Here is a 288,358-nt window from a genome sequence, read left to right on the forward strand (position 1 = left end):
GTCATTACTATACCTACCCTACAGGAAATACTCAAAACTGCATTATACATGAGTTTCATAAGATTAAAAAAAAAATGAAATCATATCATATACCTTCTCAGACCACAGTGGAATAAAACAAGAAATCAATTCCAAGAGAAACACTCAAATCCACACAAAATAATGGAAATCAAACAACCTACTGCTGAATGATGCTTGGGTCAATGATGAAATTAAGGCAGAAATTAAAAGAATCCTCAAACTTAACAATGAAGGAGACACAAGCACTTTCAAACTTTATGGGAGACAATAAAAGCAGTCCTAAGGGGAATGTTCACAGCCATAAATGCATATATCAAAAAGACAGAAAGACCACAAAGTAACAACCTAATGTCATTTCTCAAGGAACTAGAAAAAGAAGAGAAAACCAAACTCTAAGCCACCAGAAGAAAAGATCTTCAGAAAAGACCCATTTTGCTTTGGGTCTACACACACACACACACACACACACACACACACACACACACGCCGCATGGACTACTATTCAGCTATAAGAAGAAATGAAATAATGTCTTTTGCAGCAACTTGGATGGAATTAGAGACCATTATCCCAAGTGAAATATCTCAGGAATGGAAAAATAAACACCACATGTAGTGTCTGATATTTAGGAGTTAAATGATGAGCACACACAGACACAAAGGGATGTAAAGGACACTAAAAACTAAGAACAGAGGATGGTTGGGGGGTGAGGGCACAACAAACAGTATTCTGGTGATGGGCACACAAGAAGCCACTACTTAAGCCTTATACAAGCTATCCATGTAAAAAAAACTTTGTATTCCTTAATATTTTAAAATAATAAAACATTTTTTATCTTTCCATATTTACAACCACTAAAATATTCTTCTAAAATTATCTGATGAATAAGGAATTTTACTTTTATGTTTTGAATGTTAATATTGGATTGATGCCAGAAAACTGAGTTAGAAATTTATTGTATTTTACCTAATACACTTTTTAGTCAAATTATGAAGTTAATGGGACATGAATCACCTCATACTCAGCAGAGTAGCTATTCTACAATCACTATATCAACACTTGTAGTTTTCTGCATGGGGGCCCTTTCCATAATCTCACAAATATTTAGGATATTACATAATGCTCAAAAATTTATTGTTGTGATCCTTTGGAACTTCAGTAATATAGAATAAGAAAATAATAATGGATATTATCTCAGTTAACCCTCCTTACTATTAACATTATTTGATAAGACCAAAGATATGGCTATTTTGTGGCTAAATCAAAACTGAGTGGCCTTAGATATAAGATACCCTGAGATCTCAGTGGCCTCTCAGAACAGGAGTAAAAGCCAAAACTGGACATCAATAGTATTATAGCTGGAGATATAAAGATATATAGTCAACAACAAAACATGCAGTCCAAGAGGTCTCATAAACTAAGATTTAGAGCCAGACTGTGTCACTAAGGAGGTAAAATTGTGTGGCTATAACACAGCTGAAGGAAGATATTCTCCAAATCAAGTGGTTGGAGGCATCCTGGTTCTGAATGTCCATGAGTGACCAATGGGATATCAACCAATGCCTGAGACTATGAGGAAAGCATACAATCTCTTCAAGGCTGAACAACACATGGAAATTCAGAGCACCACTAATTGGCTTAGTGAGAATCTTAGCAAGATTTTCCTAAGAGAATCTAAAGGAAGTGATCACAAGAGTGAAGTCAATATGGGAAAGAAGAAAGGAAAGAGAATAAAACTCACCTAGACCCTCACCTACATATTAATAAGTCTTATTTCAGATGCTGCCCTGACAAAGTTAAAAGTTCACATGTGTTATTTGTCTTGATAAAGACAGACTTTAAAAGTGTACTTCTGAGGCTAGTATGTAAGTAAAAGGTGGAAATGATTGCAACAACTTTGGGCTGGGAAGGGAAGTGTCCTATCAGGCATCTGCACACCTAAGTTCACTCCTAGCCCTGAAACTTAATACAATTGTCCTTTTGAAAACTAATTGCTGAAGGTGATGTTATAGATAATTTTCTTTAACAGTTATAAATCAACTCAGCTATGGTGACAACAGATAAGAAAATCAAAAATCAAGATCAGAAATCAAACCCTAGGCTAGAAACAACCAGAATATGGCTGGGGTAAAATCATTGACCAAGAAATAGCAAATAGGCCGTTTTCACTTTTACAAAATTATTTATTTATGTAAAATTATTTCCTTAAAATGCTATATATCATTAAAATATATGATAAAGTTTCATGATAATGCAGAAAAGTTTTTACACAAAGATTTAAATATATGTATATTTTTATTAAAAATAAATCTTACTTTCAAAAACTAATATGATTTTCAAGTCTCCATTGAATTCATTGTATTTTCAGGTTATTTTAATCCAATTATCCCTTCGTGTGCAAAGTATAAAGGAACAGAGAAAGAAACAGATTAGGGTCAAATTGAAAGAGGATTGAAAACACCCTTGGGTTAAAAATAAAAAAAGGAAAAAAGGAGCTACTATTTTCTATTGTGAATCAGAACACAAGAATCATGAGGAGAAAGTTGAAAAGCAGAAAAAAAAGGAATTCAAAACTGGGAAGTAAAAAGGAGAGGATAAAATCCTAAGAATAACTTCCAATTTGATTTATCTAACTAGTTAATATTATAGAAGTCAGAACAAAATTGCTGAATGCTGTTATCATTTCTCATTCTAGGAGATTTCATGGCAACAGAATTATACTTCCATAGTAATCATGTCATCTTTTCTTAATGTCACTTCCTCGTCTCTGATCTTTATCCTGACGGGAGTTCCAGGACTAGAAGTTGCTCATGTCTGGGTCTCTATCCCCTTCTGCTGTCTCTATGTAACTGCCCTCTCTGGAAATGGCATAATCCTATTTGTCATCATCACCGAGTTGAGTCTGCATGTATCTATGTACTATTTTCTCTCTATGCTCTCAACCACGGACCTGGGCTTGTGCATTTCCACACTAGTCTCTACACTGGGTATATTCTGGTTCAACGCCAGACAGATCAGCTTCCACGCCTGTGTTACCCAGACATTCTTCATTCAACTCTTTACTGTCATGGAGTCCTCAGTGCTCCTGGCAATGGCCTTTCCTGCTTCATTGCCATTTGTAACCCACTGAGATATGCTACCATCCTGACTGACTCCAGAATCGTCAAAGTGTGGTTTGCGATCCTTGTCAGAGGCACAGTGATCCTATTGCCTTTGGCTTTGCTTCTTAAACGTCTGTCCTTCTGCCAAAGTCATGTGCTCCACCATTCCTACTGTTTCCAGCTCTCGTATTCATTATCCAGCTCTCGTATTCTGACAATAAGATCAACAGTGTTTTAGGGCTTACTGCCCTCATAGTCACTGCAGGAGTGGACTCCATCTTTATTCTTCTCTCCTACATCCTGATTATTAAGACTGTCCTAAGCATTGCTTCCCCAGAGGAGCGGCATAAGGCCTTTAGCACTTGTATTTCCCACATAGGTGCTGTTGCCATTTTCTACATCCCTCTCATTAGCTTGTGCTTTGACCACAGGTTTGGGAAAAGAGCCCCTCCTTATGTGCACACTCTTATGGCCAATGTGTATTTGCTTATTCCACCAGTGATGAATCCCATTATTTACAGTGTGAAAACCAAGCAGATCTGTAGGGCCATTAAAAAAATCCTCTTTCCCAAAGGATCTGAGGTCTGATTCTAATACTTCACAATAAAATCTACTCCTTAGTTGTCACTTCTAAGACATAGCATTTAATCAATATAACTCCTTATATAAGTAACCTGAAATCAAAATACATAGAAGGTTGGGTGGGGGATGCAGTTTGGAGGAAATTTATTCTTTATTTGCAATAGAACTATTATTAATCTATTCTTTAGAAATGAGCAATACAATATCTTGATGTTATTTAATATAAAAATGTTAGTAAAGTTTTGGAAGCATGAATAATAATGGCTAAAATGAACACTTTGCTCTTAAGATCAAGCCTCCAAAATTACATGTAAAATAATAACTCATATCTTCTGTCCTATCTGGTTTTCTTAAAGTACACATAATAGTTAATTGTTTTCTAACTTTAAATTAGACCCTATTACCTATTATTCTTACACATAATTTAATCACCATTAAGTCATTGTTTCATTTACTGAGTGTCTGCTATTGTCAGACACTGCACAATATGATAGGTTGGCAGAAACAGAAAGGATATTTTCATAAATAGTTAAATTCATAGATAAGAAAATAATGAATCAAAATCTGATTACTATGTGATATGTTGGAATATATAGATAAAGTCAAAAGGAGTAATAAGAATATATAAGAGTAAAGCTTAATCCAGCCTGGGAAACCATCAAAATGTGTTGTTTGAGATATAAGGTCAAGAATTGGAGAAATCCACTTCTAGAATGATAGCATGAGGAGCTATGAGGACACATCATTCAGGAAAACAGCCATAAACAGTGATATGTGTGTATATATATATATCATATATATGTGATGTGATCACATATATGTGTGTGTGAAAAATATATATGTATATAGATAAAATATATATACACACAAGTTCAATAATTATATATAGCTAATATATATGAGATACATATGTATTTATAAAATCATAGTGAAAGATATATAATTTTATATATGTGTACATATATATAAACACACACATATATGTGTGTATATATAGAGAGAATATATATATATATATATATATATATATATATAGTGTATATATAGTGAAATAAATGTAAACATTTACATCCTTTGGAAATTACCCTAAAGGTATACAGAAAAGAAAAGAAAATATTTTTTCGAGAAAACCTATTAAATTACTGTGAGAGTAAGAGTCTGTGGGACTTGAAGTATGGCCAGCTTCTGCCCTCCTTTCCTTCTCAGCTCAGTGTATTGATCACTCCTCTCCAAGTAGGCATAGCCAAGAACACAGGGTTCCTTCCCTTCCTCCTATGCCCCTTCTGTTTTCAGTCTAGACCTGCAGTGCCCACTCCCTGTCTGTGGACTGGTACCAGTCCATGGCCTCTTAGGAAACAGACTGCACAGCAGGGGGTGAGTGGTGGATGAGTGAGGGAAGCTTCATCCATATTTACAGCTGCTCCCCATCACTCACATCACCTCCTAAGCTCCATCTCCTGTCAGATCAGCAGTAGCATTAATTTCTGTATTATGGTGAGTTGTATAATTATTTCATTATATATTACAATGTAATAATAATAATAGTAGAAATAAAGTGCACATAAAATACAATGCACTTGAATCTTCCCAAAACCATCTCCCCACCACCTTGGTCAATGAAAAAATGTCTTCCATGAAACTGGCCCCTGGTGCCCAAAAGGTTGGGACACCTGGTCTAGACCACCAGCATTTCTCACTTCAGCTCTACATGGCAGAAGCTATGCAGGTGAGTGCAACCCAGAGGTCAATGGCTCCCTTTATCCACTCAGCCCCCACTCACAGAGCAGAGGCTGTACCTCTAGCATGGCAGCCAGAGAATACTGGGTACCATCACACTTTCCCTAGCTCAGTCCTAAGGCAGAGGGTCCATATCAAGAGATACAAACTTAACAAGCTATATGCCATCCTGCCTACTGCCCTGCTTATGTCAGGAGTTTCACACCAAGAGTGGAGAGCCACAATGGAATTAACTAATAGAAAAACCTAAGAAATCCACTAAAATATTAAAACTAATAAATGAGTTCAGCAAAGTTATAAATTATAAGATCAATATACAAAAAATCAATTGTTTTAACATACACTAGCAATGAACAATCCAAAACTGAATTAAGAAAAAAATTGCATTTGCAATAGCATCAAAAGAATAAAATACTTAGAAATAAATTTAACCAAAGAGGCACAAGACTTAACACTGAAAATATTTTACACCAAAATATTGCTGAAAGAAATTAAAGACCTAAATAAAAGGAAAGACATGCCATATTCATGAATTTGAAGACTTAATATTGTTATGATGGCTATACTTCCCAAATGGGTTTACAAATGTAATGCAATCTCTATCAAAATTAAATCTCACTTCTTTGCATAGATTGTCAAGCTGGTCCTAAAATGCATATGGAATTTTGAAGGACCCAGAGTTGCCATTATAATCTTGAAAAATAAAAGAGCAAAGCTGGAGGATTCATACTTACCAATTTCAAAATTTACTACTCAGCTGCAGTTATTCAAACAGCATGAAACAGCAGAGAAGAGACATATCAATCAATGAACTAAAACTGAGAGTCTAGAAATAAACACTCACATTTCCTGTTAACTGATTTTCAACCAACTTGCCAAGACAGTTCAATGGGGAAAAAATAGTGTTTTCAACATATGGTGCTGCCACCCAAATGTCTATCAGGTAAAATAAATGGATATATAAAATCCTAGGGGGTCATATAATAGAATATTAATTCAGCTATAAAAATGACTGAAATACGTGATAAAAAAGGACTGATACATGCCACAAAATGTATGAGCCTTGAAAACAGTATGATAAATGGAAAAAAAAATCATATTAGACCAAGATTGTATGATTCAATTTACTTGAAATTTTCAGAATAGGCAAATCTATACAGACAGGAAGTAGATTAGTGGTTGCTTAGGGCTGGGGGGGATGGAGATAATAAGGTATGATTGCTCCTGGGTATGGTGTTTTTTAGGAGGGTTTGAAAATGTTCTAGAATTTATTGTGATATAGTTACATACCTCTGTGACTATACTAAAAAATATTAAATTTTACACACTAAATGAGTGAATTACATCATAATAAAACTATTATATTAATAATAAAAAAGAAGAATTAGAGATTAGATAAGGAAAGGGAAGAAATGACACATTCTCAAATTACTCCCACCCTAGGAAGGGGAGACAATATGCCTGGAATAAAGATTAAATTCATACAATCAGTGACCTATAAAGTTGTGGAATCCATGAAAGGTACCACAAAAGATGAAATAATGTTGACAGAACAAAATTGCAGCCCAAGATCTGTATAGGAGAATACTGAGGTAAAGTGGAAATAATTCTATAGCATGTTCCAATCCCTGAGGTGGTTAGATTAGAGAATCCCATAGAAACGTCCAGCCATTTTAGTACTGTCCCAACAATCCCACCCTGGCCCTATTTGTGCCATCCTTCAGGCCACAGAGAGATATTTGCCCAAAAGTGGCAAGAATGAACGTGATCACCAAGACAAGTCTGCACTCTAACTCTCTGGCAACATCCTGAATGAACAGAGGACTCTTATGCCCAGATGAAGAGCTAATAGTGTACCCTCCCTCCTTATGACAGGGTATTCCATCCCTTCCCCATGACACAGAAGGAAATCAGTCTAAATAGTAAATAGAAACAATACCCACAAAAGCATGAAGAGAAAACACTGAATATGTAGAAGACTCTAGAAACATTATGCTGAATGAAAGAAGCCAGTCACAAAAGCCTACACGTTGCATAATTCCTCTTACAGGAAATGTCTAGAATAAACAAATCCCCAGAAACAGAAAGTAGATTAATGGTTTCTAGGGGATGGGGGGAGGATGAGTGGGAAGTGACTGCTAATGGGTGTGGGGTTTCCTTAGAACATGAAAATGTTCTAAAATTGATTGTGGTGATAATTATACAACTCTGTGAATGGACTAAAAATCATTAAATTGTATACTTTAAATGGGTTAATTGTATGCTATATAAATTGTATCTCCCATAAGGTTGTGAAAAAATAAAGAACACTGATGGAAAACAACAATAGCAAATAAACATATAAAAAAATCCCAAATACCTGTAAAAGAAAAATAATGATACCTGTTAGGTTGAATCATGAATCTATTAAATATATTTGACGAATAGAAAAAAGGGTGGACTATGATGGCCTTGGACATGTCTGCCCTCAAATCTGTTTTTTCCCTTGCTCTACTCTGCTCAGTACCTCCGGAGAGCAGAACCTTGCAGGCTGTGCATCTCAGCCTTCCATGCCACTGGATTCCAGCTGGGTTTGGCCTAAGGTAGTCACTAACAGGAGACTGAAGGCAAGGCAATCAGTTAAGGACTTTCTCCCCCCCCACCCCTCTGTGCCTTGTTTGGGCAGCATCTCTGGCAGTGTCGCATTTCTTCCACATTTCCACCTTCCATCAGGGAACCTCCCAAGCTCCAATAGCAACAAGGAGAGTCCAGGCAAGAGGTCATAGTGGCTTCCTGCAGTCAGGTTACCTCGCCATCACCTGCATGGCTCTCAGGTTCTTCATCACTTAGGTAACTATATTCTTCTTTTAAAATATTTGTAGTGGCTTCTGATTTTCTGCTTAACCCCTGACTTTCACATCTTATTGCCCAACAATTTAACACCTAGAGAACTTCATGTGAACTTCACTTACATGTGAACTAAGACGATGCTTATAGTATAATTTCAAGGCTTTAGATAAGGATACTTAAGGATGGCATTTTTTTATCACAGCAAAAAAAAAATGAGAATCATTTAAATGTCTGTGAATGGAAGATTAGTTTTCAAAAAAATATGAAGTATATGTCTAGTATGAAATGTAATATATACAAGTTTTTAAAACCATATATGACACAAAAATCATATTACTATATATCAAATGTATGATCTCAAAATAGATTTAGTTAGTAGAGCAAAATGCAAAGTACATGTGCTAAATAGAAGGTATTCACATGACTTTAAAATTTCTAAACAATTCTATGTGCTCTGTCTGTGCATGTGCATGTGCATGTTTTTAGTAAAAATTTTAAAACCTTCAAGGGAATGACGCTCACCACTTTCAGAATAGTATTAACTTCTAGCACACACCTCCTAGGAAAGAAAGGGCAATAGTATAAAGAGGGAAACAAAAAAGCAGTCACATGTCTTACATCAGATTTTTCAGATGTAAGAAAAAAAAGATTCTGTGATGGAGTTTTGCATACAGGAAATTTATTAAAGTGTATTTTCTGGAATAGCATCTATAAGAGAGTAAAAGAGTCCTAATTGGGCAAAAGGGGATGTCAAACAAAAGTCCCATGAGGGCTGTAGAACTGGAGTGGTCCTTCAGAGTTGTCTAGGCAAGGGGGACAAGGCTTTTGTGCACCTGTATTGACCAGTCACTGCAGTGCACCCCAGAACCTTGGACATGGCAACTCCATTCAGATGAGGGCAATTTCCAGAGAAGGACTCATCTTTCAGCAGCCAGCACTCTGCAAAGCTAGGAAAATCATGCCTTAGTCCTGAAAAGAGGATGAATAAGTGGAAATTTTAATTTCTTCTTGGGTTATAATATAATTTTTCATAAGGAATCATTTCCCTAAATTAAATTATTTAGGCCTTTTCCAACTTTTCATGCTATGTGAAAACCTAAGTAGCATCTTTATTAATATTTTTTCATATCTCATTTTTCCCTGAATACATCACTGTAATTAGAATTGCTGAATTAAATCAGATAACAACTTACAGTTCCTAATACATACCCCAGTTTCCATTTTGCCTGTCAGGAGAACTGTATCAGTTTACACGCCCACTACTTAATCATAATTATATTCTGGCTATATTATTATGACTTTTTACTTAAATATTTGCTAATTTAATAGCTGAATAATGACAACACATTGTTTTATTCTGTGTCTTCTTGATTATTACTATAGCTGAAAAGGCTTGGGTGCCTTTTTGTTTTACTGGGATCAAGTATCTGGTACTAAGACAGGAAGTTACAGAAAAATACAGATATTTTTCAACTATCATAAACACCTCCTTTTAAGCAATAAAATTTTTATATTTGCTATTTATAAATGTTTTACAACTGTAAGCAAACATTTTAACAAATGCTATTAAACAGGCCATATGATACGTGATCTGCTTGTAAGTAAAGGGTGATGTCTGTTATATTTTGTATTGTAACTGATATTGATGAACATACAGTATGCATGGGATGTTTTCTTTAAAACAAATATAGTTTTTATTTCTTTTTTTCCCCCAGGCCCCTTTTATAGCTGCTCAGTGGAAAATATTCTTTCTTACTCTTGGATGAAAATATTAGCAAACAATTGTTTTCTGCTTATGCTAGGAAATATTTTAAGTCATAAAACACATTTTTCAATTTAGAAACTGAAAGAATTCAGCTCAATAAATTAATCAATAGTTGTATATTCATTTGAAAGCAATACTCCTCCCTGCTGTCTGAGCTGAAGCTGGCTGCTAGTCGGCCTCAGGACATCGAGAGAGAAGCTACTTGTCTTCTTCTCTTGCATACTCACATCTTACTAGCTACTATTTTTCACACTGTCAAGGTCAAAGCTAAAAGGAAGATAAAAGTAAAACCAGTACTAAAATTCTTATTTATTTGATATTGTCATAAGGTGTTTTCATATTTGCCAGATTTGGTGATTTTTTTGGACCTACTTTCTCTCTTGAACTTTTTTTGTGTGTTCATCAAAGATCTCCCAACAAACAGTACTGGTTTCTCACCAGTGTTTTCATTAATCTGTGAATGTGCTCTAGTTCCTTCCATGACCTAGAGGTTATCCCCGTTCTGTTAAGTTTCTGCTGTGCTTCTGGACAACCCTACTGGGTGTGATCTAAGAGAACCCTTACTGGCTTGCTCACGTGTGTTCAATTTACATCAGTCCGCAGGACACTCTCATGCTGTGTTGAGAGAGTATTATGGACCCAATATGTGAAACAGCAATTCTCCTATTCTGCCACCACAGAAACTCTCCAGTCCCTTTTCCTGCTCTTCACTTTTCTCAGAGGGAGTCAGTTATCTGTCCTCCCCAGATCTCTGAAGGGTCCCAACCCCTCTCTTCCGAACCACTCGATCCTTCCTCCTTTGGTGAGGGAGTAGGTAGCTCTTAACACAGCTTTTCCTAAGGTTGTCCTCTTCACAAACCTTACTATAAGGGCCCTATTTGACAGCACCACCCTGAGTCACAAGGTACCCTATCCATACTACCTCCGTGTCAAAATTCCTCTACCTCAAAAAAGAGAAAAAAGTTCTTAGAAAACAAGGCTCTGACAACAAAGGGGGGCAATTCTTGCAAAGAAACAACTTGCCTCTTGCTCAAGATACTAAGCCAGCTCTGCATTAGAGTGTATAAAAATACCTTTTCAATTTTAAGATGCTAAGAAGACTGTTTTATATGTGTGTATTATAATAGTAGATTTAACCTGGACATGCAGATTAGTAAGAAAAGAGTCAATCTTAAATTTCATATTTTAGTCTATTTTCTTTATGTCTATAATAACTTTTTCAATTCTTTTCTATATTGTGTATTCTTCTTCTAATCTGACTTGTTTTCCATGACCATCTCACAACTCACTTTGGAGTTTAGTATCTACTGTTTTCCTGCCTCAGCCACAACTAGAGAAGAAAATCCAATTTTAACACTGTATTATAGTATTCAACGAAGTTGTGCTATTGAATTCATTTATGTGGAAAATGTTCCCTACCACCTCCTACCCCTTTCTGGGATTTTTGTGTAGGAGCTGCAGCAAATTTATTTTTAGCTCTTACATTCTCCAAAACATTTGAGTATGATTCTTGCTTCCAAATCAGCAAGCCCCTGGGAGCTAGAAAGGCAAAGTTCTAATCTCTGTGTTCCACTTGGTAAAGCACAAGGTAAATAGTAAATAGATTCTCCCAATATTATATTTTTAAAGTAAGCTAAGGCCAAACGAGGAATCCTAGGGCAGAACAGAAGCCTCCCTCCTTTCAGTCTGACATTATGACTGTCTATTCTATTAATATTTGCATCAGAGCAAATATATGAAGCTGTGTGCCCAGATCCTTACAGACAAGCTAACCAGGAGGTTGCAAGTTACCCCACCCTTGTTTCAGGCCCTGACAGGGTGTAGAGGAAAATCCTGCATAGCCCTCTGTGTCTAGGAATCATGTCAGTGGGGCTTTTCTTGGGATCTTATATATGGCTGAAGCGAGGCTCATGGTATTAAGACCTAGATCAAAGGCCCCAAAAAAGGCATTTACTTCTTGCCTTAGGTAGCAAAGAACCAATTAGCACCTATCTCTTGCATCTCAAGCTCAAAAAGTATTTACAGGTGAAGTTGGAGTAGACCCAGTAGGATCAAGGAGACATTATCTTTACTCATTGAAGAGATATGTATTAGTTGCAAAATCAGCAGGAAACAAAACTCATTCAGATAACTTAAAGTGAGAGATGTTAGTGAAATAATTAATTGCAGAATGATGGACAGGGCTAAGGACACAAACAAGGTGAGATAGTGAGACCACTGATAGTGAGAAATCATTATTGGCCTAAGAGCCAAAGAGGAAGAAGAAACATTGTCAAAGCAGGATCGCTTCTCCAACCCTACATTCTCCTGCTAGTGTCTCCTGTGAGTCAGCTCACAGGAGAGCCTCAGTGATGCAATCCATTTCGATCAATACCCTGGGGCATCAAACAAAGCACAGAAGGATGCATGATATAACTAAAAATGCGAGGACACCAAAAATGATGAGCACAAATTTCCAGTCATAATCTGTCACCCAGGAATAGTTATGTCATACACTCAGTTTTTGGAAAGAAGCCATTAATGAACAGAAACAAGATAAATTGGGAAAGAGAAGCCACCAAGAGTCCCTGAGCAGCCAGCAAGCTCCAAAACAAAAGTTGACTCAGACACAACCTGGAACTCTATTGCTGGCCATTGAACAAGAGACCTGAGTGGTCCTAGGAGAACAAGATATTTGGTAAAAAGCAGGGAAACATCTCCAGAAACAATCTGAAAAGTGTCAGCTGATGGCCTTGTATTAAAAATGCTTAGTGAATTGTGGAAGCACTTGGCTGGTTATAGTTACTAATTACTGCTGTTGTTATCAACAGTCCATGCTTGAACACCAAATAAATCCCCCATCATGGCCATATTGAGCTTAACTGTGTCATGAGCACATTACCTAGTTGCACTGGCTCTTGGCTATGTCAGCTCCAAACCTACCATTGTATAGAATCTGTTTTTGATAAGAAGGATGCAACTCATGAGTCATAATCATCACTTGGCAGCTGGTTTCCTGCTATATTCTATTAATTGGGGGATGTTAGAAGGAGCCCAGAGGCTGCTGTAGGGACAAGTATCCCTCTCATGTTTGCTTGTCATACCCATCAGTGCTGCCACAGCAATAGGTCTTTGCCTAGCTGCATTGGTTGCAGTTTGTGGTTTTATTTTCCCCCATACTTCCAGTACCAATCTCATCATGCCCCTGAGAAAAAACAGAACCAACCAAAGGTTGGCCTTTATCAGAGATCTGACTCCCAACTCCATGAGAGGTCCTCTATGCTCTTGAGGAGTGAGCTATACCTGGGAAGTGCCCCTTCCTCCAAGGTTGGGTCTTGATCCCATGTGCTCTATCCCTTGAGCTACTAAGGTACTAGAACCAGCAGGGCAATGCCCTCTCATTATAGCTCTGAGTGTCAGTTGTGGGAGGAACCTCTAGGAAGAACCTAGTTTTAATAAGCTTGAACTCTTCTCTTTGTTCCCCAACCATACCAGTGGCAGAAACTTCCTGCAGTTATTATTTCTGTATTATTTGTAAGTTCTCTTTTTACTTTTTTAGTCCTCCAGTACCTGTTATCCAGTTCTTTGTATTAAATGTTCCTGCTGTTAATTCTGTTAATTATTTTTCAACCTAGAGCCTGACAGGTATACACACTTCATCCTTTGAGAAGGAGATCTAAATATAGCATTATAAATCCAACCAGATTAAAATATCTCTGTATTTGCTTCCTTTTGATCTTGGGGCTTCAAAGAAAATTTATTTAAGATTAATATTTTCCAAAAGAAAGAACACATTTATTAAGTAGTATATATGACCATTAGTACTTTTGATGAAACTATATAGACTGGAGTTGTATTAAGAAGAGTTATTTTTTTTCACAGAATTTTTATACTAAAAATATTCCCTGAAGGGCTGGGAGAAGGCATGAATATTTGAAAAAAAATGTTAGGTTACTGACAAGGCAATACAATGTTTTTGATGATTATACTGGCTGTTAGATGAAGAGGTCAGGGAGGCAAGAGAGGAAGAAGGACAGTAAGAATATTTGCAAGAATTAAGTAACTCTGGGTACTACCATTTGTGAGCAGGGTGATGCAATTTCTCTCTGTAAAGAAGAAATTAAATCAACAAGTAGACACCTTCTCTTTTTCCACTTAAAAAAGAAATAATTCCACATTTACAAATGAAGGTGGGTCATTGGTCATCTAGATCATCGAAAATCCTTCATCGTAAATGAAGAAATGCTCTTATTATCACTATGATTGTCTAATGAAAATAGTGATATTCTTCAGAATCTCCAGCTCATATTAATCTCACTTAGCCACAGTCTTCTTACATAGAACTAAAGTTATCTTTTGGGAAACTTTAAACATAATCATGAGTCTAACCTCTGTGAATGGCAAAGCCTAGAAAAAATCAAAAAGAGCATCTATCTAGATCTTTGTTGTGCTGAAATGGAGAACTTGCAGCACAGCCTTGCGTATCTGTTTGGTCTTCACACTGTAGATGATGGGGTTCATTACAGGAGGGATCAGCAGGTAGGCATTGGCAATCAGAGTGTGTACATAGGGTGGGGCCCGTTTCCCAAATCTGTGAACAAAGGACAGACTGATCAAGGGAATATAGAATACAGCAACAGCGCCAATATGGGAGATGCATGTGCTGAAGGCTTTCTTCCTCTCTCCTGGGGATGCAATGCAGAGGACCGTCTTAATGATCAACACATAAGAAAGGACAATAAAGATCAAGTCTACCCCAGCAGTGGTGATCAGGGCAGTCAGCCCCACTGCGCTGTTGATCCTGGTGTCCGTGCAGGACAGCTTCATCACATCAGGGTGGAAGCAGTAGGAGTGGTGGAGCACGTGGCTGCGGCAGTAGGACAGTCTCTTAAGAAGTGCTACCATTGGTGTCAGTGTTACTGTCCCCCTGGTGATGATTGCCACTCCAATCTGTGCTATCTTAAGGTCAGTCAAGACAGAAGCATATCTAAGAGGATTAGAGATAGCCACAAAACGATCAAAAGCCATGGCCAACAGCACTGAGGATTCCATGACAGTGAAAAGTTGAATGAAAAACATCTGCGACAAGCAGGCATTAAAACTGATCTCCCTGGCATTGAACCAGAATATACCCAGCATAGTGACCATGGTGGATATGGACAGGCCGAGGTCGGTGGTGGACAGCATGGAGAGGAAATAGTACATGGGCTGGTGGAGGCTGGGCTGAGTGACGATGGCAAAGAGAATCAGGCTGTTTCCCGAGAGGGCAGTTGCATAGAGGAAGCAGAAGGGGATGGAGATCCAGGTGTGGAAGGCTTCCAGCCCAGGAACACCAGTTAGCAGGAAAATGATGGAAGATGATGTCATATTCTGCAACGTTAGCATTTTGAACTCAAATGGCAGAATCTTAAGCTGAGGGTCTAGCAATGATAAACTGTATTTATTATAATATTTATTTATTATGCATTCAACCTGAAGTTATTTCACTAGGTAAACATTTGTAAAAGACAGTAACTATATTGTATAAAAAGCTCATGAAGATTGGTTAAGAAAAAAAGAACAACTAAAACAACGTCAAATAAAGAAGCAGAAAATAGGAAATAAACGATTACCTGAGCATATAGAATTTGTACGAAACAAAGGGACCAGCATTCTGTTTAGGTTTGCATGTCTGATAAGCAATGGGGCTGGAGCTCTAGCCCAGCACCTCCTGACTCCCAGCAGTAGGCAGTCAGTAAATATTTGTTGAAATGCTTTGGACAAAGGGTTGTGTGAAAGTTTAGAAAATTAGTAAACAGGGTATACAGTAATTCTGATACAGCAATGGAACTACTTTAGCTTCCAGAGGCCCATCCAAAAAATCCTCTGTTCATCTTCTGGATACTGCCTTGGAATCAGAATCAGATTCAACATTTCCAATAAATAGCTAACGCTTGTTGATCTCCTACTATCCATTAGTAGTTATAATAATTCCCTGGATAATCTTATAGTCTACTTGCAATATCAAAACTTGAACTGTACCTAATTTTCATCCCACATAACAAGTATGAGCAATTGAGAATATTGTGTATAAACAGAATTATTTGAATATAGAGGGTCTCCAATGTAAGTATTATGGATAGTTTGGTGTTATGAATTTTTATTCTGCATCCCAGAATATAGGATAACATTTGACTGGGTTAAATGTTCTGGGCTTTTATCAGCTGGTGACAAATTATTAATACTAATCTGTATATGTCTCAGTTTTCCCATATCTAAAGTAATAATGATGTGCATACCCCATAGTATTGTTCTGAGAATTAAACTAGTTAATGTATGTGAAAGTATCAGCAGAGTAGCTCACTATGGTAAAAGCTCACCAAATATTAGTTATTATCACTTAAAGAAAATTTAAAGTTAAAAAATTCTCACTGTTTTTTTTGTGGTTTTTTTTTCTATAGTTATTCTCACCCCTCCCCACTTATCTACTTGTCTCTTTCTTGGAAGCCAAGAGAAAAAGAAAAGCATGGGTGTATTTCCTTTTTTTTTTCTTTTTACTCTCAAGTTATAGAATGGCATAGGGTATATTTTCTAATTCTGACTTAGGTAATGTCCATGGTTAATATCTCTTCCTCGTTTAGTCTCTTCTTCCTCCACAACTATGTTTTTCTCGTGTTTTCTTCATCTTTCCTGATTGAAGATTAAAGCTCTTGCTCCTTTCCAGACCACCCTACTACCTAGCCTCCCAGTCAGTTTTGGATATTAGTTTAGTTTGACAACAAACATGACTGAGTGCAAGCTGCAATCTAGACTACAGGGATACAGAAGCAAGTTAGATATTACACCTGCCCTTGAGGATCCTTAGGAAAGAGCAGGGTGGTTTGGAAAACACGTGTAAGCAAATAAGCAAAATGTGGTATGACATATATTATACAATAATGGGACTGTGTTTAAAATACAAAGGTTGTATATACTAGAAATTTGTGGTAGATGTGTCAAAGGATTCTTTGAGTAAGTAAAGAATTCTTGTGCAGAAGTTGATAGGTGAAAATCATCATGAAAGAAATTTTAAGCATATCCAAAGGCAATGGAGTTTCAGACATTCTACCAATGCCACTAAAGCATGAGATACAAAATATGCAAAGGTAGTGTTTAATAGATAACAGGGATCAAGTATGGAATTACTTGCTACTTTCAAAAGGGTAAGGAATTTATACCCTTACTACAATCTTTACAAATATGCCGATTTCTTGCTAAACCTAAACATAATTTAAAAACAAAAAACCTTCTTACCCCGCCTCCCTGGTACATGTACGTCTTTTCCTTTACCAATAACTCATATAATTGTCTATCCCCATTTCCCTCTTTAATGGTTCACACCTATAGTTCATTCCGAGTTTCTGTTTTTGCCAAAAACATATTCTGTTGCATTAGTTATCCATAGCTGCTTTAAAAAATTTAACAAAAATTCAGTCACTTAAAAACACATTTATTATCTCACAATTCTATAATTCAGATGTCTGAGCACAGCAAAACTAGGTCCTCTGCTCAGGATCTCACAAATTGAAAGTGAAGTTTCAGCCAGGACTGTGTCCTCATCTGGAGTTCAGGGTCCTCTTCCAAGCTCATTCAGATTATTGTAGTAATTAATTTCCTTGGACTGTAGGACTGAGGTCTCTGATTTCTTGCTTGCTGGGGCCTGGGGGCCACCCTTACCTCCTAGAGGCTATGTGGTCCCCTCACAACACAAATCTTACTTCTTCAAATCCAGCAGGAGAACCTCTCTATTGCTTTTTGTCTCTCTTAAAGGCTCATGTGATTAGATTGGGCTCACCCAGTATAATCTTCCTCTTGATTAACTCAAAGTCAATTAATCAGGGACCTTATTTAAAGCTGTAAAACTTTTTTGCCATATAATGTGATATAATCACAGGAGTGATACACCATCACATTCACAGGCCCTACTCACACCCAAGGGCTGGGTTTTATTACAGGACTAGTAAGTGCACCGGCATGGCTAGGAATCTTCAGAGCCCTTTTAGAATTCTGCCTACCCCAGCTGTCAAGGCTATTTCCTCTCTAAACCTTCACAGGTTCAACTTCTCCAATGTCTCGTGATTATTCGTTGTTATCCTCCAGTTCCGTCAGTGACCATCTTCCCTACCCCCAGGAACCTTTTGATATAATCCGCCTGGGCTTTTCCCTACTTCACCAAATTACCAAATATAGCACATGCTTTCACACTAATGTGCTTGCTTAATTCATGCAGTCCTCTCTTCTTTGAATAAGATAAAATTCTTGAAACTCATTATTTGATCCATTGAACCATTTATAAGTTTGAAATGAATTTATTTATTTCAGGAAGCATTCAGTGACATCACCTCCTCTAAGTCAGGGGAAATTACTTCTTCATCTGGAGTTATAACAGTTTATATTTACACATCTAGAATAGTGGTTATTCCATTGTATGATCATTAGTTATTTGAAAATGTGCCTCTTCAACCAAATTAAGCCACTAGCAGGTGGATCATTGCTTATTCATCATTATATTCCCAATACCTTGAACTCCATTCCGAAAAGTGTCTGCAGACAATATATACTTGTTGACATAAATTCTATTTGAGAGTTGTAAACTGACCAAAGATTCTGAACATGAAAGATCTCAATAATTTCTAGTTTTGGCCAGGCACGGTTGCTCACACCTGTAATCCTAGCACTCTGGGAGGCCAAGGTGGGAGGATAGCTTGAGCTTAGGAGTTCAAGACCAGCTTGAGCAAGAGCCACACCCTATCTCTACTAAAAACAGAAAACTTAGCTGGGCATGATGGCATGAGCCTGTAGACCCAATTACTCGGGAGGCTGAGGCAGGAGGATCGCTTGAGCACAGGAGTTTGAGGTTACTGTGAGCTATGATAATGCATTCTAGTTTTGTTTGTTTAAATTATGCTGTGTTGCCTGAAATTACACGTGTGGCTACTGGAGAAATCTCGCTGAACTTGCCCACATTCCCACAAACTGATTAATGGGTTTATTTGTTTTTGATGAAAGACTCTGCCTTAGTATTGGAGGATTAACTTTTGTGTGTCCTCTCATTTGGTGACGGTAATTCTTTCCTTCTTAGATGACATTAATACTCCAGTCCCAGTAAGAAAGCATGCTGCAGGTTCTGTGCTGGACTACCTTGCATTGTCTCTCTTCTCTAATTACAGAGTCAGTTATATGGTTATAGGGCCAGGCAAACCCTAGGCTCAAATACTGTCTCTGCCATCAACTAGCTGGAGTTCTACAAATAAGCACTTTATACCAGATATCATTGTAGTGAAACTTGTAGCTCATCAACGGCATTAATTTGTAAGGATTGAGAGAGATAACATAGTAAAGCATCTGATATGCTGACTAGTCATGGGACAGGGGAGGCCTTTGATAATAGTAAATTAGGATGAGGATGATGGTGGCAATGGGGGGTGATATGGTAGAGGCAACTGGCCTTAGGTGGCAGTTTCGCAATATGACACGATTAACCAGAAAACTCTCAATTGCATGGGCATGTTAGCAACCTGCTCTAAGCAGCAAGACAAATGGCTCATAGACCAGCTGAACCTCCTCAGCATAAAATGTCCCCAGAAAACACAGACTTTAGGAAAGATATTTCTACCATTTTTCTTAGGTACCCATGAGAGCTTTTTGCAATAAATAAAACCTTCCTCATTCTTAAAGGAAACCAGTGTGTGAAAGGCCTAATGTTTCCCCTGAACGCAGCACTTTTACTTACAAAGTACAGAGATGTGTTCTTCCCCGTCCTGTTTTCCAGGAAGGGGCCGAGGAGCTGTGGAGGTGCTCTACTAGGGGATAGGTGGCCTATGTAAGAGCCACCTCGCAGGCCACGTGAATCTCCTAATCAGAAACTCCTGGGAGAGTTGCGTGTTCCTCAGAGTGCGAAGGTCCCCGAGGGTTCGTTCTACTCCACAGCTTCCATCTACTTCTACTCCATCACACTTACTTTGATAGTTTCCATGCGGGCACCGGTGTGACAGCTCTTTAATCTTATGTTCTGATAAAATTTTGTTAAAAGTAAATTTGTGAGTAAAAATACCCACACCCCCCAGAAAAACACCAGCTCACCCTTCATCCTTACACTACTTTCATGCACAACTGATGAATTTATCTTCCTCCAACATCATTTGGGTGAATTTTATACATATATTAGAAACATCTCTGCTTCTGCCCTCCCCAACCAAAAAAAAAAAAAAAACTTTATTTATCCTTTCATAAAACACTTTAAGTATCTATCATATCCCAGGTCTTTGTACTGTAGTCTAGAGGATAGAACAGTCTCTTCCCTCCAGGGCTCACAACCCAGTGAGAAAACAGACATAAAACTCAGTGATTAAACAGGGCGTATTTACAATGACAGCATACAAGAGCATGTATTTACCCTGCAGGAAAGTCCGGGCCCAGGTCTGCCAGGAGACAAGGAAGTAGAGAACACAGAGAGAACAGCAGATGACTAACAACACATTCAGCCAGTGGGGGAGAGGGCAGCAAGAGGTGAAGCCAAGCAGAAAGGCAGGATGAATGCTATGGAGGATCGTTTAGGCATTCTAAGGCATTTGAATCTGAGTAACATAAAACATCCATTCTCAGCATGGAATTTAATCTTCCCCCATTCCTAGGAAAATGCATATCTACAGCTCCATGTGAGGCAACTGAGGGAGTCAAGCACCTTATTGGACAATTCCTAATATATTGCAGTTCCCTGCTTGATGTCAATATCAACCTGAATGGTGCAAAAATCACATTTCCCTCTAAGTCACAATGTATCAGCAAAACAGAAATATCAGTTCAGAAAACCTCAAAGGGAACCTCAATGAATTCATTCTTGGCAGAATACCTCACTACCTACTCTTCCAAATTATACTTCAAATGAACCAATATTATTATTTTCAGCATTTCTTAAAATAGTCTTAAACAAGCATTGCTTGAGAAGGTCTATAAATAAAAGCAAGATATATACATCTCTGTATCAGATGATGTTGAATTCAAAGCATAACACAGCTAGTAGGAAAAGTGAAAAGTATAACCTGTAAAATTAAAAGAAAAATATTTGTACTTAGAAAATTATATCTAAATAGCATTACTTTATACAAAAGAAAAGAAACATACTTTAAAGTGGATTTTATTAATGTACATGTAACCATACCATACAAAATTATCTGTAATTGACGCTTAATTGTAGCATGAGTGCAAATTGTTGCTTTCACAAGAACATTCTCTAGTACATTTATTTTAAAACATGCCCCAAAATGTGGTTGCCCATCTTCAAAATTCTTCTTTTTTAAAACTTTTCCTGACCATCCATGAATCTAAATCATTTATATTTATGCTTCTATTACTTAGAAATGAATGCTATTATATAATTCTCTATTAAACAGTAAATTACTAAGACCTGTATTTTTCTTATCTGGCTAAGTATTTTCTAGGCTTATTATTTATCCATTAGTTCAGGCTCTTCCTAAGAAAGAGAGAGACTACCATCTATAACTCCTCTTGTATCTGGTATAATGTTTTGTACACAGTAGATTATTCATAAGAAACAACTTTTTTAAAATATTGTTTCAATTTATATATGTTGAGTCAGAGTGTAAATCCCTCAAGAGTGGAGTCTGTGTCTTCATTGGTCATAGTTTTATCCCTAGTACCTTCTGCACTGTTTGCCAAAATGAAGATGCTTGAAATATATAAGAATATATGTAAAGTTATGTAGAAATAAATTTAATTAAATAAGCATATATTAAGTAACGATTATAAATAAAGCACTGTGTTTGGGTCTGGGCAGATATATTAATCCCCAGAGTATAATAGATGCTTTCAAAGAGTTTCAGGTCAGGAGGGAAAGAGAGACATAACTACCTATAATACAAAGATTCATTAATGGCACCTGAAAGAATAAAGGAAAAAGGAACAAGCAGGGAAAGAAAGGGGAGGGATATTTCAGTCAGAGAGAGCAAAGTAATGAAATATCTAGAGGCAAGACATTAATGGTGTTTTTCAGAAGTGGATATTATCACCAGAAGTGGATAGACCCCAGGAGAGTGTTACTCTAGCATGCATGATAAACTGTAGATGTCTGATTAAAGTGCAAATTTGTGGACTCCATCTCAATGATTTCTGATTAAGTAATTCTTCAGTATAGTTAAGGAATCTGCACTTTAAAAAGAATATCAAGTGGTTCTGATGCACTGGCGCTGGAACATTGAGAATAGTGATGGATGCAAATGGAAAGTGGATGTCATACTATTGGTGTATCCAGCAGACTGTGTGAAGCCAGATTTGTGAAGACTCACAGGAATAAAGACCCAGTGGAAGATGAAGAGCAAAAAAAACCTTGTGTTTATTTGGGGGAGGTGTTAAGTGCAAACTGATTACATCATTGTCTGAGAAGTATTTTAAAAACTTGCTTATTGAGAATTTATAAAATATTTATATAAACAAAGCAATATCCAACTATTCACAGATAAGCACTTTTAACATTTGGGATGTGTCTATACATACCTTTTTCATGTATATGTGCATATATGTATATTCACATGAAATACATACACAGCGATAAGTACTCTGTATAGTAATCTATCTTTTCTTTTAACAATACATCATTTACATCTGTGTCAGTATTAAATTTATTGCCTTTTATTTCATATTTTATTTAATCAATACTCTAAAGTAATTGTTCAAGCAGTTTCCAAATTATCATTGTGATGTATAAAGGTGTGTTGAACATCACAATACATCTCTACATTCTTGCCCATTTTACCTCTTTGGACACATTTTTAGAAGACAAATAACTAGGTCTTATATAATTAAAATATCAATGCATTTGACAAAGGGACCCAAGGACTCTTTTAAGAATTTATAAGTACTCTTTTCATTCACATTTCTTCTTGTTTATTGTGCTTATTCATATGCTTCAGCCATCAATAATCTAGTTTGAGGAATAATAATCATTACTAATAAACCCTAAGAATTGCTGAACCTAGACATTTCCTACTGACCTATATTGTATGAGACATATGTTGGATAGCTACATACTCTGGAGGCAGTGAGACTGTCTAGACCCCAAACTATGACTTTATTTGCCCATGATTGTGGACATATTTTAACCATGGTCCCATACCGTGCCGAGTTCCATATTCATGATAGGGTCAGATGTACACAAGACATAGTCCCTGCCCTCAAAGAAACCAGTCTAGAACTGTGTAAATAGTGGATCATCAGAATAGACAGAAATCATGTATAGACAGGCTTTTTCAAAGAATAATAGTAACCCACAGGACTGAATGATCAAACATGGTTCAGGGAAGACTTCAGAAAGAAGTAGTCCAAAACTTTCCTAAATTAGCTTAAAACGAAATACTTTCAGCACAGCCTTGCGAATTTGCTTGGTCTTCACACTGTAGATTATGGGATTCATTACAGGAGGGATGAGCAGATAAACATTGGCAATGAGCGTGTGCACAAGGGGAGGGGCGTGCTTCCCAAATCTGTGCACCAGTGACAAGCTGATCATGGGAATATAGAAGATGGCAACAGCACTGATGTGGGAGACACAGGTACCAAAAGCTTTTTTCCGCTCCTCTGGGGAGGCGATAGAGAGCACAGAGCGGATGATCAGAACATAGGAGAAGAGGATCAAGACAGAGTCCAAGCCAGCAGTAGAGATGACAATGGACAGGCCAAACGCACTGTTGATCCTGGTGTCTGTGCAGGACAGCTTCATCACATCAGGGTGGAAGCAGTAGGAGTGGTGGAGCACATGGCTGCGGCAGAAGGACAGACGCTTGAGGAGCAAGAGTAAAGGCACTAGAGCCACTGTCCCCCTAATAACGATTGCAAAGCCCACTTTGATGATCCGCGAATTGGTTAAGATTGTGGCATATCTCAATGGGTTACAGATGGCAATGAAGCGGTCAAAGGCCATCGCCAGGAGTACGGAAGACTCCATGAATGTGAAGCCATGGATAAAAAACATTTGGCCAATGCAGGCATCAAAGCTGATTTCTGAAACCTTGAACCAGAAAATACCCAGCATGGTGACCAATGTAGAAAGACACAGACCTAGGTCCGTGAAGGACAGCATGGAGAGAAAATAGTACATGGGTTCATGGAGACTCGACTCAGTGATGATGACAAACAGAATCATGCCATTCCCAGAGATAGCAATGGCATAGAGGCAACAGAACGGGATGGAGATCCAAGCATGGGAGGTTTCAAGGCCAGGGATGCCAGTGAGAAAGAAGACCGCAGGGTGCAAAATGCTCTGGTTGAAGGATGATGGAATAATAATTGAGGGAAGCATATTTTCTTAGGGAAAGAATCATGTCATGTAATAATAGGAAAGAAAAATATTTTTACTGTCTTCTACGTATCATACAATTTAGGATTACCAGAGAATCATGTCCTGTTCTTTGATGGAATTGCATAGTCTGTCACTGTTTTCTTGGATTTTATCTTGGGTGAACTTGGAGGAGACACAAAGCATTAAATTGTGTGAAAAAATATGGGTTTTAGCAAGATTCCCATTCTGTTACAACTAGGCTTCAACATATTTACATGCACATACATAAAAGAGGAGATAGATTCAATAATGGAAAATATTTTCCAGTTGTATAACTCTATGTACCTGGGCAGACAGGATATTTCTGGGCAAACAGGCAATTCGCCCTGCTTTTCTTCACTTCTCAGTTTCCTAAGCAAAAACCCTGAGGCCCATTAAAAAATAGGAGAATAAGATACTATTAAACATTTTCTAGTAAAATATTTCTGATTGAATAAATACTCAATAGCTGTTGGTAAAAATAAAACTAAGTACCAGGAAAGAACCAATTAAATCTATACCAATAGACCACAGTGGATGATAATAGAAAAAAAGTTTGTTTATACAGGAGGTGGTTGAGAAACTGATTGTGTTTAAGGGAAATTCCATCTGAAGAAAGATGATTTAAAGGTAACCTCATCACAAACACAGGAACTCATTAGAAGCCCATGAATAATAGTTGGAGCAGAATTATCTGAGCAAGTTTCTTGATTTTCCATTTTTGCAGAAAGATATTGAGAAAGCATTGGCTGAAGGGGATCTCCCTCCTCTGTTTGGAGATATGAGTGTACACTTGCCCAGATCCATGCATCTATAGGGTTGAAGAAGTTCCTCTATATTGGCTCTTGTCCTGAATTTTCTAACACAGAATTTTTATCTACAGAAACAATACTTGGTTTTTAATGTATGTGTGTTCCCCTTTTATTCATTCAAGTGTGTATTTAGTGAAGAAATATTTAAATACTTACAAAATGCCATTGTATGCAATGGATAGAGTTAGAATTAGATATGGTGTTTTCAGAAGGCCTGTACATGACTCTGGGGAAAAAAATATTTGAGTGTAAGTTAACTTGGTTACCTTCATTACGACCCATGAATTAATAGGCAAAAGCTTAGACTTAGTTGAGAATAATTGGCTCCAGAAGGTGTGTTCAAGAGGGCATTTCTCTAGGCATTTGAGGAGAGGAAAAGAGAAAAATGTTCAATACAGAAAGCCTCTTTGAGCACTCACTTAAAAAAAAATAATGACTGGACAATTTGAATTGACAGGCAATATAAAACAAAACAAAATATATTCATTTTGGAGGCAGCCCTTGGACCTTAGTTGGAGAACCATCCTCACTTTTTCACCTGTGACTTTGCATACAAGAATTGAGTCATGTACCTACATATGCATCCCAGGGAAAGTGAATCCTGCCCTGATAATAAGGCTTGCAAGTTGAGAAACGGGTGTTTGTGGTTAAAGTCACAGGAGCAGTGAAAATATTAATATCTTGGAGTAATAAATCTAAGGGAAAAGAAGTCTGAGGAAAGAGCCCTGGGAAATGGCAGTAGTTAATAAAAGACAAAAGAAACATCTGCTAATGAAATTGAAGAGGCGTGACCACTAAGGTAACAATGACTCCCAGGAAAACACAATGATCTCAATCGTTTTGCATTGACATAATAACTGAATTGTTAAAATATATACTACTGAGTTCACAGTCACCAAATTACTCTGAACTGTTCCTTGTTGGTTATATAAACTATCTGAAGATTATATAATACAATGCCTGATTGCCTAATGTATTTGTAAAAGTCTTTCATGCACTAAAATACTAACCTTGTGCACAGAAAAATTTTCGGGTCTGGAAAATGAGGTCATTTGATCCTGCTCCATGCCCTTTAGAAGGTCATCCCAGGCAACAGAATCAGAGAGAGAGAGAGAGAGATTATCTCAAGCTTAGAAACTTACTTGCAGAAAGATCCTGTACTAAAGCTGGGGGATCAGTCTTGCCCCCTGACAAAGAGGTTCAATTCTGCCAGAAAACACATAGGGAGAAAACTCAGAAATGGAGCAGCTATCAGATTTGAGAAAGAGAGCTTTTATAAGGAGCCCAGAAGCTGTCTGGTAAGAGACATTTCCCTAGCAGAAAAACAAATTCCTAGGGGAGAACTGTACAGCTGTGCCTTCCTAACCCTTTGTGCTCCAAGGAACAGACTATAGAGGCAATACCTTTTCAGTCCCTCTTCACTCTTACTTCCCCCAAAGGGAGTTCCATAGATGAATAGCAATTTCAGTTTTCATTTAAGAGCAATTTGACTCCAATCAACTGTGGGACTAACCTTTGCATAGGACCAGAATACGGGAAAAGTGGTGTTAATTGATCATTAACAGCTGCATTTGCTCAGCTGTCATTTGCCAGTTTCACAGCAGTCCTAAGACACAAAACTCAGATAGGAAAGGGGTTGCTGAGTAACTGCATTCACTAAGCCTAGTGAGCCCAAACCCTTCCCTGGGGAACCTGAACATCCTGGGAGCTGTTGCTAACCTAAAATGATAGCTTAAGGGGCAGTGACTAAAGGAACATGACAGAACTTTATGAGTCCCTTGTACGTTCCTCGATAGTTTATGGAGATACTAGGCTGCTCTGATAACTGATCTTAAGCTGCTACCAGTATGTTTACCACAGTGGTGGAGAATTAACCATGTTTGGCAGGCAGCTGTGGACACACAGCATGGCTTTCAGCCTTTCCATTAATATAGACTTTGACAATTAGTGGTAAGTAGGGTGTGTTGATAAGTTTCAAGAAAAATAGCTTATTAAACATGCTTAACACATAAGAAGCTGTGTCAAAAGGACGTTACCTTGCAAAGGCCTGCTATATGGAAGAAGAGGATGGGGTAACTTTCCACTAGGGTAGCAGCAGAGCACATACCTTATTTGTCCTGTTTATTTTTTTTTCTTACGTCACAAACTTATAGATCCGTGGGAAAATCTGGAAAGGTTCCTTTCTTTCCAGGAGTTCATCAAGAACCTAAGAAAATATGCTCCCTTTTTGGGTTATCTTCTGGACTAATAGAAACACAGTATTTCCCCAGAAAGCACTTCAACAAATGGAGGAGACATTTTCACAGTCCTAGATAAATGTGCCACAAAATACATGAGACTCCGTGGGAAAGATGCATAATTTACATAGAAGCTTCCAAGACACAGAAGCAAAAGCAGATGCCCAGACTGCCACAGGGATATAAATGGGAAAATCGTGCTGTCCATGCTGAGGATTCCAATCTGAGGAGCACTGGTCTATACTCACAGACATGTGCAGATTGCCTCCTGCACACAGCTGCCATAAATGGGACATGGTTAGCAGAACCCTGAATTCCTTTTTAGTGCAAATCATTTTAAATGATTTCAACAATTCAGCCAAGGCCTAATACGTGGTGGGTACACAGATAAAGGACTTAATGATCAGTGCTTATTTTGACTGGTTGAGTGTCTGTTCTAACTGGCCTATCCCAAGACTTAAATATTGTAAATACTTTTCTTGCATCTACCCATCCATCAAGAGTCACCATAGCATTGGTTCAACTCAAAGAATTTGGAACCAGATAGCCTTGGTCCAAAGCTCAGCTCTGTGACCAGTTGAGTGACCTTGGGCTAACTGTATAACTATCCCACTTCTGTTTGTTTTAACATGGGGAAAAAAGTTACACTGCTTTATAAATCTCTTTTGTAAAATAAATAAAATGACCTAATATTAATCTATAAAAAGATTTTAGCACAGTATACTTTGTATTCATTCAAAACATTAATTTAGTGTTATTATTTATCGTGGCTATTATTATTTTTCATTACTATAGCAATTTTAGTAAATTATCATTTAGTGCCTAGTATGTATCAGATACTACTATGTTATAGACATTGAGCTGAAAAGGGATAGTATCTACCCTCGAGGAGCTCACACTTCTGACAGATGAGACAACCATTATAAGAAGAGAAATCTGATCAGGACATTACCTACCCTGCTTTCCATTCTTTGGCTTCCCAGTGTCCTCAGGAATCTACCTTGCTACTCCCTGTGAAGAAATACTGTGTTTCACTCTCTGCTTCAGCTGTATTAAACCCATTTCCAATTCCAGAACTTGTCATATTTTGGCTCACTGCTGAATTTTCACTCATTCTGTTCTCCAAGGCAGTATTAAGGTGTTTACTGATTCCCAAATTCTGCTTAAAACACAATTTAAAACAGGCTTTATTTTTTATTAATATTAAAATTATAATAACTTTTTTCCTAAATTTTCTGATTTGCAAATTATAGATTAAAAAATGAAATCTGAATTTTGGTGGTTTTTTAATACTTTTCTTTTTTTGTTGTTCTTTCTAGTTCCCTTACTTTTCAGTGCTGTGATATTGTACTCAGCCTTCTAATTAAATAAAACACCACAGCTATTCACTGTGCCTGAAGCATTTCCTCAACCTTCTATCATCTCCTCACCCTACTCTCTACTCTCCTGCCCCCATTAGTAGCTTTCCTGGGAAAATCCTTCTCATTTCCTCAGGTCTCATTCTAGCAGTTATGTTTGATTAACTCCCTTGATCACATATGCTAAGTTGTCTGAACACCTATGTGATCTATATTGGTGCTTCTCAAATTTGAATGTCACATGATTACCCTAGGTATCTTGTAAAAATGTAGATTAGGATTCACTATATATATATATATATATATATATATATATATTTGCATTTCTAACAAGCCCCCAGGTGATGCTAAATCATTGGTCCTTCAATAGCAAAGATCTCTGTTGAAACCTTTTAGAGTGGTTATAACACATTATTTTTTTGAGATAGTATCTTTCTTTGTTGTTCAGGCTAGAGTGCAGTGATACAAGCATAGCTCACTGCAGCCTCAAACTTCTGGGCTCAAGCAATGGTCCTGACTCAGCCTCATGCATAGCTTGGACTACAGGTGTGTGACATCATGCTTTTGGCTATTTTTTTTTTTTTTTGGTAGAGATGGAGTCTAACTATATTGCCCAGGCAAGTCTTAAACACTGGGCTTAAGTAATCCTTCCATCTCAGCCTCCCAAAGTTCTAGGATTGCAGGTGTGAACCACTATGCCCAACCCACCCAAAGTATTTTGGTTTCCCATGTACTTGTTTGTATCCGCCACTAGACTTCAAACTCTTTAATAGCTGGGGTGATTTCTATCATGTTTACTGTTATATCCTCAGGGTCTTGTTCAATACCAGATATATAGTGTATATAATACTTTTATAATAATAAATGGATTAATAATTTTAATGGAAGCATATGCAAGATGCAGTGGGAGCAGAAAGTAAAGGAAAAAATAGCAGTAATAAGAACAGCCAGAAGAAAATCTTAGGGTTGAGGTAAGGATGAGCTACATTTCTATATACACTAAAATTGAATGTCAGTGTTGGCTAAATCAACAGGGTAGGAAAACCCCTAATAATTCAACATGACTAGAGCCATGAAAAGAGGTGAATGAGGCTTTCATCAGACCATAGACAGTAAGTAGATGATGTAAAGCCTTAATAATTTTTAAAATAGTAGTTTAAACAGAAAAAAAAATTGATGCATTGTCTTAGTCCATTTTCTGTTGCTATAACAGAATATCAAAAACTGAGTGATTTATAAAGAAGTTTATTTAGCTCACAGTTCTGGAGACTGGGAAGTCCAAGAGCATAGTGCCAGCATTTGGCTAGGGCCTTCCTGCTGCATCATAACATGGTGGAAGGCACCACATGGGAAGAGGGCAACAGCATGTGTCTATCTTCTCTTCTTCTTATAAAGCCACAAATGGCATCATGGAGGCCCTAACCAGATGACTTTACCTATTCCTAATTGCCTTACAAAGGACTCACCTCTAATCAACATATGAATTTGAGTATTAAGTTTCCAACACATGAAATTTGAGACATATATCCAAACTATAGCATGCAAGAGTCAGTTTTTTTTTTTCTCCTGTTATTGTTTGCTTGCTTTTAAGTCTATTTCTACAATTTGGATGCATTAACCCTAGATTACCTGATTTGCCTCTGGCCCCTGGTTGTTGCATTAAACTCTGTTTAATTTGGAACCTGCACTGTTTGCTGCTTTGTAAGACTCTCAGCCCTGAAACCTGCTTTCCTGTTTCCTGATCCAGCATGACTATCCACGTGAGCTTCTACATGCATGAATCTTAAAGGCTGCACATCATCCCAGGACTGAATATAAATACTTTATATTTTCTGTATCACTGAAAAAATTTAGCTGTGTCTTAACTATGGTAAATAATGCTGCAATAAATATCCCTGTACATAAAATGTGGCTTGTATCTCTAATATTTTCCTTTAAATAAAATTTTAGAAATGGAATATTATGGAAATCTTCAGACAATAACATACTGGAAAATCCACTTTCAGAAAGTTCATGCAAACATTGTAAAATAATGCTTAGTCCACTGTAACACAGCAACACAGCACTGTGTATTGTAAGTTTTAAAATATATTTGCTGATTTGATAGGTAAGAATATTTCACTGTTTGCTATAGTAAAATGTTGACATTCAATAAATAAGACTTATTGCAAGTCCCTACAGTATAGTTTTCTTGTGTCCAATTGAGCCCTTCCTGTTTGAATTACCAAAATTCAGAAACATTAATATGAAATCCAATGACGTCACAGACTGTAATACGTTTCCGGGATGAAATGGTGTTTATATTGACGTATTAATAAGATATGTTGCTATGTAATTTTATGGAGGAACATTATACTCAGACTTTCAGGAAGTTTAACTAAATTACCAGCTACTGTTCTGTTGCGCTAGCATGAGAGCAGGGCAGTGAGAAGGGTCATATTTTGAAGTATCCATAGCAGTTTGTGTATCAGTGCTTTGATCGGTGTGCACACCCAGTTCCATGTGCATGTACTAACCTCTGACACAGAATTTACATAATACCACTATAGTAACTCTACTTCAGTGAGAGAAGAGTAACATTCTTTCATCCATAGGAAAAATAAATATGACCATTCTAGCATTCCTTAGTGGTTTCTGAGACTGATGGGAAAGCAGTCACAGCTTTAGAACTTGCCCAACCTGGTAGAAAAAATGTTTCCAAAGGTCTTAAGAAGTTCACTATGAAGATACACAATAGTAAAACAGTTTTGCAAAATATAAGCATACACAAGTGACAACCTGTTAACATTCATTCTGGCACATAGCATGTATGCATGCTCTTTAATTTAGATGACTTCAATTGGAAGTAGTAGTGGAAGGATCGTTATACGAAGGCTCTTTAGAAAATAAGTCTTAAAAACTGAAAGAGTGTCAAATAGCCCAGGCTTGAAATACTGGTTATTTCACTTATTAACTTATTAACTGAGAGACCTAAGTAAGTTGCTTAAATCCTTTAGTCCTTAGCAGCTGCATAAATCACCAATGATAGACTCTTCTACCAAATATATTATCTTAGAATTGTGTAGGTAAAACTTTGCATTCCTTTATAGAAAGTCTAGGGGAAAATAAATTTCCTTTTCTTTTCTCCTTCTGGATGTTCCTTGGCTTGTGGCCTTCTTTTTGGCTTGTGGCCTTCTTCTGCCATCACATTCCTTGGCATGTGGACTTCTGCCATCTTCAAAGCCAGCAACAGTGGTTCAAATCATTCTCATGCTGTCCTCTGTCTGGTTCTCCACTTTTAAGGATGCATGTGAATAGATTGGACTCACCCAGCTAATCCAGTTAATCCCATCTCAAGGTCTTTAATCAAATCTGCAAAGTCCCTTTTGTCATGTAAGGTAAGATATTCCCAGGTTCCAGACATTAACATGTGGACAGCTTTGGGGGTCATTATTCTGCCTACCACAAATACTTGGCATAGTATCTTGGACATAGAATGCACAATAAAATGTTGGTTATTGTTTTTGTTACAGTATGAAGAACAAAATATCTCAGGCCATGACATTTTTAGTGGTGAAATGGACTTGGTGGGAGGAGAAGAGAATAGAAGCAGGGAGAATCATTAATAAACTACTGAAACTAAGTGAGAGATGATTATAACTAAGATAAAGGTAGCATTTTTTAAGATAATGAGTAGTGATCAAATTCTGGTTATATTTTAAAAGAGATTGCTAAGATTTGCCAATGGATTGAATCCAGGGTGTAAGAGACAGCAATCAATGATGACTCAAAGACCCATAGGCCCAAGAGCAGTCCAGGAATGGTAGGAACATCTGAGGATCTAAAGAGTCCATAAGGAGAGATGTGTGATCTATAGCAACATATGCATACTATTTTCTAAAGACTAACAAAGAGCAATAGTAACCTCACATCAGATGACATCACTGGCCAAATCCATCACCCTCCTACCCCAATTTCTTGATATAATACAAGATAATCAAGATTTGAATATAAGCAGGAAGAACCCCAAATTATTGTAATTAATTTTCTTTTGCCTAGTGGGCTAGGACTTAAAAATAGAAAATAGGTCAAATTATGAAAAAGTAAATAAAATTGTATTTTCTGCATACCCAAGTTGTGGACCAAGATTTTTACCCTCTACATTTACCAAGTACTTGTTTCATGCCTCCAAGATAGCCTTATCATTGACTAACATGTCATTATTGCTTGACCTGTCTATTTTCTACAATAAAACCCTGGACTGTAAGAACTATATTTTATTCTTTTTTTGTCCCTTCAATCTCCAACACATAGCATGATGTTTGGAATATAGGACATTCTTATGAAATATTTACTGGATATATGCACAGATGTTAAGTGAGATAGTTTTCCTGGTTGTAAGAGAGAGGCTGCTGCTGCTAAGGATCACAAGTAGGCTAATGAAACAGTACTGCGGAGAGTAATGACAGATGCTAAGGAGTTATGGGGTAGGGTGTGACTCACAGTTATAATAGGAGTTGTCTTTTAGCAAGTTGTTATAGCATTTCATTTTTTTAAAAAAATCCTCTTCAGAGTGTCTGCTAATAGTTATGTGGTTTCTTTCTGGGGTGCTGAAAAATTTCCAAAATTAGATTGTAATGATGGTTTTATTCACAACTCTGTGATTTTACTAAAAACTATTATTATAAGCGGTTGAATTTTATAGTATATGCACTATATCTCAATAAAGCTGTTAAAGGAAAAAGCTCTTCAATAAAATGGGAAATGAACAAAAAGCTACATCAGCCTATAAAGCACATAGCCATATAAGTAATTGCATAATGGGACAAATAAAAGACTGTAGGAGGCAAAAGAAGTCTTCTGGGAACCTCCACATACCCTGGAGACACAGTGAGTTAGCACCACCACCAGGAATTGGCCTCTTAGCTCTGTGCCTGTCTCCAACAAGGCTGGAATAAGTCCTTTTATAAGCTCAGCCCTTTACTGGAATTTAAAGCCTCCTCAGCCTTCCAAATCAGCCTGAGAAGCACAGGCAGAACTGCTGTATGGGCTCTGTAAGTAAAACTGCTTCTGTTCAGTGAAAATGCTTAATTCTAGATGACTTGTATTTTTTTATCCACAGGGAATAATTTCCTTAAAATATGAAGAATTCGATTAGATAAATGGGATGGTGGGCTGAGGAGGATGATAAAATTTGTAGAATTATTTATTTGCAGGAAATATGTAGAGAATGTGCATTTTATTTTTCTTGTATGGATTTAATAGCCTGATATTAGTCAAATGGTTTAATCAGTGTGCTAATGTATTTATCATGGTCAGTGAACTACATTTCTAAGCCCAATTATTCTTACTAAAATTGAAAAATTATCAATTTTGAACACCAACTGCATGCCAGGTACTATATTAACACAGTGTATATCCCATCTTATAAAGGAGGAAACTGGATCAAAGGAAGTTTATATTACGTATAGATTTTATTGACACAATGGTTGTTCAGATCATGAGCATTGGAATTAAAAAGAACTGGGTTAAGAATCCCAGCTATGACATTCACTAGTTGTGTGTGAACCTGTACATGCTTCATAATACTTCTGATACTGAGTTCCTTTCTAAGAGAAGTGAATTTCAAGTGAATCTAATAATATTTGCCACATGGTGCTACAGTAAGAATTAAGAGAATGTTTATAAAGCACTTATCACCATAATGTTCATAGAACAAGTATTCAATAAATGGTAGCTATTGTTATAAGTATTCTTTTATTATTACTGTACAAGGTCTCAAAACTGGTTAGTGTTTGAGCAAGAATCTGAACTCAGTTTGGCCACACACACGATAGCCATGTCATTGGCAAAGGCTTGGAGAATATGGATGATGCTATATGGTCTAATTCAGCAGTTAAAGATAGCCACAAGCTACAGTTCATAACAGGGCAATGAAAGAAGAGCATCATTGTGATCTTCGTAGGTATGAAAATTAGTCAAGGGACTATAGCTCATTTCACACAAGAGAAAATGAAAGTATAAATATATTGGAGAAGATGGGTCGGACAGATTTGAGAGTGAAGGCACTACAAAAAAAAGTAGCTTGGAGGAATTTCAGTGCCTCACTCTAATAATATTCATTAGTCCCCCTTTAGTCTTTGATATAAACAGTTTCTTCTTTTTTCAATACAATGAAAATGCAATGACATACAGCTTTAAGTACCCACTATCACCAAATTGTTATTAGTTAGATCTTCTTATACAGACCTACTGATGTTCCAGTTTTTGACATTTCAGGAGTAGAATCAATGAAAAATAATGAATATTTATATGTAGGGAATGAGAGAGAGGGAGAGCAGTGTGTGTGTGTGTGTGTGTGTGTGTGTGTGTGTGTGTGTATGTGCATGTGGGTGTGGGTGTGGGTTGGGTGGGGGACAATTCTAATTAGATGATTTACTAGAGTCTGATGCTCTTTGCTGATCAATGAAGCACAGGAGGAAGAGCCAGGTTGGAAATGGAAGAAGGAAGGAGTCTGTCTGCTCATGTTGAGGTTGAAGTGGCTGGGGGATTATGGGTGGAGAAGTCCTTCACGGGTAGATATTTTATTCACCTTTTATTTACCACTTGAAGCAGAGAGTTTTGATTTGTTCTTCAAACTGGTGCTGGTTGTTTTTCTAAATTACAGCTTTGATTGCCTTACTCTATTTCCATGTTGCGTTACTACCTTCAACATTAAGCCCAAAAACTGCCACAGCTTTAAAAGATTCTGCTAACTCTTGAAATATACAACTCAGAAGATGCCATAATTAGACTGCAGAATTATGAGTCATTTGGATATAAGTCTATTTAAAACCATGGGAATAACTAATATAGCTCAGAGAGACTATATGGAAAGTAAGAAAAGAAGAAGAACTTCTTAGAAGAAAAGCAGACTCATTTAGAGCCCCACAATTTATAAAGCAGAGAACAAAAACATTATTTGACAAACAGGAAAAGAAAAACAGAATAACAATCATGGAAGCTAATGAAGAAGAAAGTTTCAAGGAGGAGGAGGTCAACGTTGCCAAAATTTGAGATGAGAGAGAGAAAAACAAACCTGAAATTAAATTTTCAGACTTAGCATTTAGAAAGCCACAGGCTACATCAGTTGGAGGGTATTCTGAGAGTCACTAGAGAAAGAATACAGACTATTCCTGAAGGTGAAAGAACAATAAACAAAAGCAGATTGTTCTTCAAAGAATTTTTTTTGTCCTTATAAAAGGTGTGACAAGAAATTGAGGGGGAAACAGGGTCTATGTCTTCTACCCCTCACTGTCTAAGCACAGAGCACAGAGCTGTTCAACGTATCCTGGTTCAACTGAGTGTGCTGGAAATATCTATAGAAAAGTGTGGCAAGTTGTCATTTTTGAGTTGGAGTAAAACTTGAGTATTTTAGACTGCAAAAACAGGAACCAATAGTACTAAACAAGATACTAAAGAAGGAAAGGAATTTTGCTAGAGTTAAATTTTAAGAGATGGTGAATGATTTGTTTATTTATTCATAAAATATTTGGAACTGTTTGGCTCTTGATGCTCTGCCACTGAAATCTAAGTTCATTATCCTTTCCATGGAATTCAAGATTTTCGTGACTTGACCCTGGTGATTTCTCTAGCATCATCTTCCACAGCACCTAGTCTTATATTTAAAGCTCCAATATACCAATGCTCTTGTAGTTGTCCAACAAACTGGTTTGTGTTGTCCCATTATTCATGTCTCTGCTCATGGAATCTCCATCGAGAGCACCGTTGTCCTGTGTTTTGTCCTTGTAAGCTCACATCCATCCATCAAAACTTTACACAGTCATAAATCACATAGTCTGTTAAGATTTCTTCAAACTAATTCCTCTCGACACACACGCAGACATGTTCATGTATGCACCCACTCAGAATCTGTCACTCCACACTGCTTCTCTCTCTCACCTCTTAGATGCATTCTATCCTTGTGCCTTCCACAGCTAGGGGCATTTCTCTCTTTGTCTCCAACTCCTCTGACAGTGTCTGGCATGTAATAGGTGTTCAAAATTAGTCACTTTTCATTTTTAGTAAGATCCACTAAACTTCTATTTAAAGATAAGATGTTCAACCTTATAAGCATGAGGTTTTCAGCTCCTGACAACCTATTTGGTTTTCTCAGGCACCAAACCGCCGTTATTTTACTGGCTTCATATCCTCAGTGCTGACACAAGGCACGGTGAGCTCACTGTGTATGTTTGCTATTGAACTTAACTAAATGTTTGTGATGGATGGCCAAGAGCTTAAGTGGAGTTATTGCCTATGAAAAGGAATAAGGAATCATCTGCCTCTGAGCCCGGCATGAATGAGGGGAAGGTGTGGAAAGATAACGTTGTATAGTAAGGGGGAGGAAGGAATTTGAGTTCTCTTCTGCTAGGCTCAACACAGATCAGGGCAAACTATATTCCATGGTTTTGTTTTGTTTTGGTTGGGGTTTTTTTGTTTATGATCTCTCAGCAAGAAAGGGAAAAAATGCCAAGAAGAATAAAAATAGGCAATAAATAAACTCAATTATTGACATAAGGGGATCCATGAAAAAATTAGGATGAAAGAGAAAATATTCAGAGAGCAGTTTAATTTTTTTAAATGATCACATATAAAATGTCCTTGATGACAAAAATTACAACTCAATCATTGCGTAGGAAATAAAAATCATTGTAGCTGGAATTAATTGACATATATGGAGCCCTCTCCACTATCAGTTTTATTATTCATCATTGTACACTAGAAACTGAAGTTATTTAAAAACAGTTCTGATCTTTCTCTCTTATTTGCTTATAAACTCCTTAAAATGGGTTTTGTTTCTATAATCCCTTAGCTTCTAACACAGCACTATGCAAAGAGTAGGTACTCAGTAAATGTTCCTGAGAGCACAAGGCAAGATCAAGGGAAGAAATGTTGCAAGTGTATTATTGCTCAACACTCTTATATATGGTATTCTAAAAGGCTTGGAATTCATCTCTTGACTTATATAAAACAGAAATCTTTCAAGCACTGCTTTCTGTAGAAAGCCTTTTCCAAATACTACAAACCTACAGAACGCCTCATTTCTGTTAATTCATTTTTGTTGTTGTTTTTTGTTTTGTTTTTTAGATTATTTTATTTTATTTTTAATTGGAAAATAATTGTATGTATATGTATAACGTGGTGTTTTAATACATTTATGCATTGTGGAATGATGAAATTAGACTAACTAGCATATCCATCACTTCAAATATTTATCATTTCTTTGTGATAAGAACATTTAAAATCCATTCTCACAGCTGTTTTGAAATATACAATACATTATTATTAACTATTAATCTTATTTCCATTATGAGGTTTGATCATATGTTTCTGATATTATTTTCAACCCTGCCCTGAGGACACTCTCATGACTGTAAACTTCAGAGTCTAAAGTTATAATTTACTTATTTGATCAACTCATGTAACTTAACACTTCTCTTTTTCCCTCTAATTTTCAGTTAATTTCAATTAAATTTTTCCTTTTTTTTTTAACTAAGACTTCTTCAGTGGACCCATGAGGTGGCATTTTATCAGGGTGGATGTGTGGGTCTAGAAACATTTAGGTTCCTCTCCATTCTCTTGTTTATCAGGACTTCCTGTCAGCCATGCAGTATCCTTTCTTTTATCCTGAAAATAGGTACCCTAAAATTGGCTACCTCTCATTGATTGAGCCCTCTCCAGACACAACCCTCATCCCTGTTTTTCCCCAGAGCCCCATTTCCACCTTATACATACTCGTCTGCCTAGCCTGTAATTATCTTCTTAATGGGAAAAAAAAGACAAAAATCAGATGTTTGCAATAAAGTTATATTTTTTCCCCTCCAAAGCAAAACAGTAGCATTATATTAGGTATCTCCTAAGAAGTATGTCTTAGCAAAATGGAGAAAATCCATTCTGGAGAACTACAGATTGAAAAGACAACTACATTTGAACACAGCAGCAAATTATATCAGGTGAGGTGCAGCATCCTCTGCCCCTAGCCTGGTGGGAGGTCTGTGTCCTAACTTTCCATCTCTCCCAAATGTGAGGGCAGGTAACATGTTGGATGGGTCTCTTTAATGGCTAGATGCTAAAAGCACCTGCACGTTATTGCATGGGTGCCTAAGCCACTTATTTGTCACTTTATATGTGTTATGTTGTGCTATAATGATCTCTTTCTCAATATTTTCTGGTTTCCCAAATTGTCTGTAAGCTTCTCTGCTTTCCACACTATGACCAATGCCACATTTCTGCTCCACAGCCCCAGTGTATTTTCCTCTGGTGCCAACTACACAGAAAAATAAATCTGCTACCTCTTCATCACAGTTTAAAAATGCCAGAGAGGATGAAATATGATTGGCCAATTTGAGGTAAAGTGTCTATTTTTAGTTCAATCCTCTGTAGCTGGAGGAGTAAGAGGAAAGGTCACATGGTATCCACATTGTTGTCAGCAAAGGGCCATAGAGAAGAAAACCTTGTGCACTGAGGCAAATTCAAAAAATCAAGGTACACACTACAGCAGTTGAAATATTACCTTTCTTTTTATCAGTTTAAATGAGCCATTCATATGTTCTTATTATATAGGCAGTCAGTTTTCTGTTCAATAAAATTATTTTTAATTGGATTAACACACATAGCTTTTCTGTTTCAGATTTTCTTCTTGTTCTGTACTTTTAATACAGCATGACAACTTTGCAGAATACCACATCCCCTTCCATCATTTTCCTGCTAACTGGTGTTCCTGGGCTGGAAGCCTTCCACACCTGGATCTCCATCCCCTTCTGCTTCCTCTATGCAACTGCCCTCTCGGGAAACAGCCTGATTCTCTTTGCCATCGTCACTCAGCCCAGCCTCCACCAGCCCATGTACTATTTCCTCTCCATGCTGTCCACCACCGACCTCGGCCTGTCCATATCCACTCTGGTCACCATGCTGGGTATATTCTGGTTCAATGCCAGGGAGATCAGTTTTAATGCCTGCTTGTCCCAGATGTTCTTTATTAAATTCTTCACTGTCATGGAATCCTCAGTGCTGTTGGCCATGGCTTTTGATCGTTTTGTGGCTATCTCTAATCCTCTTAGGTATGCCACCATTTTAACTGACTCCAGGATAGCTCAAATTGGAGTAGCAATTGTCATCAGGGGAACCCTAATGCTGACACCAATGGTAGCCCTTCTTAAAAGGCTGTCCTACTGCCGCAGCCACGTGCTCCACCACTCTTACTGCTACCATCCCGATGTGATGAAGCTGTCCTGCACGGACACCAGGATCAACAGCGCAGTGGGGCTGACTGCCATGGTCTCTACTGTTGGGGTGGACTCGGTCCTCATCCTCCTTTCTTATGTTCTGATCATTAAGACTGTCCTCAGCATTGCATCCTCGGAAGAGAGGAAAAAAACCTTCAGCACATGCATCTCCCATATTGTGGCTGTTGCTGTATTCTATATTCCCTTGATCAGTCTGTCCTTTGTTCACAGATTTGGGAAACAAGCCCCAGCCTATGTACACACTCTGATTGCTAACACCTACCTACTGATCCCACCAGTAATGAACCCCATCATCTACAGTGTGAAGACAAAACAGATTCGTAGAGCTGTGATAAAAATTCTCCAGTCCAAAGAAACAGAATTATAGAATTCCTAGCACTAGATGGACACTTCAAGATGCTCTACTCCAGGTCATGTTATCAGTTAAAAACAAAACAAAAAGCCAAAAATATTGATGTTCTTTAAAGTTAAGTGTATAATCATTTGAAATTAAAGCTGAAATCTATTTAGAACATCAGCTAGTTTGACCACTTAATATTACAGAGGAGGTGGTAGAAACACACAAATTGGAGGGATGGGCAACCTAAAGCCTTATGTCTAGAATTTCTCCTCCTCATCACCATTCGTTCCAAATGCCCTTGTCTTCTATCCCTGCCAGTAGCCTTTCTATTCTTACCTCATCCACTTTGCAGCAGAGTGACACATTATGAAAATGTCACTTCTTTCTGAGAAATAGTATTTTCTTACTGTAATAATAATTTTAACTAACATTCATTATTTCTTCTGACAAGTCATAGTTCTAAGTGTTTTTCACATGTATTAACACATTTTATATCTGAAATGGCAGTATAAGGTAGTTCCTTCTTTCACCAATGAGAAAATTGAGTCATAAAATGTTAAGTAGCCTCTTTAAATAGCTAGTAAGTGGCAGAGCCCACCCATGAAAATTGACTCCAGGGCCCCTCATTCTCTTAACTTTAATGCTATCTTGCTGCCTATAATATATATAATGTTTATCTACATATAGATATATAATTGTTACACATACTTATATGTTAGTCCATGTAATTTGTACTAGAGAACATAAATAAGTAAAAAAAAAAAAATTAACAAAGCAAAACAAAATAAAACACAACTCTATCCTCTAGAAATTTTCAATCAAATTAGAGAAGAAAAGCCCAAATCAAAAATCTTTGGGCCTCACAAATATTAATACATTTCTACTGGATGATTTTTTTCAGCTGGAACATATTTCAGAATTTCTCCCAGGCCTCCATTAACTTTCTGCCCCAACAGACAGAAAATGACTATGAATTGCAAATGAATTACAGTTTGTGTCATTTACTTAGAACTGTTTTAATTTGTGGCATAATTATCTCATAATGGCTTAATCCAGAAAATTAATTATTTTCACCTTGGGTGTATCCATTAATTCTCAAAGCATTTATTTCAAAGACACATTGATATCACTTATTTAAGGTGGACCCTATAGCTGGTGTTAGCTCCAGGAAGGAAGTAGAAAGTAGTCATTTGTATCCATAGGGAATTTAGTAAGTGATTACAATACTGGCTATTTACTAATAATGATATATTAGTTAAATCAGCATATTTGCAACAGTATTTTCAGTTTTACTTATTGTGATCTACATATGTTAGAATGTCCAAGGACTTTGTTCTCAGATGTTTTTCTTTGTCATGCTCCCATCTCCTGTCATCTTATCTAGCATCATGACTTTAAAAACCATCTATGTGCTTTCAAACTCCAAAGTAATATCTATAGTCAAGACTCATCCAACTGCCTACATATCAGTATCTCTGCTTGAGTGTCTCATAATCATCTTAGACTCAATATGTACAAAACCATATCTTAATATTCCCATCAAGGGAAATACAGGCTCACCCACAGTCTTCCCTCACTCAGCAACTCTACCTTTCAGGTTGCTGAGTCAAAACACTTGAAGTTACACCTGATGTCTTTCTGTCACTCCTATGCCACATCCAACCTATCAGCAAATCCTAATTATGCTTCCTTCCTGAGAGTGATAGCAAGAACTCAACTACCTTACTCCACCTCTACTGCTACCACCATGATGCAAGCCATTATCTTGGACTGGAAATATAATAGCTTTCTGGTGGACTTTCCTTCACCCATGTTTGCTTTATTCTATTTTCCCTACAGCAGTTAGAGTGACTATTTTAATACACAAGTTCAACATGCTCCAATGGCCTCCTGTCTTACCCAGGGAAAATTTACAGTCATTGTAATAGCTTATAAAGATCTATATGATCTGACTTCTCTCCAGCATCCCAACTTCATCTCCTATCACTCTCCCCATGACACACTCTGTGACACTAGCCTCTAGATATTTTCTTAAGCTCACCAAGCATGCTCAAACATCGGAGTTCATACTTGCTATTCTCTCCATCAGGAATGTTCTTCCCCCATAGACCCACATGGCTTACCCCATCATTCCATACAGATCTTAGCTCAAGTGTAGCTTGTGACAAGGCCCTTGACATAATAATAATAATAATAATGACAGCACTTCTCCGTCAATCCCTATCTGTATTCATTTTCATCCTTACCTGCCTTGTTTTCAAGTTTTAGCACTTGCATCCCCCAACATATTGCATATGTTTATTTCTTTTCTTGTCTTCCCACTACTTGACAAAGTCTTTGAGGATAAGGAATTTATTTCACTCATGTTATCTCCCATCCCCTAAAACAAGGCCTACCATATAGTAAAAATAATGAAATGTTTAAGTGATCTGGCTCTATCTAGCTTCCCTCTGTACAAAGCACAACAAACAACTTATACTTCCTTAATCCTGAATCCTTGTGTCACTTTCCAGCCTTTGCACAACTGTTATCTCAACCCATAGCCACTCTTGCTCTCCTGTGTCCCTGACTTAGAAATGACTCTCTTTCAGGGACTTTCTCTGACCTCTCCAGTGTACCTGGTGTCCTTTCCAGGTTCTGCAGCTCCTCATCCTTCTTTCTCGTTACAACCCTCTCCATGCTATGTTGTAACTGTTCTCCACTACAGCAGACTCTGAGGTCACTTCTTAAGGTCAGGGACTAAGTCTTATTCACTGTTGTTTCCACAATGCTATCCCCAGTGTCTGGTCCATAGTAGCTTTTAATCTTAATTAAATTAATGAATAAATAAACAGCATCTTTCATAATTAAGGATTTGGATGGCACACAAGAAGACAACAAAGTTCTTTAATATCAGAAAGTTCTTCTAGTTTCTACAGATATATTTTCACGAGGCTAGAAATTTGGAGAATACAGTACCAGGTGCTGACTTTCTGTAGGAAAAGTTCACTCTGGCTCATATGGTCTAATATAGCCTCACCCTAATCTTGTGCAGTCTTCCTTCACCCTCTTTCCAACATAAAACTTGCCTTAGCTGGACACTAATGAATGTAGATAAAAAACAAATATGTTAGGAGGCTATTTTAGAGAGGTGATTTATATTTTGAATAAACTGCCAGTCTATTTCTGTGTATTTCTGCCTCCTTCTAGTCCCTCAACTGTACCCCATGGATCATCCTTCTTACATACCTGTGACTCACAGTGAAGCAAAACAAAAATCCAAAGCAGCTACCGTCAGGTCCAAGATGGGAAGATGGGGAAGCTGAGATGATGAGGGCTTACAGACTAGATTTTTGTTTGTTTGTTTCCACACTCTGCATGGGGTAGGGATAAAGGGAGGATTGAGGGAAAAAGAAAACACAGGGCTGGAGAAGAATGGAGTTACTCAGAGTCCTAAAAATGCAAAGCAGGAGAAGGAACTTCAATCTTGAGGACCAGACCACTGAGATGCTCATACCATTTTGCAGATTTTCTCCCCAACCTCATCCCATACATACTAATCTGTGGATAGCCCTATGTCCAACAATCCTGGAAACTTGCATCACTAGCAAGTGGGTAATTTGGACACTTCAAGAATGAGTGGATTGCAGAGCAAATGTTATCCTCTGATGAAGGCAGAGAAGCTCAAAACGAATCCAGTATTTTCCTAAAAGCTGGAGCACTAGTAGCCACATGGTCACTATTGTAGCTACTTGGACATGGTGATGGTGATGAAGATGGAAATAAGATAAAATATTCAAGATAGTTTTAGAGAGTAAACTAGATAAGATTTTTTGAATAAATCTTATCTGAACTTTTTTTGAATAAAGATTTATTTTTGAATAAATCTTATTTGAACTGAATATGAGGGATGAAGAAAAGTTGTGTATCTTCAGTTTCTGTCTTGCATAACTAAATTCATAAAAACATCCAGTCTTATCCTCCCCAAACTCACCCTCCCAATGGCTTCTAGAATAGCAATCTAACATACATGTCCAGTTGCAATGTCCCTGCTTGAAACTATGTGTTCACCTCCCAAATCCAACAGGATGAAGTCCTTCAGTTCACAATCTGCCACTGGCTCACATCCACTGACCTCTCTAATGTCTCTCTTTCATTTTGGGGTTGCCTCTAACCTCCAGCCAAGCCCCACTACTAATAGTTCCCACTTAGAGAATTCTGTTTCTTTCCTCCATGATTTTCTCTTTGCTGAAAAACCCTCTTTGGGGGCCCATCTCATGACTGAATAAATGCCTCCTCTCAAGTTCTCATCAACATTTGTGGCATTCAGTGCTCATCCACATTACTTCAGAATTGATTGTGTAGGTGTCTATGAACACGTTGAAGGCAAAGATTTGGTATTATTCCCCTCTGTAACTCCTAAACTCAGCATAATGCCTGAACAAAACTAGCATTGTGCTTATGCTTATTACACAATGAATGAACTAACTCCATTGTCAGATATAGGTGACTAAATAAATGCTTGGTGACTGAGTGATAAAGAAGTAATTCTGTCTCTATTTTCAGAGATTACAGCGACAAAGACAGGTAAGACTCATGTGTGAGCACACTTTAACAGGATGGCAGACAGAGCAGAATAAAGTGCTGAGTAAGGTATAAAAACAGCCTGCTGGCCATGATGGCACATGTCACTGGGATAGAGAGGCAAGAGGGTCATGAGGGCCTGGAGATACTTTCTGGAGATGGTAGTGATGGTGCTTTTTATATTTTATTTCATTTTGCTTATGACATTGTAGGCCCTTGTTAAACATTATTGAATGTGAATAATTAAAAAGACAGAATATCTTGTTCTTCAACCATAATATCACTATTTAATTGTGTGACCTAAGGCAAAGAGCCTTCGTCTCATCTGTTCTTCACCTGTAACACAGGTACAAGAAAGAATGGTTTTCCTACCTTAAGGGCTGTTTTATCAACCAGAAGAAAAGCTAGGGAAAGATATGAAGACATGCATGTCCCCATTTTGAACTATAGGGCTACATTTTATTTTTTTTCTTTTTATTTTATTTTTAGAGAGAATGCAAACTCTTAGAGTCCAAGGACCATGACTATTCTCCCACTTTGCCTGTTGTGTCTAGGGCAGTAGCTAATGAGGAAACACACTAGCCCTGTGGCTGACAGTCGGAGCTTGAGCTAGCCTGGGAGAAGGGACAGATTGTTGAGAGACCTGCATGTGTGAGTGTGGGGGTGACAGCAGAGGCAGTGGGCTCCTTGGGATTTCTCCCCCTGGACAGGAACAGTGGGAGACCTGTGGGAGTGGCACACAAGTAGACACAGAGATATTGTCCCTCTGTCTGCCAAGTCCCTGGGGCCTCAGCTCATACTCCCAAGGCTGTTCCCATGGGCCTTTAAGTAGTTATAAAACAGGCTGATACAGAAGGGATATCAGTTCCTGCTGCTCTAAGTAGCACTGCACCATTCTCAGGTGAGTGTGCCTTCCCCTGGGGTCAGGCAGCCTTAGGCTCTTGTCATCCAAAAGACATGAAGACCCCAAAAACTGCTTCATGGCAGGGATGGGGAGAAGCCCTTGTGCTCCCATCCACACCTTCATGGGCTGGGAAGAAATGTCACAGAGCCTTAGCTAACAATCCAGAAAGGCAGGTAAATGCAGCAGCCACATTCATACACAAGGAAAAGCTGAAACCGGGTCTAGCAAGGAGTCACTTTAGATAGGAGGCCAGACAGCACTGGAGGAAAACATGGTATCCTGCGATTACTACCTTGGGAGATGAGCTAGTAATGGCCCAAAGTCTTACACTTCAGTAAGGAGTGCAGGTGCCAGAAAATTAGAAAAGGTGCCCTGCAGAAAGAAGAATCAAGAAAGTATCTGACTCTGTGGCCAACAGAGACCCTTGTGTCAGCACTGCATGTGGTATCATGGGCAAAGGCCTTGAGAAAGTGGAACTATGTCATTGTAATCCCCTTAATCTGCCCCCCCCCCCCCCCGCCTACCCTTTTCTTCACCATAAGTCCTAAGTCTCTTGGACACAGTGGTCTTGTGATCTGGACTCTCTACAGGAAAGACACTTTAGCTTAGTCTCATGGTTTTAAGCATGATATTTTTAGATTCCTGCATTTCCATCCCCAAGGTATCTGTGATGGATGCAGAGATGGATGGATGGATGGATGGAAACGAGATACAAGCTGTCTTGTATCTCACTGAAGGATGCAATTATCTGCCTCCAAAAGGCTTTTTACGTTCTGACAGCAGCTAGCAGCCAAATTTGGGATTTGTTACTTGTCAGGAGAGTAATGTTATGTCTGCACAAGTTCTGAGGATGGAGAAGAGCAAATGGAGGCCAGAAGTGTGGCTTTTGTCATCTTTGAACCCTGGATCTGTTTGTCCTTGCTTACTCAAGATGGGAAATATCCAATTCAAATTGTTTAGTACTCATTTTATCACACTGTGTTTTAAGATCACTGGTCTCTAAACTCTCTCCACCCACTAAGGCCAAATTGAAGGGCATTTCCCAGCTGCAGGAAGGACCCAGGTGAGATGTGAAGAAGAATCCTGGGAGGGATAAACAGATTAACCTGAATACAATCAATGACGACACTTGCAGAGTTTATTTCCATGCATCAGAGCCTCTGCTTCTTACAGCCAAGCCATGCTCTTTAAAAACAATTAGCCCTAAAGAGCAGGGCACCTAGAGTACCTAGCAGAGTCTGATGAAGTCAGAGTCCAGGTGTTTAGGTGGGAGTCAAGAGTTGGGACAGGCCGGGCGCTGTGGCTCACGCCTGTAATCCTAGCTCTTGGGAGGCCGAGGCGGGCGGATTGCTCAAGGTCAGGAGTTCAAAACCAGCCTGAGCAAGAGCGAGACCCCGTCTCTACTATAAATAGAAAGAAATTAATTGGCCAACTGATATATATATAAAAAAATTAGCCGGGCATGGTGGCGCATGCCTGTAGTCCCAGCTACCCGGGAGGCTGAGGCAGAAGGATCGCTTGAGCCCAGGAGTTTGAGGTTGCTGTGAGCTAGGCTGACGCCACGGCACTCACTCTAGCCTGGGCAACAAAGCGAGACTCTGTCTCAAAAAAAAAAAAAAAAAAAAAAAAAAAAAAAAAAAAAAAAAGAGTTGGGACAAAGAAACACTGGGCTTCTAAAAAAGAAATGTCTCTCTTGAGATGAATGACTTGTTGGTGCAGGTTCCGGGAAGGGCAAAGTTCTAGGAACATCACAGTAAAATCATTAATCTCTCTCCCAAAGCCAGGACTCAACTCGGCTCTCTTTGGTTACAATGGAAGTGGCCCTGGAGGCAGCTTTCAGGTGTGTAGATATCCACCAATCAGGAGCAGAGAGAAGAACTTTTACAGGGACCATGCCAGACAGCTAGGATCTGTGGCAGGCCACATGTCCTGCCAGCATCTTCATCTCTGAAGAAGTCATAGGAAAGAGCCACTACCTTTGATTTTATGACCCCTGATAAGTTTCCTTTAATCCTCAAGAGATTGACTTTTGGTGATTTTTCTTAGTTTTTATTTGTTTTCTTTTCAGGTTTATTATTTTTTTTAATTGCTGTTGTTGTTTCTTTTTCTCCTTGCTGATCTTAGATCTGAGGACCTGGAATCCTGAAAATTTGCAAAGTATCTCCTATCCGCACTGCCTTGGAACATCGATTATTCCTTTCTGTAATTTCTTTCTTTTTTTTTTTTTAAGAATCAGGGAAACAAACAAACTTTACTTAATTAAAAAGTAAACAGTTTATTACAGCTTAATTACATTCCCTGTGCATCAGCTTTTCATGCTTCAACAATAGTGTTCCTTCAAGGCTTTAGAATTTCTTTTTTTTTCCTCCTTTTATTTCATCATATTATGGGGGTACAAATATTGTTAGGGTTACATATATTGCCCCTGCCACCCCTCCCCCACCTCTGTGCCCAAGCTTCAAGCGTGTCCAACCCCCAGATGGTGCACACCACACACATTACGTAAGTATACACCCTTCCCCTCCTCCCCCTCCCACCTGCCCACCACCTGATAAAAGTTTTGTTTTTATTTTTGTGGTTTTTTTTTTACATTTTGGTTACATTGTATATCTTTGCCTCTCCGTAAGAAGGGTTAGAAGTATTCCCTTCCCCTCCACCATGTTCACCACATCCCTAAGATGTGCCCCGCCCCCGCCGCCGAATCCCTGTGTACACTACCACCATTTGAGCACCATACCTTTCTGTAATTTCTACTCATGTTTCAAGACTAAACAGAAGGATCATCTTTTCCAGGAAGATTCCTCTGCTCATCCCTCTCTTCCTGTTCATTAACTGCACACCTTATGCTAGCATTTACCACAGTACTCCAATATATTGGTTACTTGTCCATTTTCCACCTGAGGCAACCCATCTAGAGAGCAAGGGAAGTCTTTCAACTCTGTACCAGTAGTGCCTAGACAATAGCCTTGTACATAGTAGGTCTTATAAGTAAATTCTTATACAATGAATTGATAAGTGAAAAAGTAGGGGAGGCAGGGAGGAAGAGAGGGAGGGAAGGAAGAAGACAATCCAATCTGAAGGTGTCCCCAGTAGGGTATCTATTAACACTTACCTGAGAAAAAGGATACCCAGTATCTAGACAATGAAGATATGGACCAGGAGGAAGAGTCTGAGGGAATCTGGGATGTCTGTATTTTGGGATAAGCATTAGTCATCCCAGGTTTCCTTTTAAAAAATTGAATGGGCATTGACAGTAGTGACTGAAAAATGAATTTGAACTGTCACCTTTCCTCCTTTGGAAGAGGGTCTGAGAGCTTATGAAAGAGCCTAAGTGGGAGTGGGAGGAGACAGGAGGGGAGAGGGAGCTGGGATGCTCAGCCCAGGTGTACAAGGGACTCATTGTGTTCCATGTCCCTGCAGGTTGCCAACACAACACACCCTCACCAGTCCCACCTCTTTTGTGCCAGCTATGAGTTCCTGCAACTTCACACATGCCACCTTTGTGCTTATTGGTATCCCAGGACTGGAGGAAGCCCATTTCTGGATCGGCTTCCCTCTCCTTTCAATGTATGTTGTGGCAGTGTTTGGAAACTGCATCGTGGTCTTCATCGTTAGAACAGAGCGCAGCCTGCACGCTCCCATGTACCTCTTTCTCTGCATGCTGGCAGCCATTGATCTGGCCTTATCCACATCCACCATGCCCAAGATCCTTGCCTTCTTCTGGTTTGACTCCCGGGAGATTAGCTTTGACGCCTGCATTACCCAGATGTTCTTTATCCATGCCCTCTCTGCCATTGAATCCACCATCCTGCTGGCCATGGCCTTTGACCGTTATGTGGCCATCTGCCACCCACTGCGCCATGCCGCAGTGCTCAACAATACAGTAACAGCCCAGATTGGCATGGTGGCTGTGATCCGTGGGTCCCTCTTCTTTTTCCCACTGCCTCTGCTCATCAAGCGGCTGGCCTTCTGCCACTCCAACGTGCTCTCACACTCCTACTGTCTGCACCAGGATGTGATGAAGTTGGCCCATACAGACACATTGCCCAATGTGGTCTATGGCCTTACTGCCATTCTTCTGGTTATGGGCGTGGATGTCATGTTCATCTCCTTGTCCTATTTTCTGATAATACGAACAGTTCTTCAACTGCCTTCCAAGGCAGAGAGGGCCAGGGCTTTTGGGACCTGTGTGTCACACATCGGAGTGGTACTGGCCTTCTACGTGCCACTCATTGGCCTCTCAGTGGTGCACCGCTTTGGCAACAGCCTTGATCTGACTGTGCACATTGTCATGGGTGATATCTACCTGCTGCTGCCTCCTGTGATCAACCCCATAATCTACGGTGCCAAGACCAAACAGATCCGAACAAGAGTGCTGGCTTTGTTCAAGATCAGCTGTGACAAGGACGTTCAGGCTGTGGAAGGCAAGTGACCCTTACCACTGCACTTCCCCTTATCCATACTGGCTTGATTTATACAATTATTTCCTAACAATAGCTTAATTCCAGTTTCCCACAAGCACATTAGTGCTTTTGTCTGGCTGGAATAGTAAACTAAAGTATGATCCATCTACTTCATAGAATATTCTGTGGAATAATACATATTAATGGAATATTGTGTGGTTTAAAGACTGCTATAAAACAAAACATGTTTATAGTGTAAAGAAAAACAATAAAGGTACATGACTGTAACTTACTTGAAATATAGTGTATGCCTTGGAGAAAATGTGCTCAAATTACTAATAATTTAGTTTTGTCCCTACTTTCTAAATGTCCTTATTATGGAGGTATTGTTTAGCTGGCATGCACAACTTTTAAAATGGGGAAAATGAAGTTGACAATTTACAAAAGGCAGGGCTTGTTACAATCCTCACAGTTGATTTATTATGCATTACCTAGAAATTTATATAGGGCTTTAATAACAATGGCTACAAATGTATCTTGTGTGCCTACGATGTTCTGGGCACTATTACACATGCTTTATGGGTTTTATATGATATTTACAATTTCATGGGGTAGGTGCCATTTTTGTCTCCTCATTGCAGGTGACAGAAATGAAACTTATATTAACAAAGGGACTTAACTAAGTCACAAACTTGTGGGTCCTTTGCCAAGATTTGAAATTAAATTTGATAATTGAATACAGTTACTAAACTACCATGTTATATTGCTTCCTTTGTAACATCTGCCCTTATTTCCTCAGCCTGTATGAATCCTTTGTTTTCTCTCTGCTGTGTGCTAAGATTGATGGCTTTGTATGTGTGCTGAGAGATAACCCTGCCCTAGCTGGGGACAGCATGCTCAAATTACTCTCCATGTTTTACAACCATATCTCCTAGTCTTATCGCATTCTTTCCAGGGATGCAGGGAGAATGTATTTGTCTATTTATCTCTTATATCACAATCATATCTTCCATTTTTTAGTGTGCCCTGTACCTGTCAAACATTTGAAATGTATGGCACATGATACTATCTGAGTTTTAACTTGGGTATAAGATAAAATAAAATTTTAAGTTTTGCGAAGTTGCTTTTACATTTGTAGAATCCTATAAATCAGAATCGGAGAAATGAGAGGATTCCTAGTCATTTTTCTCACCAGGGCAGAAGTTCTGACAGGTATGGTTGGCACAACTGTGAAGATGCTGAATGTATCTGGTTTCAAGGTGGGATATACCCACTGTATTGTTGAGAAGCGCCGATAAGCAGCTGAAATCTGTATACAATTTTGGGCCTATATGTTTCCTCTGTCACTCCACTGAACAAGTCTCGGATGCAGGAACTAGATGGATAAACCATGAAGGAAACTCCATACTGTGGGCTCTTTCCTAGGAGGAGGGAACAGCAGACACACACTCTCTTCTGGCAATGGCCCTGCTAGCATCTGGATCTGTGAGCATCCGATTGTGATTTATTGTTCAGAGGCAGCAAAGTAGCCTCCAAAGTCATGCAGTTAATCAATGCAGATAGGCCAGGCCTGAAGGAAGGAGACAGAATGGGAGGAATGGAGGACTTCCCTAAAGAAATGAAAGTACTTTGTAAAAGTAGAAATTTAGGTATTGGACCCTACCCTTGAATAGTGAGGGTACGGGCCTCATTTTATGAGATTGAACTCCCTTTATGTCTCTCCCCACAACCTCAATTCTCTTCTATCTCCCTGTCCATTCCTGTACCTCAAATCTCCTCCAACATACTTCCATGTGCCTAAGAATGTGGTCATATTGGCAATTTAATGACTAGTGTATCTCTTTCTCTCAAAATTCTTACTGTCTCTCACTATAGCCCAAGTCATTTATATTCTATTCCTTTCACTCCTTCCCTTCCCCATCCTAAGATTTTTAAATTTTAAGAGTAGCCACATAGCCCAAAGGATTCTATGCCAATGTTCATATTATAGCAGCATTATCCCCAATGACCAAAAGTTGTAAATGATCCAAATATCCACCAATAGATGAACAAATAAGCACAATATGGTGTATACATGCTATGGAGTATTATTCAACCTTAAAAAGACATAAAATTCTGGCACAAGCTACAACACTAATGAACTTTTAAAACACACTAAATTAATAAGCAGACACAAAAGGACAAACGTTGTGTGATTCCACTTATATAAGTACCTACAATGGGCAAATTCATAGAGACAAAAAATAGAATACAGATTACCAGGGCTGAATGTAGGGAGGATGGGGAGTATTGTTTATTGGATACAGAGTTTCAGTGTGGGATGATAGGAAAGTTCTGAAAATGGATAATGGTTATGGTTGTACAACAATGTGAATGTACTTAATGCCAATGAATTGTATGCTTAATGTTTAAAATGGTAAATTTTATGTTATGTATGTTTTACCACAATAAAAATGTCACCCAAAAGAATGTAATATCTCATCATCAATTTTATATCAAGAATATGTTGGAATGATTGTATTTTGAATATATTGTGTTAAAAATATTTATTAAGTTTTTTTTAAGACACTCAAAGAAAATGATATTTAGTCCAAATAGTAATAGTAATAAAGTTTTAATAGTGTAACTACCATGGTTGTAACAAGCCCATTATTTTTAGTGGCAATTTTTATAGCTTTCAAGTCCCATCCCAAAGGCCTCCACGTATCCGCATCTGGTCACATAGCCCAAGGAGGAGCAAACAGAGGGGGAGACAAGGCTTCCTGTCACTGTGCACACTTGGGTGAGTCACACTTCCTCTGCTGCTTTTCTCTATCTATAGCCTTATAGTGGGTTTCATTTCTCACACAAAAAAACAGAAATAGGAAAAAAAAAAACTTCCAACTATATACTTTGTAAATCCTTCTATGACTATTAGGTAACAATTTAGCAAGAACTTACTTGCTATTGGAATAATAAAGTTATGATTATGTGGATGAGACAAAATCATACAACCTTGTGATGGTTAATACTGTGTGTCCACTTGGCTGGGCCACAGTGCCCAGATAATTGTCAAAAGTTTTTCTGGATGTTTCTATGAGGGTGTTTTTTGGATGAGATTAACATTTAAATCAGAGAACACTGAGTAAAACAGATTGCCCCCCATAATGTGAGTGGGCCTCTGCCGATTAGTTGAAGGCCTTAATAGACAGACTGACTTCCCTGGGGAAGTAAGGAATTCTGCTAACAGACATGGCTTGAGGACTTAACTGCAATGTTGACACTTCCTTGGGTCTGTAGCCGATTGGCCTATCCTGCAGATTTTGAACGTAATAGCCTCCATCATTGTGTGAGCCGATTCCTTAACATAGATCTCTTTCTTGATCTATCGATCTATCTATCCTTTTGGTTCTGTTTCCCTGGAGAACCTTGACTATTATAGACCTAAAAGTTGAAAAAAGGAAAAAATCATCCCTGTGAGTGGCTAAACTGCAAAGGGAGAACTGAAAATGGAAAGAAAAGCCATAAAGACTATAACATGCAAAAGACAAAATAGATCAACTGTTCTAGAGCAATCTACAATAGGCCTCACAAACTATCCAAGCTCAAATTCTTTTAACACCAGTTCGTTCATATCACATGTTCCAAAACCAAGAACAGACTTATCTAATAACAACTCTGGTTGGACTCACATGTTCTAAAATTAAGACCTTGAACAACTTCTGCCAAAACTGCCCTATGACTAACACCAGACCCTCACACTCTATAAATATACTTCCCTAACTCTCTCCTTTTGAGACATGTTAAGGTCCCCTTGATGTGTTCTTCTTAGCTGCAATAAATCAATAACCTAACTTTGTTTGACTACAAATATATATATCCCTGGTGGTCTTTAGCTGGTGGATTTTAGAAAAATTTGTAAACATGTGAGAATTCCCTTAAGCATGAGGCAGTGGATTATATAAGAAATGCTTGGTATCTTGATTTGAGTGTTGCCAAAACAGAGCCTAAACCAGGAGCTGAGTGAAGGTGATATAATTAAGACATGCATCTAGTACAGGAGTGAGGGAGCAAACATAGCGATTCAGGGAGGAAGAAAGTTCAATACAGTGTCATCACCAAGGTGGCTGCGATGGGCAGTAAGCAACTGACTCTGCTAGGATCTCTGTATAGAATGCCTCAGGGAATTGTCTGTCCAAAGGATGAGAAAGGCATCTGTCCACCAACTCTTATCCTCCTTTGACTAAAGGTTGCCCCTTGGGCTTTAACTCATCTGCACTTTTAGTGTGTGCCTACTCCTATGGCTTTGAAGAAAACCCCAAAGCAGAAAAGCCCAGAGAAAGGGCACCTGCCTGCAGTAGGAAACAGTCAGAATGAATGAATGCAGCTGACTGTCACAGCTGCAAATGAAGTTAGAAGTGGGCCAAGGAGATGTGACATGGGACACATAGAGGACCTGCTCCACCTGGGTTAGAAGAGGGGATAAAGGTTTGAGAAATCTAGGATTTGATATATCTATCACACTTAACACTACCATATATTGAGGGTTTACTGTTTATCCTCTACCACAATAGTACCTTACTTTTATAATCCTCAAAACAAACATTTGAGATGATAGCCATTTTGCAGACTAGGAAACCGAGGCACAACTGATAGTTATATAATTTTATCAGGATCACTCAATAATAAATTGAAGAGTCCAGACTTGAACCCAGGTCTCTCTGACTTCTGAGTCTGCTCTTTCACATTTCATTGATGAGGATTGTAGCCTGGCAGGCAGGTATGGACTGACCCAGGCAAGTGATGATGGATACTGGGAGGATTTCCTCTGTAGGAGGGGGCTTTGCACAAATCACGTCCCCCATGTACTTCTGTTTTTCCAGCTGAAACATGGGGGACAGAGTAGCATCTTCCCTTCTGATATCAAGGATGGTTCAGTTACAGGCCAAGGATTGTTTGCTGTTAAAGTTTCCATGTCTTTTCTGTAAAGAAAAAGAGTATCAGGAAATTAAACCAATCTGTGTCTACTCCCACAATTTCCACTCTGTGAAGTGATGTGTGTGAAATTTTCTTTTTCTTTCATATAACTGTTTTTTAAGTCTGATTGACATGAAAAAACTGTAGATATTTAATGTATACATCTTGGTGTGTTTGAATATAAGTATATACCCTTGAAACAATCACCATAATCACTGTAATAAACTTATCCATCACCTTTAAAAGTTTTCTCCCACCTCCTTTATTGTTCTTGTTGATTTTCCTTTTGTGGTAAGAGCATTTAACAAAAGATCTACTCTCTTGACAAATTTTTAAGTATACAATACAGTATTGTTAATCATAGGCCCTGTGTTGAGTGGCTTTTAAAGAGATGCCCTCTCTCCTACTCCACACTATGTGCCCCTAGAGCAGGCCCAGAGAGAACCTGAGTGCCAGGGGAGGTGGGTGGGGGGAAGTCTGGTCTGTCCTGGGCCCTATATTGAGGGAAGGACAGAGTCCTGGGAAGGAATTTGAGAGCCTTGACCTATAATATCTGTTCTGCCAGTAAGTGTTTGCCTTTACTTAGTTCACATAATTCCTTTAAGCTAGCTATGAAAAATGGTGATTGAATTTGATAATCTAAAAATCCCTTCCCCCTTCTAAATATGATGTTCTCTGAGCACCGTTAAGAAGCCACAGACAATTCCAAAGGGCCTGCAAGACTGACATTCGCTGGTGCCTCCTTAGAAACTGCCCTCTGACCCACGTGAGAAGCCAGCCCTCTTCCCTGTGGCCACACCTGTTTGCACAAACATGGCATTTTTCCACTTGATCTCCTACCCCCGTTCCTGCCAATCAGAACTCTTTCAAAAAATTGAAGCTGCTCCCAAGGATGAGGATTTTCCACTGTAAGAGATATTCATAGGCTCTCTATAAGGAAAGACAGTCCCTTTGAAAAAGATAGTTCCGTGACGTATCAAGTCGACTTATTCTCTATGAAACTGATTTCCCTCATCTGCTTACTAGGGATGATAACAGTGTCTGTCCTCAGAACTTTTATGAGAATTATGTGTAATGATCCATGGACAACGCTCAGCACGGTATTTAGTACAAACTCAATTGAATACCCATTGTTACCATGGAAGGGGGACAGGGAACAGGCAATAATCCCTGCCTCACAGGGGTGTCGAGGGACTAGAAATGCGTGTTGGTACCTGTGACAAGCAAGCCACACAGATTTTCTTAAAAGCACTCACCTGGTCACATTAGCCTGGGAGCTTGGAGTTTAAGACCTGGGGTTTCTCTCTCTCTCTCTCTCTCTCTCTCTCTCTCTCTCTCTCTCTCTCTCTCTCTCTCTCTCTCTCTCTCTCTCTCTCTCACACACACACACACACACACACACACACACACACACACACACACACACATATACCAGTGCCAAGACTAAGGTTGGAAGATGGGAAAAAGGAAGGCAGCATAGTAGCTGGAGGAGCTGGGATTCAAATGGGATTGAAATGACTGATCTAGGCACTGAAGCAGGAAGGCCAATAGAAAGGCCAGTTTCCAAAGCTGTCCCAGGAAAATGTGATTACATTTTAGAAGGTGGCAAACTGAAAGGGAGGGGTTATGGCCACTGCTTACTCCTCCTTCATAGGGTCCAGGGGCCTGGAAAAGTGTTTGCCTTCCTGTTCCCATTCATCTGGAAGGGCTTCCTGGAGGAGGCCCTCTGGGTGCTTGGGGAGCTGAGTCACCTCACAGAGGTGGTCCCAGGCAGCCCCTGCCATGAGAGGCCTCTGGAATTGGGAGTCTCAGGCCAGTGATCACTGTAGTGAGAGTATCTTTCCCAGTGAAACAGGGTCTCCAGGGACTGAAGACTGTAAAAACACTGCCCTGTTCCCAGCCCTGTTTATGTTGGCCTGGCAGTGGAGGGCACCAGTTTAGGTAGCCGATTCCCCTTGAGAGCCACAGCCTGAGGTTGCCCAAGGAATAGGACATCTCCCATCCCTCAGCAATTCCATCTAGCTCCCCATCTGTTAGCAACACACCATTTATCCTGGATTGATAAGAAATAAGAGAAGAACATAAACTTGTTTGTTTCTGGGAATACGGATTTCTCTAGCCTTCTTTATTATTGTAAGAAAAGATTTACACTCAGTACATATTTATGACCAGAGATTACCAGCATCACATATTTGGGATTCTTTCCGACAATAATCACCACCAATTCTCCCAGCTGGTGCCAAAGTTCTTGCCCAGTGTCCATTTCTTAATATCATTCAATGTTAAACATTCAAGAATAATTTACGATGTTCCAGACCTTGAAACATAAAGGAAATACAAAAGTAAATAATAGCGGATACTACAGTGGGTATCAGGCATGAAACAAAATGTATTAATACAGAGTCCTCAGTGCCCCATAGAGGATGAACAAGGTACAGCGGCCACACGGGGAGGGACATGCAGCATTGCCGTGGAGATGAGGGAGAGCATCGCGAGCAGGTGACATTTACACTGAGGGAAGTGAATGGAGAAAAGCTAAGGAGTATGTGGAGGCATGAAACTGAAGTGAGGTGGCCTCCGACACTGCAAGATGCTTTTATTGCCCGAGCATAGGCTGTGTCTTCCCCTGAGTTCCCCCGCGACAAAAACCTAAGTGTAGCTTTTCTGTTGGGGATAAGATCCAGTGAGCAAGAGCAAGGGACAGTTGGTTTGAAGCAGGGAAATGGGAGACAAAACAAAGATGGATTACAGAGTTGCCCATCCAACTGGCAACTGTTGCTAGACCTTGCAAGACTACATAAAATCGGTCTCAGAATCATCTTCCTGTGGAAAGGAAATAGGAAGTGATTATTCCTCCCATACCCCATTAGTTAAAAATTGCCACCTGCGGAGAGTTAGCAATGCTCCCAGCAAAATCGGGTCCCATTGGCAGGGGTCATCACAAGGGATATGAAAATAATAGAAATAGAAAATAGAGAATAGGGAAATAAAAGAAGACACACAGATGAAAGTATAGTTTTAAAAGAGCTAATTAACATACCCATCACCTCACATAGTTACTGTGTGTGTGTGTGTGTGTGTGTGTGAGAGAGAGAGGGAGAGAGAGAGAGAGAGAAAGAGAGAGAGAGCGATGAGAACTTTAAGACCTACTATGTTAGCAAATTTCAAGTATATAATATGGTATAATTAATTATAGTCATCAGACTGTATACTGGATTTCCAGAATTTATTCATCCCACATAACTGAATTTTTTTACTCTTTGAACATCTTCCCATTTTCCCCACTTGCCAACCCCAGTGCCTGGAAAATACCATTCTACTCTGTGCATCCATGAGTTTGACTTTTTTACATTTCATGTATAAGTGAGATCATGTAGTATTTGTCTTTCTGTGCCTGGCTTGTTTAATTTAAGATAATGTCCTTCAAATTCATCCATGTTGTCACAAATGACTATATTTTCTTCTTTTTTAAGGCTGAATAATATTTGTGTGTGTATCACATTTTCATTATCCATTTGTCCCTTGATGGGCACATAGGGTGATTCCATTTCTGGACTATTGTGATTAATCCTGCAAAGAACATGGGCACACAGATATCTCTTTGAGATTCTAATTTCATTTCATTTGGATATGTACCCAGAAGTGGGATTGCTGGGTCACATGGTAGTCCTATTTTTAATTTTTGAGGAACTCCCATACTATTTTCTATAATGACTGTATCAATTTACATTCCCACCAACAGTATACAAGCCCCCCACTTTCTGCACATCCTCACCAACACTTATTATCATTTTTTTTTTATTTTTATAATAGCCATTCTTACAGGTGTGAGCTGACATCTGATTGTGGCTTTGATTTGTATTTCCCTAATGATTAGTGATAATAAATATCTTCTCATATACCAGTTAATCATTTCTGTGTCTTCTTTTGAGAAGAACCTATTCAGTCCATTTGGCCATTTTTTCATTGTGTTGTTTGTTTTCTTGCTACTGAATTGTGTTTCTTACATATTTGGATATTAACCCCTCATCAAATATATGGCTTGCATTTTATCCTATTCTATAGGTTGTTTCTTCACTTAATTTATAGTTTCTTTGCATAAGCTTTTTAGTTTGATGTTATCCCATTTGTCTATTTTTGCTTCTGTTGCTTGTGTTTTAGGTTCATATCCCAAAAGTTATTACCCAGACCAACATCCAAAAACTTTTTCATTATGTTTTCTTACAGTAATTTTACAGTGTCAGATCTTAAATTTAAGTCTTTAATCAATTTTTAAATTGATTTCTGAATATGGAGTGAGATAAGGGTCAAATTTAATTCATCAGCATATTGATATCTAGTTTTCCAAACACCATTTGTTGAAAAAACTGTCCTTTCCCCATTGTATGTTCTTGTAGCTTTGTGGAAGATCAATTGATCAAAAATGTGTTGATTTATTTCTGGGCCTTTTATTCTATTCCATTGGTTTATATATTAGTTTATATGATAGTACTAAGCTGTTTTTTTGTTTGTTTGTTTGTTTGTTTGAGACAGAGTCTCGTTTTGTTGCCCAGGCTAGAGTGAGTGCCATGGAGTCAGCCTAGCTCACAGCAACCTCAAACTCCTGGGCTCAAGCAATCCTGCTGCCTCAGCCTCCCAAGTAGCTGGGACTACAGGCATGCGCCACCATGCCCGGCTAATTTTTTCTATATATATTAGTTAGCCAATTAATTTCTTTCTATTTATAGTAGAGACGGGGTCTCACTCTTGCTCAGGCTGGTTTCGAACTCCTGATCTCAAGCAATCTGCCTGCCTGGCCTCCAGAGTGCTAGGATTACAGGCATGAGCCACTACGCCTGTCCTAAGATGTTTTGATTATTAGAGTTTCGTATCATACTTCCAGACTTGTTCTTTTTGTTATAGATTGCTTTGGCTATTCTTGGTCTTTTTTAGGAATTGTAAGATTGATTTTTTCTATTTCTGTGAAGAATGTCATTAGAATTTTGATTGTCATTTCGTTGCATCTTTGGAGACGCATCTTGGGGACTATGGACATTTTAACAATATTAATTTTTCTAATACAATAATTTTTCTACAAAATCAGATATTTTTCCATTTATTTGTGTCATTTTCAATTTCTTTTATCACTGTGTTGTAATTTTTAGTGTATATGTATTTCAATTTCATAGCTATGGTTAAATTTATTTTTAAGTTTTTTATTTTTGTTGATGCTATTAAAAACAAGATTGTTTTCTTCAAAGAGTTCATTGGTAGTGTATAGAAATGCAACTGAATTTTACATGTTGATTCTATATCCTACAACTTTACTGAATTCATTATTAGTTCTAACAAGTTTTTGATGGAATCTTTATAGTTTTCTACATATATATATAGTCACATCATCTGCAAACAAACACAATTTTACTTTTCCTTTTGGATTTGGATGGCTTTTTTTTCTTGCCTAATTGTACTACAACTTCCAGTCCTAAATTGAAAAGAAGTGGTAAGAGTGGGCATCCTTGGCTTATTCTTAACCTTAGAGGAAAAATTTGCAGCTTTTCACCATTGAGTATGATATTAGCTGTGGGCTTGCCATGTAAGGCCGTTATTGTATTGGTGTACCTTCTTTCCGTACCTTCAATATCCTTATTTTGAGATTGTACTATGGTTTTGCAAGCTGTCACCATTGGGGGAACCAAGTAAAGTATATATTGATCTCTCTGAATTACCTCTTAGAGAACTGCATGAAAATCCACAACCATCGTAAAAAAAAATAAAAATAAAAAAAAACTTTATTTAAAACAAATCTTGAAGAGTCTTAGGTGCCATCATAAGGCACTTAGTTTCGGCTTTTGTTTTGTTTTGGTTTTTGTTTTTTTTCTGTAAATAATGGATAGTCAACAAAGAAGTAGTTAAAAGGGCAGGGAGGGAGCTAACATAGAGCAACATGCTCCTTAGAGTGGTCTTTTTGGCAAGATGTATATATAGGAATGGACATTGGTCAGATGGGTTGGACAGGAAGCCTAGAGAAGGCCCCCTTTTGGCCTCCATTTTCCATGTGAAGTTAGGAGCAATACCAAATTAGCTATTTAGAGGAGAGGTGGCAGGTTGAATAAAGAGCTCAAGAAAAATGGTAACAGGAAAGAACTATGAAGCAATGAAAAGTTCTCAGCTCAGACTAAAGGCCATAAATTTGTTTTGAAATAATTTTTCAAGATTGTGCAATTCTTTTCTAATGTTCCTTATTGCCTCAGGAAAGGAAGGTAGAGAGGAAGGCTAGCCCCAATTCAGGCTTGGATAATGCAGGCAAAATCAGACAAGAATAAATCAAATATGTCCATAAAAAGTAGGTCCAGGTGAATGACCATAACTCAGATTGATTTCGGAAAGAGCTGAGGCTGGAGCTATTTTGGAAACTCTCTACGAAGTAAGAAAGGCTGGAGAGAGAGCTTGTATGTATTGAGAAATAGATAATTTAAATCCAAGTCTGACTGACACTGTAGTTCATGTTCTTTCCATTGTCCATGTTCACTCCCTTTTAATACTGTGTGCTTCAGCAGTCCAGTTGCAGGCTAGGAATGTGGGCAGAAACTTCCAGCCCCATTCTGGGTTTCAAGCCCACAGGCCTGGTGTCTTGTCCCAGAATGAGAGCTGAGAGCTTAGCACCCAGTCTTTGGGCTTTTCAAGAGTCTGCTCCCTCTCCACTTCCTCTAGGAAGCCTTCCCTGACTGCCTTAGGCTGGGATAGGCCACCAGTGGGTCCCCCACTACATCACGCCATATCCCTACCCTCTACAAAGTCTACAAGCTGCTGTAGGACTCATCCTGTGGCCTGTTCTCCAGCAGGCTTCAGCAGTATCATCCTTAATGGATCTTCCATTCAGATGGGCTGTTGAAACTGATAGTCTGAACAAATAATTTAAACTTGCTGGGATATTGTAGAATCTGTGATTCTGGTCTCTCTCTCCCTCTTATGATTTAGTTTCTCTAAACATTTGTCTTATTCCTTACTCCAAAGCCAGCCCCAACTTTCCTATTCTCCAGGGACCTGAAGGGAATGACTCCTCTGTGGCCCAAGCCTAGCCTTCCCTGAAGATAGGCACTTCTGCCAAGGTGTCCCCATGCAGTGGTATAAAACTCAGTCCCTCTGGCACAGACATTCTGGGCTCCTGCAGGAGGTGAGTGCCAGGGCAGTGTGGGTCAGCAGCCAGGGTGAGTAACCTGGGCCCCAACGCATGCTCTTCTCTACTTCTCAGGCACAGTTGCCTGAACCTCAGCTTCAGGTGGAGGTAGCATTGGGGTGTGGCTGGACATAAAGCAGTAAAAGGAGAAATACTCAGTCTGGGACAAAGAGAGACAGTACTCCTATCCCCCACTTAAAGAATGGCTGCCTAAGGGTGGTTTCCCGAGGTCCTGGAGTTAACAGCTCAGAGATGAGCAGAAATCCAAGACTGTTTCCAGGAAGAAACGCCCTTTATAGTCTCTCAAGAGAGGGAGTGGATGTGTCCAGTTCTCTTCCCATCTGGCATTCTGAGGTCATCTGAGCACTATTTCAGCATCTCCACTATCCTTCTCTGAACTGCCATTTCTCCATAGGCATTTTTTATCACACTTTTCCTGCTGAGAGAGCCCTCAAGGTGACTCTCAAGTGATGTGGAATAAACCTGATTGCCAGGACTCTGTGAATCAAGTGAGGAATAGAGGGCTGGGCAGTCTCACCTTTCCTCAAATCCCTTGTTTTAAATACTGCACAACTATCATGTCTGTCTGGCATCTCTGGATCCAGAGCCTTGCTGGTAGAATTTTTCCAGAGAGTAATCTGCCTTTTACAAGTGTGGAAGGTACAGCCAAGAGAGGGTGTCTTATAGCTGCTCCTCATAAAATCCTCCTGTTCTCACTTCCACGCCTCACTCTTGCTTTTCTCAACTCTAACTCCTTAGTCCTTTTGATATGGATCTGTGGTGCAACCTCTCTACAAGAACTTAACGCTCTTTTCTGCCAGTCTTTTACTACTCTTCCCATTTTTATCCATAGACTGCAATATTGTTTGCATCCCTTAGAGCTCATCCTGTTGTTATGTCATTGTGAGTTAATAACGTCTCATTTTTTACTGTCACTTAAATGGGATTTTAGAGTAGAGATAAATGTTTTGTGCAATACACCATGTTTAACTAGAAAACTCTTTCCATTAATGTTGTTACTTGTTATAAAGGAAAACTTCTGATTTAGCCAATATTATATTATGAAAAAATTTAAATACAAAAAATTAAAGACAAGACAAAGTGGATCTCTTTATATCCCTATCCAACTACCATAATCATCAGCTCACAGCCACTCCTGTAGCTGTATCACCATACAATTCCCACCACAAGTATCCTACCCCCCAACTATTGTGAAATCAATCTAAGTCATTGTGTCATTCTATAATTTACCGGTATGTTCAGATATTAAAACATAGCCACAAAAAAATATATATATAGCCACAGTATTATAATCACACCAAAATAAAACATCATCATCCAAAATTTAACCAGTTTTCAGATTCCACCAATTATTCCATAAAAATATTTGTTCATTAGTCTGCTCACTTTTTCCATTTCTTTACATTTGATTTACTCAAAACAAGATACTCACAAGGGTCACGTATTTATTTTGGTTAACATACATATAAACATGGATTATATATGTGTGTGTGTGTGTGTATATATATATATAAAATAGCTGAATGTATTTTGGGGGGTTCATGTGATATTTTGATATCACAATGTGTGATATCAATGTGTTTTCAATGTATAATCATCAAATAAGGGTAATTGGGATATCCACATCTTCCATTTATCTTTTCTTTGTGTTAGGAATATTATAATTCTTTTCTTCTAGCTATTTTGGAACATACATTAAATTACTGTTAACTATAATCTCTCTACTGTGCTATATACTACTAGAACATATTCCTTCTACCCAGCTGTATGTTTGTATCCATTAACCATCCTCTCTTCTCTTCTCCCCCATATCCCCTACTCTTACAGCTTCTGGTAAACACCATTCTGCTCTATACCTTTATAAGACCCACTCTTTCACTCCCACATGAGCGAGAAAATGTAATATTTGTCTTTCTGTATCTGGCTTATTTAACTTAATTCCCTCCAGTTCCATCCATCTTGCTGCGAATAACAGGATTTCATTCTTTTTAATGCCTAAATAATATTCCATTGTGCATATATACCACATTTTCTTATCCATTCATTTGCCAGTTTATAATAAACCTAGGTTTATTCTATATTTTGGTTATTGTGACTAGTGCTGCAATAAATATGGGAGTGAAGATATCTTTTTGATATGTTGATTTCCTTTCTTTTGTATATATATTTCCCAGGAGTGAGACAGCTAGCTCGTAAGGTAGTTCTGTTTATAGTTTTCTGAGAAACCTCCTTACTATTCTCTGTAGTGGCTGTACTAATTTACATTCTCACTAACAGTAAAAGAGTGTTCCCTGTTCTCAGCATCCATTATATTTTTCTGTTTGTATAAAACCTATTTTAACTGGAGTGATATGGCATCTCCTCTAGGGTTTGATTTGTATTCTCCTGATGATTAATGATGTCAAGCATTTTTTTTCATACACCTGGGCCATCTGTATGTCTTCTTTTGTGAAATATATATTTAGGTCTTTTGTCCATTTTTTAATCCGATTGTTTAGCTTTTTGCTATTGAGTTGTTTGATTTTTTTATATATTCTGGTTATTAATCCCTTGTCAGATGGATAGTTTGCAAATAGTTTGTCCCATTCTGTAGTTTGTCTCTTCAATTTCTTAATTTTTCCTTTGCTGTGCAAAAGCTTTTTAGCTTGATGTAATCCCATTTGTCTATTTCTGCTTTTGTTGCCTGTGTTTTGAGGCAAAACTCTAGCAGAACAATGTCCTATAGCATTTCCCCAATGTTTTCTCCTTGTAGTGTCATACTTTCAGATCTTATATTTATGTTTTGATTCATTTGACTTGATTTTTTCTATATAGTAAAAGACAGGATCAAGTTTCATTTTTCTGCATATGGATATCCAGTTTCTTCCAGCAACATTTATTAAAGAGATTGTCCTTTTCTCAATGTATATTCTTAACATCTTTCTGAAAAGATGAGTTGGCTGTAAATATGTGGATTTGTTTCTGGCTGTTTTGGTTTCTATAGATTTGTAGAATAATTTGAAGTTAGATAGTGTTTTGTCTCTAGCTTTGTTCCTTTTACTCATTATTGCTTTAGCTAGTCAGGGTCTTTTGTGGGTCCATATAAATTTTAGAATTGTTTTCTTTTATTCTCTTGAAGAATAAAAATTCCTATTTTTATAGGGATTGCACTGAATCTATATATTGCTATGGGTACTATGAAATTTTAATGATTTTAATTCTTCCAATCCATGAGCATGGGGTATCTTTCCATTTTTTCAGTGTGTGTTCTCTTCAATTTCTGCACAATTTCATAAGTGCATTATAGTTATTCTTTTACAGATCTTTCACTTGTTTAGTGAATTTTATTTTGTGGTACAAAGTTGGCTTGTTTGGGGGGTTTTGTAGCTATTGTAAATGGAATTGGCTTGTTGATTTCTTTTTCAAGTTGGTTGCTATTAGCATATAGAAATACTATTGACTTTGGTATATTAATTTCATACCCTGCAACTTTACTAAATTCATTTATCAGTTCTTACCTTTTCCCTATTCTTTTTTATTTTCTTATAATGTATTTGTGAAAAAACCTTAAATTTTGTCCTTTCAACTTTGTTTGCTTGTTTTAATTTGAATTTTTCTGACTTCATCTCTTACTATATTAATATTCCTGCTTGCCTGCTGTCTCCACTATTTTCTGTAAACTGGAAGTTGGATATGACTCAACTTCATTATTTTGGTAAAATATCAAGTTTTATCTCATTTACTGATGTTATCAGCCCTGATGATTTTTTCCATTATTTCACTAGGTTTATAAAAAAAATGATACTCTAATTCTATTATTCCTTATTAACTATAATGCTTCTATAAAGAAAAACTTCTTCTTGTCAATTTTTTTTACACCAGGCAACAATTTATAGACATAAAGCAGATTATTTGCCAGTTTTCAGAACACTGAATGAGTACCTAAGATCATTGACCAATGAGGAACTGTGTGTGTGGTTATGTATGTATACGTATCTCTCTGTCTCCCTCTCTTTCTCTCTCTCTCTCATACACACACACGTATTTGCTGTGTTTCAACTATTCAGTTATTATTTTCATTGATGCTCAATTAACCCACATTTGGAAAGAGGGAGCCTTTTCAAATTGACAGCTTTGTCTTTTTTAAATGATCCCAATTGTCTTTGATGGGCTTCCTGTTTCCTAGTAATAAAAGATGTACAAATGTATTTGGTATATTTCCAGCAAAAGGTTTGAAATTGCTCATTTATCAAAAGATATGTGACTCCTTTTAGGGAAAGATGGTACCTAGAGATCATATGTGAGCAGTAGGGGTGCTCCTTGCTACTGAGTTGTTCTTATTTGTAATCATTTTCTGTAGATAAAGCTGAGAAATATATATTACTTAAAAGAGAAATATTTATAGAGCTTATTCTGATATTCCAAACTAAGGTTTATGATTGCAGCATTTTAATTAACTTGTTTGATCTTAGATATGTATCCTTTTCCTCTTACCCTGAAAGTCTTGGTTCCCAAAGGCATTAATATAACTACTCAAAAAATTATAAAACAAAATTAGTCCATATTACAAATAATAAAAATATTGACTTTGATGCATCCTATAACATTATCCTTTTCCACCTAGACAACATTCTACATGCATTAAGAATGCTTAGATTACATTCATTTTTTCACAACTCTCTGTACACATTGATCATTTGTGTGTGTGTGAGTGGTCTCTGAAAAGATTTTATGACATGTTAAGAAATCTTAAGAGATTTCTGGTTTGAGTCTGATACTTTTTGACTTTGAAATTTACTGTTTCCATCAGAATAATTATAGAGCTTGTGGGTATCCTTGCAATACAATGACCACACTTAAATATATTTATATTTGCCTATTCATTAGTGTTTGTTTTCTGGTAGATAGCACTTTGATATATAAAGTCAGTTTTGTTTTGTTTTGTTTTGCTTTTCATTTTTCAGAAAAATTATTTTATTGTATATTGAATATTTTTCTTTTTTTCATTTTTATTTTATACCTCTTCAGAAATACCTATTATGTTTGAAACTCTACTGTTTATTTAACATATCTATTGCATTTCTCTGTAGTAACTTTTATCATTGTTTCAATTTAATTTTGTTTGATTATTCTTGATTCTATTCTCTATATCTCTGAGTGCTTTAAGTAGTAACACTTTTTGTAATAAGAATATTTTCAATTTTAAAATTGCTTCTATTTTTTACTCCTGTTATTCTCTTTGGTCTACCATTTTGACTTTCATTTTTCTCTCTTTATTATCAACTCATTTTTATGCTCTAATATTACAAATTTTAATATGGTTCCTGTTTTCTTTAACTTTTAAGAGTATTCAGAAAAGCTTATACAGAATTTTTTCATCATTCCTCTAGTAATTCTTTATTTCAAAGATTATTTAAATACCTTTAATTTGGTTTATCCCTTTTAATTGTTACAAAATATATCTGCACAAATTCTATATTGGAACTTCTCTGTTTTTTTATTCATCTTTAAATGGAGTGAGTTCCATCAGGGCTTGATATATGCTTAAAAGTATGATACAAGAGAGAAAGAATAGAGAATGACCAAGCTGACACCACAAGAAACTTTAATTTACTATGTATGTTTTAAAAATCTTCTATAACAATATGCACAATCTTTCATCCTGTGGAGAAAATAATTCCAAATGCTCCTACCCTCCTGCTTGTGGTCAATGTTGCCTTCAGAGAGAACGTATTACACTGCCTACAAATGAAACAACTGTAGACCCGGCTATTATCATAAACTGCACTTTTACTCACAGACCTATTTTTAGTGAATTGTTAAATTTCTGCTAAAGAGATTTTGGTGGATGTTTTCCATATATTATTTTATTGATCCACCTTTGATATTTTTGTGTATTCTTATTTGCTTATTTATGTCTGTTTTGGAATATAGAAGCCCTCAACACCTGGGTGCTTCACATTCTGGCTAAATCCAAGAAAATGAAACTAGTAAGCCCACACTGTCTACCATTCAGGTTTCCAAAACAGATTTGCAATTTATTTATATGAGGCCACATTTACTTCCTTAAAACATAGAACTTTTGTTACTCTTGTCAGGATCACCTCATATATTTTGAAAGAAAGCCTGGCATTATTCAATATGTAAAGAGAACAGCGTTTCCAAAATCAAATGAAACTGTTGCTATCAGTAAGTTGTTAGTGTTATTGCCATTTTTTGTTTACATGGAAATAATCCCTAAATCTTCTTCACATGACATATTTGCTATTGTGCATGAACCCATGTCACTTGACATTAGAAGTAGTGTTGTTCCGATACCTTTGACTTTTCACCTTATTTCTCTGCACAGATTAAAGAGCTCACACCTCTCTGGAATTCTCAGCTGCCTTCAGAGGATGCTCCCTCCCCAGTCCCATGTCAACATCTCCTTCTTCCAGCCCCTTGCTTTCCTCATGATTGGCATCCCAGGCCTGGAGGCCTTCCACGGCTGGATCTCCATCCCCTTCTCCTCCATGTACACTGTGGCCCTCACTGGGAACTGCCTGATCCTCCTGGCTGTCAGGAGGACCCCCAGCCTGCACCAGCCCATGTACTACTTCCTGTCCATGCTGGCCCTCACCGACGTGGGCCTCACCTTGTCCACACTGCCCACCACCCTGGCTGTGCTCTGGTTTGACCATCGCCTCATCGGCTTCAACACCTGCCTGGCCCAGATGTTCTTCCTGCACTCCTTCTCTGTGGTGGAGTCCTCGGTGCTCCTAGCTATGTCATTTGACCGCTTTGTGGCCATCTCCAATCCCCTGCGCTATGCAGCTATCCTCACAAATAATGTCATCATCAGGATTGGCCTGGCCATCATGGCACGGGCTACCTTGTGCCTCTTCCCTGTGCCATTTTTGATTAAGCGTCTAAACTTCTGCCCTGGAAATAAATCCCTGTCCCATTCATTCTGTTTTCATGCTGATGTGATGAGACGGGCCTGTGCTGACATCACCATCAACATACGCTACGGGCTCTTCGTGGTTCTGTCCACGTGTGGCATAGACTCCCTGCTCATAATCCTGTCCTATACTCTCATCCTGCGCACAGTCATGGGCCTGGCCTCTCCCAGGGAGCGAGTCCGGGCCCTCAACACCTGTGTTTCTCACATTCTGGCTGTATTTGTCTTCTTTATTCCAGTTATTACCATGTCTATGATCCACCGTTTTGGAAAACACCTGCCCCACATTGCACATGCTCTTGTTGCCTATGTGTACCTGATGGTGCCTCCTGTGCTCAACCCCATCATCTACAGTGTGAAATCCAAGCCCATCAGGGAGGCCATGATCAGTGTGCTGAAAGGGAAGAGGCAAAGCTGAAAAACTAAACAAACAAACAAAGTATCTGGGTGAAAATATGACCAAACAGTTATATATTTTGCCCAGAAAGCCCATACTCAGAGCTCTGACACAGGCACATTTTCAAGAGTATGACAAGCAAATGGATGTCCTCTGAATCATAGGTGAAGGACTGTCTTAATTTCTCCATGTACTTGCTAACTTGAGGTATTTTATTCAGTGTTTATCTGTGTCTCTCGCTACAGATATTCAAATGAACCATATATGGTCTTTTCTATCCATTGGAGGACAGAAGCCTATAGGTGCATAATTATGGTAAAGTGCAATGAAACTGTGATAGACGCACACAAAGTGCTCTAGGAACATAGAAGACAGTTACTGGCCCTGCAAGAGGAAATGAGAAAAGATTCACATAAGAAGGATGCCTAAAGGTGAATAGGGGTTCCCCAAGCAGGGAAGGGCACATCTAATAAAGAAAAAATAATGTTGAAAAACAGAAGTATAGAATAATAGGATGTACTTGTGGAAATGCAAATTGTCATTGTGGTTCAGCACAATCTGTGTATGTCTGTGTTGAAGGGAGCACAAGGGGAGATGAGCAGAAAGGACAGGCAGTGGAGAGACCTCTTGGAGCATTTCACACCTAATTGATACATTTGATACATTTCGCCTCCATCCTTTACTTGACATTCAACCATTTAATACTATTGCATTGCAGAAGGTGACACAGGTTTAACTGTATTACAAATTAGAAAGGTAAAAGTGGAGTAGGAAAACAAGGCAAAGGAACCATTGATTAACTGTCTAGGGAAAAGGATGGATAGTAAAATTAATTCATTGCCACCATAACTGGAAACAATAGATACATTTTTTTTTCAAGATTGTATTTCCACATTTCCAATCTCTGTTTATTGAAAGTACCCAGAAGTGATGACACTGGTAGCAGTGAGCAGAGCTAGCCACCATCTATTGCTTTTGAAATTCTATTCCCCACTACAATTAACTTGGGATCCTTGAAGAAATGGATTCTTCTAAGTATGAGGTAGGAATACGTAAGGTGATACCACATTAGTTTGTGCCTGATACCAGAAAGAACACGAAAGACAATAGAGTTGTGTCCAAAAATGTATACATAAATCTATTTGAATAGGCTACCAGTGCCTAAAGTTCCATCAAAAGTTGAAATATTGAATGGGTGGGTGGCTAAGGCCTATAATAACAGCAATTTGTGAGGCTAAGATGGGAGGATAACTTGAGACCAGGAGTTTGAGGCTGCAGTGATCTACGATAGCACCACTGCACTCCAGCCTAGGCAACACAGCAAGACCCTGTCTCCAAAAAAAAAAAGGAACATTAAAAATTATTAATAATTTTGACAGCAATCAATCATAAAAAATGGGCCCATTTTTAAAACAGTTTGAGTCCATAGTGAAACAAAAACAAAGAGGGAGGAAGGAAAAAAGAAGAATGAAAATTAATCTTCAATTAAGAATTTCATGTAATCAATGTGAAAGTACTGATAGATTTAAAAAAATACTTTTTTGTACCTCTTAATGATATTTAAGAATAATCAAAAAATGCTTAAAGGATTGTAGGAAATAGAATATTCACATAATCACAAAGTATCACTATACTGCTTCCTTACTAAATATAGAAAAATGAATGTACTTTTTTAATACAAAAGATCAGTAATTATTGCCTTAATCAAGTGATCAAATTTACCTTAACCAATAATGAGATAATCTGACCTAATATACCTTCTGACTTGAACAATAAGGACATAACATCACATATATATAATACCTACCAATGATTTTTAGCCTGAATCTAGCCATGATGAAATAATTAGAAAATTAAGACTATAAGAAGCAACGTGCACACACATGCATACACACAAAGAGGCATAGAATCATTTAAAAAGTGTGATATTATAAAATATGTGGTAGGGCAATTAATCTAAAGTAAAAGAGATTAAAGGTACATAAGCAAATACTACCATTAACCAGTCATTTTTAGGACAATTCTGGAATTTTGAATATCTATTATATTGTTAGGTTTGTATAATTTGTTTCAGTTTGAAATGATATTGCGATTATGAAAGAATATCTAATTTTAGACGGTGTATGCTTAATATTGACAGAGAAGGCTTATAATGTCTACAGCTTACACACAAGAGAGTTAGTGAATCAATACACAAAAATCACAGGCATTCATATACGCCAACAACAGTCAAAGTGAGAACCAAATCAAAGACTCGATTCCCTTCAAAATAGCAACAAAGAAAATAATGTACCCAGGAATATATTTAACTAAGGAGGTAAAAAACCTCTACAGGGGGAACTATGAAACACTGAAGAAGGAAATAGCAGAAGATGTAAACAGGTGGAAGACCATACCATGATCGTGGGTTGGCAGAATCAACATTGTTAAAATATCTATGCTACCCAAAGTGACCTATAGAGTTAATCTAATCCCTATTAAAATACCATCATCATTTTTCACAGATTTAGAAAAAATAATTTTATGCTTCGTATGGAAGTAGAGAAGACTCTGTATAGCAAAAGCAATCCTAGGCAATAAAAACAAACCGGGAGGTATCAATTTACCAGACTTCAAACAATACTACAAGGCTATAGTAGTTAAAACAGCTTTTTACTGGCACAAGAACAGGGACATTGACCAGTGGAACAGAACAGATATAAAACCATCCTCATGTAGCCATCTAATCTTTGACAAAGCAGACAAAAACATACACTGGGGAAAAGAATCCTTATTCTATAAATGGTGCTGGTAAAACTGGATAGCCACATGTAGAAGACCGAAACAGGATCCACACCTTTCACCTCTCACAAAAATCAACTCACGCTGGGTAACAGACATAAACCATACATGTGAAAGTATTAGAATTCTAGAGGAAAACGTTGGAAATACTCTTCTATACATTGTCTTAGGCAAAGAATTCATGAAGAAGACCCAAAAGGCAATCACAGCAGCAACAAAAATAAATAAATGGGACATGATCAAATTAAAAAGCTTCCACACAGCCAAAGAAACTGTCAGGAGAGCAAACAGAGAACCCACAGAATGGGAGAAAATGTTCATAAGCTACACATCTGATAAAGGGCTGATAACTAGAATTTATTTAGAACTCAGGATAATCAGCAAGGAAAAATCAAACAACCCTATCAAAAAGTGGGCAAAGGACACGAACAGAAACTTTCCATAAGAAGACTGAATAATGGCCAACAAACATATGAAAAAATGCTTAATATCGCTAATCATCAGGGAAATCAAAACAACAATGAGATACTGCTTATCTCCAGTGAGAATGGCCTTTATTAAAAAGTCCCCAAACAATAAATGTTGTCATGGATGAAGAGGGATAAGAACACTCTTACATTGCTGGTGGGACTGCATACTAGTTCAACCTCTTTGGAAAGCAATATGGAGATATCTTAAAGTGATACAAGTGGATCTACCATTTGATCCAGCAATCCCATTACTGGGCATCTACCCAAAAGAACAAAAGTCACTCTATGAAAAAGACACCTGCAATCAAATGTTTATGGCAGCACAATTCACAATTATAAAGATGTCCAAACAACCCCAATGCCAATCAATACATGAGTGGATTAATAAAATGTGGTATATGTATACCATGGAGTACTAGTCAGCTATAAGAAATAACAGTCAAATAACACCTCTTGTAATTTCCTGGATAGAGCTGGAACCCATTCTATTAAGTGAAGTATCTCAAGAATGGAAAAATAAGCACCACATGTACTCACCAGGTAATTGGTATTAACTGATCAACACCTAAGTGGACATATAGGAATAACATTTATCGGGTGTCGGCCAGATGGGAGGGGAAAGGATCAGTATATACCTACATAATGAGTGTGATGTGCACCAACTGGGGAATGGTACAGGCTTGAAGCTCTGACTCAAGGGAGGAGGGAGGCAAGGGAATTAAATGTAACCTTAACATTTGTACCCCCATAATATGCTGAAAAAAATAAATTAAAAAGACAGTAAAAAAAGTGTGTGTGTGTGTGTGCCTGTGTGTGTGTAGAAATGGAAAGAAAGAGAGAAACCCATGGGCAAAAAATGTCATCAATCTACTTCATGTTAATACAAGTGATTATCATAATATTTTTTCAACTTTTCCATAGATTTCAAATTTATAAAAGTTAAAAAGTTTGAGCAGGGAAATACATATGGATTAGAAATATATGTATGTATATGCATATGTGTATATAATGTATACACACATTATATGTATACGGGTATGGGTGCAATCATTTATGTGTGTGTATATATATATATGCATATGTATGTATATGCACAGATACTAGTTCCCCAGGTGCTCCTATATTCCAATACGTACAGGACAGAGAATTATTACATAATTACTGATGGAGTAAGTTTCCATTCTGAGCCTGATGAAGCTGATGCATCACTGTTGAACATACAAAATTGGAACACAGAAGAAGCAAAATAATTATATAACTTTTTGACTAGACTGTAACTTCCATTAAGACTGGAACTGGGGCTTGGCCCCCCAAACCAAAAGTCCAGTCAGGAGGTCTAAACATGACACCTGAGCACACTGTGCTTTCCTTGATTGTAGTACTGAACACACTCTATTGTAATTACAAATAATTGCACATGAGACTGAAAACCTTGAGGACAGGATCAGGGACCATGTTTCAGTTGTCTCTCTGTGTCTAACATTTAACTTGGGCATGGCACAAAAAGCTCACCACTCCATAAATGAAGTTTCAGTAGACTGAGGAATGAAGACAGGGAAAGAATGTAGCAGAGGGCCTATGGATCTGGGCAGGAAAGAGGCTTTCTGCACAGGGTCTAGCTCTCCACCGAATTGCCTGCAAATATAGGCAGCAGAGGCATGGACCCATAAATGTCCCGACTGCCTCAGGAGGGCTCTGCCAGCTTTCCTTACTGCTGTAGGACTCTCCTACATTCTCCTATCTGGAAGATCCTTGTCCTTCCTGAAGGAGATAAAAGGCTGTGTCCTCTGTGTCCTGACCTGGATCTTCTCTATTCTATGCTCTTTGACACCTGTACCCACCTCCATTATAGCACTTGTCACAGGCTGTTGAGATTATACTTTGTATTTACCTCCCATTCTAGTTTCTGAAGGGCAGCACAGAAACCTGATTGACATTGAATGTCTTTATTCCTGTGCATAGGGATTGTCCCAGAAAGGTCCTTTGGTATGCCACTTGAATAAATCTACATGTGATCCATAAGTCCTGAATAATTACTCTGAAGTGTTTCACCAATTTATTCAACAACAACCACTTCCTGAGAACATGCCACATTCTAAGCAAATCTCTACCAGGCACTTTATTCTGAGACATAGCCTCACACACTTGTGGAACATTCCTCACCCAAAATGGCAACACCTTACTCGAGAATGACTTTATCTTGGCCTCCCACTAGTGCCTGAGTATGTAAAATTAGAGACTCTAGTTTGTAATTATACTCGATTCTCTTCTCCAGGTTCCTGGGGATGGAGACACTCATTCCACAGTCCTCCCAGGCAGGCACTGTGCCCACTGGCAGGGGTACTGTCCTCACTGATGGGGGCACTGCCCTCACAGGCAGAAGCACACTGAGAGAGGAAGTTGAAATAGGATTCAGAAGCCAATGTGTGGAAACACAAACATTCACTTAAGATGCTTCTGCACTTCAGCCCATAGGCCTCTTCATGTTTTCAATTTACTTCACACTACAAGAAGGAAGGCAGGCCCAGGGGGATGGAACAAACAGCAAGGAAGAATTCCTAGGTTGAATGACTATGCATCTCTCAGGACAGAAAAACAGAGAGATGGGCGAGCACCCAGGAAACGCACCTGCCCATGATCATCTCTCCCTGTCGCAGGGCCCCTCACACTCCATCTGTCCCCTCAGGTTGCTTCACTCAGAGATGCTGATGAAGAGAATGGTGCTCCCGCAGTGCCCTTAGGGAGAAGCCACAGGAAGCGGGGCTGCTTGACCTGGATGAGCAACCCTGGGGCTGAGAGGGAGTGGAGGGAAAGAGACCCCACTGACCCTGAGACTCAGGAAGGCTGGCACTTGGAGGGCTAGAAAATATTCTGTGTGACTCCAAATGGCAGAGCTGATATCACTGATGAGCACAGTAAAGGAAATATCTCCTCAGGTGTGGCAGAATGGACGTGCTGCACCTTGAGCCCCAAGAGATGAAGATTGTAGCCCCCTTTTTCCCTCCACAGCTCAGTTGCTCAAATATCTCATTTGCCTTGTACTGCGCCTTCCCAACACACATGCTCCACACATTTCCCCTTGCTCAGGGAAAAGTAAGCAGAGAATCTCCTCCGTGGCCTTAGCCCAGCATCTCTGGGGAGCAGCACCTCACCAGGGCATCTAGCCAGGGGTATAAGGACAGTGTGTCAGCTGCAGACTCTCCCTGGGCTCCTGCAGGATGTGGAGAGGCAGAGAACACTGTGACAACAAGCAGGGTGAGTAATGTGGGGCTGGACACGATTCCTTCTGCTCTATTTAGAAGACTGGAGTCTGCTTGGTGAGTCTGAGATCCCCTCACTGTAGCTGCTGCCAGGAGGAGGAGGTAGTGGATGTGGGATGTTAGGAGATGGAAGGGGAGTGAGGAGGCCTGGACCTGCAAAGCTAGCAGGAGTGTGCCCCCACATGAGAGAGAGGAGGGAATGGGGCTACTTTCCTAAGTACAGAGATTCCTCTGTTCAGATTATTATTCAGAAATTCTGATTCTGTGACCAAGCAGATTCATTTTCCCTTTGGTTTCTCTAAGTCGGGCAACTCTCTGAGGGTGTCTTAGGGCTCATCTTAGGTACCATCCCAGGGATGATCTCAGTGTTTGCTCTAGTATCTCAACTCTCACTATAAAATCGTCCTTTGCATTCTCCTGAATAAGAAGAGACTTAGGGAAATCACTTTCCTTCGCCATAAGGGAAATGAAGCATGGTGAATTCATCCTTCTGATTTTAGGCAACTTGACCCCCCCAGACACAGTTACAGACTAACATATTTGTAGCACATTAAATGGAAATGATTTAAAAGATCACTCTTTTTCCTGGGGAGAGATACAATTTTTAAATAGCATTAACTTTTTTCTGTCTTGGAGATAGTAACTGAAGATCAAACCTGGCTAGATATCCACGGTTAAAAAATTTAATATAATGCTTTCTGATTTCATGGGATCTAGTTCACTAGGCAACCCAAACTGGCTACTGAAATAGGAAGTTTAGTAAAAGATGAAAAGAAAACCAAAAACTTTCCTTTCAATACACAGAATCCTATCCTATCAGGCTTCTCATTATACCGTAACATTCACGATACATAAAAAAGATTGGAAAGATCATTATCTGGAGATAAGTGAGAACTTGGTTTGATCATATAAGAGCTTCCCCAAATTTGGGCAACTTGTCTTAAAAGGCACTATATTTTATATCTTGAGTTCTCACCTCTCCCCAGAGTTATAAAGGATCTAAATATCAACCAAGGGACTACCACAAGTTCTAAGATAAGGGATGGAAGGTTTGTGAATCACTTGAGACATGTTAAGTCTACACAGGATGAAGGAAATGTAAATGTCATGTTAATTTCAAGATTGTCCTCAGATTATCGAAAGTTAAATGGAGAGTCCAAAATTTGCCCTATGTTCTGAATTATGCTACTAACCACAAAGAGAATATTTCTTGTATTGACTCTAATTAAACTTACATACAACTGACTAAAAATAATGCTTTTTATTTTTAATCTGAAGGAACCACTCAATTTTACTATATGGAAATCATATAGCTTAAATTGTGAACATGGTCACACGTGAGGGATGCTCAATTAATGGTTGGGGTAGATGGGAACTAGATTATAAAAATAAAGGGGCCTTCATCCAGGATTTATCCACTTGCTCATTTATTCATTGGCCCTGCAATAAAATTTAAAAAGCAAACAAGCAGCAACAGCAGGAAAAACAAAAACAAACAAAAACTCCAAAGAACAGAGAGTTTGAAGTAATTAAAATCAAAAAGGCTGAGACTGAATGAGGTTGCTGAACAAATGTGACTGGATTAGTAAAAAGAAAATCAAGAATGGGAAGATAATTAGCACAATAAAGGGAAATGGCTATGGAAGAAGATTCAAAAGGATCATATGTGTAGTAAAAGTCAAGAACAAGCCCTTCTTGGGAGGAGAGGATGGGACAGAATTTAGCCGAATGGGTTGGACAAGTATACATGTTAAACAGTTTATAGGTGTAATTGTGAATATTCACAAAGGGAGGAGCATGTATGCATAGTAGGCTAACATGTATGTAATGTGCCCTATGCTCATGTTCGGGTGGAGACTTAACATTTAAGTGTATTACTATCACACCCTTTACATCAAAAGGTGACACAAAGGACACAAAGACTCTCACTGTGCAGCCTTCATAGAATGGTCAGAACCACTCCATGGTTGCAGATCTCTTACCAGGAAGGAATGTTGGTCAGTCACTGCCTGGAAACTGCATAAAGGGAGGGGCAACATTAGGTGGTGTTGGTTGAAATCAGGGGTGGAGCAAGTCTTTTGAAAGGGCTGGTTTTTGTTTAACCCTCGGGAAAGACAGTCTAGTGGTGGTTAAGGAAGAAGGGTATAAATTAGTGTGTCTGCCCTCCCGCCCACAATGGGCAGAAATTCAGTTTTTAAGGTTTCCATGGAGTTCCCTCGGCCAAGAAGGGGTCCATTCAGTTTCTTGGGGCTTAGGATTTATTTATATTTCTGAAAGGCAATTTATAGCATGAATTGCAAGGGATTACAATGCCCCAAGCTAGTATTCTCTACTGTGGGTATAAAAGAATCCAAAATACTTGAGTGTTCTCAGTGACCCAGTGAGGATCAATTGTCATTTCATTTACCAAATTTTCCTAGCACCTAATTTCATTCTCAGTCTGACACTTCATCATTACTGGGACTTGAGAGAATCAGGTTTTGCACTCAAACCTTCCAAGAACACATACACACACAAAACTTGAAGTTTTAATATTCCTTTTATAAAGAAAGTTGCAATTTTCTCTTTCTTTGATGGACATAAGTATTTCTCTCCTTTCATTTTAGTTAAAATATATCCCTTCTCTATCAAACAAGTTAATTGTCAGACTTCCATGAAATAAACATCAAAGAACTGAGAGCACTGCATAACTTAATTCATTGGAATAACAATAAAGATCAGAAGTAAGACAAGTCAATGTGATGATCATGATGATGATGGTGGTGAACATTAGAACGACATGCTTTATATTTTAAAGAATATTGACGAACACTTTCATTTAGTGACAATGCTGTCCACAGGGTGAAAACACTATTGAATATACAGTTCAAAGCAACTAAATTATTTAAGAAAACAATATATCATCTTTTATTATTGAAACTGCTAAGAGAGTGAAAGTTAAGGGTTCTCCACCACAAAGATAAAAACTATATGAGGTAATTCATGTATTAGTTAGATAGATTTCACCATTGCAAAATGTATATATACAGGAAAACTTCATGTCGTACATGATGAATACATATAGTTTTTATGTCAATTTAAAAACAAAATAAACTTGAAAAAACAACAACTAGATCCTAATTCCAACTCACTCCATTCTATTCTGCCAGTTAGAGACAAGTTACATGGCTACTTACAACCTGCATTTCTTTTGAGGAAATATTAATTAATATTTGCAGATCTCTGGAAGACTTAGTAATACAGAGCCAAGGCTGAGGTAGTTGATAACACTTAATAGAAAAGCCTACACAGCATAAATAAATGTCTTCCTAATGACAGGTGTCCTGTCAGTGTTCTCCTGTTTGCTCACATTGAAGAGCTCACACCTCTCTGGAATTCTCAGCTGCCTTCAGAGGATGCTCCCTCCCCAGTCCCATGTCAACATCTCCTTCTTCCAGCCCGCTGCTTTCCTCATGATTGGCATCCCAGGCCTGGAGGCCTTCCACGGCTGGATCTCCATCCCCTTCTCCTCCATGTACACTGTGGCCCTCACTGGGAACTGCCTGATCCTCCTGGCTGTCAGGAGGACCCCCAGCCTGCACCAGCCCATGTACTACTTCCTGTCCATGCTGGCCCTCACCGACGTGGGCCTCACCTTGTCCACATTGCCCACCACCCTGGCTGTGCTCTGGTTTGACCATCGCCTCATCGGCTTCAACACCTGCCTGGCCCAGATGTTCTTCCTGCACTCCTTCTCTGTGGTGGAGTCCTCAGTGCTCCTGGCTATGTCATTTGACCGCTTTGTGGCTATCTCCAATCCCCTGCGCTATGCAGCTGTCCTCACAAATAATGTCATCATCAGGATTGGCCTGGCCATTATGGCACGGGCTACCTTGTGCCTCTTCCCTGTGCCATTTTTGATTAAGCGTCTAAACTTCTGCCCTGGGAATAAATCCCTGTCCCATTCGTTCTGTTTTCATGCTGATGTGATGAGACGGGCCTGTGCTGACATCACCATCAACATACGCTATGGGCTTTTCGTGGTTCTGTCCACGGGTGCCATAGACTCCCTGCTCATAATCCTGTCCTATACTCTCATCCTGCGCACAGTCATGGGCCTGGCCTCTCCCAGGGAGCGAGTCCGGGCCCTCAACACCTGTGTTTCTCACATTCTGGCTGTATTTGTCTTCTTTATTCCAGTTATTACCATGTCTATGATCCACCGTTTTGGAAAACACCTGCCCCACATTGCACATGCGCTTGTTGCCTATGTGTACCTGATGGTGCCTCCTGTGCTCAACCCCATCATCTACAGTGTGAAATCCAAGCCCATCAGGAAGGCCATGATCAGAATTCTGAAAGGCAAGAGGCAAAACTGATGAACTAAACAAAGAAAGCATCTGGGGGAAAATATGACCCAACAATTATATATTTTGCCCAGAAAGCCCTTACTCAGAGCTCTGACCCAGACACATTATCAAGAGTATGACAAGCAAACGGATGGCCTCAGAGTGATAGGTGAAGTACTAGTATTCTCTACTGTGGGAATAAAAGAACCCAAACTACTTGAGTGTTCTCAGTGACCCAGTGAGGATCAATTGTCACTTCATTTACCAAATTTTCCTGGTATCTAATTTCATTCTCAGTGTGACACTTCATCATTACTGGGACTTGAGAGAGTCAGGTTTTGCACTCAAACCCTTCAAGCACACACACACAAAAAAAAAACAACTTGAAGTTTTAATATTCCTTTTATAGAGAAAGTTTCAGTTTTCTCTTTCTATGATGGACATAAGTCTATTAATTTCTCCATGCTCTTGCTAACTTGAGGTATTTTATTCAGTGTTTACTTGAGCAAGAATCTATGTCCCTCACTACAGATATTCAAATGAACCATATATGATCTTTTCTATCCATTGGAAGACAGAAGCCTACAGGTGTACAATTATGGTAAAGTGCAATGAAACTCTGATAGGCGCACACAAAGTGCTCTAGGAACTCAGAAGACAGTTACTGGCCCTGCAAGAGGAAATGAGAAAGGATTCACATAAGAAGAAGGCTTAAAGGTGAATAGGGGTTCCCCAAGCAGGGAAGGGCACACCTAATAAAGGAAAAAGAATGTTGAAAAACAGAAGTATAGAATAATAGAATGTACTTGTAGAAAAGCAAGTTGTCATTGTGGTTCAGCACAATCTGTGTATGTCTGTGTTGGAGGCAGCACCAGAGGAGATGAGCAGAAGTGACAGGCAGTAGAGAGACCTCTTGCAGCATTTCAGACCTAAATGATACATTCAGCCTCCATTGTAAGGGACTGACATATATTTTCCTAGTTTAAGAATTAAAGTTAGGGCAAGATGGCGGACGAATAACACCGCCAGACAGAGGGTCTCTGCAGAAAAGACCGATTCTAGCAGAAACTAGAGGAAAGAAGCAAGAAGACGAGCATACAGCGGACAAGGGCCGGAAGGAGGGGTACCTGAGACCCCGGGAGACTCCACGGGAGGAGGCTGCGGAGGAGAACTGGAGGCTGAGACCACCGGAGCAGCCCGGAGACCAGCGGCAAGGGTAGGTGGATCTGCTGTTTCCCCTCCCCTGCATTCGGGACTGCTGGTGGGCTCCCCAGCGGGTGGAGAGACCTGCGGACACCAGCCCAGAGACTGCCGCCGCCTGCCAACGGTGAGCCTGTAGCAGATGTGGCACCAGGTTCCCAACTTCCTCCGGGCACCTCCGTGTGCACGGACCCGAGCTGCGCGGCAGGCGCCATATTGCCTCCTCCCTCCCTCCACCGACCCTACCCGTGGCTGCCCAGAGAGACAATACAGCCACCAGCCGGAGGCACCTCCAGGGAACGGGACCTTCCCGTTTGGGACCCCGCCCGCCCTCCCAGGTGCTGCTGGCACCGTGTTCCCAGGAAAACGGTGCCGACTCAGAGGCTGAGAGACATAGACCCAGCTTGGGCTCCCTGTGGGTGAATTAGGACCCGAAATCCTCTCCCTGGTGGGAATACAGTTTGAACTCTGGGACCCAGAGGTCGGACCTGCAGACCAGATCCCCTGCACCGAGGGCTAGCATTGCCCGGGGCACAGAAGGGTTATACGTGAACAGCCTACTGAGGTCTGTGTGCCTCCAGGGGTGGATCGGCGTCCTAGAGGGCAACCCTCCTCCCAGGAGGAGGCCGTGCGCCCAACCCAGGTGGCGTTCCTGTGCAGGGAACCTCCCCGCCGGCATCACAGTCCGGGGAGGCCTGGTGGCTTGTGGTCTGGCCTGCTGGCAGAGGCCCAGGAGTAGCTGCGGAGTTGGGGAGGGTGGAAAGAAGCGAGGCCTGCTGCAGACTGTGGGTCTCAGACAGCCCCACCCCCACACCCAGACTTTCTGGCTGAGCGGGACCATTCCAGCCCCGCCCTGACAGCAGAGAACAGAACTTTGACCCCTGCTAACAGCCTGAGGGCAGGCTTACCCAACCCAGCTCCGCCCAGAACCAGAGCTAATAACAGGACTCAAAATCAACACCATAGCCTGTTCCTCCAAGCAAACGCCACCTACTGACAGGGACGGCATCTTGCACAGCCTTTCCAAGGCACCCACTGACTCAATATACAGGGAGTGGTCCAATTTCACCCACAGGCACCACCTAACACCTCAGAAACTAAACAAGGTGTGTGAATACCCAAACAATAACCTAAGGAAAGAAACAACAACTGATCGACATGGGAAGAAATCAGCGAAAGAACTCAGGAAATATGAAGAACCAAACGGAAAACACACCCCCAAAGAGGACCACCAGCCCCCTAGAAACGGACACCAGCCAAAATCAGGCAACCAATATGACAGAAGAGGAATTTCGTATGTGGAACATAAGAACACTGACCCAGCTGCAACAACAACTCAACAACCAACACCAAGAAACCACAAAAAGTCTCCAGGATATGAGAAAAGAAATAGACACATTGAAGAAAAGTGTAACCGAACTCCTGGAAATGAAGAATCAATTCAAGGAACTACAAAATACAGTGGAAAGTCTCAAGAACAGGGTAGATGAAGCAGAAGAAAGAATCTCAGAGCTTGAAGATAACACCCTCCAATTAAATAAATCAGTCACAGAAATAGAGCAGAGAAACAAGAGAAAAGAGCAAAGTCTACAAGAGCTGTGGGATTATGTGAAGAAACCTAATGTGAGGGTCATAGGATTACAGGAAGGGGAAGAAGACAACACTCAAGGGTTGGACAAGCTGTTTGAAGATATAATAGAGGAAAATTTCCCAGGCCTTGCTCAAAATCTTGATATACAAGTTCAAGAAGCTCAGAGGACCCCTGGGAGATTCAACGCAAACAGGAAGACGTCACGACATGCAGTCATCAGACTAACCAAAGTATCAACTAAAGAGGCCCTTCTAAGAGCTGTAAGACAAAAGAAGCAAGTAACATACAAGAGAAAGCCAATTCGAATAACATCAGACTTCTCTAATGAGACTTTACAAGCAAGGAGAGACTGGGGCCCCATTCTCACTCTTTTGAAACAAAACAATGCCAAGCCTAGAATATTATTCCCTGCAAAACTAAGCTTCGTATATGAAGGAGAAATAAAAACATTCTCAGACAAGCAAAGGCTCAGAGAATTCACCAAGACAAGACCAGCCCTACAAGAAGTACTTAAAACAGCGTTATGCATGGAACATCATAAAAATAACCCACGGATATAAAAACAACCAAAACCCAAAGATATTAAAGGCCAGATATTACAATGGCTCAAGACAGAAATCATAGCAACAACATCCAACCCAACAGAATGATCAGTAATCTACCTTACCTATCAGTTCTCTCAATAAATGTGAATGGCTTAAACTCTCCACTCAAGAGACATAGGCTGGCTGAATGGATAAGAAAATACAGGCCAAGTATATGCTGTCTTTAGGAAACACATCTAACCTGCAAGGATGCATATAGACTAAAAATGAAAGGGTGGAGATCAATATTCCAAGCAAATAGAAGCCAAAAGAAGGCTGGTGTGGCAGTTCTAATTTCAGACGATTTAGTTTTTAAACCAACAAAAGTAGTAAAAGACAAAGAGGGTCATTATATAATGGTGAAGGGCACAGTCCAACAAGAAGAGATAATAATTTTAAATATATATGCACCCAACTTAGGTGCACCCAGATTCATAAAGCAAACCTTACTGGAGCTAAGCAAATGGATTAATACCAACTCCATAATCGCCGGAGATTTCAACACCCCACTGACGGCACGAGACAGATCCTCCAAACAGAAAATTAATAAAGAAATAATGGACTTAAACAAAACTCTAGAACAATTGGGTCTGACAGACATCTACAGAACATTCTACCCAAAATCCACTGAATATACATTCTTCTCATCAGCTCACGGGACATTCTCTAAGATTGACCATATCCTAGGACACAAAGAAAATCTCAAGAAATTTAAAAAAATAGAAATCATACCATGTACCTTCTCAGATCACAGTGGAATAAAACTAGAAATCAACCCTAACAGAAACTCACATTTCTACACAAAAACGTGGAAATTAAACAACCTCCTACTAAATGATTACTTCGTAAATGAAGAAATCAAGACAGAAATAAAAAACTTCTATGAAGAAAATGACAATGGAGAGACAAGTTATCAACTCCTCTGGGACACAGCTAAAGCAGTTCTGAGAGGAAAGTTTATCTCCATAAATGCCTATAACCAAAAGACAAGAAGATCACAAATAGACAATCTAATGAAACGACTCAAAGAGCTGGAAAAAGAAGAACAGACCAACCCCAAACCCAGCAGAAGAAGTGAAATCAACAAGATCAAATCAGAACTAAACGAAATTGAAAACAGGAAAGCTATTCAGGAGATTAATAAAACAAAAAGTTGGTTCTTTGAAAAAATAAACAAAATTGACACACCATTGGCTAAGCTAACGAAAAGCAGAAAAGAGAAATCTCTAATAAGCTCCATCAGGAATAAAAAAGGAGATATCACAACTGATCCCAAAGAGATACAAGATACAGTTTATGAATACTACAAAAATCTTTATGCATACAAACTGGAAAATGTGGAGGAAATGGACAAATTTCTAGAAACACACAGCCTCCCTAGGCTCAACCAGGAAGAAATAGATTCCCTGAACAGACCAATCTCAACAGCTGAAATAGAAACAGCAATTAAAAATCTCCCGAAAAAGAGAAGTCCCGGTCCAGATGGCTTCACACCTGAATTTTACCATACTTACAAAGAAGAACTAGTACCTATCTTGCAGAAACTATTCCACAACATCGAGAAGAACGGAAACCTCCCCGACACCTTTTATGAAGCGAATATTACTCTGATACCAAAACCAGGAAAGGATGCAACAAAAAAAGAAAACTACAGACCAATATCCCTAATGAATATAGATGCAAAAATTTTCAACAAAATCTTAGCTAACCGAATCCAGACACTTATCAAAAAAATAATCCACCACGACCAAGTGGGCTTCATCCCAGGGATGCAGGGATGGTTCAACATACGTAAATCTATAGATGCAATTCACCACATAAACAGAAGCAAAAACAAAGACCACATGATTCTTTCAATAGATGCAGAAAAAGCTTTTGACAAAATTCAACACCCTTTCATGATACAAACACTTAAGAAAATAGGCATAGAAGGGACATACCTAAAAATGATACAAGCCATATATGACAGACCCATAGCCAACATCATACTGAATGGGGAAAGATTGAAATCATTCCCACTTAGAACTGGAACCAGACAAGGCTGCCCACTATCTCCACTTCTGTTCAACATAGTGCTGGAAGTCTTGGCTACAGCAATCAGACAGGAAAATGGAATCAAAGGTATCCAAATAGGGGCAGAAGAGATCAAACTTTCACTGTTTGCTGATGATATGATATTGTATCTAGAAAACCCCAAGGATTCAACCAAGAAACTCCTGGAACTGATCAATGAATTTAGTAAAGTCTCAGGATACAAAATCAATACTCAAAAATCAGAGGCATTCATATACGCCAACAACAATCTAATTGAGAACCAAATCAAAGACTCAATTCCCTTCACAATAGCAACAAAGAAATTAAAGTACCTAGGAATATATTTAACCAAAGAGGTAAAAGACCTCTACAGGGAGAACTATGAAACACTGAGGAAGGAAATAGCAGAGGATGTAAACAGATGGAAATCCATACCATGGTCGTGGATCGGCAGACTCAATATCATCAAAATGTCTATACTACCCAAACTGATCTACAGATTCAATGCAATACCTATTAAAATCCCATCAGCATTCTTCACAGATATAGAAAAAATAATTTTACGCTTCGTATGGAACCAAAGAAGACCTCGAATATCAAGAGCAATTCTAGGCAACAAAAACAAAATGGGAGGCATTAATATGCCAGATATCAAACTATACTACAATGCTGTAGTAATTAAAACAATATGGTATTGGCACAAAAACAGGAATATTGACCAGTGGAACAGATGTGAGAATCCTGATATAAAACCATCCTCATATAGCCATCTAATCTTTGACAAAGCAGACAAAAACATACGCTGGGGAGAAGAATCTCTCTTCAATAAATGGTGCTGGGAAAACTGGATAGCCACCTGTAGAAGGCTAAAACAGGACCCACACCTTTCACCTCTCACAAAAAACAACTCACGCTGGATAACAGACTTAAACCTAAGATATGAAACTATTAGAACTCTAGAGGAAAAAGTTGGAAACACTCTCCTAGACATCGGCCTGGGCAAAGAGTTTATGAAGAAGTCCCCAAAGGCAATCACAGCAGCAACAAAAATAAATAAATGGGACATGATCAAACTACAAAGCTTCTGCACAGCCAAAGAAATAGTCATGAAAGTAAACAGACAACCTACAGAATGGGAGAAAATTTTTGCATCCTATGCATCCGATAAGGGACTGATAACTAGAATATACTTAGAACTCACGAAAATTAGGAAGAAAAAATCAAATAACCCCATTAAAAAGTGGGCAAAAGACTTGAACAGAAATTTTTCTAAAGAAGACAGAAGAATGGCCAACAAACATATGAAGAAATGCTCAACATCTCTAATCATCAGGGAAATGCAAATCAAAACCACAATGAGATATCACTTAACCCCAGTGAGAATGGCCTTTATCAAAAAATCTCCAAACAATAAATGCTGGCGTGGTTGCGGAGAGAGAGGAACACTCCTACACTGCTGGTGGGACTGCAAACTAGTTCAACCTCTGTGGAAAGCAATATGGAGATACCTTAAAGCAATACAAGTGAATCTACCATTTGATCCAGCAATCCCATTGCTGGGCATCTACCCAAATGATCCAGTGACACTCTACAAAAAAGACACCTGCACTCGAATGTTTATAGCAGCACAATTCATAATTGCAAGGTTGTGGAAACAGCCCAAGTGCCCATCAATCCAAGAATGGATTAATAAAATGTGGTATATGTATACCATGGAGTACTATTCAGCTCTAAGAAACAATGGTGATATAGCACATCTTATATTTTCCTGGTTAGAGCTGGAACCCATACTACTAAGTGAAGTATCCCAAGAATGGAAAAACAAGCACCAGATATATTCTCCAGCAAACTGGTATTAACTGAGTAGCACCTAAGTGGACACATAGGTACTACAGTAATAGGGTATTGGGCAGGTGGGAGGGGGGAGGGGGGTGGGTATATACATACATAATGAGTGAGATGTGCACCATCTGGGGGATGGTCATGATGGAGACTCAGACTTTTGGGGGGAGGGGGGGAAATGGGCATTTATTGAAACCTTAAAATCTGTACCCCCATAATATGCCAAAATAAAAAAAAAAAATAATGAAGGAAATAAAAAAAAAATAATAAAGGACATGGGGGAAAAAATAAATAAATAAATATGTGGGAAGAAAAAAAAAAAAAAAAAAAGAATTAAAGTTAGTGAGTAATATACATGTTCTGCCCAGAGTGTTTGAAAGTAATCTGTTCTGACAAGGTCCTTGTGATAAACAAGTCTGACAAGGTCCTTGTGATAAACAAGGATGTTGCCTAGAGGCATAACAAAGGACCTGAGCTGCAAGTAGCAAGAGCAGCCCCGCCCCACAGCATTGGGGGTCTGGAGGCCACACGATAAACATATTGTTCCTGTGATTGCTGCAAACACCCCATAAGATGGCTGATTAGTCAATGGTGGGTAAGACCCCTCAAGGGAGGGGCAACCTAAGCCAGCACAGCCTCCGGAATTCAGCCAAAGATCTTAGGGGGTCACACTAAGAGAAGCTGGGGATGAGAAATACCCCCTGTGGATCACCTTGCCCATCCTTGCTAATCTCGGTCTTTATCTATGCCTAGTGCCTAGAGCAACCACCTTGAAATTCTGAGTCAGGGGATATCTGCTTTCCTAAGGCTACGAGTTCCAGAATTTATGGCTATCACTGCCACACCTGGGTGGTTATGTACAAGAAACTAACTTTAATTTTTTAGAGTATAAAAATAAAATGGACCTGGTGTATTATTACTCAAGTCAACCGTTTGTACATGTGTCTGTATTTTTCTTTGTGTTCTGCATTTGTGTTTTATGTTCTGCGTTCATCCTCCATCCTGTAAACGGGCCACGACACTCCATCCTTTGCTTGAAAGTCAACCACAGAAGACTATTGCACTGCAAAAGATAACACAGGTTTAACTGTATTACAGATTAGAAAAGTAAAAGTGGAGTAGGAAAAAAAGGCAAAGGAACCATTGATTAACTGTCTAGGAAAAAGAATGGATAGTAAAATTAATTCATTGCCACCATGACTGGAAACAATAGATATACATTTTTTTCAAAATTGTATCTCCACATTTTCAATCTCTATTTATTGAAAGTGCCCAGAAGTGATAACACTAGTAGCAGTGAGTAGAGCTGGAAACCACCTATTCATTTTGAAATCCCATTGCCTACTACAAATAACTTGGGATCCTTGAAGAAATGGATTCTTCTAAATATGAAGCAGGGATATATAAGGTGATACCACATTAGCTTGTGCCTGATACCAGAAAGAACATAAAAGACAATAAAGTTGTATCCAAAAATATACACAGAAACCCATTTGAACAGGCTACCAGTGCCTAAAGGTACATTAAAAATTGGAATATTGGTTGTGTGGGGTGGCTAAGGACTATAATAACAGCAATTTGTGAGGCCAAGATGGGAGGATAACTTGAGTCCAGGAGTTTGAGGCTGCATTGACCTATGATAGCACCACTGCACTCCAGCCTGGGCCTCACAGCAAGACCCTGTCTGAAAAAAAAAAAAGGAACATTAAAAATTATTAATAATTTATTATTAATTTTGACAGCAATCAATCATAACAAATGGAACTTTTTTAAAAACAGGTTGAGTCCATAATGAAACAAAAACAGAGAGGGAGGAAAGAAAAAAAAGAATGAAAATTAACCTTTAATAAAGAATTTCATGTAATCAAGAAGAAAGCATTGATAGATTTTAAAATATTACCTTTTTGTAGCTCTTAATGAAATTTAAGAATAATCAACAAATTCTTAATATTAGGAAATAAAATATTCACATAGCCTCAAAGTATCACTATACTGCTTCCTTACTAGAGAAAAATGAATGTACTTTTTTAATATAAAAGTTTGATAATAACTGCTTTAATCAAGTGATAAAATTTACCTGAATCAAAAATTAGATAATCTCACCTAAAGTACCTTTTGATTTGAACAATAAGAACATAACATCACATATGTATAATTCGTAACAATGATTTTTTGCCTGATTCTAACCATGAGGAAATAGAAAATTTAGAATATGAGAAGAAATGTGCACACACACAAGGATACAAACAAAAAGGCCTGGAATCATTTAAATAATGCAATATTATAAAATATGTGGTAGGGCAATTAATCTAAAGTAAAAGAGATTAAAGGTATATACCCAAATACTACCTTTAACCAGTCATTATTAGGACAATTCTGGAATTTTGAATATCTATTATATTGTTAGGTTAGTATAATTTATTTCAGTTTCAAATGATATCAAAAATATGAAGGCGATCTAATTTTAAAAGGTGCATGCTTAATATTGACAGAGAAGGCTTATAATGTCTACAGCTTACATTCAAGAGAGTCAGTAAAAAAGTGTGTGTGGGGGGGGGTGTAGAGATGGACAGGGAGAAAGGGAGAAAACCATGGGTAAAAAATGTCATCAATCTACTTCATGTTAATACAAGTGATTATCATAATATTTTTTCAACTTTTCCATAGATTTCAAATTTATAAAAGCTATAAAGTTTGAGCAGAGAAATACATATGGATTAGAAATATATGGATGTATATGCATATGTGTATATAATGTATATACACATTATATGTATACGGGTATGGGTGCAATCATTTATGTGTGTGTGTATATATATATATGCATATGTATGTATATCCACAGATACTAGTTCCCCAGGTGCTCCTATATTCCAACACGTACAGGACAAAGAATTATTACATAATTACTGATGGGGTAAGTTTCCATTCTGAGCCTGATGAAGCTGATGCATCACTGTTGAACATACAAAATTGGAACACAGAAGAAGCAAAATAATTATATAACTTTTCGACTAGACTGTAACTCCCATTAAGACTGGAACTGGGACTTGGCCCCCCAAACCAAAAGTCAAATCAGGAGGTCTAAACATGACACCTGAGCACACTGTGCTTTCCTTGATTGTAGTACTGAATACACTCTATTGTAATTACAAATAATTGCACATGAGACTGAAAACCTTGAGGACAGGATCAGGGACAATGTTTCAGTTGTCTTTATGTGCCTAACGTTTAACTTGGGCATGGCACAAAAAGCTCACCACTCCATAAATGAAGTTTCAGTAGACGGAGGAATGAAGACAGGGAAAGAATGTAGCAGAGAGCCTATGGATCTGGGCAGGAAAGAGGCTTTCTGCACAGGATCTAGCTCTCCATCGAATTGCCTGCAAATATAGGCAGCAGAGGCATGGACCCATAAATGACCCCACTGCCTCAGAAGGGCTCTGCCAGCTTTCCTTACTGCTGTATGACTCCCCTACTTTCTCCTATCTGGAAGATCAGTGTCCTTCCTGAAGGAGATAATAGGCTGTGTCCTCTGTGTCCTGACCTGGATCTTCTCTATTCTACGCCCTTTGAGGCCTGTACACACCTCCAATATAGCATTTGTTACAGGCTGTTGAGATTATACTTTGTATTGACCTCCCATTCTAGTTCCTGAAGGGCAGCACAGGAACATGATTGATATTGAATGTCTATATTCCTGGGTGGAGGGATTGTCCCAGAGAGGTCCTTTGGTATGCCACTTGAATAAATCTACATGTGATCCATAAGCCCTGAATAAATACCCTGAAGTGTTTCACCAATTTATTCAACAACAACCACTTCCTGAGTGCATGCCGCATTCTAGGCAATTCTGCACCAGGAGCTATATTCTGAGGCATAGCCCCATACAGCTGTGGAAAAAATGGGCATTCCTTCAGCCAAAAGAGCACCACCTTGCTCGAGAATGACTTTGTCTTGGCCTCCCACTACTGCTTGAGAGTATAAAATTAGAGACTCTAGTTTGTAATTATACTCGATTCTCTTCTCCAGGTTCCTGGGGATGGAGACACTCATTCCACAGTCCTCCCAGGCAGGCACTGTGCCCACTGGCAGGGGCACTGTCCTCACTGGTGGGGGCACTGTTCTCACTGGCAGAAGCACACTGAGAGAGGAAGTTGAAATAGGATTCAGAAGCCAATGTGTGGAAACACATTCACTTAAGATGCTTCTGCACTTCAGCCCATAGGCCTCTTCATGTTTTCAATTTACTTCACACTACAAGAAGGAAGGCAGGCCCTTCCTTCTTGGAAGGGGATGGAACAAACAGCGAGGAAGAATTCCTAGGTTGAATGACTATGCATCTCTCAGGACAGAAAAACAGAGAGATGGGCGAGCGCCCAGGAAACACACCTGCCCATGATCATCTCTCCCTGTCGCAGGGCCCCTCACACTCCATCTGTCCCCTCAGGTTGCTTCACTCAGAGATGCTGATGAAGAGAATGGTGCTCCCGCAGTGCCCTTGGGGAGAAGCCACAGGAAGTGGGGCTGCTTGACCTGGATGAGCAACCCTGGGGCTGAGAGGGAGTGGAGGGAAAGAGACCCCACTGACCCTGAGACTCAGGAAGGCTGGCACTTGGAGGGCTAGAAAATATTCTGTGTGACTCCAAATGGCAGAGCTGATATCACTGATGAGCACAGTAAAGGAAATATCTCCTCAGGTGTGGCAGAATGGACGTGCTGCACCTTGAGCCCCAAGAGATGAAGATTGTAGCCCCCTTTTTCCCTCCACAGCTCAGTTGCTCAAATATCTCATTTGCCTTGTACTGCGCCTTCCCAACACACATGCTCCACACATTTCCCCTTGCTCAGGGAAAAGTAAGCAGAGAATCTCCTCCGTGGCCTTAGCCCAGCATCTCTGGGGAGCAGCACCTCACCAGGGCATCTAGCCAGGGGTATAAGGACAGTGTGTCAGCTGCAGACTCTCCCTGGGCTCCTGCAGGATGTGGAGAGGCAGAGAACACTGTGACAACAAGCAGGGTGAGTAATGTGGGGCTGGACACGATTCCTTCTGCTCTATTTAGAAGACTGGAGTCTGCTTGGTGAGTCTGAGATCCCCTCACTGTAGCTGCTGCCAGGAGGAGGAGGTAGTGGATATGGGATGTTAGGAGATGGAAGGGGAGTGAGGAGGCCTGGACCTGCAAAGCTAGCAGGAGTGTGCCCCCACATGAGAGAGAGGAGGGAATGGGGCTACTTTCCTGAGTGCAGAGATTCCTCTGTTCAGATTATAATTCAGAAATTCTGATTCTGTGACCAAGCAGATTCATTTTCCCTTTGGTTTCTCTAAGTAGGGCAACTCTGTGAGGGTTTCTTAGACCTCATCTCAGTTACCAACCCAGGGATGATCTCAATGTTTACTTTTTTATCTCAGCTCTCACTATGAGATCATCCTTTCCATTCTCCTGAATAAAAAGAGAGTTAGGGAAATCATTTCCCTTTAGTGTAAGGGAATGAAGCATGGTGAATTCATTCTCCTGATTTTAGGCAACTCGAATCCCCCAGACACAAACAGTTACAGATTTTCAGATTCTTAGGATATTAAAATGGAAATCATTGGAGTGAGCTATGATGATACCACTACACTCTACCCAGGGTAACAAGCGAGACTCTGTCCATAAAAATAATAAAATAAAATAAAAATGATTTAAAAGATCATTCACATTTTTCATATGTCCTCTCGGGAGAGTTATAATTTTTAAATAGCATGAACTCTTTTTTGTCCTTGAAATAATACCTGAAGAACAAACCTGGTTTTATTTCCAAAATTAAAAAAATTAATATAATGCTTTCTGATTTCATGGGATCTAGGACACATGGCAATCCAAACTGGCTACTAAAATGGGAAGTTTAGTAAAAGAATGAAAACAAAACCAAAAAATTTCTTTTCAATACACAGAATCCTATCCCATCAGGCTTCTCATTACACCATAATATTCACAATACATAAATAATAATGGAAAGATCATTATCTTGAAATAAGGGAGAATTTAGTTTGATTGTTTAAGAGCTGCCCCAAATTTTTGGCAGCTTGTCTTAAAAGGTACTGTATTTTATACCTTGAGTTCTCAGCTCTCCCCAGAGTTACAGAGGACCTAAATATCAATCAAGGGATAACAACAAGTTCTAGGATAAGGGATGAAGGGTTTGTGACTCACTTAAGATGAGTTAAGTCAACACAGGATGAAAGAAAGAGAAATGTCACATTAATTCCAAGAAAATTTATCCTCAGATTCCTGAAAAGTAATTGGAGAATCTATTTTGATTTATGCTACCAACAACAAAGAGCATATTTCTTGGATTGACTCTAAATTTAAATAAGACTGACTAAAAGTTATGATTATATTTTTAATCTGAAGGAGCCACTCATCTTTACTATATGCAAACTGTATATTTTAAGTTGTGAATACGGGCAGCTTGGGGATACTCTCTTAATGGTTGGGGTAGATGGGAACTAGATTATAAAAATAAAGGAGTGTTCATCCAATAATGTATCCACTTGCTCATTCACTGATGATCCCTGTAATAAAATTTAAAGAGTAAACAAGCAACAACAACACCAAAAGAAAGAAAAAAAGAAAGAGAACAGAGAGTTTGAAATCATTAAAATCAGAATACTAAGACTCAATTAGGTTTCTGAAGAAATGTGACTTGGATTAGTAAAAAGAAAATCAAGAATGGGAAGATAATTAGCACAATAATAGGCAAATGGCTATGGAAAAAGGTCCAAAAGGGTCAGAATGTGTAATAAAAAGATTTTTAGAGAAATATGAAGAGAATACATCTGCAAAGCCCCAAATCATGTCACCATGAAACATTTCAAGACAATATCTCTTCCAGGTAATCTGACAAAACCAGCCCACACTTAACTGGTCTCCAGTATATAGTATATGCAATGACAAATACAGAGAATCTGAAACTGTTACAAGTTTTAAGCCGAAAAGAACTGAATTTGAATTTGGACTCTCACTTTCAGCCTGGCCTAGAGGACCTCACTAAGTCTCTCTTCTCCACTTTTATATTTTTAGTAATATAATTATTATTGTTATTATGTTTTTGGAAATGAGACAAAAATATCTATCTTATATGGTTACTTTTGAGACAGAGAGATATTATATACAAACAAAAAAGTGAGACATCTAATATCTGGATCATGGGAGATAAAATAGAAATTGTATTTGCTTAACAACAGACGGGAAAACTCGTGGTATTAGTAGGATAGACCTCACTGAACATTCAATGAACCTAAATTTATGCCTTTGATTCATGTTTCTGTTGGTGTCTGTAGAAATTTTTACTTTAAGGAAGAACACCTGAGTCCTCAGGCCTGCAGCTGTGACCCTCCCAGATTGGGCAAATGACAGTGCTGAATGATTTAGGGGGAGGCACATTCAAGGACAGATCAAGACCTCAGGAACGGTGCATTAAGGTGCTGAAAAAAATGTTTGTCTGGTTTCCTAAATTGTGGGAAATGGAGTAAATGGATGATTCTTGTATGGTATCAACTGAGGAATTATGAAGTTCTTAAGTCTGAAAAGAAGACCATTATTTCTGATGAAGAGCTGTAACCTGCCAGCTGGAAAGCGTACCCTCCAGCGGAATTCAAGAGTAAGCACTTCTTGGGAGGGGAGGATGCGACAGAATTTAGCCGAACAGGTTGGCCAAGTATACATGCTGAGCAGGTTACAGGAGTAGCTATGAACATTCACAAAGGGAGGGGCATGGAAGCATGTAGGCTAACATGTATATAATGTGCCCTATGTTCACTTTGGAGTGGGAGGAAGGGACAACATTAGTAGTGTTGGTTGAAATCAGAGGTGGAGCAAGTCTTTTGAAAAGGCTGGTTTTTGGTGAACCCTTAGGAAACAGTCTAGTGGTGGTTAGGGAAGGAGGGGTGTAAATAAGTGTGTCTTTCCTCCTGTCTCACATTGGGCAGGAACTCAGTTTTTAAGGTTTCCATACAGTTCCATTGGCCAAAAGGGGTCCATTCAGTTTCTTGGGGGCTTAGGATTTTATTTTTATTTCTGAAAGGCAATTTATACCCTGAATTGTGAGGGACTACAATACCCCAGTCTGGTATTCTCTACTCTGGGCATAACAGAACCCAAAATACTTGAGTGTTCTTAGTGACCCACTAGGAATCAATTGTCACTTTATTTATCAAATTTTCCTAGTACCTATTTTCATTCTCAGCCTGAGACTTCATCATTACTAAGTCTTGATTAAAAGAAAGAGTCAAGATTTTGCACTCAAAGCTTCCAAACACACACACACAAAAAAAACAACTTGAAGTTTAATATCTGTTTTATGTGGAAAGTTGCAGTTTCCTCTTTCTTTGGTGGACATAAGTATTTCTCTCCTTTCATTTTACTTAAAATATATCCCTTCTCTGACTATCAAACAAGTTAATTGTCAGACTCTGATGAAATAAAATATCAAAGGAATGGAGTACTGCAAAATTCCTTTGATTGGAATAACAATAAGATTCAGAAGTAAGACAAGACAATGTGATCATGATCATGATCATGATGATGGTGAACATTAGAACGTGCTTTATACTTTTAAGAATATTGACAAATGCTTTCATTTAGTGACAATGCTGTATGGAGAGTGAAAACAGTATTAAATGTACACTTCAAAGCAACTAAATTATTTGAACATACAATATATCATTTTTATTCTTGAAACTGCTAAGAGAGTGAAAGTTAAGGGTTCTCCACCACAAATATGAAAACTCTATGAGGTAATTCATGCATTAATTAGATAGATTTCACCATTGTACAATGTATATATACCAGAAAACTTCATGTAGTACATGATGAATACACATATAGTATATGTCAATTTAAAAAATAAATAAACTTGAAAAAACAACAACCTAATTCTAACTCAGTGAATTCTGTTCTGCTAGTTAGGGAGAAGTTAAACTACTGCTTACAACCCGCATTTGTCTTGAGGAAATATACCTTAATATCTGCACATCTGTGGACCAGTTGGTAATACAGAGCTAAGGCTGAGGTAGTGGATAACACTTAATAGAAAAGCCTACACAGCATAAATAAATGTCTTCCTAATGACAGGTGTCCTGTCAGTGTTCTCCTGTTTGCTCACATTGAAGAGCTCACACCTCTCTGGAGCTCTCAGCTGCCTTCAGAGGATGCTCCCTCCCCAGTCCCATGTCAACATCTCCTTCTTCCAGCCCGCTGCTTTCCTCATGATTGGCATCCCAGGCCTGGAGGCCTTCCACGGCTGGATCTCCATCCCCTTCTCCTCCATGTACACTGTGGCCCTCACTGGGAACTGTCTGATCCTCCTGGCTGTCAGGAGGACCCCCAGCCTGCACCAGCCCATGTACTACTTCCTGTCCATGCTGGCCCTCACTGACGTGTGCCTCACTTTGTCCACACTGCCCACCACCCTGGCTGTGCTCTGGTTTGACCATCGCCTCATCGGCTTCAACACCTGCCTGGCCCAGATGTTCTTCCTGCACTCCTTCTCTGTGGTGGAGTCCTCAGTGCTCCTGGCTATGTCATTTGACCGCTTTGTGGCCATCTCCAATCCCCTGCGCTATGCAGCTGTCCTCACAGATAATGTCATCATCAGGATTGGCCTGGCCATTGTGGCACGGGCTACTTTGTGCCTCTTCCCTGTGCCATTTTTGATTAAGCGTCTAAATTTCTGCCCTGGAAATAAATCCCTGTCCCATTCGTTCTGTTTTCACGCTGATGTGATGAGACGGGCCTGTGCTGACATCACCATCAACATACGCTACGGGCTCTTCGTGGTACTGTCCACAGGGGCCATAGACTCCCTGCTCATAATCCTGTCCTATACTCTCATCCTGCGCACAGTCATGGGCCTGGCCTCTCCCAGGGAGCGAATCCGGGCCCTCAACACCTGTGTTTCTCACATTCTGGCTGTATTTGTCTTCTTTATCCCGGGTATCACCATGTCCATGATCCACCGTTTTGGAAAACACCTGCCCCATATTGCACATGCTCTTGTTGCCTATGTGTACCTGATGGTACCTCCTGTGCTCAACCCCATCATCTACAGTGTGAAATCCAAGCCCATCAGGGAGGTCATGATCAGTGTGCTGAAAGGGAAGGCACAAGGCTGATGAAACCATGAAAGGTTCGGGGATCTGGGTACCATGAAAGGCATCTCTGTAGCCTTGCAGGAACCTGTTAGACCCAGCAAGCACTGAAAATCTCCCATTCACACTAAAACAGCAGGAAACCCATCAGGTTTATGTATGTTACAAATTTATGTTCACCATACTTTTCAAGGAAGCAGTGATGGACAATTAAAGACTGAGAAATAAATTAAGCATGTTCATGATCTTGTGCCAGACAAAAGTTATGCAAAGACACAACCAGACTATAGATGAATAAGTGCCATAAGGAAGTTCTACCCAAGAGATTGCTAGGGCCTGCAAATGGGTAGTGGACAGAACTTTACCAGGAAAGATTGGGAAAGCTTCCACAAAGGAGAGAATAATTTCTATTTCACTTTGAAAAATGTGTAGTTTTTCTAGGCAAAGTAGGAATTGAGTAAGCATGGAAAAAATCTAGAAAAAAAAAGAGTAAAATGAAAAGAAGACTACATTTTGAACAAGTGAAAGTGGTTGTGAAAAGTTTGCATTCTTGCACTTTTCTATGTCTCTACCACTTGTGATGTCTTTATAGGTATGGCTGTGGCATAGGGTTATAGAGGGAGCAGTAGGGTTGAAGCCACAGGGTAGGTGACCAAAGTTACAGGACTGACTGCACATGCTATGCTAAGGTGTTGGGTTTGTATCCAGTGCATAAATACCATTCTTTTTTTACTATAATATACATAAGTAGTATGAATTGCAGAATAGAAGTGTGTTAGACATGTGAACAAAACAGGAGCTAGGAAGACTAATCAGTTTATGCTCTTATAAAGTCTCAGGGTTTTCCAACACACCTTTTACACTGCCTAGAACATTCTCATCCCCCCCCACCTGTCTATGTCTCATTTCTAACTATTCTTCTTATTTGTCAATTATAGTATAAACCTAATTTTTCAGAAAATCTTGCTTAATGAATTCTCCTTTCCGCATTATTTGTTTCCTACACATACACAATAGTTTGTCATTTAACTAAACTGTGAGCCCCCAGGGTGCTAACATATATTCAGTACCTACTGTTGTTGGTGGAATAGTAGATGCTCAATAATTATTTTGAAGATCTAATTATAAATGATTTTAAACAGGTGATAAGGCAATGAGTTATTTATTTAAGAGACTCAATGCTGGGTAACAGACTTAAACCTAAGGTGTGAAACTCTTAGAATTCTAGAGGAAAATGTTGGAAACACTCCTCTAAACATTGGTCTAGGCAAATAATTTATTAAGAAGACCCCAAAGGCAATCACAGCAACAGCAAAAATAAATAAATGGGATCTGATCAAATTAAAAAGCTTCTGCACAGCCAAAGAAACTGTCATAAGAACAAACAGAGAACCTACAGAATGAGAGAAAATTTTTGCAAGCTACACATCCGATAAAGGGCTGATAACTAGAATCTATATAGAACTCAGGAAAATCAGCAAGAAAAAATCAAACAACCCTATCAAAAAGTAGGCAAAGGACATAAACAGAAACTTTCCAAAAGAAGACAGAATAATGGCCAACAAACATATGAAAAAAATGTTCAACATCTCTAATGATCAGGGAAATGCAAATCAAAACTACAATAAGATATCACTTATCTCTAGTGAGAATGGCCTGTATCAAAAAGTACTAAAACAATAAATGTTGGCATGGATGCAGAGAGATAGGAACACTCCAACACTGCTGGTGGGACTGCAAACTAGTGCAACCTCTTTGGAAAGCACCATGGAGATACCTTAAAGCGATACAAGTAGATCTACCATTTGATCCAGCAATCCCATTACTGGGCATCTACCCAAAAGAACAAAAGACATCCTACAAAAAAGACATCTTCATTCGAATGTTTATAGCAGCACAATTCACAATTGCAAAGATATGGAAATAACCCAAGTGCCCATCAATACATGAGTGGATTAATAAAATGTGATATATGTATACCATGGAGTACTATTAAGAAACAATGGTGATATGGCACCTCTTGTATTTTCCTGGATACAGCTGGAATCCATTCTACTAAGTGAAGTCTCCCAAGAATGAAAAAGTAAGTGCCACATGTACTCACCAGCAAATTGGTTTCACTGATCAACAGCTAAGTGCACATATAGGAATAACATTTATCAGAACTCGAGCAGATGGGAAGGGGGAGGGGATGGGTATATACACACATAATGAGTGTGATGCGCACCATCTGGGAGATGGACACACTTGAAGCTCTGACTCCAGGGGAGAAGTGGGGGGAAAGGTAACATACATAACCTAAAATAAAAGAGAGAGAGAGAGAGAGAGAGAGAGAGAGAGAGAGAGAGAGAGAGAGAGAGCGATAATTTGGAGACATTTACCTCCAGGGAGATTCTGTCTTTCAGAAGAAAGAATACACATAAATAATTGCAAAGGTTTGTGAAAAGGTTTTTGGATGAATTTAGATAGCTGACCTGGGGGCATGAGGTATGCAATACAACTGATTGGATTAAGTACTCTCTCCTAGTGAAAGTTTCCTACTTTTTAACCCTAGGAGTTCTCCTGGGCCCTTTTGCTGGAAGTGATGTCCTTCATATGTCAGTGAAAAATTCTGGCTCCATAAAGAGTTCTTGGAGAGAAGAAGGAAAAGAAAAAGAGTTTGAAGGGATACAATATAAGATTTGTTTATATGTGTCTGCCTGAGTGCATCTTCTTAGAAGTGAAGTTGTACATCCATGTGTGCTTTTCTCCGCACCTCCCATATTTCCACTCCTCCTACAGGGTGAGGTCAATTTTACAACATCTTGGTATGTCATGTCTCTATTAAAACTGTCTCATACATTCAGCTATCTGACTTGGAGCATTTTATCCTTCATGTATTAGCAAATAGTTCTTTTTTTTTTCTTTAATGACTACTATGTACCAGGCACTCTGTTACATGATGAGAATACAATAGTACCAAAACCTTGTGGAAGGAGTACACATTAATTAAATATGTATACAAATAAATATAGATTTGCAAAAGCACTAAGCCCTATTCATTTAGGCTTCTCTTCCCTCAGTAGACTGTATACTTCATGAGGGAAGAGTCTAAGCCACCCTTGTCTGCATTGCATTCTCAATGCAGGGTTCACACTCATTGTGATAGCACTAGTGTTAGTAGCACTAGAAACGTATTTGGTGACTGTATTAGTTTTCTGTTGCTGCATAATAAATTATAAAAAATATTATCTGCTTAAACCAACACCCATTTATGAGTTCACATTCTGAAGGTCAGAAGTATCAGTGAGCTTGGCTGGGTTCTTTGCTGAGGGTCTCATAAGACTAAAATAAAGGTGTCAGCTGACAGGGCTCTGCTTGGAAGCCCCAGGAAGGAATCTCTCCTGAATTCATTTTGATTATTGGCGGAATCCAGTTCCTTGAGGCTGTGTCACTGGGATTACCTTTACCTTGCTGTCTGGTGGCCTCCCTCAGCTCCCTAAGGCTGCCCATGTTTCTTCTTGCATGGCCTAATCCATCACCAAACCAGCAAAAGTACATCGCATCCTTGCCATGCTTTGCATATCTCTGACTTCTTCTGCTACCAGCTTGAGAAATGTTTTCCTTTTAAGGGCTCATATGATTGGACTAGGCCCACCTGGATATAATCTCCCTATCTTGAGGTCAACTGTGACATATGGCATTTCACAATCCCAGGAGTGATATCTAATCATATTCAATGGTTCTGAAAACTAGAGCAGGACATGTTTTATGAGGATATTTTAGAATTCTGCCTATCACAATGACTAAATAAGCAGATTAACTAATGGATGGTTCTATGAAAGTGTACAATAAGTTTGTCTGATCTTCTCTAAGGTGTTAAGCATGTCTTTTCTCAAGAAGTGATAATTAAGGGGAGGCCTTAATATTGAAGATAAATTAGCTGTGGAAGAGTGTTTAGGGGAAGATGCATTATTAGGCAGAGAAAACCATGTCTCCAAACAGGCTTCAGAAAGAGGAAGCATGGTGAAATACAGGAATGAAACAAAATGCAATGGAACTGGAAGTCAAAGAGAAAAGAGCCTATGGTTGAAGCTTAGTCTGAAAATATAAATGATCATCAACCAAAAAGATGGAAATAATTAGTATTTTAAGCAGGAGTGACAGTGGTTTTGACATAATCACATTTTCTTTGGGGAAGATCATTTTATATTGTGTTATAGAGAATAGATTGAATTAAAGCTATAATGCATGCAAATTTACTAGTTAGAATTCTATTGAAACAGTCAGAATGGGATTTACTGGAAACTTGAACTAAGGGAGTGGTGAGACTGATAAAAAATAAGATATGTCCAAAGTTATAAAATAGGCATAAATTATATAACTTGATTTTGGATTGAATATGAAGACTAAGAGAAGAAAAGGAACAGACCAAGGATAACTTCAAGGTTTGGGGCTTGCATATCAGGACAAATGGTGGTATGATTACTGATATATGAAATATGAATAGATGAATATAACTGGGTAAAGAATACCATGAGTTTGATTTTGTAGACTTTGAGCTTGAACTCCCTTGGAAGCATCCAAATGGTGAGATTGCACAGGCCATTGGACTTACAAACCTAGAGCTCTATACTAGCTCAGTAGTCTACTGTAGAGATACAATTTAAGTCACTGACATACAGATGGCAATAAAAGTGTGATTGCATAGGAATTAGAGGCCTGATTCTAGTCCCTTTTATACCATGTCTTCTCACCAGGGAGAGTAGAGTGTATATGCAAAGGAAACTGAGAAGTATCCAGAGAGCTAAGAGGAAAACCAGACTGTGATGCCACGAAGTGCGAAGGAAGAAAATGTATCAAGAAAGAGGGAGTGGTCAACTGTGTTAAATGTTGTTGAGAAATCAGGTATGATAAGGACTGAAAACCTCAGAGGTCCCTGATAACGTATAATAAAAGTTTTTTGAAAGAGTTATATGACAGATACAGAAATTAAGATCAGTTATAGATAACTTCCCTAAAAATGAGACTATTAAAGGTAAGATATAAGGAAGGAATATAGGGTCTAGAGAGGTCTATATTTGTTGTCCGTGTTGTTTTCAATAGGGAAGAGACTTGAACATGATAAATGCTAGGAGTGATTCCTCTGAGGTTGAAGATCCACAAGGGAGGAGAGACAATAATGTAAGTTTCTTGAAAAGGGAAGAGGGGAGTCATCCAAAGCAAATTAGTAAAAACCTATATGAGACCCAGCTTGATGGCACCTTGATTAATGAAGACTTTGTAATAATTATGGCAGTGTAAGGAAATACCTCCTCCTTTGATAAATTCATACTTCCAATGTCTGCTCTAAAAGGATAAAGAGCAATCTTTACCTGAAACCCTTACTTTTCATGTTTTATTTCCTTTAGTTTTTAATTTATTTACTCAACAACTATTAAATTATTGCTATGTTTACAAGGCTAGAAAACCTTAAGAACAACAAAAACATTTTCAGAGACTTGACACATTAGCAGTTTATTGTTCACTTTTTCAACTCCCAGGTGCAAGTATAACTGGGAGTTGCAAGTGGGAGGAGTCAGGTTATACAGAGTTTTCTGAGGAAGAATCCAGGCTGCTGTGGTTTACCATGTGTAACACACAGCTTTCCAAGTCACATTTACTGTCAATGTGGAAGATTGCACATGGGGGGCTTTATAAGGCAGGCATAGATGTGTCACATGTCACTTCCACTCACATTGGAAGTAATGGCTGGAATTTAATCATCTGAAAAGTAGAAAGTGTCTACCACAAGCACTACCACATTCTAGGTACTTTGCTGGGGATTCAATGATAAGCAAAAATAGATTCAACAATGAACAGAGATGGCATTCAATAATGAACAATGCCCTCATGTACTTACAGTCTAGCAGCAAATACAAGTATTAGTAAAAAGTTATTGAAATAAAACTTTCCAAGTCTAGATCAAAAAGAGTGAGAACATCTTTCACCCCTTCTTAGAGTATTCCTTCCCACTATCTAGCTTTTCTAAAGACACACCTTCTCTGGTTGATTTGCACTAGAAGTAATTTCTGCCTTCAGGAATCCTCCCTCTATCTTTGGAAGTGTGGCTTCCTTCCAGTGGTATACCTATATTTTAATACAGAAAAATAATCCACAATCACCAGGAACAGCTTAAAAATAGGGAATATGTTTCCTCTCAATAATGATGGTGAAAAAGATTAAAAGGAAGAATAAGTGGGGGAAAAAAGGAGGGGAAAATGGGTTTGAGAGGAAGTCAGTGCTCTGGAAAAGTCTCAGAGGAAGACCCTGGAAAAATAACAGCTCTATTTCCTATACCAGCTCCCCTGGCACCTGTGGCCTAAAGTGGACTTGCTCCCACTCACACCAAATCTTTCCTACAACTTCAGTAACAGAATTTTTTCTTAAAGTATACTTTAGGTCAAGGTGTGAGCTCACGTATACAATGTTAAGAGAATATGCCGTACCTGAAAGCTCTCTTAAGTCAGGTCCTCTGTCTTAATCTTCTTTATATCCCCAGCTTCCCTAACATGGTTCTTTATATCAATAGATTTTTCCCATAGATGTTTATTGGATAAGTGAATAAATAAATAAATATATTGATCAAGTGATGCTGGCTAGTATGGCGCTGCCTGCCTCAGCACCAGTTCTTCTTGTGACCTCTCTCAGGAATGTCCATTGCTCCAAAAGCCTCCCTTGCCTGGCAGTACCCATGCTGAAGTCTGACACCGACAATTGCACTCTCTTTCATGTCCCACTTCAGGTTTCCTCCAGATTCTCCATACCCACTTCCTTCGCCTGTCTTAGAGTGAAAAGCCCTGCATCTCCTTTGGCTTCCTTATGAGTGAAAGAGGCAAGACCACAATCTGTTTTGGCATCAGCTTTACTCCCTTTCTATCAAGTCCAAGATAAAAAGCTACAAGATTCCAGGGAAGAAGAACTTTGAGCATACTATGTCTGAGAGATAAACAATGAACATTGACTCTGAAACCCTAAATCAATGGAATAGTATGGCTCCTACCCAAATCCAGGTCTTTCTATCTCAAGAAAGCCAGACACAGTGAAAGGGGATGACCATCCACACGTATGTGAGTCTTATCTCAACTGAATTAAAGAAATGATATAATCCAGTTTATTAACTTGAATAGATATTACTCAGCAGTCTCAGTTGCATGAAGAGATCTGGGAACACTGGAGAGAGAACACAGTTTTTGGTCGGATAATTCACAAAGAGCTTTATTTTATGAGTTGTTACTAAAAGAAAAATGACAACACAAAATTCATATGAAGGGAATACAGACTTAAAAGTACATGAAAACATTGAGAGATATCAAGTATTATAAAGCTGAATGATTTAGTATATAGAAACATCAGAGACATTATATTAGAAAAATAGGATGGGAAGAGGTACAAAGGGAAGAGGAAGCTACTGTTATTCTAAGAAGTTTGGACTGTATAAAGGATGCAGTAAAAGACCTTTGCTGGGTTTTAAGCAGGGGAATAAGATAATGAGAGTTGTCTTTAGAACAACACCTCCAAGCTACGTGGGATTTAGGACTAGTGCAAAAGATGCTCAAGGCAAGGATTCCTAGGTGGAGGTTGTGGCAATTGTCCACACAAGACGTATCTGGACCTAAGCGTTGATAGTCATAATAGAGGGCACAAGACGTGTTAATGAAATATTTCTAAATAAAACCTAAAAGAATCAGTGATTTAGAGACTGAAATGTAATATCATTCAGACTTCTCCAAGACCCAACAAAGGTCCAAGTGGCTAAGATGGTAGAGCCGGAGACAAAAGGATCCAAGCAAAGGAAATGGGCAAGGTAAAAGAATGCCCACCGTGAAGGGCATATGATGAAGGCCTTTGTCTAGAACATATCCTAACTGTCCTGCAAAATCCCTTAAAAGAGGATGTATCTACTCCTCAACTTGGTTCTCAACTCTGGGTTCTCTCCTGCTATATTTTTGCTGCTGTTTCTGGTATTTAATACTTGTTGGGAAATGTAAGGAAGGTGTGGGTGGGGGGATGTGTTTGTGTATTAACATTCACAAAATGGTTAAATCACTCAGGATCATCTTGGCATATCAAAGCATATCCTGGGCATATTCACTCTCATAGACTTGAAGTCCATTGTAAAATCTGTGATAATGACTGCATACCTAGAAAAATTTTAAAATGAGTCTTTCTGATTTAACTAACTATTATCCATCATGGATAACATTAATAAGTCTGTCTTCAGTAGGATTCCAAATATGAAACAGATGTACACATTTATCATATGCTCATGCAAAATCATGCACACAAATACATATTAAAAATCTGGAAGAATAAACCCCAAAATACTAGCAATGTTTAATATTTTAATGAGACAACTTTATTGAAGGTTTTCATTACATTTTTATTTCTTTTATCTCTTTAGGGCTTCTAAGATTTTTGTTTCTAAGATTTTTGTTTAAGATTACCATATATTGCTCTACATAAGAAAAACATCTGGCTTTCATTCTGTCTTTTTCTCTCAATCCCAATGGCAGGGCACTTCTGGGCAAAGGGCTGACCCTCCATAAAGTTCAAAGTGACAAAGCCCTGCACTGACCTTAGTTTATTCTCCTAGTACTGTTGGCCACCACTCACCTGGGCATAGCAGAATCCACATTGCCCATAATTCTTATCTTCCAGATTCTAGTTCAAGAAGTTAGATATGCTGCCTCTATGTGTCCTCTCTATCAGGTACACCTCTGTAATAGTAATTATGTCAGAAGATTCTGGCTGGCCATGTGTCATGCTCTCCACTATGCTGCCTGCCTCTCCTACTCACCTACCTCACTTTGGGTCTGACCAGCATCCCCTGTGGGTGGTGATCTCATTCCTGCCTTGTTCACTCCTACTGCAGTGGCCACACCCACTCCTTTCTATTCTGCTTCCCTCTGGAAGTGCTGTGCCTGGTTTGTGGGTCTCCCAGATGAGTCTCTTGGGCTACACCCATGCTAAATACAGCTGTCAGAGATGCAGTATTTATTACCTTGACCTACAGTCTTATTATCCAATTATCAACACTGCGAGCTTGTCCGGCAGGACAGTTCAAAGATCTGGGGATGTGTGGTGTCCACTTATATGCTTTCCTCACTTTTTGTGGTCCCATCCTTCCCTTTGCCTTGCTTCCTGGACAGCCACATGGGCCACTGTCCCTAGTCAGCCTCCTGGTGCCTCTTGCTCTTGACTCCCTGGTCTGTGGTAGCTAGTCCTGCCATTTTGCCTTGGGCTGCTGGATGTTCTCAGCTGTTTCTCTCTATAAACTGTCTCTCAGATGTCGCAGTGACTCCACTGCTAATCACACTATTTCCCAAACAAGCCACTCCCCAAACATACTTATGTTTCTACACAGGTACAGTGACAACTGGACCAGGACAACGAGCAAGAGTTCTTGGGATTAAAGCCATGAGTTCTGTTGTCAGGAAACTCCTAAATACAACATTAGAAGAGTGGGAAGTAATTAAATACCTTCTCTAGAAACTGCAAGACTCTGGAAATGCCTAACTCACTCTCCTACTGGTCTCTTTAACAGTTCTTCTACACAATATGAGATTGGACACTACAAGTCTTATTTTTTTTTTTAGCTTGTGTGACCTCATGCAATTCACTGATCCCCACTGAACATCAATTTCCCCATTGCTACAACTAGGGTACTAATAATATCCCTGCCTAAATAAAAAGGTTCATTAGAAAATTAAATAGAAAAAAAAGAGTGTCCATATGCTATGAAAACAACAGAGTGTGTCATCTATCATTAATGTAAGCAAATGTAGTCTTTTCAAGGTTTTACTTCCAATCTTTCCCTTAAGAGCTAGTGCCCAGAAGAAAAGAAATTATTTCTTCTCTGTATAGGTAATTTTGAAGAAGGTAATCCAGGTACATCTCTTTTCCTGAGATCCAATATAGTTGGAAGTTCTGAAGAGAAAGTGACACTTTTAGGACAGATTATCTCATGTTATTGTATCCTTGTGTTTACTTTCCTTTTGCCATGCTTAAGCCTTTGGTAAATGTTCTTTAGATATTCCATCCTTATCTCAGAATGCTGTGGACCATCAGTAGTATCAGTTTAGATTTAAAAGGGACAGTAAAATGGAAAATAATAAACTTCTAACCACAACCAACTCAGGTTCTTAATAATTATACAGAGAGTAAAACCAAAGAGGAAAACATATTGAAACATTGAGATTGGGAGTATATGATCCTACTATCCCTTTCCACATGGAGATTCCCCAACCAGATTCATCTTTGAAGGATCTGAGTTGTATTTTTATTATGGGAGATGTATTTTCTTAACACTGTCTTCCAAAATCTTGATATGAAATTCTGAATCAGAAGAATTTGGATGGAAAAGACGTTAGATCACTGACACCTAGGGATCCGACGTGTGTGTGGCCACATGGAAAAGACGAAGGATGCGCTGCCTGATCTCCTTTGTCTTCACTCCATAGACGATAGGGTTGAGCACAGGAGGAACAAGCAGGTAGATGTTGGCCATGATGACAGGCAGGAGCGAGTCACGCCGCTTACTAAAGCGGTGCACCATAGATAATCCAATGAAAGGCACATAGAATATAAAAACAGCACACACATGAGAGACACAAGTGCTAAATGCCTTGGCCTGGGCTTCCCGTGTCAAGCCCAACACAGTCTTAAGGATAAGCAGATATGAAAGGGAGATTAGGAGTGAGTCCAGGCCAATGGCAACGATGATGACAATGAGGCCATAGATGACATTGACCCGGTTGTCAGCACAGGCCAGCATCATGACATCTTGGTGTAGGCAGTAGGAATGGGAAAGGATGTTAGAGTGGCAGAAGGGCAGCCGTTTGATGAAGATAGGCAGGGGTGCCATCAGCGCAGCCCCCCGCAGAACAGCCGCCACGCCAATCTTGGTGACACGAGGCAACGTGAGCATAGTAGCATGACGCAGTGGGTGGCAGATGGCCACATAGCGGTCAAAGGCCATGGCCAGCAGCACTGTGGACTCCATGCCAGATAAAGAGTGGATGGCGAACATCTGTAGCAGACAAGCATCAAACTGGATGGTAGTGGAATTGAACCAGAAAATCGCCATCATTTTGGGCATGGATGAGGTGGAGATGAGAATGTCAAGGCCTGAAAGCATGCAAAGAAAGATATACATGGGCTCATGTAGACTGTGCTCAGTCCATACAATGTAGATGATTGTCAGGTTTCCTAGCACGGCAATAAGGTAGAGGGAGCACAAAGGGAAGGCCAACCAGAACTGAGCTTCTTCCAAGCCTGGGAGGCCGATTAAGATGAAATATGTGGCACTGGATTCATTGCCATTGGGGGCCACCATAGTGAAAAAGATGAGCTGTCACCAGCACCAGGCAGGTAGAGGCTGGAATGTAAAAATAAGCCATTGTCAGATCTTCCAAAATCCCAATACCACACCTCCTGATGTCCTATTCTCAAACCCAAACTCTAATTCCATTGCCTATCCAAATTTTTATCCTATTCTAAATTCACTCTAACCAAATTGAAGGATCTGGGGAAAATTTACCCAGTTCCACTTACTTACCCCATCAATATCAATCCTGATAGCCAGTGAAATACTAAGATAAAATTTTTTCAGTCTATTTTAAATCATTTAGTTATCCAAAAAAAGGCTACTGAGTATACATCAGTCTTGGACGGTAAAAAAAATTCTCATCATTTCTTCTATTCTATCCTATCCTTCCCTATGCTTAACTCTTACTGTAATTCTAAGCATATCATTAGACTATCTCTACAATGAATTCCAGTCCAAATGCAGCACTACTAATAGTAACAAAGATTGACATTTAAACATAACCTCATCACTAATCTAATGATGTCACCAGTTCTAGTCTTAACCCTAACTTTGACATTAACCAAAGATCTAAACTTAATAGCCATTTCAACCTTAATCTAGAACTTAATGGAACCTATTTTATTATGATGAACCCTAATCCATTAAAACCTGACACTACCTTCATCCTGAACTCTAACTCCATATTTCACAATTGCCCACGTGCCTGTCCATAGTTTTACACTTGTCCAGACTACTCAGTTTATATTGGAAAAGGAACAATGGCTATAGTGAGTGCCATAGGTATCCCACCCAGATCCCATTCACAAAGCCAACACACCAATCTCCCATCTGCAGTGAGTGTTGAATGCTAAGGCCTCACAGCTTCCCCTTTCTCCAAAGAATTGTCTTTGGTGAAATGGGAGGCACCTCACCCAGGAGATTACAGCATGCCCTCATGAGGCACATCTAGAGGTCAGTGACTGCCTAACATAAGGGTACAAAGGCCAGCCCTTGCATCCAGGTGGGAACAACACTGTGGTGCAATTTGTGCTTCACAGCTTTGTTTTTTTTTTTTGTGCTGAGGCTGGCCTCCAGCTGAGACCACATCCTTGCTTAGCTTTTGTCTCCTGCCCTAGCCAGCTTCCCTCCTGCTTCTTCTCATGACATCACTCCCTCAATATATCTTTTGGACAAGAATCCCCATTTCAGGATCTGCTTCTAGGAGACCCATCCAGCCCAAGAGAGTGGGATTGACACAATTAGAACACTAACTCTGAGTGACGATGGCATTGGAAACACTGAGGAATAATCAATCCTAGAGCAGGGTTCAGGCTGAATATGAATTTAATCTGGCTATAAAGCTGATATGTAAAGAGATATTGCTGAGGTGGAAAATGTCAGTTGAGTTATCTTAAATTGCATCTCTCTGTTAAGAATTAACTAGCTCCCTTCCTCCCTTCCATCCACAAATACTCATGTGCTCCTACCTCAGGTTGAGCATCCCTTATCCAGAATGCTTGGGACCAGAAGTGTTTCTGATTGCAGATTTTTTCAGATTTTGAAATATTTGCATTATACTCACCAAGTTCAGCATCCCTAATCTCAAAATCCCAAATTTGAAATTCTCCAATGAGCATTTCCTTTGAGTGTCATGTTGGCACTCAAAAAGTTCCAGATTTGGAGCACTGCAGATGTCTGATTTTTAGACTAGGAATAGTCAACCTGTATTCATCAGATCATTAGATTATGTACTTTGTAGTTTTCAAATAGTTTCAAACCTTGAGACCTGGGGTAGGGGCTTCAGGCATGGGTTACCAGGATGCACTTGAGTGTGAGGCAGGCTCATGGCCAGCATAGGAGGGGTAATAGACCATTCACTGGACTCAGGATGTGTCAGTGATAATGGTTCCATCAGTGGTTCCAGCTGTCATCTGGAGGTTCCCAGAAAGAGTTCAGTGGGAAAACACCAGGAGCATGAGTTTTAAAACAGAGGGTGACAGACTTCAATTCAATCTGCTGGAAGGAGAAGGTTAAGGCAGAGAAACTATATTTAACCTAGAATTTTGGCAAAGAGGCCCAAGTCATCAATGTCCCTGCACTCCTCTGTAGTTTCCCTGTGGCATGTGGCACCATGAGCAGTCCCCTCCTTCTTAAACTCTTCCCTCTCTGTCCTGCTGTCCCTTATCTCCCTCTCATCACTAGTTCTTAGTCTCCTTTCTGGATCTCCACCTTCCTCTTCGTGACTCTATAACATACCCTTACATCATAATGTTCTTTTTTTATCTTCAGGGTTATTCTTGTTCCATACTTTCTTCCCTGACCATCTCATCCCTTTCAGTAAATCTATTTATAGATAGATAGATTATATTGTTTCCCAAATCTATTTAGTGAGCTCTGAATTCTCTTTTGTGATCCAGATTCATAACTCTAAATTCTTACTGAAAGGGTCCACCTGGTTGTCTCTCAAGTACATCAAACTCTCCATGTCCCCCAAACTGAGCTCTTCCACAGACAGCCTGTACAGCTGTGTAGAGTGAGCGTCAAATTCCATCCTGCATTGAAATCTCAGTCAACAACCTCATGAGCTGTGTGATCTGGGGAAAATCATTTAACCTTTCTAAGCCTCAGTTTCCTCACTTTTAAAATGACGATAATAGAACCTGGCTAATAGGGGTCAAAGTGAGGATTACATGATATGACAGGCGTAAAGCATTTAATCCATACCCCACACATAGTAAGTATGCAAAAAAATGATACCTGTTTCCCTCCAGTATTTCTTTTCTCTGTTACAGTGGCCTGAGCAGCCTCATAAGCAAGGTGCTTGGACCCTGACTGCTGTGCCTCTAGTGTGAACCTCCTCATCCGCACAGTCCCCATACTCTAACCAGTTGAAATCAGGTCACTACCTACTGTTTCAAAAAATACCCTTGAAACTCCAAATTGATTCTAGAATAAGACTAACCCCCTTAGGAAGTAGCTAACAGTCTATCTTTCAGCATCTGACCCTACATGCTCCCTCATCACCCCTCTCTATGACCCCTGTGCTCCAATGGCATTTCATAAATGTTTCACTGATTTTTGTCACTCTGCATATTTCTGTCTTTTTATTTCTCATACCTTTGTCCAGAGAACCGCTTTCTACCCCCACCCCAGATCTCCCTCCTTGACCACACTCATTTTTCTCATCCTGGCTTACTGTTTCATACACTACTATCACGAAGCCTCTTTCCCCTGGGTATAATTAAATGTTTGCTTCTCTGTGCCCCAAAGAACTTTATTTAGGTCTTTTTTATTTGCATTTACCATCCTGATAATAATAACTATAATAGCTATTGCTATATTTATTTCCCCTGAATTATGAGCTCCTTAATGCTGGGGACCCTACTATATGTATTAATTAGTATACATGCAGCATAGTTTGTGCCTGAGAGCAGGGGAAACCTAGGATCCCTCACCTGGAGACATCAGCAAGAAGATTCTAGTACTCCAGAGGGCCAGATATCTCTGCCATCCCGCAATTTTATACAAACAAACATAGTAGAGCAGGGTGGTCCCCAGGATGAAAATGTGCTGCCTTAGGAAACATATTGGGAAAGAATCATACATGAGCATAAGCAACCCTATTGCCTCTGAAGATAAAGTGACATAGCGAGCAGAATCCTGGTGTTGGAATGCAAGTCTTGGCTCTTAATAAATGCAGAGAATAATAATAGCTTCATAGTGCTGCTGTGAAATTATATGAGATAAAGTATGTTGAAGGAAGTTGCAAAAACTTAATCGCAGTGCACATAGCACATTTCTTCCACCAAAAAGGGGAACAAGGCCTCTGAAAATGTAGGAAGTTTCTAAATGCCTTCATTTCCCAATATGTGTCACCATTATCATCATTCGGCCCCTATGCACACACTCAGGCACATACATACTGACTCGCAGTCGATCTCTCACAATGGCAAGAGTGGGCACTGATATAGAGATATCAAAAATAAGAAAGGGGAAGATCCAGCTAGCCTGGGAGCAAGGTGGCTAGGCAGCATAACACAGGCAGCTAGAGCTGGAGGTGAACTAGCAAGCCAGCCCTCAGAAGTCTGCAGCAGGAGCAAAATGAAGGAATGTAGAGGGAGCCAGCCAGACAACCCAAGTACCACCCTTCAGACCATCCAGCCCTGAAGCATCCAAATCTCCAACGGTCCCTCCAAGAGGCAGAAAGAGAGACAGGATGACTTCCAGGTGGCCCTCAAGTCTAAGCAGCTATTAGTAATTAGGACTCAGAGAGATGATTTGGAGCTCCGGAGGAAGTTGGAATTCAATCATTCTATATTAAAAGTAAAACACAATGAAGGAAAAATAAACTGAGAAAGCTTTTCATTTTTTTTTTTTTTTTAAGAAAGCCCACACACTACCCTAATCTCCAGGGAAGAGCTTTATGCTTGAGATTTTCTCTAAAAAAGTAGAACTATCTTAACAAGTCCTAGGAATATGTCTTAGAGAACTATGAAGGACATCTTAGCCATTTCTCAGGAATGGGAAAGCAAGCCCCCGCTGCGCAGACTGGAAATCCATTTTGAGGCCCTCAGTCCTGTTCCTTCCTTCCCCCTGCCTTCAGGACTCAAGTCTTTCCATGCCACCTCAGCCACCATCAACAACCCACCCATCCTCACACTCTTCCTTAGAACTCTGAATTCCTTCCCTCTCATAGACCCATGGAAAAGCAATCAGGGAGGTATACCAGAGGCTATTAGCCCTATCTCTTCTGACCCTAGAGAACAACAGGTCACTCTTAGCCCATATTTTGTTGATTTTATGTTATGAACATAGATTATTTATTGTCTACAAAATGCCAGAAACTATACAGTGCCATCTGTGTAAAGATTATCTCCAACCCGAGAACAGGTCCGCATGGTAGGAGGTCTATGTGTCCTTTTCATATTATAGGTGAGAAAACTGAAGCTCCAAAGGGTTAGATAATACTCCCAGAGCTTAACAATTGACTGCTAAAGCAGTAACTTAACCTAGATTGTCTAACACCAGGACCTGTGTGTTTTCCTTCATTCTAGGCCTTCTCTAATTGTGGTAAACCTTCTGAAAGCTAATAACATCCGCTCAAGAGACGAGGTAGAAGAAGGACGTGGTAAGTCCACCACCGGACCCCTATAAACTCCTAGATGGGAAATCAAGAGGGCAGCCAAAAGGGCTTTCCTGAATAGGGACATAGGGCACCTGCCTCCTCTTCCAGCCCCATCTCCCCTGGCTGTGACATTGGCAGGTCCCACAATGGAGATTCAAAAGCTTTATCCTCTACCAAGTATTTCCTTCTTGTCTGATTAGAGCCTCTCCTCAACCTGTCGAGTAGGTATTATTAATCCCATTTGACAGATAAGGATGTTGAGGGTTAAGGTCCTTACGCCAAATCCATTGCTTTCCAATATGCCAGGCTACTGCCCTGCCCTCACCAGTCTCCTTAAGAATGGACGGGTGCTTTTTAAGAGATTTTTCAGTGTTAATCACCAAGGAATCCAAAATTGAAGGCCTATAAGTCCAAAGGTCCCTCTATGACTCAGAATATCTGAACAGCTCTCCCCACTTAGGTTCAGTGTGGAGGGAGAGCAAGGAGGGGATCTGTGGTCACTGTCACTCTCTAGGCTAAACACACAGAAGGCCCCATGCCCAGAGCAATGGAGTGGGGCCCTCTTTGCTACTGCCAGCCTTTAAGAATAGTTGGAAGAGAATCTCTCTGGAGGGAACCCCAAACTGTCTCTGGAGGGAAGCCCAAACAATCCTGGGAGCCTCTGGTGTCTATTCCCAGGTCCAGACAGGAAAGGCAGACCTCAGGGACAGTGCTGTGGCTGGCAAGGACTGTGGGAGCTTCTCACTTGATTCTTGGAGAGAAAGCCCTTTCCCTAAAACTCTAATAGTAGTAGCCCCAGAATCCCATCCACCCCCCAAATTATCTGCATCTGCAGTGCCCTACACCTTGGTTGGGTTTGACAAAGCAAATGAACTCTTGCAAGGTGTTGGCCACAAAAAATGGAGAGTAAAATTTCTAACTCCAGAAAATCAAAGGGAGGCTCCCACCCCACTCTACTCACTCAAGTCAGCCTGGCCACCTAAAGTCACCCCCAGGCAGAGTTCCTACCCCTCCACTTCCCGAGCAGGGCCATATAACTGTTCTACAGACCTGCGAAGCTGGACTTAGGTATCAGTGCCCTCCGGGGCTACTCTGGCTGAGGAAGTGCCTGATGTGGGACTTTTGTCAGTGCACTCATTTTTTCAACAACTATTGCTTGACCAACTCTGCACTGATCACTGGAGATACTAAGGCCCAGAGTAAAGAAGGCACAGTTCCAGCCCTCCAGGGGCAGGGAGGAACTGAGACAAACAGGCGGGCATCACAGCACACTGTGATGAGAGTCAGGACAAGGGTAAGCACAAAAGGTGCAGAAGCAAAGGGAACATCAGCTCACCAAGCTTTGCAGGCTCAGAGGCTTCCCTGAGGAGGTGACATTGGACATGACTTGATGGACCACTTGTACTTAACCAGGCCATTAGGGGGAACTTGGAGACAGCAGTATTCAAGTAAACAAAATCATACTGAGTGTCAAAACTGGAGATCAAACAGCGGATGAAACAGACATGATCACTGCTCTCATGGGTCTCATATACTAGGAGGTCAACAGCAAAATGTAAAAAATAAATAAGCAACAGAATTTCAGGTAAAGTGTACTAAACACAAGGCAGAATGATAGGATAGAGAAAGATGGGAGCTGGGATCCATATTTGAGACAGGACCAGAGAAAGCCTCTCTGAGGATATATGAGCCGTGTGATGAGAAAAACCAGCCATTCTAAGATCTAAGGAAAGAGCCTTCCATGCACAGGAGACAGCAAGAGAATAAGGTCTTCAGGCAAGAATGAGTTTGGGGTGCTCATGGAAGGCAGGTCAAGGCGGCCGGAGCATCAATCGCACAGCAGAGCTTTAGATGAAGTCTGGGAGGGCAGGGCCAGATCATGTAAGGGTGGTTGCACAGCATGGCAAGGAGCTTTGCTTTAATTCTAAGTGACTTGGGGGAATTTAATCAACAAACTTGATCTAATTTGTTCTTAAAATTACACTCTGGCATATGCAAAGACCCAGAGAGAATGAGAAAAGACCTTTCTTAGAGAGCTGCAAGTGGCGCAGTGTGGCTAGGGAAAGTGCAAGGCAGAGGAGGGTGCACTGTGGACACTAGTCCACGCTTTACATGGGCTGAAGACTGAATCCTGATCCTGAAGACAGATTATCTAGGACCAGAGCCCCAGGAAGATTACAAAGCCCTAGTCTCAGCCACAGCCTGACTCCCAATGGACAGTATAGAATGGCCCCGACCCCTCAGAGCTCTCACCTGGACCCCAGCTGTAGCAGGAACCCCAGTCACAGACTGAGCTTCAGCCACACTAACGATCTGCGTACTGGCTCTGTTCACACACCAAACCCCAACCCAACCCCAATCCAGCCCAAATCTAACCCCAACCCAGGCTGCGCTCAGACCCTGTTCACCTTCATTCACACCAGCCCCTGCCGGCCTCTAGATGGGTACCCTAGCAAGCTGGTCACTGCTTGAAAACTATCCTCAGGCAACTTCTAACACCTTCAGTGAACAAACCTAGAAATTGCTAAGGCTGCCTGTCCCTTGAGTCAGGGGCTTCCTTGACACTCCCCACTTCTGGTTGTTTCCAGCCTGGTTTCTCAGTCCCTCAGCAGGTCTTACGGGAGATCCTTCACTACAAGAAGCCCACACACCTGGACGTGCCCCAGATCTCCTGCACTCACCTCAACTGTCCGGAAGGAACGCGTGCCCCCTTTTGTCCAGCACTCTTCCTGAAGAGGTCTGGCAGGCTGCGCTGAAGTACAGCCTCTCAGACTCCGCCTCCTCCTTTGGACCTCCCTGGTCAGGGTTGTTTATTCTCCGCCTTACCTCCTCCCTCTTTCTGCTTCTCCCTGCTGGAGGGCAGAGTGCTGTCCAGGTGGTCCACTGGCAGCTACCCTCCAGTAACCCCAGAGGTTTGGGTTTCCTCCTCGGCTTCTGCATCCTGGGACCACGTGTCGGGGGTGTGGAGAGGAGGGGCAGTGGGTAGAGAGGTTTCTAGACTCCTCTCCAATGGGCTTGTGCCAGCTGGGACATTTCTGCTGGCTCCCAAGATGAAGTTAGACAGGAGAAATGAATAAGAAAAAGCTAGAAGAAACTCCTGTGTGTGGCCATGGTCTTTGTGAGGGTCTTTCTCCAAATTTCTTCACAGGTCAGAAGAAAGGCAAGTCATGTTTTCAGGAAAACCCCATGATTAAGTGTCAGCCCATTTCCATTCTGAAGGCTTCTTTCTCCCCTGCCGTCTGTCCCATGGTGGACACTGCTTAGGTCCTTCTTGAGCTCAGCAGTCCCAGCCTCCCTTCCCCAATGCCCTTAGGGATCTCTTTTCTATTCTCCCAGGCTCTGTGCCTGTGTCTGGCTAACTCATAACAGAGGTCCCCAGGGACAGTGCCTCTGCCTTCCACTGCCTGGAAGAACTTGTAGCTGGGGAAGGAGGATGTTTTTTCTTTAACCCTCCCTAACCCCAACACCAGCCATACAAGCCCAATGCCATCTGGTTTCTCTCTTCAGGGCTAAAATAGTGATAGTACATTTTAGATAGTTAAAGAATAATTTTAATGTGAAACTAAATGCCTTATATGTTAAAATAAGTGAAAACTATGTCAATAAATAGAACAGCATGATTTGTAGTTGTTTTCTTCTCATTTTTTTATTGATTGGTTTTACAACTGTAAGTTTTAAATTCACAACACAAGGCATGTTAACTCAAGAGCAAAAAAATAGACGATGGAAAATCAGATGATTCTAATTCAGACTACATCAAATTATTGATTACAAAAGCTTCTGGTGCCTGCAGGAGCTGCAGTCTGACACTTGCTGTCATCACCCTAGAGCCGTCTCTGCTGTTTCCGTTAACCTCCCATGTACTTAGATGATGCAAAAAGTTAAAAAAAAAATACCCAAGAGACTTCTACTTCTATCCAAGATGAAGTAACAGGAAGTAATACCCACAAGAAGGGGAAAAAATGAGACCATATGCATGAAACAATGGTTTGCAAGACACTGGACATCAGACACTAAAGAGCAGTAGGCACAAGACAAGGTGTACAACAAGGTGAGCTCTGCAGGCTTACAGCTTGCTGCCTTCAGGGAGTTCCCATGCCTCAGCTAACTTCCCCTCTGCCCTGCTCCCTCGGAAGGACTAGCAGAAATTCCCTACAATGAAGGCCTTTTATACATGTTTGGCAGACCGGCAAGAGAGGCAGGGGAGCGGTAAAGATGCCGTGACCCGCTATTGAGGCAGAGGATAGGGTTTGGGGAGGCCAAGGCCCCGGGTAGAGTAGGCAGGGAAGGTGGGAGGAGGCAGCAAAGGCACTTGAAATCCTCACGGTCAAGATGAGTAAGGTGTGGTCTGGCCTGTGAGAAGATGGAAAGAAGAAGCACCTTTCTCCCCCCGTCCCCCCACAGACTGAGCCATACTCCCAGGCTGAGCCCAGATGGAGAAACTGGGCCTCTTAGACTCTTGTCTCTCAACTTTGGAAATTATTCCTGCTCCTCACAACCAGACTTCCTCGATCTCCTGCCTCCACCCCACGCACACAGCACCACGCACTGACCGATGGCCAGGAGCACAGACGCCACCCTCACTGCCACACCACCTGATCCACACCCAGTACGCAAAGGACATGTGCCCTAAAGCATACGCACCAGACGTGGGCAGCACAATACAATCATCACAGAGTGTCCACACACACACACACACACACACACACACACACACACAATTAGGATACTGCCTTTCACTTACATATCACTAATGACACATATACCACACAAAAGGATTTCATATCACAAATACTATGCACAATAGACCTATGACCAAAGATAAATATCACATATGCCAGAAGGTGGAGCCCCCTCCCCCACAGTAATACACATTCCACAAACTCACACACCACAGTCTACATAGTGCAGACATGAAGAGAAGGTAGAGGCAGCATTCTCATCAGATACACAGAGAGATACTGCCCACCATTCAGGGACAGATGCCAGCGTTCTCACAGAGACACACATCGCATAAGGACAAACAGAAACCACAGAAACACAATAAACGTACAATCAGGGATATGGCCATGAAACGTGCACGTGCCAGGACACGGCACCACACTCGCCGAGGCACAGCTGGGCATACTCCACGTGCGCGCTCTCTCTCACACTAAAAGGCACATATGTCCACATAAACATACCTGCACACTCTCACCCACAACTAGAATACACAGTGTCGTCCTTATGGAAAAATAGTCTCCACAGAGCCACACAGATATACATTGACAAATGCCAAATAAAGACACTTGTACCCACATGCATACAGAAACTTAAACACTTCACGTTAGCTGCTTCCTCTCCTGTTACCATCTCTTTCCAATCACTATCCCCCAACTACCTTCATTTAACTTCAAATTATGATGGTGTAACCATTTTAGGGTACGAGCAATAATTTTTATAGGCAGTACGGATTCACATGACTTGAGGGAAAGAATAATTAAAATCATAGCTCAAGGCTGGAATGAATCATGATGTGTGAGACTTATAGCCTTCTCATGTCAAAACTGTGTGTATTTTCCAGTTGGGAGAGAGAGAGAGAAAAGGCAAGGCCACGACAGCACAGAGACTGGGGCAGTCATTCTCCAGGGTGGTCTGTCCAGGCAGGACCACAAGTTCTTCTGTACTGACACATTCCTGGAGACAGAATGCAAGATCTCTCTGGATAACAGCCCAGTGGGTTCAATGTTCCAATTACTAAGTCAATCGATAGGATACAAATCTCCCCATCTTTGAAGGCGTTGAGGACACTAGGGTAGGTGTCGTTCTTACCTGCCACCTTGCGAGAACATATGGAAGACCCTTGAACGGATCTCCTTGGTCTTGGCTCCATAGACAATGGGGTTGACCACAGGGGGCAGCAGTAGATATATATTAGCCATAACCACATGAAGCAGGGACGTGGGACCACCCAGCCTGTGCACCACTGACAGCCCAATGAGGGGCACATAAAAGACCAGGACAGCACAGAGATGGGAGATGCAGGTGTTGAAAGCCTTGAGTGCTGCCCCCCGAGAGGACAGCTCCAACACAGCCCGCAGGATGAGGATGTAGGAGAAGCTGATGAAGAGGGAGTCCACACCCATCACTGAGAGGATGATGAAGAGTCCATAAACCACATTGACCGTGGTGTCAGTACAGGACAGCTTCATAATATCTTGGTGCAGACAGAAGGAGTGTGTGACAGTATGTGTTCGGCAGTATGACAACCGCTTCAAGATGAAGGGCAGCGGGAAGAAGAATACAAACCCCCTGGCCAGGGCGGCTAGTCCAATCTTGGCCACAGTGGGCCCTGTGAGCACAGACGCATGGCGCAATGGGTGGCAGATGGCCACAAAGCGGTCAAAAGCCATGGCCAGCAGGACAGCTGACTCCATGGCTGACAGAGCGTGGATGAGGAACATCTGAGCCAGGCAAACGTTGAACTCGATCTCCTGGGCGCCTGTCAGGAAAAGGCTGGCCATCCTGGGCATGGTGGCAGAGGAGAGGACTAAGTCAATGGTGGAGAGCATGGCCAGGAAGAGGTACATGGGCTGGTGCAGACGCCTCTCCACACGGATAATAAGGATGATGGCCAGATTGCCCAGGGTGGCCAAGGCATACATAAGACACAGAGGGAAAGCCAGCCAAAAGTGTGTGTCGGGTCGCAGCCCAGGGATGCCCACCAGAAGGAAGTATGCTGGGTGCACCAGAGTTCCATTTGGAGTAGGCATGGCAGGGATCAAGAGCTGGGACTTCTGCATCCCAAATCCAGGCTCTAGGAAAGGGAAAAGTAGAGATAGCATTTGGCCATGGCTCGGGGGAGAAAAAGAACTTACAAGGAAAAGGCAGTGATGGGACCAAACAGACTTACTTCTAGTAATTCTGTGCCCTAGCCTCTCTCTGATTCTCCTCATATACAAGCCTCTGGACACCCTGAGCCTTGCCCCGAGCCCCTCCAGACACCAGTACTACTCAAGAAGTTTCTATTACTGCCCCATTAATATCCATGTGTGAAGGCCCACTCACAAAACATGTAAAACAGTCCTTCGTTTTCAGAGCTGATGTTGCTGACCAGGGCACTGTTCTCGGCCACTTCACAAGAATAGACAGGATTGCACAGAACTGTCCCCACTGGCCAGTGCTCTTCTGGTGTATGCTGGGGTTAGGGTGGGTTTGGATTCATAGTTAGAGGTTCAGTCTATGGTTTCCTTATAGATCCACTGTAATCTGATCTAGGACAGGAAGCAGGGGCTCAGTCTGGGATGGGATTCCAAGAAGTTTGTGTTCAGGCCTGAGTAGCATTTCTCAAATTTCTCTGATAGCATGATCTAAAGTAGTTGAAAATATCATTCATCCAGGTCCATAGAATCAGAATTTCCAAGGGAGGGGCCTGGAAATCTGCTTAAAGAACAGTAAGTCCCTTTCCCATAAGTAGTTTTTCTTTAATCAGAGAGATTTGGGGAAAGCTATTCTGGTGTCCTAGAGGATGGGAGGTAGGGATGAAGATGGTCTATCATTTCCAACCCCTAACAAAGAATAGAACAGAATCTGTCATCAGGATCTCTCAAAGCCTGCGTGAGAGTCAGTTCCTGATTGTGCCTGTCTGGAGCATGACACGGAAACCAGATGCAGCTGAGACATGATAAGAAAATCAGCCCGTGCTGCTGCCATCACTCTCAGGCAGACCGCAGGCACACCCTCCCCCCACGTACTCTGCCTCTGACCACACAGCCCTCAGGCTCTACTTCTTTCTCTACACAGACCACACTGTGCTAAGTCTCTGTTCTGAGATCCAGGCATATAACCTCCTGCCACCCCCCTGGTATTTCCCCCTGGATGGCCTATGGGCTTCATAGTCATCCTGCCCCAAATAGAGCCCTTTCCAAACCTGTGTCTTTGTTTTGCTCCCGGTCTCAGAGAATGCTGCCACCCAGTGCCCATGTCCTCCAAGTCAGGGCAGCTGGTCTCACACCAGCTTCTCTGGTCTTTCTTTCACCCCCTACATGTGATTCTGCTCTTCCAATTAATCTATTGCAATTTTTTCTCTTATGTGATACACCCTTCCTCCCCTGCAACCTGGTGACATCAGCCACTCTGCCCTGATTATAAAAAGAGCCTTCCAACTTGCCTTCCCGCCTCCAAATCCAGTCTATTCCAATCCATCTTCCACACCACTGCCATCTAAACTGGACGTGTCAGGCTCCTGTTTATCAAGTTGCAGGAGATTTCCATAGCCTTCCAGTTAAACTCAGCACTCTTGAAACTCTAGACTGAGCTCCTGCTTCCTGTCCTAAATCAGATTACAGTGGGTCTATGAGGAAACCATAGACTGAACTTGTAACTATGAGTCCAAACCCTCCCTAACCCCAACACACAAGGCCCTTGACCATGTGGCTCCAAGTTCAGCCGAGCTTCAGTTTCCAATCACCACCACCACAACACACACACGCACACACACTTCTCCTGGTAAAGTAATTCCTCTTGCCTTAAGTGCAAAGTAGGAGGCAGGAACTAAGGACCCCTGTCCTGGGACAAAGGAAAGGCAAAGCTTGGCATGAGCGTCACAGTTTGAAGAAATTCCTCTTTGCGTAGGTCACTGAACAAGGTCCCTGATCCGGACTACTGCAATCCGGAGCATGTACACTGGAAGCCCTCCTGCAGTCAGCCCAGCTGACCAACCTAAGGCTCAGCTCCGTTATGCAGGGCGCCCTCCCTCGTGCCAGTCTCCGCGGACTCTCCTGCCTGGACTGGGCCTGGAGCACTCTCCAACGATGCCTCTCCCGCCCATATGTAACTTCTCTGGGGCCCTGGGGGGTGTGAGGAGTGATTAAGGGTGAACAACCAGGGCTCCCTGGGACAGGCACTGCACTCAGGCGCCCAAGGAAGGCTGAGCCCTGACTCTTACCCAAGGGGAATGAGCTCCCCTACTGTTCTTCTGAGGTCAGCTCAGGAGACTGGGGGGGAGGGGGAGGGGGAGGTTCGTAGGGTGGACAGGAGAAAAGGAATGACAGGACTGGAAGACAGGAGCTACTGGAATGGAGGCGGGTGCTCATCAGAAAGCCCTGGCGCTCAGAGCGCAGTCCCCAAGGCGATCCGGAGCGGGTCGGGGCTGCCTCTCGCTTCTTGCTGCTGCGCCCTTGTGGTCACTTCGGGGAGATGCAGCCTCCTGGCAGTCACTAGACAGTGACTCTGAGGGCGACGCCTTTAAGAACCAAGGACCTAACTGACTCCTGAATCTGATTTAGGGCAGTGTTCCCCAACCTTTTTGGCACCGGGGACCAGTTTCATGGAAGATAGTTTTTCCACCCACGTCGGGAGGGGAGGCAGAGCCCTGCGTCCAGGCCCTTAACAGGCCAGTGACGCAAGCCACTGGTACCCATACTGGTCCGGGGCCTGGGGATTGGGGACCGCAGATTTAGGAGAAAAAAAGATTTTTTTCACATTAAAAAATAAATCAATGAAATTTAAAAGTAGAGAATTATATAGTTGCAATTAGAATTTAAATTATTATAATCTTTTAAAAATGCAGCAACCACGCATTTCATGGTGGGTAAGGGAGGTTGTTTGCTTGTTTGTTTGTTTGTTTGTTTGTTTGTTTGTTTGTTTGTTTGAGACTGGGTCTGACTCTGTTGCCCAGGCTGAAGTGCAGAGGCCTGATCATAGCTCACTGTACCCTTCAACTCCTGGGCTCAAGCAATCCCACCTCAACCTCCTGAGTAGTTGGGACTACAGATACAGGCTACTGTATATGGATATTCTTTTTTTCTTACTTTTTTTTTCTTTTGGTAAAGACAAGGTCTCCTATGTCACCCAGACTTGCCTTGAACTCCTGGGCTCAAGAAACCCCCCTACCTCAGCCTCCCAAACTGTGGGATTACTGGTGGAGCCACCATGCTGGACTTACGTTCTTTTTTTTAACAATATTATGTCTGAAATTTATTTCAGAGCAATAGTATTTTGTTAAATAAACAAGTAATAAACAAACATTCTGGATAACTATCCATGTTTAATTACATTTGGTTTCGAAAGCAAAATTAAACCCAAAGAATTCAATCCCCTTCAAAGGGAACTTTTGAATTACCTTGGGTAGAAATGCAAAGTTGTGTTACTTTTCATTCAGATTTTGTGAATATTAACATATTTTTACAGGATTTACAGATGAGTTGTTATTTAACTCAATAGAAAAAAAATTCTTTTACAGCACATTGTATTGGTTTTACAACCAGATTATATTCTTGAATGTATTGTATTCAAATGACCTACAGTTTTCTGATAAAACAAGTCCAAATCATATCAAGTGTCTCTTCTGACCTCAGTGGAATAAATCTAGAAATCGGTAACAAAAGGAACCTTGGAAACATCACAACACATGGAAATTAAACATGACCCCTAGCAACCAACAGTTCAATGGAGAACGTAAGAAGGAAATTAAAAACTTCCTTGAAACAAATATATTCCGCAGAAATGTATGCAGCACCTAAGACACGCCAGGCACAATCCTGGCGCTGAGGATACAGTGATGATTGAGACAACCCCTGCCATCACCCGAGACTAAATTGAGCAGGCATAGTTGTTCATGATGCACTGTTAACCAGTGTCAAATTTCCTTAGTGAAGAAGTGTTTCTTGCTATAAACTTCCCTCTTAGTACTGCTTTCACTGTATCCCATAGATTTTGGTATGTTATATTTCCATTGTCCAAGAACTACAGAATATATATTCTTCTCATCACCATATGGAACATCTCCAAGAAAGAATATAAGTTAGGCCGCAAAACTAGCCTCAATAAGTTAAAAAAAAATAAAAATTATATTAAGTATCCTTTCAGGCCCATGGTAGAATAAAACTAGAAATCAACACTAAGAGGAATTCAAACAACCTCCTACTAAATGATTACGTCATAAATGAAGAAATCAAGATGGAAATAAAAAAATTCTATGAACAAAATGACCATGGAGAGACAAGTTATCAAATCCTCTGGGACACAGCTAAAGCACTTCTGAGAGGAGTGTTTGTTTCCATAGATACCTATAACCAAAAGTCAAAAAGATCACAAATAGACAATCTAATGAAACAACTCAAAGAGCTGGAAAAAGAAGAACAGACCAACCTCAAACCCAGCAGAAGAAGTGAAATCAACAAGATCAAATCAGAACTAAATGAAATTGAAAACAGGGAAGCTATACAGGAGATTAATAAAACAAAAAGTTGGTTCTTTAAAAAAATTAACAAAATAGACACACCATTGGCTAGGCTAACAAAAAGCAGAAAAGAGAAATCTCTAATAAGCTCCATCAGGAACAAAAAAGGAGATATCACAACTGATCCCAAGCAGATACAAGATATAATTTACGAATACTACAAAAATCTTTATGCACACAAACTAGAAAATGTGGAGGAAATGGACAAATTTCTAGAAACACACAGCCTCGTAGGCTCAACCAGGAAGAAATAGAATTCCTGAGCAGACCAATCTCAAGAGCTGAAATAGAAACAGCAACTAAAAATCTCCCTAAAAAGAAAAGTCCTGGTCCAGATGGTTTCACACTTGAATTTTACCACACTTACAAAGAAGAACTGGTGTCTATCTTGCAGAAATTATTCCACAACATCGAGAAAAATGGAAACTTCCCCAACACCTGTTATACAGGAAATATTACTCTGATAACAAAACCAGGAAAGGATGCAATAAAAAAAAGAAAACTACAGACCAATATCCCTAATAAATATAGATGCAAAAATTTTCAACAAAATCCTAGCTAACCCAATCCAGACACTTATCAAAAAAATAATCCATCACAACCAAGTGGGCTTCGTCCCAGGGATGAAGGGATGGTTTAACATACGTAAATCTATAAATGCAATTCACCACATAAACAGAAGCAAAAACAAAGACCACATGATTCTTTCAATAGATGCAAAAAAAGCTTTTGACAAAATTCAACACCCTTTCATGATACGAACACTTAAGAAAATAGGCATAGAAGGGACATGTCTAAAAATGATACAAGCCATATATGACAGACACATAGCCAACATCATACTGAATGGGGAAAAATTGAAAGCATTCCTACTCAGAACTGGAACCAGACAAGGCTGCCCACTGTCTCCACTTCTATTCAACATAGTGCTGGAAGTCCTGGCTACAGCAATCAGACAGGAAAATGGAATTAAAGGTATCCAAATAGGGGCAGAAGAGATCAAACTTTCACTGTTTGCTGATTATATGATATTATATTTAGAAAACCCCAAAGATTTAACCAAGAAACTCCTGGAACTGATCAATGAATTTAGTAAAGTCTCAGGATACAAAGTCAATACACAGAAATCAGAGGCATTCATATATGCCAACAATAATTGAATTGAGAACCAAATCAAAGGCTCAATTCCCTTCACAATAGCAACAAAGAAATTAAAGTACCTAGGAATATACTTAACCAAGGACGTAAAAGACCTCTACAGGGAGAACTATGAAACACTGAGGAAAGAAATAGCAGAGGATGTAAACAGATGGAAATCCATACCATGCTCGTGGGTCAGCAGACTCAACATCATTAAAATGTCTATACTACCCAAACTGATCTACAGATTCAATGCAATACCTGTTAAAATCCCATCATCATTCTTCACAGATATAGAAAAAATAATTTTATGCTTCGTATGGAACCAAAGAAGACTCCGAATATCAAAAGCAATTCTAGGCAACAAAAACAAAATGGAAGGTATTAATATGCCAGATATCAAACTATACTACAAAGCTGTAGTAATTAAATCAATATAGTATTGGCACAAAAATAGGAATATTGACCAGTGGAACAGATGTGAGAATCCTGATATAAAACCATCCTCATATAGCCATCTAATCTTTGACAAAGCAGACAAAAATATACGCTGGGGAAAAGAATCCCTTTTCAATAAATGGTGCTGGGAAAACTGGATAGCCACTTGTAGAAGGCTGAAGCGGGATCCACACCTTTCAACTCTCACAAAAATCAACTCACACTGGATAACAGACTTATACCTAAAGTATGAAACTATTAGAACTCCAGAGGAAAAAGTTGGAAACACTCTCCTAGGCATTGGCCTAGGCAAAGAATTTATAAAGAAGACCCCAAAGGCAATCACAGCAGCAACAAAAATAAATAAATGGGACATGATCAAACTACAAAGTTTCTGCTCAGCCAAAGAAATAGTCATGAAAGCAAACAGACAACTGACAGAATGGGAGAAAATTGCTGCATCCTACGCATCTGATAAGGGGCTGATAACTAGAATATACTTAGAACTCATGAAAATCAGCAAGAAAAAAATCAAATAACCCTATCAAAAAAGTCGGCAAAGGACTTGAACGGAAACTATTCTAAAGAAGACAGAAGAATGGCCAACAAACATATGAAAAATTGCTCAACATCTCTAATCATCAGGGAAATGCAAATCAAAACCACAGTGAGATATCACTTAACTCCAGTAAGAATGGCCTTTATCAAAAAGTCCCCAAACAATAAATGCTCGCATGGATGCAGAGAGAAAGGAACACTCCCATACCACTAGTAGGACTGCAAATTAGTTCAACCTCTGTGGAAAGCAATATGGAGATACCTTAAAGCAATACAAGTGGATCTACCATTTGATCCAGCAATCCCATTACTAGGCATCTACCCAAAGGATCCAATGACACTCTATAAAAAAGACACCTGCACTCAAACGTTTATAGCAGCACAATTCACAATTGCAAGACTGTGGAAACAGGCCAACTGCCCATCAATCCAAGAGTGGATTAATAAAATGTGGTATATGTATACCATGGAGTACTATTCAGCTCTAAGAAACAATTGTGATATAGCACATCTTGTATTTTCCTGGTTAGAGCTGGAACCCATACTACTAAGTGAAGTATCCCAAGAATGGAAAAGCAAGCACCACATATACTCACCAGCAAACTGGTATTAACTGAGCAGCACCTAAGTGGACACATAGGAACTACAGTAACAGAGTATTGGGCAGGGGGGAGGGGGAGGGGGGCGGGTATATACATACATAATGAGAGACATGTGCACCATCTGGGGGATGGTCACACTGGAAACTCAGACTTGTGGGGGGAGGAGGGTAAAGAGCTTTTTTTGAAACCTTAAAATCTGTACCCCCATAATATGCCAAAATAAAAAAACAATACATGGGATTTAAAAAACACACTTCTGGATGATCTTTGGATCAATGACAAAATTAAGACAGAAATTTAAAACTTTTTGAAACAAATAAAAATGGAGATACAACATACCAATACATCTGGAATATCGATGGTGGTGAGCACCTATAGTCCCAGCTACTGGGGAGGCTGAGGCGAGAAAATTGATTGAGCCCAGGAATTCAAGGTCACAGTGAGCTATGATTGAGCTTGGAGAGTAAGACCCTGTCTCGAAATTAATTAATTAACAATATATTTTTTTTAAAAAAATTTTAAAACCAACTTTTCATTTTGTTAATCTTATGCGTTTCATTTTTAGTTATAATTTAATTTATTTCTGCTATGATCTTTATTATTTCTTTTCTTTCACAAATTTTGGATTTGGTTTTTTCTTGCATTTCTAGTTCTTTGGGGTACATCACATTAGGTTTTTTTATTTGAAGTCTATTTTTTTTTTATGTAGGTGTTTCAAATCCTGTTCCACATTATACCAAGCAGTTTTTCCTTCTTTTACAGTTACCCTTTATAACTATGCAAAACACTCTTAGACATGATAGATACATTAGTAGGTATATCAGATACATTATTATTTAGTACAAACACCAGTTTTATGAGATAGGTAGTTTATCCTTAGTTTAAAAACAGGCCTAGAAGGAGAGGTTAGGTACTACGTCTGAAGTTGAAACATAGCTGAAGATCTCTCCACTACACAGGATTGCCTATTCACTTAAAAACTAGGAATAAGCAAAGGATTGATTAAGAGGAGTTTGATGAAGTTTTTTAAAATAATGTTATAATATATTTTTAAATGTATATTTATATACACATATTTATATACATATAATATACTGTGTATATGTATGTATATTTATGCACACACAATATAATGTTGTATATATGTGTGTGTGTGCATGTGTGGTATGTATGGATGTATCTTTTGAACCAGAAGATCAGTAGCTGTGATACAAAAGATCCACAAATATTTGGTGAAGACGCTCAGCCAGAATATTCAAAAATGAAATGTTCCCAACCTCTGGGCAAAGAAAATGCTAGAGTTATAGGAGAAAAGTGAGTACTTTCCTACAAACCAGGGTTCAGATTTAAGCTTGGGCTCTTGGTTACACATATCTACATCCCAGAATCCTTATGTGTATAATGGATGTGATAAATCCTTGTAAGGATGCTGTAAAAATTGGACTGCATATAAAGTGAGAAGCACATAACCCATTAATAATTGTGACCTTTTGAGTGTCTACTGTTTATATGGGTTTCAATGGTTAGATATGCTATATGTTTTAAGGAAATCAATTAAATTATGTGCCTGGATAAATGTGATAATTCTCCATATCTAGAAGAGTTTTAATTACATAGGTCTCTGTTCTATATGGGTCCAGCTCTTATCCCAAATTACAATTTTAGCATCAGTGAAATACCAATTTCAACTATTTATTAAGCTATTGGAAATGGCCACAAAGCAAATAACCCTTGATACCAGGGAAGAATAGACGTTCTGGTGCACAAAAACGCAGTAGAAGGGAATAAAGTGGCATAAATGGCAGGGAGAAGTTCTTTGAGAATTTACTTAGCCAATAATCTGACTTGTCATAGGTTGGATGCTCCAGAAACACAACAAAAATACAGATGTGAGTTCAAGTAGTTTATTTGGGAAGTAATTCCAAGATGAAATAGTAGAGGGGTTGGGGAAATGAGAAAGGAAAGGAGAGGAAGCCAATAAAGTGCGCATTTGTATTTTTACTCAGTTAATATTTATCTGAAGGTCACTAAATAGGCTGAATTACAAAACATTGAATCATAGTACCCAGGAAGTAAACATTGGTGATTCTGGTTTGACTTAATTCATTTTTTTTTTAACATTTCTATAAAACAGCAGTGTCAGTTGCATAATCATTTTAGCAAGCAGGTAAAATAATGACAGAATGCCTTAATGAGATATGGAGAGATAACTGTGAGACAGTTTTAGTTTTAAAATTAGTAATAGACAAACTAAGAGTGAATTGAGAATTGAAGGAAGAAAGGGGTTGAGCTGAAAAAGAAAATGAGGGAGCCCAGGAATACATTCTGATCTAGCAAATGTGTTGCCCCTATAAGTGGTAGAGAAAAAATGGAGCTAATGTTAGAAGTTTAGGGGAAAAAAATGTTGGACCTACTTGAACTGACAGTAGAAAAAAAGAGTCATAGCTTAGTACTCATGAAAAGAGGTTACAACATTTATAGACAATCTGGAAAATGTAAAAACTAAGTAAAGAAAACCAAAAATCTGAATATATATATATTATATATATACATATATAATATATATGTATATATATATGTGTGTATATATATATATATACACATACTCACATCTCAAAGAATAGGCCCTTCTAGGTCTGTTAAGACTTAGGCTCTGGAATAAAACAGAAGCTCAGGTTCAGGAATCAGTTGATGGTAAGTTTACAGCTGTCATGAATGTGGCAAGCAATAGGAGACCAACCTCCCCTGGAGAGCCAGACACACAGGTCTAAGGAATTCCAGCATAGGAAGTAGCTATGATAGCCACTTTGGCAAGGAGCTACAAAGTCCTTGGAAACCTGCAGCAGATCAAATGAAATACAAAGAAATATCAGATAATAAGAACTATGGAAAATGTTGGTTGCTTAATTGTGTTTATAAGTGTTTTTTGTTGAACGTACTGCATCTTGCTTGCTATGGTTTGAATATATGTGTCTTTCCAAAATTCATATATTGGAACTTAAGCTCCAGTGTGATGGTGTTAAGAGGTGGGGCCTTTAAAAGTGATTAAGTCATGAGGGCTCTGCCTTCACCAGACACTGAACCTACCAGTGCCTTGATCTTAAACTTCCCAGCTTCCATAACTGTGAGAAATGGATTTCTGTTCTTTATAAACTAGTCTCAGGTATTTTGTTGTAACAGAGAAAATAGATTAAGACACTGCTCAAAAGAATGTAGATGTTGTATTCCCAGGCAGAGCACACTCTCAATGCTGCATTGGGGTGCTTGGAACATAAGGGATGGAAACAATAATGTGGAGGTTTTATAATATACATAATAGTATTTAGAGAAATAATGGTAAATTGAGAATTTCTAAATTGTCTGAGAAAAAGAAGTGGTTTGTATACAATTCCCCACAAAAAGGAAATTGTTTATACGGATGGACTTTTTTTCCCCTCACATTATATGAGAGTAATGGTACCACCCTTAACTTCTTAATTAGAGATATTCTTGAGTTAATTCTCAGGCTCTGGACACTAAACAACAGGAATAGGTTGACAAAGGAAACAATTCTGACAGCCTGAGATTATCAATCCTTTCTTTATTCCCTCTTATTTTTCCATTCTGTGCTCTCCTCAGATAACATAATTTCTCTTTAAGAACTATTACCAGTGATGGCAATGTGGGTTTGAACTTCTCTTTGACTCAGGAAATGCTATTATGCTATGTGGTGGCCACATTTTGTTCTGAGGACTTATTTGTGTTTTCTAAAGTTTGTGAATGTAGAGTTGGTGCTTGTGGTGCTTATTTGTCATTTAAATGAAACAGCACCCTGAAGGAGTCTGAAAAGGAGAGTGGCTACACCAGGTCTTCAAAAGCTCTGTCTAGCCTCCCCATCATGAACACAAGCCCCTTACCCCAACAACCCTAAGGTACCCTATTGCCAGGGCCCTAGAGAGTCAGTCATAGTTACAAATTGAAAGTTACACATGAGCGAGATCTCCCGGTTGTTTCAACTTCACAGAAATTCCAGAGAAGTACAATCAATTTGATCTTGAGCTCCATAAGAGCAGAGACTGCATGGCCAACAGTTGTAATCCCAGCACCCAGTATAAAGTGTTGCCAAAAAGTTGATATTGAATGAATGTTTAAAATGGCTTGTTTCAATTAATGCATTCACTATTACCTTAGTGCAGCCATTTCTCCAGTTCCAGTTGAGGCAGAGAGTCCAGCTCAAACTTCAGGTATCTCTTTCCTTTTCTTTCTTTCCTTCCTTTCTTTCTTTCTTTCTTTCTTTCTTTCTTTCTTTCTTTCTTTCTTTCTTTCTTTCTTTCTTTCTTTCTTTCTTTCTTTCCTTTCTTTCTTTCTTTCTTTTTGTTGTTGTTGTTTCAGTCCCATTTGTTTCAGGAAATTTCTGGCCTTCACTCTTCAGGATTTCACCCATGGCCTGGGCTGTGATGTTGGAATGAGGATTTGTAGAGTATCAGTCCTAGCAGTGAAGATGTCATTTGGAACCAGGCTTCAACTGGAGGATTCCCTGGTTATCTTCTGTGCAGATAGGATGTGCCTTCACTTGCTTACTCAGTAAAGAACTAAGTATCAGGAAAAGTACAAGGCCCTGGTAGTACAAAGAAAAACTCAAATCACTATCTTAAGTAACGGTTGTTTGTGCATTCTTGTGTCTGTGTGTTTGGGTGAGTGAAGGATACCAGTAGTTTAAAAAAATAAAAAAAATAAAAAAACTGTATAAGACAGTTTGTGAACAGGGATTCCACTTCTACGCCATTTCCCAGGAGGTTGTGGCAATAGTGATGAGAAGCTGCCTACTGAAGTATTGAAATGTAAGAATTTGCCAGGAGAACTCAATAGGATTTTTAAGGAGAACCCAGTATTTGCAGCCTGGGGCCATGAGACATCGCAAATCTTGCAGGGAACTGCAGAATCCATTGCATGTGTGTGCTCAACCCTGCGCTAAGTTGGTCACAGAACCACACCCGGCTGATGTCACAGGCTGCGAGTTTAGCAAGGAAAACACGCGAATGAACAGCCGGCTGCGCCTCTCTTAATGCAGGGCCTGAGCGGCCTCATTCCGGAGTCTCAATCCTATGACTCATCCTGGAACTAGCTCTTGGGCCCCTTTACAGTTTAAGTGGCTCTGAGTGAAGAAGGGGCAAGAAAAACTGAGGAAGCAGAAAAACACATTGCAAACTGAAAGCGCCGCGCCCGGGCCCATCTCCAATAGGCTAGGGTTATCCTGAACCCTGTCTGTGATTGGCTGCTCCCGCCACCAGCGGATCCTGCCCGCCGCTGATTGGCTCCGGCCCTGTGAGCGGGACCTGGAGCCCGGACGGAGTCGCGGAGGAGCGGGTGGCAGTCCTGGCCTCGGTCGCCGGCCTTAAAGCTCCGGGGTTCGGGCGCGGGACAGGCCGGTAAGTGCTGCGCTGGCGGGTAAGTGCTTCTGACGCTGCGGGGCCACTGGACGGTGTGGAACCAGGCGTCTCCACTTTCGGTTTCCGCTGCGAAGCGGCAGGCCGGGCCGAGGAGGGAGGTGGTGGGCAGCCCTGCCCCTTCTCAAGTCAGGTGCTGCAAGCTCACCGCCGCCGGCGCCGCGCGCGCGCTGCCCTGGGGACCTGCACAGCGCCCTGCGCCCAGGGCAGGGGTTACGTCCCCGTTGCTCCCAGACCCCGGGGGTTACTTCCTTCCCCACCCCGTCCCCTTCCCGTTTGGGTCCTTCCTCCGGAGTCCTTCCCAGGCCCCGCCCCTCTCCGGGAAAGTCCTTCCCAGGCTGGCTGCCCGCCCTGCCAAAGGCACTGTCAGAGCAGCTAAACGTTTAATTACCTAAGTTTTCTCAAAGTAATTTATGTATAATAAAAAAGAATAGAACCTTAAAGCAGGCCTTATTTTGAAGAGCAGTAACTACTCATCTCCAAATCCTCTTTGCTGAGGCCGCTGCTTTTATCTTTTCTATCTTTAGGTCTTTCCATGACCCTAAATCAGAATAATATGCTTCCACCCCATTTCTAGATATATCATTTTGATGCTTTTTTGCCTCACTTATCTTACTTCCACAATCTTCTCTATTTTCGATTGCTATTTTGGTTCTCCTGTTGAGCTTTGTTACTTTAAATAAATAATAGGTATCAAACTTTATTGTTCCGTCGATGTTAGTCTTTAAATGAGGATATTAATATTTCCTCCTCTTCCAACCTACCATCTGCTGGACTTGAACATTTACATTTAATTCTCACGTATTCAACAAATATTTGAGGTACTGTTCCTGCTGTTGGGATAATAGAAGTGAACAATGTCCCTATCCACAAGCAACTTTTAGTTTGAGAGGTTAGACAATAAACAGATACATGGCAAATGATGTCAAGAGCAGGGTCATAGAGAAGTCATTCCCAACTGGGAGAACAGCAGGAACTCAAGTGGGGAAAAATGAATGGACATGGGGTTTGCAGGAAAGTGTGGAAGTTTATCCCTTTGCTTGGCTAGGCATAGATGCTGTTGCAAGGGTGAAGGGAGAGAGCTTCCTATTGGAGAGCCAAGATGGGATCTTGAGTGGGTTAGTGATTTAGGAAAACTAAGTTTTAGAATACAAGATCCCACAGTTTGGTAGTGATGGTGTGAGGAAGAAAAGCAGGCAGGGAGCCCAGTGAGAAGGCATGCCTTGCCACTGGTCTGTAACAGAGTCCTGCAAGATCTACTGCCCTGATTCCTACAGGCATCCCTACTGGACTACTCTAAACCACAGTGATTTCTCTTCTCCTGAATTTGTATTGTACCTTGAGGCTAAAGAGGTTAAGTAATTTGCCCAATATAGAATGGTAGAACCCCTGGCCCAGCACATGTGAAGTGAGAATAATGGTTTCTATCTACGGTTGTGAAATAAACTGAGTTAATCTATGAAAAGCACTCAGAACAGTGCCTGGCAGGTAGCGTAAGTGCTTGAGGAGTGCTTGCTATTATTATGAATGTATAATAAATATGCCCTCAGTTACCTAACAATTTATAAAAGCACTTTGGGTTTAGGAACTGTTTTCCGTGTCTAGCTGGTTTATTCATTCAACAAATTTTTTTCCAAGACTGTATTCATAGCAGGCCCTGCTTAGGTGCTAAGGATATAGCAGTAACTGAGACCAGCATGGCTCTTCCTTTCACAAACTCTAGCTGGTAATGCAGACTTGCAAACTGAATGAATAAATATTCATTCAAGAGCCTGCCACTCACCATTCAAGTTCCATACCCATATGTAGCCCTGCCAGAATCTCAGGTTTCTAACTGGAAAAGTGACCATCAACATGGGTTTGTCATCAAATGATCTTTGTTCTTTATCTTCCAAGGTGTTTTATTTCATCTCTGCTTCTAATATATCACTAAAGGCTGAGGAGAGAGCCTTGGCATCTTGGTAAATAATAAATATGTTAGTGCTAAATATGTCTAGTGTTAGACATAGAAAATGGTTCCTATACCTGAAGTGCTTTTATAAATTGTTAGGTAACTGAGAGCATATTATATATTAATAATAATAGCAAGCACTCCTCAGGCACTTACACTATCTGCCAGGCACTGTGCTGAGTGCTTTTCATGGATTAACTCAGTTTATTTCACAACCCTAGGTAGAAGTGGGCAGGGGTTTACAGGGCCTGGGGCAAGAACTCCTGTTTCTCTTATACTGTACACTTTAGGGTGCAACACAACAAAACAAATTGAGCATATGATGAGAGTGGTATTCTGACCTATTATCCTTTTGCACCTTGAAGTTTGTAAATATAAATGTAAATATACCAGAGAGTGAGGCTGTAGGTATTTGTGGCCTTACTTTGGATACTGAAACACCACATTTTATATGACCTTACCCAAGTAAGAAAGAAGGTTGACTTGTAGAGCATTGGCCCGAGTGGGAATGGTCTGGTAGAGCAAACCCAGAGGAGACTCAGGGTCAATAAAATGAATGAGAACTGAGAATTCCAAGCATGCACTTGCTTAGACATCCCCTTGTGTCTCCTCTGTGGTGTGAGTGATATGAACAAATCAGAACTTCAGTGGGAAGGCAAATGCCAATTAAACAAAGTTGATAAGGGGTCAAAAGGAAGAAGTTTTTGTAATTTTTTTTTCAGTCATTAATTATACCTTTTACTGATTTCTCTGTTCTCCTGTCACCTTTTTCTCTTATTTCTTTTTCTTTTCAGCCTTCACAACTTCTCCTTGGTTATATTCATGTTCTGAGGAGGACATAAGAAGGAACAGTGGATCCCACAGCCTTGGTGGAAGCCGTTGTGGAAGAAGTAGTCTGTCCCATCTGCATGACCTTCCTGAGGGAGCCCATGAGCATCGACTGTGGCCACAGCTTCTGCCATAGCTGTCTCTCTGAACTCTGGGACTTCCCAGGAGAACCCCAGAACTGGGGTTACACCTGTCCCCTCTGTCGAGCTCCTGCCCAGCTAAGGAACCTGAGGCCTAATTGGCAGCTGGCCAGTGTTGTAGAAAAAGTCCGTCTGCTAAGGCTACATCCAGGAATGGGGCCGAAGGGTGATGTGTGTGAGCGCCATGGGGAACAGCCAAAGGTGTTCTGCAAAGACGACGGCCTGGTAATGTGTGAGGCCTGCAGCCGGTCCCCGGAGCATGAGGCCCACAGTGTCATGCCTGTGGAGGATGTTGCCTGGGAGTATAAGGTGGGAGATGGGGGCTGGCCACTCCACTTTTTCCTCTGCCCCTCGCTTGGCCATCTCTGATCAAAGGCTTCGCCACCAGTGCCAGAGACTCAGGGCTTTGTCTCCTGACACCCCCGGAACCTTTGGATCTGATACAGGGAGCTACACCTTTCCTTGTATTCATGACCTTCTTTGATTTCCTTTCCTCCCACTTCTTCCTTACCCCATCCCAGATCCCAGCATGTCTTAATGCCTAACTCAAAATGATTTCAATACTGAGAATTTGAAGGAGACGAGTTTGTTTTAACTAGGGTTCTGGATGCCTTGAATGAGTTTGGGGATGAGGGTGTTATGTAGGTAGTGAAGGCTGCACCTAACCTGCAAATTCCTTCCAGCAATGCCACAAATAGTCATTTGACATTGAGTGAGTCACTTTCACTCCTTCATTTTATAGGCAAAACTGAGGCTTAAAAATTTACGATCGTGGTAAGTGATATTAGAGCTAGAAGGAACCATGGGTGAGCGCTTAGGATTGAGTGAGGTTTTCTGCTGTAATGGTCTCAGGTCCCTATGACTTGAGGTGAAGGAAGATCAGCAGCTATGACTCAGGTCATCTTGCTCTTTTTCCTGTTTTCTATCTCCTTTTCCAAGTTGTTTTTTGTTTGTTTATTTTATTTTTTTGGACAAGTCTTCTCTGACACAACCTGCTACTCCTTTTTCATTGCTAACTTCGTCAGCTTCCAGTGTCCAGGCCTCTTGCTGCTCTTTCCTCAGGCTCCCATGCTGACATGTCTTTATCAGAACCATTATCCTCATGATCCTGCGATCCAGTGATCCAGTGCAGGTTTTAATTCTCCTTCTTAGAGTTGAGATTAGACGGTAACAATGTAAGACAAATCCCCTTAATTAGTTTGTGGGGTTTTTTTTGTCTATATGGGAAGAATGTCTAAAAAAATAAAAGTATTTACTAGCTCACTTTGTTTTGAGAGTGTTAAATAGGAAGATAGTATAGCATGGGGGTTAAGCAACCATTTGCTAGCCGAATGGCTTTGGGTAGGTCACTGTCTAAGCCTCAGGGTTTTTTTTGTCTATAAAATAGGGATAATACCAATCTCAAGAGATTATAATTATTATATTTATGTTTAATGTTTAAGCCATGTCTGATACTTGGTAAATTTAAACAAAATGGTTGCCATTAGCAGAATTAAAAGTGTTGTCTGAATGTTTTATGTTTTCCAGTAGAAATCTCATGCATTCCTAGGGTAGTGCTTGTTACCTTTAATGTGCATGTGGGAACCACGCGGGGATCTGGCTAAAATTCAGATTCTTATTCAAGTCTCAGGCAGGTCTCGGGTGAGGCCCAAGATTCTGCATTTCTGACAAGCTCCCAGGTGATGCCTCTGCTGCTGACCCACTTGGACCACACTTTGAGGAACCAGGTTCTAGGAGACTGTAGGATAACATGGTGGATAAGGATAAAGATAGGCATGGATAGGAAAGTTCAAGGTGGTTTTCTGGAAAGGTTAGGAATGGACCTTTTCTTCTACCTTGCAGACATTTGGAGACTGTGGTAGTTGAAATGATTCTCAGCTCAAAGAGCGACCTTGGATGTCACCAAGGCAGAGTCTGCTCCCTCTGTGGCATTAATTCTGGCCCACAACCTGAGGGACACTGGTCTTCCCAGAACCTACCAGTGCTAGGAAACCCAGGCTGCCTGAGCTGGCCTCATGAGGTTTTTATCTCTTGCAGTGGAAACTCCATGAGGCTCTAGAACATCTCAAGAAAGAGCAAGAAGAGGCCTAGAAGTTGGTGAGAGAAAACGAACTGCTGACTGGAAGGCAGGTGTCTCCTGGGAGAGGAGTTTGTGTTGTCCTTGTGTTGTCCTGTAGCTGGCCCCTGGTAGCTTCCTCATCTCTGCGAAGCAGAATATGGGGTTTGAAGTCAGAGAGCCTGGGGCTCCAACACCAGCTTTCCCCTTACCAGACGCTTGGCCTCAGGCAGGCCACCTAACCTCTCATTTCCAGTGTCTTGATCAGAGGTAGAGGTAACCTGTGGTCTATGTCCTCATGTATGAGTAAGAAAAGTGCGTGTCTCATGTACATGCCAGCTCACAGCAGTGTGACTCATATAATGATTTCTGTGTCACTTTTTCCAATTAGAGCATATTTGCTAAGAGTTCAGTTATTAAAATATTGGAAAATCACTTCTGAAATAAATTCCAGGCTAATGAGTACCAAACCATCAGAACTTTTGATCAATAAAAGCTAATATTGAACCAATGTAAAAAAAAGCACATTGAATAGATATAATACAAGCAAGAAGAAAAGCCATCTAACAGTATTGTTAAGTTACACTGCCTTAGAGACTTCAGTGTAACACATCTGGTCGTTATTCTGAAAATGGAAACTAGTCTAGAGCAAATAGTACCAAGATAACATCCTGGACACTACTGGTGTCAGGAAGAGTGGCAGTGGGAACCAGAAGCATCCAGTGTAGCTGCAGGAACAGAAAAAGAAAAAAAGCATCCTTTATCTTGTCTCTACAGTGCCTGGCACATGGTTGGTCACAAAACGTTCAGGGTATGCATGTAGGCATGTGCCAGTGTCCTCAGTTCTGGGTGACCCTTACACTACAAATACCAGTGCTGGTTTCCATCTTGACTCCACAGATACGAGTTGAAACCCGAAAGCAGAGTATCATATGGGAGTTTCAGAAATACAGGCGATTACTAATGCAAAAAGAGCCACCAGGGCGGCAGCTGGAGGGAGAGGCAAAGGCAGCTCTGGCCAGCCTGGAGCAGGAGGAAGGGGAGACCCTGCAGAAACTGCAGTCGAACCATGAGCAGCTCACTCAGCAGAGCCGGGCCCTGTTGCGGATGATCGCAGAGCTGGAAGAGAGGTCCCAGTGGCCTGTCCGCTGGATGCTGCAGGTGAGGAGCAGGTTTCCCTGGGAACCCTGAATGAGGGCTGGAGACAGACTGGGACTCCTAGAGAGAGGATCAGCAGGTATTCAGTGGGGTCTGTCGGCACTCTGCCAGCTGGTCACGGATCACATGTGCTCCCTGCTAATCCCTGCTGTTCTCCTCTCCCTGACTGATGGGTGACCTGGCCCGGAGTAGCCTCATAGGTGGGGCAGCACTCAGGCAGCTCCAGGCCCTCCCCTCTGACCCCGAGAGTCTGGAGGTGGAGCCTGAGTCAGCCAGTCGGGCCAAAGCCCAGCCTGCTCTGCTGTCCTTATGTGGGCTTCTCCCCTGTACCTACCTCTGCAAGGCCTCTCTCCTGCCTTGGCATCTTCCTCCCTTCCCGTAGAGAAACCTCCTCTCAGAGTTTGGTATCTGTCTGGTCCCTCTGAGAGACAACACTTACTCATGTGATGCATTTTCTTCCTTCTTCTAGGGTATTGAGGAAATCTTACACAGGTATGTCCCATCCTTGAAGCCTCGAGGCAGCGCTATAAGAGATAGTGGGTCCTAGGCAGAGCCAGAAGTCGGGAAGGTGACCCAGTTCCTACAGAGAAGCAGGTGCTGGTCCACAGTCTTGTCCCTCTTACATGTATTGCCTAAAGAAGTTTTGTTGATCATTCATTTTTCTTCTTTTTGAAAAATTGATCAAACTCAGTTTAGGTACAGGTATAACCATAAAGAATTTCAGGTAAAGTTATAAAATATATGGTTTCAAGTAGATCACTCAAGGAAGGAAAAAGACTACCCAGTGGCTCCCAGCTCTGAGTTTCAGCTTTTCTCATTTGTGGCACTTCCTCTCCCAGTGTCACATGCATGTCTGACCCTCCCCACAGTATGGGGATGTAGGCGTTCTCGCCTCTGCACACAGTTTGAGGCTCAGCCATATAATCATCACATCTGTGCCTTGCCGGGGAGGGGCATTTCACTATGTCCCTGGCCAAGCCCCTCTTCCCCAGACTCAGTGAAGGCCCGTGTGGCAGAGCCAGGACTCCTGGCCACAAGGCTCCCCATCTTCTACCAGGAGCAAGTCTTGGAGCCTGCATCAGCCAGAACCAGTGTCCCTGGAGCTGAAGACAGATTGCCGTGTGCTGGGGCTAAGAGGAATCCTGAAGACTTATGCAGGTAATGGATGCTGGGGGACTGTGGGGGGCGGTGAGAGGTACCCTCTGGATGCCCCCTCTAGCTTCCTCCCCCATCATTGGGAAATCTGTGGCTGTATTTACCAGAGAGACCTCACTTGTGCCCCCGACTCCATATCAATGTTACCAGCTCGGACCTTTTTCCCTAGCTGATGTGTGCCTGGATCCTGACACTGCTTATTCACGCCTCATCGTGTCCGAGGACAGAAAACGTGTGCACTATGGAGACACCGAGCAGAACGTGCCTGACAATCCCGAGAGGTTTTACCGCTACAACATTGTCCTGGGCAGCCAGAGCATCTCCTCAGGCCGGCACTACTGGGAGGTGGAGGTGGGCAAAAGGTCTGAATGGGGCCTGGGGGTTTGTAAGGAAAGCGTGGACTGGAAGGAGGTGGTCCATTTATCCCCACACTATGGGTTCTGGGTGATAAGGCTGAGGAAGGGAGATGAGTACCGAGCAGGCACCGATGAGTACCCGCTCCTGTCCCTGCCAGTCCCTCCTCGCCGAGTGGGAGTCTTCCTGGATTATGAGGCTCATGGCATCTCCTTCTACAATGTGACTGACAGTGGCTCCCACATTTTCACTTTTCCCCGCTATCCCTTCCCTGGGCGCCTCCTGCCCTATTTTAGTCCCTGCTACAGCATTGGGGCTAATAACACCGCTCCTCTGGCCATCTGCTCCCTGGACAGGGACAACTAAGAGAGCTACCATCCTGGCCAGAAGCCTCACAGTTTGTCCTGGCCTGCTGAGGTCTTGGAGGACCCTGCCCCTGACAAGTGTCCCCTTGAACTGAGCTGAGCCTAGATCCAGGGATACTCTGCCTGACCCAGTGGTCTTTTGCTACTAGGCCAGCGTCTGTCACTAAAGCACTCATGTAAAAAAGCAGGAACCTAGTCATATGAGTGCTGCGTCCCATGAGGGAGACGTGATAAGGCTATCAGTGAGGATCAGAGCAGTCTTAAGGCAACTTGCTGGGGTTCTCTGTTCTCTAGCTCACACCCCTCTTCCCTGGTTTCTATCTGATGCCAGTGAGGATGATGGAGTGGATACAGTCTTCATAAAACCTTTAAATAGGGTTTACCAACAAGCCAAAAGAACACTATTCATATCCAGAGCTGGTTGCTATGCTGAGACCACTCAAGGGCTGCTTTCCCTGAGGTTTGTTGCAACCGAGCACCCTGTATTTGACCCAACTCTCTGACCCACTGACTAGAGAAATTTAGTGCAGCAGAGAATACAGGACCTGCCCAGACCACCCTCTGCCATCTCCTCTCTGAGCACAAGCTGGGAAGATCACTGTTTCTCAAACTCTAAGGAGACCAGTGTCCAAGTCCTGCCCTTAGTGGAAGGATCAGAAAACCTGTGAGCCTTAGTTTTTGTATTTTCACTTTATGGATGAAGAAACAAAAAATGGTTTTAATGAAGCAAGTTATTTCTTATAAGACTGTTAAAGATAAGATTATGAAAATTATAAAGTATTTTTCAAATTCAAATGAAACAAGATGATAAACTCACTTCTCAGGTTACGTGTCTGCATATCTTTCATTACATTTGGGTCTGAAACATCTCACTTATTTGAAAGGTTTAAGTGTTCTCATTGGAAAAATTGGTGTAATTCAACATAAAATCACATATTCTGCCAGATAGGATTGTTGTACAGATCCCAGATCCATCCTATGCTTGTGCTCCTTTCTCTGGGATAGAGGCAGGCAGGTGTATGGTAACCTTCCCATCATGTCTAACATCTTTACAACAGAGCCTTTGTCTGTTAGGGGCTCTCCTGACAGTCTAGAGCCCTGCAGGCAGAAAGGTGCCCATACCAGTAGCACACTGGGCTGCAGTAGAACATTGTGCATCTGACTACATGTGTTTGGTTTTGGATTAGAACATGGACTGTCGCGTCAAAGCGAAAGATGGAGATAATAAAAAAGTAGAATAAGAGAACAAGAAGAAAGGCTCTCGCACCAGCTAGTTGGGCTAACATTTGGATCTCTTGATGTTCAAGAGAATCTTCATGGTTCTAGAAACTGCGTAATATTTCCCCTGTGTTTCTCTTCTCTGAATCAGTGACAGAGAGAGGAATAGGGGAGAGAAATGCAGGGGAAAAGAATGGGACTAGATGCCAAAAAGCCAGCTTTGGAGTCATATGTTATAATGAAAGGGAATCAAGGCTATGTCTCTGGACAATTAACCATAGAGTGATTGTTATATGTGGCAGAAAAGGTTGTACCAAAATAATTTACTAAAAGTCTTAAGGATGTGATGTGGGAGTGATTGTAGCTGGAAATACACTGTGAGGGAAGCATATGAGAATTAATGGCTCTGCTTATTGCAAGGGGCTACATTACGTACGACACCTTGTGTCGTCACCATGATTCTGCGTAACACAATCTCTCATGGAATTCAGGCTTAAAGATAGTGATCATTGCGTTAGGATTGGGCAACAAAATAGATCCAAGATTAAGTATAGGCAGAAGCAAAGTAGCTTCAATTGGCAATGGTGAAGAGTATTCAAAATTGTGTTTCTACTTGAATTGAATTGGCTGTTCCTGAATGAAGGAGGTAAAACAAGCAAAAATGAAGACATAAACTCATTCTAGCCACTGAGCTTTCAAGTTATTCCTTGAGAATTCGCAGTAGAAGGGGAGACGTTTCCATCAGCCGGTTGGTGGGGAATGAGCTGGTGACTCACAGACCTGGTCCTGGCAAAGGGTGGAGCCTTCCTACATTAGAGGGACCAGGTATCTATTTGTGGGGCAAGCCCCTGGGGAATAGAGTTGAGAAAGAGGTCATTAAAAAGCACTTCTAGTTATGTCCCTGGACACTTAGAGGAGAGCCAGGATAAATCAATATTGTTCTTTTACCATGGTCTTATTAGAACACATTTTGGAAAATTCCTAGCAAAAGAGGATTATTAGATATTAAATTCATTCAAACCTGGAATGAATTAAGGAATGAAATACATTCATTTATAATGTACTATTTTGGGTTTGTTTAGTATATTTATAAGCTGATTTGGGTACCATGATTACTTGTTAGAAGAATTACAAGGTTAAACGATGCCATGTTAATTCACATTGTCTGATTTTTAAGCCCAGGCAATAAGGTTGAAGTTTTTTAGTGCATGAAAATGACTTTCTAAAGGGTGGTTTTTTTATATCCCCTTCTAAAAACTACATGAAGAAAAGGGCCGTGTTTTTCTGGTTCACCATTGTATCCTGGGAATGGTCCCCCCTCCACCCCTCCCAACCCCCCCTAAGCCCCATGTTTTAAATATTTAAGTGAGGGAACATTCATCGATATGTCTAGAATCAAAACAGAAAAAAAGCTCTTCCTGCCTAAATGGGGCAGTAAAAACTAGACGATACTTAATTACCCATATGTTCAAATAGAATTTAATGGATCATTTCTTCTACTGTGACTTTCAAACATGGTCCAGAAGGGGAGGAGGCAGGCAGCCACGCTGAGGTGGTGGCTGCATGGCTCCCCGTGATGCCCAGGGTGGCATCCCCAACATCTTGCACTTACTCATTACGAGGCAGGAATGAGCTTTTCTCATCCTTTGTTACTAGCAGAGAAACCGAGGGCTGCTATGCCTGACCATTAAGGGTGAAGGGAGCTAAAAGGATTAAAAGGGTTGGGTCTTGCAAAAGAAAAACATGGAAGGGCAAATCCATGAGTTTAAAACTCCCCACAGGAAATCCAGTCTGCCCTTTTTCAAGCAAGGTTGGTTGAATCTCTTAAAATCCAAACATTAAGGGTCTACTGTGTGTCCCAGGCCCTAGGTAAGTGAACACACTTTATTTCATGTGTCAGGGCAGAGGCCGTGTCTCAGTGTCTTATGAGAGGCACGGGACTTTTGTTTGGGGGTAGCCATGGCAAGGAACCAGTACACTTTATGTATGTAGTTCAGTAAGCATTCGAGTGCTAACAGTGAGTTCCATCTCATTTCAGGGAATTCCTCTGAAGATGAAACACAGAGCCGGTAGGACAGACTTCCCAATATAAATGCTAGGAAGAAATTTCTGTTTTGGATGTAGGCAAGACTATACATTTGTTGCCTTACATCTGACTCTTTAATGCAGCTAATATTCATTGATTTAATGGACATAGTCAACTTGTTAGGTTGCTTATGGAAAAAGAATAATGTGACTTTTCAAAATGAGTATCTTACCAAATACATTTAACAACCTTTTGTTTGTATGTAAAGGTTTACAAGGGAAAAAGAGTTTCTTTTTACTGCTCTTTGGGACCTCAGTGTATCATTATCAAATTTTTAATAGTATGATTCCTACTCTGCTAGTCTTCAGAAATAGAATACATTCTTGGTAGGTAAACAAGTCCAATATTAGCAAGAGAGATGGATGGATACTAAGTTGTTAAGCAGCTGGTGTATTTAAAAGTGTTATATGATAATGGATCTATATAAGACTATTCCTTAAAACTATGGAATTAGAAAGGTATTAAATATATTTTTAAGTACATACAATATGTCAGAGGTTATGTTATATGCTTTCCATTCATTATTTTTTTAACCTACAATACCCTCTATTAATTAACATCATATCCCCTATTAGTAGAAAGGCAATGTTAAGACTTAGATACTATAACTTGCTATTGACATAGTTTCTTCTTGCACTTTGAAAATCAACACTAGGAAATTATCAATTTATTAAGATTTTCAATTCCAAGTCAAATATAACTACTACTCATATATGAGATCTTTTTCCTTTAATGTATATGAATTACTCACTTTAAGACTTTCTGAAAAGGGGAAAAAACAAAAACGAAAATCATATAATCATCCAGAGTAAGGACATTTCAACTTCTTCATCTATATTGTTCTCTGTTAACCTTCACATCTGAGAGCACACCTCCTAAGAGGTGCCCAGAAGAAGAAAACTAATGTTATATTCAATCCTTGTCTTGTATGCCTTAAGGAAAAGTTAAGAGGAGCAGGACTATGAAGCAAAAAGAGCTTTCCAAAACCAAAGTCACGTGGACATAGTGTTTGTTGTTTAAACACAAAAAGCTATTAACTTTTTGTTACACTAACTCCAGCTAGCTTAGCAATAGAGGATAAATTAATAGGATATAGAGATATTTTATAGAACTTAAAGGATGTACCTGAGTTTCCAAAGTGAATTGGAATCAGAGAACAAGAGGCTTATTCTTTTCATCCCATCATGCTAATGTGGGCCAGTTTCCTCTTTCCAGGTCCGTGCGTTATAAAATGACCACCATCTCTGATTCCAAGTCTCCCCAGATAAACTGGAATTCTTGTTGACTGGATGACTCTCATGTAGGTGTGAGCACATGAGTCAAATTGAATAGATTCATCACTGGACCAGAGGGCAGGGTCATATTCTAATTCTTACTCCATATAATCACATGAGGTGAGGAGCAGTTCTGAGAAAATCAGCCAGGTTTGTGCAGGGATACAAAACAGTTGATTTCTTTGGCAGATAAACTTGGTAGGAATTAGGTTGGAAATGTGTGTCAGAAGCTAAAGAAAGAAAAATCCCAAACCTGTATTCTCTGCCCACAGGTGTCTCTGATTCAGGACTGGCTTACTAAAACCATTGAAAATGTGTTCAGAATATCAGAAATATTTCATTCACATTCTTGCTAGGAATTGAAATGCTACACAAGGATACCCTTTACAGATTCATTTGAGAATTCCAATAGCACCAATGTAACCAATGCAGCTCCACCAATCTCTAAGACATCTTTGAAGGTGGCTAGAATGCTCAAGGTCTGAACAGAGGTTGTGTTTTCATGAACGCAGGTTGGAATGGCCAAAGAGCCAATGCATCAGCAAACTCCATATTCTCTCCCTCATTTGTTTGGTCCTCATCCCATAGATGATGGGGTTTAAAGTGGGTGGGATGACCAGGTACAAGTCAGCTAACAGCACCTGGGTGTGCAAGGGCACTACATTCTGCCCTAGCCAGGCTACATAGACAGATACTATCCCAGGTAGATAGTACAGAGCCATAACTCCCACATGGGAGCCACATGTGCTTAATGCTTTCAACTGAGCATTCCTTGAGGAGAGACCAAACACTGCCCTAAGAATCAAGATATAGGAGGCAGCAATGAAGACCACATCAGAGCCCACAATAATGGAGGAAACAACCAGACCGTAGAGACTGCTGGGCATGAAGTCAGCACATGCTAACTTGGCCGCAGCTATGTGCTCACAGTAGGAGTGGGAAACCACATTGGAGCCACAGAAAGGAAGATGGCTCACCATCCAACTCAGTGGTGTCATGGCTGTGACAGCTCTGATGGTGATGGTCACACTCATTCCCAGAGTCATTTGGGGTGTGAGTATTCTCTTGTAGTGTAGGGGCTTGCAGATGGCAACATAGCGGTCAAAAGCCATGGCCAGCAGCAGACCTGTTTCCATAGCTGTGGCTGCATGGACAAAATACATCTGAGTGAAACAAGCATTAAAGCTGATGGAACTGTCTCCTGAGCAGAAGATGCTCACCATCTTGGGTACCACAGATGAGGCCATAACAATGTCCACGGCAGCCAGAACACACAGGAAGCTATACATGGGCTCTTGTAGAGTGGAATCCATCCAGACTACAGTCACGATGAGGGTGTTTCCTATCAGGGCTATGGTGTACATGGCACTCAGTAAGATAGCCAGCCAGAAATAGGAAGACCGCAATCCTGGAATACCTGCGAGGAAGAATGTGGCAGAGGTGTCCATCGTTTGGTTGTAGAGTGGTCCCAGCATCTCAGATGAGACTTCTTTCCTGTTAATGCACAAAGTGATGTAAGAGAAGGATGCAATCCTGTAAGATTTTTTCTCATCTTTGGTTTTGGTAATGACTGGGAATGTTCTCAGCTTTATGGTATTCTTGGGATCAGAAAACTGAGATCTGATAAAGTTACCCTGTTCCACCTTCCTTTCTCCTCAAACCGCTTTGACTTACTAATTTCTGTTCATCATTCTAGCATCAGTTCATGTGGTACCTCCTCTGGGCAGTCTCCTCTGATCTCGCTTCTCCCTCATCCCATTCCAAGGCTAAGTTAGTTATCTTTTTTCTGAGCTTTCATAGAATTTCCCATACTGACCTATGATGAACTAAAATGGCAATTCAAATACCACCTATGCTTTTATTGTATGTACTCAAGTATATGTCTCTTGCTCATGGCCTTCAATCAAGTGTATGATCCATACCTGTGATGCACACATCCACAGTTCCATGAATGAATGATAAATCAGAGGAAAGAATTTGTCTTCTATCTCAGTTGCTAACAATTATTGAATGAAACAAGAACCTCTTGAGTTTAAATATGTCACATTTTGCCTTAGTATAGTGCCTAGAGAAAATAAGAATGCAGCATCCTTGTGGTTGACGAAATACATTAATAGTTTTAGAAAAATAGGATCAATAGAGAACAACATTAACACTTTCCATAGCAGATAAAATGTTTGGAAATTTTTATCATCCCTAAATTCTCAAAAATTTAGCCTGGATTTCCCATTGAACTAGGTTCAGTTAATAAAATCAATAACTACAAGTAATATTTGGGGCTACATTATAGACAAATATCCTCCAAATAAGTTTTTGATTCTCCATCACAGCTAACTCCCTTTTCATGATGTATTACCAAGACATTACAAACAATAGGAAGCTTTTTTTCCTTTAGAAAGCAGTTTTTAATGAACATAGTATGTACTATAGAACTATAAAAAATGAATATTATTTATTATGTGAGTATATCTCTCTATTTGTAAAATAGAGCAAATATCTATTCGACACAAGACAGTTGGTATAACTTAAATGAGATTAAATATTTTATCCAAGAGCACATAGCAACTATATGATAAATTTAAGATTAAGTCCAGATCTTTCCAGCTGTGACTCCCAGGTGTCCTTCTAGCCCAAAATTAATAGTCAAGCAAACAACTATGGATACTATTTTTAAGAAACAAAATGTTAGGAGCTTCGCTTGTTCCATTTTTATGATACAAAGGGAGTTACTTACTCTGCACAGTCAGGATCTGAGCTCTAATACTTTTTGATTTCTGTGTATTGCTGCTGCATGTGCCCTCCACTGGCTGATTCAGATGTTACAATATCATATAACATTTAATGATCTGGTTGGGTAAGCCTGAATATAAGGAGTCAGCATTCATTACCTTCCATTCCTGTGTCATATCCGTTTAGTTACTCTTTCTGTAGCATGGGTGGTTTGCATGATTTCATCTGGCATTTGGGCATGTGCATGTTTTCCCAGCCATCTGAGAACACCCTTCACAAGAAGCCCTTCGCACCCTGGTGGTACCACTCAGCCTTGGGAACATTGGTTGAACTATTATAAGGAAACCATACTTTCTCATTCCACTGAATATACCATAAAAATCCTGTATACTTTTATGTACCCCATTCAAAAAATGTGTGGTTGGTCCTATATCAAGAGGCAGGATAGCAAAGAGAAGTATTGTTTCAATGTTCATACTCCCTAGGATGAAAATCGTACTCTGTCACTTGCTGGCCATTATACCTTGGTCAAATTATGCAAACTCTCCAAGCCTAAATTTGCTCATTGGTAAAATGGAGGTATTAGTTCCTACATCCTAGAGATGTTTGCAGATTTAAATGAGAAGCTATGTAAAAGTGCTCAGCACAAAGTTAAGTATATCAGCGCTAGATAAAATGTAGTTAATTAAAAAAGACATAATTTTCTCTGCTTAATTCTATGGATGGTTCTAGATTGCTCCAAATGGCATACTTAGAGGGGTAAATGTGACTGCAGGCCATGTTAAGAAAAAATAAAAAACAATTCAGCCTGCATTACTTGAAGCTTTCATCCTGTCCTGTGGTCTGGCACTGAAGATGTCTCACCCACCAGCTATAGAGAACAAGGTTCTTCTAATCTGATTGTGATGATGAGCTCACTATCTGTTCCATTTTAGGTTGGTTCTCAACTTTAGGATTTTTGTTTTGGTTGCTTTTGCTTTTATTATTTTTTTTTCTTCATAACGTCTGTGAAAAGGTCTCAGATTTGCCCACTACTTCATCTAATAAGAAAGCCTAAGAATGGCTAATGCTTCTGCTGCCGTGTAACAGCTCTTGCCAAATTGAGATTGGACTAAGGATGGAGTGGAAGTGGATATGAAAAATATTCCTCATCCAGGCAAAACTACTGCTTCAACTGTTTTTTCTATTACTAGCACATCATTTCATTTCCTAAGGACACAGAGATGTAGCTTGGTCTGAGACCTGGAGCCAGGATCTCAAGTGTAGACCAAAGAATACTAAGTGCAATTGATCTCATTCCTCAAACCTTCATTGCCATAATATTATATCTCTGAAGCAATCAGCCTAGTCATTGTCCACAGTAATTGTGTAACTTGTGTTGAATTAACTCCAGTCATCTATAGCCTGAAAACTGTTTCTAAGGGGTTTAGGCAATCTTATATGAAGGTTGCTTATTTACAAAGCCCCAAGATTAGCTACTTTTAAATATCACTTCCTGTGCCTCTTCTCAATTAAGACCATCCAGATCAAGAAGTTGTCATACTCCTACCCTTGGATACTGCCCCTACTTACTCCTTGTTAACTTCTCCTCTTGTGCCTGGCCCCTCCCTGAATCACCGGATAGAATAGATTGATGAAATTTTGTGACCAGGATCCCATGTGCTGCAGTAGACATTTTCTCTATTGGCCAAGCAATAGACAAACATTCACCTGGTCCTCAGTCCTAATCATGGGACACATATTCTCCACTTCTCTTCACCTCCTAAAGAACCTAGACCTGATTGACTCCACACCCAGATGCCAGGAGCTACCTTGCTGGGAGTCTGCAAAGGTTTTCTAAAACCCCAAATATCTGGAACAGGATTACAAACTCTGTTCCTCATTGAAACAAATCAACAACAAAAACAAAAACCCTAAATATAAGAAATGCTATATCCTGGAACAGATTGAATATACTACTTCACAGCACAGCCAGTTATAGGAACCTTGCTGTGTACAGCCACTGGGTGAGACATCTTCAGTGATAGATTTCAGAAGACAAGGGAAACCTTGTGAGGTAGAATGGTGGTAAAGAGTGAAAAAAATCCAGGATACACTTAAGACTGCTATATGTGTTCTGAATGCCACAACTCATGGTTGAATCTTACTGCCTAAAGGGCTGAGGAGAAGTCCAAGGATCCAGAATGCCTGGTCCCCACCACCCTGATCAGGACCTTCCTCTCCTGGCTGCCCTGGTCCATCCACCTTTCTTCTGAGGCAGCCTCAGCTGATGCTCTGCCCCATCCTTCCTCTTGCCGAGCCTGAATACTTCTATCTGGGCATACCTTCCATGAACTTCAGAGTGGTTTTAGTTTCACTCTTCATTTAATTTTCTTCTTGATTAGCATTGCTATGATTTACATACATAACCAGTATTTTCAAAAACAGGACATTTGGTTTGGTTCCCTGTCCCTTTTTAAAAATTTTGTTTCACTCAACCTAATAATACTGAAACTTACTTGCAAAGATCAACAGTGGTCTTCATCAAGGATCTGTTGCCAATTCAGCAATGTCTTTTAATTTGTTCTTTCACTTGATTTCTCCAAACATTTAACCGTACTGCCTTTTCTCTCAATTCTTGGTTGAAATTTTGAATCACTACACAGATCCTGTGAAATACACAAATCTCAGGTGCACATCTTTTTTTATTTTTTTTTTATTTTTTTTTTTTTTTGAGACAGAGTCTCGCTTTGTTGCCCAGGCTAGAGTGAGTGCCATGGCGTCAGCCTAGCTCACAGCAACCTCAAACTCCTGGGCTCGAGTGATCCTTCTGCCTCAGCCTCCCGGGTAGCTGGGACTACAGGCATGCGCCACCATGCCCGGCTAATTTTTTATATATATATCAGTTGGCCAATTAATTTCTTTCTATTTATAGTAGAGACGGGGTCTCGCTCTTGCTCAGGCTGGTTTTGAACTCCTGACCTTGAGCAATCCGCCCGCCTCGGCCTCCCAAGAGCTAGGATTACAGGCGTGAGCCACAGCGCCCGGCCTTCAGGTGCACATCTTGATAAATTTTTATAATGTGAACACATGAACACACACACATACAAGACACAGACACAAACGATTCCTGAATGTTGCTGAGGTTTACTCTTTTCAGAAAGCTCTAGCCAACCTCTCTGAAGACACATTTCCAGCCCTGCATGCTTCTGAGATCAACCCTCAGAGACCTTCCCATGCAGACCTAGAGCATCAATCACTGAAAACTATCTTAGATGAATCAACATCAATAAGTAAATCTGAAGATTGGTGGTGATGTTTTATTCTTCTTAAAGGGATGGTGAAAACATAATTCAAATAAAAATTTTCTTAAATGTAAAAGTTCTAATGCATAATTCATTTGAATTGATCCTTTCTGTTTATGACAAAGCTGCTGTGCCCCTAACTGAGTACCCCCCTCCAGCCAAAGGTGCTCCCAATCATCCCTACTGCTTGTTTTTTTGGTTGTTTGTTTTTTGCATAAGTCCTTTTGGTCCCTAAAATCTCACTCTTTCATCCCAGTGTTGGACTTATCTCTTCCTCTCTCAGCATTGATCCAAAATAATCATGTTGCCATTCCATCTCCCACCTGCCTCAACCTCACATCATTTCTATAAGGTCTTGGTATCAGCAGTACCCACCAGACCTTCCTATCTCTTTAGTGAGAATTGGTGGCTTATATCTTCCTTTCTTGGGTGACCCTGGCTGTGAGACTCCATCAGCCCAAGACCAAGCCCCTAGGTCAGTTACCCACATCCCTGGAGTTTTCTGTATTCAACTTTCTCTGATGGGTAGGTGCCCAGTAGTCCACATTTCTTTTACTCAAAGGAGAGATTTATGTAGGAAATTTCTGGAGAAGCAAGAAGAACAATGCAAAAACAAAGGTGAACAATGTAGAGTCATAATGAACATTGTCCTTTTCAAAGACCTCGCATCAGGAGCCCTCTTTTCCCTGTAGATACTCTATCATCCTGCCTTTTCCCTGGACACACCACCTTCCCTGGCCTCTGTCCAGCAGCCAAACACTGTAAGTCCTCCAGAGACTGCTTTCTCTTTGGGCTCTGGCCCCTGGAGGCTTTCCAGGTTGCAAGAGGAGGCAGATGTTTAATGAGCGAAATGTTTCTGTTTCATAAAGTTGTCAGAGGATATCTAAAAGTTAGAGTAAGAATATAGAATACCTGAAAGGAAAGCAAAGGCCCAACATTAGTAGAATTTGTGAAAGCCCACTATAAGCCAGGTACCTAATAAATACTTTTTGAAAATTATCTTTCAAGTTTCAAAATATTCTAAAGTAGCTGCCACCATTTCATCTACATTAGATAGATGCAAGTAAGGTGCATAAAACCAGAGTATGGGAATGTCAATTATAACCATCAAAATTCATTTCACTTTGCTGTAGAAATGGTCACACTAATACATACTTAATATCTTGATGTCTATTTCACTATTCCTCAGTTCTCCCTGTGGATTTATGGTGGACTTTGCTGGTTCAATGTTTCTCATGACGTGTTTTAAAGTCCTGTTTGAACAGAGAACAGAAATACGATGTAGGAAAGACCAAGGAAGATAAATTTTTCAAACTGAGAAAAAGACCTAGCACAAAAGTGTGAAAAAGCAAAATATTCTCCAAATAGAGAATTATCCAGAGGAGGTAGAGGGCAGGGTACTTAAAGAGAATGAACAGAGCAGGAGGGGTGCATGGACCATAATGTAAGGTCATAACTACTGCCTGGGCATCACCATGGGACAGGAATATAAATGACAAAAAGAAACCAACAGACAAAAAATATAAAGTTTATTTTCTTAATGTTAACAGATATAGGAATACTTGGGAATATGAAAAATCAAGAGACAATGTATCATATTCCCAGTTCCCCCAGTGCTCAGTGGAGACATAGTTATTCATGATTTGAATTGTGAGAGGCCGTCTGCTGCCTTTTTACAGAGCTTAAGAGGGGTGAGGGCACAGGTTTTTTATTTCTTCAGCCTAATTTGGCACATTCCTACAGACCAGGGGGACTTAAGTTCAACTTAGCATCTATTAAATGACCCAGTTTTCAATCCTGGAAGAGGACTACTCCCAACAACTGCCATGCTCAGAAGTTTAAACTCCATACATGTGGATCCCCTGTTGCCTATAGGGTAATTCAGACAGCATGTCAGAACATACACATAAAAACAATATGTAATATTGATAGGAAAAATGAGAAATAAAATGCAGAAGGCAATTAGGATGCTACTTAAATAGCCAGAGCATGAGATGACACAGCTGAACTGTGACAGATGTACCACTGTGTCCTGGGATTCAACCAGGCTCCTACTACAGCATTCAGAGCAGTACTGGGTCCTCACAAACAGCAGATTGCCTTAAACTCCCTTTGCCACACCCAGTCCCATGGAGAAAGTGTTCTAAGAAGAAGCAGCAGTACTCCAAAAAGGGCAAAAACCCAAGATAACAGAATCATGATAAGGAAAGAAGGTATTCTGTGTGTAAACAAGAGTTTTCAGCATCTTTGATTTTCCCACCCTTTGTCATTATTTGCTCATAGTGCTTGCTTTACAACTTTGTAGTCTGCACAATATGGAAGAAAAGCTAGGATTACATAAAACCAATCAAAGAACAAAGATGCCATAGCATATAAAGGAGTAGAAAGAACATAAAAATCATATATGTTGCATATCTTATTTCTCAAAAATTGCACAGAATTATTCAACTTTGCATTTACCTAGTATTGCCTTGTGTTCAAGATATTGAGGCTAATGAAATGTTCACACTCATGTGTGATTCCCCTCAATGTGGGCTGGACCTAATGGCTCACTTCTAATGGATAGAATGCTATAAAATTTCCAGTTAGTTACAGAGGGACTGTGCTTTCCACTTGCTCACTCTGTCTCACTATCTTTTTCTGAGATAACATAGCTGTCTAGTTATGAGTTGAACAATGGATGGGTCTAACAGGCAAGAAAACCATGTCTCAGACCCAATAACCAGCAGTATCCCAAGGCCCAACCAAAACAGTGAGCCTGGAAGCAGAACTTCTGAGGCTTTTCACCAGCCAAATGCAGAGTGAATTTGGAAGCAGTTGCTACTTCCTTGGACTTTTAGATGACTGCAGCCATGGCCAACACCTTGGTTGCAACCTAAGAGAGATATTGAGCCAAAGGCCCCCATTTAAGTCACACCCAGATTTCTGACCCTCAAAAACTTTGAAGTAATAAAATATTGTTGGTTTAAGCTGCTAAACTGTAATATAATGTACTTCACACCAGAAAGAATACAGTAGCCAACTACATGCCTTTAGTTTCACTTTTACAACAAAAGATAGCATTTGATGCTACTACCACTGGCCATTTTTGCTACTGGGGAAAGTTACCTGATTGTGACCAACCTGAACCCTCTGGGTTTTAAAACTGCATGACAATCTGTAGAGAAGTTGGCTCTCTTTTCTGTTAATGATCTGATAGTGCTTTTCCACTATGAGTTGAGAGGCAGTATTGCTTATGCCATGGTATGTCAGAGTTTACTTACAGCCCTCCATGCTGGGACCCATATATACATGCAGAGCTATGGACAGGGGACAGATGTTATTGACAGCTTCCAGGCTGTTCACCTAAATCAGTTCTCATGTTCAATATACTTGTTTCTGCTCCTTTTAGGAAAATTTATCAGTCTACACCTCCTCAGCAACACTCAGCGAGCAACCAGCAGACCACGTTAGGATTATCTGACCATGTACCCTACATGCCCAATGCTATGTGGAAGATAGTTGCAATGTCAAAAACAGATACGGGATTAACAGAGCAGGAAGAAAACTTCTCAAAAAATAGAAGTAAAAGAAACAATGGAAATATAGAATGAAATATTTTTCTATTATTTTAATAGGAAATAGAACAAATTACAGAAAAGGTAGCCTTAATGGCTGAAATTCATTAATAATGAGAAAAATATAAAGACGATATATGTCCAGCAGAGTGAGAAGAGTAGGAAGTTGGATAACACTATGTATTGATGAGGATATAGGAAAGCTCATGTACTGATTTAGAAATACATTAACACATCCCAGGGAAGACATCAATTAAAGATGGATGGAGCCAATGATTACCACTCCAGCTTCCTCACCTGTCCCGTGGAACATCTCTGAGGCAGGTTCTACACAGTCTCTCAAAGGTTTCCAGCAGGACTGACCACCCCCTCTCCAGGGAAGACAGGACAACCTACCCATTACATGTCCTTTATTGGCCTTTTTTCTTCCCTACATTACTCTCTACTATCCTCCTAGTGCTTCCTAGGATAACTTCTCCAGTAAACTATTTGTATTCAAACCCTCAACTCGGGGTCTGTTTCTGATAAGATAGAATCTATTAATAAGACAATGGGTATTCTTGCCTTATTCCTACTTTTACAGGGTATTTTTATTGTTTCTCCCTTAAGTAAGATAATGGCTTTAGGAATGAACTATAGACATCCAGTATAACCAATGTTTATTTTATTGAGTATTCTTATGAGAAGTGGTATTGAAGGACCTTTTTAATATCACTGGAGAGTGTATATTACTTTTCTTCTTTTATCTATTAATATGGTGATATGATTTCCTAACTTTGATCCTTGAGAATTAGCAGTAGAAAGAGAAAAGTTTCTATCAGCTGCTTAGTTGGGAAGGAGCTGGTGAGTCACAGAACTGGTCCTTGCAAAGGGTGGAGCCTTTCTACATTAGAGGAATATGTGTCTTTTTGTGGGGCTACTCCCTGGGGAATAGAGTTAAGAAAGAGGTCATTGGGAAGCACTTCCAGTTAATTCTGTGGCCACTTAAGAAGACAGTTGGTGATTGATCAATTTTGTTCTTTTATTATGGCCCTATTAGAACAAATCTTGGCAGGTTGCTACAAAAATGTTATGATTAGATATTAGATTTATTCAAACTTAGAATGAATTGAGAAATTAAATGGATTCATTTGTAATATACCATTTTTGGTTTGTGTATTTTTTACATTTATAACCTGATTTGGATGCTATGATTACTTCATAGAAGAATTACAAGGTTAAACAATGGCACATTATTTCACATAGTCTGATTTTAAACACCAGGCAACCAGGCAAGGACCTTATTTTTCTGGTTGACTATTGTATCCCAAAATGCTGTGTGTGTGTGTGTGTGTGTGTGTGTGTGTGTGTGTGTGTGTGTGTGTTAAATATTTAAGTGTGGGAACACTCATTAATATGTATAGAATCAAAACAAAAATAAACTTTTCCTCCCTTAAAGAGGCAATAAAAACTAGATGTTACGTAATTATCCTTATGTTCAAATACCAATATAATGGATTATTTCTTCTACTGTGACTTTCAAGCATGGTCCAGAAGGGGAGGAGGCAGGTAGCCATCCTGGGATGGTACCTACACACTCCCCGTAATGCCCAGGGTGGCATTCCCAAGGCTGGTAAATGCTGCACTAACTAAGACTAACTCAAAGGTTATAAGGGATGAATTAAAAGGGTATACAAGTATATTACAGAAATTAACAAATGCACATAGGTGACCAAAGTTGAGTTGGTAGTACAAAAGAAGAGACTCGTTCTATTCATCCAACTTATTGTTTGTCTTCTCTTGCTGTTGTCCAATTTCCTCTTTCCAAATTCATGTGTTGTAATGAACACCATCACTGATCTGAAGGTGATATCTCCCCAGATAAACTGAAATCCATTTTTACAGGAGAAGGACTCTGGTCTAGTTGTAAGCATATGACCTTGATTAAATAGATTCATCACTCAGCCAGAAAGCAGTGTCATATACTAATACTTATTCCATTTAATCATATCAGGAGAAGAATAGTTCTGAGAATTGGCTGGGCATGTATGGGGATATAAAATAGGTGAAAAACAGTAACTTCTTCTGCAGAGGGACTGGTAGGTCATAAGGTGGGAAATATGGGTCAGAAACTGAAGAAATAAAAATCCCAAATCTGGATTCTCTGCCCATACTTATCTCTAATTCAGATATTACCTTATTAAAACCATTATAAATATTCTCAAAATATAAGAAACATTTCATTCACATTCTTGCCAGAAATTGAAAACTTACACAAGGCTACAATTTACAGATCATCTGAGAATTCTAATAGTGGAGGTTAAAAAATAGAGCTCAACAGATCTCTAAGGCATCTTTGAAGTTGGTTAGAGTGCTCAAAGTGTGAACAGAGGTTGTATGCGTGAACCTAGATTGGAGTGGCCAAAGAGCCATCGTATCAGCAAACCCCCTATTCTCTCCTGTATTTGTTTGGACCTGATTCCATAGATTATGGGGTTTAAGGTGGGTGGGATGACCAGGTACAAGTCAGCTAACAGCACCTGGGTGTGCAAGGGCACTACATCCTGCCCTAGCCAGGCTACATAGATGGATGCCATCCCAGGTAGATAGAACAGAGCCATAACTCCCATGTGGGAGCCACATGTGCTTAATGATTTCAACTGAGCATTCTTTGAGGAGAGACCAAATACTGCCCTAAGAATCAAGATATAGGAGGCAGCAATGAAGACCACATCAGAACCCACAATAATGGAGGAACCAACCAGACTGTAGAGACTGCTGGGCATGGAGTCAGCACATGCTAACTTGGCCACAGCCATGTGCTCGCAGTAGGAGTGGGGAACCACATTGGAGCCACAGAAAGGTAGATGGGTCACCATCCAACTCAGTGGTGTCATGGCTGTGACAGCTCTGATGGTGATGGTCACACTCATTCCCAGAGTCACTTGGGGTGTGAGAATTCTCTTATAGTGTAGAGGCTTGCAGATGGCTACATAACGGTCAAAAGCCATGGCCAGCAATACCCCTGACTCTATAGCTGTGGCTACATGGACAAAATACATCTGAGTGAAACAAGCATTAAAGCTGATGGAACTGTCTCCTGAGCAGAAGATGCTCACCATCTTGGGCACCACAGATGAGGCCATAATAATGTCCATGGCAGCCAGAACACACAGGAAGCAATACATGGGCTCTTGTAGAGTGGAATCCATCCAGACTACAGTTATAATAAGGGTGTTTCCTATCAGGGCTATGGTATACATGGCACTCAGTGAGATAGCCAGGAAGAGATATGAAGACTGCAATCCTGGAATACCTGCAAGGAAGAACATGGCAGAGTTGTCCATCGTGTGGTTGTAGAGTGGCCCCAGCATCTCAGATTAGACTTCTTCCCTGAAAAATGCACAAAGTGATAAAGGGATGCAATCCTTTAAGATTTTTTGTCATCTGTGGTGTTCATAGATATTGGGAGTGTTCTCAGCTTGGTCATATTCTTGGGATCAGAAAATGGATATCTTACAAAGTTATCATGTTTCACCTTTCTTCCTCCACAAAATTCCTTGACTTACTAATTGACATTCATCATTCTAACATCAGTTCATGCAGTGCTTCCTAAAGGAAGTCTTCTCTGCTGTCCCTCCTACCCCATCCCATGCCAAGGCTAGGTTAGGTTTCTTTCTTCTAACCTTTCATGGAATCTCCCATACTGACCTCTTATAGACTAAAATGACAATTGCAATACCTACCTATGTTTTTATTGTATTCCTTGACATGTATGTCTCTTATTCATGGCCTTGTACAAAGTGTGTGATCCTTAGTTTTCATTCTCATGTTCTTTAAAAAAAAAAGGGCATGTATATTCATTATGGTTAACAGTTCCATGGATGAATGATAAATCAGAGGAAAGAATATGTCTTTCTCTGTATGCTCAGTTACTAACACTTAAAAATTACTGAATGAAACAGAATATTTTGAAGTCAAATATAAGACATTTTTCATCCTCTATATAGAGCCTAAGCAAAAATGGGTGCAGCATCCTTGTGGTTGAAGAAATATATTACTGAGTTCATAAAAATAAGGTCATTAGACATAAAGAGACAATATGTCTGAGCAGAGACACCAGATGACATATCATCTCAGAAAGAAGGAAAAGTTCTGGATGAAAAAGAACAAACAATCATATGTTGTATGTAATTCTGAGGGAAAAGTGACATAATCTCCAAGAGATTCCACAGGAAGAATTGTGGAGCAGAACAGTAAGGAACAAGATGTCAGCAGAGGTCAATCCCTGAAAGTTTGCAGTCCAGCAAAAGGGTAGGTGGAATAGTTTGTTTCTCCCTCCCTCATATCTGTGGCAGTCAACAGGCTCCCAATATCCTGGAGAATCTTTCTACTCTCATGAGCCCAGAAGCTGCTGCCTAGGTTGCTAGTTCCATTGGGGTGCTTTCAGGCACCACAGACAAAAGCTAAGATGGCAGGCATCACATTACTTTTCTATATACAGTGTGCATTTATCTTCCCAACAGAGCTTTAGTCCCTCAGTTTTCATCTTGCTCATTATCACAGAAACATTTCCTAACTCTGGCCCACACTATGGGAGATACAGGGAGCTCGTGGGTCCTGGGGTTATGTGTGACCCCAGAGCCTGGACATTATGGGCAAGCTACCTTCCAGAGAGAGGGACGGAGACAACCAGAGTGCTAGCTTTCCTCCATTCAGACTCTTTTCCTCCCTGTCCCCTCCTCCACCCATGGCTGCTGAGGGTGACACTTGAGTTGGGCCTCTCAGAAGTTGCTGTTTGCCCTCTGTTGGTGCTTCCACAGAGGAATAGGACTCAAACCTTTCCTCTTAAAGACCTGCAGATGACTGAGGTTTGCTTGGACTGTAAGCTCCCTGCTCACCAGCCCTCCTGGTGCTGCTTGCCCAGCTCCTCCATCAGAGCAGAACACACAGCAGAGGGACATCAAATCTGTTTAAGCACCCCATAGGCAACTCAGGATCAGCATGCTTCTCCCTGGATCAACTAGGGATTGATCTTCGGGAGACCAGATCCTATATCCCCAGAATTCAATCGTACTGTTGGGGGCATGGAAGGGAGATATCTGAACTAATCTCAGGAGGTGAGGGAGCCCATGTGGGCAGGACTGATAGGCGAATTCATTGTGTGATGCAGCCACAGTGCACTCGTGGAGCACCCATTCCCCCACAAGAAAGCCAAAAGTAAAGCAATAGCTCTCCAGATGAGAAGGATTCAGTGAAATAACTCCAGATATATGAAAAATCAGAGTGAAAGGACACCCCCAAAAGGGAACACCACCTCTCTAGCAATAGATACAAACCAAAATGAAAATATTAAAATGGTAGACAAAGAATTCCAAATATAGATTGTAAGGAAGCTCAATGAAATCCAAGGGAAATGGAGAACCAACTCAAAGAAACAAGAAAAACAATTCAAAAAATGAAAAAAAATTCCACTAAAGAGATTGACATGTAAAAATAAAAATATAGAACTTCTGAAAATGAAAAATTTATTTAAGGAAATAAAAACACAGTGATAATTTTTAAAAATAGACTATACCAGGCAGGAGATAGTATCTAAGAGCTTGAAGACAACTCTTTTGAATTAACTCAGTCAGGCAAAAATAAAGAACACAGAATTAAAAGAAATGAACAAAGCCTACAAGAAATATGGGATTAAGTAAAGTGGCCAAATACAAGAATCATAGGCACCCCTGAGGGTGAAGAAGAAAATGCACAAGGGCTAGAAAAACTACTGGAACAATTGAGGAAACATCCCTGGTCTTGCTAGAGACTAAGAAGTTCAGGTACAAGAAGCTTAAGGAACACCCCAGAGATTCATTGCAAAGAACCAATCACCAAGACATATAGTCATCATACAGGCCAAAGTCAACATGAATGAAGAACAACTGCAAACTATAAGGTGAAATCATCAATTAATTTACAAAGGAAAACCCATCAGGCTAACTACAGACTTCTTGACTAATACTTTTCAAGTCAGAAGGGATCAGAGCCCCATCTTTAGTCTTCATAAACAGAACAACTGCAAGCCTAGAATTTTGTATAATACAAAACTAAGTTTCATTTATGAAGGAGAAATAAAGACTTTTCCAGATAAGCAAACACTGGGGGAATTTGTCAAGACCAGACCTGCCTCACAAGAAATACTGAGAACTGTATTATATATGGATCAACACAATAGACAACAACCACTGTTTAATCACCCAAAAGCTGAAGCTCAGAACTCTTATTTAAAAAAATAGCACAAGAGGTAAAATACAGTAATAAGGTACTACCCAACAGGATGAACAGAATAACATCCTATGTATCAATTCTGTCAATTAACTTATATGGTCTGAATGCCCCACTCAAGAGATACAGGCTGGCTGAATGGAAGAAAAAATATAACTCAAATATCTTCTGTCTCCAGGAAACAAATCTAACCCACGACTACTCATACAGACTCAAGGTGAAGGGATAGAAAAAAATATTCCATGCAAATGAAAACCAAAAGAAAGCCAGTGTAGACATTCTCATATCAGATATAATTGACTTCAAATCAACAATAGTAAGAAAGGCAAAGATGGTCATTATATAATGGTAAAGGGAGCAAATTAACAAGAAAACATAACAATTCTAATTATTTGTGCACCTAACACAGGAGAGCCCATATTCATAAAGGAGACCTACTAGATCTAAACAAAGAGATAAACAGCAGCATTGTAATTGCCAGAGATGCAACACCCCACTGATAGAAGTGAAAAGATTGTTCAAGCAGAAAATAAATAAATACTGAACATAAACTGAACTCTAGAATGAATATGCCTAATAGACATTACAGATTATTTTATCCCCGAACTACTGAATATACATTCTTCTCATCAGCATATGGAACATTCTCCAAGATGGATCATATCTTAGACAAATTCAGAAAAATAGAAATCATACCATATATCTTCTCAGATAACAATGGAATAAAACAGGAAATTAATTCCAATAGAAATACTCAATTCTACACAAAGTCATGAAAATTAAACAGCCTGCTGACAAATGATTATTGGGACAATAAGGAAATTACAATGGAAATCAAAAGGTTGCTCGAAATGAACAAAGGGGATTGAAGCTACCAAAATCTGTGTGATTCAGCAAAAGCAGTCCTAAGGGAAAAATTCATAGCCTTAAATGCCTACATCAAAAAGACAGACCACAAATTAACTATCTAATGACATGTCTCAAGTAACTAGAAAAGGAAGAGCTAACCAAACCCAAACCCAACAGAAGAAAAGAAATAACTAAATTCAGAGGAGAACTAAATGAAATGGAAAGCAAAAATCAATACAAAGGATGAATGAAACAAAAGGTTGATTCTTTGAAAAGATAAACAAAATTTATAGACCTCTTGCTAGATTAACCAGGAATAGAAGAGAAAGGACCCAAATAAGCTCAATCGGAATTGAAAAAGGAGATATTACAACTGATACCACAGAAATACAAAATATCATCTGTGAATACTATGAAAATTTCTACACACATAAACTCAAAATCAGAGGAAATGGACAAATTCCTGGAAACACACAACTTCCCAAGACTCAATCAGGTAGAAATAGAACTCCTGAACAGACCAATAATAAATGAGATTATAGCAGTAATAAAAATATCTTCCAATAACAGAAATCCCTGAACTGGATGGATTCACAGCTGAATATTACTAGACCTATAAAGAAGAGCTGATTCCCATGTTACAGGAATTATTCCATCATATCAAGAAGGACAGAATGCTCCCCAACTCATTCTGCAAACCCAGTATGACCTTGATAGTAAAGCCAAGAAAGAACACAACAGAAAAAGAAAACTACAGACCAATATCCCTTATGAATGTAGATGTAAAAATCCTGAATAAAATATTAGCAAACTGAATTAAATGGCATATCAAATAAATAATCCACTATGACCAAGTGGGCTTCATACCAGGGATGCAAGTATGGTTCGATATACAGAAATCAATAAATGTGATTCACCACATAAACAAAAGCAAAAAAAGATGATATGAACATCTCAATAGATGCAGAAAAAGCATTTGACAAAATGCAGCACCCTTTCAAGTATTTGAAAAAATGCAAACCCTCAACGAATTAGGCATAAAATGAACATATCTCCAGATTATAAAACCCATATATGACAAAACCACAGCCCAAATCATACAACCACCTGAGAATACTCCTTACAAGGAGCCCTTTGTACCCTGGTGGTACATTCTGCCTTGGGAGACATTGGTTGAACTTCTGTAAGGAAACTAGGTTCTCTTTCCACTGAATACAGTATAAAAAACACTGCATACATTTATGTGCCCCACTCAAAATGGGTGGTAGCTGCTATATCATCAAGAGATAGAATAGAAAAATGGTGAGAAGTATTGGGTCTAGATTCATATTTCCTAGAATGAAAATCATACTCTAACACATACTTGCCATTCGCCTTGGTCAAATTATATAAAGACTCCTAGCCTTAATTTGCTCATTGGTAAGATGGAGATATAAGTCTCTACATTATAGAGATGCTTGGAAATATAAATGAGAAGCTATATAAAATTGCTAAGTACATCAGTCCTAATAAATTGTAGCTTTTAAAACAAGTACTTTTCTGCTTAATTCTATAATTAGTTCTAGATTGCTGCAAATAGCATTTATGTACACTGACTATAGGCCATAATAAAAAAATAAATAAAAATCAGTTCAACCTGCATTGCCTGCAACTATCCTCCTGTCCTCCCGTGATCTGCCGCTGAAGATGTCTCACGCACTAGCTATAGACTGTAAGGTTCTTTTATTCTGACTGTGAGAAGGAGTTCACTCTCTGTTCCATTATAGGTCAGTTCCCAAGTTTAGGAATTTTGTTTTGGTTGGTTGCTTGCTTCTTTTTCTTTCTTCATAATTTCTGTGAAAAAGTGTCCCTTACATTTGCCTAAAACCCAGCTCTAATAAGACAGCTTAAGAGTGGCTAACACTTAGCTGACATATAACAACTCTTACCTGTCGTGGCTCGATTGCAGAACAGGGGATGAACACAGAAAGACACACAAAAAACACACAGACACAAAAGACGGTACAAGACTGCAGCACTTAAAGCACCAGTCATTTTATTTTTATACTGTTCAATTTGGCAAGCGTCCCGCAGCTCTTTTCTCATGCCAGCTATTTCCCCAGCTATTTTCTGGGTATTTACTTGGCAAGTGTCCTGCAGCTATTTTCCCAGGACGTGGCTGCCAAATGTCAGCAGGAGCTGTTCCCCTAGACATAGCTCAAGAGAAAGGAGAGGGGATGCGTGCATCCCCAACCTTCAGTGTCTGGTCTCGTGTGCAGGACAACAGACAACCTTGGTTTGTGTGTGAAACCACAGGTCCTTGGCCGTTTGCCCTGAGGAACAGTTCTCTCTGCTTGTCAACAAGTCACGTCTTGCCAATTTGGGGAACAAGCAATGTGCTCCCGTTCTGCTGCCTTTGGGTCCCGGACAACTTGACCCAGGGACGTCTCCTATACTTACCAAATTGAGATCAGATTAAGAATCAAGTAGAAGTGAGTATGAAAAATATTCCTTATCCAAGCTACATTGCTGCTTTAACTGTTTTTTCTATTACTAGCAATCATTTCACTTTCTAGGACATGGACATGTAGATTGTTGCTAGACCTGGATCTGGGATCCCAAGTGTGGACCAAAGCATAGCAAGTACAATTGATCTCCTTCCTCAAACTTTTAGTGCCCTAATATTGTATCTCTCAACCAATCGCCTAGTGGGTCTCCACAGCAATTGTGTAACTTGTGTTGAATTAACACTACTCATACATACTGCAAGAATTGTTGGCAATTTTATATGAAGGGTGCTTATTTACCAAGCCTTAAGACTAGCTACCTTTAAATATCACCTCCTGTGCCTCTCCTCAATAAAGGGCATCCAGATTGAGAGGTTGTCATATTCCTACCTTTGGATACTGTCTCTACCTTCTCCTTGTGAAATTCTCATCTTGTGCCTGGCCCCTCTCTGAATCACTGGATAGAATAGATTAATGGAATTTTGTGATCAGGATCCCTTGTGCTGCAGTAGACATTTTCTCTGTTAGCCAAGCAATAAATGAACATTCACCTTGTCCTCAGCCCTAATCATGGGTTACACATTCCCCTCCTCCCTTTACCTGCTATAGAGCCTAGCAACTGATCGACTCCACACCCAGGTACCAGCAGCAGCCTTGGTGGAGATTGCAGGAGTATTCTCTAAACCCAAATATTTTGGACAGGATTGGAAACTGTGATCCTTATGGAAACTAACCAACCAACAGATAAAAGAAAATCCTAAATATAAGAAATGCTATATCCTGGAACAGATTGAATAAACTACTGAGCTTCACAGCACAGTTAGATTGTAGGAACCTTGCTGTGTACAGCCACTGGGCACGACATCTTCAGTGATAGATCACAGAACATAAGGGAAAACTTTTGAGATAGAATGGCAGTGAAGAGTGAAAAAAAAATCAGCATATTCTTAATGCTGCTCTATGTGTTCTGGATGCCACAAACTCAGTGTTGAGCATTACTGCTTAAAAGGGCTGTGAAGCAGTTCAAGGAGCCAGAATGCCTGGTCCCCACAACCTCTGATCCAGGTCCTTCCTCTCCTGGCTGCCCTGTGTCTATCCACCTTTTTCCTGAGGGCATCATCGGCTCATGCTCTGCCCCATCCCTCCTCTCTCCAGCCCTGGAAACTTCTATCTGGTCAAATATTTCATGCACTTGAGAGTGTTTTTATTTTTAAATTTTATTTAATTTTCTTCTTGATTAGCATTGCAATGATTTACATAAGTAATCAGTCTTTTCAAAAACAGGACATTTGATTTTGTTTCTTATCTGTTTTTAAAATTTTCATATAACCTATTGATACTGAATGTTTCTTGTCAAGATCAACAGTGATCTTCATCAAGGATCTGTTGCTAATCCAGTAACTTCTTTTAACTTTTCACTTGACTTCTCTAAAACATTTAACCTTACTGCAGGTTCCTCATATCTTGGTTAACCATTTAAAACACTACACAGATACTGTAAAATGCTCAAATCTCAGGTGTACACCTTGAGAAATTTTTATAATATGAAAAAAGGAGCATGCCCACATATCAACTACCCAGAAGAAAATGCAGATACAATTGCTCCCTGGTTGTTGAAGTTTATTCTTTTCAGGCAGCTATGGACAAACTTTCCTGTGACATATTTCCATCCCTGTACCTCCTTCTACCTTCAACCCTCCAGAGACATTCACATGAAGACCTGGAGGATCTATCACTGAAAACCAACATCAACAAGTCAACATCAATAACTAATTCATAAGATATGTGGCAATTGATTCATTCTTCTTAAAAAGAATGGAGAATACATAATTCAAAATAAAATTTTCCTGAATGTAAAAGAATTAATGCATAACTCATTTGAATTGATTTTTTCTATTTATAATAACACTGTGCCACTAACAAAGTATCTCCCCTCTTTGGACCAAAACTGTTTCAATCATCCCTACTTGTTGGTCTCTTTGTGTAATAATTTTGGTCCCTAACCATGTCTGTATATCATCTCAAGCTTAAACTTACCTTGGCCTGAGTTTTGATCCAGAGAAACCATATGTTTCCAGTCCCTCTCCCACCTGCCTCATCCTCACATCATTTCCATAAAGTGTTGGTATCAGCATTGCCCACCAGACCTGTCCAGCTCTTTTGTGTAGAATTGAGAGCTTATATCCTCTTTTCTGGGGTGACTCTGGCCATGATACTCCATCAGTCCAACACCAAAACCCCAGGTCAATTACCCACTTCCCTAGATTTTCTCTATTCAACTTTCTCTGATGGGCTGATGCCTGGTAGTCCACATTTCTTTAATTCAAAAGAAGAGGGACTTATGATGACATTTCTGAAGGAGCAGGAAGAATGAGACAAAATCAAAGAGGAACAATGCAGAGTCATGGTGAGGAATATTGTCCATTCCAAAGACCTCCCATCAGGAGCCCTCTTTTCCCTGTAGATACTTTATCATCCTGCCTTTTCCCTGGATACTCCACTTTCCCTGGCCTCTGTCCAGCAGCCAAACACTGTAAGTCCTCCAGAGACTGGTTTCTCTTTGTGTTCTGGCCCCTGGGACTATCCAGATTGCAGGAGGCAGCAGATGTTTAATGGATAAAGAGTCTTTGTTTCTTCAAGTCATCAGAGGATATCTAAAATTCAGACTAACAGTAGAGTACATCCTGAAAGGAAAACAAAAGGCCCAAGATTAGAAGGATTTCTGAAAGCCCATTATGTACCAGGCACCTAATAATTGTTTTTGAAAGATTATATCATTCAATTTTCACAACCTTATAATGTAGGTGCTGTTACATCTAAATTTGGTAGGTTTAAGTGAAGTATATAAAACCCAAGTGTCAGAATATAATTTTTAGCAACAATAATTCATTCCACACTATCGTAAAATTATTCATACTAATACATACTTAATATCTCAATGTCCATTTCACTGTCTTTCGTTCCCCCTGGTGATTTGCGGTAGCTTCACTGGTTCAGTGTTTCTCATGGCACTGTGTGGTAAAGGCCTGTGTGAACAGAGAAGGGAAATAGGATGTAAGAGAAACCCAGGGAGATAAGCTTTTCAAACTGAGGATAGGACATGGAACTCAGCACAAAGTATGGAAAGGCAAAATATTCTCCAAACAGAGAATTATCCAGAGGAGGTGGAGGGCAGGGCACTTAAAAGAGAATGAAAAGAGGCTACAGGGGTGTGTGCATCATAGTTTAAAAGGCATGACTATAGACTGGGTATCATGATGGGACAGGAATTAAGTTGAGAGAAAGAGGCCAACAGGCACAAGATACAAAGTTTCTCTTTTTTTTATGGCAACAGGTATAGAAGTGTATTGAAATATAAAAACACCAGGAGACAATGAGCCATGCTCTCAGTTCCCTAAGTCCTCGGTGGAGACATAGTTATTCATGATGGGAATGGTGAGAGGCCTTCTGCTGTCTTCTCTCAGGGTGTTGGGAGTAAGAGCACAGGATTTTTGGTTTCTTCAGCCTAACCTGGCACATTCCTAAAGACCAGGTGGGTTTGTGTTCAACTTAGCATCTATTACAAGACTCAGTGTTCAAGCCACAAGAGGACTGTTCCCAACAAGTACCATGCTCAGAAGTTTAAATTCCAAAACCTGTGGGTCCCTGTTGCCTATAGGATAATTCAGACAGCATGTCAAAACAAACACATAAAAATAATCTATAATATTGATTAGGTAAATAGGTAAAATGAGCAATCAAATGCAGAAGGCAATTAAGATGCTACTTAAATAGCCAGAGCATGAGTTGACACGGCTAAACTGTGACAGTGGACCACTGTCTCCTGGGATTCAACCTGGCTCCTACTGAAGTATTCAGAGCAGTGCTGGATCCTCACAAACCGTAGGTGGCCTTAAACTCCCTTTGCCACACCCAGTCCCATGGAGAAAGAGTTTCAAGAGGAAGAAGCAGCACTCCAAAAAAGTGCAAAGACAGAATCATGATAAGGAAAGAAGTATTCTATGTGTAAGCAAGAGCTTTCAGCATCTTTGATTCTCCCACCCTTTGTCATTATTTGCTTATAGTCATTGCTTTACAACTTTGTAGTCTGCATAATATGGAAGAAAAGCTAGGATTACATAAAAGCAATGATCAAAGTTGCCACAGCATGCAAATGAATAGAAAAAATAGATGTGTTACATATCTCATTTCTCAAAAATTGAACAGAAATGTTTGACTTTGCATTTACATATTATTGCCTCATTGTGGTGAAGATATTAAGGCTACAGAACTGAAAAATATTGTCTAGCACAAAAGTGCGATAGATAATATTGTCTAACACCAAAAAGTGTTCACTTCCTTCTTCTCTCACTTTTCTTCTGTCTACAGTTTACCCTAACACATGGGAGACATTTAGAAATACATCAAAGATCTATTCTCAGGAACTCACATATCATTCAAGGTTGTAATTTACACTAGTTGATACAGGACCTCCAGCTCCTGAAAGTCCCTAGCCACAAATACTACTAAGATTCCCCAAAAGGTATGTGTAATAAGGACCACAGGTGGCACCCAGTGATCTCTCTCTGGTGTTCACACTTATCTGTGATCCCATCCCCTGAGTGTGGGTGGGACCTAGTGGCTTACTTATAATGAATAGAATGCTGCAGAATTTCTGATTAGTTACAAAGACCTTGTGCTTTCCATCTTGCTCTCTCTGTCTTACTGTCATTCTCACTCTTTCTGAGAAAACACTGCTGTCATGTTATGAGCTGCCCTGTGGAGAGTTCGGCATGACAAGAAAGCCATGTCTCTGACCAGTAGCCAGCAAGAACCTAAGGCCCAACATTAATGCCAATGAGCCTGCAAGTGCACCTTCTGAGGCTCGCAACGGCCATGTGAGTGAAGGTGGAAGCAGTTCCTCCTCCAATGGACCTTTAGATGACTAACACCTTGGTTGCAACCTATCAGAGACCCTGAGCCACAGACACCCAGTTTAACCAGATTCCTGATCCCCAGGAACTCTGAGATAATAAAATATTGTTGGTTTAAGATGATAAATTGTAAGGCAATGTATTACACACCAAAAATAATACAGTAGCTAATCACACACCTATAGTTTCACTTTTACAACAAAAGAATAGAATTTGATGCCACCTGCACTGGCCATTTTTGCTGTTGGGGGCAGTTACCTGAATGTGACCAACTTGGACTGTCTGGGTCTTAAAACTTACCATAATCGGTGGGGAAGATGACTCTTTCCTTATTGTCAATAATCTGATATTACTGCTCCACAAAAAGTTAAGAAGTAGGTCTCAAGGCAGTGTTGCTTTATGCCATGGCATGGCAGAGCTTACTTACAACTCCCCATGCCTGGGACCTATATATACACCCAGAGCTGTAGACAGAGGATAGATGTCATTGATAGCCTCCAGGCTGTTCACCTAAATTACCTCTCACATCAATATACCTTGATCTTACTCCTTTTAGGAGACATCATCTGTCTATGCCTCTTCAGCAGCACCGGGCTAGCCACAAGCAGACCACTTTTTGATTATCTGACCAGGTCTCCCACATGCCCAAAGCTATGTGGAAGATACTTGCAATATCAAAAACTGATAAGGGATTAATAGAACATTCAGAGAACTTCTTGAAAAAATATAAGTAAAAGAGATAATAGAAACATAGAATGAAATAATTTTCTATTATTTTAATAGAAAATAAGGTGTAAGTCAAGATGTTCAAACCCACTAAAAACGAGAAAAACACAAAGATAATATTTTCATGAGTGTGGGAAAAGAAGAAAGTTAGACAACACCATGGATTGGCACAGATAAAAGGATATGGTAATGCTCAGGTACTAATTTAGAAGTACATTAACACATTCCAAGGAAGACATCAGTCACAGATGGAGGGAGCCAGGGGTAAATACTCCAGCCTCCTCACCCTTCCTCCTCAACCTTCTGTGGCAGGTTCTGCACAGTTGCTCAGAGGCCTCCAGCAGGATTGACCACCCCCTTCTCCAGGGAGCCACAGGGAAACCTACCCATTACATATCCTGTACTGGCCTTTTTTCTTCCCCACATTACTCTCTACTATCCTAGTGCTTCCTAGCATTACTTCTCCAGTAAACTACCTCCATTCAAATCCTTGACTTAGGATCCATTTCTCAGAAAATACACTCTAAGACAATGGGTATTCTTGCCTTGTTCCTAATCATAATAGAAATATTTACTGTTTCTCCCTTAAGTAAGATGCTGGCTTTAGAAATGAAGTATACATATCAACTACAATCAATTTTTATTTTATTGAGTTTTTTTAATGAGCGATAGGTGTCAAAGGGCCTTTTCAACATCTCTGGTGAGGCTATGTTACTTTTCTCTTTTGATCTATTAATTTACTGACATTATTGAATGATTTCCTAACACAGACCCTTGAGAATTAACAGTAGAAAGGAAAAAGTTTCTATCAGCGCCCTGGTGGGGAATGAGCTGATGAGTCACAGAACTGTTTCTTGCAAAGCATGGAGCCTTCCTACATTAGAGGGACATGTGTCTGCTCCTGGGGGCACTCCCTGGGGAATAGCTTTGAGAAAGAGGTCATTAGGAAGCACCTCCAGTTATATCCCTGGACACTTAGAACAGGGCTGGTGATAAATCGATGTTGTTGTTTTAGGATGGTCCTATTAGAACAATTTTTTGAAGATTCCTAGAAAAAGAAGATTATTAGATATAAAATTCATTCAAACCGAGAATGATCTAAAGAATGAATGATTCATTTATAATGCACTATTTTTAGTTTGTTTATTTGTTTCATTTATAAGCTGATTTGGATGTTAGGATTGTTAGAAGAGCTAGAATGATAAATGATGTCATGTTATTTCATATTGTCTGATTTTTAAGACCAGGCTTGAAGGCTGAAGCTTTTAAGTGCATGAAAATGATTTTCTAAAGGGTAGTTGTTCATATTCCATTCTAAGAACCACAGAAAGAAAAATACCTTATTTTTCTGGTTTACCACTGAATCCCAGAAATAGTACCGTGTGTGTGTGTGTGTGTGTCTGTGTCTGTGTGTCTGTGTGTCTGTGTGTCTGTGTGTTAAACATATAGGTGAGGGAACATTCATTGATATGTCTAGAATCAAAACAAAAATAAGTTCTTCCTACCTTAAGGGAGCAGTAAAACTAGATGATACTCAATTATCCTCCTGTTCAAATATTAATCCAATGGATCATTTCTTCTGCTGTGACTTTCAAACATGGTCCAGAAGGGGAGGAGGCAGGCAGCCACGCTGAGGTGGTCTGCACGGCTCCCCGTGATGCCCAGGGTGGCATCCCCAACATCATGCACTTACTTATTATGAGGCAGGAATGAGCTTTTCTCCTTTTTTACTAGCAGAGAAACTGAGGGCTGCTATGCCTGACCATTAAGGATGAAGGCAGCTAAATGAGTAAAAGGGTTGGTCTTGCTAAAGGAAAACATGGAAGGGCAAATCCCTGGGTTGGATACTCCCCACAGGAAATCCAATCTGCCTTTATTTAAGCAAGGTTGGTTGTAATCTCTTAAAATCCAAACATTAAGGCTCTACTGTGGATTCTAGACCCTAGGTAAATAAACACACATTGCTTCATGTGTTAGGGCAGGGGCCATATCTGATCGGCTTGTGAGAAGCACAAAACTTTTTGTTTGGGGATAGGCATAGCAAGGAACTTTGGGAAGCATGTAGTTCACTAAGTATTTGAGTACTAACAGTGAGTTAATTCCATGTAATTTCAGGGAATTACACAGAGAATGAAACACAGAGCTGGCAGGGCAGGCTTCCCAATGGAAATACTGGGAAGAAATTTGTTTTGGATAGAGGCAAGACTATATGTTTGTTTCCTTATATCTGACTCTTTAATGAAGCTAATAGTCATTGATTTAATGAACATAGTCAATTCATTAGATTGTTTATGTAAAAAGAATAGTGTGACTTTTCAAAATGGATATCTTATCAAATATGTTTAACAACCTTATGATCTTGTTTTATTTGTATAGAAGAGTTTACAAAGGAAAGAGAGTCTCTTTTTATTGTCCTTTGGTACCTCAGTGCATCATTATCACATATTTAAGAAGATGATTCCTACTTTGCTACCCTCCAGAAATAGAATGCAGTCTTGGTAGGTAAACAAGTCCAGTATTAGGAAAAGACATGGATGTACATTGTTAAGTAGCTGTCTATTTGAAAGTGTTTTGAGTAATTCCTAGAATTACTCCTTAATATTATGGAAGTAGAAATATATTGCATATGTCTTCAAGTACATACAATATGTCAGAGGTTGTGTTATGTGCTTTCTATTTATTATTAATATAATCTTCAGTACCCTGTACAAAGTAACATTGTATCCAATATCTGTAGACAGGAAATGTTAAGACTCACATACAATAACTTGCTATCAACACAGTTTCTTCTTGTACTTTGAAGATTAAAGTTTTATTAAAATCTTAATAAAAAGGAAATTGTATTTTTATTAAGATTTTTTAAATATACCATAGCCAAATATATGTATCTCTTATATATTAGATTTTTTGTTGTTGTTAACAGATATGGAATACTCTATGAAGACTTTCTCAAAGGGTAAAACAAACACAAAAATAATATAAGTATCCAGTTACCCGGAGAAGACTAATGACATTTCAACTCGTTTATCTATATTGTTCTCTATTAAATCTTTAATGTCAGAGCACAGCTCCTGAGAGATGCCCACAAGAAGAAATACTGGTATAATATTCAATCCATCTTCTATATCTTAAGATGAGTTACACAAAGCAGAACTTGGAAGCAAAAAAATAAAATAAAATAAAACAAAACAAAACAAATAGATTTCCAAACCCAAACTCACTTAGACATAGCTTCTGTTGCTTAAATACCAAAAAGCTAGTAATTGGTAAACTAACTCAAACTAGCTTAGCAATAGGAATGAATTATAAAAGTATATAGAAGTATATTACAGAACTTAACAAATGCACCTGGGTAACCAAAGTTAGTTTGAACCAGATAAGAAGAGACTCACTATTCCCAACCCATTTTGTTAAGTTACTTTTCTTGCTATGGTCCAATTTCCTCTTTCACAATTCATGTGTTATAAAATGAACACCATCATTTATCTTAAGTTAATGTCTCCTCAGATAAACTGACATACATTTTGGCTGGAGAAAGACCTCAGTGTAGGTGTGAGCATATGACCAAATTGAGTGGATTCATCACTGGGCCACAGAGAAGTGTCATATACTAATGCTTATTCTATATAATCACATGAGGGGAGGAGCCTGTATGAGAAAATCAGCTGGTCAAGTGTGGGAATACAAAAGAGTCGATTCCTTCAGCAGAGGAACTGGAATTAAATGGGAAATATGGATCAGAAACTAAAGAAATAAAAATCCCAAAGCTGGATTCTCTGCCCAAACATATCTCTGATTCAGATATTGGCTTACTAAAACCATTGAAAATGTTCTCAGATTATCAGAAATATTTCATTCACATTCTTGCTAGAAATGGAAAATATACACAAGGCTACCCTTTACAGATTCATCTGAAAATGCCTAAAGTACCAGGTAAACCAATGCAGCTCCACAGATCTCAAAGACATCTTTGAGGTTGGCTAGAATGCTCAAGGTCTGAACAGAGGTTGTGTTTTCAGGAACCAAGGTTGGAATGGCCAAAGAGCCAGCGCATCAGCAAACTCCATATTCTCTCCCTCATTTGTTTAGTCCTCATGCCATAGATGATGGGGTTTAAGGTGGGTGGGATGACCAGGTACAAGTCAGCTAACAGCACCTGGGTGTGCAAGGGCACTACATCCTGCCCTAGACAGGCTACATAGATGGATGCCATCCCAGGTAGATAGTACAGAGCCATAACTCCCACATGGGAGCCACATGTGCTTAATGCTTTCAACTGAGCATTCCTTGAGGAGAGACCAAATACTGCCTTGAGAATCAAGATATAGGAGGCAGCAATGAAGACTACATCAGAGCCCACAATAATGGAGGAGCCAACCAGACTGTAGAGACTGCTGGGCATGGGGTCAGCACATGCTAACTTGGCCACAGCTATGTGCTCACAGTAGGAGTGGGAAACCACATTGGAGCCACAGAAAGGTAGATGGCTCACCATCCAACTCAGTGGTGTCATGAATGTCACAGCTCTGATGGTGATCGTCACACTCATTCCTAGAGTCACTTGGGGTGTGAGAATTATTTTGTAGTGTAGGGGCTTGCAGATGGCAACATAGCGATCAAAAGCCATGGCCAGCAGCAGACCTGTCTCCATAGCTGTGGCTGCATGGACAAAATACATCTGAGTGAAACAAGCATTAAAGCTGATGGAACTGTCTCCTGAGCAGAAGATGCTCACCATCTTGGGTACCACAGATGAGGCCATAACAATGTCCATGGCAGCCAGAACACACAGGAAGCTATACATGGGCTCTTGTAGAGTGGAATCCATCTGTATTACAGTCATGATGAGGGTGTTTCCTATCAGGGCTATGGTGTACATGGCACTCAGTGAGACAGCCAACCAGAGATGGGAAGATTGCAATCCTGGAATACCTGCCAGGAAGAACGTGGCAGGGGTGTCCATTGTGTGGTTGTAAGTTGGCCTCAGCATCACAAATGAGTCTCCTTTCCTGTTAATATATAAGGTAATATAAGAGAAGGATGCGATCCTGTAATATTTGTTCCCATCTGCGGTGTTGGGAAAGCCTAAGAATAGTCTCATCCCAATGGTATTCTCAGGATCAGAAAACTGCCTGCTCCAACTTCCATCCTTAGTGTTCTTTGTCTTACTAATTTCTATTCATTGTTCAAGGATCAGCTCATGCCTTAACTCCTTTAGAATGTTTTCTCTGCTCTCTCTCCTCCCCCACCCATGCCAAGTCTAAGTTAGTTATCTTTCTTCTGAGCTTAGGTGACTCTCCCATACTGAGCTCTTAGGGGCTAAATTAACAATTCTAAAACTCTACTTATGACTTTATTCAGTGTAATCAAGTGTATGTCTCTTTTTCATGGCTGTATGCCAAGTTTGTTATCCATAGCTGAGGTGCACAAGTCCATTAAAAGAAAGTGTATATGTGTATGTAAATATAGATATATATTTATTATAGTAAATAATTTCCAGTGAATGAATGATAAAATAGAGGACAAATCTGTCTTTTATCTCTGTATGCTCAGTGGGTAATACTTAAATTGATAAATGAAATAAGAACTTTTTGGGGTCAAGCATGTCACATTTTGTATCCTTTGTATCCCTGGAAAATGTTGTTAGAGTACAAGATTACCACTTTCCATAAGAGATAATAAACTGAATGGAAATATTTATAATCCCTTCACTCTCTAAAATTCAGCATGGAGTTCTTACTGAGCTGGGTTCAATTAATAAATTAAATAACTACAAATAAAATCTGGGATTACCTTGGAGATGAATTCCGATCATAACTTTTTATGATTCTTCAAGGCAGCTAACTCCTTCTTCATGATAAACTAACAAAACGTTACAAAAAACAAAGAAGCCTTATCCTTTAGCAAGTAAAGCACTTTTTAATGAACATAGTGTGTACCAATATTATAAAATATGTAGTATTCATAATCTGAGTGTATTTCTCCATCTGTAAAATAGGACAAACATCTATTCTATACAAGACACTTGGTAAGATTTACATGATATTAAATATTTTATCCAAGATCACATAGCAACTATGTGGTAACTTTCATATTGAAGTCTAGGTCATTCCAACTGTGACTCTCAGGTGTCCACCAGCCCAAGAATAGTCAAGAAAACAACTGTGTATCCTGATTTTAAAAGATGTTAGAGGCTTCACTGGGGACTTTTTGATGAGGTAAGGAGAGCTACCACTCTTGACAGCCAATATTTAAGCTCCAACACTTGTTGATTTCTGTGTATTACGGCAATCCCCTTCCATTGCTTCATTCCAGTGTTATGATATTATTTAATATGTAATGATCTGGTTGGGTAAATCCTAGTATAAGAGTCAACATTAACCTCCATTCCATTCCTGTTGCTATTCCTTTAGTTGCTCTCTCCTTAAGATGGGTGGTTTCTATGATTTCATACGGTGTTTGGCATGTGCACATTTTCCCCAACCATCTGAGAACACTCTTTACAAGAAGCCCTTCATACCCTGGTGGTACTATTCAACATTGGTTGAGCTGATGTAATTCAAGCAAGAAACCCTAGTTTCTCTTTCTACCCAAAATGGCATACAAACCATGCATACTTTTATGTACCCCACTCAAAATATGTGGTAGCTCCTACATCAAGAGACAGAATAACAAAATGGAGAGAAGCACTGATTCTAGATTTATATTCCCTAGAATGAAAATCCTACTCTGTCAATTGCTGGCCATTTTGCCTTCACCAAATTATGTAAACTCTCCAGCTTTAATTTGCTCATTGGTAAGAAGATATTAGTCCCTACATCATAGAATTGTTTAGATATTTAAATGAGAAGCTATGTAAAAATGATTATCACAAAGGTAGGTATATTGCTATTTGATAAAATGTAGCTAATTAAAGCAAGACTACTTTCCCTGCTTAATTCTATAATTCATACTAGAGTGCTCCAAATAGCATACTTAATTGGGTATGACTTGAAAAAATTTAAAATCAGATCAACCTGCATTACCTGAAGCTTTTCTCTTGTCCTCTAGTTATCTGCCATTGAAGATGTCTCACCCACTGGCTGTAAATAGCAAGGTTCTTCTAATTTGACCATGATGAGGAGCTCACTCTCTCCACTATCTTTCTTTACAGGTCAGTTCTCAAGTTTAGGACTTTTGTTTTGATTGCTGGCTTGCTTTTATTTTTCTTTCTTTCTCCATAACTTCTGTGAAAAGGTCTCCCTCACATTTGTGTACAATCCATCTCTAATAAAAAAGACTGAGTGGCCCACACTTCTCCTGACAAATATCAGCTCTTGCCAAATTGAAATTGAATTAAGGATGGAGTGGAAGTGGGTATGAAAAATACTCCTTATCCAGTATAATTTGCTGCTTCTACTGTTTTTCGTGTTACTAGCACATCATTTCACTTCCTATGGACCTGGAGGTTGTTGCTAGTCCTGGACTCAGGATCTCAAGGGTGGAAAAACCATGTTAAGTATAATTGACATCCTTCCTCAAATCTTCATTGCCCTAATATTGTATCTCTGAGGGCTGCACCCTAGTGAATCTGCACGGCAATTATGTGATTTGCATTGACTTAGCAGTAGTCATACATAACCCAAGGATTCTTTCTTAGGTGTTAGGACAATCTTATATGAAGGGTGCTTATTTGCCAAGTCTCAAGACTAGCCACCTTTAACTATCACTTCCCGTGCCTCTCCTCAATAAAAGGCATAAAGGCTGGGAAGTTGATATACTACTACCTTTAGATATTCTCTCTACCAACACCTTTTAGATTTCTCATCTGGGACCTATCCCCTCCCTGAATCATTGGATAGAACATATTGACAGAATTCTGTGCTCAGCATCCCATGTGCTGCAGTAGACATTTTCTCTGTTAGCCAAGCAATAGACGAACATTCACCTGGTCCTCAGTCTGACCAGCAGACACCTATTTTCCCCTTTCCCTTTACCTACTATAGAGCCCAGCGCTGATTGATTCCACACCCATATGCAAGCAGCAGCCTGGGTGGGTGTCTGCTAGGGTTTTCTAAAAACCCAAATATCTGGGACAGGATCGCAAACTGTGATCCTTATTGAAACAAACCAACAACAAAACCCTAAATATAAGAAATGCTATATCCTGGAACAGATTGAATATACAACTTCACAGCACAGCCAGTTATAGGAACCTTGCTGTGTACAGCCACTGGGTGAGACATTTTCAGTGACAGATATCAGAAGACAAGGGAAACCTTGTGAGGTAGAATGGTGAAGAATGAAAAAAAATCCAGGATACACTTAAAACTACTGTATGTGTTCTGAATGCCACAACTTACAGTTGAATATTACTGCTTAAAGGGCTGAGAAGTCCAAGGATCGAGAATGCCTGGTCCCCACCACCTCTGATCCAGGACCTTCCTCTCCTGGCTGCCCTGTGTTCATCCACCTTTCTTCTGAGGCAGCCTCAGCTGATGCTCTGCCCACTCCTCCTCTCTCCAGCCCTGAATACTTCTATCTGGGCATACCTTCCATGAACTTCAGAGTGGTTTTAGTTTCAATCTTCATTTAATTTTCTTCTTGATTAGCATTGCTATGATTTACATACATAACCAGTATTTTCAAAAACAGGACATTTTAATTTGGTTCCCTGTCCCTTTTTAAAAGAGAGACTTACTTGCAAAGATCAAAAGTGGTCTTCATCAAGGATCTGCTGCCAATTCAGCAACCTCTTTTAATTTGTTCTTTCACTTGACTTCTCCAAACATTTAACCTTACTGCCTTTTCTCTCAGTTCTTGGTTGAAATTTTGAATCACTACACAGATCCTGTAAGATACACAAATCTCAGGTGCACATCTTGATAAATTTTTATAATGTGAACACATGAACACAACACACATATCCACTACCCAGGTCAGATACAGATACAATTGATTCCTGGTTGCTGGGGTTTATTCTTTTCAGAAAGCTCTAGCCAACCTCTCTGAAGACACATTTCCAGCCCTGCCTGCCTCTAGGATCAGCCCTGAAGAGACAGTCACATGCAGACCTGGAGGATCAATCACTGAATACTACCTTAGATGAGTCAATGTCAATAACTAAATCTGAAGATATATGGGGATTTTTTTTTATTTTTCTTAAAAGGTAGAGGAATACAAAATTCAAATAAAAATTTTCTCAAATGTAAAAGCACTACTCATAACTCAGTTGAATTGATCCTTTCTGGTTATAATAAACCTGTGCCCCTACCTGAGTACCCCCCCTCCAGGAAAAACATGCTCCCAAACAGTCCTACTCCTTGGTTTCTTTTGCATAAGTTCTTTTAGTTCCTAAAATCTGTCTCTCTATCACCCCAATGGTGGACTTACCCCTTCCTTTCTCAGTATTGATCCAAAATAATCATGTTTCCATTTCATTTCCCACCTGCCTCATCATTTCCACAAGGTCTTGGTATCAGCAGTACCCACCAGACCTTTCCGGCCCTTTAGTGTAAAATTGAAGGCTTATATCTTCCTTTCTGGGCTGAACCTGGCTTTGAGACTCCATCAGCCCAAAACCCAACCCCCAGTTCAGTTACCCACATCCCTGGAGTGTTCTCTGTTTAACTTTCTCTAATGAGTTGATGCCTGGTCATCCATGTTTCTTTCACTCAAAAGAAGAGGATTTATACATGATTCTTTGGAAGAAGCAGGAAGAGCAACATAAAAATCAAAGATATATAATATAGCATCATGGCAATGAGAATTGTTTTTTCCAAGGACCTCCCACCAGGAGCCCTCTTTTCCCTGCAGATATTCTATCATCCTGCCTTTTTCCTGGACACTCCACCTTCCCTGGCCTCTGTCCAGCAGCAAAACACTGTAAGACCCTCAGAGATTCGTTACTCTTTGTGTTCTGGCCCCTGGGGCTTTCCAGATTGCAGGAGGAGGCAGATGCTCAATGGATAAAGAGTCTTTGTTTCTTCAAGTCATCAGAGGATATCTAAAAGTCAGACTAGCAATATTGTACATCCTGAAAGAAAAACAAAAGGCCCAACATTGGGAGGATTTGTGAAAGCCAACTATATATCATACCAGGCATCTAATAATTGCTATTCAACGATTATGTCATTCAATTTTCACAACCTTCTAAAGTAGCTGCCATCATTATGTCTACATTTGATAGATGACATTGAGGTATAGTAATATAGTATAGAAATATAGTAAACCAGAGAGTCAGGAATTAGATTTTAGCAATCATAATTTATGTCATTTTGTTGTAAAACTATTTACACCAATAATATACTTAATATCTTGACATCCATTTCACCATTCTTAAGTTCTCCCTGGAATCCCAAGGTGTAGGCTTTACTGATGATTATTTCTCATGACACTGTGTTATGAAGCCCTGTTTGAACAGAGAACAGAAATAGGATAAAAGAGGAACCCAGGAAAATAAGCTTTTCAAATTGGGAGAAGGATATAACCTCAGCACAAAGTTATGAAAAGGCAAAATATTTTCCAAATAGAGAATTATCCAGAGGAGGAAGAGGGCAGGGCACAGTGATCATGCTTTCTATAGTATGTCAGTAATGTACTGAATCATGGCAACACCAAAAAAATAAATAAAGTCCTAGCTCTAAGGTATTTTGATCTGAAAAATTAGGTAACAAATAATCTCCTTCATTTCCATGAAGATGTTAATGAAATCACAGGAAAAATAAAACAAAAGATCAGTATTCACTGAATCTATTTAAATTGTCGACCATCTGTCTATATTCAGTGTTCATGTGTGTATATATATATATACACACACATATCATACACACACACATATATATGTTTAATGCCCATCAAAGCGCTTCCACTTCTAATAATAGCCAAGACAGCTAGGCTGGAATTGATTTCCACATTGAATATATGACCTCTTCAACCACCTGCTGGACACAGTAGATTGATGTATCCTTTCTGAGGCTTTGGAAAGTAAAGCTTAACAACCTGTCATTTAAACAACAAGATTTATTACCTTTAACCAGATCATTTAATTTTTCTATGTCAATTCCCTCATTTATAAATTGGAGATCATGTATGTAAGGGAAATTGCATTTGTATAGGCAACAGGTTTCTTAGGCCAAACTAAGATGTATGCTGCAGTGTTTTTTTACAGTCTGCCCCAGCCTCGCTAGTTAGCTGGCCTTTCGGGGATGCACGAGTTAGCATACTCATGTAACCAAGGTGTTATCCCATGCGTGAACCCATGTGATCATGCCTTCCCATGGCATGTTGCCACTGTTGTTCAGAGCCATATATAAGTGCTCACCATGATCTAGGCCATGCTTTTCGCCACTGCTGTATTCTCCCTGACAATAAAGAGTATGTCTCACCTGCTTGCTGCCACTCGCCTTTTCTTCCAATTTCCGAAGCCTGTGCCGGAGCGCTCGCTAGCCGCAGAGCATTGTCCTCACAATGTATAATACATCATTTACTATATTATTTTAAGAAAAAAATGAATTAGTACTACATATGCCAAGTTTACTATGTTGTCTGGCAAAAAGTTAAGTGCTTAAATATTTATGTTATTCATCAAAATAACATAAACTATAAGTGGAATATTCTATGTAGTTGTTGAAGATAAGATTTCAGCTGAGTTTAGGAAATTATCAGGGCCTTTTAAACCCTTTCTTTTCAAAGTATGGTCATCAGATAAGTAGTGTAAGTATCACCTGGGAGTTTGTTAACATGCAACATTTTGTCTTCTACTCCAGACCCACTTAATCAATGCATTTTAACAAGATCTGTCAGGTGATGGGCATACATATTAACATTTGAGAAGCCCTGTTCAAAAACACTCCTTTTTAAAATCACTACTACTGGCATCAGGGGTATAACATTAAGCCTTTAAAACGAGCCAAGAAGGAGAATTTAGAAGCAGAAGCAACAGCTGATAAGGTGATGGGGATTATGTTCAGTAACTCTAATGATTCTAACCTGTTTGGATTAATTTTGTAGTCTTTTTATAAATAGAAATCTGCCACTTAAAATGGCCTAAGGTGTGCATTGGCCAGCTCAAGAAAGTATAGCATGGAAGGAAGAGAAGATTTATTCAACAAGTAGAAGGATTTTAGGCAGTAGAATTCTTAGACTGCCTCCAGGCGTAGCAACCTCAGAAGTATGAAGTAGGAATTAAGTCTACACTTCACCAGGCCAAAGCTCTGTTTGGATATGCCACCTGGGCATGAAGGCAAGTGTCAGGCTTGTATGTGTAGGTGTGTTTGTGGGTGCAGACATGTATGTATGCACGTATTGATACTCAAGTCCCATTTCAATCACACAACCCTTTGTGATTGAGCTAATTGTCTCTAGAACCCTGTCATAGTTTCCAAGAGAAGCATTTCATTTTATGTCGTCAAAAGCCAGCCATAATACCACCTAATGAAAAAAGTTGACAAGATTCTAGCAGCTTCTTCACAAAAGTAACTCTTTATTATAGAAAACACAGAATTTTCCAAACAGAATAATTCTCCTTAGAGTTGGATCACTTTAATAAGTCTCTTGAGGTTAGAGTTCAGATAAAGACACATCGATTACTCAAGGTCTTTGGCCTTCTGCCAGGAGAATCCATGACTTCCAGCTTCCTACCTGCACCCTTCCTTAAAGTTTCCATTGCTAGAAAGTTAACCAATAAATATAAACACATGTCAAGTGAGTGTTTAATTTATTTTCCAAATGTATCTGTCATCTTAGTTCTAATAGTTCTGTGTCTACAATTTCGTGCCTGAATAAAAAATAATCAAAATTGAGGTGAATGTATTTTTGTGTGTGTTTACATTGTATCTCATGGATTTTTGTTTATTTTTGGCCCTAATATTTGTAAATTATGTTCAATTTTATTGTATCTGTTTCAGAATTTCTTAACAAAAAGGAACTATGATAATAAGCATGGGAGCAACAATAGGAGAGTCCCTTGTACAGTCAGGAAAAGTTCTATCATTTATTCCCTTCACCCACACCCAAGTCCCCTCAGAAGGTTAATCGGTTGTGAACTTCCCCAGCAGGAGGCTGCATAGCACCACACAGCTCTCACTGCAGGGTTGAAGCACTCAGTCCCTCATACCTGGGAGTGTTGCTGCCGAGGGCTCACACCCACATTCCTTTCCAGGAATTGCCTTCAGCAAAAGGGAGCTGTACTGCCCTAATTTAGGCAGCTTCCTAAAGCAACGAATGTATCCAGTGACTGGTTGATACTGAGTTTAAAGGCCTGACACCCTTTTCCAACTCAGAACAAGTGTGTAGGACTATCTCAACTACTGCATTTCAGGATCAGATGGGAATTCTGATGAAACTACATTGTAATTCACCTTCTTCCTCTGCATAATTCAGCTTCCTTCACACTTGTTGGGATGTCATTCCTAAGCATATTTTCTGATGAACCTTCTGCATGAAAAGGTCTCATAGTCTGTATCTGGGGAGTCCAACTTAAGACAGTTGACAGCAGGAATGGCCCCAGAACGCAGACTCCTAACTGTGATTATAGGCTAGCAGGCTGGAAATGAGGACCTGGAAGACTGTTGTCTATGTTGTCTTGGGCACAATTAGAGCAGGAGCGTTCTTACCATGCCAGGCCATATGCTTCTTGTTTCTTCTTCTTCTTTTGATAGATTGAAAGATACTTTTTGAGAGGTAGGAAAAGTTCATTAACAGTTAACTAATGTTAGTCTTCATTCTGAGTTGGTTCTAGATCTGATCATAGAATTTAGGGTTTAAGTAGGAGGGTGTTCTAGGCGGCCTCTGAGTGGCCCACCGTGATCCCTCCCTCCTGCTATTCATGTCCCTGTGTAATTGTTTCCCCTTGAGGGTGGGTAGGACGTAGTGACTTGTTTCTAACAAACAGAATGTGGCAAAAGCACCGAGATGTCACTTCCAAGATGTGATTACAAAAAGTCTAAGATTTCCCTCTTTCTCACCCTTTCTTACTTTCTCCCTCTGAAAGCCCTCACTCTTGGAGAATCAAAACAGACCTATTGTGATAAGCCCTGTGGAGATGCCTATGTGGACAAGGAACTGGTGTCTCCAGTGAACAGCCTGGAGGACCTGAGGCTGCCACCAGCCATGTGAGTGAGATTGGAGGCAGGTGGTCCCTCATTTTAGCCTTGAGATGACTGCAGCCCTGGACAATGCTTGATCACAGCCTTGTGCAGGACCATGGGCTGGAAGCATCCAGTTCAGCCATGCCCTGATTTCTGACCTACAGAAACTGTGACATAATATATTTGTTTTTGAGCCACTAAACTTAAATTGGGTAATTTGTTATGTGGCCATAGATAACTAATACAGAGGGGTAATACTTCCTACAGTATATTATCCCCTGATCTGCAAACATGGGCCTATCAAAATCAAGGAAAAAGTATAGAGTATCAAAACCTAGTAAGGAATTTCATGTGTGGAACATGGCTTCAAGGATAAGATAACAGTGTCATGTTACTGTATTTCTTTACAAGTTGACTTCAGTCATACCTGTTTCTAAAGACAGTGTCATTCATTCTCAAGCATGAAAACAAAGTTGACTAACAGGAAAATTTTTTCAACTCTATGAAAAATGTTATGCAGAAAAGTTGAAATAGTACAATGAATACCTATATACCCACCACCTAGATTAAATGATTAATTTTGCCATATTTTTTCAATACACACATGGATATGTGCATGAGTGTATGTGTATATATAAAACATGTATAAAACACACTACCTGTACACATGATACACATACGATACTTCACTTCTAAGTATTCTAATACTTATTGTATGTGTAATTATGAATTATTTAATATTTTAAATCCTCAGTTCTTTATCTATAAAAGGGACATGAAAACAGCTGCCTCAGAGGGATTAAATGAACTGGTAACTGTATATTATTTAGTACTTGGCCCTACATGTAGTCAGTTGTCTATAAATACTGACTCTGGGGTTGCCCTAACATGGGGTTGCCCAGAGTCAGTTGGATAGATTGGCCTGAGGGTGATAAAGAAGGTCTAGATTAAAGATTTGGGAATTACTTTCAGTTTGCACAGAGATGGTAACTGATTCTGTAAATCATTAAAGCAGTGGGCACCAACCTAGCTGCACATTGAAATCACCCAAAGCTTTACAAAAGCAGCATAGTCCCAACGATTCTGATTTAATTGGCATCAAGCAGTGGTTCACCAACTGTAGCATGCATTAGAATCACCTGGAGGGCTTGTTAAACCACAGACTGCTGAGCCCCATCCCAGGAGTGTGCGATTAAGGTCTTTGGTGCAGCCTGAGAATTTGCATTTCTATCATGTCTTAGGTGATGCAGCTGGTGAGAAGATTCACAAACATGAATATTCTCTTGGCAGCGTAAACACTCTTCTACCAAGATGGTTTCATCAAGGGAAAAAAATAATTGTACTCCACTTATCCTCATTAGAGATTTTACCCATTTTCCTTAGCTCAAAGCTGAGGATAAGGGCAGATTTATAAAAATTCTAAGATACAAGTGTATTTTGATATCAATTGCAGCCAATGAGGGGAACATTTGAGACCTTGAAGTGACTGAATAGCCACTAGTTACACTGTCTTGTCTTGCCCTAACATGTTTCTAAAGGGAAAGGGTTAGGGTAGGGTTTATAAGAAGAGACTGTAGCTGGGCAGGGTAGCTCACCCCTGTAAAACTAGCATTCCGGGAGGCCAAGGCAGGAGGATAACTTGAGCTCAGGAGTTTGAGACAGCCTGAGCAACAGCGAGACCCCATTTCTACTAAAAATAGAAAAAATTAGCCAGGCGTGGTGGTGCATGCCTGCAGTCTCAGCTACTCCAGAGGCTGAGGCAGGAGGCTCGCTTGAGCCTGGGAGTTTGAGGTTGCTTTGAGCTAGGCTGACGCCACGGCACTTGCCGCGGCAAAAGAGTGAGACTTCATCTCGAAAAAGAAAAAAAGAAGAGACCCTAAAAGGAGGGAGTCATCAATAGTTTCTGCTCACACAGAAAGTAATATAACTTGACTCTTCCCTTATGTTATTTAAGGAAGGAAATATTTGACATTTGGAGTGATGTATATTTCATAATTTACACAGTTCATTTTATTTACTATCATATTTAATATTCTAGTGTATTTATGGCATTTGCAACTTTTTTCCTTCTGAATCCTGATTATAAATGTTGGGAGGTGAATAACTACAATAGTTACAGGTGAACACACTCAGTGGTCTCCCAATTTTAAAAATCAACACCAGCCCTCAGCTGCCGCTTTGCTTCTGGTTGGACGGGTTCAGGAGGCTCAGTGGCTCCAGCCAATCTGGGCCTCAACTCTGACCAATCACGCGCTCTCACCTTCTACTTAAGTCAGGCTGCAGCAGCGAGGAGCGTTTCTGAGCCGCTGAGGAAAGCAGGGAGGGTGGGTCTGTGTAGACTGGGCATGAGGCTGGGCAAAGTTTTCTAAGTGATTTTTCTTTTCTGTCAGTGTCTTCTTTTCTTTCCTTTTCTGTTTCTGCCTCTAAAAGACAAGGAATTCCCTGCTACTTTGCTATGAGAAAGGCAGGCAAAATGAATAAGGCATCTGGATTTAGTTTTGTTTCCTTCCACTTCAATTGTAATTATATGACATGCTTAGGAAGTCAGGACGTGGAACAAGCTCAATGTCTTTTTTTTTTTCCCTCTCATTGATGAAAAAGTGAAACTCAACACTGGGCTGAGAGCAATGCTTTGGACTGACCAAATACTAGAAACTGCTTCTTAGTTCGGGTGACTTTCATTCCTCCTGTCCCTCTTCCTTCCTTTATTCTAGGGCTGCTGGAAAAATCCTAGACTAGGAATGGTTCCACAGAGGGCCTCGCTAAAGGGCTGTGACGGGAACATTAACCTTGCTTCCACTAGGAAGGGCGTTTCTAGTTCGTGCACCTAGTGTCCCTTACAACGGGAGGCTACAAGAAAGGACCCTTTGGTTGGCTCAAACTTCACTCTGACGTATAACCATCTCTTCAAAACTAACATCACCATTCTCGGTAAGGGAGGCTTGTTAGACTATCCTCTTTTCTATCCTTACCTAATATACCCCCTCAAGGAAAAATGCACACAACTTGCTTTCCTCTTACTTTTGTCTTTAACTGCCTTCTACCCCAAAGGCACCAGAGTGTTGTCTCGGGAAGGGCTCAGTCCTATCCTACTCCCTAGGATACTTGCCTTGTTTAAGGATATTTTTCTCAGAACAAAGCCTGTGTATCTATTAACTTGCCTAGTTCTTTCCATTCTTCCTCCTGACCAAATTCTTTCCAGGTGGCTTAAAACCTGGGAGACGCTTTGGTGTTCACTTAGGCTGATTCCACTTGTCTTATTGCAGTCTGGGAGATCCCAAGGTCAGGGGATGACTCAGGAATGGAATGTTACCCCTCTGCCCTCATATCCACTTTCCATTGCTTCCTCCTGGGCTTTCAAGCTTGCAGTGTGGGTGGGCACATCCTTATAGAAGCACATACAGTCCCCTCACTGTGTACTTTACTAGCCCTTAGTTGTTTCACTCCTCAAAACTACTTCTGATCGTGTCTTGGTCTAGGATTTTTTCTCTTAAAAAAACCATGCTCTTGAAATTCTAGAATTATCACAGCCTTTGCCTCTGAAACCCCAGGTGATAGCTTTCTTGTGAGACCCTAGACTCCACAAGTTTCTTTCCATACTTCGTGTAACTGACAAATTTCTAGATCAAGAATTCCTACCTCGGAACTTGCTTTCTGATAGGGCCCTGCCCTTGGCCTACAGTTGAGATTTCCACTTAACTTCATGATTCTCATTGCTTTGAGCAACAAGACCCCTGACAACATATATTGGCTGAGACATAGAATCAACCCATAGGATTGTAACACTGATTCTAGGAACTCCTTCATGCTCCAACTACTCCTGTCCTCAGAGAATGGAAAAACCCTGACACAAGACAAATCATGAAATGCATTGATATTCTCAACAAGTAAAATCTAAATGTCCTTTTATGGGACTCATCTGTCTGCCCCTCAAAAGGGTTTCAAAGCATCTTAGGGGATTTAAGGGTTACTTCTGCCTGAGGGCCAAGCTGTCATTAATTCAGGAACTCACAGGTGCCTTTCATCACAAACTGCCCACTCAGTAGGGTTAAATATCCTCACCTGTGGCTGCCTTCCTTTTGAAGAACTTAACCCAGTGTAGAATAAATGAATTCTTTCCAGATTGTGGTGATTCATAAGAGTACCCTAAAACATCCTTAACCTTTGCAGAGCCTTTAACTTATGTGAGGATGTCATATCGAGTGTCTTTTAGAAAATGTCTTCTTTCCTCTGGGTTAAATACCCACTAGTGGGATTGCTAGATCAAATGGTCTACTTCTAGCTCTGAGGTATATCCCGATACTCCTTTCCATGGAGGTGGTACGAGTTTTCAGTCCCAACAACAGTGTACAAGTGTTGGTGTTTGCATCCACACCAGCATCTGTTTCAGGATTTGATAAAGCTATTCTTGATGGAGTTATGTGATAGTGATAATCTCATTGTGGTTTTAACTCGCATTTCCCTGATTAGAGACCTTGAGCACTTTTCACGTTTATGGGCCATTAGGCTATCTCCTAAAGCCTTCTGTTTTCTGCCTGCTGCTTAATGGAGTAGTCTGTCATCTTGCTGATCTGCTTGTTTGTAGACTCTGGTTTTATTAACCCTTTATCAAACGTATAGCATGCAAATGTTTTCCCACTTTGTGGGTTGCCTAGTCACTCTTGGCTGTTTCCTTGGCTGTACAGAAGATTTTAATCTTTTGATTTGATTAGGGCATGATTATTTTTGACTGATTTTTTGGGATCTTCATAAACTCTTTGCCTAGGACCTTAGGTCAACATCTAGAAGTTTTTCCAGCCTCTTCTAGAATTTAGTTTCATGCCTTAGGTTTAAGTCTTTCATCCATTGTGAATTTGAGTGTTGAGAGGTACATATCCAGGAAAACCTATAAAACTGATACTTGCACTTGAATGTTTATAGCAGCGCAACTCACAATTGCAAAGATATGACAACCCAAGTGCCTATGAATACATGAGTGGATTAATGAAACGTGTGTGCGTGTATATATGTGTAACATGGAGTACTACTTGGTCACTAAAAAATGGTGAACTAATATCTTCAGCCTTGGCAGAACTAGAGAACATCCTTACGTATCACAAAAATGAAAAAACACCATATGTACTCACCATTAAATTGGAACTAATTGATCACTCATGTGCACATGGTAGTAAAACTCAAGGGAAATCAAGTGGTGGGTGGGGAGATGGATACAGTGCACACCAGGTGTGAATTTTTATCCATTATCTTGGGTGATGGACACACAACCTTGACTCAAACTGTACAAAAGAAATTCATGTAACCAAATATTTATACCCTTGTAATCTGAAATAAAAGGATAAGGACTTTGCAGCTGGGAAGATAGCAGGGATGACTAGGGAAGATCAGGGAAGGGTGCCCCAAGCCGTGGGGTGTCACTTATGTCTATGGCCTCAAGCATGTGCCTCAGGATGCAGCACTGCTCTGGGAATAGGAGGTGCTGCTCAACCTAACATTATCAGCCACTGGTGTCTATAGACAATAACACTCAACTACTGATGGTCTTCCCACTTCCCATCTTGCTAATAACATTGCTTTGATTTTATTTGAAACTACTTATCCCAGAGAAACAAGGCTTGGTGTGTACACAAGATTTACGTGCTCCTGAATAATCTGTAGTCTTCAGATAAGACTCCCAGGTGGCCTGAAGAGTCTTTAAGACTCTTACATAATGGCTCCTGAGCTGGACTTAGCTAACCATACTTCAAAGCCCTGTTACACCTGTGCTATTTGGTTTGTGGAAGCTGTCCAGGTCACAGCAGGGATAACTGTTGCTCCTGGGAAGATGTGATAGTGATTGTAGCCTTAACTGGCTCTCATTGCCGCATTCTGTAACTGAGGAGTCTAAGCCTATACCAGGGGCTGCTCAAGTTTACATGTCTACTGTGGGTATCAATGAATCACCTTTTGAGTGGTTCTAAATAGAAAGTGTTCCCCTAAGAATGGGGGGAAGCCTGGACTTGCTGTACAATTGCTATATTCAAGACCCTTCCACAGTGAAGTGCAGAGCAAGGACTACTTTCTGTAGTCATTGCAGTGCACAGAACTCTAAACTCATTCTCTCTAATCTGCCTTCAGAAATGCTTGGTTTGGGGGCTACATTTAATTAGAACAGGAATGAAATCATGATTAAAGCTATAACCTTGTCTCCTGTTGCTTTTACACAAACTTCAATAGTCTTACTCCAAGCCCCCTCTAGAGGCAGTGGTGTCAACAACTAGGAAAGTTGTAGGTGGGTGAGAAATCATATGGTTAATACGAAGGCTGTATGCTGTCCTGAGGGCTACACTAGGTTGTACAGGTATGGCACCAACTGTATTCACAACTGCATCACCAATTCCTGAAAAACTTGAGCAGAACATGCCTCAACACTGGTTGAGTGGAAACAATGCAGGACTGGAGACCAGGGATGATGGATAACCTGGATAGTGCTGATGAAATAGTGTAGTCTGTAAAAAAACAGCCTGTGTGTCCCAAAATCCTTGGTCCTAGGAAGCTACTTGAGCCAAACTAACAGTAGAAATGTGGAAGTGACTCTACCAGCCCACTTAGCAGGAAAACCTTACCAGATAATGACAGACTGAATCAACTAGCTGACAGAATGAACTGGATCAAGAATGAAGTGGTTACATACAGCCTTTGCCCCACACAAGTCAGAGCTTCAAGTGTGTCCATCCCCTAGAAAGTGCACACTGCACCCATTAGGTGTGAATATACCCATAACCCCCCCACCTGCCTGACACCCGACAAATGTTACTACACGTGCACATAAGTGTTGGTTATTCATATACCTGTACATGAAATAAAACTAAATTTAAAAAAATGAAGTGGTTAAAGAACCTATGTACTCAGATGGAGCCCTGCTCCCAACCTTCACAACTGATCCCAAAGAAGAGTCCCTGAGTCTTTTTCTTAAAGCACATGAGTAACTTAATATTTGAGGGCTGAGCTATGTCCATAGACTCAAACTTCAGAATAAACATCCATAAACCTATCATCCTGTAAGCTCTGAAACCACTGTCACTAAATGTGGAAGCTCCGATGTCTCTAATCAATTCTAACCCAGCAAGATGAGATGTTCTCACCTGCAACTACCTTTCTTTGGAGTGTTTATGGATCCATTGTAATAGATTCTTCTGTTTCAGGTTGTGACTTGATTTTTACTGTTTCCTGCCACCTGAGACTGGAGCAAATCAGCCGCCTATCACTCTAAGCTCACTGAAAGGAGCAGCTGCAGTCAGATGTGAAGCATTTCATGAGTCCTGCACAGATACACTGTATCTGCATATGGAGGGAGTTCCCCTCTATACACAGGTTGGAAACAGATGTTATCAGCCCTCCCAAACTTCCTCCTAGATTATCTTTAACAATTGAACAAGCACAAGCAACCATATCAAAATAGAGCATTAGTTTTACTGCACAATCAAATACTGTTGCTTTCTGGGGGAGGAGTAAGGCTGTAAGGGATCCAGAGAGACCAGCAATGCTCACATCCGGGAAATGAGGCAGAAACACTTGTGGAGGGCGGGGGGAGTCACTAAACTCTGAAAATGTAATTCTGGCAGAGAAGTGATGAAAGGGATAACTCAGCTCTGGCAAAACTTTATCTGTTTTTTGTTTTGTTTTTTTTTTCCTGCCCCTGCCCCCCCCCCAAAAAAAAAAATTCCTACATTGAAGTTTCCAGGCTCCTGTTCTCCATGTTCCCTCTGAAAGCCCTGGAGAAGTGTGGCTGCCTATCAAGTCTTTAAAGCCTAAAGTCTATAGACACCAGTGGCTGATAATGAACCCAGGAAGGACTCCTAAAAATCTCATTCTGGAAAGCAGGAACAACTGCTCACTTGCTTTAAAACCTTAACTCTAGGTCTTTAGAAGCTGTCATTATTAATGAACACATTCAAAGAGTGATCATATGTCGGGTTGTTGGATCATATGTCGGGTTGTTGGAAATAACTTGGATATCCTAGTTTCTAATCAAAATGATGGATCAGAACTATTCTCTAACCTGGAATTGCATAATCATACAAACATCCTTAGGGTGTGTCCTGATCTAGGGAGATAGTGGGATTAAAAGACAAATAGACACTGACTTGCCTCTGCCAGTAGTTGGGTCACTTGTCTGTTTACTACTCAGTTCCTGCCTTGTCCTCTCCCACACTTCTGCCTAAAGGTGCCGTGGGAACTCTACTCGCTTCCTGTCACGTAGATACTATGTTTGAGATACTAGGTCTTCTCAGGCTTGGATTGAGCTACTTCAGGGACAGTGTTCCTATTGCAGAAGCCCCTGTTGGATAAAGCCCTTTGGCCCCTAGGAATAACTGTCAGGAAGACTCAGTCCCACTATGGGTATTTGAACTCAATAGGTGAGTGTCACATCTGTACTTACAAGGTTAGAGAAGGCTGGAAACCAGGGAGCAAACCCAATATTTCAGTAAGAGTGGACATATGGTCACATCTTGGTGTTTGAACTGCTACAGCACATATTAAACTGGATAACTTGTGACAGTTCACATCTCAGTTCTGGAGGTTGGGAAGTCTAATATTAAAGCAAGGCCCTTGGTGTCTGAGGGCCTAATTTCTGGCTCATAGATGGCACCTTCTAGCCCACAGTTGGGGTCTTTACCTGGTAGAAGAGACAAGGGATATGAAGCCTTTCATAAGGGAACTAATCCCATTCATGTGGCTCTGCCAGTTGTCTCCAGACAGGTCCCACCTCTTAATACATTGATAACTAGGTCTCAACATGTGAATTTTGAGGGCACACACACTCAGACCATAACAGTACGTAAAAAGTAAGCTTGACATTGTATTCTAAGAAAATCATAAATAGCTGAACATGTCTCAACAGTTCCCCCTTTCTCTTACAAATAAGTTGTCCTTGTTGAGGAAAAGTCAAATTGCTGAACTTAACAAAAAGACCAGAATAGGTAGGGAATTCCGGGTAATGGGTTTTTAAACATATTAAGCACAGGGGGACAGCACATACCAAACAAGTTCTGTGTGAACACTCAGATGAAGGAATCATAATCACGATCCTCTAGATAGCCAATAAAACATACGCATGTAGAACGATTACAAGGAACTGACTCACATTATAGAAGCTGATAATCCCCAAAATCTGCATTTGGCAAGCTGGAAACCCAGGAGAGCCAATGGTATGATTCCAGTCCACGTTTGAAGGCCTGAGGACCAGGAGAGCCATTGGTGTAAGTTTCAGTCCAAAAACTTTGCTGAGAACAAGACCCAAGAAGAGCCAGCATTTCGATCTGAGCCCATAGATGGGGGAGATATCAGTGTCCCAATTCAAGGCAGTCAGGCAGAAGGACATGCTCTATTAGTCAGCTTATTCTGTTCTACTCAAGCCTTCAATGGATAGAATAAGGCTTTGCCCACATTAGGGTGGTCTGCTTTAGTCTATAAGCACAAATATTGATTTTTGTCGAGAAACCACTCATCCCAGAATGTCTGACCCAAATGTCTAGAAGCCCTGTGGCCCAGTCAAGTTGATACAAAACTAATCATTACATGATGTGCCAGGGAATGCAGAACCAGGTAAACCAAATGCTTAGGATTAAGATTGCAGAGAAGCCCCAATTCAGGGACTGAGGTAGGAAATGAGGGGCTATTCTCCCCTGTCTGCTCCAGTGCCTAGAAAAACTAAGCTCCCCATAACATGCTGAAATAAAACAAAAAACTAATGAAGGAATTATGAGCTTTTATCCCTAGATAGTACCAAAATCGGAATGAAAGTAGTACTATACCTTGAAACAGTGCCCTGAAGCTACAGGACAATGATCATGGTAGCCCCAGTGTGCAAACCCTAGGTGAGGTCCTACTCGGGAGTCTCAGGTCCAGGTAGAGTGGACACTAAGACAACAGCACACTTGAATGAGAAAATCCTCTGACCTCAACATGTCAGATACTAAAGTCAAGGAATACTAAACTCTCCCTGACTGTCCATTTCACCAATAGACAATGGTATTCATGACACCAGGATTTAACATCAAAACACCATTGTCCTCTAGAGTTCTTGAGCCTGAAGGGGATTGGTTCTAGCAGGCAGCTCACATATCTGATACTAGTACATCTGATCTCAGATCTGATTACTTTAACCTATTGAGATAAGGAATCAAAGAACCCAAGATGTTTTGATGAATGGTGGCTTGGATTTCTGTAGTACATAGTTATCTTCCTTTTCAGCCTCATTCTGAAGCTGAGGTTTCCACTTAATCGTGAATTATTTTAATTTTTTTAAATACCTTACTACCCGGAACATGTTTCCAGTGGCATCTACACTTCCTTGATCTCAGCCCTGTAGCAACAATGTAAGACCATCTTTCGTATGACTTAGCAGACTTTAACTTGTTAACATAATAGGTTTGCATTTAGACATAACCATATTGGGCCATGTCTCTCTCACATGGGCAATTTCTCACCCCTGTGGTTTCTAGCTGGGTCTTCTAGAGACTCCCAGCACCCCAGTTCTTGTGAGCACAAGAGTAATGCCATAGACTTTGACATGGGATTAGATCTACTTTGGTGTAATGGTAGCCATCTTACCCCTTCTGGCCACATTGTTCTTACCTTTCATGATGTAAGGTGACTACTTCAAAACTGCTAAATGATTAAATATTACTATGAGCTTCAGATAAGCACTAGACCAAGTAGATATTATCTCCTGGCAAATGGTTTCTCCTGGGTGTTAACATGAACTTATAACGACACACACTGGTCTACTCCCATACATATCCATATGCCTCTACACCATGCCAGCTTCTTTTCAGGTTTTTTTTCTCCCTTGGGCCACGGACCAGTCAAGCAACTTGCCACTGCCCATTAGCATATGTATGTAGAGAAGTCTACACGAATGGAGTACTCTGTTCACACAAACAACCACATACACTACCTGAATCCATGCCCATTGAACGATTTCTCTTCATTGCTGTTCAAGGATACCCTTGAATGGAGTTGTCCATGAGCCATCCACTTTTGGCTTGTACCCCACCTTAGATCCATCTGTGAACCACACCTGGGCACTTTCTCAGTGTTTGCTCTCCATTCTCCAGAGTGTAAGCTTTAAAGTTGCCAACATGCATCAGTAAGTTCTCTAATAGCCATATGTGGCTAGTTGGCCACTAAGTCAGTAACCATTTAAGACAGATCACAAAATGCTTCCATTAGAATGTTCTGTCCTAACACTGCTCCACGTCTTTGTGCTACATTGCAACAAAGTTAAGTACTTGGGCAATGTCGCGCCCCCTCGCCAGCAAGGAAGACACGGCAATTGGAGTTCTTCTGACAGCGCTTTAATGGGGATTGCTTAGCTGGTTACATGCAGAAGACCCCGAGAGGCCTTAGGCGGCAGCTTATAAAGGCAGTAAGTACACTGGGCATAGTCTGATTGGTCAACATAGTCCGGGGGAGGAGACAACGCTTGGCACATGCGCTGAGCACTTGTTTGTCAGACTAACAGCAGGGCTTGACCAGGAAACGGGCGCCATCTTGAGATGGTGTTGCCACCGTGCCCCACATCTCCCCCTGTTTTATTAATCAAATGAGAACTGAGCAACCGTTCAGCACCGTAGTGCGATCAAGGATGCAAAGCCTCAGATACCCAAAACGTCCACCTTACCTCGTGCAATGAGCAAAACTCTGAGGTGTGCAAAGGCTGACTCTTGGGACTGGGGACATGCCTTCTCTGGTGCAATGGGAGGAATCCCTCAGAGTGCAAAGGCCATATCCACCAAGTATAGGAGGGCAGGAGCGGGTGCAACCCGAACCTAGGCTAGCCCTTGAGCATGGTCAACCACACCTGTGTAGACTGTCCCAGTTCAAGCACAGCAAAAACCTGTGCCAATACCAGATTGTCCCTCTGTCTCTGGGCACGCAGTTTGAATATGCACCATAGTCCGACAACAATTGCTACAATCAGCATGATGGCCATGGCTCCAAGACCGGCCTACTCTTTCAGATGTTGGGTGGCTTGTTGAATCCATGTTGCCAGTCCCGTAGCCAAGCTCAGATCCACACGAGTAGAGTTCACATGAATGATGGCCAGTCTCAAGTCTGAGTGAGGTGTCAAACTGTGCAGACCAGTTGCCTGTTAAGTACTTAGACAGTTGCTTAGAAGGATTAGCTGCATGAGTATAGTTCTCATATGGCACAGAAGTGATACAAAGGCCGGTCATTTTCCATTCACAACCCAGCTGCGCAAGCTGCCAAAGAGTGTCTATCTGGTCCTGTCCTTTCCTCTGTCATTTCTATTTTTGGTACCTTTACGTTTTTCTCTCCCTTTTCTTTTTTCCAGGCCTTCTCCCTTTGTCTGACTCTGAAGTACTGTCCTGATGGTCAGAGAGCACCTTTTGCCCGGCCTGCACTTGAGTGGCACAGTTCTTATTCCTAAGGCATGATCGAATCATAGTCCACACAGGAAGCACTCCCTGCCGTAATGTGCCCTGCTCCTCTTCCCGCAGTAGGTCTTTCTCTAGTTTTTCCCAAGACGGGATTGTCAGGGACCCGGTGTGGAGAAACCACGGTGCTGCCCTGTCCGCTTCTTTCATAAAGTTCTTCAGCAGGCGCTCCGGCAGAACCAAGTCCCGCGCCTGCAGTACACCCTGCAATGCCTGCACGAACGGGCGGCTCTGGGAATTCCTCATGTCTCCTTTATCTACAGGAGCAGGGAGGACAATGCCAAACAAAAGCAGGGGGCTCACGGGCTCTAAAGGTTTGGTCAGCAAAGGTCCGAATTCGGTTCCGTCCCACGTGTCAGTTCTGAACTCACCTCTATCGAGGTCGTCTCCGCTGGTGCCTCAAAGTTGTTTCGGTTCCCGGGTTTCGGCACCACTTGTCGCGCCCCCTCGCCAGCAAGGAAGACACGGCAATTGGAGTTCTTCTGACAGCGCTTTAATGGGGATTGCTTAGCTGGTTACATGCGGAAGACCCCGAGAGGCCTTAGGCGGCAGCTTATAAAGGCAGTAAGTACAGTGGGCATAGTCTGATTGGTCAACATAGTCCAGGGGAGGAGACAACGCTTGGCACATGCGCTGAGCACTTGTTTGTCAGACTAACAGCAGGGCTTGACCAGGAAATGGGCGCCATCTTGAGATGGTGTTGCCACCGCGCCCCACAGGGCAAAACTATAAATGCATAACATGTTCACTTCACATGAACAAGAACTGTTCAAGCTCCTTTTCTGATGGAGCAGAAAAATAACATTTGCCAAATCAATAGCTGCATGCCATGTATCTGAGGCACTCTAGCAGAGATTCCATGTCTGGCAGAACAGCTTAATTGGGATTAACATTTTGTCGGATTTGAGGTAGTCTTTCTCCTGGATCTGTCCTGCTTTTCTAGGTGCCATACTGGAGAGTTAAATGGGGATATGATGAGACCACCACCTCTGTATCCTTGGTCATTTTAAGTGTCACTTTCTTTAGTGCGTGTCTGTTTCAGAGATTGAGAGGTTTCAAAGACTTCTACTTGACCTTCCCTACTACCACGTGCCTCACATGCCAAGATTCTGGGTAGACATGTCTATTCTGACCATATAGGGGAAGATGAATGATCACCAGGTACATCCCAGACCCAGAGCTAGCCATTGTGAGCTAGCCAGCCATTACATTTCAAGGTGAGCTGAAATCTCATTGCCTGGCCTCCTATGTCTCCACCCTTACAGGGGAGCCATAGAACTTCTAGATTTTTGAGTATCAATGTTCTCTAGACCTGCCAAATAGTCTCCAAATGACTAGTTTTTTCCCTAGTACATAAAAAAAACCTGAGCAACTTTCTTGAACCATGACATGGGATTAGATTTTATTATAGGTGCCATGGGGACCCAGTGAAGAGCTAATATGTACACATATGTACCAGCACAGTATGCACTCAACTATTTTCATTCAAAGACTTGAATATACAACAAGGCTACTTAAGCAGAAATTTTAAAAAAGCAAACCACCAGGCTAATATAGTTACTGAACTTAAGCATTTCATTTTGTTCGAAATAATTTCAGAACAAGGAATGCATTTTGGTTCTTGTCACTTCTTCTCTAATACAAAGAGAATTTCACATGATTAATGGCTAAAATGCCCTCAGATTTCTCATTCAGAAAAGACCATTTTCAGTTTGAAATATGAGAAAAATATCCATAAATGCTAAGAACATTGCTGTTTCCAACAAATCACAAATCTTGGCGTGTTTTAAATAAAAGCTATTAGATCTCCTTTGGGGGGGGGCGTGAATCTGTGGGAATCATTATCATAGTCCTAGCAAGGTTTTGTCAAGTTCGTCCTCAAAGGACAGTATTCAGTCAATATGTTCTAAGCCTAAACAAAGGGCAGAGGGTTATGAATACTCACTGGAGAAACTGCTCTTAGCAGTCTGATCATCCACCTCTGGTTTTTCTTGTTCCATTGACTCATACTTCACACACGTCTGTCATACTAACATGTTTATTTTCTCTAAGGTTTCACTCATGTTGTATTTAGATGACTTCAGTGACAGACTGCTACTAGATGTTATCTGTGCTTTACCACCAGGGATGGTGTCCTGACACCAGATGGGCAGTAAATGTTACAACTAACCTCACCTTAGCATCTTTCTTGACTCTCACCCAGTACCAACAGTTAGGGTTGTGTAGAATGTTCACTAAGGAGCCCTCTCATGCACAAACTCATCATAGTGCCCTATGGAAGAAGTAGAAAGAGGAAGTGGGCAGTCAAGCTGTGACACAAATCCAGTGATAGCCTTGGCCAACTGTACTAGGAGCTTCATCCTCAGAGTGGCCTTTTCAGACTTGTCCCGAGTTGCATCACATTAATCATGGATTTTTTACACATTGATCAGTCACTGGCTGTGGGCTACCCTAGAACATGTGACCAACCTTGAAATATGAGACTGAGAATCCCTGAAGAGGCCAAACTAAAAGCTGCTTGGTAATAGCTGGGGACACTACGTCCCTCACTGACGGGAAGTTGGTGTCTACCATTTTTAGCAAAAATGAGTGAAATCTATTCCAGACTTCAACTTCACAAACCCCATGGGTTTGAGTCTAGCAAGTCAGAATTGCAGATATGTCACTGCATAAAATAACACTTTGGTTTTAAAACCAATCTGAATTCACAGTAAGCAATCCTTGTACGAGGAGAAACAAGATCTTCTCTTCCTATGAGTCAAGAAAAGTTAAAGTCTGAGCTGGCAGCCTGGCCTCAGGTCTCAAGGACTTTGAAGGGGGCCCCATACCAAGAGGCCCAGATGTGGACTTTGCCCAGTTCAACTGTCCTATAGAAATTGGGGTCTACTTGGCCTGTGGACAGTTCCTACTTACACATGAAATGCCCCTCCTGCCCTACCCTGTTCTGCCCCTTCTCTCAATGTCTTCGCTCACCTGAACAGGAAGGGAAATGGCCACGAGGCAGTTCGTGTTTCAAGAGTGTTAATGGTAGGACCATGGATAGGATTAGATGAGTAGAGTGTGGACTAGGCCCAGTCACTTCAGAAGCCAGCAACTTCTCCCCACTCCACCTTCTTGTCGCTGCTCTTAATCTGACATGGGACCTCATTTTGTGTCCAGTTGGTGATAAACATACATGGGACTTCTGAAGTAGAAATGCAATCTCTGTCCCTTGGTCTTCCCTGGACATCCTGCTGGCATTTCCTAAAGATTTTCCAATATTTCTATTCAACTTTACCTAATGAGTTTGCAAATGATGCATACTTAAGGTACCTGGACACTGCTAAGCCAGATTGATAAATTTCTTCAGTGGGAAATAATGCTGGCAAGTAAACCTCTGCCTCATAAGCTAGTAGGACAATACCCAGATCCTCATGTTGAGCACTTGTCTTCTGTGGGACTTGTCCATCCCAAACCTTTGAGTCTGAAAGAAAAACATTGCTCACCTGGGTGTTAGAAGTATGAGACATTTCTCTCCTCCTAAAATAGTATTGGTCAAGGATAATTTCTGGCCACAAATAAAGGGCTTCAACTATAGTCTGAAATAACCTATTTTATGTCTCAACTCCACGTTGTCTATACTTCTCTCCAAATGCAGAATTGGCTTCCTCTTTGAAGCAACTCGAGCATATTAAGGTACAAGATACTTAGTTACTGATTTTCAAATATCATTTCAGAACACAATAGGAAGTCCAAAAAAATTCTTTATGGACTAGGGTTCTCAGCAGGGTGCAGAGATCTGCTGGAAACCTCCCTTGCTATCTATCTCAACTCCCCAACATTGGGATATCCCACTCATTTGGCAACCCATTTATCTGTAGCCACTTCTCTAGAGGAGAAATAATCAGCTACCTTGAACATTTTCCATGCTGGAGCCCTATGTTCCATAAAGATTTCTTGTAAGGGGGAGAGACTAAATTCAAAGGACTCAGTTGTTTATGGTGGGCACCTTGGACCTCTGAATATCATGCATTGCCAAGTGCCTCATGGAAAAACTCCATCACTGGACTCGAATGAAGCTATTGACACTAGAGTCTGCTCTAGAGATCGTGAAAGTAGTGTTTGGGAAATGTTCCTTTATTCTGAGGGAGATGAGATTCCTTCCTTTCCAGGAAGAATGTGCATTCTTAAGTACCTACAATTACTCTCTCCTCCCAAACTTAGTCCCGTACAATGTCTTGTAAGTCAACTGACTTTTTCTCTTGGCCCTCTAATTCCTGCCCAATTGCTGACAGTTTCACCTCCTGTAGGTATACCTCCTTGTAAACCAATGAAGAAAATAAGGCTTTCGTACGCACCATCCTACTCCCTGGCTAGAATTCTTGGCTCCTGTTTAACTGCATCTTAGACCCACTGTGCTTATTCCATCTCAACTAATCTTGGTTGTCGGGTAAGGAAGATATCAGTAGCAAACCTAATTTGATTTGAAAATGTAGAAAAACGTAGATCACTTGGTTAAACTGCTTAGGCTTTGAAAGAAAGCATTTTCCAGTTGACTGTTTAAGTTATGCTAATCCTAGGCAGTTGCAATGATGCAGCTCTGAAACGTGTCTTACTCAAATTGAAGTACATTTAGATAGCAGCACTCCTTCATAGTAATCTAGAGCTCCGAAACTCTCGTGGGATGAGTTTCTGGAGTTCTGATGAGGAATGTTGATCATTAGATAGTTCAACTTTCCTAAATTTAAGCTTGTTGGGAGATACTCAGACCTCGTGTTCGTGTCAGTAATTAACTTTTATAAAAATAACAGGATCATTTTAAATACATGACGACTTCGAAAACATGAAGATAAAGCCATGAGGTAATTCCTAGCATAACTGAATCCCAAACCTACATGTTAGTCATCGTTCCCAAAAATACTTACCACTGATCCTACTTCCAGTGAGTGTCAAGTACCTGATAGAAAATGACACAAATCAAAGACCAAGATTTCCCTCTACTCAGCATCATCTTTCCCAGGGATTTTGGAAGTGGTGTAAAGGCCAAAATCTTAAAGCCAGTTATTCCAACTTGAGGAAATGGGAGAGACACACTACCTTCTCAAAGCATTTTCTCAGTGAACTCAACTTTTCTAATGGAAAGTGAAGCCTCTTACAGCAAAGAAGTACCTAGGACACCAACAAAAATATGCATCAGATCAAACCTGGATATTTCTTTTTGTCTTGATGCATCAAAGCCTGATAGACATTGGAGAACATGAATCCTTACATCCTCTTCATAGCATATGAAACTTCCAGAAGTATGTTTGTCCTCAAGGTTAAAAGAAACTGCTCAAATCAAAAGAATCCCCAACTATATAAAGAGATTATCACGAATCTGAAAAAATTGACTTGGGTTAAGTAAAACTAAAGTGTGTTAATTCAGCTCTTTAACTTATTTAGTGGGGAAAGAATGGTTCTATGATGCTTGAGCAGTCCAAGACCACCCTATTTCTGATCCCATCCTCCAGAATAGTGTACATTGTACCTCTAAGGTATAAACTCATCTTCCCCCAAACCTACTTAATTTCCAACAAATCTTATTTCCATATGTGCACACAGGTGATCTATTAGCTTCAATTGGTGATTACATGTGGTTTTTCTACTTTTTGATACTTAATGGGCTCTAGTTCCATCCAGGTTAATACAAGAGGTATTCATTTTTTGTATGGCTGAGTAGGACTCTATGGTATACATTTCATTAATCCACTGATCATGTATTGATGGGCACTTCAGTTGTTTCCACATCTTTGCATTTGTGAATTGTGCTGCTATAAAGATGTTTACATGCAAATGTTAACAGCATGTTTTTTTTTTTTTTTCTTGGTAAATACCCAGTGGTGGGACAGTTGGATCAAACAGTAGTTCTACTTTTAGCTCTTCGAGGTATCTCCATACTCCTTTCCATAGAGGTTGTACTAGTATGCAGTCCCAACAATCTGTTCCTATCTCTCTGTATCCATGTCAGCATTTGTTTGGGGACTCTTTGATAAAAGCCATTCTCGCTGGAGTTAGGTGCTATCTCAGTGTGGTTTTGATTTATATTTCCCTAATTAGAGACATTGCATATTCATGTTTAGCTATTAGTCTGTCTTTGAAGTGTTTTTCTGTTCATCTTCTGCCCACTCACTGGGATTGTTTCTCACCAATTTGCTTGTTCTTTCTAGTTCAGCCCTTCATTGATCATATAGTATGCAAATATTTCATACCATTCTATAGGTTGTCTGCTGATTGTTTTCTTGGATGTGCAATAGCTTTTAAGTTTGATCACATCCTGCTTGCTAATGATACAATCTTATATCTAGAAAACCCCAAAGATTCTGCCAAGAGACTACTGGAATTGATAAATTCAGCAAAGTCTCAGGTTACAAAATCAATGTACACAAATCGGTAGCATTCATATATGCCAACAGTTAAGCTGAGAACCAAATCAAAAACCCAATACCTTTCACGGTAGTAATGAAGAAAATAAAATACCTCCTACGAATATATCTAAGGAGGTGAAAGACTTCTATGGGGAGAATTATGAAACACTGAGGAAGGAAATAGAGGACATAAACAAATGGAAAAACTTGCTTCATGAGTAGGTAGAATCAACTTTATTAAAATGTCTATGGTACCCAAAGTGATCTACAGATTCAATGTAATCCCCAGTAAAATACCAACATTTTTCGCAGATCTAGAAAAAATTCCATGCTTCGTATGAAACCAGCAAAGATCCCTTATAGCCAAAGCAACCTAAAGCAAAAAGAACAAATTAGGAGACGTCAATTTACAAGATTTCAGGCTATACTACAAGCTATAATAACCAAAACAGCATGGTACATAGTACTGGCACAAGAAAGACCTAGACCAATGGATCGGAACAGAGAACCCAGATATGAAACCATCCTCGTATAGCCATCTAATCTTTGACAAAGCAGACAAAAACATATGCTGGGGAAAATCCCTATTCAATAACTTCTGAGAAAACTGGATAGCCACATGTAAAAGACTGAAACAGGATTCATACCTCACAAATCAATAACAGACTTAAACCTAAGGTATGAAACTACAAGGATTCTAAAAGAAAATTGAAAAAATTTTGCCTAACCTAATGTCTATAAGAATCTATGAAGACCCCAAAAGTAACTGCAGCAACAGTTTGGTTTTTAACCTTGAAGTGTCCATTTAGTAGCTTTGATTTGGGTGTAACACTAGTATATGAACTATAAAAGCTTACTGAATCTCAAAGGTTGAATCTTAAATTTTTCCTGTTCCCTGTTCTGAACCCTAAAGTTCACTTACAAGCTCACTATGTGCTATGATCTGCCACACGATACATTGCATGAGACCTGTGAATACATCATGTGTTCCTTAGCACAGATAACATGAGTGTTAATTCCTTATGGGGAGGTACTTTGTGTATACTTCCATCTCTTCAGGTAACCCTAAAGCAACTAGCAATACATGTCTTTGAGAAAAAAATCCAGCACCTCAGGTTGGATTTCAACTTGTCCATAGCATCTCCCTAAGCCTAGACTGTACAACTCAACTAAGCTGAAAGTCAAATATCTAAGAACCAGAAAACTAAATCAAATCAAGTAAGTCAAATCAGTAAAGATGATACTGTCCTATGGGCTGTATGAAACATGGGCTTAGATATCATTCTAAGTCTCTGCATACAGAAATTGGGAGCTGGAAATCAAACGGTAGTTAGATACAAATTAAGTCTGTTCTGATGGAGTACTTGTGCTATACAAATTATAAATTACTAATACTCATAGCTCTTGGCAAGGAATGTTTGCTTAGTTCTATAAAAGAAAGTCATTAAATTATCAAGGTGCACCATCTCCCAAAACTTCTTGCAATCTAATGCATGAATATAAAATGACCAGAAGACTGAATCAGAGCACTTCCTAATGTCAGTTAAGATAAATTTTCACTGAGGAAATAAGCCCCATTCTGAGCTAGAATGGAGTAAATATCTTTGAAATATCTTGGACTTTGAAGTAAAGAAACTTAAACTCAAAACTTATAAGCTTAGACATGGAATCTTAAAAAAAAAAAAAAAACTCATACCAAGAGCAAAACTTATTTTTTACATTTAAGTCCTTAATAAAACAGTTCATTGTGTATGCAGTAAGATGAGGATCAAACTATCTTCCATGTGGATGTTTTCCAACTAGACTCATTAAACAGACCCTCCTTTCAGTAAGTCACATTACCAAGTTAATCAGCTCCACATTTATCTCTTTGACACTGCTTTGTCTGAGATTGTACCTGTAGTTGGAGCCTGCGACGCAGGTCTTGGACCTGTATAACTGAGGTGACAAACCAGTGCAGCAAGCAACAGACCTCCCATGTCCAAGGCATTTGTGTGATGATTCTGCATTACAGAATGCTGAGATATACTTGAGGTATATTAAGCTACCTGTAAAACCTTGACAAATTATTCCATAATACTCAAGGGACAGAGGCTATAGTCTGAGTAGGAAGCTACCTGTCTTGGGGAAGAAACATCATTTCTCCAATTCTCACAAGTCTGTAGTTGGAACATGCCCCTGTAACAGACTAATGAAAGAAACAAGCAAAAAACTAGCTTAACATGTATAGCACATGTGTGGGATAAGCTTCAGTGAAAGGTAACTAAAGGCTTAGAATTTTGGCTTACATAGCATCTTCAGGAAAGTTAACTTGTAGAGAAATTACAGGGCAAAGGGAAAGTGAGTTTAGGCTTCCCAGAGCAGCAAACTGTGGGAAGGCAAATATCTAGGCAGAAACTAATGGTTTGTCAATTCCCCTGGTGCTGTCTCCAGTAAAGGAGAACTGACCCTGTCTCCAGGCAGAAAGTGTGGAGGATATAGAGAACTCTCCTGTTTGCTGCTGCTTAATTGCCTTTAGCTCAAAACATTCATGTCAAGAGGCATATTTGGGGGTGACATTCTGGTTTCCTTCAGTCTTACAGTATGTATAAAACCAGTTCAGTACTTTGTCACCAAGGCTTGGAAAAGACCACTAGCTGTTCTGATACGAAGGCTCTAAAGCTTTAGTCTTAGGCCAAGAATATCTTTAGGATAATATCAATAAAACATAGGCATTTGCCAAGACCAGTGGGCTCAAAGTAGAAATGAGGATGGGGGGTAGTCTTTTGGGAATAGAACAGTCCCTCCACTTAAAAAGTCCTAAGAATTCAAATTGGTAGGCCAGTTAACAAAACTCAGGTGAGTGGCTGAAATTTGAGTTAAGAAAATGTGTCTTGGTTGTCTTGCTCTGGGAATCTAGAGCTGCCCAGAAGCCCTGTCCTTGCAAAGGCTAAGCAATTGGTCATATATCTCATACTCTCTTCTCCTACCTGTTCCGAGTCCAAGAGTTTGGAAGGGGAGGGGAAAATCAGTTTAGAATGAAAACTTAAAGGGGGGGGTGACAATTCTCTACTACAACCAGACTTGACATAAAAACAAGCTTTTTATGGAGAAAATTGTAGTTAGAATTGTAAACAGTGTCAATCTACTAGCTCAGTGGTCCCCAGTGTGTGTAGCTCTGTCTCCCTAACCTTAAGGCACTTAACTATGAGTAGTGCCTGTGAACTTAGAGACCTGTTCTGTGCTTATAGCAATTTGAGTTCAAGATTCAGTATAGGAGACCTCTAACACTAGGACCTTCAGACTTACATCTGCACTAGAACTTCCCTCCCAAAAGTAAGAAAGCATTACTGAGTTGCACATTGAGTGCTGTGAGAGTCACATAACTCTTAATTCCTTTTTAAATGGCTTTCTCATAAAGGACTGTTCACAACAGGTATTAGCTCTTTTTTCACAAGAATAGACTGGTTCAAGAATAGAGTTGAATACTCTTCTGTAGAACTCACTATAATTGTTAGAATGAGTCTTATCAGTAACAGATGCTAAGATGGAATTAGGAATGTCAGGCTTGGAGTGGGAAGATCAGGAAGAGGCTGGAAGAGCCATGAGATCACTGATGCAAGTCTCATCCTTAGGAAGGGAGGGGAAAGTTCTTAGACTTTCGTGTACTTCCAAGAAATCTTTGCCAAGGTTAATGGAGACCTTGAGCCAGTCATCTAAGAGGAATCCAGTATCTCTCAGTATTATGTCTGCCTCAATACCTCTGTGCTCATTCAGTGGTTTGAAATAGCCCAAGGAAAATGGAGCAATGCCATTTACTTCAGAGCACAGTGCAGGAGGCTGTCCAATGTTTTTTGCAGTCAAATCTAAGAGGCATGTTCCCATGACCACAACTCATTCTTGTACCATACAATTCCCCTTCAAACGGATGTGGGGAGCATCTCCGTATCTCCTGTGGCCTCCCTTGCTGAAGGGAAACATGGAAGGGTTAGTGAACTACAGCCATTGTTCTGAAATTCATCTCAGAGCTACAACTGTTACTCATCTTCTCCTTTCATTGCTTCGAATTCCCTTCACTCTCGACTGTCGCCATTGCAGGTCTTGGTGGTTTACCTGGTACGGTTACCCCTCCTGTTCTTAAGGAGGCTGAAGCTTTGGCAATTGTGCTTTTATTTAGGAAATGTTGCACATGTATGCCCATAGTTGCGATGAGGTAAGGAAGCACTAGAAAATGTGTACAGCCAGTTGTGATACACTTGGACATGTGTTTCTCTCTGCATACTTTGTGTAAGGGCAACCCCATTTCTTCCTCCTAAATCAGGGTTGATTATTCCCACCAGTATGACAACTCCTCTATCCTGTTGGTCCTGTGCATAGTAGTCCAAAGTATCCTGATGGCAGCTGTATGTAGCTCAATGGGACCCTCGTGTACCTCGGCCATGGGGAGCCCCTTTCAGGGACCAGGATCTCCAACCCTGCAGAGCCAAGAGTTTCAGAGATTGAGTCCTCCTAGTGGATCTTTGGGAATGATAGTGGATCATTGAATGATCATATGAGGGATATTCCTGTTCTGTCCCCCTTGGTTTCCGGTTTATGTACTTCTATTGGAGAACCCAAGACTGTATTGATCTCTAAATCCATATATGGTATCCTAAAAGATAGCATTCTGCTTTTATGAGCTGTTTCTGAGCTGTGCATTAGTTTTTAGAAGGCTGGCTCAACATTGTGTGAGGTCAGCTGTTTCTGGTTGACCACCAGTAGATCTTATGGTTGTAAAGCCCTATTCTGCCTATCCTTTGCTGTGGAATGTGTCCACTGTTACCATGTTGTGTGGGATCCCTGACCTGTAGATAAAGCATTCTGGAGACACTCGGTAGTACTGACCAAGGATCTGGACTAGAAAGTCAAACCAGCACCCAGAACAAACATATATAAGTGGGAGTACAAACCACTGGCCCTTTCAGAATAGAGTCCCAGTATAGTTAACTTGCCACCAAGTGATCTGGAGGAATATGTGGGTTTTAGTGCTGATCTCCATTGACAAGTTGGACTCTCAGCAGTGAGTCAAACTGATTGGTGGTGGTCTACATGTTTGGGACCATTCGTAGTATCCTCTGCTATCACTCCATTCAGTAACCCCTCATACCTGTTCAGAGGTGACCACTGAATGTTGGCTAATGTCAACTGGCAGAATCATTTCATCTACTTTGATCAGTACCTCTTCTGGTAGATGCTTTCTACACCTACAAGAATCATCACACTTTGGGCCCAATTCCCAAATGCCCACCTTTATGCCCCTCAAAGACATCCTTCTGGTCATCTAGTCTTTCTAAACCCTTGAGCAGACATCAGAAATACTGGCCACTTAAAGATGTAGAGACTTGGGCTGTTTTTACTTTTACAGGAAGTGGATAATTGGGCATCCCAATCGAAGTTCTGCCAATTTTAGGAAGACAGTTTCACTAGTCTTTCAAAGTAGCCCCGGTTTATGTGGCCATCATGCACCTGCCATCCTTCTTTAGACCATGGCTTGTCTATCTGTAAGCAAACTGGATTTTTTTTAGTTATATGGAACTAATCCATATGGCCATTGATGGGATCTGAGGGAGGAGGACTAGTGTAAATGTTGTAGGTGTCCTGAGTCAGGGGGCTACTTGCTCACACAACTTATGCCCCCTGGTCCTAACACTAGGCCTGATTCTAGATGAACCACTCATGTTGTAATAGATTGCTACAAGACCTGTCCAATTTTGTTGGTCAGTCAAATTCAATTTATAATGGACAGTTCTAAATGCATAATCACTTGGTACCCTGTGACCAAACATTGTCTCTACCAGGGCCTAGTAAAATGACAGGAGGTAGTTATCAAAAGATGTATGATTGCTATAGATAACACAGCCTAACTTCAAAATTCCAGGGGACCTATATACAGTGATAATTCCATGAACTCCATCCTGAATCTTTTTCTCACCATTGTCACCTCCAAGATCTGAGTCTGCTAGATCCTAAGCCTTAAGTGTTGGCAATGCTTGCACCATACCTGAACCTGCTGTAGAACTTTCCTGCTCTGGGACCACTCAAAGCTTAGAGGCATTCTGTCTTTTGGTGTATGGGCCAGGGCAAGATTTTTAGATAAGGAATATTTCCAGAATTCAAAGAGGCCTACCACTCACTCTTCCACTTTTGTGGTATAAAGTGAAGATTATATTCTTTACTCTGGGTACATTTAGGCATAACCCCGACCCATTGGACTTCATAAAAGAATTGAAGTATTAAAATAGGCCCCTATATACCATAATTTTTCTCCTATCCTCTGGAGCACATGTGTTTAAGGCCTTCATGGTACAAAGCACCTTTTGCTCATTTTGCCTAATCCAACATACCACTGATGGATCACTGTTCTTTGAAATGTTCAGGCCGTATTCTAGAACTATACCATTGCATAGGGGCAGTCAAGTTAACATGCCTCTTAGGCAAAGTGTATGAGTACTTTTCTATTCCATATGAATACAACTTTCTGATCCTCTTATATTTGGAATAGAAAACACAACTGCCAAACTCTCTACCACACACAAAAATGCTTACTACCTTGGTGGGGAGGGAAGTTTCAAGTCAGGAAGTCCATATGGTAGTTACTCAAACAACCATGCTTGTACCTCTATTATATGCTTGGTAACTGGAGAAACAACCACTGAGTGGTTCTGTGGAACCAGGGCACATGGAGAGTTCCCCAAGACCCTAAAGTAGGGGCTCTACTCTAGATACTAGAGCCCAGATAGTAATTAGAGGGACCGTGATTATGCCTTCACCTTCTGGGTATTGATGCCAACTCAAATTGTTCAATGATCCTCAGTTTCTAGTTGTTTTCCCCAAAGTACAGTTGCCTGAGTAACTGGCCATAGGTTCCTTTGTGGAAGAACTGGGATACTCATGGCATATACTCATGGCTTTTCACAGTCCTACTGAGGGATCCAGGTTACATCTTAAATGAGTTGTAGATCCAAAAACTGGCACAGGTTTGGAAACTGGGCAAGAGATTGTGACATTGTCAGTGACTGTTTCAGCCTTCTCCATTAGAATGGCAATCGGAGCCTTGCTGGCTACCTATCTAATTCAGGATGGGATGATACTTCATTAGCCATCTCCACAACTCCCTGTGGGTCAAGCCCCCTTAGTGTTCCCTCTGACCTTGCCAGCTCTTATAGAAGATTGCAATTACTGACTTCTGGGGTTAAATGCTGCCACCTGGCCTCCATTATGGCCCAATTGTCCCCATTGGCATTAGTGAGCCCATGTCTTTATATAATCCACTATAATATGTTCCCTTTCCTTTTTATTTCTTCCTCTACCTTCTTCCAGAGCAACACAGCCATGACTACTTTTCAGGCTTAATAGAGCCACTCTAGCAGTGAGTTTTTCATTTCCTAGAGTTCTTGCCAGGATAATAAGTCTTGTGTCCCAAGAAAGTACCCTCCCAGCTGAATTTTTATCCAGTCTTAACATTTCAGCCCCCTTGATCAAGAACCTTCAAAATCCAATCCTAGGGGTTCTCTTCTGTCTCCTACCAATATGTGCTAGCTAACTCTAAAAACCATTCTATGTTGCATAGCTATTTACTCCCTACCCAGTCCCAGCAAGAGTATTCTGTCTTTACCGCTACATGTCTGCTGTAGCCAGGAGAGGAGGTAATTCCTCAAGGGAATACCTGTTGCTGCACAGAAGTGCTACTTTTCACTAGGGTAAAAGTGGGTCACTTCAAAGCTCAAAGCATTTGAAGCATCTATAGTTTCAACATCCTCAATGGTAGCCATACCCATGCCATGTTTTAGTGTCCCAAGTTTTCAAAAATATGGCCCTGAACTCACAACACCTTCTTGGCTGAGCTTTCAAACACCTCTGGAGTTCTGTGACTCTAACAATTGTCCTCAGCCTACCATTCAGCAGTGTATTATTGCCAGATAAGATTCTTTCCTTGCTTACAAAGAGGCCCTTATGTTCTCATGCCCAGAACCTATAAGAAACCAAACTTTGCTGTCTCTGCAGCTTTCTCTCTCTCCCATGCTCTCCCAACATCTTTCAAATGCTTCATTCATCACACCTGTGGTATCTTGCTCCACTGGGACACTTTCTTAATTCACAACCAATGATCCTTAGTGATTGAGCCACCATCTTGTGTGAGCAGTTATCTCTCACCTACCTTAGTACAGCAGCTCTTTCACCTTCCAGGCAGTGAGCCAGTCCCAAATCCCCATCTTGCCTTCTGCATGCTCTGACCACTGTTGGCTTCTCCAAGAAAGACACCAAGATGGGATTAGACATGTGAGACAACCACTGGGGTACATGCTTGCAAGGGGAAAGTGGGTAAGGAGGCTGAGGAGCTAATGGAAAATGATGCCAGTCTGACCTCTGTAAAGCACTGAGAGGATAAGGGGAAAAGTCTCTAGGCTTGTAGAAATGCAGTTTCAGCAAGTCCAATGGAAGTCCTGGAGCCGTAACTCCATCGGGAGTGTTGTGTCTCAAATGGGCATATTCTATGTCCTATCACACTAGGTCACTGGCTGGAAATACTTTCTGGGAAAGTCTGACCTCAGCAGGAACATGGTGACAGCCTTAATTTGCTGTTCTCCAGAGTCTCAATTACTTCTCTTAAAGGTTGCCTGACTATCTTCATGGCTGCTTGGATGTTTTATGCTTAGGTGGCCAACTTAATGCCTCTTGGCTGCATCTTGACTTAGCAATGTCTGTATCAATTCATAAAAGCTAGAACTGAGGGAATGTTATTCGATAACCAACATGGCCAAACTATATACAATCTTGGGAGAATGAGAACAAGGCTTTTATGTGCTAGGTTTCTATATCTGAGATTTTTTTAACCTGATGGTTAGATGATACTTCAAGCCACTTTAGAGGTAATTCTGGGTCCTCAGGCCTTGCCCCCTCACCTGTTCCACAGACATGCCTTTAGCACCAGTTTGCATATACTTGGTGCTGACTCCAAATATCTTGCCCAGGTTCTCAGCTGTGGCAGAGATGGGTAAATAGAAGACTTATGATTACTTTCTCCATTCATAGGGAGAACACTCAACTCCTCCAAGCTCAAGACAAGGAAAACTCACGATGGAGTGATAGGATACAAGGTAGAGATAGTATGAAGAAAAATTCATGTAATTATAATCCTAAATAACCACACATTCTGGATATCCCAATAGTGGGACAACTTATATTAATAGGACTAGCCAAAGCAAAACTAGAAGTCAGTTTCTTGGCACTTCGACTACTTTCTATTAAGCTCAATGATAGTCTATATACATAAAGCCTAGTGTATTGACAATTTTCCTGACTCTAATTTTATTAGGGTTATAGGACTCTAGTGATCAGACCTAAACTTAATCCAGGTTTTCCCTTTGTCCTTCTCTGGGAAAGAGAAAGAGTACAGTACTTCCTTGACCTATACTCCCAATTCTCAGAATAATGGGTACAGCTAAATATCTGCTGCGTTGGGAATGTTAAGTGTGTAACAGTTCAGATTTTGGGAGAGGGGAGAAGTCTTCCAGCTCCTTTCACAGTTAAGGAAAAGGAGGATCAAAGAGGCTAGGAACTATGGTAACTCTAAAAGAAAAAAATAATAATAATAAAATCTGGGCTTAATTCCTTGTTTTTCCTCCTGATAAACTTAAGTGACTTTGGGCCATCTTATCACTTCTGGGAACCTCAATTTCTTCATCTGCAAAATGGAAAGTAATTCTTACAGTATGGTAAGAATTGTCAGTAATTCTAAAGTATATATTCATATGAACTAACTTTCTAGGTATTGAACTAATGCTTAATCTGGAGGGTAAAGTCAATATCTCTATAAACCATAGAACTCTATTTTTGTCCTGATCCATTTTAAGAATGCTGCATACAAGGAACAGGAATTCTACAAAAATAGATCAGGATACAGGGATGGTTTCTCTAGAAAAAGGACAGTTCCTTTCCATGGAGCCCTTACCCATTTCAGGCCTACAGAGAAAACACAAGGGCAATGCTGAAAAAGTCATTTTCTTTCCTTCACTAGCTGCATGTGTGTGTTCCACCCAGACCATTCTTTCATGGGTAGTATCTCCATACCTGCTAGGCATAGAGATCAGTCTTCTGGATATGTTTTATTAGTTACAAGTAGTCTAAGCAGAATCTCAACTGCTAAAGGCTTTACTCAGGAAACATGATCTTGCAGGTAAGGCAAACTTGAAGTGACAGTTTTTAGGACTTTATTTTATCAAACAATATACAAAAACCAGAAAGCATTAGTACATAATACCACAAAGTCTTAAACTCCAACCAGAACATTGAGCAAGGCAGCTTAAGTAACTTCATATTCAGTTCATAAAGGGTGTCCTGTCATAGTTCCTCACATAAAACGTGAACAATACCTCATAAGTCATGTTTAAAAATTACATGATACATGCTGAATAGCTATCAATGTCATTTTCTCCGCAGTTCAAATATTCTTTAGTCATAAGCTTAGGTATCTTCCACACTTAGAACTTAGTTGTTGTATGCTTTCTCAGTATTTGGAGCTATATAAAAGCTGGAGGTTACAGGGCCTAATTCCTTAGCCTCTTTGAAGTTCTCAATTGGGGAAGCAGCCCACCATGTTTAAACACCTTCTCCATGAGCTTACTTGAAATAGAAGAATAATAGCAGTCATGTAAGCTTAGTCTCTATCTTCAGGATTTGGAGAAGCCTCTCCCGGATCTGCTTGGTACGGACAGCATAGACAATGGGATTGAGGATTGGAGGGATGAGGAGATAGAAGTTGGCCAGCAGTGTGTGGACTGGAGGAGGCACGTGGTGACCAAACCGGTGAATGAGGGAAGAAACAGCAATGGGAACATAGAAGATCAGGATGGCACAGATGTGCGAACCACAGGTCCCCAGGGTTTTAAGCCTGGCCTCAGGAGTGGCCAGCCCCATCACAGCTCTGAAAATCATCACATAGGAAGCAGCAATAGCCACTGAGTCCAGGATCAGCACCAGAAAGCCAATGCTCAGCCCATAGACATTGTTGACCTTGCTGTCACCACATGTCAAGGCGACTACAGCCATGTGCTCACAGTAGGAATGAGAAATGACATGGGTTTTATAAAGTGGAAGCCGCAGGCGGATCATCAGAGGCAGCGGTCCAATGTAGAGAACCCCACGGAGAAGGGCAGCCAACCCTATACGACCCACCACCATGTTACTGAGCACTGTGGTATGACGTAGTGGGTTGCAGATGGCTACATAGCGATCAAAAGCCATGGCAAGAAAGATGCCTGACTCAACAGTGGCAAAGCAGTGGATAAGGAACATTTGGCTCAAGCAAGCATCCAGACTAATGTCACCAGCACCAAACCAGAAGATACCCAGAAGTTTGGGCATAGTGGAAGTGGACAGAACCAGGTCAATGACAGCCAACATGCACAGGAAAAAGTACATGGGCTGGTGTAGGCTACGCTCTACCCTTACCACTGCCAGGATAGTGATGTTCCCCACCACAGCCACCAGGTACATGGAGCCAAAAGGTATGGAGAACCAGATGTGCAGGGACTCCAGTCCTGGGATGCCAGTGAGCCGGAAGGAGCTGGGTACTGAGCAGACATTATGAAAAGTTAATATGGCCATTTGTATGTGGACCTTCTCACTTGTGCCCCAAATGCAGGACTTATTTTCCTGGAAATAAAAGAATATTCTAAGTTCTTACAATAGATAATAAAATCACTTACTAGATAAGATACTACACAATAAGTTTTACAAGTTATAGACTCATAGTATCATGTTAGTATAGTAAGTCCACAAGCTTACCAAGCACAAGCTAAAACACATTTGAAAGAATGAGTATTTTTGTGCAGTATGACCTTCAAGAAGTGATGTTCTTGCATCAACAAATTGACCTAAAGAATATGGGTACTTATTTGGTCACTTACCTCTGAAGGCAGGCTATGAAATAGCTCTCAATCCTTCGGAAAGGTTTATAGAGAGACCTCCTTGAAAGGAGACATTGGAGCTGAGAGATACAAGGTGAGAGACTCTTGGAACTATCTTGACTCCATGGTAAATCAAAGCTTAAGCTTGAGACCACTACTGGATGAGCTGAAGTGTCTAATCTTCAGGCCCAGATCACAAGGCAGAGATACAGCATGGTGAAAGAAAAGGTGAAAACAAGGTGACCTCTGAAAGGGGAAAGCTGACGAAACTCAGTTTACATACATCTGCCCAAAGGTAGAACCTGCAAGCAAGGACCGCCTCCCCCTTATAGAGGCTGAATATAACGATAAGATTCCAGAACAGTTATTGCCAGTGCAGAGTGTCATGAAGACTAAGAGATGAGTATTTGGCCAAAGAAATGCCCTTACTTGGATTCCAGAACAACTTACTAAAGTGGAGGTGTCAATTCAAAGCACGGAAAGTCTGTTTCTGTATCTTTTAGTCTACAAGATTGTACCATAATGTGTTGTTCATGTATATTAGAGGAATGAAGGAAAGTAAGGAACATTTAAGATTTGTCCTCTACAGTTTGAGCCTAGTCAGATTGACCATAGTAGTCTGGGCTTGGAAGCTTTTCTAGATCTGACTTCAGACCTTGGCGGTAGGAGCTTAGGCACACTTTCTCCCATTAGTGGAAATACAGCTAACGTCACTTCACGACACACTTGATAAAGTTGTGGCCTAGGGAAGTCCTTGTGACTAAAGGCAGCATCTGACACATAGTAACACTGAGCATTAGCTCTTCTTATTCAGTTTGAGACTAATGTGCAAAACCAAAAACATGTTCAATAAGCATTCCAAAGTCCTTCGAAATCTGTCTCCAGGGAGCCACAAAACTAGGATGATGGCTATGGAAGTCAGTTGACTTTATCCCACAGAACTTCTCTTCATTATCTGGGCTCTTAAGATTCTCAAATTACTACAAACAGGCATGGTACTGACAGTAGCTGTAACAAGGGAAGATAAAAACGATGAGTCACATTGCTCCCATTTGTCTTCAGTGCTCCTTCTTTGCTTTGGGAAACTCAGGTAACCCTCAGCCTTTGTCAGCCTATGACTTGCAGATTCTGAAACGTCTGAAAATAGGATCCCTGGGCACCACAAAAGTTGCAAAATGGGACTGTTGACATTCAGGGATGTGGCCATAGAATTCTCTCTGGAGGAGAGGGAATGTTTAATGCTCAGCAGAATTTGTATAGGGATGTGATGTTAGAGAACTACAGAAGTTTGGTCTTCCTGGGTCTTGCTGCCTCTAAGCCAGATCTGATTACCTTTCTGGACCAAAAGAAAGAGCCTTGGAATGTGAAGACAAATGATACAGTATCCAAACACTCAGAATTCCCACTAAGGCAATTTACTATATCTTCTCATTCTACCCAACACTATTTGCCAGAGCAGCATATACAATGTTCCCAAAAGTGATACCAGGAAGTTTGGAAGGTGTGGCCTTGAGAATATACAATTAACATATGACTGGGAAAGTGTGGGTGAGTGTAAGGAACAGAAAGGATGCTATAATGAACGTAACCAATGTTCAATGACTACGAGTGGCAAAATCTTCCAGTGTAATGAATGTTTGAAAATCTTCAGGGAATTGTTAAATCTAAATAGACATCAGGTGTGAGAAATACTATAGAGAAACTATACTATAGAGAAACTTTTTAACTGTAAAGACTGTGGGGAAAGCCTCTAACCAATGCTCCCACATTACTTAACAAAATTTCTAATACAAAGGAATACTACAAATTGAAAGAATGTGGCAAAGTCTTTAATCAGTGCTTATACTTACTAAACATAAAAAACTCATACTGGAGAGGAAGCATACAAATGTGAAGAATGTGGCAAAGCCTTTAAATGATCCTCAGACTTTACATAAGATAATTCATACTGGAAAGGAATCATACAATGATTTTTTTACAAAAAGTAAAGAATGGCAGAGCCTTTAAGTGGTCCTCAAATCTTAGAAGTGATAAGAGAATTCATACTGGAGAGAAACCATACAAATGTGAAGAATGTGGCAAAGTCTTTAACCAGACCTCACTCCTTATTAAACATAAGAAAATTCATACAGGAGAGAATCCCTACAAATGTGAAGAGTGTGGCAAAGCCTTTACCTGGTGTACAAACCTTACTCAACATGATAGAATTCATACTGGAGAGAAACCATACAAATGTGAAGAATGTGGCAAAGCCTTTAAGCAGTCCTCAAGCCTCATTGTATATAGGACAAGTCATACTGGAGACAGTCCCTACAAATGTGAAGAATGTGGCAAAGCTTTTCACTTTAAGGATAGAGCACAATTTGCATAAGAGAATTCATATTGGAGATACATCATACAAATGTGAAGGTGGCAAAGCCTATAAGGGGTTCTCAAATCTTAAAAATCATAAGAGAATTTATACAGGAGAGAAACCCTACAAATGTAAAGAATGTGGCAATGCCTTTGTCCAGTGTACGTACCTTACTCAGCATAAAAGAACTCATACTGAAAAAGAAACCATACAAATGTGAAAAATGTGGCAAAGCCTTTAACTGGTTCTCAAATCTTAAGACATAAGATAATTCGTACCAGAGAGAAACCATCGAAATGTGAAGAATGTGGGAAAGCCTTTAAGAAATACACATTTCCATACATAGAAGAATTCATACTGGAGAGAAGCCCTACGAATGAGAACAATGTGGGAAATCCTTTAATCAGTGTTTATACCCTACTAAGCAAAACAGAATTTACATTGGAGAGAAAACATGCAAATGTAAAGACCTGTTGTAAAGCTTTTGACTTATGCTCAAATTGTCTATACATGAAGAAATTCAACCAGAGAAAAACTTTTTATAAATGTAAACAATGTGGCTAAGCCTGTATCCAGTACTCACGCTTTTCTGTATATAAGATAATTCATATTGGAGAAAAACCCTACAAATGTGAAGAATGTGGCAAAATCTTTAACCACTGTTGAAACCTTTCTAAGCATACCAGAAGGGAAACAATACGAAAGTGAAAAACGTGGAAAATACTTTCCTAGTACTTTTTTTTAGTATATGTGAGAATTCATACACAAACAAAATCCTACAGATGTAAATAAAGTGGCATAGCCTTTAATAATCATGTATTAACACCAGAGAGTCATACGGGGTAACTGTGATAGAAATGTAATAAGTGTCAAAACATATTTCAGAACATAAAAATCCGAGTGCATCAGAGTATACTAAAATTTACAACTACAAAGTAGCACAATACCTTTATTTTATCACAGATTTTATTGTGCACAAGAGAATTAACATTATGGGGAATCCTCCATTGATTGCTCGAACATTAAGAGAATTTGAGTTGGAGAGACACTCTACAAATGATTTCTGAAAAACCTTTGTTCAATAACACATCTTAAACACCAGAGATTATATGAAAAGGCATCTTACATATTATTTGAACTATAATTAAAAAATCAGCCAATGTGAGGCACCAGCAACAGGTGAGAGGATAGGACTAGAGATCAGATTCCCTTCCTGGCAGGCATTTTTGGCAGTGTCTTATTCATCTACCAAGGTACCAGCTCCTGAAGTGACCCTTGTGTCCTAGGGGCCATGTCCTTCCTCACCTGGTCAGGCCTGGGCTAAGTGGCACTGCTTTACTTTTGGTCCCGGTGCTTCCTCCAGCTGCCTTAGCTTCCTTGACCCTGCCATGCCTCTGCAGGGAGTGGTCCCTCCAGTTGCTTCCTCACCCATAGAGCCAATGGCATGGACATGTCAGACCAGATCCCACCATTGTACCATGTTTATTCAGTGTTTCTCTACAAGCAGGCTGCTGCTTCTGCAAGACACAATCTGAAAACTGAGTCACATAACTAACTCTAAAGGGTGAAAGAGCTTTAATCTCATGACAAGTTCATCTTTTTCCTAATGCTTAGACTTATAAAGGACTTGCCTACTTCACTTCTATGCCTAATCAAATGGCTTTAATTCGTGTTATACTAAGAAAAGCTGTTATGTGGGTGGAAAGTAAGTTTTGCTTTACTCCAGAAAAGAGTCGTTGAATAGAAAAGTTATCAGGATTTGCCAAGAGAATTTGTTGCCATGACTTCCCTGTACAGCGGTTACTCCTTCTGTGTTAGGTGCTGAAACAGCTTCCTCACTATCTTCCCTTCCAACACCACCATTTGGATCCCTTCACTACTGCCCTGGAGACATGCAGCTCCCTCCTTGCTTTGTGCAGAGGTCACAGGAGGGATCTCACAGACCCAAGCCACAAATAAGGCTAAATGTGTACCTGGTGAACTATGGGCATGAGGGGAAGTGACTTCTCATGAAAGCCCACAGGTCTCTGCCATTCAGAAGGCCACTCGAACCCTGTTATGGCCAAGTCAAATGTCCTCTGCACTGACCTGAAACCCTGGAGTGGATGAACCTGACCTCTATCTCTTTCCTTCCCCATATCCAACACCACACAGGGCTGTTTCCTAATGGATGTCATCTCCATTTCCTTTACTATCTCTAAGAACACATGAAAGTGAAAGGGGTACCCTTGACTGGAGAGAAGCAGTTCAGCTGCTCAATGGGGGTGGGGCGGGGATATGGTGTGGCAAGCCAAGGGATTAGCTGTACTGACCCCCATTTTCCCTAAGATCTTGACACTAATAACTCCTTATTTATGTCTCAGTCAGAAGCAGCCCTCATACCTTAAATACAGCAGGTGGCCGCTGTAGCTCCCATACAGGGATGGTATGAGTACACAGGCATTTGTTACAGGACAACATGCCACCTGAGACCTGCCCAAATACATTCTCCATAACCAACCATGGGATTTCCATTCCTCACCCTGCTTATGACCTGCCAATGATGTTGAATCTTCATTTTCCAACTACATGTTTCTTTTGCTTCTGAGACTCATCCATGTTCTTTCCTGGTACAAAATGGTGTTCTTTCCATCCCCCTCACCTGGCACATTCACCTTTCCACAGCTCAGATGTCACCACCTTAGGGAAGCCTGCTTTAACCCTTCATTCAGTGTCCTACTTTTGTACTACACAAACAGCTCTCCAAATCACTTGCTGATGCATATTTCCCCAAACAAAAGGTAGGTTCCAAAAGAGTAATGATAATCTCATCTTGTTCTCTACTAGAGGTCCTTTGCTAGCACAGTACCTGGCTCTTAATGAGAATAAGATATTTGTGCCTATTTAAGGAACCTGGAAGTTTTATAGGGTCTTGTATTGGCATTAGTGAACTCCTAGAGGCTTCATCAGCCTCTTTGTGACTCTGTGTGGACTCTATCCTAAGTCCCTTCCAAGACGGGCCACTTCCCTCCAAGTCATAAATCTATGTAGGAGCATGAACTAAATCTAGCTTTCCAAGATCTCATCCTTCTGAGCTGGGGATTCTTCCCACTGACCCCTCCTTTTCTAGATTCTTTCAGAAGATGTCTTACCCGGGCTGGGTCATGTCAGAGCAAAAGGCTGGCAGAGAAAGAGCCTGGGGCTCTGCAAATGCCTCAGAGGCCTTGTGTTTATAAGCATTCTGCTCAGAGAGCTGGGGAATTCCACATGGACTCTGAGCCTCCCCACTTCCCTCAACATAGAAGGATAATAGTAGGCTTTGTCCCAGAAGGATGAACACACAACCTAAATTTAAGCACAGCCTGTCCCTCGTATGTCAGGGTTGGTCTAAGGGGAAAGACAGACTTCTTAATTAAGTCATCCCTTAGGTCCAAATCATGCTCTTGCTGCTTGTATCTGGCCTCCCTGGTATCTGTAACTATTCTGGGTGTAGAGACAGAGTCCCCTGGGGCTCAAAGAATAAGGGATTAGAATTCAGCCTCTGTAGAAAAATTATTTCCTTTAAGAAAATCAGGAGTTTTTTCCTAGAGAAGAAAAATTCAGCCTGGTTGTTAGTCTCTAAAGTGTTCTTTCCAGTATTTTGGGGGGTGATGATAGAGTCCTAAAACTTTAAGACAACTCAATGGCAGCTCCTCCCTCAAAAGCTTATATACTGAAGTCTTTCCCCCTCTCTTGTTTACATTATAAGGAGTACTCTGGACTTGTGGGTGGAATGATATATCTCCTTCACATTTTTCTGAACCCAACCTTCCCAAACTAGTATCTTTCCTCAGAAAGGGAGAAAAACCAAACCAAGGAAGCTGTTTGTCTCAAAGTGCCCTAATGGGATTCTCATAGGTTGCTAGGACATCCTATTTTAAGATGTGACAAGGCTCTCAGTCTTTGAAACTCCAATGGCTGTGTTTGCCCAGTTACATGCTGTGTGACCTCAAGCAAGTTAGTTGACCTCCATTTTCTCAAGTATAAGTTGGAAATAATACCTATCTCCTTGGATACTTGGGTGCTGTGTGTAAAAGATCTGGTAAGACAGACATAACAAATGCTTAAAGTATCATTATCACCACTGCTGTTTGTGTCTTCAGGAAGGGTTCTCATAAGCCTGGGAGAGACGACCTAACTTCAGCCCAGGAGCTGACCTCATCGAAGAGGCTAATATGCAGCAAAATCACTGTGGGAAGGATCTCATTTTTGTCTCTACTCCCTTTTCAGAGGATTCTACTTCTACAGAATCTCAGTAGAAGCCAGGAACCTCTAGAACCTGCTCCCTAACGTCAAACTTTTTTCTGTGTAAAATTGCTGGTAGTTGCCAAAAATGTGCATGGTTATTCTATGCCTGTGTACATGCCAAGTAAAGAAAAAGTAGGAATGTCATTCTACAAGGGTTCATATTAGCCTTTAAAACTTGGATTCAGTATTTACTTCCTCTAACATATGAACTCCTCATTGATAAACTTAGCTTCGTAGATAGGCTTTGTATCTAGACCACTTGTATGATTATACCCAATAAATGAACTTGTTGAATCATGTTTTAAGGCTATAGTAAGGCCTTACCCTTTAATGTACCAACTATCAAAACCTTTCTTAACTGTTAAGTATGTATCACATGTACAGAGTAACATTAAGGTTGTTACCTTTCCACGTAATATCTATAGTAAGTTAACCAGAAGAGATGTGTAATTAACCCTTGGAAACAGATGAGTCAGAAGCAAACATTGTTTCTCCTCATAACACTGTCCAAGAGAGGGTGCCCTGGCCCCCAAATGAGATCATACCAGTGGCAGACTGGGCTTCACTACATAAAGGAAAGCATCAAGCTTAGTGTCATTAAATGTCTTAATCCTTCACCTGAATGTACCTACTCAATTTTCTTATCCAATCAACACTCTTACAGCTAGGCCTCCCGTGTAGGTCAAAGGTGAAAAGAATGTGCTGATCAGGCTAACACAATATCAATAACTAAAATGGTTATAAATTTTGTAAATATTGAACTTTGGTTTAAAAATATCAGTAACTAGTTTTTTGCTTTTCATTTTATTCCTTTTATTTCATATTATGGAGGTACAAATATTGTTAGGGTTACAAATATTGCTCCTGTCCCCCCTCCCTCCCCCCCATGTGTCTAATCCCCCAGTGGTGTACATCACACACATTATGAAAGTATACACCCCTTTCCTCCTCCCCCCTTCCCGCCTACCCACCACCCAATAAAAAGGTTGGGTTTTTTTGACATTTTGGTTACATTTGTATATCTTTGACTCTCCCTAAGAAGGGTTAGAGTTATGCCCTTCCCCTCCAAAGTGCTCGCCACATCCCTAAGATTGGATCTCCCCCCCCCCCCGAATCCCTGGTGAGCATTGCCACCACTTGAAAACCATAGTTTGAATCAGTCAGTACCAATTTGATGGCGAGTAGATGTGGGGTCCATTTTCCATGTCTTGTGTTGCCTCACTTTGGATAACAGGCTTAAGCTTAATCCAGGATAGCATAAACGGTGCTAGCTCAGTCATTTCTTAGGATTGAGTAATATTCCATTGTGAGCATATACCACATTTTAATTATCCACTCACGAATTGAGGGGCATTTGGGTTGTTTCCATGACCTTGCAATAGTGAATTGTGCTGCTATGAACATTCGGGTGCAGATGTCTTTATAATAGAATGTCTTAGCTCTTTGGGGTAGATGCCCAACAATGCTATTGCAGGGTCGAATGGTATTTCTATTTCTAGCTATTTGAGGTATCTCCAAATTCTTTCCCACAAAGGTTGTACTAATTTGCAGTCCCACCAGCAGTGTAGGAGTGCTCCTGTCTCTCAGCATCCTCGCCAGCATTTGTTGTTCTGGGGTTTCTTGATACAGGCCATTCTCACTGGGGTTAGGTGGTATCTCATTGTGGTTTTGATTTGCATTTCTCTAATAATTAGAGAAGTTGAGAATTTTTTTGTTTGTATGCCATTCTTCTTTGGAGAAGTTTCTTTTCATTTGTCGCCCATTTCTTGGTGGGATTGTTTGCTTTTTTTAATTCTTTTAAGTTCTAGATTCTTGTTATTAGACCTTTATCCAGAGGTGTAGAGAGCAAATATTTCTCCCACTCTGTGGGTTGTCTATTTGCTCTATTCATGGTTTCCTTGGCTGTGCAGAAACTTTTTAATTTGATCAGATCCCATTTGTTTGTTTTTGATGCTGCAGTCATTGCCTTGGGGGTCTTCCTCAAATTCTTTGCCTAGGCCAATGTCTGATAGGGTTTTCCCTACATCTTCTAGGATTCTTAAGGTTTCATGTCTTAAGTTTAAGTCTGTTATCCATCTCAATTGAATTTTTGTGAGAGGTGAGAGGTAGCGATCCTGATTCACTCTTCTCCATGTAGCTAACCAGTTTTCCCAGCACCATTTATTGAAGAGAGATTCTTTTCCCCAATGTATATTTTTGTCAGCTTTGTCAAAGATTAGGTTACTGTATACTGATGGTTTCATCTCTGGTATCTCAGATCTATTCCAGATATCTTTGCTTCTGTTCTTGTGCCAGTCGCAAGCTGATTTAACTATTATTGCTTTATATAGTACAGCTTGAGGTCAGGTAGACTGATGCCTCCCAGTTTGTTGTTCTTATTTAAGATTGCTTTGGCTATATGAGGTTTTTTTCTGGTTCCATACGAAGTGAATTATTTTTTCTAGATCTGTAAAGAATGCTGATGGCATTTTGATGGGGATTGCATTGATTCTGTAGATCGCTTTAGGTAATATTGACATTTTAACTATATTAACTATTTTGGGATGTCCTTGTTCATGTGCATTTCTAGAAGAGAAACTTAGCTTTCCAGCCAGATGCTTAACTGGAACATATGGGGATAAGTACCAATTGGGGGAGATTTGTATATATTGTCTCTGAAGTCTGACAATTTCCTCCATAAAAAGAAATACTGATGCTAAAATAGGTAATATGGCTGGGCATGGTAGCTCACACCTGCAATGCCAGCTACTTGGGAGGCTGAGGCAGGAGGATCACTTGAGCACAGGATTTTGAGGTTGCACTGAACTATGATACCACTGCACTCTGGCCAAGATGAGAGTGTAAGACTGTCTCCCAAAAGTGTTTAAAAAATCATTTTCTAAAAGCCCTCTTGGCTTATAAATGGCACAGCTGAGATTTGGGCTCTGAGATCATAAAGTGATATACCACCATGGTTTAGTGTGTAGTCATAGGCCTGTTGTGATCTGATTCTGACTGCCAGTCCTGACACCTACTAGATGTGTCCTCATCCAAGTTATGCCTTAAACCCTTAGGTTTCTGTATCTTCATTCTTTCCTTTATATCCACTACTATTGTGGGTTATCCCACATCCTTCATCCCATCCTGAAGCCCCTTTATGTTTCTTATCCCACCCATGAACTCCGTGGCCTCAAACACATCCAACCCACAGCTGCCACCTGCCTATATGCCTCCCTAGACTTATGCCATCGATAGTCTATTTTCTGTGCTTTCCAGCACACTGGTGGGGGCAGTTCGTTAGAACCTGAGGCAACTGTTAGATACATAGCTAGATGAGAGTCCTCATGGGGACTGGGACTGGGTTAGAAACCACTCGGGTGTCCTATTCAATTCCAGTGTCAAAACAACTTGGCAAGGGTTGGGTTGTATTACTCTGATCAATATTCTTTAAAACCTTTAAGCCTTAGTCACCAAGTGCAATCCCTATCCCAGCATCGCCAAGGACTCCTCTGTCCTCATGCTCTCTGGTCCCCTTACTGCTTTGGGCTGCTATACTTCAGCTCCTCTGGCTATTTTCTCCCCAGCTCCTCCTTCCTTATGGCAGAGGCAACACTACGAAATACAAACTCCTATAAGCTCCAATTTTCAGATCAGAACTGAGGCACAGAAAGGCTAAGACTTACATATTGGTTGAAAGCAAAAGTTTTGGGTTCATGTACCCTAGATTCAAATTCTACTTCCCTGTGCCAAGTATACTGTGTCCCCAAGTTTCTGAAACTCTTGTATAGACACTTCTAAAATGTCAAACATCCTATGAAAACTAATTTTTAACTAACGACTGGGAAGGACCTCTGGCAAGGAGGCCCCTTACCCTTAGCACTCAGAAACAGCTGACCATTTCACGTCACATGCACCTCAACACAAGTTTGGGGTTGCACATTACTATTTCCATGGTTGTTTTATTCCACCTTTCTCAAACTCGTGGCCATGTGGTTATAACTGCAAGTGTATCAACTTTTTTTAAAGGGCCTATTGAGGCTTGTGGAAGAGAGTCACTCATTGAGGATTTTGACCTGGATAAATCTTCCACTTCACCCCAGTTGCTGGCATCAGTGATTTCGATTATGTGGACTAGTCATTCAACTCCCTACATGTTTGACTTCTGGACCCCCTCAATCTCACTTTTATCTTCCACTTCAGTGACACCCCCCACCACCACTAAATCCAAGGTAGGTATAAAATCTTACTGCTAGACAGGTTTTTATTACCTTATACATGCCTGAGTCATAAAACATGTTTTGATGAAATTACTGCCACAAACAATGCATCATCTCACAATCTTTTTGTGGTTAGAATCCCAAAAATCTACTTAGAAGAAAACTCAAATCTACTTCAATAAAAACCTTTTATAGTGATATATTCCTCACATTATAAAGGGTAAGTTTAGAAACATATAACTGCAAGTCAGTACCCTTGACCTGCATCTCCCCACTTCCTTTACTGCTTCTGGTAACCACAGTTCTACTCTCCAATTCTATGTCTTTGACTTTGAATTCCACACTTATAACTGAGGTTATACAGTATTAATCCTTCTGTGCCCAACTTATTTCACTTAGCACAACATCCTCCAAGCTCATCTATGTTGTCACAAATGGCAGTATCTAGTATACCACAATTCCCTTATTCATCTGCCAATGGACACCTGGGCCAACTCCACGTCTTGGCTATTCTGAATAATGCAGTCAACATGGTAGTGCTGTTATCGCTGCAAGGTGCTGACTTCATGTCCTTTGGGTAAATACTAAATAGATTCCTGGCTCATGTACTCTATTAACTTTGAGGAACCTCCATACAGTTTTCCATAATGGCCATGCCAATTTACATTTCCACCGATAGCATACAAAGATTCCTTTTTCTCCACACCCTTGACAACTTATTTCTTACCTTTTGATTTAGGAGGTACATATGGTCTTTATTACATGGATTGTTTTCTTAGATGAATATCCATCCTAACAAGTATAAATTACAGTGAGATGTTACCTTAATTTCCCTGATTAGTGACAATGAGGACCTTTTCATATACCTGTTGGCTATGTCTTTGGAAAAGTCTCTTCAGGTGTTTTTTTTGTTTTGCTATTGAGTCATGAGTTTCATGTGCCTTAGATATTAATCCTTTATCAAACATGGTTTTCAAATATTCCCAAACCAGACAGCCTTTGCATTTTGACTGCTGTGCAGAAGCTTTTTATTATAGTATTTTTTAACGCCTGAATATTAAAATACAAAAAACCCAGTACCATAGCCAATGTCAAATTTTCCCCTATATTTTCTAGGTTTTATGGTCTCAGGCCTTATGTTTAGATCTCAAATTCATTTTGAATTGTACAGTAAGATAATATCCCAGCTTAATTCTTCAGAAGTTTACTATCTTTTCTACACTCACTTCCTAAATTCTTATATACCTAAACCCATTCACTTCAACTTTCCCAATCTTCAGTTGCCTATCCAAATCCTCAATTATGGCTAATCATGTGAATTACTCATTAACACCTTCTATTCCCCTATGCCTGACAACCTCAGTGTCAAATTCTTCATTGGCTCTACCTATAAAGCATTTTATTTATCCTTGGCCAGATCCTTCCAGAAAAAAATATGCACCCTTGGCAATCTCTTCTCTAAAGAATGAGCTCTTTGTTGCAACATTCAACTTCTCAAATGTGTGGGCCAACCAGTTTTCAAATATCAACTCAGTCAAGTCAACCTTAAGATTAGATTCCTAATGTAGCCTACCTTTAGCAACCTACAGACAGATTCCTTGTGGATGTGATTCAAGTTACTCATTCTCCAGAAGCAAGGATAGTAACCTCAATAATCTTAACAGACTGACATTGCAGTGAAAGCATGATTGTTGCATATTACCTAGTTACTCCAGGTATCTGTTTCCTTGATTATTGGCTGAATAAAACAAAGTATTGGGCCTCTAAGGAATGGAAATGATGAGCACACTTAATTTTCATTGGGGAAATCTTAATAGACTGTTTTGAGAAGTTCTAAGGTTATAGAAAACCTGAGTGGAAAAGTACAGGGTTTGCCTCACCCAGTTTCCCCTATTAATATCTGTTACATTGGAGCCAATATTGATAAAGTACATAGTTAGGGTTCTCCATGTTGTACATCCTGAGTTTTGACAAACCTACGCTGACATGTATTGACCATCGTAGTATCAGACTAGATTCACTGTACTAAACCTATTCTAAATCTTCGTCCCTTTCTCCTGATTCCTATCTGATATTTCTATCATCTGCATAGTTTTCCATTTTCCAGAACATCATATATTTAGAAACATACAGTACACACCCTTTTTGGAATGGCTTCTTGATGTTTGTCTTCTCTCTGTCGTCTTGTTGCATGACATCTCATTTCTTTTTATAGCTGAATTATTTCTTTTTATAGCTGGATAACTGGATTGACCAGTTTGTTGACCTATTGGAGACCTTGGTTTCCACATTTTGGCAATTATGAATAAAGCTACTGTAGACATCAGTATGCAGGCTTTGGTGTGGACATAAGTTTTCAAATCACTGGTAAATACCAAGGAGCACTACCGCTGGATGGCTTGGTATGTTTAGTGTTGTAAGAAACTGCCAAACTGTCTATAGTGATCGTACCAGTTTGGATTCTCATCATGAGTTCCTGCTGTTTCATATCTTTACCAGCATTTGTGGTTGCCAGCGATTTCTCTTTGACGTTCTAACGTGTGCATAACGTTTTGATCTAACTTGCAACTAGAGTCTTAAGAGTTGTATATTGTGTAAAAAGTCATGTATCAAATGTCTACTGCAAAGATCTTTGATATCTAGTTTACCAATTCTTTTCATGAATCATGCCTTTGGTGTTTTCTAAAGTTACTGCCAAACCCAAAGGTTAACTGGCTGTTCTAAGAGTCTCATAGTTTTGACCTCTATATTTAGGCCTATAATTCAACCTCAGTTAATTTTTCTGAAGGGGATGCATATTACCCTTCAGACACATACAAGACACTTATTTGTGTGTGGATATCCAGTAGTTCTAGCACCATTTATTAAAGACTAGTCCCGGATACTTGGGTAAGACTGAACTCTGAGCATAGGCCAGTTGATGCATTTTAAGTGACCTTACTTAATAAAGCAATGCTGTGTAGAATGCCATGACAGTGGATAAGATAGTATAAATCTGCAAACAATAGTTTTTATGATCCAGCAGATCATAAGAACTTGCTTAAGGTAAGGTGCTTAAGGTAAGGACCAAGTGGCAAAGCAGCCTGGTCCTATGGCAGAGCCATCTTTTGTTCTGAGTTTCACTTGAACCTGGCAGTTTTTTGGGTCACTTGTTAAGTGGCTGCAGTAGCACACCCAAATAAAAAATCTTGCCTTCAAGATCCAAATAGTCCCATTAGGTTTGTGTTCCTTTCTTAGTGGTAGGAAGGGCCAGATGTAACAACTTCTTACTTTAGAAGGGATATCTCAGCATGCCTCTCACCACTGGACCCCTAGAAATCTCACTGAGACAGAAGGATCCTGAATTAAGTCAGATTTCCCACCCTCTGACATAAAAGTCTTCAATGAGTCTAGTGTAGTTACTAAAGTTCAATTCAGCATAATGTCATCAATGTAATGGACCAACGTGATAACTTGTGGAGGGGAAAGGAGGCCAAGATCGTGTGAACTGAATTATGCATAGCGCTGTGGAGGGCTGACATACTCCTGTGGTAAGGTAGTGAAGGTGTGTTGCTAGTTTTTCCAGATGAAAACAAAGCCAACCAGAAGCAGTTTATCAGGTGTGGAGGTAAAAAGGCATTTGAAGAGGTCAGGTTCTGTGGCAGGTAGCAGTGTGGTGGGATTTAGAGCCATGGTGGCCCACAAAGGGAAGCTTGCGTTATCCAAAAGGATGACCTGGCTTTGTCTATGTGGGCTGCTGTGAGCCAGTAAATTCCTTTTTGCTCTAGAACAGTCAGTACCTGATGGAACACAAATATAGTGACTGGCTGTCCCAGGGTGAAATTCCACTTCCTTATAAAACTGCACAAGTAGCTGCAACCATTCAGGCAGGGAGGCCATCCCTTTGTCATTTGGTCTAATTTCAAGAAGTAGGCTATAAGTTGGGTGTCCCCTAGCATTTGAACTAACACATCCAGTCCTATGGCATGTTTATTGTCAAAATAAAGTTTGAGTGGCTTTTGGGGGGTCTGGTAAATCCCAATGCTGCTGCTGGTATTTTTCCTTGATAATATCAAATGCCTATTGGCATTCAACTGTCCAAGGCAGGGCCTCTAATTCTAGTCCCTTTCAAGCCTCATTTAGAGGTGTTTGGCCACAAATCCAAAGTTAGGAACCAAATCTAGTAAAAGCCAGCTGTGCTCAGTAACCCTCATAATCGTCTATTTGGGCTGTGGGGGAGGGTTGATGCCTCCTATTGCCTGTTTTCGGTCCACATATTGGGCTCCTTTTTCCTTATTTAAACCTGAGTCCAAGATATAGGTTACCTTCTGTTTACAGATTGGAGCTTTTTGTGGAGAAATCTTACGTCTGCACTGAGCCAATTGATTTAGAACTAGGATGGTATCGGACCAGGTGTTCTTCATAGGTGGGGCTAGCTATTAACAAGTCATGTGTGTGTGAACAGCACTCCATCTAGTTGGGTAAGACTTGAGTCTTTGCCAAGATTTCCCAGAAAAATGGTGAATTTTTAAACTCTTGAGGCAATACTTACTGTCCAACAGTACTAGAAGGTCATTTTGGTTTCTGGGTATAAGCTGTCACTCAAAAGCAAATAACAGCTGGGTCTTCTCTCCAGTTGGAATGCAGGAAACATCTCAAGTCTAATACTGAAAACCACTCATAATTTCCAGGTATGGCAGTTAAAGTATATGGGTGAATTCACTGCTGGGTGAATATACTAGGCGATTTCATATGGCTCTCGCATCTTGGACAAACTGACATTCACTGAAGTGTGGTTTCTTGATGGATAGAACAGAGGTATGGAGATCAAGGATTAATTAGTCCACTTTTCAGAATTTGTTGTAGGATGGGATTGTATTCCTTCCAGGTCTTTCCTTCCTAATGGATATTGCTCCTTTTGGAGTACTCCAGTTACATACCTTACATGCATGGGCTGTGCATTCCTAGCTTTTTCCCAGGGTCCCATCTGCCCAAATGCAATTATTTGCTTTCTCATTGACTTCAGGGCCAGGGAGAAGGTTTATTCCTCCACAGGGTGAGTAAGTAGCATTTGTAATCAATGCTTGTTCTGGTGGGATATGTAAGTATAATTGCTGCTTTTGGAGGGGAATAAAGTAGGTCATTTAGTTGGCACAAAAAAACCCCAGCAGGGGGAATTGGGCATTCTAGCATGTAGAGGAACCTGTATCTTAATCCAGGTTTCAGTTTATACTCCAGAAGGTGGTAGGGAAGCTTCCAAGGCATTCCTCCTGCTTACCCCTATCTCAGGTGTCGCACCCGCCTCGCCAGCAAGGAAGACGCGGCAACCGGGGTTCTTCTAACAGCGCTTTATTGGGGAATCTGAAGATGACTAAAGCGGAAGACCCCCGAGGAGCTCTCGGAGCGGGCTTATATAGGCACTAAGTACATTAGGCAGAATCTGATTGGCTCACGCAAGAGCCCTCATTAGCATACTTGCTGAGACAGGAAAAAGCCCCTACACCTGCGCGGTTCACCCTGTTTATCAGTCTTGTGGTATGGGTGTGACCAGGAAGTCGGCGCCATCTTGCAATGGCGTTAACACCGCGCCCCACACTCAGGTATAGCCCTTTTAGTGCTCTTTGCTTATGGGATAAATAGGTTGCACCTATGTTAACCAGAAAATCAACTTGTTCCCCACTGTCAATCGTACCCAGGAAGCTGCAAGAGATCTAAGGGGACGCCTCAGGTACCCCTAATCTCTATCAGAACTGCCATCCTGGTCTGCCATCTGCTGGTGGGATTTTCCTTGGACAGTTCTTTCCTCTGACTTTGTTGTCCTCTTTTGGGGTAGTCGGCTTTCCACTTCAGGCAAAGCTGGCGTAAGGCCTCCTGAGGCCCTCTTCCTTACGAGATGCGGCACACTTGCAACAGGCACACCCAAAGGTTTGCCCTGATGTTTCTGGTGTGGGGGCTTCTCCACACATTCTGCCTTTTGCTTTTTCTCTTCTACTATTGTATACCTTGCAAAGCAATTTCAGCTAGTTGGGAGGTGGTAGTTGTTTTTGCAGCCTCCTGTTTTTCCAGCTTTCTCTTCATATCAGAGGTACTGTGTTGAACAAAAGTCATTTATTATTAGCCTTGAATTTTCTGGATCTTCAGGGTTTATATCAGCATACTTACATGAGTCTTGGTAAATGCACTTGAGAATTCAAAGGGGTTCTCATTTGCCTTTCAGATGACTGATGTTTATTTAAGCTCTTTTGCTTAGGTAGTTTCCTCTTGAGCCTAACCAGAATGTATGTTTGGTAATGTTCCAACTGGGCCAAATCTCCATCTCAATTGGAGTCCCAATCAAGGTTTGTACCTGGAATTTCCCCTACAAGATTTGGGGGTATTGTTAGGCTTTGCTTCATGAGGGTGCTATGGCTGTTCATTTGCTTTTTGTTACTAGCTGCCTTTTATCTGGTTAGAAGTATATTCAGAAGAGAGTGAAACATCCACCCAAGTAGGCTTAATGTGTGGCAAAGATTTGAAAATATCAGCTATTCTGTGGGTCTCTATAGGGTGAGTTGGAGCTTTTTCAATTTACGTCAGATGTAGAAAAACAGGCTGTATGCCCAATAATACCTGGCAGGTTTCCCCTCCACATCCAAACCACCCATGGGCAATTCTCTGGGTATTGCCCTGCCCAAATTTGGTACCTGTTGGGTCTCATAGCGGAAAGACCGTTCCACTTCCCTCATATTGTGGCAAAGCAGTAGCTCATTTTCTAGGTATGATGCCTTGTATGGTAGTAGAGGTGAGGCACTTGGCATAGCTGCTGCTATGGTAATAAAGGGATGCAGCAGACACAGGTGGAGCAGCAAGCTTGGGAGAGACTGAAGTTATTGCAGCTGACGCTGCTATAGATGGAACCACTGGGTTCAGAGTATACATGAGGGCCAGGTCATCATCGTCATCCCCCTCCTCCTCAGTCCAGCTATCTGGTCTGGAAAGGACCTTCCTACCATCCCTCTGAATAGCCAGTAATTTACCATCCCTTTGACCTTAGTCCTGATTATGCAGTAGCATAAAAGCTTGAATGTGAGGTATCTCTTCCCACTTTCCCAAGTCTGACAAAATAGTTTCTAATTGAATCAAAGTCCAATACACGGGGTACTTTATTTAAAGGCCAAACTTCCTCTTCTAACCTATATAAAGGCCAAATAGTATTGCAGTAGACAATCCTTTCTTAGACATGAGCCCTTCAGTCAGCCAAAATGCATCCCCAGGGGCTTTTGGATAGGAGGATAGAAACCTTGCTTCCCATCCTGGTTTTATACCTGTGCCCATACCATTCATCCCTTTCACACAAGGGCAGTACCTTGGTTTTGTTTCTATACTGATACTGATTTCTTCCTTCAATTAAACTCCTAGTGGTCAGGTGAACCCTAATGGTTTTGCCAGTGGTCCCAGCAAGCACAGCTGTACAAGTTCTACACAGCTAGAATGGCCAGAGGTTAGAGGGTTTTCAGGGTAAAAAGACACTCTATACAGCATCTAGTAATATATCAACTTCGTCCCAAGTACAGGTGGTACTGTACTCAGTATCTCAGTAAAGGATAACCAAGTGACAAGCTGATGAGTAAGACAAAAGTTATAATTGGAGTTAGAGATCTATCCCAGATGTTTTTAACCTTCTCATAGGCAGCACTGAGTGCCACTAGCAAAGTGGCAGACCTGTTCAGACAACCTGCAGAAGAGTTCACATACTTTGTTTCCACAAGGTCTGGCACAGTTATGAGTAAGGCTCTGGAGTCCTAGAAAAGATGGACCCAATCAGGACAGTTTGGGATCATTTTCCCCCAGGGTTGGGCCCCCAGATTTAGTGGGGAAGGCTTATGTAGGTCACCTCAAAGAAAAAGACAGGGATCCGGATATAGACGATACACCTGATTAGACTCAGATGGCTGGCTTTCAGACAGATCCCTTTGCAGAGGCTAGAAAAAGTCCTGATGCCTTGTCCCAACCTCAGGTGACCCCACAAACATCTGAGTTCACACAGCGTCCGTGCCATAGGTGATATACATCCCCAGTTGACATCACAAGTAGCTAAGTTAGCAGAGCCCGAGTGGCATCACAAATGGGACAAAGAAAATCCAGGTGTACTATGATTAACTTACCCAGTCCATTGATTTTTAAATGTCACTTTCCCTGCACCAATGGAGAACAGCCAGTGAGGGGAAGGGGCATTCCCCAAAACGTCTCGGCAGCTGCAGGGGACTTCCCTAGAATCCCAGCTGAGGGGCTGGTAGTTCTATAAGCAGCTGGCATTCACTGGGTGGTCCTTGCCCTGCCCAGCAGTGCAAATGGTCCAGCCCTGGTGTGCTTCCACAAAGGCTGCCCCATCTGCCAGAAACTAGGCTGACAGGCTCAGATGACTCAAAACACACCACTCTCCATATGGGCCACCAAACCTTGTAATCAAGCATAGTCTTGGCTGTGTGCCACTTGTAAAAGCCAGTAACAAGGATGAGGTGTGGTAAAAGAAGTGACTTTATTCCAGAGCTGATGGGAGGGAATGGCTGATAGACCTCAAGGAAACCATCTTGAAAGTTGTGCAAGAGAGGCTGGTGGAAAGAAGGGTGTAAAGGTCAGTATTTCCTCATTAAAAACATAGAAATAGGCAAGAAATTTTCAAAATAGGGCACTGAAAAACAGCACCAGTTATGCTGTCAGTGAATTCCTGAGGCTCCTGATGGATGAGAACCTTCGAGGTACACATCTTAGAGTAATTCCTGCGACACCCACCCACCCTCCTGCCAGACTTGGGGTCCCATCTTTTGCTGGTAGTCCATAGAGCATAAAGAACATCTGAGAGAGGCTGAAATCAAGTGTGCTAACCATCTAAAGGAGTATCAGTTTGTAGAGGCTAAACTGAGGAAGAGAAACTAGGTAATGGGAGAAATCAGCTGAAAAAAGGAAAACATGGAGTCAAACTACCTGGGTTCAAATCTCAACTTCAATCTTGACTAGATGTGTGTGGTAGATTTCATGTATCAGCCTGATAGTCCTTAGGTTTTCAAACACTAAGGTATTGCTATGAAGATACTGTGTAGATGTGATTAAAGTCCCAGATCAGTTGACCTTAGGGAAGATTATCCTGAATGACCTGAGTGGATCTGACTCAGTCAGTTGAGGGGCTTTAAGAGTGGAACTGAGGCTTCCCTGAAAACTTTTGTAGGGGGGCCTTGGTCCTCCGGAAGGTCACTGAAAATCACTGACATGAATCAGATTTTTTGTTCATGTACACATACGGATATTAAGGCCTTTTTAAAAAACATTCACCCTAAACCCATGCTCGCTATATACATTCCCTTTTCCATTTACTACTTTGGTCCCTCCTTCCTCTTGCTATCTTCAATACAACATGAAGGGACCTAGAAAAGAATTAATGAGCTGGGATCCCTTAAGAAAAAAGAAGGTATCAGACTCCTTTTTTTAAGAGAAACGTTTTCCTCAAAACTCCAAGAGTTATAAAATAGATTCAACTCGGATCTAAAACACTTTCGTATTGTTACCTGATTACTTTGGCTTTGGGGCTTACTGGAAGTTTAGAAGAAGAAAAAATTGGTCTTAGTGTTTATGACTAAGCAAGAATGACAGTGTTAGAAGCTGCTGAATAGTTATTTAATAGTACTACAGGGTATGTTTGGGCACCTAGAGACTATGGAAACACTTGCCGCTGAGAAGACTCCCATGTAGGATGGGCTGATCAGTGTTGAGCTGCCCACTAGCCTCAGGGAAATGTTCTTGCAGTGAGGTATACTATGGAAGCATTGCTCTGTCCAGTTCTGTAACATTTCCCTCTTTTGGAGGCATAGGACTCAGATTCTTCTAAAAGTCAAGGATTTCATTTCTACACTAAATATTCTGCCTTCTGGCTGTTCCTGACCTAAAAATGTTACAGCCCAAATGGGGAGTAACATTGCAGAGAAAGAATCGTGTTGCAGTCGAGAAAGTTTAATATTGCAGAATGCCAAGCAAAGAGATAGAGGAATTTCTCAAATCCATCTCCCTGAGAATTTAGGAGAAAGGGTTTTCAAGAAATCTTGGTGGGCAAAGAGCTTAGGCAATTTGGTCTAATTGGCTGGGTTTGGGGAAGAACCACAGGAGTATAGAAAGTCTTTTGTACTGAGTTCCTGAAGTTACGGGGGTCCTAATACCAGTTAAGTCAGTTCTTGGTATGGGCCACTGGTCTGGGTGGGTCAGCCAATCCACTGGAATGCAGGACCTGGATGATATCTCAAAAGTTAGCCTTAGGATTCACAGAGCGTTATCTATGGAGAATGTTAAGAATCTTTGACCATCGACTATGTGATTCCTGATTATAATTATGGAAAATCAAACTAGGGGACAATGGCTAGTTATTAGTATGCCTAGGTCTTTGAAGAACTTAAGCCCCTACCACAGTTCTGAACTTGTACCCATTTATTAATTTATATAGGGCAGTTTGTTGTCCCTGGGCTTGATTCCACCTCATCCCCAAGGTGTGAGCTAATGATATTAGAAAAAGGCAGATGACCTATCAGGCTTCATCCTGCTGACAAGGGGCATAGTTGTGGTTGAGCCCACTGTAGGGAATGTAACCATTCTTCAGTAGTCTGCAAGTATTTGTAGGTACTGGGTCTTGGATCTAAGATTTACATGACAAGAACATTAGCACAGCACTTAAATGAACAGCAGACTATAAGATAATGAGGCCTAGGATAAGAAGTCAGTCTCCAGCTTTGCAAGTCCCCGTAGAGCCAATCCAAAGTTCTGGAGAACCGAGTGAATAACCCAAAAAATAGTCTGGTATGAGGTCACTAACAGACCTGTAATAACCATACATCTTGTTGGGAAATCCAGCTACATGGTATTCCAGGTACATTTCCTATTGACATAAAGCTGATACCCATTTAACCCAATTCCCCTTCTGATCCTGGATAACATTTGTTACTCCAATAAGCTAGGGACCATTATTCTCTGCCAATCTCAGAGCTGGGATGAGTCAAAACATGGGACAGGAGTATCCTGATGGGGTGATCAACCAAACTTAGTGGTTAAGGAGCGAGGAAGATATAAGTGGGTGGTCACATCAGAGATTGTTTAAAAAGTCAGAGGTCATAAAATGGTGATGTTTGTCCTGGTTAGATTTGGAAAGATGCTAGCAGATCCAACAATCAGACTTCACCCTGTTGCAATACTATGGCCTGGCATGACAACACAGTAGTTAAGCTATTCTAGGCTGTGACAAAAGAAAGGGGGTAAAAGGTTGGCTAAGGTCAAAGCATCAAAAGGTGGTATCCTCAATAAGCCTAAGTGTTAAGGGCATCTAAGCAAAGGTAAGCAGAGAACTGTTCTGGTGTGGCATAGAATATCCCAGATATACATAATCCTAGCAATGATAATTGGGGTGATTAAAATAACCATATTAACTACACATCTAATAAAGTTGGGGTGGGGTATCACCTTTTTTCATTATAGCAACAACAATGGCAAAGATTAAAAGAAACCACTTATCTAGGATTTCTCTTGAGATATTTAAGGTCTGTCAGGGGCTCACTTGTCTGAGAGCCCAATATATCTCTTCAGGTTTTTCTTGCTGGCCCAGGAATCATGTGGGTCTGGCTTCACTTGATTATGAATACAGGGCTTGATTCCCACATGACTGACAAAGGAGTGGGTCACCAGCAAGTCTTCCTAAAGATCCTTCTATGGGGGGCTTTAAGTTGGTCATCAGGATGTTGATTTCTCTAGGTCTTAAGGTAGTACCTAGTCTCCAGGCTGGATATGATAGAACATCTACTGGGACCTGTTAGAAGCAAATTCATGAATAACAGACCTACAGATTATAAAATTGTACTTAAATCTTTGAGTAAGCTTGGGGGGGGGTGGTCCTGTAGTCCAGATTAGAGCACAGGAAAGGTCACCCATATAGAATTTCAAAAGGGTTCAACTTGAGCCTGCTTCAAGGGGCCATTCTTACTCTAGGTAGGGCAACTGCTAATACCTTATCCCAGGTCAGATTTTTTCCCTGGAAAATCTCAGAAAAGGTCTTCTATAGCATGATTCATCATCTCAATGTTTTCCAGTAGACTGTAGTGTTTAGACTGCGTAGATTCCAAGTTATACTGAGGGCTTGGGAAATGTCTTGTGCGATCTGGGCTGCAAAGGCCATACCGTTGTCACTCTGGTTGGAAACCAGTACTCCAAACCTAGGGAATAATCTTTTACTAAGGACTTAACAGCTTCAGAAGCTTTTTCTGTCCAGCAAGGAAAGGCCTTGACTCAGCCTGAGAAGGTATCCATGAAGACAAGTATAGATATTGGAAACTTCCTGCTACTCTTAGCATCATAATAAAGTCAATTTTCCACTCCTGTTAGCCCTTCACCCCTGGCTTGAACTCCTTGTGCTGAAGCGGGGAGGGCCAGTTTTAAGGTCATTCTGAGTGCAGAGGACATATTTGTCTATAATATCCTGAACAGTTTTCTCACATGTGGGCCAATAACATATTTCTGCATCCATTTTAGAGTACATCTCTGCCATAATGGGTAGAGGCATGTATATGCTTGAAAATGTCATTTATAAGTTACATATGTGGTTACCAGAACTATTCCTGTCTCATCGTATATTCACCCATCCTGAGTCCTATGGTCAGGGTTAAACAACCAATCAAGCATTATTTTCAGGTCCTCCTGAGTGTGTGGGAAGTTCAGAAACAAGATCTACAGGCATCAAGGGCATCAGTAAAGACTTTGGGGAGCTTTTTTCCTTGCTGCTTCTGTTGGGCCTTGATCTGCCCAATGATTGCCCCTTGCCACCAAATGATCTGTCTGCTGATATCCAAGGCAATGCACTATAGCTACTTCCTTAGGGGCTAAAACTGTCTAGCAAGGTTAGGATTTCTTTAGCACATTTTACTTGTTAGTCTCATTTCTTTCTAGATGGCCCCATGACCATGACCGATAGAGTATACCTGGAATCTGTGTAAATGGTCACTCGTGTGCCTTTACCTAGTTGGAGTGCCCTGACAAAGGACTGAGTTCTGCCTTCTGTGCTAAGCTTCCAGGGAGAAGTGCTTCAGCCTCTGTCTGAAGAGTTGTGTATGCAGTTGGTAACCCATTGACATTGTTCCTAATCCATAAAACTACCATTGATAAACATCTCTAGATCTGGGTTTTCTAGAGGTATGTCCATCAGACCTGGCCGGCTAGGGTAAACTAGTTCATGCTGCACATGCTCAGGTGGCACTTGAAGAAGTAGGGTGGCAGGATTTAAGGTGGAGACCACTCTGTGTTACATTTGGGTTGTCCAAAAGGATGGCCTGATAACATGCCAAGCCTCCCAGAGGTCAGCCAATATTCTCCTTTCTGTTCCAGTAAGGGGAGAAGTGTGTGTGTGTGTGGGGGGGGGGGTGCACGGTGGTGGGATAGCCTAATGTAAACTTCTCTGCTTTATGAAGCCGATCACAGTGGTGGCAACAGCCCAAAGGCAAGGCCATTGCTTTGTGACATCCAATTGCTTTGAGAAATAAGCAACAGGTCTCAGTATTTCCTAGGTGCTGGGTTAACACTCCTAGACTCATTCCTTGCCTCTCATGCATCAAAAGGTCAAAAGGTTTTCTTACATCTGTGAGTCCCAATGCTGGAACAGTTTTTCCTTGACATTTAAAGCCTTTTAACAGATCCCAGTCAACACTAAAGGTTGATTATCTCTTCCCCTTAAGGCTTCATATAGAGGTTTTAGCGATAAATCCAAAGTTAAGAATTCAGATGCAACAGAAACCAGCCATGCCTAAAAAGCCCCACAGCCGTCAGTGGTCTGGCACTCTGGCAAAGGCCTTTCTCCTATTGGGGAGTAGGTTTTTGTCATTGGGAGAGATTGAACCCAAGATATTTAACTGAGGGCTATAAAACCTGAGCCTTTTTCTTGGATAGCTTGTTACCCTCACTCAGCCAGGAAGTTTAGAGTGTTCTGATCAGACACCTCCTTTGTGGTGCTAGCAACTAATGTCATGGACATATTGTAGTAAAGTTCCAACCTTTAATTGGAGGTCTCAGATTACCAAGGTTCTCCCTGAAGAGGTAGGGAGGTTTTCAAAGCCTTGGGGAAGAACTGCCCAATGGTATTTCTTACTTTGCTTTCATATCTGAGTCTTTCTATTCAAAATTAAACAGTTCCTGTTTGACTCTGGGCTCAGAGGGATGCAGAAGAGGAAAGTATCTTTTTAAATCTACTTATCAGCCCTTTATTGGATGTGTAGCTTGCATAAACTTCCATTCTGCGGGTTGTCTGCGCTCTTGACAGTTTCTTTGGCTGTACAGAAGCTTTTTAATTTGATCAGGTCCCATTTATTTTTGTTGCTGCTGTGATTGCCTTTGGGGTCATCTTCATAAATTCTTTGCCTAGGCCAATGTCTAGAAGAGTATTTCCCACATTTTCCTCTAGAATTTTAGTTTCACACCTAAGGTTCAAGTCTGTTACCAAGCGTGAGTTGATTTTTGTGAGGTGAAATGTGTGGATCCTGTTTCAGTCTTCCACATGTGGCTCTCCAGTTTTTCCAGCACCATTTATTAAATAAGGATTCTTTTCCCCAGTGTATGTTTTTGTCTGCTTTGTCAAAGCTTAGATGGCTATGTGAGAATGGATTTATATATCTGGGTTCTCTGTTCTGTTCCACGGGTCAATGTCCCTGTTGTGCCAATCCCAAGCTGTTTTAATTACTAAGCCTTGTAGTATTGTTTTGAAGTCTGGTAAATTGATACCTCCCATTTTGTTTTTATTGCCTACGATTGATATTTGCTATATGGGATCTTCTCTGGTTCCATACAAAGCGTAAAATTATTTTTTCTATATCTGCAAACTAGTTCAATATCTGTGGAAAGCAATATGGAGATACCTTAAAGCGATACAAGTGGATCTACCATTTGATCCAGCAATCTCATTACTGGACATCTACCCAAAAGAACAAAAGACATTCTATAAAAACACTTGCACTCAAATGTTTATAGCAGCACAGTTCACAATTGCAAAACTGTGGAAACAACCTAAGTGCCCATCAATACATGAGTGGATTAATAAAATGTGGTATATGTATACCATGGAGTACTATTCAGCTATAAGAAACAATGGTGATATAGCACATCTCATATTTTCCTCAATAGAGCTGGAAACCCATTCTATTAAGTGAAGTATCCCAAGAATGGGAAAATACCACATGTAATTACCAGCAAATTGGCATTAACTGATCAACACCTAAGTGGACATACAGAAATAACATTTATCAGGTGTCAGGCAGGTGGGGGGAGGGGATGAGTATATACATAATGAGGGCATTGCGCACCAACTAGGTGATGGACATGCTTTAAGCTCTGACTTGAGGGGGCATGGGGGGCAAGGGCAATATATGTAACCTTAACATTTGTACCCTTATGATATGCTAAAAATAAATCTAAGACTGACCAACAGAGCTCACCAGTCAGGGTTGTGAATTGTGTATAAGGGTTGGTAACCACCAGGTGGATGTCTTTACAACTTTGGCTTTTGGATTCTGAAGAAATCTATATTCCTTAGTCCCAGGCTTCTGGACCAGCAGCATGGCTATGTTATATGAGGACTGGCAAAGTCTAGTAAGTTCAAGCTGAAGGAAAGTGGACAAGAGAGCTTGGATTCCCCATCGCACTTGCTCTCTCGATGAGCCTTGTTTCAAAGCCAGTGGTGCCACTCCCACTTGTATCTTAACTTGCACTGGGTTGGTGGTCTTAGCCCTTCCTGGTCACCCTCCCACCCATGCCTCTGGACTCCCCTCTTGTGGTATCTTCAGGAATGGGAGCATGTTCAGAGGCTTCTGGTTGCAGCAGGGCAGCCTGCAAGGCACAGGGCTGTCCTGGAAACACCCTGATACTAGGTCATCCTGGGCAGAAGGTAACTGGCATTTGATTTGGTTAAAAGATCACATTCCAGCAAAGGAATGGGACACTTGGGCATATATAAGAAACATATTCCAAGTATATTTGGCCTAACTGGCACTCCAAGGGTTGGAAGAATAACCTTGTTACAGTTTCTCCCGAAACCCCAGTCACTTTTATAGTCTGAGGACAGTTCAGACAGCTAGGTGTTTGTTTTTAAGTGGCACCAGTATCTACCGAAAAGTCCAGACATGGATTTCCCACTGTCATCACAACCCAGGGTTCCATGTGAGAAATATGGAGGGGTGGTGGTTGGGTCAGGAGGAATCCCTGGGCCCCATTTCTGGTCCCCATCTCCATGTCTTCAGCTTCAATTTCCCAGCTATCTGGGGCATCTGGTAAATGAGAATGTGATTCTAGTATTAGTCTTAAGGTATGGGCAATCTTTTCCACTGCCCTTCCTGTTTGCAGTAGGCATGTTGATTGGGACCCATGATGGCATGTCCTTTCTTGTGGGTATGGGGCCCCAAGGGTCCTACCTTGGGTGGAGCACCTGAGGAGACTCTACACTGCAGTCCTAGTATTCCTTGAGCTAAAGCAGTAGCCAGAGACTGACCTGTTCTATTTTTCATTGTCCTCTCATCTCAGTGAACACACTAAAAGTAATTTCTACCAATTGAGACATAGACATACCCAAACCCCACCCATTTTTTTGTAATTTTCCAAATGTCAGGAGCACTTTGGCTAAAAGTCATGTTTGCCATCTTAGGATTTGCTGGTGCTTCTGGATTAATGCCTCTACACTGTCCATATGCTTCAGAATTCTTTAAGAATCTCTAAGGGCTTTCATTAGGCTAATACCTAACTTCCTGACTTTATTAAGACCCTCCTGTCTTGGCACTCCCTTGTAGAGGCCAGTCAAGAGGCAATCTCAGTAATGCTCAAGCTCAGGTCTGTTTCCATTGTTCATATTCCTTAGGTCTGGGGTGGGTACTGCGACCCTCACTGGATTACCAGGAGAGTTGGTGTGCACACAGTCTGCTTCTTCCCTAGCCTTATCTAGAACCATTCTCCATTCCTCTGAGGTCAATAAAGTATTAAGCAGATTCTGAACATCTGCCCAAGTCAGGGGTCATAGGTTGCAAATATTGAGGGAAAACAAGATGCAGGCATTTCTTTCCAATTAAGTGAGATGTAAAATGGAGAGTAGACACAGACAAATCCCATGGGCTGACCTGTGGCAGCATCAGTGCTCCTTGGCAGGATACCCACAGAGAAAACTGCCCTCCTGGAGCCGTGGTGTTCCTTGACTGAATTGAGTCGCCTGTTGGATGTGGGAGGGGAAGATCATTCCTATTGCTCCTGGCTCCTGATGCAGTGGAGATGGAGACCCTGGCTCAGATACTAGTGGTGCAGCTCCAGTCCTTCCATAAGTAGGGGGGAGGGAGAGTTAATTAGCCCATTTATAACTGGGTAATCAAGGTATTATCCTTTTAAGATTCGGGTAGCACATGATTTTCTTATTAACCTGCTGGATCACAACCTTACACCTTTTTGCATTGGCTTATTTTGCTAGAGTAACATAAAACGCTGCACACGGGATTTTTCTCTCATTTTTCTATTTTACAGAGTAAATCTAACTGCAGAATTTTCTAGTAAAGTGGGTCCATTCACTGGCCACTGTTCTCCTGATCACAATAAGTAACGTGGCAAGCAGTGTCACAAAGAAAAACTGTGGGTCAATGGAGAAAACCCGAAGGACTTCCAATCTGAAAAGTCACACCCAGGCTACCTTCTGGTGTGGCAAATGGCCGCTTCCCCATACTGTTGTCTTTGTTACATTTTGTGTCCAGCTTCCAAAACAGAGTCTGCAATAAGTAGAAATACCCAATCTACTGGATCCAGACCCAAATCAAACTTCCAGTTTTCTCAGCCTCGTAGGAAGCCCAAAATGTCAGAAAAACAGCACAAGTGTAGCCCCACAAGATGAATGAGGTGTTTTTTCCCTCCTGCTAGTAATGCCACAAGATAACCCTCCCAAAATGGATGTAGGTGAGATTTTAGCACATGTGCTCCCTATTAGAGTCCTGTGATCCTGGTATAGAAACCCTTCACTGTCCAGTTGTGAAAGGCCGAGATGACCTGGGGGGGGGGCACACCTCACTCAACCATTCAAACTGAGTGAGCCCAGACAGTCCCCACAGCAGTGGGAGTGGGGTCTGTGGGGTTCCACTAATCTCCTGGCTGTATAGCATGAACACTGCCAGTTTCCCAAGCATTTCCCTTCAGCTGTGAAGTGGGGAAAGTGGGAAGATGCCTGAAATAAAGCAAAGGGGGAGGCATGGGGACACAAAAGGAAGCCACAATCAAAGCAAAGCTGATAGCATACACTACACAAGCCACATACAAGGCCTTCTAAAACAAGTCGAACCAAAAGAGTATTCTTCCAGACTCCTTAGTCTCTGTCCAAATAGGGAGAAATATCTCAAAAAGACTTTCTATACCATATGGGACAGCCAATCAAGTCCCTCAAAGGAGCCACAATACCTCCAGGGAAGCCAACAATCAGAAGCAAGCAGGGGGCATACTGGGTATGTCTCAAATACTCGTACCTCCGTACGTCTAGTTCCAGAAGCCATTTCTCCACTGCAAACAGATTCAAGTACTGTGTCAACAATGTCCCACCAGTGGGGACAGAGCCAGAGATGGCCCTTAGTCCAGGGGAACTGAGCAGCCACTGGGGTGCATATCTAAATCTATGCCACTGGCTAGAGGCCACCCAACCACAGGCAGTTGCCTACATTGGGTGATCGTGGATGAGTCTCCAACTTGTTACAAGCCAACCAGGTTGTATTGCCCACTGCACAGAGAAGAGCCAATACATTGAACAGCCCAGGTTGCAGTGGAGAAAGCGTTTAATACCCTAGAGCACCAAGTGAGGAGATGAGAAGAATTTCTGAAATCCATCTCCCTGAAAAAAGTTTAACCTTTATTTCAAAATATTAAGGTGGGGGGGGCGGTGGGGGGAAGGAGTACAAGTGTCTGTTACATGGATATCTTATGTAATGCTTAAGTCAGGGCTTTTGGTGTACCCATCACCAGAATAGTGTTCATTGTACCCAATAAGTTCTTATCTCCTTCCCTGCCCTTCCCTCTTCTTGGTTTCTCATGTCCTTTATATCGCTTTGTGCTCACGTGTACCCATCTCTTAGCTCCCAATTATTGGTGAGAAAATATGGTGTTTGGTTTTCCATACCTGAGATACTTGAGATAATGGCTTCTACTTCCCTCCACATTGCTGTAGATGACATTATTTCATTTTTATGGCTGAATAGTACTCCAGTGTACACATACCACATTTCTTCATGAATTGAAGGGCATTTAGGTTGATTGCACATCTTTACAACTGAGTTGTGATAAACATTTGAGTGCAAGTATCTTTTTTGATAAGGTGGCTACATTGCCTTTGAGTAGATACTGTATTTCTGGATTGAGTAGTAGGTCTACACTTATTTGAGGAATCTGCATATGTTTTCCATAGAGGTTATACTGATTGACAGTCCCAACTGTCAATTATTGAGAATTATTTTCTCTCTGCATCCATTGTCTTTTTTAATGTCATTCTGATAGGGGTAAGGTGGTATCTCACAAGTTTTAATTTGCATTTCTCTAATTAGTAATGAGCATATTTTTCATAAGTTCATTGGCCTATTTGTCTGCCTTTTGAAAAACTTCATGTCTATTGCCTACTTTTTGATTTTTCTCCCACCTCTGCTAATGAGTTCTTTGTAGATTCTGTACATCAATCCTTTAGAAGAATAGTTTGCAAATATTTTCTCCCATTCTGTAGGTTGTCTAGTCACTCTATTTTCTTTGTGCAGAAGCTTTTGAATTAAGTCCCACTTTTGTTTACATTTTTCTTTGGGGCATTAGTCATAAATTCTTTGCCTTAGTCTGATGTCTAAAAGTTTTGTAGTAAAAAATTCTTGAAGATAGTTTGGGGAAAAGGGCTAGGCAACGGGGTCTGCTAATTGGCTGGGTTTGAGGTAGAACCATAGGGGTTATAGAGATTATCTTGTGCTGAGTCAGTTCCTGGGTAGGAGATCAAAATACCAGTTGAGTCGGTTCCTTGGTGTGAGCCACTGGTCTGGGTAGGTCAGCCGATCCACTGAAATACAGTGCCTGGAAAATATCTCAAACAAGCCTTAGGTTTCAGAGTGATATTACTTATGTAAAATGTTAAGAATCTTAATGACCATCTGCTATGTGACTCCTGATTCGAATTATAGGAAAGCAAACTAGGGGACAATGGCCAGTTATTATAAACTATGCCTAGGCCTTTAGAGTTTAAACCCCTACCACAGTTCTCACCTTTCCCCCCTTTATTAATATGTAAAGGGTAGTTTCAAAAACAATATGCTTTCTTGGCCCTATTCCTTAACGGGCTCCATGCTGAAGCCAATTATCCAATGTAAAAAGCTAAATTAAAAAGACCACCTATCAAACTAAGTCAGTCCAGTTATCTAGCTATTTTCAAACTGTTTAAAACTTACATGTATAAAGGAAATCTCCATTTTTTTAATGGTATCTATTACCTAAATTGTTAAACTTGTAGGATAGAAAAGACTGATTCAAAGTTTATATAACAAAGCCTTTATGTCTAAGTTCTGTGTCTTGATGTACATTTTCTACCTAATTTCAGGTCTTTGGAAATCTTAGAACTACCATGCTAACAGTCATTTAGGGCAATGGAACCAAGTAATCAAGAGGGTGACAGTCTAAAGCTTCAATCTCCAATCCCCAGGCTGCAGCCCAGTACTAGTCTAGGGGCCGTTAGGAACCAGACCACACATCACTGCCTGAGCTGTGCCTCCCCTCAACCTTCCATGGAAAAACTGTTTTGCATGAAACTGGTCCCTGGTGCCAAAAAGGTTAGGGACCACTAGTCTAAAGTAAAAGAAACTACTTAAATACTGGCTAATGAAGAATCTTACCTGTAAGACCTACTTGACTATGTCTGCATGTCTGTGAGCCATAATGTTACTGAAAACTCAGCACTTGTTTTCAAGGCCCCATCAGAAGAATGAGGATAAGTGGCTTGAGAGACATTTTAATCACTTTGCTGACAAGGGGAAGGAAAATGGTAGACCTTCTCATCTCCAAAACTCAAATTTCCTGCACATAGGCAGAAATACAGAGCTTTGAAAGGAAGTGTTCTCAGCTTCAAGCAATCGCTGTGGTTAACTATTCTAATTGTCCCATCTCTGCCAAAGACAAAGCCTGTGAACTCTACCAGCCACCACCCATCTGGAACAGGGCTTGATGCCACCTGGGAGTTTTAATAAAAAACGTAATTTGTCTCAGGGATGCAAGCTGGCCAGGCTGCAGTTCCCAGTCTCAGTAGGTTATCTCTAGAGATTTATCATTTCTTCCAGGTTATCAAATTTGTTGGCATATATTTGTTCATAATAACCTACTATGATCCTCTGTATTTCTGTAGTATTTTGTCTTTCATTTACAGTTCTATTTGAATTTTTTAATTCAAAGGTTTGTCAATTTTGTTTACATTTTCATTTTATTTCAGGATATTATGAGGGTACAAATATTTCAGTTACATTTGATGTCTTTGCCTCACCCAAGCGAGGATTAGAGGCATGCCCTTCCCCTCTACAGTGCTCACTGCATCCATTAGTTGAGTTTACCCCTCATAACCCCCTAACCCCTGGAGAATATTACTACCATGTGAGCACCACAGTGTCAATCAGTCAGTACCAATTTGATGGCAAGTACAAGTAGAGCCTATTCTTCGATTTTGTGATACCTCACTTCAGATAATGGGTTCAAGCTCTATCCAGGAAAATATAAGAGGTGCTAGATCAGTTTCTTATAATTAACACTCCATTGTATACATATGCCAAATCTTAATCTACTCATAAATTGATGGGCACTTGGGTTATTTCCACATCTTTGCAATGGTGAATTGTGCTGCCATAAACATTCTGGTGTATATGTCTTTATTATAGAATTTCTTTTGCTATTTTTGGTAGATGCCTAATAGCGCTATTGCAATATTGTTAAAATGTCCATACTACCTAATGTGATCTACAGAATTAATGCAATCCCTGTAAAAGTACCATCATTCTTTACACATCTAGAAGAAAAGATTCTACACTTTGTATGGAACCAGGGGAGACCTCATATAGCCACAGCAATCTTAAGTAAAAAAGACTGATAACCTCCCAGTTTGTTCATCAGACTTCAAGCTATACTATAAGGCTATAATAAAATAGCATGGCACTGGCACAAGAACAGAGACATGGACCTTTGGAACAGGAATGAGACTCCAGAGATGAAACCACATGCATATGGTAATCTAGTCTTTGACAAAACAGACAAAAATATACACTGGGAAAATCTCTATTCAATAAATGGTGCTAGGAAAACTGGATAGCTACATGAAGATTGAAACTGGATCCCCACCTCTCACAAAAATCAATTCAAGATGGATAACAGATTTTAAACCTAAGGCATAAAACCTTAAGAATCCTAGAAGATTTTGGGAAGACCCATTCAGACATTGGCCTAGGTAAGGAATTCTTGAAGACCCCCAAAGCAATCACACCAGCAACAAAAATAAATGGGACCCGATCAAATTAATTTCCCTGGCTGTGCAAAGGAAAGCTTATCCTTAGAGCGAATAGACAGCCTACAGAATGGGAGAAAAAATTTGTTCTCTACACATCCAATAAAGGGCTGATAACAATCTAGGAGGAGGAAAGGGGTGTATGCTTCCATAACGTGTGTGATACACACCACCAGGGGATTGGACACATCGAGGGGAGGGGAGCAGGGGCAATATTTGTAACCCTAACAATATTTGTACCTCCATAATATGATGAAATAAATATAAAAAAAATCAAGAAAAAATCAACTCCATCAACAAATGGGCAAAGGAAATGAACAGAAATCTCTCAAAAGAAGACAGAATAATGGCCAGCAAACACATTTTTAAAAATGCTCAACACTTCTAATCATTAGAGAAATGCAAATCAAAACCACAGTGAGATATCACCTAACCCCAATGAGATTGGCCTCTATCAAAAAACCCCAAAACAAATGCTGGCAAGGATGTGGACACAGGAACCCTCTTACACACTGCTGGCAGGACTGCAAATTAATGCAACCACTGTGGAAAAGAATTGGGAGATACCTCAAAGACCCCCCAAAAGTTTACGTTTTTAAAAAAACTTCTAGTTTTCTTTTTTTTTTTCTGATTTCTTTAATCTTTGTCTCCTGTTAACTTCAGGCTAGTTCTAGTTTCTGGAGGTATTAAAGTTAGGCTGTTTAAGATTTTTTTTATTAATATAGATATTTCAGTATAACTTCCCTCTTAGTACTCCTTTTGATGTATCTTATAAGTTTCAGTAGGTTGTGTTTTACTTCTGTGATACTCATGTAATGCTATAAGGAAAACAAAATGAAGATGAGATGCCACCAAGGGAATATAATTCTTCAGTAACCTATTTCTCCAAAATGGAGACATATAAAGTGTTTGACAAAGAATTCAAGATAATTGTTTTAAAGAAGCTCAGTGAGCTATGGAGCCTCTGAGACAATTTGGTGATATCAGAAAATGACATAACAAAATGAGATCAAAGATAGGAAACAAAAGAATCCAGTTCCTGTGGCTCAAGATTCCAGTGTTCTGAGGGGCTAGGCCTGCTCCCGCAGACCCAGGCTAAGGATAGCCCAGCATCGTGTTGGTCCTTTATAGACCCCCAGGCTTCAGGATAGCTCCTACAGACATCCTACTGGACATCAGTGCCAGGCCACATCAAGTATCTCTTGGGACCACAATGGTATGATACTAGAGATCATTAACAGAAAGAGAATTCACAAATATGTACAAACTAAACATACTTCTGAACAACCAGTAGATCAAACAAGAAATCAATTCCCATACAGTAAAATTTTAGAAACAGGATTACTAGATTGAAGGACTTAGAGCAAAAAAGTCTTATAAGACCAATAATGGTCAATAAGGCCATTGGGGTTAAAATAAGAGTTAGGACCTAATAATGATACAATAAGGATACAGAAAAAAATATTTGAGCACCATCAAATTAGATTTCTAACTAATATGGAGTATGGAGTCATTAAAAGTGATTATAAAACTACCTCCTTGTATATGTGTCAGAACTTCCTTATACAAAACAACTTTTTCTACATTTGGACAAGTTGTAGCCAATACTTATTTTGAAAAACTTATTTTCTTTTGACTAGATTCCTAGTATGTGAAAGTGGGGAGAATGATTTCAAAAAATCAGTGTTCATACTCTATAGAAACCAAAGAAACATAAATAAGATCCTTTTCCATCTATATACTATGTTTTAAAATATTACAGGGCAATTTTTCAAATGAATTTACTTCATGCTAAGTTAAACAGATTGATTCTGGAAAGCAATTTGAAAACAGGATTTATGAGCCTGCACAATGGCCAGTTTCATTTCTTGGGTTCTATACTAAGCTTGAGCAAAAAAATATTGATGAGTGTCTTTGCCACTTTGGTAATAAAACTGAAACCAGCATTCCCACTACTCTGGGAAGTTTACCCACAGAAATAAGCACACAACTGTTTCAACTTGTGATTATAAATGTTTATATTAAAGCCATAAGCAAATCTTAAACAGAATAAAACTACCATGTCAATAAGATATATTTAAGTAATGGTTACCTTTCTTTGTATAGTCTAGATTTTTATAATAGGCTTTTTTAGTAAGGCAATAATTAACAAAAAGTGTCATACTGGTTTTTACCAAAATCTGATGGTTTTTCCAGCCCTTATCTTGTGTACACTCTCTATCACTCTTGGAGTCCTTGACTACCTCAGACCCAGGGGGAGGATCATCAGGGACTTGGGGCCAGCTGAGAGCCCAGAAGGCTGGGGGGAGGGGGATGTTGGGAAGTAGGAATAGAAGTCTGTGTTCTAGTCCTTGGAGATGAAATGGGATGGGAAGTGAAGACTGATCTCAGGAGGGTAACTAAATATCCAGGTAGAAATGTGCAGGCTTCTCTGTGCAACCCTTGGGCAGTAACTATTTTTAGAACCTAGATAAAGGAGGCATAGAAGAAAGTAGTGGAGAGATCAGTGGCATGGCCTTGCCTTGACAGCTAAATTTGTTCAAGCATCTAGGCAAGAGGTGTGACCACAGTAAGGAACAGAGCCCAGAGCTTACCAGTGGGTAAGTACATTCCAGAGAAGGAGCCAAAGTCATTGGAAGCAGTCTCCAAGTTTCAGAAACTACATTTGTGTTTCGGTCTACCCAGGGCTTCTCTTCACTTGTAAAAGTACAGTACTAAGTTGAATATAAATTCTCCTGGATTGAGTCAAAAACACCAAGGTGGAAGGCTTAGCTGTCTAGTACACTCCTTGAACAGGAGAGAGATCGGACTATTCCAGCCGGATGGGGCCTCTTGTCTTCTGCACCAGTCAGGCACCTTCTCTCCTGGTGGGATCCTTATACCATCAGCAGGTCTCTCCACTTGACTACATCCATGTAAAAGGCTAGTAATTCTGCAAAAGGATACAGAGTCACAAAGGTTATGTAAAATAGTACTATATGTACTGTGGTGTAGGGGACAAAGAATAAGGAGTAGTAGGTGAAGAGAATACTATTCAGAGGCCAGGCATCCTAACATCTGGCCCTCTGTGTATGTACACACACTTACAGTTCATTCAATACATGAAGCAACTCTAAGCAACTATTCCCCCCATTTCACAGACCAGGAAACATAAAACAAAGATCATGTTGTCTAAAGTCACAGAAGCAAGACAGATATAGGTTCAAATACTAACTCTAAAGTTTCTGGCTCTAAGCCTTCCTGCTTATGTGACCACAACAAAATGTTCCTGGCTCTAAGCCTTCCTGCTTATGTGACCACAACAAAACGTTCCTTTCAGAATCCTTGGACTCACCATCAGAATGCCTGTACTAGAATTGGCAGGAATGTCACCAGTGTCCAGGTGAGGATCCCCTCAAGTGGGCAGACACACAATATTGCTCTAGAATGCTTAGGTTAAGTGACACAATTTCGGTACCACCACTTGAGATGCCTGTTGTCTACTTGGTGGATATTATTTTTATACATATGTTTAACATTCTCTTGCCCCAGCCTAAAACTCAGTTACAATTTCATTGGCTGCACTGGTCTAACAGAAATCAAAGTTGGAAACCTAGGTTTAAGGTCATCGTCTAGACACTAATTCTTTTGTGATTAGTAGCCACTACCTTGACTCACCCTGATGTTGAGTCATTAAACTCCTTCCTACTTTAGGATAATGGTCCATCACTGTACCTTTAGAGAATACTTCAGACGTTGTCCTTGTTATGTATAAAACTGTGTATTGACTAGTGTTCTCCTTGAATTCCTATCCCATCTATACAATTCCTATACTTTTGAGGCATCCTCTAAGATGTCCCATGTAACAGAATAAGGAAATTATTTCAATTTGGGTAGAATGTAAATTTTGGTCTCCATATAAATAGTAAGAATTTGGGGAAAGGCAGCTGCTGTCATGTGCCAAGAGCTTCACACTTATTTCGTTTGTTCTATGTACATATATGCTTTGCAATACCTTCCTCACTTTACACATGAAAAAGGAGGCTTCAAGAGGCTAAGCGATTTACCAAAACAGTAAGATAAAGGTCTGGAATGGGACACCTGGCTTGTCAGGTGGCAAAACTGGTGCCCTGAGCAGCTGTGTGGTGCTGCCTCCCAGGACGTCTTTGCCTTTCCTGTCTCATCTAATAAGATCCAGAGAGAACTTACATTTGAACCCAGAGGAAACGATTTAACATGTGTTATCACTTATTTGCATATTGAAGTACCTAACTCACAGAATTACTGAAGAATCAGTGAAAGTTAACATTAAAAAAAACTTGTGAACTCTTAAATCTCACAAAACTTTTATGTCTCATTTCAGTTACCTAGACACAATGCCCGACCAAGGAAGAAGCTAATTCATAAGAACTTAGAACGAACCATGTATTAAGTTCCCAATTTTCCTAATCCATGTTCTATAAAGCTACAGTGACATTTATTCTATTTCCATGGAAATGTACTTGCTATTTTAGATTTAAAAGTACACATTTTATGTTTTTAAACAATTTGTGGAAATTTGACTAGGACCTCTTTCCCTTGCCCACCCACTCTGGTACAGACTGAATACCACGGAAGGCTTTATAGGAGTGATCTAGGATGGGGGAAATCTCTCTAAATAAAAACCAAGGAGATGGTAAAACTTCCCAGCAAAAACATGGCTTTGTGCAGAGTGTTACCATGCAATTGTGGGGTGTCATGGGACCTGCTGACTCTGCTGAAAACCTGATGATAAAGATCAGGAAGGCAAGCCTGAGACAGGGGAAGGACACTCAGCTTCTGAACCCCGAGAATGGGGGACAGTAGGATTCATTGCTAGGTTCTTAGCACAGGCACCTGAAGGACAGAAGGGCCCAGGGGGTGGGCAAGGCTTTTAGAATACAATGGCCAGTGCTTTACTGCTAATCTCCTTGTTGCCTCAAAAACTAGAGACCAAGAGGGATGTGGTTGGTAAAAAGAGTTTTGCTTTATAGCAGTCCAACCTTTTTAATCCCTGTCATCAGATGATGGACAAAATATCTAGCAACACTTCCTCAAAAGATATACCTCTTCTTTACTTAAATTGTAGGTGATGCCCAGATTCTCACTAAGAAAATTTAATGGAATATTAAACTCTCCAGGAATTTTCTGTTCATCCTTTTTAGCCATAAAATCTGGGCAACCTTAAATGAGTGATCTTTTTCTTTGAGAAATCAGGTTTTATACCAACTATCTTTGAAGAAGTCAATTAGACTTGACAATCTGAATAAATCAATGTTGAATCCATTTGGAGAAAAGGGAATTATACTTTGCTAACATATTTTCCTTAGTAAATTGTCCCCTTACATGTCTTTTAATCAGGCTTTGATAACTTATAAGCTCATTTTTAAAGATCCTGATCCACTTTTGTTAAAGTCACAATAAACAAACATACAAAAGGAAGAAAACTAAAATTATCCATAATCCCATCCACCCAAAATCAACAAATAAAAGCTTAGTGCAGATCTTTCCAGACTTTTACTCTTTAACAGTATTTTTCTATATCATATGTACTCTTAAATATTAAATCAATTTAATCTGTGTCTTGATATTCCCTCACTTATTTACTGGTATAATGTTTATATTACAACATCTCTAAAACCATCAGTATAGTCTAATTCATTGAATGGATATAATAGAATTTAAACAATGCTTTATTTTTGAGACCATGTTGCTCCAACTTTTGCAATTACTGACTTTTATACTAATGAAAACAGCTGACCAATGTATGTTAATGTTGCCATTGACCAGTGAGAAGTATATGCAGGCACTGGGCTAAACACATTACATGGATTTACATGTAACTATTACACTGAACTTCTCTGTATTTTTCATTTCCTTTAGGAAAAGTTCCACAAAACTAGTTAAAAGAGGATATACAATTTTAGAAATTTCTATAGTGTGACGGCAATGTAGCAGTAAAAATCACAAGCATGCCTGTTTCTACACTTAACAGTGGGAGTCGTCATGGATAACTTCTTATAAAACATGTAACATATTTTTCAAGTTGTCATCCAGAATTTATCAGAGATGCCACTGGTTGCCAGAATGGACATTAGAATCTAGTCATCAGTTTCCAGAAGCAGCATCCCTCACAGGAGAAGAACTTTAAGCTCCTGTGGCCTGGACATCTCATGCCCCTAAGCATGCTCTCCTCTAATAATGCCTGCTCTGTGCCTACTTCTTTTCGGCTCACTGGCATCCCAGGACTGGAGTCCCTGCACATCTGGCTCTCCATCCCTTTTGGCTCCATGTACCTGGTGGCTGTGATGGGGAATGTGACCATTCTGGCAGTGGTAAAGATGGAACGCAGCCTGCACCAGCCCATGTACTACTTCCTATGCATGTTGGCTGTCATTGACTTGGTTCTATCAACCTCAACCATGCCCAAACTACTGGCCATCTTCTGGTTTGGTGCCCACAGCATTGGTGTGGGTGCCTGCTTGGCCCAGATGTTCTTCATCCACTGCTTTGCCACTGTTGAATCAGGCATCTTCCTTGCCATGGCATTTGATCGCTACGTGGCCATCTGTGACCCGCTACACCATACCTCAGTTCTCACCCATGCTGTGGTAGTTCGTTTAGGGCTGGCTGCCCTCCTCCGGGGAGTTCTCTACATTGGACCTCTGCCCCTAATGATTCACCTGAGGCTACACCTTTATCAGACCAAAATCATTGCCCACTCTTACTGTGAGCACATGGCTGTGGTCACCCTGGCCTGTGGTGACACAAGGCTCAATGACTTATATGGAATGGGAATTGGCTTCCTGGTATTAATCCTGGATTCATTAGCCATCGCTGCCTCCTACATGATGATTTTCAGGGCTGTAATGGGGCTAGCCACCCCTGAAGCCAGGCTTAAAATGCTAGGGACATGTGGTTCTCACATCTGTGCCATCCTTATCTTCTATGTGCCCATTGCTGTTTCCTCTCTCACCTACCGCTTTGGCCATGATGTGCCTTCCCATACGCATATCCTTCTGGCCAACCTTTACCTCCTCATCCCACCTGTCCTCAACCCTGTTGTCTATGCTGTCCGTACCAAGCAGATCCGAGAGAGACTTCTCCACGTCTTTAAAGCAGGGGCTCAACCCAGGTGACTGTTCTATATCTATGGGGCACATAAATACTTTGTGATAACAGTATAAGGCTGATGGGGGAAGCCTATGAAATTTCTGGGCCTCTACCTTAACTATGAGGATAATGGATTAAAGACAGAGTCTATTCTGTTTGATCACAGATTTTCTATGCAGCATAGATCCAGTATCTGAAAGTGGAAAGAAAAATCAAGGTGTGAGTTTTTACATTATAATTTCCTCCTCTTACCTATTTAACTTCATAAAATTAAGTACAATAAGCATGAACACAGCCCATGGGGAGTAAGATCACTTCTTTACTATTTTGGTGTAAAATTTCTAGTTTTGCTTTGAAAAGTATTATAAAGCATAATTTCTACAAGTATAATTATACTGTCACACCTTCTGGAAGACAGCTTACTAATTCTTTTAGTTTGGTAAATGTCTGTAAAATGTGCTGAAGTTTTTCCAACCCTTTTGGCTTATCCCATAAAAGACTTTTTTTTTGAGGATGGAGAAAATTACAAGTATGAAATCTTAACCAAATGAGACTTTACCACCCAAAGGAGTTAATATCCTCAAACAAGGTCTTTACCCCACTTAAATAGATGCATTTGCAACATTCCACATCTCCTAAGAGTCAACTGAGAGGGAGGAATGTTAGGAGATTCAGTTTCAGAGGCCCTGAGATGGCTTATCTGGGGGACAGCAGCCACATATTTAGTGAAGTCATGGAGGGAAGAAAAGTGGATTATGAAGGTTGGGTGACAGATGGGCCAAAGGTGATGAAAATAGATGGGAGGCCCTGTGATGGATATAAACCTGAAATGATTCTAGATCTTTGGAGAATTCCTGTTGCTACCTCTGATTGTTACAACTTGACCCTTTTTATTATTTGATCATAAAAAGGTTCAATAATAGGACTACTTCAGGCCAGGAACCTGCAGAAACTATGTGGCAATGCACGAAAAGTAGAATGAAGCATCACTCCCAATTACAGTGACCCAGATCATGGTTTATGTACATGTTAGTTCCCAAACGTTTGATTGTAAACAACTTCCTCAGTTTACAACTCATAATATCTAAGAAGGCTAAAGTGACTGAACTTATGTTAAAAAATCACATTAGTATTTTTAGACATCTAAAGAAGCCAGTGATTAAGGTAAGGTTAGAATACAAATATATCCTACAAATGTAGGAAACTTGGAATAGCAAAAACTCTTAAAGTTTAGCTTACCCCTGAATAAACACCAAATCTCTTTCCTCAGAATCTATGCCTAACTCCAGGATTGGTTGGGTCACATCTTAATCTTCATTGTTGTGGTGTGAGGGATGGTCATTCTCCCATATGAAGGTCCAATATCAAAACTGAATCCAGTTATTGAGAGAAGATGGGCAGAGCTTCTATGAAAATAACTTTAGTGCCAAGAACATAACTTTAGTGCCAAATGCAATCTGATTTCTTTTTTCAATTTTGGGTTGAAAAGATACCATAGAAGCCTCAGAGAAATAAACCTATTTTACAAAGTGATCTCCTGACCATAAGCCCAGGCACTGAAGAAGATGGATGTTGTTCAAATGCATCTATAACTCAGATGCTGGGGGAAATGATCAGCTTTTATCACAAGATAGCTCTCTGGCACAATGCTTAAAGTCCACTTATACTACATAAGGCAGATCAGTAGGATTATTACTAAGAACTTCCTGGCAGAATAACCTCTGAAAAACCTATGGTAAAGTATTTCCCCCTAGATGATCTGCTGGGTCTACCATAGACCAAGACCAAATGCCAATCATCTCTAGCTTCTTCATATGGTGTTAAATGGGGATAAGAGAAAATAACACTTATATCTATGTTCCTGGTTCGTTCAGGGACAACCACCCATTGACAATACCCAATACCCAGGTCTATCAGACTCAGGATGTGAGCTTACATTAGAACTTTTAGTCCCATTGTCAGCTGTAGTCCTGCCTGGGCTGCTTTGTGGTGGAGGGGTTATCTCAGAACAGGATGATAGGGAGTATACACGGGAGAATGCAGTATGGAGATGCGACATGTCCAGTAATTGACTATCTTATTCAAAGCCAGTGTTATGTTTCCCCTCACACAAACATCTGTTCCTTTACATCACCAATGCTCAGAGTAGGAGTGAAAGGTACTTTCATTGGCCTCTTTTGAACCTGTAAGTCTTCATGGAAAATGAAGATTGGGAGATGGTTGAGAGGGCGACATCATTGTGGTTATTTGTAAAGGGCAATGTTCTTAGCAGGTTAAGAACTTGAGCTCTGAAATCTCAAAGTATAGAGATGGACCTGGAAAAGTATGTCAGACTTTGGATGTCTTGTATGATCTAACCTTCAGGTTTCTCTTCTTAAAGTAATGACAATAACCCTGTGTGTGTGTGTGTGTGTGTGTGTGTGTGTGTGTGTGTGTGTGTGTGTGTGTGTGTGTTTTGCTGCTGCTGTTGTCTTGTGAGGATACAATGACAGAATATAAAATATTTAGTGCCTGGCACATTAAAAAAATGCATTTTCATAACAGTATTTGTGCATGGAAAGGTCCTGGGTGGGGAATAAGAAGGGAAGAAGAGTAACCAGAACAAGTTCCTGGAAAGGCCATAGAGAATGTGGTTGTGACTCACTCGTGAATGCACTGGCCTCAGCTTCAGAAAGCTCCCATCATGGTGGTAATAATTCATTGGGTGCCAGTCAGGTGGGGAAGGTGGAAGTGGGCAAACACACAACTAATGTGGACAGAGCACACTGTATGGGGGAAGGGCACATTTCTAGCTCTGGCTTGGGTGAGGCAAAGGCATTACATGTAACCAAAATTTTTGCACCCCCATAATCTGAAATCAATCATATTTAATTTAGAAGACCAGTTACTTAATCTGAAAGTTATATGCCAGAGTGATATGAAAATGGCCTTCTGCACTGCACATGTTATCTTCAGACACAATCTTCTACTTAAAAAATTAGCAATTATTTCAAGATGCTCATGCCAAGTCAGGTTTGTTTTCTGTTTTTCAAGTGGCTGGTGATATCATTGCATTCCCCATGATAGATGGCAAGTATTGATAAACATCATGAATGTACATTTATTGTCAACTATTTATTTCAGCATATTATGGGGGTACAAATTTTAAGGTTGCGTATAATGTCCTTGCTCCCCCCCCACAAGTCTGGGCTTCAAGCATGACCATCCCCCAGGTGGTGCACATCTCACTCATTATGGATGTATATATCCATCGCCGCCTCCCCCCTCCCACCTCTCCAATACCCAATAAATGTAATTCCTAGGTGTCCACTTAGGTGCTGATTAGTTAATACTAATTTGCTGGTGAGCATATGTGGTGCTTGTTTTTCTTGGGATTCTTGGGATACTTCACTTAGTAGTATGGGTTCCAGCTCTATCCAGGAAAATACAAGATGTGCTATATCACCATTGTTTCTTAGAGCTGAATAGTACTCCGTGGTATACATATACCACATTTTATTAATCCACTCATGTATTGATGGGCATTTAGGTTGTTTCCACAGCTTTGCAATTGTGAATTGTGTTGCTATAAACATTCGAGTGCAGGTGTCTTTTTTTTTTTTTTTTTTTTTTTTTTTTGTAGATTGGCCTTTGTTCCTTTGGGTAGATGCCCAGTAGTGGGATTGCTGGATCAAATGGTAGATCTACTTGTATCGCTTTAAGGTATCTCCATGTTGCTTTCCACAGAGGTTGAAGTAGTTTGCATTCCCACCAGCAGTGTAGTAGGAGTGTTCCTATCTCTCTGCATCCAAGCCAACATTGTTTTGAGACTTTTTGATAAAGGCCATTCTTCCTGGAGATAAGTGATATCTCATTGTGGTTTTGATTTGCATTTCCCTTATAAGAGATGTTGAACAGTTTTGAAAAATGGAAATCCATTTAGTTAAAAAAAGCTCCCCCTGCTGTTTGCTTCTCTGTAGTCAGACAGCTTTCCTCTGTTCCACATGTCTGCCCAGCACCACTTATGTGCATCGGAGGTGCCAGATAGTCTCAATGATGGTAAAAACTAAATACCTCCAGACACTTCCTTGTGCAACAAGATGTAGTCACAGACCCAGTTATGCAAAAATATAATTGCCTTTTTTCCCTTTTCTACATTAGCCAGAAGGGGGCTTAGAGTAAAAACCTGACTCATAAAGGATACTCACTCCCATACAAATCCAACCAATTTTAATGATCTTAGTCAATTCCAACTTATAATTCAGTCTGATTCTGGTTTCAAATACTTAGAAATACTCCTGGGGGTAGTATTTCGATCAACTTTTCCTGTGTTAGATTTAAAACTACAGTAGGGGATAAAGTGGGTTCTTCCAGGCCCCCTTGTCTTACAGTGATCTAAGGAAATGGTTTTTCATTCTCCTCAAAGTGTTCTGTGTGTTCAAGTAGACCATGTACATGAGGCCACACAGTCCTTATTGGTGGGTGTCTATTGCCTTTCCAACTGTTAGTTTTCTCCCCTGTACCATAGGGGTTTTGGTGTATCCCTAGTAGTTAACTTCAGTGTATACATTGGCAGGCCTTGTTATACTTTTTAATGAATCAGTAAATTCAAATTTTATCAGATTTCAACGAACAAGACCTTTTCTTTAGAACTTCCAAATTCAATCACTCCCACTGCAACTGGAAGTTTAAACAGAAACATGTTTCTACTAGCTCAAAGATTTTTTTTCACTTAAGTGAAAATGCCTCAGTTCCCCACTGATGCCACTTTAAGGTCTCTATCCATATTGAATCAGATCAAAATACATTTATTTTGAAAGTATCATGGGGGATGCCTATTCAATGTTTAACATAAACATGTTAGTATGAATATGTCATATGGAACAGTAAAGTATGAAGATGAAGTCCTGGTTAACCCTGGATAGCATGCTCCTTTTTTGAACACCCAACTACAGAAGTCAACAAAGAGATACACTGACAAACCAGTCCTAAAGTCATCCTTCAGTATAACCGTCTAGGCTTATTCTCCCTATTATATGGAAACTATTAATACATCTTAAGGCAAAGCAGACCCTGTGTTTGTGGAGTTGAAAAAACCCAGGCATAAGTCAAACACCTGCACTACCTTATAACAGTTTATGCTGGCCAGAAATGTTATAAGGAGCCAAAAGAAAGAAAGCACAATATGGATAGTTTGTCTTCTAACTTGTAATATATGGCTCAAAATGATGAAATCAAACTCTCGCGCTTCACCGATGATATATTATACCTAGAAAACCCCATGGACTCTTCCAAGAGACTCCTAGACTTGATAACTGAATTTGGTAAAGTTTCAGGTTATAAAATCAATATACACAAATCAGACACATTCATATATGCCAAGAACCATCAAGCAGAAACTCAAATCAAAAATACAATACCATTTACTATAGCCTCAAAGAAAATTAAATATCCAGGAGTATACTTAACGAAAGACGTAAAAGACTTATACAAGGAGAACTGTGAAACACTAAAAGAAATTGCAGAAGATTTAAACAGATGGAAAAATCTACCTTGTTCGTGGATTGGTAGAATCAATATAGTTAAAATGTCTATTACCTAAAGTGATCTATAGAATCAATGCAATCCCCATCAAAATACCATCAGCGTTCTTTACAGATCTAGAAAAAATAATTCCTCACTTCATATGGAACCAGAAAAAAACCTTGTATACCCAAAGCAATCTTAAATAAAAAGAACAAACTGGGAGGCATCAGTCTTCCTGACTTCAAGCTGTACTATAAAGCAATAATAGTTAAATCAGCCTGGAACTGGCACAAGAACAAAAGCATGGATATCTAGAATAGATCTGAGATACCAGAGATGAAACCATCAGTATACGGTAATCTAATCTTTGATAAAGCTGACAAAAATATACAATGGGGAAAAGAACCTCTCTTCAGTAAATGGTGCTGGAAAAACTGGTTAGCTATATGCAGAAGAGCAAATTGGGATCCCTACCTCACAAAAATTCACTCAAGATGGATAACAGACTTAAACTTAAGGCATGAAAGCTTATGAATCATAGAAGATGATGTTGGGAAAAGCCTATCAGATATTGGTCTAGGCAAAGAATTTTTGAGGAAGACCTCTAAGGCAATCACTCCAACATCAAAAATGAACAAATGGGATCTGATCAAATTAAGTTTCTGTACAGGCAAGGAAACCATGAGTAGAGCAAATAGACAACCCACAGAGTTGGAGAGAATATTTGCTGTCTACACCTGATAAAGGTCTAATAAGAATCTATCCAGAACTTAAAAGAATTAACAAGAAAAAAAATCAAACAACCCCATCAAGAAATGGGCTACAGAAATGAAAAGAAACTTCTCCAAAGAAGACAGAATAATGGCCTGCAAACATATAAAAAAAAAACTCAACATCTCTAATCATTACAGAAATGCAAATAAAAACCACAGTGAGATACCACCAAATCCCAGTAAGAATGGCCTGTATCAAGAAACCCCAAAACAACAAATGCTGGTGAGGATGCAGAGAGACAGGAACGAACACTCTTATACTGCTGGTGGGACTGCAAATTAGTGCAACCTTTGTGGGAAAGAATTTGGAGATACCTCAAACAGCTAGAAATAGAAATACCATTTGACCCAACAATAGCATTGTTGGGCATCTACCCAAAAGAGCATAAGACATTCTATTATAAAGACATCTGTACCCGAATGTTTATAGCAGCACAATTCACTATTGCACGGTCATGGAAACAACCCAAGTGCCCGTCAATTCACGAGTGGATAATTAAAATGTGGTATATGCTCACATATTTAGTTGGAATATTACTCAATCCTAAGAAATGACTGAGCTAGCACCGTTTATGGTATCCTGGATTAGCTTAAGCCCATTATCCAAAGTGAGGCGACACACAAGACATGGAAAATGGGCCCCACATCTACTTGCCATCAAATTGGTACTGACTGCCACCATTTGAAAACCATATTTTAATCAATGTTCACCAGGGATTCGGGGCGGGACCCAATCTTAGGAATGTGGTGAGCATTTTGGAGGGGGAGGGCATAACTGTCTCCCTTCTTAGGGAGAGGCAAAGATACACAATGTAACCAATATGTCAAAAAAAAAAAAAAACTTTTTATCGGGCGGTGAGCAGGCAGGAGGGGGGAGGAGGAGAGGGGTGTATGCTTACATAACATGTGTGGTGCGCACCACCCAGGGATTGGACACGCTTGAATCTCTGGGACGGGGGGGGGGGCAGGGGCAATATTTTTAACCCTAACAATATTTGTGCTTCCATAATATGATGAAATGGAAGAAAAAAATGTGCTAATAGGCCTCAAGAAAATGCAGCATTTTGAAATATTAAGTCTGCTTTTGCATTTACCTGAGTTTTCCTTTTCCTGCTTACAAAACAGTACATGGAATAGTCTTTTCAAAATACTTCTAGAAGCCAGAGCCAAAATCTAGGTTTAGAGACCCCAAAAGGTCTGGAGCTTTTTCCAAACCCTCATGTCTTAAACTGTGCATTATCTCAGAAACTAAGATCCTATCATCCAGAGCCCATAAGAGAATTTGTACCCTCACTGGCAATTTAATACAATTGTTTCTGTATGTACAAGGTGAGGTTTTGAAGCAGTCTTAATTATAAATTACTAAAAGATGTCCTATAGAATTCATCATACACAAAAATTTCAGGGCCCTAAAGTTTGAAGTCTGAATGCAAAAATATTTGATACCAGCCCTATACTTTGAACGTATTTGGGGGAACCAAGTATAATGTGGGCAGCTGAAATAAGTTGACCTGATTACAGATCCTGAGAGGGACAATTTCAGAGAAAAAAGTTAGGGCTCAGGGAAAACCAAGGTACAAGCAAGTGAAAAATTATCAAACATATATGGTATAATTTTGGGCTGAAGACAATCCCTTCCTGAAGAGGGTGAGGGGTAATAAAACCAGGAAATTTTCATAGAATTGATCATTCTTGGGCCAAGTCTAGAAAACTGAGTGGAGGAATTAAGGGTTTTAGATTTGTCTCCACTTAGGTAGCCCAAATTACCAAGTAGTTGTTTTAAATTGATCTGTCATCTAACCAATTGACTAAATGCGCAAATAAGGTCATCTGTACATTGCTGTACCTTAGTGCCTCATACAGGCTAACAATGACAACATAATGGCAGTGGTTTTGTACAATTGTTTTTCAGTAGGGGAAACTAGGACTAGAATTACAGCCATTCCCACGAACTATCCAAAATACATAGCCAATAAGCCACCAGCCTGGAAAGAATCGGATCATTTGAATCCTTAGAAACTGAAATACCCGTGCTGTATTCAGATTAAAGATCAAAGAGTCACAGATTCTACTTCTCTTCTGTGTCATACCAGCCGCCTCTTCCTCCTCCCACTCCCTTCCACCTCTTCCACGTATCTACAAGTTGCTAACCTGACTGATCAGAGTTCTTTATCACATTTGCTCTTCTGGGACCAGAAACACTGGCATCACCTGGGAACTTGTTAGAAATGCAAATTCTCAGGCCTTACCCCAGACCTAGTGAAGCAGAAGCTCTGGGGGTGCAGCCCAGCAATTTGTGCTTTAACAAAGTTCTCTAGGTGATTCTGATGCCTACTAAAGTTTAAGAAACCCTGCTCTAATAGATGAGTATATCTTGCATTAAGAAGCAAGACAAGATGATTTTTCTCTATTTCTGGATTATTTTTTACCAAGGTAATAAATGCTGTTTATGACTTTAAATTTACATAGTATTACAACATATTAATATGCCGTGAACTGCCAAAACCCAAATACATTTACGGTAGTATTATTGGTCACCTTCATGATGGTGTTCAGAACCAGGCCTCTCTTCCATTGTGCCTACTGCCAACTCAAGTCCTGAATCCCACAGCCAAAGTATCAGAGGAAATAAGAGGTAAGGTGAATCTCCTCTGTTCATGGTCTAACAGGGTTGTTAATACAACAGTGGAGAAGAGAATATTCCCCTTCCACTCCCAGATACTGCCCCAGCAGGCAAGCAGGCTGGTACCTGGCCATATCTTCAACTTCCTTGTGCTCTTTCAGCTTATCTGAAAGAATTGAGGCTACCCATAGCTCTTAGAATCTGGGATGATCTTATGGAAACTTGTCTCAGCTAAGTTCAGAGGGAGGAAATTACCCTCAGCATCATAAGGGCTTGATACATTTAGCTATTATCACTTGTTTACATTCCTTGTCATGGCTCCTTGAACATACTGCAAAAATTACAGAGAGCTGTTGATTGCAATATTTTTAATTAGAAGTACTTGAGCTTATTCAGAAGATGGCGGGAAAATGGCTTCGAGATTAACTCTTTTCAGCTTTTACACCTTATGCTCATATTTATCACAAAATAGAAATGGACAAGGTAGTCAAGAATGGATAGTATATCAAAATTCTGACATTTCATTCTCAAGATGGAGTGATAAAAATTGTCCATAATATCTTACACCTTTTGTGCATACCTTTGTAATAAAAAGCACTGCGTGGTTATTGTTTCTTAAACTTGTCTGCACTTCAGAATCATCTGGGCATCTTTGAAAAATTCCAAAGCCCAAGTATCCTCTTAACCAACTAAATCACAATTTATAGGGATGGGACACAGATGATATTTTTTTTTCCAAGTAGGAGACAACAGTGATGCAGAAGCATCCTAAGCAAAACATCACATGAAGTTTTATTCAAGTAGTTTTATTTCTAATGTATTTGCTAAAATGGAGAATAAAGTTTGCCTGCCTTGTTATCTGTATTCTGTCATTTGACTATTTCTAAGCCATTAACTCTGATGCTGTCCTAACAAATATATTTCTGGGTCAGTCAGGGACCCATGCAGAGGCATGGTTCAGGCAACTGTTGACAATTATTCAGATTCCAGATGACTCAGAACTAGGGTACATGAATGACTAGAAATGTTGTAATTAAGTTTCAGTTGGCACACATGTTTTATGTATCCTTCCCTTATTTAGGTAATGGTTATACGGTCCCCCATTTCTCCTCAGTTCCCTTGTCTGACCAAGATGGAGTTTCTGGACCACTCTGACCTGGCCAGCTACATGTTTTCCCTTGTAGGTTCAGACCCAGCTGCGGCCTTGAACATTCCCAGTCACTGATGAAAGTTGTTGCTCAAAACTGTGACCAAACATATTGCTAAATACATATAAACTAGCCCCAAATCCTGAGCCAGATTCTTTAAACCATAATATAAACTAGACTCCATTCTTGCAGACATACCTAACTAGAATATCTCCTTGCTCACTGTCCATCACAAGAACCCACTGTTAATGCTCAGTATGTAAGTTCTCCTAATAAGTTCAATGTATTGATCACTCTGGCTTTTAGTGTTTATCTTTGGAATCTCAACCAGCCGCATCTCAAGATGATTTGGGGGTTAGTCCCTTATGGAAACTCCCCTGCCTCCATTTCTTGGGTGACTCCAGCTAGAAGTTTAGCCAGAGGGAACAATGGTAAAACTTCAAGTCTAAAAATAGCATGCATGTATTGTTCTCATAGGTGCTATGTTCTATCAGAGCACATAGTGTTGCTAAAAGATATAACTTTCCTTTTACTATTTGTGAATAAAGCCAACAGTTTAAAGTGTCACTATATGATTATTATAATAGCACTATTATAATATAGTGCTATAATATAGTGCTATTATAATAGCACTATATGCTATTAAACTTCTATGTAGGACAAAATTACATGAGTATAAATATCACCTGAAGGACAAGATATGTTCCCATGTTTGGTGTAGGAATTATCAGATCTTGCAGCCTGGAAATATTTATTTAGTCCATTACACCATCATTCAGTTTACTATATAACAATGACAGATAAATTCCAGAATGTGTAAGTCAGCTGCTATGGTGAAACAAGTACCCACAAAAATCTCAGTGGCAAACAACAAAAATGTATTTCTCATACATCTAAAGATTGGCTAAGATGACTGCTGATCTCAGGCTTGCTTATGCATCTGCGGGTTGGCTGGGCTTGGCTGTGAGGTTCTGCTTCAAACTGCAAGTTGGTCAAGCAGTTATGCTTCACTTTGTTCTCATCCTCCTTGAACCAAGGAGCTAACCAGGCACATTCTTATGGTGTGGCAGAGGAAGAACATAGCAAACACCATTGCACAAATTTCAAGCTTCTGTTTTCACACCTACTGATACCTCACTGATGAAAGTGGTGCACATGACAAAGTCCATAGTCAAGGTACAGGCAAGTGTACTTTGAGGAAGTGAATATTTTTGAACAGTAACTTAATATACAGAATGTTCTATCTCTACTAAGGAAAACCAAATGAGAGCTTAGAAAATCTCAGAACAGAGTCAAAATCCCTTGGTTTATACCACTTTCTTCCTTGCTTTCCAATATCTAGGGAACAGTACCTCAGTGTCTGGAGAGTGGAGACACAAGGGAATTGGCCAGAGACCTATTTAAACCATCACCGCCATGTGTGTCCCTGAAGTAACCATTGGCACAACAGTGGGGGCCTGGAGGTGCTTTTTCAGAGCCTATTAAATTTTCTTGGTTATTTACTTAGAATTGAGGGAATTTCTACTGAGAAGACAAAGGTTACAAAATAAAAAATAGAACATAGTATAAACAGGTATTCACGAAGAAGTATGTATGAGAGCTTCTTTAAAAATAGTTGGATAGAGCTGGAGCCCATTCTATTAAGTGAAGTATCCCAAGAATGGAAAAATAAGCGCCACATGTACTCACCATCAAATTGGTATTAACTGACCAACACCTAAGTGCACATATAGGAATAACATTTGTTGGGCAGATGGGAGGGAGGAGGGAGGGGATGGGTATATACATAATGAGTGCAATATGTACCGTCTGAGGGATGGACAAGCTTGAAGCTCTGACTCGGGGAGGGGAACAAGGGCAATATATGTAACCTAAACATTTGTACCCCCATAATATGCTGTGAAATAAAAATAAAATAGCTAAAGGAGTATTCAATTATGAGAGTTTGCATAAGGAGAAAAAGAAATCCAGTAGTTTTAGGACGTTAGAATAAAGAGTACATGTTCTTTATTTAAATTATGAGAGTCTTGAGCTGTCATAAGTTGGAATGCAAGACAGAGCTCACAAGTCTAGCAATTAGCTTTCCCACGGTTATGCTGTGAAACAACTCTCAAATCTCAGCAGTTTACTGCAGAAACAAAATCATCCTTGTTCATGTTATATGAACACTGTGGGCCAGCCCTGGCTATGCTATCGGCTGTGAGTCAGATTTACCCATCTGTTCCATGTATCTTTCCCATCATGAGTCTAGGCTGGAGAAAAAACCCTGACTTGTGATATACTTGTTCTTGTGGGAGAAGAGAATAAAAGGAAGCCAAGCTATAAAACCATATTTTAAAATTTGATTCTTGAGACACATTTCAAGACTACTCAAATTCCTTTAGCCAAAGCAAGTCACATAGCAAAGCTAAAATTAGTGGAGTGAAGAAAATACCACTCCCATGAGAGAGGGACAGGGGAGTAGATATCATGAATAATAGTCTACCACAACTACGTATTTTAACTACAGTCATGTGTCACTTAACAATAGGGATATGTTCTGAGAAATGTTGGCAGGTGGTCCCATTGTGTAAACATAAAGTACTTACACAACCCCAGATGATATAGCCTACTACATACCTAGGGTATATGGTATAGCCTGTCACTCCCAGGCTACAAACCTGTACAACATGTTGCTGTGCTGAATACCATAGGCATAACACAATGGTAATTTTTGTATCTGTGTAAACATAGGAAATGTACAATAAAAGTACAATCTCAAAATGTTATGGGACCACCGTCATATATGTGGTCTACCATTGACCAAAATTATGTGGTCTACCATTGACCAAAATGTTATCTGGCGCATGACAGTATATTCTTTTCAGAAGTCTCAGCTTCAAGAGGGAAGTGTTACTTTTTCCCACAGTCCATACTCCAAAGATGGTATTTAGCTTTTCTATTCATTCATTGATTAAATATTGCTAAGTTGTTTTTACTTATTCTAGCATATTACAGGGGTACATATGTTTAGCTTACATATATTGCCTTTCATGCTCTCCCAGAGCTTCAAGCATGTCCATCCCCCAGATGGTGTACACTGCACCCATTAGGTGTGAATATACCCATGCCGTCGTCCCCCCTCCCACCTGCCCAACACCCGATGAATGTTGCTACTATATGGCACTTAAATGTTGGTCAGTTAATACCAATTTGATGGTAAGTACATATATAGTGGTGATTTTTCCATTCTGTGATACTGCACTTAGTAGAATGGTCTACAGCTCTATCCAGGATAATACAAGAGGTGCTAGATCAGTTTTTTTGTGGCTGAGAACTCCATTTTGGAGACAAAAGATATATGCATGTGAAAAGTCAGATACATTATAATATAAATTGATAGAAAGGGACAGCAGAGGATTCCTTTGCTAAGTATTAAAGGAATTGTGTCCATGAGTATGGGTCAGAAAAATCAAAGAATTGACTTAATGGAAGAATGTGTCTTCTAATAAATGGAGCTGTCCAACTAGAGGAAATAACATTGGAGGAGAGTAGGCTAAAGAGTGGGAGAGGGTGGAGTACACTTATCAGACAAGGTATGGAGGTAATTTTAGTACTAGATAGTGTGTTGGCCTTTGGGCCACAATTTATGGTTCTATTCCTCATATTCTGGATGAAAGGGTCACCAAACTCTCAGCTGCTTGGGTCAATCTTGGCAAATATTCCTATACTCTTTCAATTAAGTGATAATATTATTTTGGAGGGTTCTGTCTTAACCATGTGAGTCTGAGAGTGGAAGGTCAAACCTCTCCTATCAGACCAGATTACAGGTGCACATCTGGTCTGATCTGACTTGTGTACCTATGAGCAATGGGACTCCATTTTCCTTGCCATACTAGAGAATTGACAAAGACAGACACTCCGCAATCTTCCTACTCAGATTTTTCCTCTCCAGCCTAATCCAGCACACTCAGTATTTGGCCAGTGGGTAAAAAGAGAACTATACATCTACATATCCTTTCTCCGGAATAGACTGAGCACATGATCACGAATCTGCTTGGTCTTGACACCATAGATGATTGGATTTATCATGGGTGGAAAAAGAAGATAGAAGATAGCAAGGAGTATGTGAACATGGGGGGCAGCACGGCGGGCCACACGGTGCATGACTGAGGAGATAACCACAGGTGTGTAGGTGGACAGGATGGCACCTATGTGAGACACACATGTCCCAAATGCCTTGTAGCGTGCTTCCTGAGAGGCAAGCTGTAGAACTGCCCGAAGGATAAACACATAAGACAGGATAACAAAGAGCAGGTCCAACACCACAATAAACATGGCCACAGCAATGCCATAGATGTTGTTGAAGCGAGTGTCCCCGCACGCCAGTCTCACCACTGCCATGTGTTCACAGTAGCAGTGGGCAATCGCTGAGCCTCGGCAGTAGTGGAAACGTCTCAGCAGAAAGGGGAGTGGAGTCATTAGTGTCACGGCCCTGGCCACAGCAGCCATGCCAATCTTGGTGATCAGGGGCCCGGTCAGGACCGTGGTGTAGTGCAGTGGCTTGCAGATGGCCACGTAGCGGTCAAAGGCCATGGCCAGTAGCACTGCTGATTCCATGATGGAGAAGGAGTGAAGAAAGAACATCTGGACCAGGCAGGCATAGAAGTTGATCTCCCGATCTCTGAACCAAAAAATAGCAAGCATTTTGGGCAATGTTGTAGAAGAGAGGACCAGGTCAATGGTTGCCAGCATGGCCAGAAAGAGGTACATGGGCTCATGGAGTGCTGCATCAGCCCAGATGATGAAGAGAAGGGTACAGTTGCCTAGCAGAGCCAGAGTATAGGCAAAGCAGAAGGGTATAGAGATCCAGATGTGCAGGTGCTCCAAACCAGGAATTCCTACCAACAAGAAGGCAGCTGGGTGAGTTGAGGTAATATTGGAAGTTGACATGGCTTTTGGAAATTTTCCTTGTCAATTTTTAGAGCCTCTTCACCTTCTATGTATACTTTCTACAATATATGTGATTAAAGTTCAACCTCTGATATCCCACCTGTGAGGATTAGCTCTTGTTTCCATTGCTAGACCTTAAGATAAGCTAGTAGCCCTCATAGACATGGAGAAGCATAATCCACATTTCCTACCCTCAAAGAACTTTGAATTTCACTGAGTTGACAAAATATTCAATATCCGTTGAATTGATATCATGTGACAACTTTTGTAAAGGAATGGAGAGTAGGTAGTGTTTTCTGTGTTGTTGGTGATGTCAGGAATACCTTGGGGGAAAAAAGTGAAAATGTTTAAATCAACTCATTTCTTAAGTGTTTACTTTGGTACCATTCTACCTTCCTGTTAAGCTTAACTCCCAAATGCAAAAGCCAATTTCTGTCCTGAAGTCTCAGACTAAGATTGATGTGTAAAGTCAAATAAACCCCTTAATTTCTAATGCCCCAATTAACCACATAATCTGTATAGGTGTATTTCTCTAGAACTACTCTAATATGATTGCCACTAGCCATATATCACTATGTAAATTTAAATTTATATTTAATAAAATGAAATTTAGTATTCCTCATGAGATACTTTTCAAGTGTTCAACAACTATATGTGACTAGTGGCTATCATGCATATGCCCATCATTGCAGAAGTTGTACTGGAGAAGAATGCTGTTCTATGATATATCTTCCAGATCCTTTCAATACCCACAATTCTCTATACATACAGCCTTGCCTCCAGCTCATGTATAAAATCAAGTCTTTTTTTGTTCTCCATTGAAACTCATAGTAAACCCCCTATTTGTGTGGCTCTTTCCACCTATCTACCAGCTCCTTCATTTTTGTCGTAGGAGAACTCTCTTACCTCCAGCAATACTGACATCTGGCTTCCATGGCAAATACCCTTCATTATTAACAATTTTTACCTCTTCATCTTCTCCTGATCATTTTTTTCTTTTTCATATCCTTAAACACTGGAATCACCCAGTTTTTACCAAGGCCGCCTCCATTATAGGATCCACTTAATGAGGTTCTTATGAGGATTGAGTGAGATAATCACTCAAAAGATTGTACTTACAATCTTTACCACAATCACAGAACTAAGTACTAAAAAAATCTTGATCTTTTTCAAAATAATTATATTTCCAAAAACTTAATTTTCTTATCTCTAAGATATCATAGTTAAAGGTATAAGACAGCAATGTTTGAATTTTAGTTGTCACCAATTTCAAAGTCCTAAATAACTAGGTTTTTCACTTCTGAAAAACCACCACTATATGTACTCACCATCAAATTAGTATTTGATGGTACACATCAGTATAACCAAATTAAAAACTGATTTCATTCCATAAGATATAAACAAATTTTAGAATCTGAAGGTTGTGGCTCAGATGACTGCCATGTAATCTAGTACAGACCCAGAACAAATCACTTACCTCCTAGCTCCTATTTCCTTCTCTATAAATGGGAACTAGCTAGCACTTCCCTATTTTTATCTGAGGGTTATAGGGAGGTTAAGTGGGATTATGTACAAAATCCTTATATATATCTCTTTAGTGTTTGTAGAACCTTATCTGTCATTTTCTTCCATAGAAATGTTAAGAAAAACTGACTTATCTACCATGATTTTATATCATCTACCTTTAATTACTTCAAATCTGCTTTTTGCAGCAAAACATTTAGAAATGTCTATATTCAGTCTCAACTACTTCAAGTATAATTTGAATTTGAAATATTCCAATCTAAATTTCATTCCCATTACAACGCCAATATTGCTTTTACTGTGGCAACCAATGGACCTCCCTGATCATGGTGCCATTGTCACTTACCTTCCATCATGCAATTTGGCCTCTCGGCAACTTTTATCTGAATTGACCACTCTTTCCTCAAACATTTTTCTTTTATACACGATACTGCCATTTCCTACATCCCTAGCTTCTCATTTCATTTTCTTCCTCCTGCCCTTACCTCTAAGTATTGAATTTATTCAGTCCTTAAGCTTGATCTCTTAAATCTTATATTCATGACATTCAGTAACTATATAAACTTAATGAGAAATACTTTTTAAAATTTACTGAGTGGATTAAGGAGACATCCATAAACAAAATAGACTGATTTCTTAGAACAAGTTTGCTAAAGGTTGTAGATGGATAATAAAATGACACCATGAATAAGTGACTTATTACACAATAGGTTCACTGTTTGGATTTTAAAAAATGAAGAGGATGATGAAGAGCAGGAAAGGTTGAAATTTTAAATAGATCACTCTAGGGCTCATTGGAAAGGGAATTTGGACAATATTGAACTGAGGAAATATCTACCCTGTTTCTTTAAAACAGTGCTCCCCAAGCTTTTTGGCACCAGGGACTGGTTTCATAGAAGATAATTTTTCAATGGACCAGGCAGGGGGGGATGGTTTCAGGATGATTCAAATGATTATATTTATTGTGCAGTCAAACCTCTCTAATCTGTATTTGCAGCCGTTCCCCAGCACTAGCATCACCACCTCAGCTCCTCCTCACATCAGGCATTAGATTCTCACGAGGAGTGCACAACCTGCATCCCTCGAGTGGGCAGTTCACAGTAGGGTTCCTGCTCCTATGAGAATATAGCTGCCACTGATCTAACAGACGGAGCTCAGACGGTGATGCAAGCAAAGGGAAGCAGCTGTAACTAGACGAAGTTTTACTCCCAATTGCCCGCTGCTCACCTCCTGCTGTGCAGCCCAGTTCCTAACAGGCCACGGAGCAGTACAAGCCCAGGTGTTGGGGACGGCAGCCTTAAAGAGTAGAACCTAGAATTCCATGCAAGTGGTGCATATAAGATAATTATACCAGTGAATAAGAATGAGATAAAATAGTAAAGAAAGCAGAAAATGGATCTACAGGTGCGTTACTGAGCTGGATAATGCTGTCATCCCTGCGTCGAATTCCACATGAAGAATTATGTGGAACTGGACATAGAATTGTCTTCTCTAGACAAGGAATTTTTATCTACTGCCTTCCACACCCCAAAGGGTCGTGGGTTGATCCAAAGAGTGTTGATTTTTCTCTCACTTCCAGGTTCACACGTGCACCAAGATAATGAAATCCTCGGGGTGCCCATGCAGTATAGCTGAGAAATCCTGGGCAGGATGCAGCTGAGTTAGGTGCCATCAATCTATACCTGCATTCAAACATAGCCACTACAGCAGTGGCTACAACAAAAAGGGCAGCTGACAGGATGTGAGATGTGAATAAAAGATATAGAATATAGTAGTTACCCTAGGGGGAAACTCTTTAAAGGAAACAGCCATAGAAAATACCATAAGATATAAAAATGCCTGGTATTCAAAGATTGGCTAGGCAGCCAGTACAGCTAGAATGAACAGAATGAGTAGAATTATAGAGGTCAGAATGGTGGTGCCAGATCACATAGGGCCTTGTAGGCCTTTGTAGAACTTTGCAAAGGTTCCTCATTTCCCTCAGAATCAAACACATTGTTTCCCTCAGAATCAAACACATTGTTTTCTGCAAAGAAGGGACATGTTTGACTTAACAGTTTTCTCTGGCATTTATGATGAGAATAGCAGAAAAGTGTCAGGCAATCGTAGTAATCTGGGAAAGAACGTTGGCTCACAATCAGGGTAATGTAGTACATGTGGTGAAAAGTAACAGGATTTTGTATGTTTGAAAAACATGGTCGATGGTTTCTTCTGAAAGATTAGATACAGTGTGTGACAGAAAAGAGAATCAAAGACACCTAGACTTTCAATACAAGCAACCAGAAGAAATGAGTTGCTCCCAAATGAGATGGGGAAGGTGCGGAGGGGAAAGTTAGTTTCAGTTTTGAATATGGTGAATTTGAGATCTATCAGAAGCTCAGGTAAAGACAGTGATATGTGTGGAAAATAGAATTAAATCCATGAAACTGGTTAAGAAAAGCTAGATAGTAAGTGTTCATTAGGAGAAGAGAACCAAGAACTCAATTGCAACAGTAAGAATGGGTGGGAGAGGAGTTGGGGTCCATGGAGAGGTCAGCAAAGCAAATAGTGAGCAATTATGAACACAGGAGGATTTTCAAGATGAAAGATGCTATCTTGATAGCCTATTGAATATAGTGTTCTAATGAGGAGATCATTACTATGCAAAATGATACTTATAAATCCAAAAATTTGAAACGAGAATTGGCATTGTTTGGAATCGCAGAGGATTGGCTACCTTGATAAAATTTTGCTAGAATATAGATAGGCAAAGACTGCTTTGCCTGAGTTTGAAGACATAAAAGATGAATTGAAGTTTGTTAACATAGATTACTTGCCTTTGCATCCAAAATCCTCAAAGGAGTAAACAGGGCACTGGTGGAAGTGGAAAGCATGGTCAAGAGTGCATTTTTGTTCATGTTGTTTCACTCTTAAGAGGAAATATTTTAAGCTGAAGAAATGTATCCAAAAGTAAGGGTAAACTTAAAATATATAGAGAGAAAAAAATACCGATCCTGAAAAGTCCTTGAGCATTGCTCCCTTTCTAGGTGGTCTTTGGTTTACCAACGATAGTATAAACATATCCTAAAACTCCAATTATCAATTTATGTACCTTCCCTTCCCTGTAAGCCCCAGACTAGTATATCCACTTGCCTGCTTGATATCCCCACAGATCAGCTTCATAGATGTGTCAAACCTGTTCTGCCTGAGGCAGAAATTGTGACTTCTTCCCTACATGTGCCACTCATCTCTCAGAACATAATATCCTGTCCAGCCAGTTGCTCAACCTAGATCAAATTATCCTGGGTTCTTTCCTCTTCCTGAACCATATTCAACCCATTAGCAAGTATCAGTGGATCATCCTCCACAGTTAATCTCAAAGCTGCTTGGTGCATTTCCGTCACCACCACCCTTATTCAAGCCACAATCATATCTCATCAACTGTTACAAAGGAATCCTAACAAGTGCACAAAGTTCCACTTTTGTTCTCCAATATCTGTCCTTCTGCAAATGCCCACCATATTGTGAAGTTAAAGGGCCTTGAGTTAAGGGACTGCCTTATTCCCGTCTGTAAACCCAGCCTCTAACATATACAGTTGATATAGAACATTTCACCAAATGAAGCATGCCTATTAGACTCCTGGAAAATATATCTCTGACCTTCTCAGGAAAATATTCTTATCTGATCTAACCTCAAGATTCCATGGATATCTTATAATTTAAAATATATCCAGGAGCCTGATGACAACATCTGTTAACTGCATGGTTAAGGCCAGAAACTGCCTTGTATATCAGGCATTGAATGAAGTCAGTTTATATACTAAGATCACTTTAGTAGCTTGTACCTTACTCTTAAGAAAATATTACAATGAACAGAAAAACTAAGAACCTGACAAGAAAAGATGGTCACTTAACCAACGTGTGCTTCAAGACTCTGGTTCTGGTAGAAGAACATAAAAGAAATATATTTCTTACCTTTCCCTGCTATCTTTCTAGCTCGGGCCTCATTTTTTCCTCCTGCCTAATACACAAGACTTTTAATTAGAGTGAGTACACAGGTACGAGTTAGAGAAAGCAATGACAGGAGGTGAGAAGTGACAAGATTCCACCTGGAAAAATTAGCTAAGACTTCCTGGAGATGGCCCAGGGTGTCTGGCATAAAAAGGGGGCAGGTATCTGCGGTGGTGGAAGCAGGTGTGGGATCGATGCAGGAGGCAGTAGGTGGGACTATCAAAATTTCTATTCTCCTGATTGAAGGACAATGAAAGGAAATGTAGGGTTTGGACAGAGAACAAGAAGCTGGTGCCTAAGATCAGAACTGGATGAGGGTACCCCACCTTTCCCACTCACCACAGCTGTATTACCTCTGCCTGTTCCCCTGAGTCCTGGCTCTGTCCACAGTCCTCAGTCTGTGAAGTACAATTCTGGGCCCCTTCCATGTGCTTTATCCTACTACAGTGTAGCCTTCTCCAAGCAGAGGAGTTTGGGAAGGAGGGATCTAGGAGGTTGTAGCTGGCTTTATACTCACAAACCTCTACCCTCCTCCCAAAAGGATGTGGAAGCAGACACTGTTGTACTTCAAGGCAGTCCTTGGGGACCCATGGAAGGCTCTGGCATCATCTCTTGGGGTTGATACAAAAAATTCCCCTGACCAAGGGATTATACCCCAAGGGTTTCCTATAGTCCATAGCACCTCCCTGTTTTGTGGCACTAAGTCATGCCTCCCAGGGGTCATGCCTTATGTTCCAGAGGCTGTGAGCCCTTCAGGTAGAGATGGCTTGTGCCTTGGTCTTTGTTCTTCTCCAACACTTACCATCATCCTTGCAGTGTCTAAGACAGCCCCATTACAACATGTGGACTGCAGCCTACTCCTGTGAGTGTGACTTGGAAGGGCAGAAGTTCCAGACTAAATAGGCCAAGGTTGTTGATTTAGGTGTCTTATTTGCATTTATATTACATATTGGCGTGAGCTATGCATTAACATCTAGCTTGTGACCTTGGTATGGCACTTCTAATTCTTATCTCTAAAGTGGATAGTCTTCACAATTTTTCCAAAAAAGTATTGGATGGGGGAATCTAAGTATATAATTGAGAGGCCCCTATGAATATGATTACTTATTGATGATTATCATCTATAAATAAGGGTGATCTTTCTACCTACGATTGACTTTAATGTTAGCTGTTTTTGAAGGACATAAAAAGGAAGCTGCTTTTCACCATGGATTTTGCATGCCCCAATTCCCTATAATACTATTAAAAAGTGACCATAGAGCCCTGTATCTCAGTCCCACTTCCTTCCCACAGAGAGATCCTGGACCTAAAATCAACTTCCCTAACTAGCCCTCAGAGGTGTGAACTCAGCTGTCCCTCATGGTAAGGCTGATGTGCTGGGATGCAGTGGAATTCCTACAAATAGTACCTTAAAAGTTGCAGCCTAAATTAATCCTGCACAGCCACACTAAGGGGAACTAGCCTATGTGAGCAGCACTTTGCCAAAACCTCAAGTGGCAAAAGTTGGCATCAGGGGCAAAAACAAATGATAGAAAAATGAGCCTTGAGTGGGGGGGAAGCCCATGATGGAACAGAGGACATGCTGGTTATGCTAAACATGCCATGCTTGTAGAAAACAGGGTTCTAGGGTCATAGTTGGGGAAGCTGAGGTGATACTGACTTGATGAGTGAGTACAGCTTGTAGCCAGAACAGCCAGACAGGAAGAAGATACAGCAGCAGGAATCACAGCACCTTACTTTGCCCCGACTCCAACCTGAGTGGGCTACGGCTGATGTCATGGGAGCAGGGATAAAGGCACACGGGGTAGGAAGTGCCCATGGCCCCAATGACTTGCTGAAGATAACTGCCGGGACATTGATGCATTTTGGCTCTGTTTAGTCCTGGGCACCTCTCCCTCCTCCATCTGTCCTTTTGTACAGTCAACATTCTTCTACATTTATCTACATATTTACTTTTTGTGGTATTATTCATTTCCTCTTGCTTTTCCGTGTTTCCATCTGGATAATGTTTTTCCACCTGAAGAACTTTTTAGTTGCTTTTATTACAGGCCTAATAGTGACATTCTTTAGTCATCATTTGCAAAAGATATTTCACTTTGAATTGGGCAGTATTTTCATCCATCTTAGTATTCAATTCTGTCTTCACTTTGGCTGCAGTCAACTCTATCAGTCTTATTGTTGATCCTATAAATATAATGTACCCCTCCAACCCCACCTGGGTGTTTAATTGGCTGGATTTGTGATCATCCAGGACATTGTAAGCCATGTAAGGACTTTTCTTTGCAAAGGTTCATAATTTCTCTCAGAATAAAAGCCATAAATGAACAGTGAATTGACATAATTTGGCATGTTTTGAAAAGATTGCTTCTGATTTCTTAATGGGAACAGCGCAAGGTGGTGATGGTGGAAGCAAGGGAATGATTAAGGGTGCTATTGTAGGAATCAGAGAAGACGGTGTTTACAAAACAATGTGGTAGAAGTGTATGTGGAGAGAATTAACCAGATTTTGTATGTTTTTTTTTAAAGTGCCAATGGGAATGCCTAACAATTTAGCTACATGTTGTGAGAAAAAAAGGAATCAAAGATGACATCATGACTCCTGACTTAAGGAATCATGAGGAAAGGAAGGTGTTGTGGGGTTCACTAAGCAGAAACAAAATCCTACATTAAGCACTGATCCTTCTACCTCATGGATAACAAGCATCCATGTTTTCTAGTTTGGGATATCCTGGTTAAGTGACTGGAAACATTTTAACTAGGCCCAGACTACTGCATCAAGTTTCCTTTATCCTAATTTTGAATTCTATGTATTCATATAACATTTTATGTGCCTGTAGGCTACTCCTATTTTTTACTCATGTTTTGTGTGCCAAGCTCAAAGGAGCTAATACAGAAAGTAATCTTTGCTTTTACTATTTGTGACTAATACTGGTTATGCTGATGTTAGATATTTTATCTGTCTATGGGATCCTTGTATTAATGGACTTGTACTGTGAGCAATACTGTGTCTTCACTGGAATAGATATGACCTGAAGGACAATGTCATTCCTTGTCTAAGCAGAATAAGTTGATCTCTCTTGTTGGAAATAGCTTCTTTTAATTCATGCTACTTTCTATGTTTACTTCTGTGCTAGTATCTAATGTTGTTTTTTAGCTTCCCACTTGCCCCAACTATGCTTAGAATAAATAATCAAGAGGTGTTGACTACATTGGAATTAAACCTAGTACATCATTTTTCTGGGGTATTTGTTTTTGCATAATAGAAATTCATGGGAGCAGAGGTTAAAAATAATGGGAAATAGGACTCTAGGTTCTCACTATACCCTTTCCTCCTGGACAGCTTCCAATATTCCACACCCACCCCGCAACATAGGTTTGGAGATTCTCTTTCAAATTTAATACAAATAGACTGATAGAAATACAGATGTAGAGAGAGATACTTCCTGAATTGTAGTCTTTGAAGAAACGAGGTCACAAGATAAAGGACAAGAATGCATTTGCAGAAGATGTGTGTAAGGATGTACTAGTTTGCTAAGCTGTCATAACAAAATACCTCAGACTGGATGGTTTCAATACAGAAACTTATTTTCTCACAATTCTGGAGGCTAGATGTCCAAGTTAAGGTGTTAGCATGGTTGGTTTCTTTTGAAGTCTCTCTCCTTGGCTTGGACATGCTCATCTTCTCCCTGTGTCTTCAAGTCATCTTCCCTTATGTCTGTGTCCAAATTTCCTTTTCTTATAAGGATACCTGTCATATAGAGTTTGGGCTCATCCTAACAATTTCATGTTAATTCCCTCTTTAAACACTTTATTCCAAATAAAGTCATAGTATTCTAAGGTACTAGTGGTTAGGACTTTGTGAATTTGGGGGGACATAGTTCAGCCCATAATCCGCCCCCTTGGTTTCCTAAATTCTAATCCTTCCACATGCAAAATGCCCCATCCAAACTGCCTCAAAAGTCTTAATCCATTTTAGTCTCAATATAAGTCCAATATCGCATCTAAATATCATCTAAACCATATGTGGGTAAGACACAGGTATGATTCATCTTGAGGTGCAAAATTCCTCTCCAGCTATAAGCCTATGAAATCAAGTGAGTTATCTGTGACCAAAATGCAATAGAATAGGCAGAAGATATACATTTCCATCCAAAAAAGGGAGAAGTTATAAGAAGAATGGTGTCATTGTCACAAGTAAGTCTAAAACCTTAGCAGGGCAAATTATGTTATAGACTTGAAAGCTCAAGAATCCTGACTCAATGGGCAGCAGCCCAAACCATTTACCCTGTCTGGCAGCCTCAACATCTCAGTCCTGGGTAGAGGCAATCTGGCCTTCTAAAACCAGTGAACTGTGACCCTGCCCTCTAGAACTGAGAAGGAGACAGCCTCAACTCCTAGGCCTCTGTCCTTTGAGCCTGTGGTGACAATGACAGTCCTGCCAACCTCTGAACCACCTCAGGGTCATTTTTCCCTTTTCTTGAAGGATATTGCATGTTTGCAGCTAGATAGTTCTATTGGCCTGCTATCCTCTAGAATACTAGGAGCCCAACCACTTTCTCTCATGTCTCCCTGTCTCTGTTCATTTCTGCTGCTATAAAATTGTCAGAAATATGTTGATCTCCAGTGCAATTCATAGTTACAAACTATTAGATGAGAGGGATCTCCAAAGGTCTTTCCTATATAACCTCATCTTTGTGCCTGGTTGCTGCTCAGATGGCTGATTAGATCCATAAGTCAAAGAGCTTAACCTTTTTAAAAATTTTTTAGCTGACACATAATACATATTTAGGGGATATAGGTAATATTTTAATGTATACTATACATAATAGGGTAATTGATTTGACTTAATCCATCACCTCAAACACTTATCATTTATTTGTGTGGGGAACATTCAGAATCTTCTATTTTGAAATTTATAATAAATTCTTGTTAGCCATAATCACCCTACTGCCCCATAGAATACTAAAACTTTTTTCTCTTAACTACAATTTTGTATTCATTAACCAACCTCTTCCTATCCCTCCTCCCCCCCTACCCTTCCCAGTCTCTGGTAACCACTATTCTACACTCTACTTCTATGAGATCAACTTTTTTGGCTCTCACATATAAATGAGAACATGTATTTGTCTTTTCTGTGTCTGGCTCCTTTTGCTTAGCATACCTAATCATTGTAGGAAATGGTTATCCAGCCATACATTTGCTCTTTCCAGGACATGCTTTCTCCTTTATTTCAATAAGGATATGCTGAGAATTTTTCAAATCTACACTTTCTGGCTCCTTAACATGTCCTGATTCAATTTATCTCTCTCCTTTCATCTCATTATAAGCAGCAAGGAGAAACCAGGCCACATCTTCAACACTTTAAAACATCTCCTCACCTAAATATCTAAGTTCATTACTTGCAAATCCTACTTTCCACAAAGTTCTAGAACACTCTATTTCTTCCATTGTACGGGGCCTTGGAATGATTAGTTCAGAGAACACTGCCTACTGTGATTATTACTTCATTCTGCCTCAAGACATAAACACGAGTTCAGCGTTCCTTTCTTTACAGTCTATGTATCCCCAGCCAATAGCACAGACTGTTCCTAATTATTAAATGAGCAACACACATCCTGGTTGAAAACATAATATACATTTTTTGAAAGAAAAAAGTTGAATGAATTATAAAGAAACGTAAGAGGACATGTTTTATGCAAAGTGTTTAATGAGAGGAATTGGCTATGAGGATAGAGAATACAGACTGGCTTGGTGGGAAAAAATAACTTTCTAACAGAGCTGCCTCACTTGGAACCTGTAGGCCTGAAGGACACAAGTGCACCAACACTGAGAGTGTTTAGACAGAGTCTGTGCCCTAATTGTTAGGCCAGAGGTATCCCGGCATTGGATGGAATGACAGTCCTCACTGGGTTTCTGAGTAAATAGTTAACCAAGTTTCCAATAACTCAGGATAGAAATTCAGATTTTCGCAGTCCTTTATTAAGCAAATGAACCTGGACCATCTGTGTCCTAAGGTGAGGTCATCAAGAGGCTAGTGGGTCAAGACAGTGTCAAGTTACTCATAAGAATGAAGGGATAGCACAGTCAGCAGGTTGGATCCAGAAGACTACCAGAGGACACAGATCCCTGAGTCCTTCACAAGTTAGTGGCTCTGGGATTTTCAGGACATGATTTTATTTTTTTCATTATATGAGGAAAGAACTAAACAGGGAAACTCTAGCAGCCTCCTACTTCTGACAGTACTCCTGGCCCTGGCCTGCTCTAGTATTCACTGTGCCTGACTGTTTTCCAACCATCTCAAACCCTCTATTATTTACACATCCTTTCTCAGGAACAGTTCTAAGACTCGCTCACGAATCTGCTTGGTCTTGACACCGTAGATGATGGGATTGATCATAGGTGGGAAGAGCATATAGAAATTGGCAAGGAGAATGTGGACATGTGGAGCAGCCCGGCGGGCCACACGGTGCATGACTGAGGAGACGATTGCAGGTGTGTAGAAGGCTAAGATGGCACCTACGTGAGACACACATGTCCCAAATGCCTTGTAGCGTGCTTCCTGAGAGGCAAGCTGTAGAACTGCCCGAAGGATAAACACATAAGACAGGATAACAAAGGAAAGATCAAACACTCCAATAAACATGGCCACAGCAATGCCATAGATGTTGTTGAAGCGAGTGTCCCCACATGCCAGTCTCACCACTGCCATGTGTTCACAGTAGCAGTGGGCAATCGCTGAGCCTTGGCAGTAGTGGAAGCGTCTCAGCAGAAAGGGGAGTGGAGTCATTAGTGTCACGGCCCTGGCCACAGCAGCCATGCCAATCTTGGTGATCAGGGGCCCGGTCAGGACCGTGGTGTAGTGCAGTGGCTTGCAGATGGCCACGTAGCGGTCAAAGGCCATGGCCAGTAGCACTGCTGACTCCATGATGGAGAAGGAGTGAAGAAAGAACATCTGGACCAGACAGGCATAGAAGTTGATCTCCCGATCTCTGAACCAAAAAATGGCAAGTATTTTGGGCAGTGTTGTAGAAGAGAGGACCAGGTCGATGGTTGCCAGCATGGCCAGAAAGAAGTACATGGGCTCATGGAGTGCTGCATCAGCCCAGATGATGAAGAGAAGGGTACAGTTGCCTAGCAGAGCCAGAGTATAGGCAAAGCAGAACGGTATAGAGATCCAGATGTGCAGGTGCTCCAAACCAGGAATTCCTACCAACAAGAACACAGCTGGGTGGGTTGAGTTGACATTGGAGGTTGACATGGCTTCTTCAAATTCTGTTGATTTCACAGGCCCCTTCACCTGTTAGGGAAAGAACCAGTGTATGTAGGATTAGAGTTCAAGCTATAACGTTCCACCTGGACTGATTAGCTCTTGTTACCATTCCTAGTGCTTAAACAACACCAACTATTAGCCTTCATAGACATGGAGAAGTATAATCCTATCCACAGAGAATGTCCTTTATTGAATACATACATTATTAAATATCAGTAGAACTGATATCACAAAACAATTTTCAGAAAGGAAAAGCAAAGAGGTAGTGTCTTCTATATTCTTGATGATACCAAGTTTATTTTGATCAAAAGTAGAATATGTTTAAATCAGTTCATTTATTTAGGTCATATGTTAGTACCATTCCACTTACCAGTTGAAAAAACTCCCATATAAGTAAATTTTCTGTCCTAAAATCTCTGGCTTAGGTGCCTATATTAGTCAAATAAACTGGAATGCCAGTGCCTCAATCATACAATCTGCTTATTTTCTGTAAAACTATACTATCTGATGTGGTTTCCACTGACCAAATATGACTATTAATATTGATCAAAAATAAAATTTAAAATTCATACCTCAGTCATAAAAACAGTTTTAAGTGTGCATAGCCACAAGCGACTGGTGGCTACTCAACAGTTCAGATACAGACTATTTCCATCCTTGCAGAAAGTTCTATTGAAGAACATTGTTCTACACTGTTCCAGGTCCTTTCAACATCCACAAAACTTTGTAAATAAAGGCCTACCTTCAGCTTATTGTGAAAATGAGGACCTTTTTCTTTCAGTGTTTTGTTTGTGTAAGCTACAGAATATTTTTCTTTCAGCATATTATGGGGGTACAAATGTCTAGGCTATGCACATTGCCCTTGCCCCACCTGAGTCAGCTCCAAGCATGTCCATCCCCCAGATGATGTATACCACACCCATTAGGTGTGTACATACCCATCCTCTCCTCCCCCGCCCATCTGCCCAACACCTGATGAATGTTATTACTATCTGTGCACTTAAGTGTTGATCAGTTAAAACCATTTGATGGACGAGTACATGTGGTGCTTGTTTTTTTTTCCATTCTTGGGACACTTTACTTAGTAGTATGGGTTCCAGCTCTATCCAGGATAATGCAAGAGGTGCTATAGCACCATTGTTTTTTGTGGCTGAATAGAACAAAAGACATTCTATAAAAACATCTGCACTAGAATGTTTATAGCAGCACAATTCACAATTGCAAAGATGTGGAAACAACCCAAGTGCCAATCAGTACATGAGTGGATTAATAAAATGTGGTCTATGTATACCATGGAATTTTCAGTTTTCCCTTCATTTAAATTCATCTTAACCTCCCTATTAATGTGGTTCTCCCTCCACCCATCTTCCATTTTCTTAATCTTCATCACAGAAATCTTAAGACTGACCTCTGGCTTTCATACAAACAAAAAATTAACAATTTTTCATTTTTCTCTTCTCTCTTGCTCATTTTTTTCCCTTCCATCAAATTCTTAAATATTGCCTAGTTTTGACCTAGACACTCTTGTCTTGTTAGGGCCCATTTAATGAGGTTCTTAGAATTAAATGAGATAATGCATTAAAACACTACAGTCAGTAAACAAGGTAAGAAGTAAAAAAAGTTATTGGTCTTTTTCTAAATAAAAGAAAATTGAATGTTTGGAAAATTAATCTCTAAGGTAGTGTAGTTAATAGTGTCAGGCAATAGGCAGCCAAGTTTGAGTCCTACCATTTTTCATATTTGTTCTAAATAACTAGAACAGTCATTTATATCACATTTTTTATATTTAATGTTTTAAATAACTTGTCTTGCGCTAAATGCCCAAAACCAACACACATTCAGCATACCCAAAGTTTTAAAACATTAATTTATTTCCATGAAGTATGGGAAAATTTCATAATCTGAACCCCTGGCTTGAAACATGATTGCCACATAGCCTAGCTATATGATATTACACACATCACTCATTCTGAGCCCCTTTTTCTTCTGTAAATGGAGAATAGCACTGCCCTACTTTTATGAGGATCTAGGCAGAATATATGGGATTATATAGAAGTTTTCTGTATAATTCTTTAGTGTTTATAGAACCTTGTCATTTACATCTCTCTCCCTCTACATAAAACTGATACTTTTATTTTAAAAAGTCTGTTAACACTACGTAATCATCCTCCCTTCTATAATCTTACATGTTGTTCTATTACTATAAATTTTAGCTCTTTACATAAAAATATCGAGAAATGCCTATATTTAGACTCAACTCCATGAAAGCTTATTTGGTATAAGCACATTCCAATCTCCCTGAAAATGCTCACTTAAGCCAAAAATGATTTCCATATGATGGTGCCATGGTCACTTACCTGCCTTCATCCTAGTTACTCAGTGGCATTTATCTCAATTATCCACTTTCTCATTAAAACCCTCTCCTCTTGGATCCCATAATACTTCCATTTCTCACTTCCCAAGCTTTTCATTTCACTGTTTTTTGCCCTTCCTCTAAGTATTGAATTTCTTTAGGTCTTAAGATTGAACTCTGTTCAATTTTATGATCACATAAAATTCAGTAAGTATATTCATTAAATTTAGTGACAAGCATTTAAATATTTTTACTAAATGGATTAAGAAAAAAATCCATGAACAAAACAGACTGATCCCTTAAGAGAACAAGTTTGCTAAATGTTGCAGAAAGAAAATAAAAGAACATGATGATTACATTACATAGTATCATAGATTAAGTTCACTATTTTAATTTTAAAAAAGAAAAAAAAGTAATGAGGGATTAGGGATTCCAGTATAGGGGAGTGAGCTGAGGTAGAAATTTTAAATAAAAGGATCACTGTAGAGCTCAGTAGAAAAGGAATTTGAGCAAATATTGAAGTAAGGAAATAACTTAGTTTCTATAAAAGGCAGAACCTGGGATTCCATTCTTTTGGGAAATTATATCAGCAGCAAAAAGAATGGGATAAAAGGCTACAATGGGATAAAAGGCTACAGGGAAAATGAATCCAAAGTTTCATGACTGAGTTAGAAGATGCTGTCATCACTGTGCCAGATTCACACATGTACCAGAATAACTGAAGGAGATCCTTGAGGTGCCCATGCAGTATAGCAAAGTAATCCTGGGCAGGATGCAGCTGAGTAAGGTGCCCTCAACCTATACCTGCATTCAAACGTAGCCACTATAGCAGCAGCTACAACAATAAAGGCAGTTGACAGGAGGTGAGATAGGAATAAAAGACAGAGTTTCCCCCCAGAGTACTATATTATTCTAACAAAAGGAAACAGCCATAGAAAATACCATAAGATATAAAAATGCCTGATATTCAAAGATCTGTTAGGCAGCCAATACAGCTAGAATGAACTGAATGAGTAGAATTATAGAGGTCAGCATGGTGGTGTTAGATCACACAGGGCCTTTTAGACCTTTGTAGAACTTTGCAAAGGTTCCTCGTTTCCCTCAGAATCAAACATGTTGTCTTCTCCAGAGAAGGGACATATTTGACTTTTTAACAGTTTTCTCTGACATCTATGATGAAAATGGCAGGTAAGGGTAGAATTGGGGAAGAGTCTGGAGCGCAGGGGTCCTCAAAATATGAACCGTGGGCCATGTGTGGCCCGTGGAGGACATTTATCCAGCCTGCCAGGTGTTTTTGCCCCAGCTGCCTGTCCTGCTTAGCAGCTGACTCACCCGGGGCCCACAGTGCGCATGTGTGGAATGTGCGCCGTACTCTCCAACGGCCCTCCAATGGTCTGAGGGACAGTGAACTGGCCCCTTGTTTAAAAAGTCTGAGGACCCCTGGTCTGGAGGCTATCTCACTAATACAGGAAGAGAAAACATTGGCTCGCAATCAAGGTAGGGTAGTATATGTGGTGAGAAGTAAAGGTATTTTGTGTATGTTTGAAAAATGAGTGTCGGTGGTTTCTTTGAAATGACTTGATACATAGAGTGTGAGAGAAAAGAAAATCAATAGATGATACCTAGATTTTTGGAATAAGCAACCAGAAGAAATGAGTTGCTCCCAACTGAGATAGAGAAGGTATACAGGGGGAAAGTCATGATTTCAGTTTTGACATAGTGAATTTGAGATATCTATAGGAAAGTTAGGTGAAGACAGTGATATATGTGTAGAAAATAGTATTAAATCCCTGAAACTGGTTGAGATAGTAAGTATTCATA

General features: G+C 40.3%; 13 protein-coding genes and 1 pseudogene across 24 annotated transcripts; 5 read left to right on the forward strand and 9 right to left on the reverse strand.

The window, feature by feature from the left end:
• The first annotated feature begins 2,753 nt into the window (after positions 1-2,753).
• LOC105883380 (olfactory receptor OR51C1-like) lies at positions 2,754-3,708 on the forward strand (annotated as a pseudogene).
• Positions 3,709-14,446: 10,738 nt separating this feature from the next.
• Positions 14,447-15,397, reverse strand: LOC105883381 (olfactory receptor OR51C1-like). Its single transcript, XM_012786445.1, has one exon. The coding sequence runs from the start codon at positions 15,395-15,397 to the stop codon at positions 14,447-14,449; it is 951 nt and encodes a 316-aa protein (XP_012641899.1).
• Positions 15,398-23,378: 7,981 nt separating this feature from the next.
• LOC105883382 (olfactory receptor OR51C1-like) lies at positions 23,379-24,344 on the reverse strand. The gene has a single exon (XM_012786447.2). The coding sequence runs from the start codon at positions 24,342-24,344 to the stop codon at positions 23,379-23,381; it is 966 nt and encodes a 321-aa protein (XP_012641901.1).
• A 9,284-nt stretch (positions 24,345-33,628) lies between these two features.
• On the forward strand, positions 33,629-53,131 carry LOC105883432 (olfactory receptor 51E2). 5 transcript variants are annotated; one of them, XM_076002235.1, is made up of 3 exons: positions 33,629-33,802; positions 47,965-48,342; positions 49,261-53,131. In XM_076002235.1, exons 2-3 carry the CDS (start codon positions 48,227-48,229, stop codon positions 50,270-50,272), a joined length of 1,128 nt encoding a protein of 375 aa, XP_075858350.1. In that variant the 5' UTR covers positions 33,629-33,802; positions 47,965-48,226; the 3' UTR covers positions 50,273-53,131. The 5 variants fall into 5 exon arrangements, with proteins under 5 accessions (XP_075858350.1, XP_075858352.1, XP_012641956.2 ...); XM_076002237.1 differs by having other exon boundaries at positions 47,965-48,042; XM_076002236.1 differs by lacking the exon at positions 33,629-33,802 and adding an exon at positions 36,867-39,136.
• On the forward strand, positions 33,794-41,597 carry OR51C1 (olfactory receptor family 51 subfamily C member 1). Its single transcript, XM_076002239.1, has 2 exons — positions 33,794-33,802; positions 39,465-41,597. Exons 1-2 carry the CDS (start codon positions 33,794-33,796, stop codon positions 40,398-40,400), a joined length of 945 nt encoding a protein of 314 aa, XP_075858354.1. The 3' UTR covers positions 40,401-41,597.
• A 1,313-nt stretch (positions 53,132-54,444) lies between the features above and the next one.
• LOC105883508 (olfactory receptor 51E1) lies at positions 54,445-117,679 on the reverse strand. 2 transcript variants are annotated; one of them, XR_012918970.1, is made up of 2 exons: positions 117,053-117,679; positions 54,445-55,204 (listed from the first exon to the last, which is right to left on the reverse strand). XR_012918970.1 is itself a non-coding variant. In XM_012786632.3 (2 exons), the coding sequence occupies exon 2, from the start codon at positions 109,271-109,273 to the stop codon at positions 108,320-108,322; it is 954 nt and encodes a 317-aa protein (XP_012642086.1). In that variant the 5' UTR covers positions 109,274-109,315; positions 117,053-117,667; the 3' UTR covers positions 106,269-108,319. The 2 variants fall into 2 exon arrangements, 1 of the variants encoding a protein (XP_012642086.1); XM_012786632.3 differs by lacking the exon at positions 54,445-55,204 and adding an exon at positions 106,269-109,315 and having other exon boundaries at positions 117,053-117,667.
• Positions 117,680-120,178: 2,499 nt separating this feature from the next.
• OR51D1 (olfactory receptor family 51 subfamily D member 1) lies at positions 120,179-121,153 on the reverse strand. Its single transcript, XM_012786504.2, has one exon. The coding sequence runs from the start codon at positions 121,151-121,153 to the stop codon at positions 120,179-120,181; it is 975 nt and encodes a 324-aa protein (XP_012641958.2).
• A 12,234-nt stretch (positions 121,154-133,387) lies between these two features.
• LOC105883509 (E3 ubiquitin-protein ligase TRIM68) lies at positions 133,388-145,554 on the forward strand. Its single transcript, XM_012786633.2, is given in 8 exon segments — positions 133,388-133,738; positions 136,502-136,984; positions 138,713-138,758; positions 138,761-138,801; positions 139,632-139,892; positions 140,359-140,381; positions 140,947-141,047; positions 141,214-145,554. Coding segments are annotated over 7 exon segments (1,392 nt in total). The 5' UTR covers positions 133,388-133,738; positions 136,502-136,615; the 3' UTR covers positions 141,765-145,554.
• Positions 145,555-146,811: 1,257 nt separating this feature from the next.
• Positions 146,812-165,023, reverse strand: LOC105883510 (olfactory receptor 52I2-like). 7 transcript variants are annotated; one of them, XM_076002246.1, is made up of 7 exons: positions 164,939-165,023; positions 159,208-159,284; positions 153,511-153,608; positions 152,840-152,939; positions 151,570-151,719; positions 148,264-148,406; positions 146,812-147,835 (listed from the first exon to the last, which is right to left on the reverse strand). In XM_076002246.1, exon 7 carries the CDS (start codon positions 147,814-147,816, stop codon positions 146,842-146,844), a length of 975 nt encoding a protein of 324 aa, XP_075858361.1. In that variant the 5' UTR covers positions 147,817-147,835; positions 148,264-148,406; positions 151,570-151,719; positions 152,840-152,939; positions 153,511-153,608; positions 159,208-159,284; positions 164,939-165,023; the 3' UTR covers positions 146,812-146,841. The 7 variants fall into 7 exon arrangements, with proteins under 7 accessions (XP_075858361.1, XP_075858357.1, XP_075858355.1 ...); XM_076002242.1 differs by lacking the exon at positions 148,264-148,406 and having other exon boundaries at positions 152,844-152,939; XM_076002240.1 differs by lacking the exon at positions 148,264-148,406.
• Positions 165,024-175,100: 10,077 nt separating this feature from the next.
• On the reverse strand, positions 175,101-176,225 carry LOC105871383 (olfactory receptor 52I2-like). Its single transcript, XM_012764687.3, has one exon. It carries the CDS (start codon positions 176,123-176,125, stop codon positions 175,151-175,153), a length of 975 nt encoding a protein of 324 aa, XP_012620141.2. The 5' UTR covers positions 176,126-176,225; the 3' UTR covers positions 175,101-175,150.
• A 38,470-nt stretch (positions 176,226-214,695) lies between these two features.
• LOC105871379 (olfactory receptor 52M1) lies at positions 214,696-215,655 on the reverse strand. Its single transcript, XM_012764683.2, has one exon. The coding sequence runs from the start codon at positions 215,653-215,655 to the stop codon at positions 214,696-214,698; it is 960 nt and encodes a 319-aa protein (XP_012620137.2).
• Positions 215,656-255,491: 39,836 nt separating this feature from the next.
• LOC105871384 (olfactory receptor 52M1-like) lies at positions 255,492-256,445 on the forward strand. Its single transcript, XM_012764688.2, has one exon. It carries the CDS (start codon positions 255,492-255,494, stop codon positions 256,443-256,445), a length of 954 nt encoding a protein of 317 aa, XP_012620142.2.
• A 14,010-nt stretch (positions 256,446-270,455) lies between these two features.
• Positions 270,456-271,400, reverse strand: LOC105871386 (olfactory receptor 52K1). Its single transcript, XM_012764689.2, has one exon. The coding sequence runs from the start codon at positions 271,398-271,400 to the stop codon at positions 270,456-270,458; it is 945 nt and encodes a 314-aa protein (XP_012620143.2).
• Positions 271,401-283,227: 11,827 nt separating this feature from the next.
• On the reverse strand, positions 283,228-284,172 carry LOC105871387 (olfactory receptor 52K1-like). The gene has a single exon (XM_012764690.3). It carries the CDS (start codon positions 284,170-284,172, stop codon positions 283,228-283,230), a length of 945 nt encoding a protein of 314 aa, XP_012620144.3.
• Positions 284,173-288,358: the final 4,186 nt, after the last annotated feature.

Source organism: Microcebus murinus, chromosome 4 (genome assembly GCF_040939455.1).
Source record: "Microcebus murinus isolate Inina chromosome 4, M.murinus_Inina_mat1.0, whole genome shotgun sequence".
Taxonomy (NCBI): domain Eukaryota; kingdom Metazoa; phylum Chordata; class Mammalia; order Primates; family Cheirogaleidae; genus Microcebus; species Microcebus murinus.

Excerpts from the sequence above, each read along its gene's own strand:
- LOC105883381 (XM_012786445.1), bottom strand. The coding sequence starts at position 15,397 with ATGCTAACGTTGCAGAATATGACATCATCTTCCATCATTTTCCTGCTA.
- LOC105883382 (XM_012786447.2), bottom strand. The coding sequence starts at position 24,344 with ATGCTTCCCTCAATTATTATTCCATCATCCTTCAACCAGAGCATTTTG.
- LOC105883432 (XM_076002235.1), top strand. The coding sequence starts at position 48,227 with ATGGGGGTACAAATATTGTTAGGGTTACATATATTGCCCCTGCCACCC. Across the intron at positions 48,343-49,260 it reads GTGCACACCACACACATTAC|GTTGCCAACACAACACACCC; the intron begins GTAAGTATACAC and ends ATGTCCCTGCAG.
- LOC105883508 (XM_012786632.3), bottom strand. The coding sequence starts at position 109,273 with ATGGTGGCCCCCAATGGCAATGAATCCAGTGCCACATATTTCATCTTA.
- OR51D1 (XM_012786504.2), bottom strand. The coding sequence starts at position 121,153 with ATGCAGAAGTCCCAGCTCTTGATCCCTGCCATGCCTACTCCAAATGGA.
- LOC105883510 (XM_076002241.1), bottom strand. The coding sequence starts at position 151,595 with ATGAAGACCACTGTTGATCTTTGCAA. Across the intron at positions 147,836-151,569 it reads ACCACTGTTGATCTTTGCAA|GAAAGAAGTCTCATCTGAGA; the intron begins GTAAGTTTCAGT and ends GTGCATTAACAG.
- LOC105871383 (XM_012764687.3), bottom strand. The coding sequence starts at position 176,125 with ATGCTGAGGCCAACTTACAACCACACAATGGACACCCCTGCCACGTTC.
- LOC105871379 (XM_012764683.2), bottom strand. The coding sequence starts at position 215,655 with ATGGCCATATTAACTTTTCATAATGTCTGCTCAGTACCCAGCTCCTTC.
- LOC105871384 (XM_012764688.2), top strand. The coding sequence starts at position 255,492 with ATGCTCTCCTCTAATAATGCCTGCTCTGTGCCTACTTCTTTTCGGCTC.
- LOC105871386 (XM_012764689.2), bottom strand. The coding sequence starts at position 271,400 with ATGTCAACTTCCAATATTACCTCAACTCACCCAGCTGCCTTCTTGTTG.
- LOC105871387 (XM_012764690.3), bottom strand. The coding sequence starts at position 284,172 with ATGTCAACCTCCAATGTCAACTCAACCCACCCAGCTGTGTTCTTGTTG.